The following is a 288,358-nucleotide window of genomic DNA, read 5'->3' on the forward strand; positions in this document are numbered from 1 at the left end:
CTAAGGATGTTCAGCCTGAGAGGATAAGACTTTAAGCAGCCACATTGTGACAACCTACTTAACCTACCCCAGTCAACAATAGGGGAGGGGCTGATAGCAGAGGGAAAGCCCAAATGCATTGAGGGTATATTAATGACGAAATTTTGGTCACCAACTGGTTGCAGGGAGAATCAGGGATAGCTGCTAGCCTCCTACTTCAGAAATGGAGGTTTAGATAGCCTCATAAATCCCAGGAATAGCCTGAGCTTGGATCTCAGGAGAAATGTTGCCACTCCAAAATAGATTGTAGATCTGGAATACATGAGCGCTACTGAGCCAGGATCCCATTCCACCCATTGTTTGCTTGACCCATTCCCGCTTACACCGGACTGCACCCCTCGCAGGCTATTTCACGACCTAACCCTCCTCCTTAAACCTGTGCCTCCTCCCTGGGTATAGATTTCAATCTTAGCTGATAACTGGGTTTCCTGTCTCACAGAAAAAGCAGAAGCACTCTGAAGACAATATAGATGTGTGCGAGCCTAAACTTCCATTCCCACGCCTGAAAAGCTGCCCCTCTACTGTTTAGAAGCCAACCTCTCTGCTAGCTTCCTGTGTCTGGCTCCCTTCTGCCGGCTCAGGAACTCCATTCCAATAATCCTGTCTGCCCCTCCTGCATCATTAAGCTATCTGTGTCTGGGGCTGGAGAGGTAGATGCCAGCGTGTGAACTTTCTGTTAGAGTGCTTCTTTTATCATTCGGGAATATTAGATCTCTTGGCTAAGGGAGAACAACCCCTTGACCAGTGTGTATTCACCTCCTTTGTCTACCACCCGTTCTTCTGCTCCCATTGGCAACAAAACTTGATTGCTTGCTTTTTGCTCTTGCTTGATTTATGTGATGCAGGAGATTGGATGCAGAGCCTTGTGCATCTGTAGCCCTGAATTGTAGTCTTCTGTAAGAGTGTCTTACTCCGTAGCTCAGGCTGGTCTCCAACTCACAGAACTGTGTATCTGCCTCAGCTCCCTTAGTACTGGGTTTATAGGTATAAGCCACCATGCCTATATTCTTTTCTTTTCTTTTCTCCCTCTTACCTTTCCCATTTTCCCTCCCTCTAGCCCTTCCCATGTCTCCTTGAAATCTCTCTCAAATTCATGGTCCCCTTTTTCTGTTACACATACATACACACACACACACACGAATACATAAATATATAAATATAACATGATGAGCCTGTTTAATGTTGCTTGCATGTACATGATTTCAGAGATGACCACTTGGTATTCAATAACCAATAATGGAGCTCACTCCTTCAGGAGACACATTCTCCCTCTCTCAGCAGGTTACCTGTAATTCTTCATCTATGAGTGGAACTCTGAGATATTTCCCTCTTCTTGGTTGGTGTGACCATTGCTTTTGTCCTTGTTCGGGTCTTATTCTGGCAGCCATATTGTTGAGGTATCTTGGGTGGGGCTTCTGTCTGGGAGACACAGTCTCACAGCTGACTTCCTGGGCCTCTGGCCATTGACATCGTTCTGCCCCTCTTCCTTAATGATCCTCACACATTGCAGACGTGTCCATTGGGGGCCCATCTTCAATGTTCGTGTTGGTCTTCCTTTCCTGCAGACAGCTTTGAGTTATCACACCTGACCCTTAGACATCATTTGTCTCTACAGTCCATGAGCAATTCCCCTGGGATCTGACCTAGAGAAACTGTCTCTTATGTCATCCCCAAGTTGCTCATACTTCTATCTCCTGCCATGACTTCTTCCATAAAACCCCACATTTATATATTTATCCCCATCAGTATCTAATAACTGCCATCTCCAAATGAAGTCTATAGTCCCATTCTCACTAGCTTTTCCTTGGTCATCTCCTCTCTAGAAACGATAACTCCATCTTTGATTTTTTCTGAGGCCACCATCTCTAATCTGAATCCTGCTTTCCTTTGCTTTTTAAATCTAATAGGTCTTAGGGCCCAATCGTAGGCTCCCTTCTTTCATCTTTAAGCTTTTCACTGCTGCCAACCTGCCTTCATCACCTCTGGCTCTGACTATTCCGGTGGCCTCTTGAGTATAATTTTTATCTTATCCTTAAAACAGTGACTCCACATAATACTCATATCCACACCTAACACTGTCCCCAATGCCCACAGATCCATGCCACCCACCCCAACCTCATCCTTACTGCCTCTCTTATCATATTTCCTTCCTCTTGCTTCTTGCTTCATATTGGTGATCTGAAGATCCCTTGCATATGGCAGTAGGATTCCCTCACCCTGAGTGCCCGTGCTTCCCTCTTTCTCTGATACTGGCCATGTTTGGTCCTTGTTTTCTCTCAGTGATATATTGTTAAAACATCATTATCTGAGTCTCCAGAATGAGCACAAGTTTTCTGTGATTCATGCTTGCCCTGATCTACAACAATCATTCCACTTAGCATAAGAAATGTTCTTTCTGATTTTTCAACATTAGGTGAATCACCTGGGTATGAATTTCACAAAGATAGAAATCAGCCTGTTTTGTTTGTATCTCCAGCAAATAATAAAAAAAAAATAATGCCAGGAAGAGAGCAGGCATTCTATAAATAGATGTTGACTAAATAGGAGCTGAATGTTTAGAAAGGAGAATCTCTTAGATTGGGAATTGAGAAGAACAATGATCAGGGATAGAGAAGTCAGTTCTGGGGAAAGCAAGAGAAACTGAGGAGGACAAGAAAAATAGGAAGAATAGCAGAAGAGGAGGAGCAAAAGGAGGAGGAGGAAGAGGAGGAGGAGGAGGAGAAAGGTCTTGTAAAGGCATAGGAAAGAAGTCACTGGAGAGATGATAGGAGAGTGACCATGAGAAGACGCAAGACCATAAGGCAAAGGAGAGTGTTAGAAAGGAGCCATCAATAGAATGTTCCTGCAGAAGTATACGGTAAGAGAAAAGGGCAACCATCCATAGTAGTTTGAAGACTTTGGTGCTTCTTATCAACCAGAGAGTAACCAGAGAATGACCAATTCTCCCAGGAGGCTGTAATGAACCTTGTTAGTCCATCTGAATATGGATTGATTGACATGTCTATTACCAAAGTTAGCTGTCAGTGACAGGGATCCTTCGAGGAAAGGCGTAGCATCTCTTAGTTCCTAAGGCATATGCTGGATATTTTGTATGCAGTAGTACATTTGGTTTGCAGAGTGAACCATCAAGGTAAGTGTGGTTTTCCGTCCAACCTGTGTGGAATGTGACATGACAAAACCTCTTACATCCACCAAGGAACATGCTATAGAGAAGCATCAGTCTTCCTCACTCTGTGAGACTACCAACATATGGGTCTACCCCATCACTCATTTGTCAGCATTGACATCATTTGGAAATCCTGCCTCATCACAGGCACTACGGGTTTCTTGTTCAACAGCTCCCTCTTTTTCCCTCTGAAGGAACCTGAGCTGTGTTTGGGATAGAGTAGGTTTGTGGTCCAGAAATCACGAAATTCCTTATCTCTATGATGCAAAAATTGGCTGGCTAAATCAAGTTATACCCACTTCCCTGCTTTGTGGTTGGCTGGATCTGGAACAGATTTGTGACACATTTTTGAGCTCTTCAGAGTTCAGGATATACCTGCTGGGGAATGAGGGTCAGAAGGTAAGAGCTTCTAGGAAAGGAATCCTTTCTAAGAAACCACAGAGGATGGGATAGCTCTGCAGGTAAGGATGCTTCCTGCACAAGCTTGGTGACTCAAGTTCAATACCTGGAACCCACATAAAGGTGGAATGAGAGAGGAGAGAGCTGATGCCACAAAACTGTTCATGGTCTCTACTTGGGTGTTATAATCACATATACACACTATACACACATTAATAATAATAAATGTATATTTTTGAAAACATCATAGTGGTTAAGGAAATACAGTTTGGTGGTAGAGCATTTTCCTAGCATGAATGAGAGCCCAACACTACAATGACTAAAGTCTTTTTAAAAGCAGTGTGCAGAACCTCAAAGATAGGAAGGTCTGTTGTTGTTGTTGTTGTTTTTTATTGTCATTTGGCTACAGCTAAGAGTGTGCTGCCTAAAGCTATTATAATTGCTTTCCAATCAGGAGGGAATGTAGAACTAGAGAAGCTAACATACTTTTACAGAACTAGCAAATTAGCCCCTGACCATCCTATTCATCCTCAGAGCTTCACCATAATGAAGCAGATTCTTCTAATCCATTATGAGTTGAGTGTTTACATATCCAGAACAAAGACCTCTCCCCTAGATATTCTCACTTACCAGTTCATTACCAGTGAACAGAGAGATGATTGCTCAAAAAAAATGTCTTCATTGATTGCATAAAGCCTTTGATGTATTTCAGGGTAAAACTGAGAACAGCCATTAATTACCACAATAGAAAACCTGAGAGGCAATGCCCCATGGGAATTCTTCCTAGAAATACAATGGAGCCCACAAAGGGCTAGAGATGTAGCTCAGTGATAGAGCACTGGAGTACTCCTATAGTGCAGAGAGGCCCTGGTTTTGATCCCTGGCATTGTATGTGTGTGTATGTGCATGAACATGCATGTGCACATTCAAGCTCTCTCTCTCTCTCTCTCTCTCTCTTTCTCTCTCTCTCTCTCTCTCACACACACACACATACCCCTTCTCTCTCTCTCTCTCTCTCTCTCTCTCACACACACACACACACACACACACACACACACACATTCTCTCTCTCTCACCCCTTCTCTCTCTCTCTCTCTCTCTCTCTCTCTCTCTCTCTCTCTCTCTCTCCAAAGCCCACCTAAGAGCCTACGTATATATAACATTTTTTCCCACCACTACAGCAGATTATCTCCAGCAACAATATGCTAGGACTCCCTGCCAATTAGCTAGCCATTTCCTCCAGTGTGATAAAACTTTTGTCCCTAGTTACTGAGATTGACAGCCAAATTGGCCCAGTAGAATACTCTCTTTGAGTTCCATCTTGGCCTTTTGAAGCTTGGCACCTTAGCACACATTTTTATAGGGCACATCAGATGAGGCCTCCACAGAAGGGTTTCCTCTACCAAGATGGAGAAGGTAGTAGAGGCAGGCTTAGGGAATCCAAGGGAGTGATTTACCTCTGGATCGTGTTGAGAGTCATTTTTCTCCCTGTTAAGGAGACCACCCCTACTCCCTTGTTCGGGGCTAATGCAGCTACATAAACATATGCATTCAGTTCAGACCTATCAACATTAGTTCTTCCAAAGGCTTGATTGTCCTGTGTGGTTTGTGGGAGAAAGCTGTGGTCCTGCTTACTGATAAAAAAAATGGTATAAAATGTGAACTTCCATAGGCTTGGGTGGCCTCTTTTGTAAAGATCGGCAATTAGAGTCTTGAAGCACTGAGTGTGATTACCTAAACTCTTTTAGAAATGCCTGTGTTCAGCTTTAACCCTGGGGATCATTCTTTTTCCCTCCCTCCCATCCCCTTTTCATCTGACTGGAGAAGCCTTGTTGTGGCTCTCGGCTAAGTTCAGCATCGGTATGTGCAGGGGTGTAATGAGAAGAGATGCTTTGCTTGAAGCCCTCCTCTGAGATAAGTGGCCACAAGTAATTTCTTATATGCAGATGCATTTTATCCCTTTGGTCTAGGGAGAAGTTCAAATCATGTGTTTCTTTGTTGACTTTCTGTTTGGGTCACCAACCTATTACTAGAAATGGGTGTTAGAGACTTGATCCAGAGTGTATCATACCCTGCCTGTTCCTTTACAGCTTTTACTTTTGAATACTGTCTATATATTCTTTAGCAATTTTGTACATGTATACAAAGAATCTTGGTCATACTTACCCCCTTTACATGTATTAGTACTTGGTTTATATAATTAGGTGCCCTGATGTTGGGCTTATAGGTATCTATCGTTGTTTTAATATTTTCCTAAATTAAATTCCTTCAGCATTATATAGTGACCTTTCTTTTCTCTTTTTGTGGGTTTTTGTTTAAACACTGTTTATCTTTCACCACTACTTCTTTTTCTTTCTTTCTTTCTTTCTTTCTTTCTTTCTTTCTTACTTTTTTTTTTTTTGGTTTTTCAAGACAGGGTTTCTCTGTGTAGCCCTGGCTGTCCTGGAACTCACTCTGTAGACCAGGCTGGCCTCAAACTCAGAAATCCACCTGCCTCTGCCTCCCAAGTGCTGGGATTAAAGGCGTGTGCCACTACGCCTGGCTCACCACTACTTCTTAATTTGTCACATGCAGTTGATTCTATATGATCTCCATGATCTGAGCTGCTAGAACCAGAAAACCTAGTTGGTTGTAAAGACAGCTATCCATGAGCCAGCCCACAGCCAGGTACATAACCCAGTGGACTACGTCTACACAGTAAGAGTATTCAGGACTTCTAACTATGAGCTGACTAAACCAGATCCTCTCACTTAGGAGGTAGACATATGATTGGCAAAACAGTCTAGGAACCAAGAGACTCCCATAAAGGAGTCATTGGTAGACGTCAAGAGGCAGGGCAAGTGATGAGGAGAGACAGTGTGTATGGGGGCGGGGGGACTATGAGAAGTATTATCAGTGGTCTTAGACATAAGGAGTCTTCTATTGTATTGCCACAGAGGGACGATGTTGAGTGATAGATAAGATGGCAGTGTCTGCAGCTGGAACAAAGTGTTTATATCTGGAAGGCTCGATTTAAGTTCACTCAAACCCACTGCTCTCTTTTATAACATTCTTCTTTTATTATAAGGTGTCATTGGTTAAGAGTCTGATTACACCAGATATTGCCCTGCTCCCCCAAGTTTAACAAATGTGTTGATCAGCTTTGTAACCTGGAATAACTCACTTAATCTCCAAAAATATTCCTTGTCTTGTCTCCACATGTGACAGGCAGAATGATGGCCATAAATGTGTCCATGTCCTGATTCCTGTAACATGCAAATATGTGGAGATTTTGCAGTTGTAACTAAATTAGAAACCTAGAGATGGGCATCTCTGCTATTCATGTTAGCCTGGTATGATTGCAAAGGTCCTTAAAATAAGATTCAAATTTCCCCAGCTGTAGTAAAGAGGAGATGTGGCCAGCAAAAGGTGGTGTGAGAGGCAATGTAGAGACTAAAGGCTATAGAGATGGAGGAAGGTAACATTGAGCGAAAGAATGTGGAGAAAGAGGAGGAAACAGATTATCCCCCATCTAGAGTAGAGGAGCTCTGTCACGTCCACACCCCAACTTCCCTCAGTTAGATCTGTGTTAGACTTCTAACCCTCAGACGTATAAGACAATGAATATGTGCTGTGTTAGGCTGCTGTGTCTATGGTAACTCAATATAGGAGCATTAAAAACCTAAACATTATATTAGATCACACTGAATACACATGAGGAAATGTCTAAAAGAATGTGTACTTTGATATAATGTTGAATACAGCATCTTTTTTGGATGACTAAGGCTCTGTGGTCTCATCATTAAGAATATGTTATTTGAGAGATGAATAAATAATGAATATACTAAAGAATATGTAATTCATACTAAAACAAAAACAAGGACCCCCCATGCTCTGCTCGGCTGCTGCAGCATATGAACTATCTAGGAGGTGGTTTAATAACCATTCTGTATTGATGTACAGCTCTCAACTATTATACAAAGGGAAAACCCAGAGTGAAAGCAAGTCAATCCTGCTGTCTCCGTCTTCTGATCCACCTCTCAGGTCTAAGGTCTGTATTCACAACATCTACATGAGGTTCTACTGTATTATATACTTTTATTACATGTAGTCATTTTTTAATTTCATCATTGTATATAACTAATAACAGCCATATATAATTATAGTGATAGTGTGGTGTGGTATACACCATCATGTAGAATGATATCAAGCCAGTTACCATACCCATCACCTTGAATATTTACTGTATTTACTTATTTTTCCTGTTCATGACTTTCTGGTCTTTGGACAACATCTTCAGCCCTGATAAGCATCCTTTGACCTTGTTTCTATAAGTTCAATACCTATTAATGAGAATGGGTGGGGTTTTGTCCTATGCCTGGCTTATTTCACTGTCGTAATGTTCTCCATCCATGTCATCACAAAAGAGAGACTCCTCCTTCTAGGTCTGTCACTACTACACACTGCATAGGTGCCACTTTTCCTCCATCTGTTCACCCACTAATGACTCTTAGGAAGGTCCCATACTTTGGCTATTGTGAAATATATTGTATGAATTTGGGAGCAGAGAGGACTTTTTAACCTAGCGATGTCAGGTCCTTTGGTTATATAGCCAGAGGTAGGTGTGTTGACTCAGTACTGCCTTTTAAAATAGTTTGCCCTTTTGCTAACAACCCAGCCTTTTAAGTATCCTTTGTGTCTTCCCAGGTCTTTAGCATAACCTAAGTTTTGTGATGTTTCCTGACATGGTGCATTTTACAATGTGTCTCATGGTGATGATAGAGGCTAACATTAAAGGGATACTTCAAAAGGCATTAGAGATGCTGTGGTCACGCCTTATCCATCCTCACAGTTGCTCGCAGGCCTCACCTACAACCTGAAAAGCTCTCCAAGGCCTATTCACAGCCCACCAGAGTCACCAGGAAAGGACTATTAACTAGAATAGAGTTATCCTTATTGCTGATAAGCACAGTAAAGAGAGCTGACTGCTCATTAGAAGACCCTTGTGAACTACTTAAGAACATGGCTTGGCTGAGCTAAAAATCTAGAGTATGCTTACGAATACCAGTTTCCCAATTGAGCAAGAATGTCTGAGTCCTTATCAGAGCCTACCATCTTCCAGACACAAGTGACCCTAAATGCAATTTGGCATTTGGACAGGACAATGGGAACTTTGCATGACTCAGTTAGAGAATAATGCAAAACTGTTTCCCACCAAGCCACTTTGATCTATGTGGAGCCAAATACCTGGGTCTGTCCTGTGATAAGCTACTACCCCAGACAGGGGGAGAGAGGGTAGATTTTTAGTAGAGATCTTAGTAGTTTCAATCATGGTTCTATTTATCAAATATTTATTAGATTCCATATATGTGTTCTCCAACATGTGGGAACTGCCCAAGAGCATCCTGCACCCCATGCAAACAGATTCAGCAATTCCACAGTTCAGCTAAAGGGTCTATAGTTAACCAGGATACTAGGTAAATCTGATGAGGGACATCCAAGGACTGCATTGTAAAACGTTATTCAGTCAATGAGGACAAATAAGCAACAGTTTCGTGGCCTTAGAAGCCTTGCAACCCAGGAGACAAAGGCACCATTGTGACATTTTGTGATGAATGAAATGACTGAGATGGAGGAAAAAGATAATTCTTCGGGACATGGGATGTTGAAGGCCACACACGCCCATGTTGCCAGAAAGACCATGCTATAATTGTGAGAGGTCACAGAATACATGAGAACAGTGTGTTCCATGTTATAGGAAGAGGAAGGCTGCTGGTGAATGTGGACAAGGCTAGTGAGAACCTAAGCAAATAACATGGGTTTGGAGGAGCTGAGTCATTTCAGTTTCATCTTGTAAGGAGCAAGGACTTGGTAGACATCTTTAAAGAGGGAGGACATCTCTGGGAATATCGAGCACCGTGGAGATGCTTCTTCAGTTAATATCTCCCAAAGGCCTGTTGTCGTGTCAAGCTGCACCCATAGCTTAGACTGGGTTTAAGACATTGCAACCTTTGTCTCCTGGGTTGCAAGGCTTCTAAGGCCACGAAACTGTTGCTTATTTGTCCTCATTGACTGAATAACGTTTTACAATGCAGTCCTTGGATGTCCCTCATCAGATTTACCTAGTATCCTGGTCAGCTATAGACCCTTTGGCTGAACTGTGGAATTGCTGAATTTAAGACATTGGAAACTTCATGGTCATGATGCTGGCTGGTCTAGATAGACTCCTGGCATCACAGGTGATACTTTCCAGTGGTGTGACCACCAGTTGTAAGGGGCAAACAAGCTCCTCTGGAACTCTTTTATATGGGCACAAGAGCAGTCAGAGGGGTGACACCTTCATGCCTTAACCACCATCCGTAACAAACTTTACTTTGTATTATCACAATGGGAGGTGCCTTTCAACAATTGAAGCTTAGAGAAACACAAATACCCCAGGTTGTTGTACCTGCTGCATGCCCTTCTCAGTATGGACGTTAGAAGATGGCCATCACAGCTAAGAATTGCTCTAGTAGTCCAAGCAATACAAGTGTAAACTGAGTAGTGGCACAGGTGGGCACAGAGAAGCCTAAGGGGTTAATATGGTTTGAGGTTTATTTATTTATTTTTTGACAAAGCAACTGGAGACAACTTTTATTTATTATTATGAACATGTATGAACTTAAGTTAGGCTTTGTGTTGCCAGTGCCTTGCCCTGCCCAGCTCACTGGAGTGCAGGGTTTTGCAGCTGAGGGCAAGGGTATGAATGGAGATGGGTGTGAATGGAGAAGGGTGGGAATGGAGAGAGCATGCAGAGAGGCTTTTCCTGGTCTGGATACCATGAGCACCCCCACCCCCATGAGCAGGAGAAAGAATGAACATGTTGGGCCTAACAGTGAAATTTAGGCAACAGGCAAAGGAAGAGCCTTAACTGGCCCAAGCAGGAGAGGACCAAGGTTGGCAGGTGTCCATAAAAGAAAGCAGTTAAGAGAGGAAGGCATTGATTGGTCTTTTCCTTTTTGTTTCAGGGCTAGGGATTGAACTGGGGTGGGGGTGTTGGCATTTAGTCTAGGTTGTGCCCCATAGTTACCTGGCAACATCCAGGTGTGCCTGGCTCACTATAAAAGGGGCTGCTTGCCCCCTCCTCTCTCTCTTGCTCTCTTGCTCCTGCCCCCCCATTCCCCTCCCTCTTCTCTCTCCACATGCTCATGGCCAGCCTCTACTCATTTACTCTCTCTTTCTGCCTTTCTCTGTCTCTACTACCCTCTCAACTCCCCCCACCCCATGCCTTGAATATACTTTATGCTATACTATACCATCATGTGGCTTGTCCCTCAGGGGGAAGGGATGCCTCAGCATGTGCCCATGGAGGCACCCCCTTCCCCAACACCTGACTACACATTCACCAAACATATTCCTTCTCTCCTTATATTTTTATAAAATACACAGGGGGGAAGGGATCTTATGAATGGTAGGCAAGTCCTTAACCACTGACACATGCCCAGCCCTTCATAGTACTATATAAACATAACCCCCCTCTAGTATCCCCATCATCTGGATTACCAAGGATGAAATTAGGAAGAACACAGGTGAAGAGCCAGGGATTAGAGGCATGGATCCAGATGAAAGGAGTGCAGTGGGGAGAAAGGGAATGGAAAAGAAGAAGCAGAGGTACAGAAAACTGGATATAAAGGGAGACGAGAAGACAAAGCCAGCAGAGAGTATGCAAGGGAGAGATACATACAGGGAGGATGTAGACAAAGAGCTTTGTTTCTGTGACAGGGAAGTGACAGAAAGAAAAGAATAGGTTGGATTCTATTGAAATTGCTATTATCTTATTCTAAATCACTCCATGCAGACTAAACAGAATAAACAGGTGCTACTGGGGTTATTAGTTAAAAGTATCTCAATTTAAAAGCGGTAATCATTTCTCCTGGGATGGTGATGACGGAGTCAGAGGGATGAGCGTGTCTCATGAAAAGGAGAGGGGAGAGACGGAGGGGAAAGTAGACATGTATGTCCAGCACAGCAGCTGGCAGTCCCTTTCGGTGCCTGGAGTGGCACCAGGGATTGCAGATGTGTGTGGCAGAGAGGAGGTGTGGTTTGACACTTTTTAGTTGCATAGTCAAGTAGGCAAAGCAGGAAAATCTAACAAATGGCTCTATCAGATGAGGGTGCTCCTCAGTGCTGGATCTGGGCATCTCTTTTCAGAGTTGACACAGATGGATTGCCGTCTTTATTTCTGAGTAGTCACAAGACAAACGAGCAGAGGCCAGGGAAACAGAGGAACTCAACCTTTCGAGCCCTTGAAAGCAGCTATGCAGCTCTGGCCTTTCCTAGTCTCAAGAGTAAGTTGCCTTCAGGTGACTGCTGGTGGAACCAGAATGGCCGCTGGGTTCCCTGCTCTCAGAAATAGGCTGTGACGGTTTCATTTCACACTCTGTTTGCATGGCGCTTCAAGGGCAAGACTGTACATTGACACTGGATATGCACAAGAGTGTACGTGCACGACTGTAAATTCGCAACGCTGCGTATGTTTCTATAAATACGTGGGGAGGGTCCCAGGAGATTGTATCTGAAACAGAAAGCAAGGGGTTGTTGTCAGCAAAAGGCACAAGAGAACTGAAATTAGGGCCGATGGTCAGTGGAACTGAAACTTGGTTTACCAGATTAGCTTGTTACAAGAGGAATTTATTAAGTGTGGGGTTTAAAATTTGATTTAAGAATTATAGAAAAATAATCAGTAGTAATATTTTTTATTATTTTTTCAGAAGTCAAAAGTGATTACTATTCAGTAATGAAGTAAGTGATTTTAAGAAAATTTACAGTGTTGGTAATTTTAAAATGTTAGACTTATATTTCACTGGAGAAGGCCTGTCCATCAGTAGTTGGCTTTCAAATCCCATACAAATATCTGTACCTATGTCATTATATTCATTTTGCATATATTATACAAAGTAGAATTGCAACCTAGTAAAGGCTAATTTTAGAATGAAAATGTTCATATCATTTCTTTTTATCATGTTAATGTGATGTTGTCGGTTTTTTTTTTAAAGAAGCAAAAAAAGGTACAGAAAGGTATTAAAACAATAAAGCAAAATACAAGTTACAAAGAAATTAGTGTTTGCTAGATGCCTAAAAGCAAAGAGAAGTGCTTTCAATAAATCAGAATTCTTTAGACTCCTACCCATTGTCTCTTATAAAGAAGTCAGTCTCCCTTCTGCTCTCCTCTGTGTCCTTGCTTCCTCACACACTGGCCTCTAAGCCAGGACAGTTTCATCTTTGCAAATGCCACCTACCTCCTAATAACCATTCCTGAAAATGGTGACCACTGATATCCTTCTAAAGGAGTGATGTTGGATGCTACAGTGGAGAGGAGTACGGACTAGGCAGGGTGATTAGTACAATTCAAGAAACAGTGACATTCTCCAAAGCCGTAGATAAGATTTATAGAATAGAAGTTGATTGGCCAGTGAGTCTTCAGTTGTAGGTCATTGCTATGGGAAGCAGAACACAGTGCTAGCCTGAGCCTCTCCTGTTTTTATGAAGCCATTAACACCATCAAAGAGGCCCCTTCCTCAAAGTCTCACCTAATCTCAACCACCTCAAATGACCAACACTCTGTGAGGTTGAGGACTGCGTTTCTAATACACAAATTTGCAGCAGCACATTCAGGTAATGACCTTGCTGAGTCATGATCTCTTTTAGGGAAAGGTTTATCTCACTAAGCTATGTCTTCACTGAGGTGGAGTCAGGGCCTACTGAACGAAGGCATCACAAATGCGCATGCGCACGGAAGGACCAGGGAGCGTGCAGGATCACATGGGCTCGGAAGGAGTAGGGAGCGTGCAAGATCACATGGGCATGGAAGGAGCAGAGAAGAGGCTAGCTCTTGACTTTAGTTTTCCGCAACTGAAAAGAAACAGCACAGCACTGTCTTCCATGCCTGAGCAGGGATCAGGTAAGAAAATGATGGAGAACTTCGTTGTTAATGAACTTGCCAAACCAATGCTTAAGTATACTTATTTGAATCCTTCAGTGGGGAGCAGATTTCCAGTGGCTTGGAATGTTTTCAGATGTGGAAGGAAAGGAGCCAAACGAATGGGAATCGTATGTGCACACACACGTACGCCTACACGCCTACACCTCAATTAGCCCCTTTATCTCTAATGTTTATCTCTGTCCCCTTCCTCCTAATTCCATACATTTGTCCCTTAGACCAAACATCCAGGACAAAGACAGACCTGCTGTCTGAGGTTAGCTGCTACGTAGCAGAGAGTTGTAAACCATTTCATGGTGTTCCCTGAGATGTCAGCCAACGGGACAGCACCAAGAAGCCAATTAAAGCAGCCAGAGAGCGTGCTTAAGCATCGATGGAAACGTAAACACTGTCTTCACTGTCCCGAGTGGTTAGACATTTCTTGCTTGTTTATTTTTGTGAGAACCATCTGTAGTTCATAATCATTTTTGACAAGCAGCATGACCTGCCACTAACCAAACAGAAGAGAAACAACAAAACAAAACAACAAAAAAAAAAGAATGTAAAAATCCAAGAACCCAAGTAAGAAACCACATAGAGAAATTCTACATCTTATCAACTGTGAAAAAATTGTTTTTCTAAAATAATTCTGATGTGGTTTTTTTTTTTTTTGAACAAATTCTCGGTTCATCAGTTGCCTTTAAAGGAGCAGCCTCTCTCTCTGGTCTGAGAGGTATGTATGGGGATTATATATGCCTGTGTGTGTTCAGGTGTGCTTCCTCATGTGTACATATGTGGAGGCCAGAGGTTGAAGTTGAGTATATTCCTTTATCATTTTCCAACTTATGTTTTGAGGCAGGGTCTCTCACTGAACCTATTGCTCACCAGTTCAGCTAGACTGGCTGACCAGATGCCAACCCCTGGGAGCCTCCTGTCCACTGTTAAGTATCAGCGTTACAGACATGAGCTGCCACATCAGGTTTTTATGTGGGTGTCGTCACATCTGCCTGGCAAGCACGTTCCCTACTGAGCCAGCACCCACATATGTGTAGCACTGATTTACAAGGAGACTCTGCTGACATTTGATATACTATAAATCTGTAAATTACATCCTAATGTTCAGACACTTAAATTACACATCATGATTAAATGTCCAATGAAAAAGTAATCCTTTAATAACAAGAAATGCATACAGGGATACTTAGACAAAATATGCATAGGCCTTTTTCTCTGTACCACGAGTTCATTATGAAAACTCTTTGCTATTAAACAATAACAACAACAACAACTTGCCAGATGAGTAATCTACTCAGAACTCAGATGGGGACTGGATTCATAGCTTGTGTTCAAGAATTATTTGTAAGAGGAAGTTATCTGATTCACTTCAGACACATGAGGGAGAATAGATGGAGATGTAGGTGTTGGTGTGTTTATAAATCACTCTGCAAGTCTCGAGCTGAGTTGTATTTCTCTATTCGCCCAAAGTGGTATCTGTTTATGGGTAGAATATCTTTTTGCAATCTCAGGCTGGGCTGGTTGACTACTGAGTTTCCCTCATAGAAGGTGGAGGATGGGAGAGTCATGGGACACTCTTGAGTATCTAGTTACTTCTCCCAACCAGTTTCATGAAATTCAGTCCTAACTGCATATGGTTCCAAAGGTCTCAAGGAGGGGCTAGAACATACATGCAGGTAGAGAAGGACTAGGGGAGGGGTCTGTATCCACACAGCCCTGGGATGGCCATCATCCATGTTGGATACAGACCTTCCAGTGTGGTTGCTTTAAGCTCGCCCCGTGCCTGCCCCCCACCCCTCTTCCATACTCTGTAAGTAACCCAAATAAACTCTCTGGTTCCCTAGGGTTCACTTTGGCTTGTCATTAGAACCTCATGAGGAGGGAAAGTGGGAGGTCCCTCCTCATGGGAGGAATTCTCACCATAGCAGCTTGACACCAAAGAGGAACACCAGGCATCCATACATGTTTAAGAGCATTTATCATTCAAATATTCCTTCTCTTTTCTCTCAATCTGCTATCTCCACAAGTAATTCCCTAGGCAACTCTCAGGAATAGGAAACAGGAAAGAAGAAAATGAAAACCCAGATCAAAAGATACAGAATTGAACCCGATAATTACAGCACTTATGTAGTCCTTATTTTATGCCAGATGCTAACCCATTCAATTCTAAGAACACTCCACGATGTTTCCTGTTGCTCAGAAGAGGACACTGAGACACAAAAGCGTGCAACATAGAACATGACTGATCCAGTGGCTCACTTACCTGCTCCTTAGAAGTAGAGAAGAAGAAAAGGGGTTAGGACAAGGTAGCTTTTAGCTTCCCTCCCACTGGTCCAAGTGTTTTTATTCTTACTACATTGTAAGTTGGAGGTTCTCCAGTGAGGATATAGCCCCTACGTCATTGCCTACTATATGCTATAAATACCATAAGTACTTACTATATGTCAGAATGTTCCATGTCAATTTACAGTAGAAACCTTCAGAACAAATGTAGTCCATATAAACAAACAAACAAAAACAAACCCAATAGTTTTTTGAATAGCCTATATTTTCCTGCAATGCAACTCCAAAAGGCCATGTCAAGTGAATTTAAACTCAACGTCAAGATCACTCCTATTTCAAACCACAGAAAAGATTACAGAAAAGAAATAGTTTTGCTACCTACTCAAAATTATAATGTCTTCTTGACTTATTGGACAGTCTGACAGAGAAAGAGAAGTAGAAGAATGAGGAGGGAGAAGGAGGACGAAGAGGGGGAAGAGGAGGAGGACTGAAGAAGAGGAGGAGGGGAAGGAGCAGGAGGAGAGGGAGGAGGTGGTGGTGGCAGTACAGAGCGGAAATGAATTGAGACAACATCGCCTCTCAGCAACCGGAAGGAAAAACCCCACACATGCACAGGCCACGAACATCCTATGGGTGTGGTTGCTCGGTAGAGAAGAGCTGTCAGCTGCCCTTAGATGCAAGGAGGGGATCTGCAGAGAGAGAAGCATAAGGACACAGAGGGACGAGTTCCCATCCCTGCCTGCCTACCTAGAAGAGATCAGGGTGTCCAGGGTCACAAGATGGTCTGTCCACTGCGGTTCTGCCTTCAGGTGAGTGCCAACCCCTTGCTGTGGCTTGGGGTGAGGGTAGGGCTGGCATGCATTCAGATTCTTACTTCCTGTGTTGGTGTCAGACATCCGGCCATGTCTCCAGTTAACACCCCTTAAGTGGAAGGGAGGGTTCAGCCTGCCCTGGAGGCAGTTTGACCTGGAGCGGACCTGGAGTCGCTGTTTCTAGGTCATAAAGAGTCTGATGGTTTCTACTGTTTAAACCATCCTATTTCAGGGCTTCTTGGTGTGTATGTACAGGACTCCTCCGTTCGTGATGTCTTCACAGAACTTACCCTGAAGGAGATAAAGCTCTTTGATTATTTCGGTCCTTTAAGCATAGATTACAGTTGTTTGTGTCGTTTGTGGGGGGGCGGAGCTAGAAATTGTGACCGATAGAGTCCTGCCATATGTCATCAGTAAGTTAATTTATATGAAAACTATCTAGAGAGTGCTCACAATTGCCAGCCCTATTTTAAGTCAAAACCTAGACAGGAACAAGCTTATATAGCAGGAGAGAAGTAGACATTAATTAATTCAAGGAAGGAAGATCTGCTTTCTTCTATACTTCAAAGTTCTTTTCCTGGGTAGCCTGTGAATTAGCTTGGCCTATTAGCCAGAGAAAATAGATTTAATTATATGTTACATAAAACTAGAAGACTCAGAGCATCAGACAGGTGACTGAGGCTCATGTATACTCAGTCCTTAACTGCAGGGAACAATCTAGGGCTCTGGATTTCTAGCAGGTGCTGGGTCAATAACATGGCAATGGAGAGAAAAGCCTGCATGTCCTTGATGGCCTGGAGAATGCCATTTGCAATGACAGGAAGGCGATGTTAACTCAGACGCACCAGGTACCTTCTCCATGGATTAGAATCTCTATGGATTTAATCATCTTCCTGGTGCGGACAATGACACGCACTCATAAATGAGATTTTTTTTTTAACGTTGTAGTTTCTTATATGAACAAGCAAGTGTCAACGGTTCATTTTCTGTGATTTCTTAAAATAACCCCTCAAAATATACAACATGTCATAGGGGCATATTTTAGATGGCATATTTTGGTGGATTCCTACAGTCACCTTTTTGAGGTATTGTGTTCTGAACCCCAAATGTGATGAAGGCCAGAATATCTTCTGGGGAAAAATGAACCTGCCTTGGAATCAATAAGACTCCATAAAAAGCATGGAGATAAAAACTGGATAAAAAGGAGGGGTTCAAGTAGCAGTCGGGAGGCAGAGGGATCAGCCACACAAATCTCCGAGAAGAGAGATCTGCTGTCAAATGAAGAGAGCACAGAGATTTGGAAAAGACAAGATTGAGCTGGGATGGGGAAACGGGGAGGCAGCGTTTAAGATGCTGTAAGCAGCAGTTCTCACCCCCTTTAGGGGTTCAAACAACCCTGTCACAGAGTCACACAGCACATCAGATATCCTGCATATCAGATATTTACAATATGATTCATAGCAGTAGCAAAATTGCAGTTATGAAGTAGCACCAAAATCAATTTTATGGTTGGGGATCACTACAACATGAGAGACTGCCTTAAAGGGTCATAAGTATTAAGGAAGCTTGAGATTCGCTGCTGTAGGCACTGTAGGGTATCTGTGTGGTACAGCCTCTTGCTCCTGCAGCTATGATGAACAAATTAACAGAAAATTACAGCAAGCACTAGAGATTGCATCAAGGGGTTTCAGGGAACAAGGAAGGCTACTGCTGGGGTCATGTGGTAGAATATTTTGCAGTCAAATTGTTTTGTAACAATGAGCCTTCCAATGATAAAAATGTACAGGATAGTCATTGCCTAAACCAGCAGCAGGTGACTTGTTATTATCAGGCACCATGTACTACACTCAAGTTGGGTATGCCAGGCTTGGATCTGATTGGCAGTTGACTCACTCAGTCCCTCTCTGCAGAGATGAAAAATGTGGTATAGGATAGCATGGTGACTGTGATCTAACCAGGGGCAAGACTTTTTTTAGCTCCACCAGAATGTGATGAGACAGTATTGTATACTTAGCCCATCACTGACAAACATTATTCACAACATGACTACTATCCAGTGGCCAACTTCCCTGGACCTGAGTCACTTTGGTTCTGAGATCTCTCTTATCTATTCAAGGGATGCAGTCGTGGGTAGGGGTGGGTGGTACTCGTCACCCATCTGGTGTCATTCCGGAAAGAGACCACATGAACAACGTCAGGAAAAGCTCCTTGTGACATGCATGACACATTTCTCCAAAAGGACATATCCTGCTACAGATGCTGCCTTTCCTTTGCTGGTGATCTGTCTCCCCCACAAATCATCTGAATGAAATTTCTAGACTGTGGAACATAGCATCGTTTTACATGGTACAAGATAGCAGCTTGGGTCTGAATCCAGTTGAGTCATATTAAAATTTTTATTTTGCCATTTCATTCTTTTGATCTATTGATTTTAGTCTCAGCAACAATTTTCAATGTGTATCAGCATGGTCTGTGAGGCCTCATTCAAAAATGTCACCCCCGACCCATCTTTCTTTCTTTCTTTCTTTCTTTCTTTCTTTCTTTCTTTCTTTCTTTCTTTCTTTCTTTCTTTCTTTCTTTCTTTCTTTCTTTCTTTCTCTGTCTCTCTATCTCTGTCTCTCTGTCTCTGACTCTCTCTCATATGCTGTCTATTTATGGATAGATAAATAGACAGATGAGAACTGAGAAAGATAAAGACTTCACCCGGCCCAACCTATGCAGGTTTGAGGAAAGTACACCTTTTGCTTTTTTTTCATCCACTTCTCCATCACACAAAACCCATAAATCCTCAGAGAAGGGACCCATGTAAGTTCCTCCCTTCTCAAAGCCCAGGGCCTAGAGCAGGAGATCAGATCAGAAGTGCTGGTCACTTTGCTTGATGCTAGGGAGAGCCAGATCTTGTAAGGTGCTCGGCTTGGGAGTTTCCCATTGATGTGTTCTCTGCAGTTGCCTATCCCTGCTGCCCAGGGGGCTGCTCTGCTACCACGCCATCATCCGACCGTATGGCCTGTGAACCTCTCATAACCTTCTGACTACTTTCAATGACTCTGAATTCCCCACCCACAGCCTCATTTGCAGTGAGAGGAAACATGTAGAGGAAGCGAGACTGTGGGTGGCTCTGTGTGGCCCTGGGAAGCAGAGTGGTGAGCCCAGAGCCTTGGATCACACCAAGGGACACAGCTTCAGCAAGCCATAGTCATGGACTGGCCAGAAGCTGTGGCTCCCTGCTGCTGCCCAGCATCATGAGAACGGATTGGAACACACAGAGACAGGCCCAGGATCCACACTCAAAAGCCCAAGTGTGGTTTCTACTGAGTGTGCATCACCATTATACCACCAGAGAGTTAAAAAGTCTTCATTTGGGCCTTTGTAAATTAAGGACCATCTTATATATACACAAGTATATCCAGAGTAAGGTACCTTTAGGATAGCCAAGTTGATGTATAAGAGGATCTGTCTCAAATACTGTTTTGCTTTTCAGAAACTTGGTAATTTCACAGTTGTTGAGGGCCTAGTATGATTCGAGTAATGTTCTAGGTCCTGGGAATGTAGCATGAAGTTGGCAGACAGGCCCAATCTCAAGCCAATCGTATATGGAGGCAGAATAGAAAGTCCAAGAAAAATTAACTGAAGAATTTATGGCAAATTGCACACCTCCGAAAATACTGTGAGTTAGGCTAATGTCAATCTCATTTAAATTTTCCCTGTCAAAACAGATTAGAATATACTAAGGAAAGGAGCAAAGTTTTTTTTCTTTTTAACTTTACAGACTTTATTATCTATCAGGGGCAACAAATCTAAGGGACTTGATCATGGGAAACACATTCTAACACCTACACACAGCATGGTAACCATTATATAGCTTTCAGTGGTACTGGAACATATAACTCAACTGTAGGGGACCATGGCAGTGAACAAATTAGATGCAATTGTATTCAAATTAAAATGACAGAGTCATCTGTAAACACTTATTTCGTGGTCTTCACAATCTCTCTCTCTCTCTCTCTCTCTCTCTCTCTCTCTCTCTCTCTCTCTCATCAACAGCCAGTTAACCACCTCGAGGTGACTGCTCTCAGAAGACAGAATCACTGGAGAGTGTGTGTAGGTTTCTCTGCATGGCTATTTATTTTATTACCCTCATTTCAGTGTGTGCGTGCGTGCGTGTGTGTGTGTGTGTGTGTGTGTGTGTGTGTGTGTGTGTGTGTGTGTGTAGAGAACAGGCATCAGAAATGGAGGCATTAGCCCATGTTCTTCAGAACTGGGAATCTATTTGCCATAGAGTGTGTCTGTGCTGCCCTGCTGTGAAATGACACATGTGGCCATGACATGGAAACAGAACAAAAGAGGATCAGCCCTTCCTTAAGGAATGTAGCAGTCAGAGGCAGCAGGCCACCATCTGCTCTAGTTTAGACACTGACCCCAAAGGTCCCTGTGTTAAAGGCATTCATTGTGCCACTCGAAGGTGGAACCTGCAGGGGGTAAGGGTTATCAGAGGGAATTAGGTCACTGGATGCATGCCCCCTGAAGGGGAGATGGGGACCCCAGGCATTCCTTTTGTCTCCTGACCATGAGGTTGGTGGTTTTCCTTGCCATATGCCCACGCTATCAGATGCAGCCTTGTCATGGGCCCAAAGCAGCAGTGCGACTAAGCACGGGCAGTGCTGGTTACTTTTCTGATTGCTGTGGCAGAATACTGGACAGAAGCTTATGGTTCAAGAGAGGATGCAGGGCATTGGGGTGAAGGAAGTTTGGCATCAAATGTGGCTCTAGTTGAGGAGGCAAGGATGTGACTGTTCACATTGCATCTGCAGTGAGGAATCAGGGAGGTGAATGATGACCTCAGCTGGCTTCCTCCTGGTCTCCCATTCTCTTCAGTCTTGTACCTCGGTCCACAGGGTGTGCACTTACATTCTGGCTGTGTCTTTTCTCCTTAGCTAAACTCAGAAAAGACTCCCACAGGCAGACTCAAAGATATATCACAGGCAGACTCAAAGACACATCACAGGCACACACAAAGACACATCACAAGCTCATGCAAAAATGTATCATAGGCACAAGCTAAGATATATCACAGGCGTATACAAAGATATATCACAGGCATATACTAAGATATATTACAGGCATACAAAACGATATATCACAGGCACATACTAAGATATATCAGTCACAAATGAAGATATAAGTACATGCTAGATATATCACAGGTGTATCCTAAGATATGTTACAAGCACACACAAAGATATGCCTTGTAGGTGATTCTACTGAAGATTAACCATCACAGGAACTGAAAACTCTGAAACCCGAGCCATAATAAACCTTTTTTTCTGTCCAGTTGGCTGTCTGAAGCCTTTGGTTACAGCGATGGGAAGCCGAGGGGTGTTTCACCCGAAGGTTTCAGTCAGGGCTGGGAAGACCACAGGGGTGGAACTGCACACTGGCATACTTCAGAGTGGAATTTTAGTAAAGAAATCATGGTTAGGACAGACTGCTAATTATCTCCAATAAGTAACCTCTACTCTTAAGAATCTCTCCTAGTTGAGTGGCGCAGAGAACACATTTTGATGAGACAAAATCACATTGAAGACATATCTAATTATACTACTAAGTGAGAGAAGCTAGACTGGAGAAGCCCTGTACTGTGTGATCCCAGATATGGGGCATTCTGGGAAAGGTGAAACCACCGAGAGATGAAAGCTCATTGGCTAATAATGGCTAGTGGGGAGAAGAAGGATGAGGGGACACAGAGGACTTTAGAACAGGGCAGTGGCTTCATAGGATGCTACAGCTGTGAATGTTTGATGTTCTACACCTGAACAAACCAGAGTCCCCAACACTTGAGTATAATCCATGTACTAATTATTTATCGATGTAGGTCAATCAGTCTAACACAGGTATGGTGTAGGATGCTGACAGTGGGGAAGCTATGCACCAGTAGGGCAGAAACACATGGACATCTCCCTACATTCTTTGCAGTTTTGCTCTCAGTCCCAGATTTCTATTATAAATAGCTTATATTTTTAAAGAGCTAAGCAGCCTCATTGACATTCTCAACAGGGGCCAAGAACATACGTAATCAGGACCTAGCACTCATGCTTGGACCCCTATTGTCCCAGCTGGTTTGGTTTGATGAGGTGCCTTGTTGTTTATTTGTTTGCGCCAATGTGACACAAGCTAGAGGTATCTGAGAAGGAGAGCAAAAGTTTGAGAAAATGCCCACACTAAATTCAAATGTGGGCAAGCCTATAGTGTGTTCTCTTCATTGATGATTGATGTGGGAGTCTCCAGCTCACTGTAGGCAGTGCTACCTCGGCACTGGTGGTCCTGGGTGCTATAAGAAAGCAGGGTGAACAAGCCAGTGAGCATCAGCTCCTGCCTCCAGGATCCTATCCCGTTTAAGTTCCAGCCCTGATTTTCTCAACAATGGAGTAAGATGTGGAAGTGTAAGCAGGAATGAACCCTTTTCTCTCTAACTTGCTTTTGGTCCTGGTGTTTTACAGCAGCAGTAGAAACCCTAACTAAGGCATCTCTTCCCAGAAAGACCCTTGGGAAAGAGCTGCAAAGTTGTATCCCTTGCTCATTTAAGTCTAGCTCCACTTCACCTTGCCAAGGCAGCCTCCTATCACAGTGCCATTGTCACCCCATCACACACTCCTCTTGTAACCTATCTTTCCCAGCAGGAGACACAGCAAGCACCTGCGGTCTGTTTCCTCTGGGTTGTCAGCAGTCCTATCCTTTTTCTCTAGACATCAACATATAGGAAGTGCTGGAGTGAAGGAAGGAAGGAGCAAGTTAGTGAGTGTGTGAGTGTCAGAAACTAGGTCTCTGAGACAGGGAAAAGGGCTCTCTGCTCCTAAGAACCAGTCCCAGGTACCCTTGCTCCAATAGGACTCAGAGAGGAAAGCGTGAAGAAAGGGGGAGGGTAGAAACGGGGCGTGAGCGGAGCTGTGTGACCTTTAGGGGGCGCCTGTGAGAATGCAGAAAGACAGAGGTGGGGTCTGGGATCGCCCCCTTCTGCACCTCACCCTGGAGGCCAGGCAGTGGCTGAAAGATGAGTGCACCTCTCTGTCTAGTTGTGCACACGGTCGGCAGAGTTAGAATTTTCCTTGGGAGAAGCCAAGGTGGCCCTCCTCCGGTGCTAGAGAACAGCCTGATGGATAAACAAAGTTTCACCAAAGAATATCTTTGGACGGAACATTTTGCAGAGAAAATATTGCTGGCTGCTTGCTTTTACTTTCATGCAGTCTCTTACTCAAACCTGCCTAGCACTCAGGCCTGGCCTTCCTGGTTGCCTGGAGGGATCGGTTAGCAGAGAGCTCTGTCTCCTGAGCTGAGTTTCACTCTTAGTACCTTGAAAGTGTTCCCCAAATACTTAGAGAGATGCTGAGCCTCTCTGTCTCGTGTTTTCTCTCTACTGATTGTTTTTTCTTTCTGAGTAGCATAGCAGGATGACTTGACCCTAGCACTCTTCATCCTGGCATGGGCCTCTGTGGTGTGAAATGCAGACGCCAATGCCCATCAGTAGGGCACTAGTGAATTACACTTTTGCACTTCACTCTGGAGTAGAATCCCAAAGTGGCCCCGTGTAATGCTCATTTCTTTTTAGATTTATTTATTTTATAGGTATGAGACTTTTGCCTGTGTATATGTATCTACACCATTTATGTGCCTGGTGCCTGTGGAGGTCAGAAGAGGGGGTTGGATGCCCAAGAACTGGAATTATGGATGGTTGTAAGGTCCTTAAGCACCAGAACGAGACTTGGGTCCTCTGTAAAAACATATCCTCTGATCCACTGAGCCATCATTCCAGCCACACGAGGCCAGTTATTTTTAATGATCTTTTATATCTGTAACTCTATGCCATAAAAGTCTAACAAAATGTAGAACCAGAAATCTTTAAAAGTGGGAAGGGATTACTATACAGGCTGATTTTATGCCACAGGCCTTGTCAATATTCTAAAAGTTTCAAGTGAATTTGTCATTTTCATTATTAACAGCAGACTCGGGCATCCCTTAATATTATATTGACATGTGCGTATATTGGCACACATACTTATGTGTATCTGAGAATCTGTGATTGGGAGGAATGGAGAAGTATTAAGTTTTTGTGTTTTCTTAGTCACAATTCTATTGCTGTGAAGAGATATCACAGCCAAAGCAAACTCTTATAAAAGAAAGCATTTCATTGGAGGCTGCTTCGGTTGTAGAGAATTAGTTGGTAATCATCATGGTGGAATTAATGGCGGTAGGGAAGGCAGGATGCTGTAGAATTAGCTGAGAGCTACATCCTCATATGTAGGCAGGCAGGCAGGCAGGCAGGTGTGTGTGTGTGTGTGTGTGTGTGTGTGTGTGTGTATGTGTGTGTGTGTATAAGAGCTATGTGGAGGGAGGGAAGGAGACCTGACATGGACTTTTGAAACCTCAAACCCCACCCCCAGTGAAACAGTTCCTACAACAAGGCCATACCTACCCCGACAACCATCAACAGGGGACCAAATATTCAAATACATGAGCCTATAGGGACCATTCCTATTCAAACCTCCACCCATGTTAAGAACTGTTAAAACTTTATAGTAGGACTCAGATCTTTATTGTTTGCTTCTCTTGTTCATTTGGTAACCAGTAATTGCCAAAGTAGCACAGGAAGTGAACACATTTTCTAACCTTCATGAGAAGCAACAGCGTGCCTTCTGCCCGAGACGGCCCCTTTCTTAGCAGAATGGGAACAGTCATGAAGCAATTGGCAGCATTGTACATTGACATGTGATGGCTGGGGCTCAGAAGATGGACAGAGCCACGGGAGCTGGAGTAACTGCTGGTGTGGTTAAGGAAGCCAACAGCTTCCCAGGTTCACATTGCACCTCTGCCACACCGCTGTCGTGCTCCCTGGAGCAAGTCGGTCTCTCCCCTGCAGAGGATGACAAGTCCACCTCACTGGGTAGTGTTAAATATGAGTTAATACACAAGCACACAAAAAGCACCTCCAACTAGTTCCGAGACATGAAGATGCTGGTTTCTCATTACCTTGTAGGAGTAAGCGAAGACCTGGCAATGGAGCTTAATAAAAGAAAAGGAGCTAGGTTGGGAGTGTGGTTTAGTTAGTAGAGTGCTAGCCTACCATTCTCAAGACCCCCCACCCCCACCCCCTGCTAGATTCAATTGCTCAGAAGCGTATAAACCAAGCATGGTGATATGAGCCTGCAATCCTCGCACTCAGGAGGCAGAAGCAGGAGGATCAGAAATTCAATGTCATTCTCGGTTATATAGTAAGTTTCAGGTCAACCAGGGATATATGAAAGAGATACAAGTATTGTGTGTTTGTGTGTGTGAGAGAGAGAGAGGGAGGAGGAGGGGGGGACGGGGAGGGAGAGAGGGAGAGGGAAGAGGAGGGGGGAGGGAGAGAGGGAGAGAGGGAGAAGGAGAGAGAACATTTAGTTCAGCTCAGCCTCAGTAAACAAAGACAAGTGGTGTCTGAAGCTGCTGAGAGAAGGGGCTCTCAAAGCTATGTCACTCTCATATAGACCAACTTGTGGATCAGCCACTGGTCACCAAGCACATCTGGGGTCCCTGCAGTGTTCTGAGCCCTTGTGAGCCCAACACAAACATGATGACCACCAGCATCGACTTTTTCAAATGGATTCTAGTTAGAAACCTTCTGGGCTCATTTACTGTGGTGTTGGCATGCCCCCAGGTTGTAGTGTCTGCTGTGTGGTTCATGAATAAAGAGAAAGATTTGGTCTCGTTGACTTTCAACATTCACAGCTCTTTAAAAATATTGTGTCCATCAAGTGTGTCTGTTCTCTCATGTGCACATGTATACATGCCATAACATGTGTGTGGAAGTCAGAGAATAACCTCTGGGTGTGAGTTTTCTCTTTTTACTATTTGAGGTTTGGGGCTTGAACTCAGCTCATCGGGCATCACGGTGCTAAGTGCTTTTGCCAACTGAGTCATCTGATCAACCCTCAACATGGACAACTCTTGTGTGCTAACGAAGAATGACGAGAATAAAAAGTGTTATTCAATTACGGTTATTATCTATAAATCCGACAGGTCTTTATTACTTTGTCCTTCTCAAATATAGATGTATGCTTCTGGCTCACCTCCATCCCCATCTGTCTCTCCCTCTCAACGTGCAAACATTCACTAAGGACCAGGGGAAAGGCTTAGTGCTAGGCTGCCCATGGAGCCATTACTCTCATGGCTTCCCCTGGGCTAACGCCTTGCCTGTCTCACTCACCAAAATCCTTGGAAATTCACCCCCGAGAGTCAGCAGCTACTGCCTCTGACCTCACCTGGGAAAAGCCCTTGAAGAAGCCAAGCTGAAGATCCTCCTGAACTACTGAGAATCCTGACAGAGATACAAACCTCCCACCTCTCGGTGGGGCTCATAGGCAGATGATGCCAAAAGAACTAGTAGCTACATTACAGAATTCTAGTGAGTCATTTGGTCAGTGGGTATCATACACACTTCAAAACACATTGCCATAGATGGAGCTGAGAGTCTGGCCTCCTGGGGAGAGATAAAACTCAGACTGGATCATCGTAAGAATTTCCACGGGAAACCCTCTGAGAGAAAGCACAGCGACTTGCTAATTGTAGCTTACTCTAAATCTAAGGGCAATGTAGCACTTATGAAGAAAGATCAGAAGGTTTGAATGCCAGTCATTGGTGGGGGACTCTCTGAATATGGCAGGCCTGCCTGGTGGACTCCTTCAGTGAGGAGATCAGTCAAATTGTCTTTCTCTGAGATGCTTTCCAACAGTAAAAATTGTTAAACCATATTTGGCCTGGCTGTATATTTCAAAAGTTCAACCTTATAATCACTTTCACAGGCGCCCCACACTGCCCCGCCTAGATTTCCAACATTTCCTTGATGCCCTGTGATTACAATGGAAAGGAATGCCATTCTTCTCCAGCCGCAGGGAAGGATTGGGCTTCCTTTGTCTCAGAAAATAAATGACTGCTTGTGTCAGAGACCTTGACCTAAATCTTAATTAATGTCCATGGCCTGTTTAGACCAGTGTGTGCAACTTGACCAGACAGTCCTAGGAGAAAGAATTAGTGGTCACAGAAAGGAAAAGGTCTATATTTTTGATTGATCATTCATGGAATTTATTGCAATGCCCATTCTGCCTATAATTTAGCTTTATTAAGTTTGGCTCTTGGGGTAATACTTTCTTCTTAATGTTCAGTAGAGTGAAAACTTGGTTTCTGTTTTATTCTTAAATGTTCTGGTTAATCCTGGCTCTAATACACAGCATTAATTTAGCCAACACATTGACTTAGCATGGCATGGTGGCTCCTGTCCAGTACTTTCAAATCTGACTCAGGAGGGCTTCTGCAAGTTCAGGTCTAGCCTGGGCTACATACTGAATTCTAGGCTATGCAAAACAGGAGTGAGACTCTGTCTCAAGACAAGAAAACAAAAATAATAGCTGCCAACATTAATATACTAATTATTGTGGTATTATTTATTATATATTATATACTAATTAATTAAATTAGCATATGTTCAGCTCATTAACCCCCATCGCTGTATTGAATTTTCACAGTGGACCTAGAAATTGTTGATTGTATTCTTCTCTTTGCTGATAATGTGACCAAGGAGACTGCAGTGAGAGGCCATTTAGGTAACATTTTGGGCAGCTGATCAACTGATGTAGGTGTGACCAGAACCCAGGGCTTCTGAGTAAGGAAGAGTTCAGCCAATGACAAGGTACTACTTTTATCAGGGTCTGGGCATCATTTATATCTTCAGTGTGAAGACACTGGTTTTCTTTAGACTAACTCCCTTTTATTTCCAGTCAGGGAGGTCTTCCATGGCTGATATTCCATCTTTTCCCCCTGTATTGGCTACAAGAATTAACAGGCATGGAAAGCTTCCCTATGTGTGAAGTATCCCTTGGAGACTGCTGGCTTTTCTTCCTAAATCCTACATTATTTGCCTCTCCTTTTTGTCACTCGGCATGGTGAAGGTGTCTCCTCAAGTACCCATCACCCATAGGTTTCCTCAAATTTAGTTTATCAGAATTGGACTAGCAGCGATGGATTTGACCCCACTACTGTTAATCATTGTATCTCAAAGCTCCTGGACTTTCCATTCAAAGTCGTGATTTACAGCGTGAATGAGATCTGTTTTCTAGAAGAGAGAATTTCAAGGAGCAGACAGAGCTGAAGGCATCTGTCTTTACTCATCCCAGCTGCCTACCCCTCAGACAGCCTGGGTTATCAAAAGCCCATCTCCCACTACAGTATCATCATTATCATCAACTCAATATGGGCCCTCACATACAGACCTGCAACAGAACTAGTTTTCCTTTGGGGGAAAAATGCAAGAATAAGTCCATGGGAGGCTGAGGTCATTTGGTTTTCCTCCATGGAAACAGGGTATCTCTTTATTAATCAGAAGGCTTAATCTGATTAGTTAATCAGAGGTAGGAGGGGAAATTGAGAAAAACCTGATTTCAGTAGACTGTACCTTTGTGGTAAGAAAGTGTGCCCAACTGTGAGCGGGCAATAGAAGATTTGGTCACCATAAACTGCCCCCTTTGAAATATCCAGCTTGTCATTTACTGTTCCTTACAGACCCTCTAGGCTGGGTACAGAAGTCAAGAGACAGGAAATTCAGGAATTTCTTTTGTGTCAGAAAGAATCCGCCATAATAGATATCATTGCAAAGTAAATAATCAGGGATTGGGAAGAGTTCTATACTATGGTTCTCCCTTTTATTCAAAGTTGTTTTCATTTCTCAGGGGCATTCTATTGGCCAAGTGGGATATTCAGTGAGGAGGTGGGAGAGATTAGGGGTGTGCAGAATGACATAATAATGGGCCATCCGGTGCTCTGCATGTTTAAGCAAACATACATTCTCTGATTCACAGCCATCCTCTGAGGGAGGTAGCATTCCTACAGCTGTAGAGTATACATAGGGGTTTAAAAAAAAAACATTCATTCTGCATGGGTCCATATACTGGTTAGGTCAAAGGCCTGTGTGTAGTATCTTAACCTCTTCGTGAGTTAGCTTTCTCACCTTTAATTAATAATAATGCTATGATTATTTAAACCACCTTATATAATAAAGCCATACACATGTGGGGAAGTACACCCTGAGGGACCACCCGGAGATGCAGTGATTGGTTGGAAAATGCACAGGCTTCAGCATGCAGTTACACCTACAGTTAAGTCCTGCTATATCAAAAGGACACATGCCAGGATACACAGAGGGAGGAGACCTGGCATCCTCTACTGGGAGTCCTGCACTGAAGGACCATTCAGGATGCACGTGCCTCTTCCAGCAATGACTTATGTAGGATATGGAATGCTGACTACCCGAGAAGCTCATTAGAGACTCAGTGCCAGAGTATTGGTTGGGGCTGGTCATTTAGACAGTCTCTGTCTTAAACACCACAATCCCAGATTCCTGGGAGAAAAGCAGATTTTTGGTATAAAGCACATATTTTTGAGCCCATAGCTGAGTATATATGGAATGGCAGGAGTCTTCTATGAGTCCCCAGATGTAAGCCAAGGGCCAGCCTTACAAGCAGGGCTTTCTGAGGACAGGAGTTTCAGGTCTCTGTGTGTTCATGCTTTTCTACACATTGCCTCATTGGTTTGTTGGGAAATTAGATGAGTGTGCGCCCTTACGACACTACCTTATACTTGAGAAACTCTGAAACCCTTTTACTCATGACTAGTAAACACAACAGAACTCTGGAGACTTTAAATTGCCACAGGGCCACACTTAACTAACTAGAACTTGAATTCTTATCTGTCTGACTAAAAACCACCCATCCATGCATCAACTTACTTCACTCTAACAAGGAAAAAATAGCCTCCTTCTTCGAACCACCACGGAATGGAGTTGGTCGCAAACTCCTCTCTCAGGCTTTTAGTGGAAGGAGATTTTAAATATGAGTGATAGTGTTGAATGCATAGCTTTCTTGAGCTATAAGCAATATCACATTATGGTGCAGAGTCTTCAGTGGTTAAACCTATTCAGAGTATGTCCTGGATTGATTTCTTTTTGCTCTGATAGCATCACAGCCTAAAGCAACTTGGAGGAGGAAAGGCTTACATGTCCAGGTCCATCATTGAGGGATGTCTGGGAGAGAACCAAACAGAAAGCATGATGGGATGCTGCTTACTACTGGCTTGCCCACTAACTCATGCTCAGCCAGCTTTCTTATACAACCCAGGACCTCCTGCCCAGGCGTGGTATGATCCACATCAATCAACAGCAAGAAAATGTGCCATAGACATGTCTGCAGCCTGTCTGATCCAGGCAATCTTCCAATTAAGACTCCCTCAGATGACTCTAGGCTGAGTCAAGTTGACAGCTGGAGCTAACTAGAAGAGAGTAAATCTATGGGCCACAACTTTAATGAACCAAGAAAGCATATTTTGGACTCTGTGCCATCTTTCCTGCTCAGTTAGTGATGCTTTCTTGATGTCCCTTCTTTTTCAAAGTATGTATCACAGATGCCCCAAGAATTTCTATTAGTAAGATCTAGATAGTAGATCTTGCTGTGATAATCAGAAATCATTCAGCTATAAAGCATTTAGGCCTAAAAATTCCTTCTTCACCCTTTCCCCCATGGAAGCCATCGTCAATTTCACTTAATATGGAATGGCTTCTGTCTCATGCTTCTCCAGGTTTGAGGGCAGCAGAAGTACCTATCTTAGTCAGAGTTCTCAAGAAAAACAGAATGGATAGAATGAATTACCTTTCCTCCCCTGCCTCCGTATATATATGGGACACACACATACACACACACACACACACACACACACACACACACATACACACACACACAGAGGATTTATTAGAATGACTTACAAGCTGTGATTCAACAACAGCCATCTACCAGTGGGAGCCCAGGAATCCAGTAGCTGTTCAGTCCATGCCAGAATCCCAAAGGAGTGTGCTCTAATGCTAGTGAAGCAATGGACTTGCCAATAAGAGGGAGGGCAAGTAGGCAAAGAGAGAACTTCTTTTATATAAGCTACCATGGGAGGATGTGGCCCAGATTAAAGATGGATCTCTTCACCTCAGAAGATCGGGATTAAAAGTGGGTTTTCCCACTTCAGACAACTTAAGAAAAATTCTTCATTGGTGTGGCCAGATGCTTGGGTTTCTGCTAATTCCAGATAGAGTAAAATTGACATGCAAGAATAGCTACCACAGTACACAACAGCTATCTTAAATGTATTCTAGGCTGTCCCACAGAAGTGTCCTCACTAAAATGATCACAGTCAACTGAGAGAGAACTTTTGATTAAAAGTCTAGGAAGCTAGAAAGAGGAAAAGGGCTAGAAGGATCTTTTAGAAGGAAAATTAAAACTTTTCTATAAGTTACTTCACTAATGGATCATTTATATCTGGACACAGAGTAGGAAAAAGCAACTTCAGATTAATAATTTAATGTTGCCATTGTTAATTGCTATGCAGCTATGTTTTTAATAAGCAGAGATTTTGTAAACCTCTTAGTCATTTTTATTTTCTTAGAGTCTAGATTTATACATGGTGAATATTCAGTAAAAATCAGTTCCATCAACACACAAGCCTCGAAGCATTCATCTTTGGGTTCTGTGGTAGGTGATATCCCAAGTGAACAGGTGTCTATTTCCTGGATAGCTGTAGTCAGCACAGAACCAGATCTTGACACCTACATAAATCACTTCCTCTGGTAAGGAAAGTGTGGTGGTTTGAATGAGAATGGCTCATATATTTGAATTCTTACTCACCAGTAGAGTTGTTTGGGAAGAATTAGGAGGCTTGGCCTTGTTGGAGGAGCTGTGTCACTGGGAATGGGCTTTCAAGAATCCATCACAGGTACAGTGTCTCTCTGCTACTGTTTGTGAGTGTAAAGCTCTCGGATACTGCTCATGTGCCATGCCTAACTGCTTCCCACCATGATGATCATGGACTTACCCTCCAAAACTGTAAATGATCCCCCAAATAAATGCTTTCACTCAGTAGAGTTGCCTTGATCATGGTGCCTTTTCAGAGCAATAGGACTAAGACAAATAGTAAGCAAAAGAATAGAGTTTTCACAAAACAATTCAAGTGGAATGGACCCAATATATAATTAGAATGAATACATGCATTTGAACTCATGGGATACGGTGGTCAAAGGACTGGTTGTTCATATCTGGTCCCATGGGTGCTCCTGAATGATTTAAGATGTGTCAAGTCAAAGTAAGATGGATAACACACCAGAATCAGAGAAAAGGAGAGAAATAAGAGTTGAAAATGAGATGATGCTGGTGTCATTTCAGATTACTATAGCAGAGAGTCACAGATTTATTTTTGGAGGTCAGAAGTACATGATCCAGAGGCCACTGTGGTTGAGGTCCTGCTCCTGGGTAGCAGGTGTTACCTTCTTGTGGTTGTACTCTCTCATCTTAAAACCATAACAAGACAGATAAGAGGTCTCTATTTTAGTCTTGTGATCAAGGCACAAATCCATTCATGAGGATGCTAGCCCCATGATGTAACACTTCTCAAAGCCTCCACCGCCTAACATCAGTATGTTAGTGGCTAGGTTTCAATCCCTGAATTTCAGAGATTCAGTCTATTAAAGCCAGTGCAATGCAGATCATTGAGATTCATTTTTCCTAATGTGCCTCCCAAATAGTCCCTGGGTATCTATGACTTTGCCTTTGCTTGGGTTGATTTTTATCTAGTATACCAGGCTTAGCATTTAGCATACATGTGTATATACATACATATACATGTACACACACACACACACACACACACACACACACACACACACCCATACATCCATATACACAGAGATAGAGACTGAGAGAGAGAGAGAGAGAGAGAGAGAGCGCTTGTGACTTCTGAATATCATTTCTTGAACTCTCCAGTCCACTCTAACTACCAATGGTCTGGCCTTCCATATGTTATAGCTCTTCTCCCTAAGTGAGTATGCTAGAACAATCTACTTCCAAAGTATGGGAAATGGCAGAAAGGTGCTTTGGGAGCAAAGAAAAGAGGTTCATAGATCTAGTATTGCATAGTGCAATTTATTGATCAACTTACTGACAGAAATATGGTCCTAGTGTGCAGCAATGTCAGGTAGATCTCTACTATTTGAGTCAGAAGAAGATGTCTGTGTATGTGTACTGGTTAGGATAACTTCAGTGACTTCAGGCAAGCCAGATTGTACCTACTCTATTTTAAGAAAACATCAATGTTGAATACATCCCAGAAGCCAGGATTCAGTTGAAATTCATTTAATGACACTCTAATCATTTAACCGACTTACATTTTTCTAAGAGACAGTGCAGAAAACATAAAAACCAACTCTGACATCTCTGGGATAATTGTGATGATTATGACACAAGATAGCTGTCCTCATGTCAAATTGAATCCAGTTTCTTTGTGAATCTCCCCTGACTGTGTTGCTATCTTCTCTTCTGGGTGTTGTGAGGGACTGCATTTTGTTCCATTGGCAGTGTCATGAAACCACAGAATTCAGAGCTGGAAAGTGACATCACTTCTCTATCCAGTGACACTTTAACAAATAAAACCTACTGCCTTCAGTGCATCAGCATGACTCAGTGTGGTTGCTACACATCAATCTGCCATGTTGCATGGAAAGTCTTGTTGTCCTTTGGTGTTATGAAATGAATCTCAAATTATCATGGAACAAAGTGGGCGAATCACCATCTCTACCCTGAAAATATGTTCAAGGTCAAGAACATGTTTAGTGAAGTGGATGGTCATCTCATACAACAGATCTCCCTGAAGTCCAAGATAAATGGCTCAGGTGATTTGGGATGTGATATGAAAGAGAAGATTTTTCAAGTCTGCCTGACAGTGGATGAAGCAATATATTTTTTTAAAGATGTACTTATTATTATATCTAAGTACACTGTAACTATCTTCAGATAGCACCAGAAAAGGGTGTCAGATCTCATTACAGATGGTTGTGAGCCACCATATGGTTGCTGGGATTTGAACTCCAGACCTTCGGAAGAACAGTCAGTGCTCTTATCCGCCGAGCCATCTCTCCAGTACAGATGAAGCAATATTTGTGGGACTGATGTAATTATTCCAGTCTGCAAGAACACGAGAAAAAGGTAAAATTTGCAGAGTTAGAACTTAACGATCACTGTATCCTGACTTATATATAGGTTTTTTCTATTGTATGAATTTGTCAAGGGAAAAATCCACACACACACATACACACACACACACACACATACACACACACACACACACACACACACACACACACCCATACACCCATACACACACACACACACACACACACACACACACACACATACACATAGCTTATGTCTTCTGGATACAAGAAAGAAAGGGAGTTTGTTCTTTCAAACCAGTTGGAAATGTCTTCACCATGTCTGAAAGATAAACAGAAGCTTCCCCAGCCCCTTCCTCAGGGAAATCCGAGCACAGAAAATGCTGCTGTTGGATTCCTCAGCAAAACCCATTTGCTTTTGAACTCTTTTGAGTATAGACAGGAAGGCTTGATGGAACACCCCAGCTTGCTTCTCTAGCAGTTTTCCTACACAGGGATCAGTACGATTTCTTTCTTCTTAGTCCCCTCATACCTGTCTCGGTTGAAACACTGGCTGTTGACCTCTCAGTAATGCACATGACTTTGAGATTCTTAGGGCCTGCCACTCCACACTGTGAAACTTTTCTGTTCTCTCTGTATTGCAAACAAAATCTCTTTAAGCATTTTGGACACAATACACGTAAGAGATGTGTTGCAACTGCAGATGCCCCTTACAAAAACATTTGGTCCTACACTACTACTAGAATGACGATCTGCAAGTTCTGCCTCCTTCTGCCCTACAAATGGCAACGTGTACTGTAAATTACAAGAATTTGGCCTTTCTTACTCTCTGTTGTATAAATGTGACCCTGGCTTTTGGTATCTGGCTTTCCTCAGACTCTTTCAGAGAGAACAACTGTTCCTGATCTCTCCTCACAATACCTTTTCCTCCATCAGTACATCGTCTCTCACACATAGCAATGCACACATTTTAAGTCAGAAGAAAAGAGTGCTCATATCAAGAGATGATTTAAAAAACATATCTGTATGTGTTTTGTGCTTATGTTCCCTTACACACACCACAGCATGAATGTCGGAGGACAGCCTTGGATGTTGGTCCATCACTTCCATCTTGCTTAAGGCAGGGTCTCTCTTCCTGCCACTGTTTTGCATTTTCCCGGCTAGCTGGCCCACAGGTTTCCAAAATAGTCTTCTGTTTTTACCTCCTCTCTTGCAATAGGAGTGTTGCAACTGCAGACATGTGCCAGGCTGTTCTTTTACATGGACTCGAGGAGTCCAAACTTAGCTTATCAGGCTGTTGACAAGAGCTTTCACCTCCTAGGACATCTCTTCTGCTCAAGAGGCAGTTATTAAGAGTACTGTGAAGGTGACATTCCTTCTCTCTCCTAAGCACCTGTTCTACCATCCGCCATGCTCATGAAATCCCATGAGATTCCCCACTAGAAAACTATACGTTTTCCCTGGAGGATGACTGGTCTCTCTAAATGGCTTCCAAGGAGAAAAAAACTTCCCAAATTAAACTTTTAAAAATCTAACATAACATTTTCCTGTTAGCATATTTGGAGATGATTCTTGAGACATAAAGATTGTAAACACAGAACCATAAAGGTTCTGGTAGAACTGGGCATATTATAAACATGTGTCAACAATTCCAGGACTCAAGAATTGGAGACTGGGGGTATCGTGAATTCAAGACCAAACTGAAGTACATAAGGAAATCTTGCCTCCACAACAAAAATCCACCCTCCTAGAGTTTACAAAGCCAAGCCAACTGGCCCACTTATAGCATTAAGGGGAAGTGCATTGGTCGCCCAACCACTAAGTGGCTGTCCCTTAGCTGTTGAAATGTCACATCTGGAGGTGGAATGCGGAAGCCATGGTGACTGTCTGGGTTAAAGGGCAGAGAAGGCTGGGTGTTGCTTCTGGTCATAGACTCTGCCCTTCCCTTAGGCAGGTTTTATAGAACTAATTTAGAAAGGATCACAAGGGTCCTCACAAGTAGAGGCTCTGGTTAGAGCCAAAACCCTTGTCCAGGGAGGAACCAGATGGAACCGTGCTCGTTGGGGATCTTTAAACTATGTATGAACAAATTTACTGTCAGGGAAGCAGGATGAAAGAGAAAGACTCTCTTTGAAATTTTTCTTACTGTTATCTGTGTTTATTTGGGGGATGCCGTTTCTTATTTCAACCCGTTACGTAAAAGCTACAAAAGCCACATGAGCACCATTCCAGCGTTCCTCTAAAACTTGGATCTCAGGCTCCTTATTTAGTGGTTAATAATGGTCAGTGGTTTCGCTTCCTTTTTAACTTTATTTGGGGTGTGTCTGGCCTTGAGGTCTGGGATGTGGCCATGAGTAGTTCTCTGTAGTCCAAGAAGCATTGCTTGCCCTAATGGAGACAGTTAGAGAGACAGTATTGTGCTGCCTGCAGCCTTCTCCATACTGAGAACAAAAACAACTGACAGGATGTGAGATGCTCAGAGTCCCTGGTGCAACCATTGTAGGAGATTCAGTGATCATTCAGGAAGATCACTGTAAGCTTAGAAACAGGAATGAAGAGATACAGCGACGAGAATGTGCTTGTGTAATCACCCTACAAATTTATTTAAAAACCAAAACAAACCAAAACACTACAAGAAGATTTAAAAAAAAAAGTCAGAAAGGAACTGGTGGGTGAGGCATAAATAGAAAGTAATAAAGCAAAATGGAATTTGTAGAAGATTAGGCAGGATTGGCCAAGGGCCCCAGAATAGGACACAGCCACTGTTGGTACATTGTGCTCAGTGCAAAGTCCCTAATGTTGAAAGCAGGAAATCCTGTTGTTCCCACCCATATCCTCAGCCAAGGTCCCATGAGACTGCCTCGGAGCCAACAGAATCAGTTCTCCTGTGGTAAAGGATACAGTCCATACTCTTCAAGCAGCTGACTGCAAAGAAAAGATAGACTCTTGAGGTGACGGGTATACCAGTTATCTGGTTTGATCATTTTATCACATGTTTTAAAATATCTCACTGTAGTCCACAAATATACAGTTAGTATTAAAGCCAGGGCTTCTTTGTGTTAAGCAAATGTTCAACCACTGAACTACACCTCCAATCTTCTCCATTCTTCACCAGAAATTTACTAAGTACTGTATTAGGGTGAGGTCCAAAGGCAATGTTATGCATGACATAAAGAGACCACACTAGATACTCAACTGGGTTTAGGATCTAAAATGGTGCTCCTAATGGCAGGTGACAGCTTCTGAAAACAGTTTATATGTTAGCATATATCTGGTCTTGCCTGGCTCTACTCTAACAGAAATGGGGGTGGATGAGGCAGCAATCCCTCTTCTCACAAGCCCTCAGGGTGCATGGAAAGTTCAACATGTACCAAACATGGCGTCAAACAATGGTTTCTGTTGGTCGTTTTTAAAGTGCGAGGAAAACAATCTATCATTGATGAGAGTTGATGAACTGACATTCGTGAATAATTTATATTCGTGTCACCTTCAACGATTTTAAAAAACAACAACACAGATCTCTGGCTCCAACCAATTCTTGTAAAGCCCAAATTCGCAGGTGTGTGAAGCCAGTACTGTGTTTCTAAAGCTCCCTGGGTGGCATTAGGAACCACCAGGTGCAGGAACACTGGCCTATCGGAACCCCTTGCCTCAAAAACAAAAGGAAATCATCGAATTCTAGAGGGAGGTCCCACAAAGACCAGAAGTTCCCCCAATTTAAATATGTAAGTCCCATTTTTAAAAAGACCCTTCTCTGGTTGTGACAGGAGAGGTTGCTCTCTATACTGCTTTTCTGCAGCAGCCCCTGTAGCCCTTTATGGAAGTCTGCATCTCTAAAGGCCTGCTTGAAACACCCTGAGGGCTCTGCTGTTACCCCTCTGTAGACCCTTATACATTAATGATGAAACTAGTCTCAAAAAAAGCTGTGAACAGACACCATGACCAAGGCAACTCTTATAAGGACAACATTTAATTGGGACTGGCTTACAGGTTCAGTCCATTATCATCAAGGCAGAAAGCATGGCGGCATCCAGGCAGGCGTGGTGTAGGAGGAGCTGAGAGCTCTACATCTTCATCTAAGGCTGCTAGTGGATGACTGGCTTCTAGGCAGCTAGGATGAGGGTCTTAAAGCCCACACCCACAGTGACACACGTACTCCAACAGGGACACACCTTCTAATAGTGCCACTCCCTGGGCCAAGTGTATTCAAACCATCACACCACGTTACTGGAAGAAGAGTTGAAATTACTGTTCCTTTCCTTCGTAAAATTCGATTCTCTGCTTTGAAAGATCAATGCTGCCAATGGCTTTCAAAACCATTTCTGTTGTCCCATTATGCCTGCATTCATGTCTTCTCTGTTTCTCAAGTCATCCCATCCAATGATATCACAAGTATACAAATTTGTGACATATGGCATTGTGATGCTTTGTATATTCTCGGACCATGGAGTGGCACCATCTGGAGGTGTGGCCTGGTTGGAATAGGTGTGTCACTGTGGGTGTGGGCTTAAGACTCTCATCCTAGTTGCCTGGAAGTCAGTCTTCCACTAGCAGCCTTTGGATGCAGTCAGAACTCTCAGCTCCTGCACCATGCCTGCCTGGATGCTGCCATGCTCCCACCTTGATGGTAATGAACTGAACCTCTGAACCTGTAAGCCAGCCCAATTAAATGTTGTTTTTTTATAAGACTTGCCGTGGTCATGGTGTCTGTTCACAGCAGTAAAACCCTAACTAATACAGTCATTGTACCTTATAAAAATCTGTGTATTATGTACAGTGAGTTGCCAGTAAAAGACATCTAGTTTCCAATGCCCTAAATAAACAAGTACAGTAGTTCACACAACAGAAAGGAGGGGTTGTAAACAGCCACAAGAGGTCTAATGCAGACAACTGACTGTGGGGCCCAGCCCTCACTGATAATTCTGTAGCACAACTCCAGCACCTAAGGCTCAAGAAATCTCACAGAAAATGAAGTAGAAAGACTCTAAAAGTCAGAGGATTGGGAGGTTTGCTTTCTTTCTTTTTTCAATATAAGAACCAGATTGTTTTCTATATTGGATGAGAATCTGTACCTGTGAGCTCTCAACAGTATGGTTGGTTAGATGAGGCATATATGGTGACAATACCAGTTGACATGCCAATATCCTTTCCTGGGGAAATGTCATAAGGCCCCACTCCTAGATGAGCAGTTATAGGCAATTAACGACTACTAAGAGAGGGAGATTCAGGGTCATCTGTTGGTTATCCAATACCAAGTGGTCAGCCCTAAACACAGATATAAGCAAGCAACACTGAAAGGATTCAAAAGGCTATATTTATGTATTTCTGTGTATGTAGATGTGAAACGGTAATAAATGTTTTTAAGTTTCTGGCACTGTTGAGCATAGGTTTATCTTGTCGAGACTTGGTCTCTTCCACCTCTGTTCACTGGCATGGTTTTCCCCACACTGGCACCAATATGGCAGCTACAGTTGTATGCATCCACAATCCTCCCCCAAACCCAACCAGCTTCGTCTTACTCCCAATTCCTTTTATAAACTTGCCTAAGGTCATCTTCCTGGGGTAGGATAAAACCAACCTAGCCAAGAACAAGTACAATTACATTTGCTTGGGGTTTCATAATAGTGGCAATCCATGAAAAGAGAGACTCCCACAGAATTGAAGATGTGCTCACAGGTTTTACAAGATGGCAGCTGTACTTATAGCTTTAATCTACAATGGGATCAGTAATTCCATTGGTTGCTATTCTGAAATGGTAAGCAAAGCTGGCTGAAGTGTCCCTGAGAGCGTCTAGTAGATAAAAGAGGGGGCTTTGTCATAGGTCAACTACGAATCTTACAAAACCACCTCTTGTGGGGAAGCTGCTACATCCATCTGCAGCCCAATGCAAGGTTTCAGCTCAGAGGTATCTGACTGACAAGGGCCTCCCAGAGAGAGATGAGGTGACATACCCAGAAGTCCAGCACTGAGGGGTCTGAGGAGAGAGGATCTTCAAAGTAGGCAAATCTGGGATACAAATGAAAACACTTTTCATACCACCTCATCACAAATATTGACTTCCCAACTCCACTTTAAGTCCCCCAAACAAATGCCATTTCATTTTAGTTTATCTTGTTCTTGGCAAACCTTCTTTGAGTTGACTTGTACCCTCTGCCCGTTTTTAAAGCACTTAGTGATGTTGGGACAATATAATATCCTGATGTGCTGCACTATGGCCTTGCACCAACACCGTCAAACATAGACTTGGAACACCGAGTTACATCTCCCAAAGGCAGCCAGAGTTTGTTTCTGGAAAGGAGGGAAGATGGAAGTTGGTTAGGTATAAACAAATGGTGCCGGGGAGTCTTGGGTGGACTTCATGGAGCAACAAGCCAACCCCATGAGGGTGATTTTGCCACAGTGTGAAGCTTCATTTCTTTATCCTTCACCCCACTGAGATCTAAGTGATAGCCAAATACCAGGGTCTGTGACTCCAGGGCCGTCGTCATCAGGTCTAATTTTAAAGATGTGCCCAGCATTTAGTTGAAACTGGAGAAGTCCCAGGGTCAATGTGACTTCATCAGGATAATGAGGGGTCCTTAAAAATTGGGGACAGGAGACTCATACCCCTTGTCTTTCTTTGGTCGGTTTCAGCAGGGTCTATGACACATGGGATTTGGTTTCTTTCTTCAATGTGTTCCATAGGCAAAAGAAGAAATAGCTGCACAGCACTATTTTGGTTTTTTTTTTCCCCTCTTCCTTCCTGTAAGTCATACACAGGCCAAGTCTGCTTTGTTCAAACCACTGGCTTTTGAGTTGCTAGACAAGTTCAGACGGAGCTGTTTGTGTTATTCTTCTAGTCTGCAGTTAAGCCAGAGGGAAAGTAATCCTTGTGGCTAATTTTCAGTCTAGATTTATCCCTTGTTACTGCTGAAACCTTGGATCAAACCAGTGTGAAAATATTGGCTCCCTGAGACCCTCAAATTATGACTCCGTGTTATTCTTCCTGCCTCAACATTTCAGGCCGTTCCACCTTGTCAGGTTTTTCTCTCTTCTCCTGTAGGAAGGTTTAAGCATGTTTTCTTTCCTTCTATGCCACCCTGGCTCTCTTCCAGCCTGCCTTCTGCCTTCCCAGTGCTGAGCATGAAAACCTCACACATACTGGGCAGATGCCGTATTACATATCTGTCACCCAGCCTTCATTCCTGGAAGCTCGCCTATTTGAAAGGTAAACATCAGAAATGTTATTTCTCCAATTAAGAAACATCTCAATCATTTGGACTCTGGAGAATAATGGAACCACTGTGCCCACTTTTTCAGATTTCTTTAATGAAGTCCCATGGCTCGGGAGGACAGAAGTCTGAGACCAGTCAGCAAACAGGACCATGTTCCCCGCAGAGCTTTAGGGAGTCTCCTCTCTCTTCTGTCTCCTAGAGGTCCCCAAATTCTGTGGCCTGTGGCAGCATCATTCTGACCTCTGCCTCTGCCTTTCCAGAGTTACCGCCTCAGTTTCTGTCCTCATCTACTGTTGACCCGTAAGGACAATGACTAACGTATTAGAGCTGGCTTTAATGACCTTCTCTTACCTGGATGAGATCTGTAAAGAGCTGTGTCCAAATAGGGTCATATTCATAGGAATTTGAGATTAAAGCTTCAATATGCCCCTTTGCAGGATGGGGCACAGATGAAACCTTCACAGTCTCGCTGTGAGAATAATGACAGAAAACCAAGAGACAGAACTCTGACTCTTCAGTCTCAGGAAGGAATGGATTTTGATAGTGGCAACTGTTTTCCAATGTAGACTTTTAGCAAAATATGCAGTTGTATGCCTTAAATAGCTACAAATTTTATGTGTCAATTTTTCTTCAGGAAAGGTGGAGTTGGGGAATGGAATTCACTTCTCCTATGAAGGTTTTATGATTCCCTGGGTAACGTCCCCTCCCCTAACACATTCCCTCTCTACTCACAAATACACTATATTTTGCTGTGCATCCTAACCACATATTTAACTATCTCCTTCCTGAGATGGATAACAAGATATTGCTTGATATCTTGGTCATGTCCCTCCATCACCTAGGTGCCTAGGGCACCTGGCACACAGTAGGGACTCAATAAGTCAATAATCTAATGATCTTGTTACTCTAATGATCTTGCTAACTGACTGAAGGCCTGGACAGAAATGGCAGGCTTCAGATCCTTAAGATTCCCTTGCTCTCCAAGGATCTGTGAGCCCATCTTTCTTTTCCCACGGTTAGTCACAGAGGAAGTTGCCAAAGCCAGATGATGACACTTCTGCTTGGGCTACTGAGGTCTACAATTTCAAATCAGGGAATTTGAAAGAGAAACTAAACCAGGAGAAAAACATAGCTTTGATGAGCCAAGAACTGCAAAATGCCAAGTTGTGCAATAGTAATGGTGGGCCCCAGGGACCACTTGGCTTGCCCAGACTATCAGATGCTATATATATATGGGTCAACCTTGTACTTGGACTTGGGACAAATTTGTGGCTTGAGTATTCATCTGGTGCCTTTCCCTTAAGTCTGGCCTCTAGAGGTCAGGCTGACACCTGACATCCTCATCTTCACTGATTTTGAGATACAAAAATGCTGGACAGGAATGAGCCCTTGTTTCCCAAAATGGTGGAACCCTTGAACTCATTGACCACACAGACCCAGCTGCCAGCTCATGTATTGTTAATTAGATAAAGCTTCAGCCTGAAATATCAAGGTGAGTTTGTACACATCTTCCACACACTTGCCAGTCTAGAACCAGGAAGCATCCTTGGTTGAAGCAATGTAGCCCATTCGTACACAGAAAAGGACAGAGTATTCATTCCCAAAGTTGCAGCTGGAAGAAACCACAAAAGTCCAGGTGTGATGATCCTTGTGCCTTGGGATTCCTAACCTTGGCCTTGCTTGGGGTAACACAGGAGTCCTACGATGAGCTGTGGCTTTGAGGAAGATATGGGGGAGGAACTAAAAACAGCCTGGGTGAGGTTGGTCCATGGAGATGCAGGCAGGACAAAAAAAGAGAGCGGGGCAAGGGATTGGGGTTCATTCTAAAGAACCAGCAACAGGGACATCTGACTGACCCTCTCCTTACAGCTCACAGGCCACTGTTCATGGGATTACACTGGCTGAGCACAGACTTCTATGCTGAAGAGAGCTGAGACCCTACCAAGTATTAACCCTGGCCCATCACCTACAGCAGCCACTGGTTGAGTAATCAAAGCAAGTCTAATAGGGCTTGAAAAGCTAGTCTCTGACACTCCAGGGCTCCTCAGTTCCTCTTTCCACTCTCTGGAGAGACCAGTTAGTCACAAACAGAGGACCATCTCTATGGAGATATGTCAAAGAAGAGACTCAAGTGCTCTGTGCTTGTGAATTCTAGTGTGTCCATTATAACAAGATTGACTCTGCTCTGTAAACAGAGGGGACTTTGAACTCACCTGGGGGTCCCTGAGTCTTTTTATAGCCATACAACAAAAGTGGACTTCAGGTATTTACTTCTCTGCTAAAGAGCATTGCTCTGCTGGGTGTGTCCCTAATGGCTAACACTGGTCTCCCTTGTTCTGTGCATTTCCAAGGTTGTCCCCATTATCACTTAAAACAGTAGGGCTGGGGAGTCTGCTGAGCCAGGACCTATTACAGAAAGCTCCCTTCTGTGCAACATAAAAGATAGAAATCCTGGGACAACAGGCAAGTCTGCTCATTGGATGAACATTAACTGAGGACTACTCACATTTCAAGGATGGAGAGATAAATAGGCCAAAGCAATCTTTAGATACAGTAGATTCTGTTAAGCAGTGATTGGGGCTCCAGAGGAAGGAAGAAGCTGTAAGTGGACGTTATGTAAGAGACTTTAAACAAGGAGATCCTGGTACCCCTGCAGGTATGGGTCAGAACCACCACTAAAGAGAGCAGGGGCTGGCCGGGCGTGGTGGCACAAGCCTTTAATCCCAGGACCTGGGAGGCAAAGACAGGCGGATTTCTGAGTTCAAGGCCAGCCTGGTCTACAAAGTGAGTTCCAGGATAGCCAGGGCTATACACAGAAACCCTGTCTCAAAAAACCAAAAAAAAAAAGAAGAAAAAAAAATAGCAGAGCAGGTGCTGAAGTTGTATTTGAGCAATGCTATGAGATTAACCTTGAGATTTTCTCCATTTCTTCTATCTAGTGTGGTCTTCTGAGTTTAGCTAAAAGCACCTTCCACCAAGGTGCTGGCTTCATGCTCTATTGACATTTACAAACCGCTGCAAGTTGCGCTGTGTGTGATCTACTCCACCCTGTTTCTATGGGATTGAACTGGAGGTCACGATCATCCCTCCTCCTCTGGAACATCTCCTTGGAAACTCGAGAGCAGAAGACAGGAGGACCACAAATGATTTCAGTCTTGGCAAACTGAGTTCCACTTGCACTTGAAGCCACTGTCCCTCTACGGCTGAGACAAGGCAGCAGGAATAGCCTGGCTCTAAATGAGCTAAAGTGGGTGGATGGGTGGGTGGGTGGGTGTAGGCATACATTTTTTGCAACCTACTTTTAATAAGGGTTCAACTTCTCTCTAACCCACCATCCAGCAGAGGCAGTGGAAAAGTTAATAGGATATGGGGGAAGTTCAGCAATAGTTCTTTGGGGGTGAGCTTGATCTTCTTGGGCAGCAGTTCAGTCCTGTATCAAACACCAAATATGGTTCAGCAGCTGAGGACCAGTCTGCTAGGCAGGCAGACACTAGGCACAAACCAACAGCTTCAGTCCAGTTCTCTTGGCAAGTAGACACCAGGCAGCTGTAGTTCAATCCTGAAGAAACCACCAAGCTCGCCAACTGGCCTGAAGCAAGCAATGGTGGCATTATCACAAGTTGAGCCCAACAATGCTATGTAAGGTGAACAGACACATGGGTGTCATTAGCAAAGAATAGTGGGGCAGAACAAACCAACCCAAAACTCTGTGCTCCTCTCTCACCGTCTGTGGGCTCAGTTATACTCCTTCATCAAACGTCCTTTCACATGTCTGCTATATCCAAACATCCTTTCCCCTGCGTCTGCTTCAGGAAAAGTCTTTCACATGTCTGCTTTAGCAAGGCATCCTTTCACCTGCGTGCTCCAGCAAAACATCATTTGACATAACTAACTTTTCAAAGAAACTAGAAGTTTCCACTTCAGGTGGGTGGCTCCCCAGAAGAACACACAGGTATGCACTCATGCATGCACACACACAACACACACACACACACACACACACACCATGTTTATTATGCTCACACCTGCTATCTTGTTGTCCAGTCTCTATATACTCCTCTGCTGTCCTGAACACCAAGGTCACCTCTTACAGAAATAACTTTAGGAAACCCTAAAGTCCCATCCCATCGTGTGAAACTGCATACTGTCAGCACAAGTCACAAATGGCATGGTCTCTCCCTGTGCAGTTTTCTTGGCTCAGGTTGAAAGCATTAATCAGCCTGTCTTCTCTGGCTGTCATCCCTCTCCTGACTCCTCCCTGTGAAGTCTTAGATGTTCCCCCACTGGGTTTCTTCGTTCTCTTCCCTCAGAACCTTCAAGTTAACATTAATCTCGCTCCCAGCTCCTAACCGTGCTCCCTGACCCTCTTCCCAGGCTCTCTTCTCCAGTCACCCTCTTTCAGTCAGTCAGGAAGAACTTTTGAAAAACTTTATCTGTCCTCATTAATATCACCCCCACTTTCAGGAGAATTCCCCAGATTCCTTTTCTACAGACAAAGCTGGCTGCTGGCATTTATAACTCCAGAGTCAAAAGGCCTTGGAATGAGAAGTATGAGAGCTCCCCCTCCTCCCACTCTGTGTCTCAATCCCTGGTGTTTTCTTAAATCTTTACCAGGAAGGAGCAAGGATTTGTAAAAGGATTGTGAGTAAAACTGAAGAAAAGAAAGGGTGTGTGTGTGTGTGTAAATGTAACTTGTGTAGGTGCACATGTGTGTGGAGACCAGACGTCAACCTTGGGTGTTGTTGCTTAGGCCTCATGTCTCACTAGGATCTGGAGCTCATGCAGCTAGGCTAGACTAGCTACTCCCGGAGATCCCCCTGTCTCCACCTCTCCAGGCCTGGGATTAGAAGCACATGCCACCGTGTCCAGCTTTCTACCTGAGTGTTAAGGGACTGGACCTTGGTCCTCATGTTTGTGTAAGAAAACACGTCACTAACTGAGCTGTCTCTCCAGCACCGAGAGTGGAGGTTTTTGAGGGAGAAGGGAGGATGTTGAATGACTATCATGAAATAAATAAGAGGCAGAGTCTCTATTTTCTGAGCTTCCGAACCAGGAAATATGCTGAGGAGAAGGGAGCTGTGGACTGCCTGACAGCTGTGCTGTGGCCTTGGTTCTAAGCAAGAGTGGGATGGCAAGTCACAAGTGGAAATTTACTGTCTGTGTGAGGTAGAGATCAGAAACAGCAGGTGTCTTGCAGGAGATAACACTGAAGCCATCCACACCAGGCTCCTGCCCGAGACCTTGAAGGTTGTACTCATTTTGCCAGCAGTTTGCCCGGAACAGATCTGCCCTCACCTAAACCCGGAGATTCAATATGCTCTTTTGTTTGAGGCGTGTGCCACTCAGGACGGGAGCGAGTCTCCACGAGCAGCCATGGCTATGTTGTCTCTGCCCTCTTCTGAGCTTCTCCCCACCTTGAAGGCTCCCTCTCTCCCTGATAACCATCTTCAATCGGCTGTGCTTCAAGGAGAGTGGGCCAGGTGGATTGTTTTTCCGTCTGTCTGGAATTCAGTGCTAAATGAGGTGCTGAACTCCAAGGCCCCCCTTCATAATCTCGTGTGTGCATTACAAGGGCTTATCACACATTTTAGAGCCAGAGACGTGCCCGGCTTAAGTGTCAGGAGATAATGCACTTGAGCGTTTAAACATATTAATGGCCTTCAAGAACCAGAAGAGGGGGTGGGGCTCTGGGCAGTGGGGGCTGGGTAACAGATGGCATTGTGTTCACCTCTACCTCCTGCCACTTAACTCCACTTCTAGGCCTTTTGATACTCTACCTCCCCGGTTCCCTCCTTTCTTCTAAAGAATAACGCCCAGAAAAGTATCTGTGAACATTTACTGTAAATACCCGCATTCATATCAGAGGCCAGCTGAAGCATTTAACAAAGGCACTGTCCCCTGTAGCTTGTCTCTGTGTGGCCTTTGACTTGGCCCTTGCTTCCTGACTTTGAATTGGGCAAAAACTGGTTTCCTAAATTTTGCTATACATGAATGAATATTCTGTAACTTTAGAGTGTGCCCTCAAATTGGCATATAGTAATAGTAAAAAAAAAGTATGCATTTGGCTCATGTGAGATTTACTGAGTAACTTGTAATATGGCAGGCACTTAATATTATAACAATGAGTATAACAGGCCAAAGCCTTGTCCACATGAAAGTCACATCCTGAACTGGGTATGGTGGTGAGTGCCTGCAATTCCAGCACTTGGGAGGCTGAAGTGTGGACTGCATGGGCTGCATCACATCACCACCAACAACAAAGTCAACAGAAAGAAAAAAAGAATTGTTCTGGGTTATGTGGCATACAATTTTACTTCCAGCTCTCCAGAGGCTGAGACCGGAGGATTGCAAAAGTTGAACTTCAAGGCAAGCCTAGGTCACAGCTTGGGGGTACATGATGAAACAAACAAACAAACAAACAAAACAAACAAAAACAAATTAAATACTGTTAATATAGTGCTATGTCCTAGTGAGGAAATTAAAGATAGAAAATACTCAGAAACTAGAATTCCCCCTCTTGGAAGGGAATTCTCTAAAGTTTACTTTTTAAAGTTGACCTTACTATGGCATAATGTATGTGCTGTAAAATTCACACATGTGAAGTATCCAGGCAAGTGTGTGTGTGCATGTATGTATGTATGTATGTATGTATATATGTATGATGTATGTATAGCATAAGCTGCGAACTTTTGACCTAGTTTCCAGGACCAGGAACATGGAGCAGGCTTCAGATCCAATCAGAGAGGGTTTGGTTGCTTCTGTAGCCTTCACACCACTCTCCCACCAATGGTCATTTTGCCTGGCAGGTTGGTGTTGTAGCATTCAGGGTCCAACACTGAGTGAGACCACTGTTGTCTTTTCTCCCTCTGTGGCCTACATAACACCCTCCGTTCCTATGGAAACTAACCAGAAGGGAGGACAGTTTCCTGTTTGCTCCAGCCTCGTTTCTCCATGCTCTGCAGCCAAAGTGTGTTGTGTCTTCAGCAATGGGTATAACCAGCCAAAAGCAATGTCAACTGTCTATATTGTCTGGGGACACCTCTGAGATCTCCCAGACCAACAACTCACAAGGAAGTAGCTCATACCTAGAACATTTGGTCCAGCAGAGAACCAGTTTCTTTTGACTGTATTCATTTTTTTTCCACTTGGGAATATACTCTCCAAGTTTATTATTTGTTAAGTCCCATGACTTAGGACTGAATTCTGGACATTGCTCCCGGAATCTGTCACTTGGCATTTCCCTGTAGGACGTCCTCTCACCTCATGTCTCCTCTTTACAAATCGTACACTGGCTGTTCATTTTCCATATTCCCTTCCACATATTCATTTCAGTGTGTGTGCAGGTATGTACCACAATACCGGTATGGAGGTCGGAGGATGATTTTTCCATAGTTGGTTCCCTCCTTCTACTTACAGGTACCGGGGATCGAACTTGGCAAGCACTCTCACCCCCTGAGCCCTGCCATTGGCTCTGATTCCTATTTTTTCCCAACGCTATGTTGCCTTGTGTGCCTTGACCAGCTTTGTAATAGTTTGTGGGGATGGATGGGTGTGACTTCGGTGACCTCTGCCACAGGCAGCCATCTGAGGAGATTCCCTTTACATAGCAGGTTGTTTTGGTTTGGGTTTTCCTTTTACACATAAGATATGAGGGATCTATCTAGGAAAAGGATTCCGAGCAGAGCATCAGTGGGAAGGGCTGGAGGTAGGAGGAGCCTTAGCCCCTTAGCAGAACAGCAGGGAGGAAGGCAGGGAACAGAGTGAGTGAAAGAAACAGCTTTATGTGAAAAGAACAGAAACAAAATGCCTCCTTGATGCCACACTAAGAGAAAGCATTATTATTTCTCTGTATCTTTTCAAAACCAGACAGATAGAAACACTATTGCTTGTTTTTAAACAGCTTTCCCCCCTCCCCCTGCCTACTTTATGTATTGTATTTTCCTACCCTACCAAGGAGCTTTGTAAAACTTGCTTTTCAAGCCATGGGCTGCATTTATTTAGCAGACCCAGGGGACGGATGTGGAAAGAACAACAGAATGATACATAGCGGGAGGTGGCCAGAGGTTGGATGACCAGTTACTAGAAAAGAGAGAAGCTACAACACACAGAAGCTAAACGCTTGTCCTTACAGTATTGGCTAACATCTGGCACGACTGACTGATTCATCCAATAGATGGGTGAAGAAGTTGTAAAGTCTCAACAATGGTGACAATAACCACTGTTTGGAGTGTACAGGCCAGGCATAGCCCCAAACGCCAAAACTGCCTGAGCAGTCATCAAAGTGGATAACTTGGCCCTTAATGAGATCCTCAAAGGATGTGGTAGGTGAGGAGAAAGCTTCACTAAATACAGCTGCAGGCTGCCAAAATCCCCAGGCTGTGATGAGAAAGCTGGAGAGAAGCAAGCAGAGACTAAGTGCTCAGTAGGGAAGGAAAAGGTCTCCAGGCTGTAGGAGGCTGGCCACCTGCCCAATTCTGCACCTGCCGTCTTCCCCACATCCTGGAAGGGCATGTTGGTCCTCCCTCTGACTCCCTCCACCTTTCCATAGTGAATGTAGCAGCAGAGAGGGGGTGTTTTCCAGTGTAGTCATCGATACCTGTGCTGTGGCAGCAGCACAAAAGTCCATCGGAGGTGAATAACGAAGCTTAGTCATTTCTAAAACATCTAAAGGCATTGCTGGGGGGAGGTGTTGGGAAATGGGCTGACTAATTAACTGGGGACCTTCATGTTAGGTTTGGTTTGATTTCCATTGCCCGGTGCAGCTTTCCTATGCCCCAAAGCCTGTTTACAAATAGACTGGAGTTGAAACGCAAGTTGAGTGGGTTATTGTTGCTTTAAAATGGGGTCTCAAGTGACCTATGCTTCTTTCAGCTTTGCTCTGTAGTTATGAATGGACTTGAACTTGTCAACCTCCTACCTCTCTCTATCTCTCCGGTGCCTGCATTACAGATGTGCACCACTACAGGCTGTTTTTAAGTGGAAATCAATGTGTTTCCGGACTTTCCTTTTATTCATGGACGAAGTCTCAGAACAATCTACAGCTGTCTCTTCCCTTTCACACATCTGTCTCTTCTTCCCTTAATTCTCTTCCTCTTCCTTCCCTTCTTCTTTCCTCTTCTCAAACTATAGGGATCATTTCTGCCATTGTTTGTGTGGTTGGTTGTTTTGTTTTGTTTTCATTAAGATTAACTACAGAGTCTGTTTTATAGTATTTGATTAGAATTGGCATTCAGTTCTCATATATAAGACAGCATTTTCATGAAATTTAATACATCCTTCTGAGCAGTGTAAGTACTCTCTAAATTACTCTTAATACCTAATACAATGTTTACTGGCTAGTTTTGTGTCAGTAAAATACAGGCTGGAGTTATCACAGAGAAAGGAGCTTCAGTTGGGGAAATGCCCCCACGAGATCCAGCTGTGGGGCATTTTCTCAATTAGTGATCAAGGGGAGAGGCCCCTTGTGGGTGGGACCATCTCTGGGCTGGTAGTCTTGGGTTCTATAAGAGAGCAGGCTGAGCAAGCCAGGGGAAGCAAGCCAGTAAAGAACATCTCTCCATGGCCTCTGCATCAGCTCCGGCTTGAGTTCCAGTCCTGATTTCCTTGGTGATGAACAGCAGTATCGAAGTGTAAGCTGAATAAACCCTTTCCTCCCCAACTTGTTTCTTGGTCATGATGGTTGTGCAGGAATAGAAACCCTGACTAAGACACAATGTAAGTGAATTTGAAAGAGTTGATACAACTGTGGTGTTTAGGGAATGGTGACAAGAGAGAAGTCTGGCATGTCAGCACACACATAGGACATTTTCAGAGTGTCCACCCATGGTCTCTTAAATCAAGGGGCATGGAACCCCAGCCAAGAAGGTCAGACAGAGCTCTTACATTTATTCTGCCAAACAGAAATTAAGGGATGTGACTTGGTTGAGAACTGCCCTATTTCCCAGACGTTGACAGTACTGAAACTCCATCCCTGCCTGAAGCAAGTATCCATGTGTTATTGTCTATACGCCTGACTTAGGGGTGCTTAAAGCACAGCACTTATGCCCTGGCCTCTGTAACCTCACAGTGTAGCTGAGAAGTCTGTTAAGGAGGGTGTGAGGTGTGCTACAGTCAAGTTAGTCACAGAGTTTGGGGAACATTGAGATGGTCTCTCAGAGAAGGATGTACAATTTTAAAAGCAAGACCAACTTTGCAAGGGTATGCCGATATAAGAAGACCTGGGTGTAGCTCAGTGTTATGAGACAGGTGTGAGAAGCACCTATCCAACAAGGCGGCCTCCTCTGTCCTAGGGGGAACAGGGAGACATCAACACGTTTTCAGGATAGCAGGTGTGAGAATAGTTCATAGTTAAAGAGGTGTTCCTGAAAGGTTGGGCTGCAAGCCTGGGCTAGAATATGAGACCATGTCGAGAGGGAGGGAGGGAGGGAGAGAGGGAGAGACAGAGAGACAGAGAGACAGAGAGACAGAGAGACAGAGAGACAGAGAGACAGAGAGACAGAGAGACAGAGAGACAGAGACAGGGAGGAGGGACAGGCAGAGACACAGAGACAGAGAGTAGAAAGAAAGGTGGTTTCGTGTACCATCACTCCCTGTACCCCAGCATAGTTAGAGCCTTCTTAACCTCTGAGTTGGAAGTCTGACTGCAAACCAGCCCTTCCATCTTCCAACATGAAGGTAAAAGGACTTACAGCTCTGGTGGAAGCAAGATCAAAGGCAGCTCCCAGATCTCAGTGCTGTGGTCTCTGAGGACCAAACACACATTAAGCAGACTTGTGAAATGGTGGCCACTGATATCAAATGGTTTTTGTTTATCACATTTACGTCTTTCATCCTAAAGGCTCATGAAAGACACACTGCTTCTGCTTCTTACTTGGGTCAGTGACAAGGCTTTTTATGTGTGTCAACCTAGCAATCAGCCATTACACCCTGAGACTTAGACCCGACCAGCTGGAAAACAGCTATTACAGGTGTTTGAACTGGAGCTCTGTCCCAGCACTGCCCCACTCCTCAGCCTGTGTGCCTGGACTTGCCACCGCCACAGGAAGAAAGCCCCTGCTACCCATGGGGATATTGTGTTTCTCTGTCTGCTTCAACACCAGCACGTAAACGATCTTAGGTCAAACACCAATACATTACAGACTCACACACGCTGTCCAATAGCCCCTTATTGCACAGAAGAGTAGCTCTGTGAAATGAACTCAGTGACGTAGGTTCAGACCTGCCTGGCATTCCATGTAAAGACTGGGACATGTACTACGAAGAACAGGAAGGAGATGAAGCTCGCTAGACTCTTTCCACGAGACTGGTTTTGAGCTTGCTTATTTTGGCATTCAGTATTGTGAACTGTCACTATCCAGAAACATCTGTAGGCTCTTTAAGTTGTATAGCTTTTAACGCTGGGGTAAGAAGTTTCTAAGTCACACCTCCCAAACACCACCACCACCACATTGCATTAAGTAGACTTACATGTCCCTTCCCTACCTCCAACACCCCCCCCAAAAAAAAGAAATCCTAAATTTCAGCAATGATATCAGACTTAGCAGCCCTCATTGTCAAAAACACTCCACAAGATAGAGTGGCAGCTCTCTCCCCTCCAGCCTCGCTCGGTGCAGACTGAGGGTCACTGTTGCTACCTACTCCTGTGACAGAAGATGACACTACCTTTCACTCCTTCAGGAAAAGAGCCAAATTCACATTTTCATACATGACCTCTATTCATTGCACATGGCTTTCTTCCTGGTGTACCTCTTCCCCCGATCACTAAATGCAGTCATCATTAGGTGTAAGACCACTGTATGCTTCTTTCCCTCTCCTGAATGCACTGATCTACCATCCTCGCCTGACTCACCCTTGCCACGACAGACTCGAGAGTTTGGAAATGAATTCTCTCACCATCGATTTTGTAAGCCCTATATTAATCATGACATTGTCTTCCTAGGGAGGAGGTAAGGCATCTTTCGTGAAGTTCTCATATCTTATGCCTTCAGCCCAGTCTCCATCCATCGTTCATATCAGTCAGTGAATTCAGCCCTCCCAGGAGCTCTAGTGTGAGGCAGCACAGAAAACACCTAGGGAGGAGAGGTTGGGTTTTGATTCAGTTTTGTGTGGCCTAGTAGTCATTCTCCATTGCTGGAAATGAGTAGATGAGGCTCACCAGTATCTTCACAAGGATTCATCTGTAAAGATTTGCATAACTGCTTGTCTATCTGATGGACTGGGGAGAAAACAGGCACTCAACATCAGTTGCAGAAGGAATGCTAGGTTGCCAAGGAGGCACCAGCAAAACCCAGAATAGCCTGGAGAGTGACTCAGTAATAAAGTACATACCAGACCCTATGGAGCACCCTCGGCATCAAAAGCATAAATAACCATAGGCTTTGATGTACCTACCTGGCTCTTTATAAATAATGAGAGAAAGAAATGGGGCTTACATACCAGGAGGCACCATGACATCTCAGTGTTGGAGGATCTGGCCTGAGAGCTACAGGCAGATAGATCAAGAATAGGAAACAGGTCTCCTTTGTTTCTGCTTCTCTTTGGCTTCCATAGACATGCGTCTGAGTAATAGTGTTGGGATTTTAACTTATGTTCGCAGAAGAGTTGTACAATGAAAGCAAGAACAGGTTGTCTTTTGACTCTGGAGTACAACTGCCGCTCCTCCTGTCTATTCTAGGTGCTTATCCCCTGCCTTTGTGATAGTTCATCTTTGGTTATCAATTGCATGAGATTAGCATCACCTAGGAGACACACATTTTAGTGTGTATATTAGGATGTTTTCAAAGATGTTCAGCTGGGGAGGGAATCACCCTAAATGTGAATGTCACTCCCCCATAGGCTAGGGTCCTGGAACAGATTTAAAAGAAGACATGTGAACACAAAAGTTCATCTCTTTATCCAGACTGGGCAGCCCATCCCCACCAGGAAGGTCTGTATCCTCAAACCATGAGCCCAAGGCAACCTTCCTTCTTTAAGCTGCTTTCGTTGGGTACTTTGACAGGGATATTTGAAATATCCCCATCCTTCAGCATGCCTCTTGCTCAATTTCATAAGACCCTTTCATTCATTTCCAAGTTCCAGGCACTCTCGGCTCTGGTTGAATAGCTTTCTGATCCATTATCTCTATTGATTTAGCACCTTCTGTATATGCGTCAAAGGCCTTCTTTCTCCCAAAGTTAAAGTCCCATCAACATGGACAAAAATCTTACCTGTAGAACTAGTATAGAATTAAATAGAATTTCAATTCTAAATGAGAGGAAAAGCTGACCAGAAGTAGGTTATCTCTGTATGCCTGTCTCTTATATAGACTTTCACAGTTTAACAGAGAAGCTACTAAGTATATGCCATGAATAAGATTTCATGAATTAAAATCACATAAGGTTAAAACCCAGCTCTTCAGTCACACTTGCCATATTGGAAAAAGTTGGTAGCCATATATCTAGTGCCTACGATACTGATAAGACTAGTTAGTGAACATTTCTTATGTCAGAGAGAGTTCTGCTAGGAAGTGCATATGGAGACAATGGCCTTCTTGGTTTAGGCAGAAACCAGTCCTACCTCTTAGCCACAGTATAGGGCATCTCAACTTTGGCAGAATAGTTTGAAGTAGATCTTTCTTTGTCATAGGAGGCTACAGTGCAGTGTAGGACATTCTGAAGCATGCGTGACATCTATCCCTTCCCAGTTGCAGCTCTTGAAAAATGGCTCCATAGCCCCTAGAGGGCTAAACTGACCCCAGCTTAGCAACTCTGCCAAGATGGCAGAGGCAACAGAGGCCAGGGAGGACTTTACGAACATGCTTAGGCGTGAGACGGGTTCAGGTTTGTGAACACTAAGAGGTAGAGACATGGCAGGAGATGGGTCAGGCTCGTTATTGGGCTCCTCGAATGTAACAGAGAAAAGTTTCAGAATGATAGTTACAGTCAGAAAGATATTCTTCCCTTGACTTTGGGACTTTTCTTAATACTAAAATGTCATGTATGTCAAAGCTCCCCCAAAAGACAGGGAAAACTGTAAATACAAAGAAAGGCAGCAAAGAAGGTGGTCCAAGGGGAAGATTGCAGGGTGAGTCCATTTATTCCAGTGAAGGTAAAGGGCCCTGTCCTGTATCACTCTGAGATATCTACTGCTGGGTTGAGCTCTCATATCCCCAAATGGCTATTTGCATACTAAATGGCCATCACTACCTCATCTGCTACATGAGGGCTATAAATTCCAATCCCGAGATGGTCTCTCTTCCCAGGAACAGAGTTATAAAAACGTTTGCCCTTCCATAGGTCTTTGACATATGCTGGACCACATTTGTGTATTTGTCCCTTGGCCCTCTGGAGAGCTTAGCACTTCTCCCTGACCCAGGCAAGATTTTATGTGCTATGCATTCCTTTCCGTCGTGACATTATGCATGTATCTCGCCATGGGATGCTGAATCAAGGCACAGGGAAGACTTAGCCGTCTCCAACGAGCAACTGGTTTTCATTATTTAAGATTTTAAGGAAATCAGGTTCTGAAATATTTATGATCAGAGACCCCTTCGTGGTTCCTTCCTGACCTCTCCTTTCAGGACCAATCTTGTAGAGAAGGAGAACCTGCTCCTCATGGGACCACTAACTCACAGCAGAGCTGAGCCAGCCATGCCGCGGGAAGACAACAAGGAGGCTTATTTGTTAGACACTCCAAGCTGAAATGAATGGAACTGAAGCCAGAACAGGGCCAAGGCTTAAAAAGGCTGAAGGCCCACCCTGGCAGCAACGTGCCTGCATCAGAGCTTTAACTCATGTTCTTTTCATATGGAGGATGATGGCAATGATCTCACAAGAAAATAGACAGTGAATCAGCCTTTGTGATGGTACTGAGATAAAAGAGAAGCCATCCCACAACAGACTGTGTGTGCTTGAGCCTGCGGTAGGATGAGTTGCTGGATGCCTTCAGCAGAGACTTCTACTTAGCCCTTTTTCAAACAGTTGTGGGAACCAACATGCTCCTTGGTCAAAGGGACCAGCATCATACAAAGTTGTCCAATATAATCTGAGCCAGTTTCAAGTGGCCAAGTAGTTCCTTCTATGGAACAACTAAAGGCAATTCTTAGATTTGTGTTCTTTTTCTCATAGAAGGTGCTTTTGACATTTTGAATGGATAAGTCTTCATTATAAGGGTGTCATTTAGCATCCCTAGATACTGAGCAGAAGTTGCTAAGTGATGTCCTTGACACACACCCACACACCCACACCCACCCATATTTCCCAAAACACTGGGTGGATAGTATATCACAAAGTTTGTTGCCTTTGAAACTAGAATCTTAGTGCAAGTCATGGGGCATTTAGCAAGAGGCATGTCTTTTTTTTTTTTTCTGGCTTTCTGCTATTGTGAATGTGTGGAGATGCCCCTCCAGGCTGCTCATTCCTTGCCCCATAGTGAGATCATAGGGGTGGAAAAGAGGAGGCGGGAATGAGCAATTGCACAGATATTTCCATTCCCTCTCCCTGATCATATCCTAATGTGAATACACCCTAATGAATTCCCCCAGGGGTGGGGCAAGAAACCTTACATAGGAGGGAAATTGCCCCAAGGCAAAGTCTCCTCTGCCACCGCAGGCACCTTGTCCAGGTGCTTCCGCTGCCGTGCTGGCTCTTTCATTTTTAGCTCCCCTTTATGGCTATATGTCACAGAGGCAGGAAGGGCGCTAGAGTTGTCAGGGGGTCACAGAGATTAGAACTGGATCTGGATAAAAAACGTGACATCCATTAATGTGGTTTTCATCCTCAAGACTGAGAGGTCTTTGGGTTGCAAATATACTCGGAAGGATCTTCTGCCCACACCTTCCAGAAGGATAATAGAACTAGATTTACTCCAATAAAAGAGACCACGTAATAAAAGTGCCAGGTTTCTATGTGTTGGTTTGGTTTGGATAGGTTTGTTTTACCTAAAACTACATCAGCATTGGGCAGTGCCGATCGATTCATGCCGACTAAGGTTCTGATTAAGACAACTTCTACTTGTTTGAAGTCATCCAGCCTGACTTGATGTGATTGTCCTGAAGCACCAAGAACTGTGTGAGGACCTTACAACGATGACAGAAAGGCTGGGGAAGTCTCAGTCTTTTTCTTCAAAAGAAGTTGAGACCCAGCAGCACTGACTGGCTTGTTGGAGGTCATACAAGTGGTGTCCTTTGGCTGCTGTGACCATGCCATGACCAGGACAGTTCCCACCGTACCCTGTTGTCTTGGCATAATTATCACTCTAAATCCTTGTTGTTCTAGAAGGAGTTCTAGTTTGGAGGAAGAGTTTGATGTCCCTCTGTCTCAAACACAATGCCTTCTAGCTATGAATTCATCACTTTTCCCCTTACACAACTCCATCCCTTTTTTTTTTTTTTTTTTTGTGGTTCTCAAAATGGCCCCTCCTGTCTGAGGCCATCTGTCATGCTTTTGCAAATTAGTCATTCTCAAAGTTTGGGTGACTGTAAGTGACAATCCAAGTCCAGATTTCCTAAACCATGGGTCCCTTTGTTCTCAAGAGGATAAAACAAGATAACCACAGGGGTGGGATCAGCCAGGCACCCAGCAGCCCAAGCCTTGACAACCTTAGACAACCATCTCTGTGCTCCTAGGTTCTTGGTGACAAAGGCTGGGGTAAGTAGATGGTAGCACAAATGAGACTTTTATACGGCTTTTATTTTGTTTTGTTTTTAATGAAATACACACAGGGTTGAAAAGAAATTCGCTATAAAATCCCACCCATGGGGCTCTGAAAGTCCCATATGTCGATGACTCAACATGAAACTCATAGGCTGGTAATACTTTGAAATCCTCTGTGAACAATAAAAGCTAAGCATGAGAAAGGAAGGGTTTCACATGTACACAAGGAAAAGGAAGACAAAAAGAAAGGAAAATCAAAGATCCTTTCTCATCTGCCCAGTGGAGTGGAAGACAGCAGTGTCCTGAATCTATTTATTAATGCCACCCTCATGAATGTCCTACATGTAATGTAACTTGGCGAAGTTTCTATAATAATGAGCCAGGAGGAGCCAGCTGTGAGCTGGGAACACCCACAGCTGTGTGCTTGGCTCACTGCAGTTGTAGTGCCGATGAAGCAGAACTTCTGATAACCAAGGTCTATGGGATGTGGGAGCAACGTGTTAAAACGAAAACCCATTCTATATAGAATGGGAAAATAAAAATGAATCCTTTAGAGCCTAAGGGTCTTGGTAATGCTGCTTAATTAAAAGGGTGATGTACAGATGAATCTCTTCCTAATGAGCAGCCTTCCTGACAGCCTTGGAAATAATTACACAGCAAACATTATTTAATCCAGGCTCAACAACACAGTCTTTGCTGCCAGCAAACTTGGGTTTGACTGGCGTCTACTGACAGCGAGGAGGTGAGACCTTGAGTGAACCTCTAAATCTCGGTTAGCTTCATCTTTCCAACTGCACAATAAAGACACTGGTCCTTACCAATAGATACTACTGTTATTGGAAAGGGCGAAGGGAATAAATAAATACATACATAAAGTGCTCAGCATTGAGTCTAGCTCAGGCGCACCACTCTTATTATTTAAACAACCATAACTTTGGAGATCAAGTGCCAAGTATTGCATAAGACAATGGGGCCTCACAAATGAGTCAAAAGGTCTGTCTGCAGGCAGGATCTTGTAGCCCAGGGGCAGTGGCTGGTAAACACGAGGATATTAATATGGGGATTCTAAAGTAGAATAAGGTAGAAAAGATCAATGTGTAGATGCTGATTTATTGATTTGTTTACTGACTTACTTAAAGCTCGGCCTGTCTGCTGAGCATGATGTCACCCTCCTACCTGAAACAGAATGGCCTGGAGAAATAGCTGAGTCCTTAAGCTGCTGACCACCATGTCCACGTCTGTAAAACCTCACCTGCTTGGCCTCCCCACCTTGTGTTTTAGAGTATAAAATGAGAATCCAGGATTGAAGCATCTCCGCTCTGCCACTCTCTCGGGTCCCAGAGCATCTGGTCTTGAAAGATTTCCCCCAACAGTTCCAGGCAGTGGGAAAAATGTGATAGTATTAAGAATGATGATGCTGATATTTCTTAGCGGTTGCTACTTGGGTTCACTTTTGAAAGAAACATGGATAAAGATTCTCCACATACAGAGAAAGATGACTGTAAGATCCGGACTACTGACGGACTTTTCGCTAAGTGGATGGAAAAGGCGATGGACAGCTAGGCTCCGGCTCAGCTCTTGAACACATTACGACTCACTCTAAGAGGGGAATGAAAGCTTACTATTGCTTAGTTTTATCTACCAGTCCCCCACAGAGCTGAGGACACCATGGAATTGGAAAGCATGAGTTCCTGAGGTCCAAGCCGCTGATCTGTGCTCACTCGGTCATTAGTGGTCACGATCTACTGAGAACATTGCCCATGATGGAGGGAGGAGCTGCCTCTTCAGGCTTCTCCCAGAATTCCTGCTTTTCTGAAAGCAGAGATTGTTCTTTTGGAAGTTTCAGTACACACTTTAACCGTCCCCATTGTGTGTGTGTGTGTGTGTGTGTGTGTGTGTGTGTGTGTCTGTGTGTGTATCTGCCTGACTATAACTCTCTTTCTCTGTGTGTGTCTTTCTGTCTGTCTGTCTGTCTGTTTCTGTGTGTGTCTGTGTGTCCATGTTTCTCTCTCTCTCTCTCTCTCTCTCTCTCTCTCTCTCTCTCTCATATGTGTGTGTGTGTGTGTGTGTGTGGTGTATCTGCCTGACTATAACTCTCTTTCTCTGTGTGTGTCTTTCTGTCTGTCTGTCTGTCTGTTTCTGTGTGTCTCTGTGTGTCTGTGTTTCTCTCTCTCTCTCTCTCTCTCTCCCTCGTATGTGTGTGTGTCTGTGTGTGTATCTGCCTGACTATAACTCTCTTTCTCTGTGTGTGTCTTTCTGTCTGTCTGTCTGTTTCTGTGTGTCTGCACATGTGTCTGTCTGTGTCTCTGTGTGTCCATGTTTCTCTCTCTCTCTCTCTCTCTCTCTCTCTCTCTCTCTCTCTCTCTCATATGTGTGTGTGTGTGTGTGTGTGCGTGTGTGTGTGTGTGCTGGGAATTGAACCCAGAGCAGCATTTTGCATGCATGTTCAGCAAGAGTTCTAGTACTGAACTATAACTTGGCCCTTTTAGTACTTTACATGTTTGAGACAAGGTCTTGCTAAGTTATGCAGGATGCCAGGGAACTTGTTGGCCTCTATTTTGTGATCTTCCTGCCTCAGGCTCTTGAGTAGCTGGACTTACAGGTATGCATCACTAAGCTTAGATAAAGCCCAGATTTCATGTAAGAATCTCTTCCTGCTGAGGTTTCTGCCCCATAAGTTGATCTTTATTTACACTGACTGCTTCTATAAAACAACTGTCTTGTAGAAATGGGTCATAGAACTTGGCAGGATGACATGTTGGAGCATCACTAAAAAAATCAGTCCATGATCTGGGGCCTTGGACCTCTGAATAGTTTAGGGTAAATGAATCTGGTTGTTCAGGAGACAGGTGACGAGTGAGGAATTGAGATCAGGCTGGGAAGGAGCTGGAGAAGGCAGAGGAGGCAGTTACAGAAGTGATTTGGGGCCAATTCAATGGGAAACTTGGAGCCAAAGTGGCAGCACCTGTGCTGGCTGTCCTAGTGAGAGACACAGGGGCTGAAGGACTTACACCTCCGCATTTGCTTCCTCATGTGCTCCGCATGTGCTTTGCCCACAGTCTCCCGGCATGCTATTTTTTAAAATTATTTGTGTTCTAATTACTGCCACTCTAAGTAAAAGAAAATTCAAAACCGTTGTTATCGTGAACCTTTCCTTTCCTTTCTACAGCATTGGTTCAAATGAGGACAAAGAAGCATTGAACCCATATGCTAAAGGGCCAAAAAAGATACGTGATTTGCATATTCCATTCTAACTGGAACAATAGAAATTGTGCAGAACCAATCCCACTGCTTTTGCTTCACTTCTGTTGTTTTTAATTGAAAATTCATGCACTCTATTCTGATCATGGTTTCCCCTCCCCCATCTCCTCCAGGATCCTTTCTACCTCCCCAGCCATCCAGCTCCATGCCTTCTCTCTCTCTCTCTCTCTCTCTCTCTCTCTCTCTCTCTCTCTCTCTCTCTCTCACACACACACACACACACACACACACACACACACACACAGGTCAATAAAACATTTCTTCTTGATCTAAGCAAACGCTACCCACCACCTCTGTCACTGGCTTCTCAAAATGTAAAGAAGAATGAACAGCAAAATGGATGAAGCTGTCTGATTCTTAGAAAACCACCGGCTTCCATATTGGAGGTCGGTTTTTATCCCTGAACGGAAAGTCTGGCCTCCTCTCCCTCCACAGCTAATTGTGATGTAGACAAAACATACTTCTCTCGACTTCTCCTGGAAGTCCATGGATCCCCACACATGGTGGATGCACAGAATATGTTGCTCAAAATGAATGCTTTCTGTAAGTGAGACAGCAAGGGAGCACAGGCATGCATCCTTGTACACGTTCCCTGTTGTTGCACATGTTCCCTTGTTCCAATTCACTTACTACATACAAGTTCAAATAGAAGAATGGTGCTTTCTTTCTAGCTTTTCCAAAAACATGTGTGTGTGTGTGTGTGTGTGTGTGTGTGTGTGTGTGTGTGTGTGTGTGTGTTGTTGTTGCATGCATGTCTCTGTGTGTGGGGGTGTGGGTATACACACACACAGATTCCATGCATGGTCTTAAGCTAGTCCTTGATGTGGATGAGTGAGCTCCAAATGCATAGAGATACCTTTCTTGTGTGCCCAGACCAAGGGCTGTGTGAGCAACCAAAGTATCCTAGTCATACCACCACTGAACTTCCCAGTCATCAGTATATGGCCATAGAGGCCAGAGAAGGATAACCCTGGAACTGGAATTATATGTGGTTATGAGCTTCGGTTCTCTGGAAGATTGGACAGTGCTCTTAACTGCAGAGCCAATTCTCCAGCTCCCAAAATAAGACTTATTATGAAGGCAGAAAATCCTCAAACCGCCCAAGGGCCCTTATGGAACAGCACAGGTGGCCTGCTTTGAGGTTGGCTCTGCCCACAGGAAGGAAGCATGCATGGAAATAGGAAATGGATCATGGAATGTGCAAGATGCACTTGGGAGGAACACTAATGGTATTCACAGAGAGGGATACAAACAGGAGGAGTCTGTGCAGCCAGTTCGGTTGACTACAAGAGGAACAGCTCCCCAGGACAGGCCATGCCAGTAGAAAGGACACATGCAGAGGTGAGGAGACCAAAGTGAATGAAGAGCTAGAGGTTTAATTAATGCTCTATCCTGGAAATTCCAGGGAAAATTGATTAAATACAGATAAGGATCAGGAGAAAGAAAGATGCTGTACATATTTATGTAATGGAGTGTCTCTGGATGTGGGACCCAAGTCCAAACAACAAGTTCGTTAATGTTTTCTATACTCTTTCAACTCATGGCCTGAGGGGGTAGCTTTATACAATGTTTTAAATAATTTCATGAAACATGAAACAAAAAAACATACAGCATGGGATATTTTAGCCCCTCGGAAGCTTCGAGCTTTGGTCCTTTGGGTTCAAATGGAAGATGTCCCTCCTGGACTGGCCAGTGATTTTCAGCAGTTCATGGCTATTCGGATGTGTTTTCAGGCACTGAAGACCCTGTACCACTTCAAAACCCCTAAGGTGAGCTGGTACGGATGTGGCTCTTCAAAATATCAATCCTGCTGGATAATTCTGCTGCTTTCCCTCTTCTATCCTTAGTAAGAAACCAAAATAATATCAATAATGGCAGCCTTCTTCCCTTGTAAAGACTCCTACCTCTGCTCTTCAAGAGTTTTCAATATAGAAACAGACAGGAAACAGGTTACTGAGACAGCAGCTAATGGAGGGCCACCAACTTACCAGACACCAAAACCTACCACGTATCTGTGAGGTTTTGCAATATAGTAACTCTAAGCTGTCCTGGGGAATGTTTCACAACTCTGTGACTCTATCCCTCATTGCCCCGCACAAGAACACAAGTCTTTTATGTTAACTTAGAACAGACGTTCTCAGCCTCAGCCCTGCTAACAGTTCATGTGAGATAACTGTTGACAGACACCATCCTGTGAAATGCAAGTTTATACAGAACCCTTGGTTTCTGTGCTGATTGGGTAGGGCTTGTTTGTTTGTTTGTTTGTTTCCAACTTGATACAAGCTAGAGTCTTCTGGGAAGGGAGAATCTCAACCTAAATGCTTTAATCGTTATAGACAGAATCTCTTGTGTACTCTATGGCTATATCACCTGTCAAAAAAAAAAAAAAAAAAAACTTATGGCCTATAGGAAGTGGTAGAATAGAAGGTGGGACATGGGGTAGAGCCAGGCATGAGAGGGTTCGCCAACCATGTCCATGAAGGAGGACAGAGTGGAGCAGAGGTAAACAGCCATGTGGCAGAAGTTAGAATAGAATAATGGCATGATTAACTTATAAACTAGTCAGGGAACAGCCAAAGCTTGTAGACAATAAAACTGAGTCTCAGAGGCATTATTCTGGGAGTTTGGAGTTCTCAGTAGGCAAGCTTGTGGTGCATTTTCTTAATGGATGTGGTGGGGTCTCACCCACTGTGGGAGGTACTACCCCTAGATAGCAGTTGTAGGTCATATCAAAAAGAAAGTTCAGCAAGCCATGAAAAGTAAGCCAGTGGTCAGCAATCCTCTAGGGCTCTTCTTCAGTGCCTGCCTCTAGCTTCCTGTCCTGCTTGGGTTCCTGCCCTGACTTCCCTTGGCAATAGACTATCATCAGAATAAGCCAAATAAAGTCTTTTTATCTATATGTTGGTTTTGATCATGGTCTTCATCACTGCAATAGAAAGCAAGTTAGAATAGAGCCTACCCAACAGATACCAATAGCAATCTTTTAGTCCACTGCACAATAATCATGTCACTGAATATTGTCAGATTCTACCCTGTGTGAAACCCACAGACAAGTGTCTATGCTGTTCAGGAACATAGCTGAAGACAGCAATGCTTCTTACATTAGCCAGTGTCTGCTTTCTGTAAGCATCTCTTTATTACCCCTCTAGTCCCCAGCTACTATTGAGTGGCAAGTCTCCTCTTTTAAAAAAGCATTTGATCAGGGGCTTGTGTACAGCTACAGAGATTCAGTCCATTATCATCATGACACTGGAGCAGTAGCTGAGAACTACAGCTGATCAGAGAGAAAGAAAATGAGAGAGAGAGAGAGAGAGAGAGAGAGAGAGAGAGAGAGAGAGAGAGAGAGAGAGAGAGAGAGAGAGAGAGACTGGACTTACTGTGGGCCTTTGAAACCTTGAAGTGACAATTTTCCTCCGGTAAGGCCATGCCTCCTGATCCTTCTGATCCTTTCAAATAGTGTCACTCCTTGTTGACTAAGCATTCAAATATATGAGTCTATGGGGGCCATTCTTACCATTCTTATTCAAATCAACACACACACACACACACACACCCTGCTTGAAGTCTACAAAGGTGTTTGTTAACATACTATCCCTTTTCTAGCTCCCTAGAGTAGTGTATATTAATATTTGAAAATAGCTTGATATTAATCAACCTTATCACATGTCTTGTATCATTTAATTCTCAAGGAGAAAAAGATAATTTCAATAAAGTAGTATGTCCATTTTTTTTCCTAGACAGTTTTTCTGTGTAGCCCTGGCTGTCCTAGAACTCACTCTGTAGACCAGGCTGGCCTCGAACTCAGAAATTCACCTGCCTCTGCCTCCCAAGTGCTGGGATTAAAGGCGTGCACCACCACGCCTGGCAGTATGTCCATTTTTACGGATGGGAAAGGAAGCCGAGAATTAATAATTAACTTGTCCAAGATCACCAAGGTAGAAATGGATTTGAACTTAAAATTTAATTTTTCTCATTTTTATTTTATATGTATGGGTATTTTACCAGCATGTCTATCTGTACCCAGTGCATGCCTGGTACCCACAGGGGGAAGAGGAAGACATCAGAGTACCTGAGCTAGAGTTATAGATAGTTGTGTCCTGAGGATTGAACCTGGATCCTCTGGGAAAACTGCCAGTGGACTTAACTGCTGAGCCACCTCTCCAGCCCCTTGAACTTGACATTTTTAGCTGCTAATCTAAGACCCTTTCACTTCTGTGGACACTTCTGAAGTTGAGTGCATTTGAATAGCATCTAAGGGTTCATTTTGTGTACAATGCACATTCCCAGGTCTCACTCCTAGATACTGGGTCAGCAGGGGTATAAGAACAACACCTAAAAAAATCAAGACATCAGCACACCTATCCTTTGATTCTGGTCCATCTGGTCTGCAGAGGCTATATAGTAGTTGGAGACCAAACTCCATTTCACTACATAACATGGCAACTTTTTGAAGAGCCATTGGCAAACAAAGGATGGAGGGAGAGGAGAGGAGATTGAAGAGGGCAGGATCACTATGGCAATTTGGAATTAATGAAAAGAGTTGATACTCTCCTTTCTGCTCCATCCTGGCAGTCCTAGTCAATTGTCTGACAGTGGCAATGCCTTACCTCAAGTGCTACTCCCAGAGAGATGCTCCTGGCTTTTTCCTGCTCTTGTGTAACCAAGCACATGTGGTCCACTGGCTGGTTCTCCAGCAGGAACTAGGGCTTCTGTCAGCTCCGTGACAGTTCCTCCTAAGTCACTTTGTTTGGCTTACTTTCATTACTGGACACAGCGCCATAGCAATGCATTTATCCAAAGATGCTTTAAGAAATCCTTGGCCTTCCATAGAGCCTTTTTCCCTGGAATCTTGACTTCTGTTTGGACTCCAAGAGCCCTGGATGAGCCCCAAAGTCTGGTCTGGTCTCTTTAGCTTTTAAGTAGTAAGGCAAAGCCAGGACTGGGAGATACTCTGCAGCAATGTGCCTTCCAATGAAGAATATTAGAACCCAATAGCAGTGCTTGAAGCTCAGAGTCCATTAAAATTCAATAGATCATCTAGGGACTCTCTCAAGCTTTAGATCTAGCCAAAGGGAAAAGAATGTCCAAGGCAGGCTTGTGTTTCAAACTCTAGCCCTTCCAAGTCTCCCAAGAGGCATAAAATAAAACCTACAGATAAAGCCCTTTGCTCCGTGTACCCATTACTTGTTTGCAAGCAATTGTATGTCTGCCCTGCAACCCTCCCCAGGGTCATGGCACTTTTAAATAAGCATCTGTAATGTGACACACCCAGCCTTTCACCCACCCAGCTTGCTGGGAGTTGAGTGTCTCTGACTTGAGATTGCATCGCTCTTCTCTCTCCAGCCCAGCCACTGCTGCTGGTGAGTCTGTCTCTCCTTTGATGAGTTGCAGCTTCTGGGATAGGTCTGTGGCCACTCCTGTGACCCAGATTGTAGCACAGCTGCTCTACTTAATTGTTCTGCCACGAGTTCACCTTTTGCAGAGAGCCAAATCCTATTCAAGACCGTGCTCCTAACCCAGCCAGGAGGGTCAGATAGAAAGACAGACTGTTGACTCCCTCAGAGCTAGAGCCCTGGAGATTGAAGTTCTGAAAAGACAATCCCATCCTCTGTGACATCTGCATATCTCCTCTTTCCCTGGGAGGTAGGGACCTGGGAACTTGAGTTCTTCACCGTTATGCCCCTGATTGCTGAATTATAATCAGAGCCTGCTGGGTATGCAACGAGGACTCCACCTAGCTCTAGGATAAATCAAGCCTTTGCATGGTTGAGATCTCCCTTCCTCATCTTTTTGCTTCTCTTTTGTCCTCTCCACCTTCTCCTCCTGGACTGCAGATCAAACCTAGAGCCTCTCACATGCCAGACAAGCACAGTTTTCTTCTTTAAAGAAGAAGGAAACCTGAGACACTGTAAAGCCATGATGTGTGTCTTAAATCTATGTAGGCCAGGCAAAGAGCTGACTTGTCTACATAGCCTGGCTCACTCCCCTGCCCCCCCCCCCTTTCTGACCAAGTCACAGATCACTTATGCAGACCATTTCATAATCAACAGGATGGCTCTATCAGACTCCTCTCCTTGATCACTACATGGCCATCTTCACAGCCTTCCAAATATCCTTATGTCTGGGAGGGACAGCATGAGGCACATTCTGCTTATTAGAAGATTTGCTCACTTGATAGAATATACTATCATTCCATATCTGTGAGCCACAAAAACACAAAGACTGGGTAATGAAATCTAGTGTGACAACTGCATATTCTCTGTTAAAAACAAACCAATGTCCTATGACAGCAAAGCAGTAAGTGACATAAGCCCGGAGCAACATTTGTGTTTTATCTTGAGAATTGGATACATTGGCTCACATCCATAACCCTATAATTTGCATGGCTGAGGCAGGAGGATTGCTGAGACTTTGAGACCACCCTGGGCGATAGTGAGACTCTGACTTGAAGAAGAAGAAGAAGAAGAAGAAGAAGAAGAAGAAGAAGAAGAAGAAGAAGAAGAAAAGAAGAAGAAGAAGAAGAAGAAGAAGAAGAAGAAGAAGAAGAAGAAGAAGAAGAAGAAGAAGAAGAAGAAGGAGGAGGAGGAGGAGGAGGAGGAGGAGAAGGAGGGGAAGGGGGAAGGAGGAGGAGGGGGAGGAGGATGAGAAAAGAAGAAGAAGGAGGAGGAGGAGGAGGAGAAAGAGGGGGAGGAGAAGGAGGGGGAGGAGGATGAGAAAAGAAGAAGAAGAAGAAGAAGAAGAAGAAGAAGAAGAAGAAGAAGAAGAAGAAGAAGAAGAAGAAGAAGAAGAAGAAGAAGAAAAGAAGAAGAAGAAGGAGGAGGAGGAGCAGGAGGGGGAGGAGGAGGAGGAGGAAGAAGAAGAAGAAAGAAGAAGAAGAAAGAAGAAAGAAGAAGAAGAAGAAGAAGAAGAAGAAGAAGAAGAAGAAGAAGAAGAAGAAGAAGAAGAAGAAGAAGAAGAAGAAGAAGAAGAAGAAGAAGCAGCTTACAGTATGTTTTTTGACATTGGCCACAGCCTGGAATGAGACCTGGAATGAGGTGGTCTCCTTGTGTAGTGATCAAAGGCATCATGGTAGCTGACCATTAGGGCACTGGTCTGGCCTTTGGAGGAGAGGATGCTAGAGTAATGTTTCTTTGGAATAACAAGAACAAAGAAGTCTTCCAATAAGGACTTCAACCTTTTGGAGTCAGACCCTAGAGCCAGAGTGACTGGATTTAGCAAAATGTGAATAGTGTTTCTTTGGGTTTTTTTGTTTGCTTGTTTTGTTTTGTTTTGTTTTGTTTTGTTTTGTTTTGTTTTGTTTTGTTTTGTTTTGTTTTGTTTTTTAAGACAGGGTTTCTCTGTGTAGCCTTGGCTGTCCTGGAACTCACTCACTCACTCAGGCTGGCCTCAAACTCAGAAATTCGCCTGCCTCTGCCTCCCAAGTGCTGGGATTAAAGGCGTGTGCCACCACCCCCGGCATGAATAGTTTCTTAAACGTACTTAACATATAAAATATTTGCTGCTTCTCTGAAATTCACATTTTACTGGGTGTCTTGTGTTTTATCTGCCAACGCTCTGGACAATCCTCAGTAAACGTGACTTTTTTTCCTTCAAGTTTGTATTTGGTGATGGTGAGAAACACAGGCTATGGAAATCTCTCTCAAGAGGAGCAACCAGAGGCCTTGAACCTTAGCGAGTTGTAAGCCCATTTTCCATTTCACAGGCAGGTTGAGTTGCTCTCCACAGAGGAATATGAGGAGAGATGACTCTCCCTAAAGTCAGGGCAAGAATGTCCAACCTCGTGGCCAATGCTCCACAAAAGGTTGGTTTGGCTTCCTTCCTGCCTCAAGGAGTTGGTAGTTGCTGGGTGATGTGGATGGAGTTTGTGATGCTTGAGAACTGCCTGATACTTGCATAGAGGATTTATGAGGTAGTCGTAGCAGAGCAGGACACTTCCGTGGTTACCTGTACATGCTCAAGGAGAAGCAATGTCACAAGCTTTCTTGATTTAGACTCATCAGCTAATGAACTACATTTCTAAGAAAAGAAAGGTACCAATTCTGGTAGAAGCCATTGGTTACCCCACTCTTTCTTTCTCTTCCTTCTTCAACACTGTGCTCCCCAACCCACTTCTCTGTGGTGTTTTGTTGTTGTTGTTGTTGTTGTTGTTGCTGCTGCTGCTGTTGTCGTTTTGTTTTCTGTGTATGGATGGTTTTCCATACATTTCAACTATGTACTGTGTGTTTGCCTGGTGCCTACCCAGGACAGAAGAGGAAGTCAGACCTCCTAGAACTCGAGTCACAGACAGTTATGAGCTGCCACATGGGTGTTGGGAATTGAACCCAGATCCTCTGGAAGAGTCGCCAGTGCTCTCAATGTACAATCCTGATTGACAGGAACACACTGCTTGCTGTGGGCATAGCACTGACCAGTCTTTTCACTAGCAATCTGACAGGGTGTGGCCATCCCCAATGGGACTGATTCCTGAGCCTTTCCTGGGCTGAGGAGGGAATGAGAGTGTGTGCAAGTTTGTTTAATGAGAAGGTGGTTTTCCCGGTTGCTGTTACTGTCAAAATCCTTAAATCAGAGTTGTTAAGTTACAACCCAAATAGAAATTTAGAGATGTTAGAGATGGAGCCCAGGGACTCGTGCGTGCTAGGCAAGTGTTCTGCCGCTGTGCTTCACACACAGCTGTTTGAATTTGTGACATCCAACAGAATATCTTAAGATTATTTTGGCTTCAAATAATAAAAGAGACTTAACTCAACTTGGTACTGGGTAAGAGGGAAAGGAGGAGAGGGGAGTGGTAGTAAATGTAGGGACAAGAATACATCTTGTGGTGCCACAGTAGGACAGCCAGACAGTGAGGATAGCACTCAAGAGCCAGGAGACCAGAAGTCTACAGAACTCTGTTCCCTAGCTTGCTTACTGCTAACATTTTCCTCTCCCTTTGGTTCAACCTTTGGCACCAATAACAGATGCTAGCTCACACCCACCAAGGTCATGTTGGAGACGAAATGAGTGAAAGGCTGTGTGTGTGTACATGCACCTACAAACCTAAGACCTTCTTACAACAACTCCCCACCTCTAGGGAAGGGCTTTGGCCATGAATGTGGAGCTAGTGCCCATCCCTGGCCAGAGGACTTGGAAGAGTAGAGTTCAGTAAGATTTTCAGGTTGAAATGAGAAACCCCTCAGCTCGATGTAAGCCAGGTGAATCTTTGGAATGTGGGTCAATCTTCCAAATGGCGCCTGCACAGGGAAACGGGGTTGTTTATCTTTGCTACTTTGGTATGAGGACAGGAGAGAGATAATAAAAACACCACAGAAACAAAATGCAGCTTAACTGCCCAATAAACCTGTCTATTAGTCAGTCTTCTATTGCTGGGAAGAGTCGCTATCACCACGGTAACTCTTATAAAACATTTCACTCAGGAAAACATTTCACTGGGGCTGGCTTACAGTTTCAGAGGTTTCAGCCATTATTATCATGGCGGCAAGCATGGTAGTGTGCAGGCAGAAGACAATACCGATTACATAACAGGTACGAGTCCCCCATGTCGTCAGGTCGCAGACAGTTGAGCAACAATCCACCTTCCCCCTGCTTCCCAAAGCCAGTGAGCTCCTCACCTCACCCCCACACTCTCTCCTGTCGCCCACCCTTCCTTCTTTGATGAGCTGTAGTTTTAAGTTTCTGACCTATGCCACACTTGGCAATGGAGTCCATATTTCTCTCATCTCTCTCACTGTTAACCCAGAGGCATCTGTGACTGTCCCCACCATCCCACCGAAGGGAACTCTCCAAGAACACCCATAGCCTAACTGTAGGGTTCTCCCTCCTTGTGGTTTATAAAATACCATGATGGTCTGAACCCCAGTCCTGCTCCTCTGACCCTTTCTGCACTATGCCTTCTTGGAATTGATTCAGACTTTGGCCAAGATTATCAGGCTTTTTATCTCCTTAGGAAATTGAATTTTCATAAGCAACCAGACAAACAACAACAACAACAACAAACCAAAAAAAAATATTTTTCTAAGCTTTATCTCAACATTATATAAAAATCCCTCCCTTTCTCTTTAAAATAGTGAGAAAGTCCTGCTGGTTGTTCACCAGCCAAGGCTTGGTGCCCAAGACCAATGTGGATACAATGGCTGAAGGGATACCCAATATTTTAACTCTTGTTCTTTTTATTAGCCAGGGCCCAGGAGATGACAGGACCTTTTGAGAGAGCTCTGTAATGGATTGTCCCCTTCATTACTTTACAAGCTCTTCTGGTGACATCATGAGCACTCTTCCTTCAGCAGCAGCATCACTAAGCTCCATGACTCCAAAGTCTGCATCTCCACTGGTCACATCTCTCTAGATCCCAGATGCAGGTCCATAACAGCTTAGATTCTCCTCGGTGACATCCCCACATGACACCAGAATGTCCCGTGTCCCATTAAATCTACCACTGTCTCATAGGCTTGTTTATTAGTTTCCCTTTTCACAATGACACCAGACTTCACCCAGTCTCCCGAGGTTCCTCTTGAGAGCCCTTCCCTATCTTTCTAATCACATGCAGACTCTGGTCTTTTCTCTTCTACTTATTAACACCTTCCTCCTTTCTCATCTGGAAGAAAGCTGTCCCCATGGAGAAAGTCTTTCAAAACTTCTAGTAGATGCCTGATACCGTGGATGGTAGGTACCAAGTCTCATACGTACTGTGTTTGTTCTTACACACACACACACACACACACACATGCCTATGCTAACACTCAGTTCACAAGCCAGACATAGTAGGAGATGAACAACAGCAACTAAAAATAAAAAGATTCTGCTGTGATGGGACTTGCCTAAGACATATGAATTGTCTATTTCTGGAATTTTCCATTTAACATTTTAGTGCCTTAATTGACAGCATGGGTGAAGGAGGACAGCTGCACTCGCATGGGTTTGTAATGGATATCTCTCAGCCTCCACTCCTGGAGCTGAGTACTGAATGAGGCACACATCTGGAGTAGCTGGGACTTCAGGAAACCCAAAGGTCTCGGCAAAGATGAGTCAGAGGCCCAGTCAAGAAAAAAAAAATTAATAGCAGATGAATGAGGGAGGTGATGGTCAGCATCCAAGAACTAGACTGGAATGCAAGGTGCCATCATGTCTTCTCTTCTGCAAGATTCCTGAAAAGACCAGGAAAAGAGCCTGAGTCCAGCACCCAGTAGGACACCACCTCAGAACCTTAACAGCGAACTGTGACCTCCACCCACCCGATTTTCACGACCACCGTGACTTTCTGCTTGCCTGCACTTGGGCACCAGTTTAGAATATTTTGCTGTTTGTAGAGAATGTTAAAATGTGGAGTGTTTTGTTGCTATGCCTCCAGGCTGCAAATTCCGGTGCCCAGGCAGAGCTCCCTCTACTTTGCTTTCTCTATTAAGTCTTCCCCAGTGAAAACAAAGGGAACCCTTGTTTTGAAGACATTTAAAACATACCTGAGGATTTCCATTTCGCTGGAAAGCCAAGCATCTCCAAGGACCCATCTCTAAGAGCTGAGGTCATTTGAAGAGCTGAATACCAACAAGATCTAAGCTCGGTTAAATGGAGCCAAACCACCCATTTTGACTGTTTAGCCAAATTCAAGTATGTCCAATGCATTAGAATACTAAATCCTCAACAAATTCTCCTTTGGCGTGACCTGACAAGATCCCTGGTATTTATTTATTATTTTTATATAAATGGAAAAAATTATAGCAGAACTGGGAAACTTCCACAGGTAACTAGGTTAGAGCACTGAATGAGACCCAAGAGAGTGCTGTACGGGGATCTTCCCTGCCAAAGAGCAACAAAAGACTTGACTTTCTGCTCTGCATGCAGGTGGCTGATGGACTGTTTTACGATGGGGATAATTATCTCTGTCTTTCTCTCTTAGTTACCTACCAAAATAAACTGCAAATCCCAACATATTAGAAAGACTCCATCATCAGCTGGCAGGCAAAACCTTAGCAGGGCTCCCTAGCTCTGGGAGATGAAATTGCTAAGGAAGAGAAGTCAGTCCGTCTATGGTTCAAAGGGCCAGTGTTAGGTGCAGTGGGAAGCGTTGGGAGCCGATTCTTCCTCCTTCCCTGGGGGGGGGGGGGAGACACTGCTGACCCAGATGATGGTCTTTCCGGACATCTTTGATGTAAATGTGGCAAAGGTCTGTCTTTATTTCCTCATAGTACCAATTCTTTAAAGGCAGGTCAAGCAGAGAGCTGCATTCGATTTATGATGTTCAACTGGGAATGTCCCATGATACAACAGGATTGGAAAGAGAGAGAAAGAGAGGGACGCTTGGCTAAAGATACTTTTGCTAGTATTTCAACAATTGCATATCCAGACAGAGGATTGAAAACAGACTTTCCTTTGCTTTTCTTTCTTTTTTCTTTTCTTTTCTTCTTTTCCCTTTCTTTCCTTCCTTCCTTTCTTTCCTTCCTATCTGTCTCAATCTCTCTGTCTCTCTGTCTCTCTGTCTCTCTGTCTCTCTGTCTCTCTGTCTCTCTCTCTCTCTGTCTCTCTTTCTTTCTGGCAGATAATTGTATTTTAATTATATTCATCCACACTCCCCACCCTTCCCTTTTGCATCCCCTCTCCCAATTACTTCCCTTGGTCTTTTAAACAGTTTGCTTCTACTGCCAGGACATATGTACATGCAGATTTGTATGTGTTTATATGAAATCTAAAAAGCACAAGTGAGAGATGTGGGAGCCAAGTCCATGGTGGGTGGTGCCTACCTAGGTAGTTGGTCCTGAGCTGTATCAGAGAGCAGGATGAGTAAGCCATGGAGAACCATGTATTATCCCATGGTTTCTGCTTCTGTCCTTGCCTCCAGGTTCCTGCCTTGAGTTCCTGCCCTGATTTCCCTCAGTGTCAGACTATGACATGGAAGTATAAACCAAATACACCCTTCCTTCCTCATGCTGCTTTAGGTCATGGTATTTTATCAAAGCAATAGACACCTCCATACTTATTTCCATGGTGGATAGACTAGCTTGTGTTCCATCAGCAGTAGATAACAATTCCTTTTGTCTTTCTCCTTCCTAGCCCAGTGTGATCACAATTATCAAGATGCTCTAGGATTGGCACATAGCTACAGAGTATGTCGGGTTCATGCTTCTACAGCGAGATACATGAGGTAGGGTGCTTATAAAGACAAGAGGGTCTATTTACCTCACAGTTGTAGAGTGATGAGTCTAAGATCAGTCAGCTCAACTGGAGACCAGCCTGCAATTCTCCAAAGAGCCCCACTGACTTGGTGAGGGTGCACATCACAACCAGAATTGGGTTGGAGTAAGTACTCACACCTCTAGCCAGCAAGCAGCAAGGAAGGTTACCACAATCCCCCTCTAGAGCACTCCCAATAACTTAAGGACCTCCCATAAGCTGCCCTTACCCTCCAGAGGTTCCCCCTCTCTCCCAGTAGCAGAGCACTGGGAACCAAGCCCTTCTATGAGAACCTTTGGGGAACATTTAACATTCAAGTCTGCACTAGTCCTCTGCTTATCTGCACAGTGGCTTATCCCCTAGATCCATGTGCTATGCTCTATGGCACCTTAAAAAGCACAGTACCAGCTGAATTAGAGCTCAGACTTTATCCCCTGGATCTTCCAAGACTCTACATCTTCCCTTGACTGCCATTCTTCAAATAGCCATGGCTATTAGCATAAATATGGTCGTTGCTATTTCATATCACACGGACACTATGAGCAGTAACTCTGTGACTCCTAGTTACTCCAATCACAGTGTGTACAGAGTGTATCTGGAAATGAATGAGGAGCCTGGAAACTTTTCAGAAAAGGGAATGATGACATACTATAGTTATTCCCAGTACAAAGCGGCTAAAGCTAAAAAGAAATATATGCCGATATAAATACCATTCCATGCTGGTGGGAACATGCACGGTCCTGGAAAACATTCACATTAAAGTTAAAAATGTACACATAGATCATGTAGCTAGTGCATCTATCTCTCGGCGTTTGCACAATACAAATAGGCCTCCTAGAGCAGCGCAATGCAAAATGGCGAGGCACTAGAGAGGATTTCACTGTGCATCAACACAGCTGCTGTGTCCGCACACTAGAATAACACAGACAACAAAGGCAGGTACGAGCTATAGACATCAGAAACAGCATCAATGAATCTCATCAACCCGATCCATGTGATGTGTGGCCTGTTGCTGCCAACTACACAAAGAGAAAGGCAGGGAAGAGACCACAAGCTGGGAGAGATAGCTTTCAGTGGGTCCTACTACTGAGAGAGAAAAAATAATCAAATAGAAAATTGCTACAATCACTAACTGGGGACCCAACAGTTTATTTTTGATACTATTTTGTTTATGTGTAGATACAAGATTTGTGACAGTTATTATATGTAATTAGTTTTCCTTTCCACTTTCACTGTGCTTGTGTGCGTTTGATGTATGTGTTGCATGTGTGCATGTGTGTGTGTTTGTGTGTGTGTTTCTGACAGACATTGTTGGGAACTAGAAAATAAAATCACACAAGATAGTGCATTTTTTATTCCAATAATAAATCTGGAACATCCCTCCACCCCCAAAAAATGAGGTGTTAAAGATCAGAGTATACATTATAGTCCTATATATTTAAGAACTATAGCTTACACCAACAAGCTAGTAAACAAAAGTTCTCTCTGGCTTTAGGACTATTGGGGCATTTACAGCCTCACATTGGACAATGAATGTAACACCAACGGTCCCCAGTCCAGTCTCCCATCTGAGCCTTCCATCCCATGTTTCAAGAGCTTTGGTACCCTGGCCATGCACCTCCCAGCCCCCAAGTCTACTTTTACCTTATAACCCCCTGCCCTAGGAAGGCGAGCCAGCGGTAAAGACCTGAAAGTAGGCTAGGATCACTGCACTGGAATGACTAATGTCCTATTACTCCGCACATGGTCTTTAAGAGAAAGCAGGATCAACAAATTCACACTACCTCTTGGCCGCAGACTTATTCAGAAGGTGCACAGCTAAAAGAAATTCAGAATCCAAAACCTAAGGCCCTATACAGAGTCATCCTTGCCTGGAGTTAAGGGCAGCACTGCCTTTTAAGTGTAAAGAAGGGAGAGCAGAGAACCTAGTCGTACGTGGCTACAGTCCCAGCTGGGCCTGGGGCTGAGGGAGACAATAAGCTCTAAGGAGCCAGCAAGCCCTAGGAACTTAGTGAGGACTGATTCAGAAAGAAGGAAAGATGACTGGAAATAGGGCGTATTTGTAAAACATTTCCCTAGCATGCAAGAGGCCCAGGGTTTAATCTCCAGTGCTAGAAGGAGAATTTTAAAAGTACATGCAGGGGGATTTCATTTTAAACACCCAGAGTGCCAGCATCACTGCATGCCTTCATTTGGGTGTCAAGTATGTTTCTTACAATTTAGGAAGCTCTACTTTTGTTCTGTACCAACATATGTATTTTTCATTTACACACACACACACACACCTACACATACAAATATAATTATATAATTCCTAGCACTGTATACTATGACTTCCCCCAAGCAGAGCTCAACCCTAAATGATTGCCTTGTAAACACAGTTTGGCAGTTGAAGTCCTTGCAGATGTGAGGATCTACAGGGGAATGAACAGGATGCCTGGAACCTACCTGCAACTCCCCGCTGGGTATCAGCTCCCTTGGGGTGGAGAAGCTTGGTTGATCATGCATGGGGTCTTCAGAACAAAGGAGTCATGGGCTCTTGTCCCCTTGCCTTGCAAGGGTCTTAGAGGAAAATTCCCTTCCCACCTCCTCGCCAAGACGAGAAAATACTGTGCTAAGAGATCCAAAATTACAGGAGGCTGTTCCCACCCATGGAGAAGCAGTAGGGACCAACTCCCATTGCCCTCTGCTTGGATTGGAAAGCTTGTCTTCCTCCTGCGAGAAGCTGTATGGGGTTAGGAGAAAGTTGGCTTACCAACTACTGTGTGCCAGACCCATTCTTCCTCGCTTTTCTGCTCTAACGCCTACTTCATTTTGATTTTGTTCTTGACAGGGGAAACTCTTTCCTCCTGCAAAGACTCAGATTGCCAATTTTCAAAAATCTTTTTAATATTTTCCATAAATACAAACAGAGAGAGACAGAGAGTGTGTGAGACCCACACAGAGACAGACAGACACACACACACACAAATTAAAACTGATACCTACAGCTGTGAGGAGATGAGAGAAAAAAAGTGAAGTATTGTCCAGCACTAGCCCTCTGAATGCCCAGTTCATTCTTCCAAATAAAAAAAATAATAAAATAAAATTCAAGCTTTGCATCTCAGCTATTTTAAAAACCACATTTCCAAAATATTGCTTTTCCCTCTTTGTGAGGGAAATATGAAAAACACATGGCTTGAGTGATCCTTGCAAGCTACTAGCAACAGGTAAAACAGGAACTGGGGGTGGCTTCAAATAGATAAACACAGATATATGGTAAGTTGGTTTAAAGGAGGATCGCAAGATGAGGAGGAGGAAGGAGTGAAAGAGCAGAAAGCAAGTCTAAAGCCCTGGATTATAGAGGGCGTAGAGCCCTTGATGAGAAAACTTATAATGTGCCTACTGCTCAAGCCACACCTAATTTCCATCTTCTTTCTCCTTTGTGTTCTCTCTTGGCATACTGCATATGTGGCCAAGGTATCTATCACTACACAACTCACTTTGCACAACTGGACTGTGAGCTGCCTAAAGGCAGGACCGAGTTATATGTATCTTTGACATTTAAGTAGATATAGCAAGAACTTGCTATGGCTTTGTGCATACATGAATAAATGAGTGGTGGATTCCATTCACTATGCTGTGGATTTAACTTCCCCCAACATCTGTGATGTGACCCTTCAAATGACAGAAATGTCTCGACCCATTCCCGAGTTTTACATGTCTTTGCATTTCTAACTTGTGTCTTCAAGGCTAGTGAAGTGTGAGTCTCCAGCACCAGACGCTGGCGGAGAAGCACGGCGGCGTTGTTCATGGAGAGATATGACAAGGAGGAAACAGGCCAGCAGACTGCAGCCCTGGGACTGTCCTGGAGATCCAGAGTGCCAACGCTCCTCAAGGGAAAATGTGGGCGAGGGTGAGTCCTGACAGAAAACACAATTTTGTGATTGTCTTTTTCTCTAGTGTCATGGGGGATATATTCCTCTCACACCATGTGACGAATGATGTGCCAAGCCTGGAATTAATATCTGGAGAGAAAACATTAATTATAGGACATCAGATGTTGCTCTGATGGGCGGTTTTTTCATATAGATAGGCTGTTGTGCATAGGGAATTTTCTTCCAACCAGAAGTCCTTGTTGCCATCATCTGGATACAAGTGGGACATGGGAGAGCAGGTGCTTGGGCAAACCTGGAAGTCTCCAGACCTATTCAAAGAGGCAGCCTGTGTGTGTGTGTGTGTGTGTGTGTGTGTGTGTGTGTGTGTGTGTGTGAGCTTTCCTGCGCTGATCATTTGGATAACTCCATTCATATTAAAGTGCTCCACAAGAAAATGAACTTCCTCTAGGGTAGTTCAAATTAAAATGATCAGCTCTTCCTATGAAACTACTTGGGAGGCTGAGGCAGGAGGTCAAGACCTACCTGGGCCACAGAATGTGTTCAAGGCCAGCTAAGGAAACTTAGCAAGACTGCTTCAAAGTAAAAAGAGGGCTGGAGTGGAAGTTCAGTGGTAGAATGCTTACCATACATGAGGGAAGCCCTTGATTCAGTCCCAAGCAATGCCACACAGACAGACAGACACACACACACACATACCCCACACCACACAGACACATACCCCCCACATACTGCTACCACCACATACACACTACAAACACCTCACATACACCCCCCCACACAGTATACCACACATACAGAACAACATACATTCATACACACACAACATGCACACACTCATGCACACCATACCGCACAGACACACACTTTACCACATACACCACACACACACATCATATACCACACCACACACACAACATACCACACACAGAGAGATATACATACACATACAAACACATCCACCATCACCACATCCACCATTCACACACACATACACAACACATACATCATATACCATACCTTACACACATGACACACCACACAGAAACATACACACATACATACCACCACCACACACATCTCACACACACACACACACACACCACCACCACCACCACCACTACATGCATACATGAAATTCAGTTCATCTATCTAAATATGGAATCCTAGAGACTCTTAAAAACAAATAGAAAGCTCCTGCAGACTGTACCTGTGAATTGACTCCTGAAGGAGGCAGGAATCACAGCATGGTGCTGTGACACTGGGGACTGGGGATCCGGGATCTGCGTTGGACCTCACTCTCTTACTTAGTCATGTCAGCCAAGAGCCAGCTGCTTGGCCTCTTTGGTCCCCTCTCTCCGACCTTAGAAGATGGCTCTGGGAAGATTAGTTAAAGGCTGAAAATAAAATACTTAAAGCCTTGCGCTTTAAAGGAAAAGTTAGTTCTTCTTGGACACCAGACAGCTGCTTTCTGTGTCACACAGAGAAGCACCAACTACAGACGAAGAGAAACCATCTGAGCAGCCACGGCAAGCAGACAGGCCGCTTCTGCTTGCAGAAGAAGAGGCTGTAAGGTAGCTTTTACCGTAAATGAAAAGACTGCCCAGGAAGTCATTGAAAAGCACTTGAATTTTCATACCACCGTGGTGTTTAAAGATAAAGTGGAAGGCAGCTATGCTCACCACTATACCACCAACGCCGGGGCCCAGCAAACACAGGAGTGGATGTTCACAGTCAGCTATTGGATGTATCACAGGGCTCCCAATGGAGAAGCTAGAGAAAGTACCCAAGGAGCTAAAGGGATCTGCAACCCTATTGTTGGAACAACATGATGTACTAACCAGAACCCCGGAGCTCTTGTCTCTAGCTGCATATGTATCGAAAGATGACCTAGTCGGCCATCAATGGAAAGAGAGGCCCATTGGACTTGCAAACTTTATATGCCCCAATATAGGGGAATGCCAGGGCCAAAAGAATGGGAATGGGTGGGTAGGGAAGTGGGGGGCGCTATGGGGGACTTTTGGGATAGCATTGGAAATGTAATTGAGGAAAATATGTAATAAAAATATTAAAAATCAAAAAAAAAAAAAGATAAAGTGGAGACTTGCAGCAGCAACAGTGAAGATTCCCAGACACAGAATTGTCTCAGCTTTAAGTCGTCATTCATGCTGAAGTTGAGAATGAACAGGAGTTGAGAACCCCTCAGGGGCATGTTTAGCCAGGATTGTCTTTTGGGAAAAGCTCTGCTGAAATCATAAGCACTCTCACAACCAAGTTTCCTTCAAAAACACCCAGTAAGGGATAGCAGGCCCAGAAGTCATTGATCCACTATGACATCAGCAAGCAATGGAGAGGTCACGCCGCACCTGCAGGACTATCCGAGGGCTGCAGGAGGGCTAGGCACCCTTGCAACCCAGCCTTGTTTGATTTTGGTTTGTTTTCAGAGAGCTGGTAGTTAAACATTTACCCAGGCACACCTGGCGAAGACAAGGAGGCTGGCTCTGAAGGCCTGTAAACTGCAAACTGCTTTCGTTGGCTTTCATCCTCTGTGGCCTCAGAGGAAGGCAGGAAGCCGACCATTGGAAAGGCGAGCTGCGGTTAATCTGAAGGCAAAGCTAGATCATACTTCACAGAGACAAAAATAGCCCATGGACACTGTCCCTTCTTCCCTAGTAGATACAAGTTCAGTGCAGAGCCAAGGTCAACATGTCCTCTGTATACTTATGTCTGGTTAACAGGGTGTGTGATGGATGTGGTGTCCAAAGGAAACTTCAGCTCCCCAAACTCCAAGGGGCAGCCCATATATCCAGAAATGAGCTCAAAATGGACTATAGAATTTCTGGCAGTTAGAGAAAAGCCACTGTTTCCCAACAACTTGTGAAATCAGTTCCCAGCAGCCACACAGAGTCATTTTTATACTCAGCTCTGGCACAAGAAACATGGCACCTATACGCACATCAAAGCCTGTGCTAGCCTGCAGCCTCTCTCAGTACCACAAGTACCTCCCTGTGACACATGTCAAAGTTCATGCTAATATCCTGACCCTTCTCACCTCCTAACCCGAAACTCCATCCAGCTTATGGCCTTTCCTCCCCACAGCTGCTCATTCCTCTTATAACCCAGCTATTCACCTTTCTTTCTTTCTTTCTTTCTTTCTTTCTTTCTTTCTTTCTTTCTTTCTTTCTTTCTTTCTTTCCTTTCTTTCTTTCTTTCTTTCTTTCTTTCTTTCTTTCTTTCTTTCTGTCTACCTATCTATCCATCTACCTATCATCTACCTACGTATCATCTATCATATATCCATCCATCATCTATATAACATCTATCATTTATCTGTCTATCTGTCTATCTATCTATCTATCTATCTATCTATCTATCTATCTATCTATCTCTTATTCCCACTTCTTCTCCCCATCCCCGTCTCTCTCTCTTCCTGCTATCTCACTATCTCTACTGTTCTCTCCTTTCCTGTTTCCATAGCCCCAGCCATGGTCAGTTTACTTTGTCTGTTTTGGACTCTTCCAGATGCCTCTGGTAGTTCTCTCTCATATTTCCAATACAAATCTTAACCATATGGAGCAGTCATTTTGGCAGTTATTTACTATTCCCCCTCACATGATCTGTTGCCAAAACCCAGGAGAGGTAAACATTGATCCCTTTGGGAGGGCCCAGCCCCTTATAACCAAACCAAGTTGCTGACTTGACTCATAAGATACAGACCGTTTGTTTCCACTGCCTTCAGCCACCCACCATCTTCAACTCCAAATATCAGAGTCCAAGCCTCCTCAGCTGCTTCTCTTCCACCTGCTCTAATCATTCATCTCTCCTCATCCACTTGGGAAGTGTGCTCTTGGTCTCTCTGGCTCTCGGAACCTACTAAAAGCCCCTGGGTACCTGCCATGTGGAAAGGCTCTATCTCTCATTGTCTGGCAGAAGGCTGCTATATGCTTCTCCACTGTGACTGGGGCATCTCTTGGAAAAGACGCTTACCCCTCTCCCTATATTGGAAGCCTCCTTCTGGTGAGTTTTCTGTTTCTGATCTTATTCCCTAAACCTCCCCCATCATATCCTTGATCTGTTCCTAGCTCCCTCCCCACCGGTCACTCAGGATCTTGGAGCTTGGCTCACCTGCCTTCTCAGTCTTTTTCCCTCCTCAGACTCGGAGAGCACATTAAAGCCTCGCTGTCTAACTACAGATACTTTGGCCCCCATATATATAGCTCAGTGGCCAAAAAATGGCGTGCTTGATTCCCAAATTCTTGCAGATTATAACAACTTCTGTCACTGTCCAAGCGAATGACCTAAACAAATCTTTTCTCTCTGAACTTTCTCTGCTCCCCACAAATCCAAGCAGTCCTGGGTCTCCACTCACTCTGACCACAGGGACTCAAATGTCTGGGCGTGGATAATGTTGAAATGTCACATGCTGTTCTGCCCTGTATAAAGCTGGCTTACAACCTTTCCTCTCTAGACCCAAGCATGCTTGTTGACAACATCTCCATCATGGGTCAGGCTGCCCACCTGACTCTTGACAGAGAGAAGGAGAATAAGACAGAATAGCCCCCCTGCTCCAGAAAAGCAAAAACAATAAATAAATAAACCAATCAACCCCCCCCCAAAAAAAAACTATGTACTTTAAAATAGCATAGGGATTACTGCTTCTCACCCCATACTCCTCTTGGTTTTGTTGACAACTCTTATAAATGAAAAAGTGTAGCCACCGATGTTTAACCTTGTTGACTGCCCGCCCCCTGCATACAGTGCAGAGGTGGCTTGTACACATGTTCTTTAATCCTTTAAAACTATAACTATGTAAAATATAACTACTCTGACATCCTTTGAGGGATTCGGAAATGCTAGCTTAATCGTTACTCTTTAACTCCCTTTAATCTTCGGGTTTCTCCTGGGCAAATGAAAATCAACCTAATTTTATAGGACCTTTACAATTTTAATTCAAAAAGGATACTTGACCCCAAAAGACACCTAAGAAGCATTCATCCATGCTCTCCCCCTCTGTCTCAAAAAGCCCCTGGGCCGCTATTGGCTGCAGTTGAAGCAGAAATGGAGGCTCTGTCTTCTCACTCGAGGGAGAACATTTCACATGTCTTAGGTACTCAGAGTCACCAGAAAAGATGGTGGAGACACAGACCTGCAGATACTACCCATTCTCCGTGACTCTCAAGCACAGCATCCTGGGTGGGGCCTAGGGATGGACCATTTTAGCAACCTCCGTGTTGTTTGCTAACATGCAGACAATCTGAAGGCCTTCTGACTGAGGCCATGGGTACTAATCTTGATCCCCGTACTACGTATCTAAGCTCTGTTAGTTCCATACTGAGAAGGTGCCTGCAGATGGTCCTGCTGCCCTTGTCGTCAGTGAGTGCAGATAGGTGCACATCACAGCACATCTTGAAGACTTCTTCCTCTTGCACAAATATCCTGTCTTCCAAAACTAAACCATGCACTGGCCGGGCTAGGTACAGAATGAAACTAAATTCTCCTTCTGGTCCTCTACTTTAACTGAGGTGTAAGTCAGCCATGAAAAGCAATTTAGCACAGACAGGCATTTTATTTAAGCATGCGGAGTCCCGTGAGCTTGTCTGGGGAATAAGAAGCACATTTAGGAATGGAGTGCCTCGCAGGTGTTAAGGTAGCCTGGAAAGAGGCACATCTGGACCAAGGCTTCATTCTCTTCTCAGGTGGCATTTGCTGAAGGGTTTCTAGGGCTCATTATGGCCTACAAAGTCCAGCTGCGGCAATTTGCCATCAGCAAGACAGACCAAGGTCCAGGGAAGGCAACAGAGTCTATGGTGCAGCAGCAAGTGACCCTGACATGCCAGTGAACTTTCCCTTTCTCCTAAACACTCCCCCTGATTTAGCCCCAGCTCATGAGGGTTTGCAGTGTCCTCTGTGGCTTCCTCTCCCCGCAAATGAGCCTCCTTTATTCTAAAACCTGAAGCTTTAGGGATTTCTTGAAAAGTGGTACTTTTACTCAGTCAAAATATGGCAAGAAAGAAACTGTGTAGAACAGACTTACATAGACGACTTTCCCCGACCTCTCAATATCCACCCAGGCCTAAGGCATTTTCCACATGATGAGAAAGATCCCAGAGGGGTTCAGCAGTTGAGAGTACTTACTGCTCTTCCAAAGGACCATGGTTCAGTTCCCAGCACCTATGTGGGAGCTCACAATGACCTGGAAATGCCTGGTCCAGTCAACCTGATGCCTTCTCTGACCTCTGAGGGTACTACAAACTACGTAGTGTACAGACATATGTGCGTGTAAAACACACACACACACACACACACACCACATAAACACACAGAGAGAGAGAGAGAGAGAGAGAGAGAGAGAGAGAGAGAGAGAATAAAGAAATAATATATCTTTTAAAAATCCTAAAAGCAGTACAACAAAAATCCTGTGCTTACCGAGAATTCTCCAATGGCCTTATGTTCACCAGTCCTATATGTATATCACAAACTGGGGGATGGTGACTCCTCTTGTCCTGAAGTTTATACTCCTCATAATGAGATTGACTATCTCTCTGGATTGGTAACAAACATTTTCAGTATCGATTCTTCATGCTTTGTCTCTATTCTCTTTTAAAACTGTCTTCCAACTTAACTCCTATGTTGTGACACACATAGAGACATTGTTACATTAAAAGCCAGTGTGTGCACTCTCTCCTACTCTTACCCTTAGACCTCTCAGGTTTTCATGCTTCACTCAGAGAAAGCATGTTTCTAGACCTAGTTTATACATAGTACAGTTTACTCCCTTTTAAATTTCTATCTTTGCCCTATACTGTGCCATTCTTTAACTAAGCACAGCTGGAAGGGACATTAGTCAGGATAATGCCATGCTAAGTTGCTGTGACAAGCAAGCCCTACAATCCCAGTGGCTCCTTGTGGGACAGCACATGGCTTTTCATGGTCAGCTATACCCAGAAATCTGAGCTTCTTCTACCATGTGGCTCTGGCTTCTCTGGGTCGCTCACTTCTGGAAGTGTTGAGGAAATAGCAGGTGAGGACATATCAGGGATGAAGGCTCTAAATTCAACTCAAAGAAGGTAGAGAGATAGGCAGACACACGGGTGCCAAGATGACTCAACCCGGTGTTTTCCAGAGGGCATCTCACATGCTGGCACCAACTCTTATCCATAAGTGCTCATAAAGAGCCAACTACGGCTGACCCTTCAGTCCAGATCTTTATCTCTAGGGCTCCAGGTTGAGAAAGCCTGTGACTATTCTACCCCAAAGCCACAGTTCCCAGGCAGCACTGGTGGGTCTGAGAGCTGGACAGATACAAGCTTCAGGAAGCAAGTGCCAGTGGCAAGCTCTAATTATGGGAAATGCATCCTGCTTCCTCGGGGAGGTACAATTACTGCCAGGAAAGCTGAGGAAAGCAGACAGAAAATACAAGTGATGCTTCATGCAGAGGCCGTGCTGCCTCCGAAGGCTTGTGTTTTGAACTTGACTCTTTCAAGATAAGTTTAAAGGGTGGAGATGGGGCTTATGGGAAAGACATTCTGAAGTAGGGCTTGGCTTGCAACCATCATGTGGTTTGGGGCAAATGAGTCTGGAAGGGTTGTTCTCAAGTCAGATAAAACGTGAAAAGAAGCAGAGGCGTCCAAAAAGCAAGATAAAAGCAAGGGAAGGGGTGTGAGCCTCCAGGGTCTCAAGGTGGAATCTGAGAATGGCCTGGGAGAGTGATATCTTATCAGCAGAGAGGCCTCCTGTGTGGTGAAAATCCATATATCCGCCTCTCCTTCTCCACGTCCATGAAACCCAGGCTACAAGGTGGTGTTAAAGAACATTTCCGAATCCTCACTTACCATCCGACAGTGTGTGCATCTAGAGGATCATTGTTTTGTCTTTGTTTTTTATACATATTTATTTGGCAGGGTGGGAGGTGTGTCACAGCACAAGTGTGGGGAAAGGACAACTTGCAGGAGTCAAAGCTATGTGAGTTCCTTAGATAGAACCCAAGCTATGAGGCTCGGGGATAAAAAGCCTTTACCTACTGAACCATCTCGCTGGCCCATGACTGTAAGCTCTTTAGCCTGGCTAGTAAAAACCTGTATGTTACTCATTGTGTGTGTGTGTCTGTGTGTGTGTGTGTATGTGCGTGTTATATATGTATGCATGCGTGTATGTGTGTTAATTTGTGTATGCATGTGTGTGTTGTGTGTGTATGTGTGTTAATATGTATATGCACGTGTGTGTTATATGTATATGCATGCAGTGTGTGTGTGTGTGTGTGTGTGTGTGTGTTACATTTGGGTGTGTTACAAACTCCACAATATATGTCACAGGCTAGTCTCACACAATCTCTCTGTATTTATTTCACAAATTCTGGGATTGGGAGCCCATGCATAATAGGACCTGGTTATACTCTCCATACTTTTAAGGCTCTTGGAGAAATTATTTAACATCCTGACATCTTCCCTAACAGCTAGAGAGGAAAAAATAAATTAAAAATATTATCTGCCACTTGTCTGAAAAGGTTAATACGACCTGTACATTTCTTAACATAAAGTTAAATAACAAGCCAGGTGTGATATCACAAGCCTATGGTTTCATTACTTAGGAGTCTGAAGCAGGTGGATTACCATGAGTTTGAGATTGACCTGGGCTATCAAGTGAAACCCTTCTCAAGACAAATATACAAAAGTCAAATACTACTACTACTAAATAAATCTATAGTATTAACCAGAATTACTTTATTGTATCTTTCTCAGTTTTATTTTTATATATCTTCATAATTCTATTTCTTAGATGACAGATCAAGTATAAGACACAACAAACCTCTGAATTTCAAGGTCAGCCAACCTTACCCTTCAGGTTTCTATTTCATTGTCATTTTCCATGCTAACTGTGCACACACATGCATGTGCATACACCGCTAAGTTCTTTCAAGATATCCAAGCCACCTGCCTTCTCCTCATGCCTCGCACCCTCAAAACACAGAGTCAAGCTCAGACTTTGCCATACCCAACTGATGCTCAGAACAACCCATTCATCTTGTTGCTTTCAAAATGACTGCTAAAAAAATAATAATAATAAATGGGCACCCTGTTTCCCCAAATGACAGGGATAAGGTGAGCTTTAGAAACAATGAACTTACAGAGCTAATCTCATAAAATATTTATACAAAATATAAAGGAGCTGGAGAGACAACCTTGATGCAGTTATGGAAATAAGCCAAAAAGCCACCCATCTTGATGTAAAGAAGAAGGATGTAGAGCCAGGCTTGCTGGCAGGCATCTGTTAACTCTATTGCTCAACGGGCTGATGATACAGGAGAATTCTGATTCCAAGGCTAGTGTCAGCTACATAGTAAGACCCTGTCAAGAGACCAGGGGTGGGGGGCAGGGTTAGGCAAGGCCTCAAATTTTAATTATGGAGCATGGACATGCATATGGTTGCAAGTTAATGAGTAGAAAGTCAATTAGCTGACTGAACAGCTAATTTGCCACAAAAGCACTGTGAGGATCAGAGAGGCCCTAGATGCAGAGCCCAGGCACACGTGCCTAGGAAAGACACTGTCTTGGTGCTACAGTTCTTTGATACACTGTGTATCTATCTACCCTATGGTCTAGATTGCCTTACATCACCAGCAGTCAGATTTTAAGGTCTCTCTTCTGACTCTGCCAAGTGTCACCAGAGCTGCAAAGCATGCTGGTCTCCTCACCAACTGTGTTTATTACCTTACATTAATATCATTCTTCTAATACCAGGTCCTGCTTCCTTTGTAAGCTTGCCAGCCAAATCTCTTTTATGAGCCTAGCAGATCTCAGGCCGTTGTGTTCTCCTCAAGATGAACAGCACAGTAAGAGATAAATCCGCCCGAGCAGACAGTATGTTGCTTAGCAACACATCAGCCCGCCCTCTGAATGAGACATGGGTCATTCTGACATCATCACATTCAAAGGTTGTGCTAATGTTACAGCTGACTTCAGAGTCTGGATTAGACAGTTACTGTATAGCAAGTCAGAAACAGGCTGTTCACTAAGGGGATGGAGATAGCCAAGACCATTTCAACAGGCCACTGTATCTGTGACTCCACCATAGATAGACAGCTTCTTCTATGGCAGCAATACCCTTGGCAGAGTAATGTTTTGCAGGTTTTTTCATACCTTCTTCCCTCACAGTGACTGTGAGGTAGGAAATACAGTGATAACTCGTTGCAAAATCAGTTTCCAAGATGAGTTACATGATCCCTTTCACCTGCTAGGTAATAGGTGTGGTTAAGTCTTACCCTTGTGCCTTCTCCAGTCTGCCACCGACCCAAACTCTAGCTTGAATCTTGGGCATGAGATGTCAGAATTCATGCAAAACCTGTAAAAGCAAGAAAAAGTAAGTTATAAGGATTACTATAGAGTCTCAGATGGGAATACATTAGATGGTGCATAAAAGTTAGCGGATGAGGGAGATGGTGAGTGCTATGTGCCCTGACATACACAGAGGAATTACAGTACTGCAGAAATGCATATAATACTGTCAATGGCAACCATAGGAATAGAACAAGATAATGTATGAAGTGAAACAAGCCAGGCATGGGGTGAAACAAGGCAGGCCTGGAGACACCAGCACCACCTTTCACACTCATGAGCAAGCCAAAGAAGCTGATCTCACAGAAGTAAAGTAGAACTCTGCCCAGTAGAGATTTGGAAGGCTAGAGTCTAGGGAGGAGAGATGGAGCCAGGATGGTTGACAGGCTGAGAGAGGAAGAATAACAGAAGTGTCTACAGCACAGTAGAGAACTATATCTTATAACTAATTAAAGATAAAGAAAACCTGGTAGAGACAATTTTAGATAGACCAAGCACACTGCTAAGTGTTTGAGGTGGGCAAGCCCATTATGTTGATTGGACTGCGACCCATTTACATACTTGTATTGAAACCTCAAACTACCCTCACCCCATAAATAGGAACAAATAGGTGTCAATTAAAATGTAGGCCATTGCAATAGGGAGATGGCTCAGCTGTTAAAGGCTAGGCTCACAATCAAAACAAAACAAAACAAAACACCACAAAAGAACCAAAGTCATGGATTTGAGAGGGGATATGGCAGGGGTGGTGCAGACCTTTAATCTCAGCACTTGGGAGGCAGACGCTGGTGGATCCCCCAGAAAACTCGAGAGAGAAAGAAAGAGAGAGAGAGAGAGAGAGAGAGAGAGAGAGAGAGAGAGAGAGAGAGAGAGAGAGAACTTCCTCCTCTCCAGGAGCTGAAGGCCCAGACCCTTCCTCCAGCAGCACACAATGGAGGCAGGAAGGAGGGGACAGCGGCGCCTCTTCCCCCAGAGTTCTGACTGCAAAGAGAAAGATCAAGGTCGTGAGCTCAGGCACCCCGAGTTCAATCCCAACTCTGACACATCTCATACTTGGAAGATGTCGTCTCTCTAGAATTTAAGTTTTCTGCTCATCAGAGCATCCCAGCAGCCCCTGGAAAGCCTCTGTGAGATAAACTCAAGAAGCTCGCAGAACAATTCCAGTCACATAATAGGCAACTGATAAATATTAGCAGCAGCAGCTGATTTTCTTATCTATAGCACCTCAGAGTCAGAAAGTAGACATAATGTTGACTTACTAAGCAGACCGGACCACTTGGTTAACCTCTCATCTGCCTTTGGCCATTTTGAACTGACGAGAACTTTCCAGAAGGAAAATCTTTGCATTATGGGGAGTAGCCACCGAGGGAGCCCACCATGATAGACAACCCCCGTGTTTAGCTTTACAACTGGTTCCTTTATTTACTTGGGACATCTTGAGGTCTGGGGGTCTGGAGGCTGCTCTAATTATTTCCCCTTACTACTCCTGAAATCTAAAAGCCTGACTCCCTTAGACAATGACTTGACCCTAGAAAAACTGGTTCCAGAGGCCTCACTCACTACATCAAGCAGGAGGAGCCAGAGGACTCCAGGAGTGACTGCCTCTGATAACTGAGACCTTTTCTTGAATGATTTGGCCCCAAATATTCACACAAACAAGGTTAGAAACCAGGCTCAGCTGGTCTGTCACTCAGAACTTCCCTGAAGCCTTCAACTCAAGCCCCAATCCCACCTCTACCCCATGCAGAACCAGCCAATGTCTTTGTTCTCACAGCTGATACAAAAAGCATTTATTCCTTTGGTAAGGACTCTGCAGGAATACAGGAGTAAAGGCGTTTGCAGGAGTCGTAGATTTTGATGAAGAGGATGAAAGGACCTATTTGTTTGGTATCAGGCATGATGACTGTTGAATTTCCTGTTGTGTGATACCCTTGCTTCTGAGCTCAGGGTAGAAGGAGTGGTGAGCAGCCATCCAAGGCAGTTTGAAAGCCATTTTCACCTCACACCATCAGCTTGTTCAGCAAGCATGTAAACAAGAGGACTGGGCTGGAGAAACACTAGAGGGAAAGAAAAGTTGTTTGGTCTGCTGTCTGGAGCAGTCCATCCCAGGCCAAAAGGAAAACCCAGCAATAACAACAGGGAGTTCACGGCCCACACTCACATCTGTGACGCCTTCCTTAATGGTGCGGGGGAACTCTCCCAAGACGACAAGCCGCTGGCTCATCCTCTCCCACCGTTATGACCTGAAAAGCTCCCATCTGTCTGGAAAGGATGGAAGTGTCATCTGAGTCCATGAATCAGGGGTGAAGAAACTTCAGTTCTGTGGAAGGTCGACAGGTGCAAGTGTTTTACAAATATTTGCTGTCATCTGGAAATCCATCATTGTATCTAGTACCCAGAAAACAGAGGTAGGAGTAATGGAAGTTCAAGGCCTGTCTGGGTTCCACAGCAAGACACTATTTTTAAAAGGTGGGTGTGGGGGATATCTCCAATGATGTAACCTTCCAGGAAAAGCAAACTTTCTAAAGGACACACGTTTCCATTACTTGGATAAAGCATATGGACAATCATTCTATTTATTTAAGTGACTCAGTACATGGCTATGGTGTAATAATTAATGGTAAGGCGTCCACAGACCTAGTGGTGGTTTGCCCAAGCATTAAATGTTCCCTGATCATGGCCACTTTATTTAATGTGATTTTCAGATCTTACATAAATGCTACAAACTCCGCTGTATCATCATTCTGTATGGCATAGACTCTGCTTATAGCCCCAGCCATGTCCATCTGTCATCTCTGCCTTCTAGCAATTGCCACCGTGAACTAGAACAGTGGTTCTCAACTATGGCAGTAAGATGAAATCCCTTAGGGATTATATGTGCCTGGATTACATCCCCCAAGCTGTGGCTCTACCAGTCTGGTGCTATTACCTGGACACTCACAAACCATAAACCTCCTTAGTTGTTTCTGTTGAGAAGTCCAGTCTGGGGACCACTGGAAATATGAAAATGATAACCTATCTGATAGAAATGTGCATAAAGTTAGGTTAGCATGATCCTAGACTCTCCTACAAATAAGATTAGCATATTAACATTCTGGTGTGTGTTTAGAGATCTCAGGTCTTGAATTCTTCTTCCTACTGCTCCAGGAACATGACCTCAGGTTAGGGAGAGACAGGTGAACCAGTAATTAGATGCTTCTGACTACAGGGCTCTGCCCAGCTTCAAATCTCAACTGTGGCACTTTTCTGTGTGACTTTGGATAAGTGTCTTGACCTTTCTGTGGCTCAGCCCTATCAGGAAAGTGTAAAGTGTGGGAAGGATGCATTGAGCCTGTGCAGAGCAGCATGTGACAAACTGTTAGTACTCCAGAGCCTGCAGGGAACTTGATTTTCTCCAGTTGGTTAAGGTAGAGAGTTAGAAATGTTATGGCACACAAAGGTTAGCAACTGTAGGACGCTGCCTTTAATCTAGGCAAGAACAGGAAAAGGATTGTCAGTACTTAGGAGAAGCCGGAGCTGGGCAGTTATAGCAACTGACACAGGTGAGGCCCAGCCAGGCACAAACCTGACATCCCAGCTCTCAGGAGGCAGAAACAAGAGGCTGCTAATTTTAAGTCCAGACTGCACTGCGTAAAGAGACATCATCTCAAAAATGGTGGATGGAGCTGGAGATGTTGCTCACTGTGTGCAAGGTGCTGGGTGCAATCTCCAACCAGCATCCCCTCTCTGTCACACACACACACATACACACACACACACACACACACACACACACACAGTATAAGTGGAAAGAGAGAAGAGGACACAAAGCAGAGGGGAAATCCCTAGCCTCTTTCCTTCCAGCCTCTCTCTGCTCCTGCTGGAGGCTCACTCTGGCTGGCTACCCACAGAAGCCAAAGAGAACATGGAACCCACAAGCAGAGGACAGAGGATGACACAGGTGGATAGAGAGGCAGATGGAAATCACCAGCACAGAGAGCTGCATTCATCACCCCTGGGCCTGAGAAATTCATTGGGAGCCAGCAAGGTTACATAGCACCAGCTGTGGCACCTGAGACAAAATGGTCCCTCATCTATCTTCATTCCCAAAACTAAGATGGGCCAACACTGTCATGGGAGAAAGGTCAGTCGTTATTATAAGTGCCACAAGTGCTGGCATTGAGGGCCTTGAGCATGTCCTGTCCCTCCCTCTCTGTGCCTTCTTCCTGTGCTCCTCTTCCACCCTCCCTCTGAAGATCTAAACACAGATGTCCCTTCTCCTTACTGCCTCACGAATCCTGCTTCCTGGAGACCAGCTGGCAGCGTCCTCTGTAATGTCTTCCCTTACCACCTCCCTGTCCCCAAATGCCTCCTCTCTTTTTTCCTCACTCATGAATGTTGACCTTTCAGTACAATGGAGACTCCAGTCATCCACCCTCTCACTCCTTACACAAGTAGCCATTCTTAGCTCGGCTCACATTAGCTCCACAAAACCTTCCGAGGTGCTTCAGCAACCACCGAGGTCTGAGTGGCATCAGCAGAAGCACAGTCTCTTCTGGTAGCTTCCATTGTAGGTGCCAGGGCCTCTCGCAGGAGGTATCCCTGTCCTCGGCTAACTCCCTCAAGGCTTTGCCACTGCCCTAGTCTGCAGACCCAAGTGATCAACATTTAGGTTCCCGCCAGGGTCTCAGAACTTGTTCTGTGGTGATGTGTGTGCGTGCTTAAGTCAGACCCTTTTCAATGAGTCTTTCTTTCTTTCCAACCTTAAGGGTTTCACAGATCCTACAACCACACATTCCCTTACCAGACTTGATTAAACTATTCGTCTTTGCTCATTACTGAGCTTCTCGCTAAGCCCTTTGGCCCCTCCTCCCAACTTTGTGTGCTTTGCCAATGGCCGTTACCCTGACCTGTTCTTCCTTGCATGTCTTGTGATGACTATGACTGTGCTTTCCCAGGGAATGAATAGGAACCCGCTCTTAGTGCCTCACAGTACCATGTACTTAGTGCCTGTGCAGCATGAGAGACCTCCAGACAAAGCAAAGTCTTGATGCCCAGTGAGGTCTGGTGAGCTGGCATTTGGCAAGATTTTAACAAGTTAGCCAATCACACACACTCTGTAGCCTAAGCATTCAATCAATCCTTGTTCTCAAAGACTTGTTTTAAATCAGGAAAGGTTGATAGGGCAGGAGGGTGGGAGGGAGCTTTTATATTCTATATTATAAGGACCATTTAGACTCCATGTTGTAAGAGGAATATGCGTGCGCATGTTACCAATACCTCAGCACATCACAGTTAACAGTTTGGTTGTTCTGAGTTACTCTCCAGCCATGGGATAGATAGTACTTCCAAGAAATATCCAAGCCAGGACACCCAGGTTAAGGGAGGATTGATGAGAGCACCAGACATCACCCATCTCAGGAGTGGTTGGCCACCCAACCCGAGGGGCAAGACTGAGCTCCCGAGTGACTATCTTCATGTACCCTTCCCAGAATAATCAGCTTTCCGGAGAGTTGGAGATGAGATGGGATGCAGTTTGTGTGGGGTGTCAATCCACTGCCATCTCAGGTCAAAGTTCTCTGAATAAAGTATACCTTAAAGACTATCCTTTGTGGCCACAGCATAAGTGTTTGTATCCTGGTTATAGGAAGACAGTGTGTGATAATTTGGGTAAGCACAGGATGAATGCTGCTTAAGTAGAACATCGATGATAACAAAATCGCAACATGTTTCAAAAAAAAAAAAGCTGTGATTACCATTTTCATGAATGAAGACCCATTTCTTACTCGAGTACTACGGACTTTTTGATGGATTTCCTCATCTCTGTTTGCATATGCATAATTTTGGTGGCTAAGAGATGTCTCCCACTTTCAAATTTCGTGTGTCAGCTGACATGTTGAATTCATGACAGTATTGCGTGCATACAGGAAATTGATCTGTCGGTAGCTAAAGATGGATCTCGAGATGGCTTCCTAGGGCTAAAACATTGTAAAGTGGGAATTATGTGACCTTCCTTCCTGTTGACACAGGTAAGAGTAAGGCTTGTACTTCTACCCTCCAGTTCCCACTTCCTTCAATGTGGTATCTCAGCCAAACCAGCACCTTCCCCATGGGTCACTACGTCGACAGACAAGGAAATGCAAAGCTTAGTTTTGAGTAATCCAAAGAATGTCTCAGCTCCTGGTTCATTATAGATGAACACAAATACAAGCAAACCATCAACTTGTCATAATAACACCTGTTCTTGTATGCCTGAGACTCCCTCGTCACATCTGTCCCAGCTGCTGATGTTGGCTGCTAAGCAAGCTTGCTGCCAATTGTCTCACCTATCCCCCACAGTGAGAAAGGAATATGTACTGTATATTCATGGTATAACGTATGATGTTTTGAAATAACATCGAAGAATAGTTCAATCAAGTTAACTAAAGTATCCATTGCCCTCAACTAGCACACTGATCTTTTTGTCCATAGGACTCTTAACCTCTACTCTCTCGCTGATTTTTAGGAATATATTCCTTTACTGTTAACCATAACCATCATGATGTACAAAAGAGAGTCCTAGAACTTGTTCATCTTGTCTATAGCTTTGTGTCCCTGGAGACACATCGCCTCCTCACTTACAAGCTCCACCTACTCAGCATTTTTAAGTGCTACATATACAATGGCATTATGCGGCCATTTGTTTTATTGTCATTGGCTTATTTGACTTAGTATAAATGTCTCCAGTTTTGCCTATATCATCCCAGATGACTGAGTAAATACTGAAGACTGAGTAACAGTCTGGGTGAGTATGTGTTGTGTGTACGTGTGTGTTTTCACATCTTCTCTGTCAGCTCATTTATCAGATGTTATTGCCATATCTCTTCTATTGCAAACAACACAGCAGTGACGAAGCTACAGATAACTTTTGATGTGCTAAGTTCATTTGGTATCTAGTAGTAGGATTACTAGATCATAAGCTAGCTCTGTTTTCAATTTCCTGAAGCATCTGCATACCATTTTTTTTATAATGGCTACACCAGCTTCCTTCCAGCCAACCATGGACAAAGATCCTGTTGTCTCCACATTCTCCCTGGCATTTGATATTTGGGAAGTTTCTGGTCTAGCCATCTGGACAGATGTGCTGTGGTTCTCCCTATGCTGCAATGGACCTTGCTCAGCTCAGCACACCCTACTTGGAGCGCGGTTCTTTAAACACAGTGGGCCCAAGGAGCAGGTGGACTGAGGCATGGATCAAGGAACTTATGAGTGAGAAATGGGAAACTCCCATGCATTCATCCCCCTGGAGAGCAAAAAGCACAGGTAGACAATCACATTACTGTGAGCTTTAACCATAGTGTCCTACCCTTGCCTGTTGGAAAGACCCAGAGTATGTGATCCCTGCCGCATTAACCTTGGAACAGGGCTGATGTCTGACTCATGACTGGGGCATGGTTTCCAAGTCTGAGTAAGTATCTAAGGGCATAGCCTGGGTGACCCTTCAGAACAGATGCAGAGACACTCCCCGTCCATAGGATTGGATGGATTAGGGGCCAGATCAGCAGTCTGAAATCCCATCTGTGGTGATAAACCACCTTTATTACGCCTGTAAAACTTTGAAATGAGAATACGTGCAAACTTGACATGTTCCACTGACGCTCACAGTAACCAGCAACCTCAGGTCTAACCTGGTTCCCAGGCTTCATGCAGAGTGGACTCTTGGAAGTTAGCTTCAATACCACAGTTTGGTTTTGCTCTGAAATGATTTTAAGAAAATGATCCGGACAAAAGAACCCACAGTTGTCTCACTGTAGCATTTGGCTGAGTGGCACCATTAGAAGTGGGTAGAGCCACCCTGGATAGGGAAGGGCTGTTTGTGTGGGCAACTAGGAAAGTTCTAGGGAGGAGAGACCCAGTTATACACAAAAGAACACAAAGCACTTCAGATTCGTGTTCGCTCATCCTGGCACATGTGGAGAGGAGGCTGTTTGGGTGGGTAGAAGTGTTTCCCAAAGAGCAAGCCCAGACCAGGTGATGCTCCAAAGTTACAAGTGCCCCGTGAGTTACTGGGTGTCCATTTCTGCCTCCAGTTGTGTAAACAATGCCTTGCGTAATGTGGATCTTGATAATATTGACTCAAAACCTTGAAATAGATGAAGTCATACTGAGTCACTAATAGGAGGGACTCTGCCAGCTGGAAAGGGAGCACGGAGTTCAGCCCAGGGTGGGACAGTGTAAAGAGCAGTGTGAGGGAGTGGGCAGAGATACGGTCACAAGCCTTGGCCTCCCAGACATTGTGTGTGTGTGTGTGGCATTTGTCATGATCCAGACTGCCCTTGCTGTAAGCAAACTCCATCCCTTTGTATGGACTTGTTTTGGTAAAAGCTAAGTAGAGAGGCACTATTTATTTATAACCCTCCTTTTCATTTTTAAGTAACCAGTCTTTTGGTGCTAGTTATCATAATGTTTAATGTGCTTATTATTGTCTGGTCATTTTAGAAACAAAATTTCACTATGTAGTCCCAGCTAGCCTAGAGCTCACTATGTAAATCAAGGTGGTGATCTTCCTGGGATTATGGGTATGTGGTGCGTGTGTGTGTGTGTGTGTGTGTGTGTGTGTGTGTATACATATAATTTTCAAGAATGTATCTGTTAGTGCTGAGCATAGTGGCTCTCACTTAGAATACCAGCATCAGAAATTTGAGTCAATCCTCAGCTCTCTAGCAATTGTGAGGTTAGCCTAAGAACTAACTGCCTCAAAAAAATCCAAAAAAAATCAGATAAAAAAACAAAAATACCTCTATTAGGTTTAAGTACACAACAATATGGAGGTAGATAATCATATGCCTATGTAAGTCTCAATATCACAAGCCATCCAACATACCATGTCCTACCCTGTCTACCTTCAAAGAACCAGGCTAATGAGGCAACATTTTAATAGATTCTTTTTCTTCCCATAGGCTAGCACAAAGTCCATGGTCCCTTTGAAGATCTGCTAATAATCTGTAAAAACAAATGGAGCCTGATGACCAATACTCCCCAGACCCTGCTGCTGTAGGAAGCAGGTTCAAGTGTGCACAGGCCAGTGATTTCATCGTCCAAAGAGAAGCAATCAGTTGAGCCTGGAGAGAAGGGAAAAGCCAGCAGGCAGTTAGTTACAAAGAACTAAAAGGAGTTCAAATAATCCAGTATGTGTATGGGATGAACAGTTCTCTTCTTTGCACCCTTGAGGGAGTGTGCATTGAAGTATGACCAGAATGAAGGCAGTAACAGAAAGGGGACCTCCCAGGGCAGCTCCTAGTTATTTTTTCTTGAACACAGAGACTCCTCTGTGGTCTCACTTTTTTGGCTCTGAACCTTGGTCACATATTTCTAGGGGCTGTGTAAGCCAAGGACAGTGAAGAGGGCAGCAAGAAACCAATCAACCTGATGTTAGGGAGGAAAGAAAGACATGCCTGCTGTTATTCATGAAAAAAAAAATGGGACTTCCTCTTTTTTCTAGTTAATGACCTTGAAGTAAATTCATCAGGCACAACTTGCCCGATCCAAGCAGAGAGGAAACCCTCACTGCAAATCTGGACCAATGCAGCTGTGCACACAGCAAGAGACAAGACATAGCCCAAGCATAGCAAAAGGATGAAACAATTGTTTCATTGCATCTGGAGGATTTGAGAGCCTAGAGACTACAGCAACACATCTTCCATTCAGCCTGTCCTTTCCTAGAAGAAACACTCACGGGTGAAAGAAGTGTGAAATTAAAAAAATGACCAGAGGATAGATAAAACAGTAGCACAGACCTTTATTTAATCCCAGTGGAGATTGGGAAGGCTGGAGGATCTATACGAAGCAGCATGTTTGAGGTTAGCCTGGCATCCATGAGACGCCATCTTTTAAAAGTAGAAAGATTTATCAGTGGAGGTGAATAGCAGGATCGATTTGTTTTCACCACATAACAAGTTCTCCTTGGAGACATGGAAACCCTGACTTTTCAATTTGGACAAAAGAAAGACAAGCTCCCGGGCTGGGGATTCAAGGGAGAAAGCAGAGGGAGGAGTTACTGGCTTGGTAGGCTAGCTCAGCCATAGCCTGGTCTGTGAAAGAACAGTTGCCTACTGTCCTGGGACCACCAAGGAGGAGCTTGGGAAAATATATCACTATATAAGAACCAAGGGCAACGCTGTGTCCTGCATCTCGGGGCTGCTTCTCAATACTCCAGCCCAGTTTATAGAGCAGCGGCACGAATGCAGAATTGAGGGATACAGTCACCCTTCAGCTATGCGTGTGTTTACCATCCCCTTACCAACAACAGCTGGGGAAATGGGTGACACGGGGCGGGGGGGAGCTGAGCAAGCCAGGGAGGCCAGCCTCTAAGATAAAGACTTAAAGTGTCCTTGATGAACTGGACTTTAGCCCCAGCCACCTGTAACAGTTGTGGCAGGACAATGGCTCTACTTTTTTACAGACAGGAGGGGTGGTCTCACTACCAAGTCAGTTATCCTGCAGTTTAACATCCTCCTGCCTTAGTTTGCTAAGTACTGTGAGTAGGTCCATGAATTACCATGCCTAGCAAGGCTAAGGACTTTTTTGCCTTTATCCTTCCAAGTCTTACGTTGATGGATTCACTCTCAGAATGCTCCCATTCTGTAGTTTCAACTGTGAAGCTCTTAGAATGCGCCTTCTCCTAGTCTCTTGGAGCATTGCCCTTCAAAAAGTAAACCAAAAGCTGGTCATTGCTAAGACCATCCCCAGCCATGTTCCCAAAACCGTCTATAGCACTCTGAGTGGGCTTCTCTGCCCTACTGAAGCAGGGAAAACACATGAGTAAAGGACGCTGAGCTCTTGGGGTTGTGCCCATTGAAGGTGATGCTCTGGTGCCATTTATCCACAGCTAGCCTTGGTGTTGCCATCCTTGTTGGGAACACCCAGCCTCCAATCCTGATAGCCACCCATTCCACTCTCTGGTCTTCTAATTTCTCTGCTTCCTGCTTAAAGCATTGCCTTGTTCCTTTGGGGTTTGAAGCATCTCTAGAGATGGAAATCATAGTGAGGTCAGCAACCTGAAGGGTCAATGGTCTCCATCCCAGTGCCTTATTGATTACATAAATGTCCCTCGTGATAATGAATGACAACTTTGAAGGCCTGTTCCCTGGCCTGCCAGCTTCTGTACACAGACAGACACTCGAGGAAGGTGTCCCTTGTAGTCCACCCCTGTTGAAGTGAAATGCCCCACAGATTCCTTATTTCAGAGCTACATCACTGGAGGCCCATAAGACAAGAAGGTTCCTTTGAGGTCTCAGCTGTGCTGAACGTGTCTACTTGTTTGTTTTAGGTAGGGAAGTGAGGCTATCATTCCTGGGAAGGAGAGAAATACTGGGAGGTATCGGATCACTGGAGACTTTGAAAATTCAGAAGTGTGGTGGTGGTACCTGTCAATCCCCAACACACTGAAGAGAGGAGGAGAACTTGGAGATACTGTGGTTCTAACTCCTGTAGGTCAGTCAGTCACTAGTTACTATTTTGTAATCAAAGCCACTGCAGTCGACTTGGTTTCTCAGTTGAAGTTGGCAAGTTGCTAGAAGAACTCTATGCAACCCTTTTCCTTTTCGGTCGGGCTTTGCTTTCTCTTTTGTTTATCAATAAGGGATATTTATTTCTTAGGACTTATTCTTCAGCGGAAGTTAAGAGATTATTCTTAGAAAATCCCTAGGGGGGGGAAAATGAGTCACTGTGTTAGCACACTCTCAGAACTTAAATTGGCACAAGCCAATCAGAGAGGAGGCCATGTTACCATCACAAACTAGGTTTCTCTCTGAGAATAGGAGAGAATTCAACACAGAACAAACTAAAGGGAACCATGATTCCCTCTTGCTCCTTTTCCCCAAATTCCCAGTTGCTCTCCAAAGAGCCTGCTGTATCCAAGGGTAAAATGGAGCTGTTTACGTTGCTGACCTATTGCTTACCTGACTGGAGTCTAGATCACAGTTGTGATAGGTACAAGCTCTGTAGAAGAGCCATGCAGAGAGCAAAGGTCAACTCTATATAACATTACCACTGACATTCCAGCCCCAAACTTCGTGTGTGTGAGAGTGTGTGTGTGTGTATGCATCTGTGTCTGTGTGCATTCATATTAACATATGTGCAGATGTGTGCATGTGAAGACAGAGTTCATCATTGAATGTGTGCTCCTTAATTACTCTCCATCTTAGTATTTAAGCACAGTCTCTCACTGAACATGGAGTTCACTGACTCAGCTAGACCCAGGGATCCTCCTATCCCTGCCACCCCAGCTCTGGGATTATAAGTGCCACACCAAGGTTTCATGTGGGTGTCTTATGTCACACTGAGTACTTCATAGCTATGTGGTAAGCCATCTCACTCAATCTCACCTTTAGCACATTCTCCCTACATTCACTGAATTCACTAAAATCAAGGTGCTTGGCCTGTTGCTACACATTTCAAAGCTAGAAGAGATCAGCACTTTTGTACGAGAAATGCTTTTTGGGAACCCCAGCCTTTCCTTCTAAGTTCAAATATCCCAATTCTTCAATCTTCAACTTTACTTACATTTCTTAAACAAAGTCTCTCCTTCCAGTTTCAAGAAGATTAGATTTTCTCTGGAACCAGATTAAAAGCCCAAGATAAGATATAATGCTCCCCTTTTGATCAGCTGAAATAAATATAACTTTATTGCTTTTCTTCAAGCACTGGCAAATTCTTTATTGTCTTCAAGAGCCAATAACTTGAGCTCACTATTATTTGAGCATTTTATTAATAAATGACTTTTTATAAGTATAGTGATTCTGACTGGTGTTTATAGGTCCAGAGTTCAGATCCCAGAACCCATGTTAACTATAAAATGCATGGTGGCTGATTATGGGATGGATCCCTGGGTCGGGTAGTCTCTGGATAGTCCATCCTTTCATCTTAGCTCCAAACTTTGTCTCTGTAACTCCTTTCATGGGTATTTTGCTCCCTATTCTAAGGAGGAATGAAGTATCTACCCATTGGTATTCCCTGTTCTTGATTTTCTTGTGTTTTGCAAATTGTATCTTGGGTGTTCTATGTTTCTGGGCTAATATTCACTTATCGGTGAGTGCATGTCTAATGACTTCTTTTGTGATTGGGTTACCTCACTATGGATGATATCCTCCAGATACATTCATTTGTCCAAGAATTTCATAAATTTATTGTTTTTAATAGCTGAGTGGTACTCCGTGTGTAAATGTACCACATTTTCTGTATCCATTCTTCTGTTGAGGGACATCTGGGTTCTTTCCAGCTTCTGGCTATTATAAATAACCCAGACACTATTGCATATGCCAGCAAGATTTTGATGAAGGGACCCTGGTATAGCTCTCTCATATGAGGCTATGCCGGTGTCTGGCAAATACAGAAGTGGATGCTCACAGTCATCTATAAGATGGAACACAGGGCCCCCAATGGAGAAGCTAAAGGAAGCACCCAAGGAGCTGAAGGGGTCAGCAACCCTATAGGTGGAACAACAATGTGAACTAAGCAATACCCCTAGAGCTCCTGTCTCTAGCTGCATATGTAGCAGAAGATGGCCTAGTCGGCCATCACTGGGAAGAGAGGCCCCTTGGTATTGCAAACTTTATATGCCCCGGTACAGGGGAATGCTAGGGACAAGAAGCGGGCTTGGGTGCATAGGGGAGCAGGGTGGGGGGAGGGTATAGGGAACTTTCAGGATAGCATTTGAAATGTATATAAAGAAACTATCTAATAAAAAATATTTAAAATAAAATAAAAATAAAAATAAAATGCATGGTGGCCTGACAGCCTGCCGGTGATCTCAGCCTTAGAAAGCACAGAGGATCTATAGAACATGCTAGCTGGAGATACCAGCCATTTCAGACACACATACACAGAGAGGGAGAGGGAAAGGGTGGGGGAGAGGGGGAGGGGGAGAGGAAGGGGAAGGGGAGAGGGAGAGGGAGAGGGAGAGGGAGAGGGAGAGGGAGAGGGAGAGGGAGAGGGAGAGGGAGAGGGAGAGGGAGAGGGAGAGGGAGAGGGAGAGGGAGAGGGAGAGGGAGAGGGAGAGGGAGAGGGAGAGGGAGAGGGAGAGAGAGGGAAATGTACTGATTCTATTGTTTGTTTTGATTGTCAGATTTATGATGTTGTAATGGCTACCAGATTAACAATCAGAGAATTCTTCATTATAAACCCATTGTGATTGGCGGTTTGAAAGAGGATGGCCTCCCTCCCATAGGCTCACATATTTGAATGCTAGTGTCCCCAGTTAAGACAGATTAGGAGGTATGGGTTTGTTGGAGGAAGTACATGACTGTGGGTGAGTGTTGAGACTCCAAAAGCCCATGCCATTCCCAGTAAGCTCTCTTTGCCTCGTGCTTGTTGGTCAGATGTAAGCTATCAGCTACCGCTCCAACAGCATAGCTCCCTGCTGCCATGTTCCCTGCCTTGATGGTCATGGACTCACCGTCTGAAACTGTAAGTGCCCGTTAGATGCTTTTTTTTCTATAATTTGCCTTGGCCACGCTGCTTTGTCATGGCAATGGAAGAACAACCAAGATAGTGTGATGTAAATCAGATTTCATTAGACAAAATATCAATCCATAAAAGATTGCTGGATAAGCTACAGACACCAAATGAGAGAGAATGGCTGGGAGAGTCAGGCATAACCAGCGTGTTACCTCCAGAAAATAGTTATAGTCTAGGAGCTGGCGCTTTGCTTTGAAATCTCAGAATCATGGTCATCTCTGTGTCTGCGGTAGTATCACCATCTGCTACTGAAACCATTCCTCACCTACATAACTAAGGCTAGCCTCAAGTTCCTCATCTTCCTCTGTCAGCTTCTCACATGCTGAAATTACTGAAATTCCAGTCAAGCAGAAAAGCACTTTAAAGATGTGTGAGGTGTCTTTTCTCCATGTGCATGGGGAAGCCTTAGGATGCCGTGGTAGTTTGAATAGGAATGCCCCCCATACATGCTTGTGTTTGAATGCTCGGCTCATAGGGAATGGCACTATTAGGAGGTGTGGATTTTTCTGAGTAGGTGTGGCCTTGTTGGAGGAAGTATGTCACTGTAGGGGTAGGTTTTAAGGGCTCAAATGCTCAAGATACGTCCAGTATGGCACAGAGTCTCCTTTTGCTGCCTTTGGACCAAGATGTAGAAATCTAAGCGTCATCTCCAGCACCATGTGTGCCTGCATGCAGCCATGCTTCCTGCCGTGACAAAAATGAACTAAACCTCTGAAACTGTAAGGCAGCACCAATGAACTGTTTTCCTTTATAAGAGGTGTCATGGCCACGGTGTCCCTTCACAGAAAGAAAACCCTAAGACAATGGGTACAACCTGACCTAAAGACAGATCTTTTGCCTGATAACAAACAGCAGTGCTGGGGAAGAGTGGTTGTCTCCTTCCTCCTCAGTGTTCTACACTATAATACAAGGATCTTATCACAGGAGGCGTTTTGCATGACACTCCTTCCCACCAATAGAATGTTATTCAAGAATAGAATATGGGTGATAGCTGAAGTCATCGTTGTTAAGATTATAAAATACCTGTTTCAAATATTATCAATATTTTTGCATTCTTTGTATTAAACTAATATTTCCTCCTGTGCTGAACCAGTCACGGGGATGTTGAAATGAATCCAAATCTGGAAAAAAATATGAAGAAGGGTTATATTTTTCTAGAGTAAATGCTGGAAATCAACACAAGGTGGATGAATTAGACCATGTTGCAGAACATTAATCTTTTTAAGGTCATAAAGGAGGCTTGGGGAACAGCTAAGTTCCATCAGGCTACTATTCTCAACTCTTTGCAGTTATAGTCACCCTCTGTTCTATACTCATGAGGGTTTGGTTCTAGAGCCCACGAGAATGCTAACTCTGCACTGCCCAGTGTCTTGATCATCCTGCCATGAACATTCTTGCTCCAAGTTTATTCTCTTGCCAGATGTTACCATTGTCAGCCCTTCAGAAGCAGATCCATACAACGTTGTCTTTCTGAGCCACCATAAGCTCACGGAGAGCTAAGACTGTATAAAACTGTGCTCAACTTGAAATGGTCTGAGCTTGCTAAAGGGTGAAACCTGGGGTGCCTGTAGTGTCCTCTTTGACTGCCTTCTTAAATTCAATGCACACTTATGGAATATGCTTAAAATCAATTTTACCATAGGATGTATATGTATATGTATGTGCATGTATATGTGTATGTATATGTATATATTGTGTATACATATACATATGCATATACATATATGTGTGTATATATACATATATGTGTGTGTATCTTTTATTTATTACAATTTATTTATTTATTTATTTATTTACATCCCAAACACTGCCCCCTCCCAGTCCCCTCACACAGACCCTTTCCCCCTCCTGCTCCCCTTCTTCTGAGAGGGTAGGATTCCCCAGGCTATTCTCCTACACTGACACATCAAGTCTCTGCCAGAATAGGCACATCCTTTCCTACTGCGGCCAGACAAGGCAGCCTTGTTGGGGAGCCACAGCTTTAGGGATAGCCTCTGCTTCAGTTGTTGGGGGACCCACATGGAGACTGAGCTGCATGTCTGCTACATATGTCCTATGTTCTTTGGTTGGTCAGGAGTCCAGGTTAGATGACTCTGTTGGTCCTCCTGTGCAGTTCCTATCCATTTTGGATCCTTCAATCCTTCCCCAAACTCTTCTATAACAGCTCCTAGCCTCTGTCCAAAGATTGGCTGTGGGTGTCTGCATCTGTTTCAGTCAGCTACTGGGTAGAGCTTCTCAGAGCACAGTTATGCTAGGCTCCTGTCTGCAAGCATAACAGAGTATCATTAATAATGTTAGGGATTGGTATTAGGCCAGGTACTGGTTGGCCATTCCTTCAGTCTCTGCTCCATCTTTGTTTTTGCATTTCTTTTAGACAGGACAAATTTTGGGTCAAAAGTTTTGTGGGTGTGTTGGTGTCCTTATCCCTCAACTGAGGGTCCTGCCTGGCTATAGGAGGTGACCTCTTCAGGTACCATGTTCCCACTGTTAGGCATCTCGACTAAGGTCACCACCATTGACTCCAGGGAGCCTCTGTGACTTTCTAGAGATTCCACCTACTCTGAGATTTCCATTCTTTTTCCTGGCCCTTGGGGTCTCTCTCCTGTCTCTCCCTGTATCTGATTCTGCCCTCCCCATTTCCCCCTCTTCTCTGCCACCCACTTTCTGTCCTCCTCTTGCCTCTATGACTATTCTATTCCCTGCTCTAAGTTGATCCAAGCATCCTTACTTAGGCCTTCCTTCTTGTTTACTTCTTTGACTCTATAGGGTGTATCATGGGTATTCTGTACTTTATGGCTAATATCCAGTTACTAGTGAGTACATACCATGCATGTCCTTTTGGATCTGAGTTACCTCACTCATGATAATATTTTTCTAGTTTCATCCATCTGCCTGTAAAATTCATGATATCCTTATTTTTAGTAGCTGAATAGTATTGCATTGTGTAAACGAACCACATTTTCTGTATCAATTCTTCAGTTGAGGGATATTTGGGTTGTTTCCAGCTCTGACTATTATAAATAAGGCTGCTACAAATGTAGTGGAGCATGTTTACTTGTGGTTTGGTGGAGCATCTTTTGGGTATATGCACAGGAGCTGGCAAAGCTGGGTCTTCCGGTAGAACTATTTCCAATTTTTTTGAGAAACCGCCAGATTGATTTCCAGAGTAGTTGAACAAGTTCGAAAACCCATCAGCAATTGAGAGTGTTCCCTTTTCTCCACATCCTCACCAGCATGTGCTGTTGCCTGAATGTTTTTCTTGCCCATTCTGACTGGTGTAAGGTGGAATCTTAGGGTTGTTTTGATTTGCATTTCCCTGGTGACTAAGGATGTTGAGCATTTCTTCAAGAGCTTCCTGGTCATTTGAGATTCCTCTGTTGAAAATTCTCTGTTTAGCTCTGTACCCCATTTTTAAATTGGATTATTTGGTTTTTTGGATTCTAACTTCTTGAATTCTTTATATATTTTGCATATTAGCCCTCTGTCAAATGTCGTGTTAGTGACGATCTTTTCCCAATCTATAAGCTGCCATTTTGCCCTATTGACAGTGTCCTTTGCCTTACAGAAGGTATGAGGTCTCCATTTATCAATTGTTGATCTTAGAATCTGAGCCATTGGTGTTGTGTTCAGAAAATTGTCTCCTGTACCATGTGTTCAGGGCTATTTCCCACTTTCTCTTCTATTACATTTAGTATATCCGGTTTTATGCTGAAGTCCTTGATCCACATGGACTTGAGTTTTGTGCAGGGTGATAAATATGGATATATTTTTGCATTCTTCTACATGCAGACATCCAGTGAGACCAGCACAATTTGTTGAAATGCTTTCTTTTTTCTATTGTATGATTTTGGCCTCTTTGTTAAAAATCAACTGTCCATACGTGTGTGGGTTTATTTCCAGGTCTTTGATTCTATTCCATTAATCAACCTGTCTATTTCTGTACCAATACCATGTAGTTTTTTTTTTTTATCATTATTGCTCTGTAGTACAACTTGAGGTCATGGATGGTGATTCCTCCAGAAGTTCTTTTTTTTTTTTTTTTTTTTTTTAGTTGACAACATTTTTTTTATTAACAATCAAAAACACTCTGCACTTACAATAGGAAAATAAACGCTTCTTTGATCAATAATTAAATGAAAACTACCCAGAACCTTCCAGGCCTTTCAGCAGGTGGCAGACATCAGAAGACAGATGTTAGCTTGCTGGGATCAGTATGATAGCGTTTTGCTGTGATTTATTTTAAAATATACCTAACAGCTTTCCTAACAGTAGTTTGACTGACATCACAACAGAAAAAAAAAAAAAACAACATTTATACCTAGTTTAGATATGACCTACACACACCACCTAAGTTCTAACTATGTGGCTTTGATGTTTTCCATAAAGGTGCTCAGCAGAAATTCAGATCTCACTGTAGACCAAGAATTTCATATGCAATAAGGCAATTTCTGAACTCCAAAGTTTAATTAACACACAACAGCTCAAGCAGCAGATACTACCTCAAAGGAATTGCTTCCTTGTTTCCCTCCGGTGTTAATCATGCCAATGTCTGTTAGGTTCAACCACGACTGAAACACATGCTGCTGATCTAGTTTTACACACACACACACACACACACACACACTCACTCCCGGATGAACAATACCCATTTCACACTGTTCTTTCAGAAGAAATGTCAGTTTACTTGCCTCTATTTTAAAAAAGACAAATAACCATAAACAAAGACTACTAGGTGATGTCCACTAAATGGAGGATTACTTACAAAAAATAGCAATTTTTAATAGAAAAGAGAACTGTTTGGTTCTCTATTTCACTATTCAACAACTCAGGGGGCAGGGGGAACAACTCAACTTTTTTTCTAACTGCAGTAGAACAAGATTACAGACTCTCCCACAGGCCCCCTCCAAAACAGAAATGAGATATTTCTGATGGTCTTATAATGACAGCTATAGCATCCAAGCAATTCAAGGCTCTAACGAAAATGTGCAATCAAGAGCAATTCACACAGAGTATGCGCTGTTCTCAAACAGTTGCCTAAGAACAGATTTAATTAAAATAAGAAATTATCATAGAATTATCAGGTATGTGGAAAGACTTCAATAAAGACTGCAGCAGCTCAGTCACAGTGCTGCAATGCTCTACACTACTATAAACCAGCCAGGAGCCTGGCACACTCAATGTGGCCGTGAGTGAGGCTTCACTTCTTGCAAGCTGTGTATCTTTCAGTAACATTCTCCCAGTTGATTACATTCCAAATAGCTTTCAGATAGTCAGGTCTGACGTTTTTATACTGAAGGTAGTAAGCGTGCTCCCACACGTCAATCCCCAGCAGCGGAATAAGGCCTGTAGTTCCTTGCAATGGGTCCTGATTAGAGCAGGCAGCAATCTGTAAGCGACCTTGCTCCTTATTGAAGCCAAGCCAGCCCCAGCCTGAACCTTGGACTCCCACAGACACGGCTGTCAGCTTGTCCTTAAACTTCTCAAAAGACCCAAAGTCACGCTTGATAGCCTCCAGCAACTCTCCTTTGGGTTCTCCACCACCCTTAGGGCTCAGGTTTGTCCAGAAAATGGTGTGATTGATATGTCCCCCACCATTGAACTTCAGTTCAATGAGTTGTAACATCTCCCTTGGCCAGAGCCTCGTGGTACTTCTCCTCGGTGGCGTTTAGATTGTTCACGTAGGCCGCGTGGTGCTTGCTGTGGTGCAGCTGCATGATCTGCGCGTTGATGTGCGGCTCCAGCGCGCCATAGTCATAAGGCAGGTCTGGGAGGCTGTGCTTGTGCCGGGAGCCCGCGGCACCGGCCACCGGGCCCAGCCTCCTGCCCGTGCTGCACGCCGCCCGACACAACATTATGGAGGGTCACACGGCCGCTGCTCTCCTCAGAACACGGCCGTTCGCTCGCAGGCGCGCGTCTACTCTGCGGCGTCCCCTCCAGAAGTTCTTATATTGTTCAGAATTGTTTTGACTATCTTGCGGTTGATTGTTTGTTTGTTTGTTTAATATAAAGCTGAGAATTCCTCTTTCAAGGTCTGTAAAAAACATGTGTTGGAATTTGGATAGGGATTACATTGAATCTGTAGATTACTTTTGGTAAGATGACCATTTTCACTATCTTAAACCTACTGATCCATAAGCATGGGAGATTGTCGCGTCCCACTCGGCCAGCAAGAAAGACACAACCACCGGTTCTTCTTCTTTTTTTTTTTTTTAATTACATCTTTTCCTCAATTACATTTCCAATGCTATCCCAAGAGTCCCCATACCCTCCCCCCTACTTCCCTACCCACCCATTCCCTTTTTTTTTTTTTTTTTTTTTTTTTTTGGCCCTGGCGTTCCCCTGTACTGGGGCATATAAAGTTTGCATGTCCAATGGACCTCTCTTTCCAGTGATGGCCGACTAGGCCATCTTTTGATACATATGCAGCTAGAGTCAAGAGCTTCGGGGTACTGGTTAGTTCATAATGTTGTTCCACCCATAGGGTTGCAGATCCCTTCAGCTCCTTCAGTACTTTCTCCAGCTCCTCCATTGGGGGCCCTGTGATCCATTCACTAGCTGACTGTGAGCATCCACTTCTGTGTTTGCCAGGCCCCAGCATAGTCTCACAAGAGACAGCTATATCTGGGTCCTTTCAGCAAAATCTTGCTAGTGAATGCTATGGTGTTAGCGTTTGGATGCTGATCATGGGATGGATCTCTGGATATGGCAGTCTCTAGATGGTCCATCCTTTCGTCACAGCTCCAAACTTTGTCTCTGTAACTCCTTCCATGGGTGTTCTGTTCCCAATTCTAAGGAGGGGCATAGTGTCCACACTTCACAATATGTACTTACTGATAAGTGGATATTAGCCCACCGGTTCTTCTTAATGCAGTTTTACTCAGGCAGCTCCTCTTTACAAAATCCCCCAGCCTCTCTGGTTACAAGTGTTTTTCTCTCCACTCCAGCCACAACCACTCCCCCACCAATTACCACAGGTCACATCACCTCACCAGGCAGGCTTGCTCAGCCAATCAGGGATTGGGGGCGTGCCATCCACCAAACATGGGCTTGTTTACTGCCTGGAGTAGATTTCTATCCGGCTGGCCAGGAAGTCCGGAATGGCTCCCCACAGGAGATCTTTCTATCTGATGATATCTTCTTCAATTTCTTTCTTCAAGGATTTGAAATTTCTGTAATACAGGTCTTTCATGTGCTTGTTTAGAGTTACACCACGATATTTTATATTATTTGTGACTAATGTGAAGGGTGTTGTTTCCATAAATTCTTTCTCTACCCATTTATCACTTGTATAAAAAGAGGGCTATTGTTTGTCTCTTTGATTTAATTTTATATCCAGCCACTTTGCTGAAGTTGTTTATCAGGGGCTTCAGGAGTTCTCTGATGGAATTTTGAGGACTGACTATGTATATCACTCCAGAAAAGTGATACCTTGACTTCTTCACTTCCAATATGTATTTTCTTGATCTTCTTTTGTTGTCTTATTGTTCTAGTTAGAATTTCAAGTACTGTACTGACTAGATAAGGAGAGAGTGGGCAGCCTTATCTTGTGGTTTGCGTGAATTTTATTGAGTATTTTTATGTTGATGTTAAGTGAATTTGGACTGAAGATCTCTTTCTTTGTTGAGTCTTTGGGTGGTTTAGGTATCAAGATAACTGTAGCCTCATAGAAGGAATTAGGTACTGTTGCTTCTGTTTCTATTTTGTGGAATAGTTTGAGGAGTGTTGGTATTAGCTCTTCTTTGAAAGTCTTATACAATTCTGCACCTGGGAGATGGTGAGATGGCTCAGCAGTTAAGAGTGCTGACTGTTCTTCCAAAGGTCCTGAGTTCAAATCCTAGCAACCCACACGGTGGCTCACAACCATCCGTAATGAAATCTGATGCCCTCTTCTGGAGTGTCTGAAGACAGCTACAGTGTACTTACATATAATAAATAAATAAATAAATAAATAAATAGAATTCTGCACTAAACTCATCTGGTCCTGGGCTTTATTTGGTTGGGAGACTTTTAGTGACTGCTCCTTAGGTGTTATAGAACTGTTTAGATACTTTACCTGATCTTGATTTAACATGAGTAGTGGTGTCTGTCTAGAAAATGATCCATTTTGTATAGATTTTCCAGCTTTGTGGAATACAGGCTTTTGAAGTAAGACCTAATGGTTTGTTTTGGGTTTTTGTTTTGTTTTGTTTTGTTTTGTTTTGTTTTGTTTTGTTTTGTTTTAATTTCTTCAGTGTCTGTTGTTATGTCTCCCTTTTTATTTCTGAGTTTGTTAATTTGGATCCTGTCTCTGTGCCTAGTTAGTTTGGTTAAGGATTTGTCTAGCTTGTTGATTTTTTTTTCAAAGAACCAGGTCTTGGTTTTGTTGATTCATTATATTGTTCTCTTTGTTTCTAATTGATTGATTTCAGCCTTGGGTTTGACTATTTCCTCCTGTCTACTCTTCTTGGGTGTATTTGCTTCTTTTTGTTCTAGAGTTTTCAGGTGTGCTGTTAAATTGCTAGTATGGCACCTCTCCAATTCCTTTCTGAAGGCTGCAACCAGCATAGCACAGCCCTAGAAGCTCAGTTTTCCCCTTCAGTACTCGAGTATTCTGTGTTACTCTACTACCATTTTAAAATAATACAAATTATCTAAACCATATTCAATAAACCAAAGTATACTCCCTAAGGCATTCTTGGATTTTATTTGAGAATTCCATTCGTGTGCTCAAGGAAAGGATAGCTTCTTATATTTGGAAAGATTTTGACCTTGTCAAAGAATCAGGCCAAGAATTCAGTCCATCTACTCTTTAATATGTACATGAGACACTTGTTCTTTACAGGATTAGACTGGGTGATATGTCACAAGCCATGTCCAGGCTTAGTTCTCTTTAAGAGGCCTGTCTGCAGAAAGACAGAGCAGAATGACTGTAGCTGAAATGCAGTCACAGACGTCAAGGGATACTGCTTTCAGAAAGAGCAGCTGAAGGTGGAACCCGAAAATGCTGGAGTTTTAATATGGAGTCTGTTTGAAGTCATGAACCAGGCAAGGTATCCCACCATGTATATGGTTTCTTGAAACAGATGCTATAAAATTTGTTGGGCTGACAGTAAGATCTCTTCTCGAGTACAGCCATCCTTCTTTTGTATCTGGGGTTTAGCTGCTGGCTCAAAGGGCTGTGTGGTCCTTAAGTGAACAAGGTAAAGATCATTTCCTACACACAGGCCAAGCAGATCCAGTCTTGCTGCATTAACTTACTGATGAATGGAACTGTCAGTTTCCCAAGGATGGCTGGGCATCCTTGACCACTTGGAATTGAGATCAGAGACCCCCTCAGTCAAGGTCACTCAAGTTATCACTGGAAACAACTACCCTTGGTTGGATTTGCACAGCTGGTTACAACTCCATTCTCTGTCCTTTCATTATATCCTGAGTTGGTTCATAGTTTGAGAGTCTAATTAGAAACCAATATAAAATGTTAAAGAGTGTTCTTAATAAATATACTTGGGTAGACACCCAAAAGGCTGACATAGGGGGGATTGCTAAAATTTGAGCCCAGCTGGGGCCACAAAGTAAGTTCAAGGCTAGACTGATACACATAGCAATGCTCTGTCTATAAACAAACTAGCAACCACACACATCCATAATGGCCAAAACACAAAACAAAACGAAAACACCAACTCTGAGCTTTCATATAGAAAATGGAAGCCTCTCCTTGAGGTTCAAACTAATGAACAGACTAACCATCTGTGTTAATAGCTTCTTCGTTAAGGTTTTAGGGTGGAGTTTCTTGACATCACCATGGTTAACATTCAGTTCTTTGTCTCATGTTAGCCTGAACTTGAAGGACTGCTATCTCCATACAGCTCAAGAAAGTAGCTATTAAGGGATCACCAGCTAGATGCTTTCTTATCACTGTGCTAGAAACAATGGAAGAAAGGAATGATGTATATTGCTCATGGTTTCAGAGCACGAAATACCTCATTCAGAGCAGGTCTTCCAATTGTTGTCATAGAATATTCTCATTGACACACAAAGAAACACCCAAACAAAAGAAAAGAAAGTAAGGCTAAAGTAAGGCTAGACAATTTATTTTTGTAAAAAAGGGATTGCTACAACCCAAACTAAGCTAGCAAGCAGCACATATGGCCAAGGTAGCCTCTGTATTTATCCCTAACTCAAAGTAGATCTTGGCTACTCCTCACTGGCTGAGGTTCAACCTCACAGTCTACTCCTGATTGGATAATTTGGAAAGCAGCACAAAGGAGATGAAGAAAGAGGAGACTGCTCTGAGCCATCAAATTTGGAGAAGGCAGCCAGGCCTTTGCATAAACAAAAGTTGGGAAAGATTTAAAGATTACATTGCATAAGAGTTTTATAAGGCTGGGGAGATTTATGGAATATTTTTCCTTGAGCTAGCCACTTTTGATACATAAAAATGAACATTCATAATTAATATTCCTTAGAAACTTCTTGACAGACATACCTAGAGATGGATGGGAAAAAAAAAACTTTCCTGATCTAACCAGCTGATATTAACTGTTCACACTCTTCCCCCGAAAGAGAAAATATTTATGTAAAACAAAGTTTTGAGAGTTTTGTTTTTGTTTTTACTTTTACCTTTGAAACAGATTCTTCTTATATACCCCAAGCTTGCCTCAACCATGGAATTCATATTCCACCCCAGTCTTGGGGTCACAGGTGTGTGCCTTCATGCTCCATCAGTTATTTGAGTTTTTTGTTTGTTTGTTTGTTTTGTATTTAGTTTTATGAAACAAAGTCTCACACTGTAGCTCACACTGGCCAAGAACCCACTATTGATTCTAGGTAGAGATTATACTCACAGAAATCCTCCTGCCTCCACCTCTTGAGTGTTAGAATTGGTTAGCATGAACCACCAAGCCTGATGGGTCATTGTAATTATCAGTTACTTTTTTTTATTACTGTGATAAGACACCATGACCAAGGCAACTTATAAAAGAAAGCACTTAATCTGGGGCTCATGGTTCCAGAGGGTGGTAAAGACCATAAGCATTGTGGTGAGGATCATGGTAGCAGACAAGTAGACATGGCCTGGAGCATTAGGTGAGAGCTTACATCTGACCCATAAGCATGAGACAGACAGTCAGTCAGTCAGACAGACAGACAGAACTAACTGGGAATGTCATAAGCTTTTGAAATCTCAAAGTCTACCCCCAGTGATGTACCTCCTCCACAAAGGCCACACCTCCTAATCTTTCCCAACTTGGGACTTAGCATTCAAATATATGAACCTATGGAGTTGGGTGGGATAAGGGATTCTCATTCAAACTACCACAGTGTTAGAATTCTATTGGTTTGCTAGGAAGAACGAAGTATGGTTACTGATGGGATTCTATAGCCTGTGATAGAGATGTTCTCCCTCTTCCTTCCCAATCTACCCACTGGAACTTGAAAACACCCTAAATTAAATGGGTGCTGACTGCTCCTCACCTATAAGTCACCACAACTGAGCTGCACAGGACACACAGGATGTCCCTCATTTCCTTTCCTCTCTTTGTTGGTCTTCTTCTTTTTATTAAAAGTGGGTTATTTTTTATGTAAGCTGTTCTGAAACTCACTATATAGGCAAGGCTGGTCCTAGACTTTTGGAGATCTGCCTCCTGAGTGCGGGCATCAAGGATCCAGTGTTGTTTAGTCCTCTTAAAAAGAGCTGCTGTTTCCTCTGGCGAGACTCACAGAGAAGACAGACCATGCAAGGAAAAAACTTCAAAGTTAAGATTTGACATATAGTTTTCTAGTGAATGTGTATCAATTTCACATGACTGCCAAGCAAACCATTCAAGTCAAATCACCCTGGTTTGGAAAATATCTACCTATAGTTACATGTAACCCTTGCACCTGTTTTCTTTAGCTGCATTTCCCCACAGTTGTTTGGTGTCAATTCCATTTTAAGTGAATCTATAGTCCTGAATTCTTTATTTTAACTCTTTTTTTTCTAACCCACTTCAATTGGTTTTCATGACACAGTATTGGCAAAAAACAAACAAACAAACAAACAAAAAACCACTGATACTATTTCATGAGCTGTTGAATTTTAATAATACCTGCCTATGCTTTTCCTACAAACTCAGAAGAAGGTCACATTCCTAGCAGCCATCTCTGTTTTCAAGCTCTCGTGGACCCTATTCTACCACACTGTAGCTGGGTGTCACTCTAGCTGTGACCTCTGTCTAGAGATGCTCAGAGAATCTCCTGGGAATGGATTCCAATTTAGACTATACTACTCATTAGGTATATGGTTGTGGGAAATTTGTTTTAAAACTTCAGTGTACTTAAAACAGGGAAAAGACAATACCATCTTCATAGGATCAAATCATGTGGTTGAACAAAGTCATATAAAACTAATGCCTTTGACAGGACCAATGTGATGGGATCCCCTTATATTATATAGCCTAGTGATATCATAGACGCCATAGTTTGTGTGTATGCTCCCTGCATGTTTCCTTTGATGGTTAAATCACACAATTATGTATTTCTTAGAATGTGTCCCCCTGCTGTGACTCATGACTGTGCTATCAAAGTTCATACCTTCACCTTACACTTACTTTTAGTATTTTTAATAGATTTTCATCCTGAGGCATAACATATTAATAGAGTTCCTGATACATGCTTTATATTACAACATTATAAAATACCTCCTTGTATAGAGGATTACTCTAAGGTGCAATTTCAGCATAATCTAAAAAAACAAAACAAAACAAAACAAAAAATGTTAGCTACTAAGCAATATGGTCTGTTCAGGCACTGTGAATGCAGTCAGATTTAGGTGGTCGAGAGTGCATGAGGATAAGTAGGATGGTGTTTCTTGAAGACCATGGAGATATTCCTGCCTAGAAGGAAATGGTCCTGGTCCCAGAAGAGTGTTTGAGATAATCATAAGATAATAAACTCCTAGTTATTTTACGAGTGCATTTTTAGAATGGATAAGAATATTAAGAAGCAGTAGCCAACATCAAAGTAAATGGGGAGAAGCTGGAAGCAATCCCACTAAAGTCAGGGACTAGACAAGGCTGCCCACTTTCTCCATACCTTTTCAACATAGTATTTGAAGTCCTAGCCAGAGCAATTCGACAACAAAAGGAGATCAAGGGGATACAAATTGGAAAGGAAAGAAGTCAAACTATCACTTTTTGCAGATGATATGATAGTATATATAAGTGACCCTAAAAATTCCACCAGAGAACTCCTAAATCTGATAAACAGCTTCAGTGAAGTAGCTGGATATAAAATTAACTCAAACAAGTCAATGGCCTTTCTCTACACAAAGGATAAACAGGCTGAGAAAGAAATTAGGGAAACAACACCCTTCACAAAAGTCCCCACATAAAACCAGAGACACTGAAACTTACAGAGGAGAAAGTGGGGCAAACCCTCGAAGATATGGGCACAGGGGGAAAATTCCTGAATAGAACAGCAATGGCTTGTGCTAGGCAAAAGACACCATCAATAAGACAAAAAGGCCACCAACAGATTGGGAAAGGATATTTGCCTATCCTAAATCAGATAGGGGACTAATATCCAATATATATATAGAACTCAAGAAGGTGGACTCCAGAAAATCAAATAACCCCATTAAAAATGGGGTTCAGAGCTAAACAAAGAATTCTCACCTGAGGAATACCGAATGGCTGAGAAGCACCTGAAAAAAATGTTCAGCATCCTTAATCATCAGGGAAATGCAAATCAAAACAACCCTGAGATTCCACCTCACACCAGTCAGAATGGCTAAGATCAAAAACTCAGGTGACAGCAGATGCTGGCGAGGATGTGGAGAAAGAGGAACAACCCTCCATTGTTGGTGGGATTGCAAGCTTGTACAACCACTCTGGAAATCAGTCTGGCGGTTCCTCAGAAAATTGGACATAGTACTACCAGAGGATCCAGCAATACCTCTCCTGGGCATATATCCAGAAGATGTTCCAACTGGTAAGAAGGACACATGCTCCACTCTGTTCATAGCAGCCTTATTTATAATAGCCAGAAGCTGGAAAGAACCCAGATGCCCCTCAACAGAGGAATGGATACAGAAAATGTGGTACATTTACACGATGGAGTACTACTCAGCTATTAAAAGGAATGAATTTATGAAATTCCTAGGCAAATGGATGGACCTGGAGGGCATCATCCTGAGTGAGGTAACCCAATCACAAAAGAACTCACATGATATGTACTCACTGATAAGAACCTTAGAATACCCAAGATATAAGATACAATTTGCTAAACGCATGAAACTCAAGAAGAACGAAGACCAAAATGTGGACACTTGGCCCCTTCTTAGAATTGAGAACAAAACACCCATGGAAGGAGTTAAAGAGACAAAGTTTGGAGCTGAGACGAAAGGATGGACCATCTAGAGACTTCCATACCCAGGTATCCATCCCATAATCAGCCTCCAAACGCTGACACCATTGTATACACTAGCAAGATTTTGCTGAAAGGACCCAGATAAGGACCCAGAAAGGAGCTAGAGAAAGTACCCAAGGAGCTAAAGGGGTCTGCAACCCTATAGGTGGAACAACATTATGAACTAACCAGTACCCCCAGAGCTCCTGTCTCTAGCTGCATATGTATCAGAAGATGGCCTAGTTGGTCATCAATGGAAAGAGAGGCCCATTGGTCTTGCAAACTTTATATGCCTCAGTACTGGGGGAATGCCAGGGCCAAGAAGTGGGAGTGGGTGGGTAGGGGAGTGGCGGGAGGGTATGAGGAACTTTTGGGATAGCAATGGAAATGTAAATGAAAAAATACCTAATTTAAAAAAAAGAATATTAAGAACATGAAGAAAGCATTCTCTAGTATAGATTAGGATCCTCAGGGTCCCCCATGGGTAGAGAGAAACTGTAGTGCACTAAGGCAGAGTAAGGATAGAAATGGGGAGATGTGGCTCCCCAGGACAAAGGCAGGGGTTCAGGGTACTTTGTCTTCTCCATTGATGGGAAGAATACGAAGGATGGAGTAGAGGGTACCAGAGTCCCTGGGGTGTGCAAGGAAGCAATCTGCTCTGTTGCTGTTGAGAGAGAGAGAGAGAGAGAGAGAGAGAGAGAGAGAGAGAGAGAGAGAGAGAGAGAGAGAGAGAGAGAGAGAGAGAGAATGTGAACTGTGGCATGGCCCCATGTCTGGACAAGAGGTCCTGGCCCAGCCTGTCACCTCATCTCTAGATACAGACTATATAAAGATAGACTACTTTCCGTCATGAGTAAGTTTTGAAGGGACACAAATTTATGGAAATACAAGTTTAACTGTGGATTACCAATAAGAATTGAACTTGCTTGCTTGCTTGCTTGCAAGGCATTCGTGGGGTTCTGCCTATCAAGAGAGGTTACAAGTTTCCTGGGTCAATGTCCCAGACAAAAATGGCACCTATTGGAATAGACTTCCAATCTAACCAAACTGTGATCTCATGATGTCAAAGGCCAGGAATGTGAATTGGGGTGGGGGGTGAAAAATAACAGCTTGCTTTCACTTTCCAAGCATAAGCCAGCCAGTCCAAGGCCAGCACTCTGCAGCTCAAAGGGACATGCGTGTGCCAGACGGATTAAACACTAAGGGAATCTGATATGCACACTCCGGGGAGGGATTTTTCCACTACTCTCTAATCCAATGAAGCCTGGCCTGGCAAAGACAGTTGGATTGAAAGAGTGACTAAATATGCAGAGTCCTTGGAGGGCAGAATGCAGACGGTCTACAAGGCGAAGGCATTTTGCCTTCAGTCTGTCTGGATTCCTAATATCTCCTGCAGACTATTAATCATGCAAGCCAGACTCTTGAACCTCTTTGAATCATTTTACATTCAAAATTCTTCTTACCAAAACAAAGCTACAAAACCCAGCCTGGTTATCTGAGTTAAATGACTTTCAAACGATGGTTGACAGGGAATATGTGACCCACACTGACTGTCTAGTTTAATAACTTTCAAATGGACTTTAAATTAAAAAAGAAAACAACAGTGCTCACCATCATATCATGAAATCAGAATTAGGAATTAGCCAAGGACGTATTGTTCATTTCCTTTCAATTACCCATTAAAACACCAGTCACCCCAAGTTTTAGCCGTCAGTAATACTAATGGAAACAAAAGTATTGTTTCTATAAGACAATTTCTATCAAATTTTATTGAGTGCAAATTTGACCCATAGTTTACATGTGAATGCTACCATTTTGCGTTTTAAATATCTGGTTTTATGAAGCAGACACAATGATTTATGAAGCCATGCCTACCTGGAACCCTAGTGACCCTGGCTTTTTGTTCACCCGTATGCCCAGGATTTCCCAGCTTTCTCTGGTTTCATTCTCTTAACAAATCCATGCTGTGTGAAACCCAAGTTTTCTCATTTTGTTTTCCTGGGATGTGTGGATAGAAATGTTTTCCTCCAAGAACTTTATCCTGGAGTGACAATCGAAGCCAAATTGAAGCTGTGGACCCTGGTTGGTATCTAGACTCCAAAGCAGTCCTAACCACACCACACACACACACACACACACACACACACACACACACACAGAGAGAGAGAGAGAGAGAGAGAGAGAGAGAGAGAGAGAGAGACTCCAGCCACATATAAATGCCTAGGTTTGCTTCCGACAGAAAATTTGGGAAGTGAACAAAGACTGAGTTTTCCCCAGAAAGGAAAAGCTGAGTATCTACACCTCAGGGCAGGGAAGGACTTGAGACCCATAAACTCTGCATTGCACAAGCTAAAAGGCTGGGCTGGTTGGTGTGAGAGATCAGATATTTAGCCAGGTAGGTAGAATGGGACCACCAAACTGTCACCCTGGTAGCTGCCAACATCTCCAGGACGCCAAGAAGTCAGCTTTTAAAGCAGAACCTCTCTGGTGCTGATTTTGTTTTGCTTTGTTTTGCTCTTTTTCAAGACTTCTTAATTTTCCTCTGAGCCTCCAAGGCAATTTGAGAGCTAAGTTCACATGCCAAGCCAACAGCATATAAACCGTGGTCCAACAGACCAAAGGGTTTCACTATCACAGACCTTTCTACATCTGATCTAGACACACAGTCTAGTACCCCTGTGTGTGTCATTCCATAATGCTTATAGCTTTTATCTCGTCTAATTATTTTTTTAAAAAAATAATCGCTTGGATGTCAGATAATGTTAAGGAGTTTGAGAGATGCTTCAAGTAAAAATTTCCAGAAGGAACAATTCTCCAAAAATGAGTAATAAATTTGATGACCTTGAGGTGACACAGAATGTACACACACTGCAATGATGACGGTGCCGTCCTCCGTGATTTTGGCACTGGGCCAGGGTGATCTTTTCCCTGAATGGATTTGCAGGTCTGCAAATACTGCGGATGTTGAGGTAAAAGTGATGTGAATGTCCTAATGACAACCTTAGAGCCTGAACTCTCTGCCACTTGAGCTCTTAGCATCTCTGCCTGTTGTCATCAAGACCGCCATACTGCCCAGGGTATGTGTCTCAAGTTTTAATTAGGAAAATTAAACTTACAATTTACCTGCTAAATTAAACAGTAAATTTAATAAAATTCAAAAATAAAATTAAATACCTACTAATATTACTACTATAAAAAACATAGTGACACCTACTAAAAGGTGGGTGTGCTTTTCAAAAGCAAGGTTCACATTTATTGTTCTTTGGATACATGTTGTTTACCTTTCCCTGACATGATGCATGGCGAAGAAAGGAGCCTCGAGGAGTATGAAGGGAATAAGTTGAAAAATGAGTCAGCTCATGTGACTGGAAAGACAGATGGGTAGGTGACTATTAGTTTGTGGAATGTTATCAATTTACTTCCATTATTGGATTTTATCATAAACTAAGACTGCAGAAACCCGAGTTCAAGCCATGCATGGTAGCCCACGGTACTCAATGCCAGCACTTGGGAGGCAGAGGAAGGTGGGTCTCTGAGTTCGAGGCCAATCTAGGTGAGTGAGACTCTGTCTCAAAAACTCAAAACAAAACAAAAGCCAAACACCTGGGTGCAAATCCTGGCTATGTGGGATCATTGACAACGTTATTAAATCTCCCAAAGGCTTGGTGTTTGCCATCTGTAAAATGGGGATAATAACTCCCCACCTTTTGCTAGTGCTGTGAGCCTTTTACATAAATCAAAGACAATAGGGAATCTGAAGGTGCAGGTAAACTAGGAAACACACACAAATGTACATTTATGTCATAATCATTAGTACTGCTAATAGCAGTCTTCTGGGACTCTGGGACCTCAGCCATCCGAATCCTGCCAAAATGAAAACTACCACAAGCCACCACAAGTCACATGTCACATCTGCATTTACTCTTCCAAATGGCTTCGATTTTATAGTAATTATAAAATAATTCATCACATTTTGTATTTTGTCACCACAATGAGCAAACAAAGACATGATTACAATTTGAAAATTAGAGAGTGCTAATCTCAGAGGAAATGCTTTTATAACACACACACACACACACACACACACACATGTGTACATAGATACACACACTCATGCATGCACACACTCATGCTTGCACACACACAGAGACACATTTGTTTATACACACATACAAGTGTACACAGATGCACGCTCAGGTGTGTACACACACTCATGCACACATGTATATACAGAAACACACTCGGGAGGCATGCACATATATACACACATACACACAGACCACCAAGTACCATTTTAGCACTGAAAATGATTGTGGTAGGTGTGAAAACACACCCTTAAAAAGCAGAAATAGTTTTTTCTTCTTTGACTAGCAAACTTTCTGTGACTTCTCTTCTGCTTTCTTCTCCTCCTCCTTCTTCTCCTTCTCCTTCTCCTCCTCTTCCTCCTCCTTCTGCTTCGATATTGTCCTCAGCGAGCTTACCAGAGTGTCAAAAAAGTCCCATTATGTAAGACTTGTCACTTCTGTTCACTAAGTCAGTCCTGGTCATTAAATACCCAGGTCTGTGCTGGCAATCATGGGGCAAGGAACCCTGATTTTAGCATCGCTCTCCTCACCCTTGTCCATCAGTGTTCATTTACTAGGTCCTTATGTTCATTGTCTCTTTCAGTCTTGACAGTACCCTCTTAAAGTTCAACCCCGCCTCACGAAGGAGCACACCGAGGCTTCAAACGACCAAAGGCACACAGTTCCCTACAGCATTGTCTAGATACAAAACCAAACCCACCTGAATGTAAAAATCCATGCTTTAAGCACCTCTCTGGACTGCCTGCCCAGGTGGTTTTATGACAGGGATTGTGGATGTGTTGGGATAGAGACCAGCCGGGAGGGGGGGTTGCAGAGAGACTTGTGGAAACTCCTCAACCCAGGTTTGGTACTCTGTAAATTACAGTGAACCTTCTAACACGTAATTTCTAATCCATTTCTATACATGGCCCCATTATGCTAGGCAAGCTGGAATGGTGTGTGTGTGTGTGTGTGTGTGTGTGTGTGTGTGTGTGTGTGTGTTAGACTACTGGGGATTTAGAGTCTTTGGCACTGAATTGTGAGTATGCCAACAAAATTCCATTGCATACATGGTCCACTTTGTTAAGTAATTATTTGTGTCTGGAGATCTTAGACTAAATTATTACACAACATACCAATAAAATTGGGCTCAGCTCTTTTGTAAGACTGATGTTAGGGGAAAGACCAAGCTCACCTTGAAACTGCCCTCTGTCACATCAAGCTCTGAAGCCCTATATGATACCAAATACCTCCCAACGTTTGGGAGGTTGAGGCAGGCACACACATGCACACACACACACACACACACACACACACCAACAAGACACTGTAGTGTGTATGTGTGTGTGTGTGTGTCTTGTATGGTTTCCATTGCTTCTGCAGACAATATATATGATTATGAAATTGCTTTCTTTAAAGACTCTTGGGAGCAGCCATTTCTACCCCTCCTCCAGGTGGCCACTGAGACTGCAGGGTCTTCTAGGGACAGTGACCTGCAGCAAGTGTCTGACTAAGCCGGCTTCAGGCATTTGTCCTTCCAGGTGTTTTGCTCTTACAAAAGAGCTCTTCCCTCAAAGCTCTGAGATAAGATGACACCACACAAGAAGCCTTGGGCTGCCTGAGGCTCCCATTTTGCAAGGTTTCTCAGTCTGCCTGGGGTGACTGGAGTTGGGAGAAGAAATGGAACTTTCTCTCTTGGTGAGGACTCAGGCTCTACCTGAATTCAAGGCCAGGTTCCGTTTTTTCACCCTGAAGTCAGCTCAGCTCCTTAACAGCCATTATTCAGGTTTGCTCATGAGTCCTTCTAGAGCCCTTCAGTTGACCTCACAGAAAACCACAAGCAGCAAGCACCAAGAGCCCCCAGAGAGGAATGAGATGTACAGGCTATGGCAGCTCCTGCAGTGTAATAGTGTGATGCCCCTCCCCGCTCCGGTCTCTGATGAGCTCTGCCTCACTTTGAGACATAGTCAGCTCTGATGAGTCCTGTCACCCCAGGGCCTTCACCCTCTGGCAGCATCTACTGGCCTTGCTGCTCTCCCCCAACCTCCTCCCAGACAGAAATGTCCCCACACAGTCACCAACGCGTTGTGACCTTTGTGACCTGTGGTCCTTCAGACCCTGCAACATTCAGTCCGCCTACCGAGAGAACTTGGGTGGCGGAATGCCCTCTGAAACAGGTCACAGAGGAAAAAGAAAATAAAATCTTCAAGTGATGTGAAAATTCGATGAAAAGGAAAAAAAAAAAAGAAAGGAAGGACGAAAGAAGCCACAAAACCACTTCCCTTCCAATTCTTGATACAGGACAAGAGAGCGTCAGACTGACTAAGGGAAGTTCAGAGAAGAGCTTTCACACCTTCTCCAGAAGAACCAGCTGAGGCACCAGGGCCCAAACGCTCTCAAGAAAAAAAATGCTGATGTTGAAGACATGTGGCTTGTGCAGTCCTTAACCTCCCCTTCCTGGCAGGTGCTACCTCAGAGCATCCTATAGTCTGATGCTCTGAAGTCTGTGAGAGGGTATTAACATTAAGAAAGTGGCTGTGCATGTGCAAAAATGTTGGTGTGATGTCAGAGTCTGTCTTCGTTGTGGACTTTGGGTTCCCGTGGTTTACTTAGAACAGGGTCTTAGTGGCTTGCACTCACATAGCCTTTATAGGGCCTCTGCCTTCTGTGCTCTGTCTCTTACCCAATAGCCTAGCACCATAGAGGGTTGCTGTATGGAACTGTGAGCTGGCTCTCATGGCTTGCTGTGAGTGAGGCTCCGTACCAGTCACAAAAGCACCACATGCTGATATGAGATGGGCTCAAGGACACGAGTCTATGGGGCTGGAAACAAATAACAGAGACAGAGATACAAAGACAGAGAAAGGGTATCAGTATGGTGCCTCGCCATAGATTTATGCTGTCCACCAGGGGTGGGAGGCTCCTGTAAGTTTGCACCAAAGATGCAATGCCACCTAAATAAATTCCTGTCTCTTGATACCAGAAATCTGTAGTGAAGCCTCTGTTACATCCAGAGTTGTAGTTAAGTGTTAATGCCTGATCTAAGACTCACTAAACCAAAATGCTCTGGAAGATGAGCTGAGAGATAGTTCACTTGGTAAAGTGTTTGCTGAGCAAGCATGACAACCTGAGTTCAATAACCCAAATCCACACAAAAATACTGGGTACAGCATGCACATGTAATCCCAATACTGGATATATATATATATATATATATATATATATATATATATATATACATATATATATACACATACACACACACATATATATACACACATTTATATATACACATATATACATATATACATATATACATACATACATACATACATACATACATAATACACATAGGTATATTCCCTGGGGCTCGCTAACCAGCCAGCCCAGCCTAAATGGCAAGTTCTAGACCAATAATAGACCCTGATTTCAAAAATACAGTTCTGACTGTATTTTTCTTATTTTCTATTTTCTTCTGACCCCTATAACCCATAAGCAAACAGATATATGGGCATCCCCTCATGAACACCCACCCCGGACACACACCAGAACCTGAACTTCTTAGCAATCCTTTCGTGAGTGTAGCCAGCAAGGGCAGAGGAGCCTCTGTGGAGTAAGTGTGGGCAGGAGAATTGCCACAAGTAGGTCAAGAGTTGCAGAACGATGCTGCCCACTACTGCAAGCACACTTGGCAGAAAGAGGACCAGTGGAGAAGATCTCAACAGGAACAGTCTGGATCCAGAAGCTGATCTTCTCCCTCTGGCTCTATCTCCAGGGCTTGGCCTGTTAGGAAGAACACAGAGTAGCTGGCTTGTGAGCCAGTCTACCTTCTTTCCCCTGGCCTGCTGAGGTTGACATAGCCCTGTGGGGGCCGCTGAGTTCAGGCTGGTACATGTTCCATGCCTTACCACCCTCCAGCTAAACCCAAAAACTGTAGCTTGTGAAATCCCGCTTATTCTGCTGAGCCAAGATTCAGGGTTCATGTATTTACTGAACAGTGGCCCCATGGAGCTACTTCCATTGTATGAGGAGATGAAATCAGCTTTTGCTTGACCAGGTAACCATTGTTACTGTTGCTCCCTACTTACTTGTCTCTCAGATATTTGGCTCCTTTACCATAATGGGGATACTGGTGGTCAGTGTCAGATCAGCAAGTGCATACCTTGGCAGGAACAAAGAATTGAACATCCAGGAAAGACAAAAGAGTTTAAAGTCTGGGAAAGACAAAAGAACAAGCTACAGAGAAGGGGAAGGTCACAGGTTTATCCCTTCTGTATGAGCGGAGCCCCAAGGCTTGAAGCTGGATTGTATGTTTTATGGGATCCTGGGTCCTCCTGTCTCCCTTGTGTGTAACCAACTCTCCCACAGTATTTACTCATTTGACTGTATGGTCCTCCTATCAGTGCCAGAGTCATCAATATTGTCTTAAAGGGTGGGGCTGAATCTATTTTAGTCTTTTTCTAGAATCCATGGAAGGCTGTGTGTCACTGCATGTGTTCTCCAGGAAGAAGGAATGGACTTTGGTGGAAGCTGTTAGCATACTCCCACAGAGAAATAACATGTCAAAACCATTCCTGGCTTTCCACACTTAAAATTTTGTCTTTGAGCCATAGCAAAAATATTAAAATAGAAAGTGTTTTTGAGCCTCTAACATTCAGGCTTGAGTTCAGATCTAAAAGAAAGCCATTACCCCTACACACACACACACAGAGAGAGAGAAAGAGAGAGAGAGAGAGACAGAGAGAGAGAGAGAGACAGAGACAGACACAGAGACAGACACAGAGACAGACACAGAGAGAGAGAGAGAGACAAAGACAAAGACAGAGAATGTGTGAGAGAGAAGTTTTCTTGGAGGTGCAGGATGTTTCAAGCAGAAAAAAGTAAAAGGGAAGGCATGTACCCTGGTGTGGTTTGCCTTTCAGAAAAAGCAGCCACTACAATACATCCTCCATCCACCTCCTGGAAGAGGCTGGCATCTTGCAAGCGAGATGTCTTGTTGGACATCATTAAACATCTCCTCTCTCACTGTCTTGCAAGGGAACATTCCAGACCCCCTGCCCCTTTTTTTAGTTAAGAAGCATGAAGGTTTGGCCTGATCAGATAGATTTGTGTAAGCTCAGGGGTTACTCCCTTCTGTGAATGAGCAAATGAGTTGAGAAACCATCGCACTGAAATCTTTGCATTTTTACTATAACGTGGCATGGTCTGGCACACCCTGCTTCCTCACAATGGAGAAGCTTATAAGACTCAGATCATTAAGATGAGCTCAAACATTCTCTTGTCCCTGCGGCTTCCCTAGAAGATAATGTTTGGTTCCTAGGCGACCATCAGGAGAGCGCAGAGAACACCTGGCACAGCAGGCTTGTTTTATTTTCCCAAAGGGAGGCTTTCTTGGTGAAGACATAGGAGAAAAGCAAGGTGGGGAGGGGAGAGGAGGGAAGGGGAGGGGAGAGGAGGAGATGTGTTCCTGTTAGTTTGTGTCTATGTCTACATTTTGATTGAAATATTAACACCTTGTGCATATGGTTGACAGTATTGGTCTAGGGGTTATTATTAATAATAACAAAATAAGACATGAAGTCAGACAAGTTCGGAGGCTCCAGGGAAGTTGGACAGTTGTTTCTTATATGGTTTGACCCCTAGAACCAAGTTACTCATAACATAAACTTTATCTTTTAAAGAGGTGCTTTCTTCATTCTTACTTTCTGAGATGTTGGTTTCTTCCGTTCATCATTTTCAAAACAAACATGATGGTGACGGCTCTTGCCTCAAGCCAGCCCTGTTGGGAACAGGCATGGCTGTGCCCTCGCAGCTTCTTTCTGATCTCCACAGTGCTTCTTTGACCATGGAATGGGGTAAATCCAGAAAGCATGGGAAAAGGTCAACTCTGGTGTCCAGGGTCTTTAACGCCCATTTGCAGTGATTCATGTTTTAGTGCCTATCTGTGAAGATGGGGGTGTGCTGTGCGAGCTGGCAATTTATATTCCTCTTTAATGGCACAGAAGAGACCACCCAGACCCGATGAGAGCTGCAGATGCAGACCGTGGTGCTCGGTGTAAGCAGAAATCAGAAATGAGTTGGTGTGAAATGGGGACACAAACCCTGGCTCCAGTAGTCTCATGGGTACATGCTATCCTTCATTTGACTGGCATCCCCTTTAGAGCTGCCAAAGCCCTTTTGGATTTTTGTGTTTGTCTGTATTCTCAGCTGCCAATGATCTGGAAAGTTCCTGACATGCTCAGGCTAGAGAAAGTGAGAATATCCATCATCTCTGGCCTAGCTTCCCAGACACTGGACTGAGTTCCTGGGACAAGATGACTAAGAGAGCTCAGTGGATATAACGGGGCTTGCCACCACCTAAGGACTTAAGTTTGATCCCCAGGTTCCACATGGAGGAAAGAGAGAACTGCCAACTGCAAGTTGGTCCCTGTCCTCTACACATAAACAGCAGGAAAGATCCAAACTGGAGAGACAGACAGGACTGCAATGTTCAGGCTAGGTGATGCCAGCTCCAAACAGCACAGGAAGAACAAAATAGAATGTGGGTCTCACAGGAGTCAAATAACACCCAGGCTGAGACCCTGGGGCAGACACAGAAGCGACAGCTATACTTCTGCATTTAAAGTCAAAAGCAAGCAGGACGACCAGAGGGAAGCACACACTCAGGCCAAGACATAAATCAGTACAAAGACCTCAGTGTCAAGCCATCAAGGGCAGCTAGAGTTCACGGGGTCTTCTTCTTCTAGACAACAAGAGGAAAGGTCAGCATCCATCATCTCAGCTTGGCCTGTGCTCCAGGTTGCCTCATCAGACTGTTGCCCCCAGAGTAACTGAGCATCAGTGCTCCACGTCAGCAGACAGGAGCCCAGTGAGCGGAAGGGACTGGAGTTTGATTGGAGAACCTTGCAGTCCGATCTGAACTGGCTCCTCTGCCATTCACTGCCCAAATAGAATTCTCTCATGGGCCTTATTCTCCTTCTAAGGAGAAAGGGGGGAAAAATGAAACAAACATGCACACCATATAAAATAGATGCCGCAGGATAGAGTAGTTACATAGGAAGACTGTGATTTTCTTCTGCAATGTGATTGGCTATGTTGGCACTACTTACTCAACTCCCCCTGGACTCCAAAGGCCCCTGTTTCTTAAAGCTCAGTGCTTGGACCTCAACATAGATATCCCATTAACTAAAGCCAAGGGATAAGAGAAAGGTGAGTTTAATAAATGATTTTAGGACCACCACAACAAACTCATATTTATGGTCCCCCAAACCACTGCTTTTTCCTGAAATGTCAGCATGGGACTGACTATTACACAGATTTAGATCAGTCTGTGTTGATCTAAATCAACACAGATTCTCTGTCTTGAAGAGAATCAAGATCAAGATAATACAATGAAAGACAATATTTACTTTTTATGTGACTTTGCTTTTATAGGATTGAACTTGCTCTGTCCTCTGTAGCTTATCTATTTAAAAACAAAAAAACAAACAAACAAAAAAAAACAAGTGAAACAGCTGTTTACCTCAGACCTCATTGTTTCCTTCCAACAGCAAGCTTCAGGAGATGTTTTCACATATGGAAAGTTGGAAAGTCCAGCCACCGTGCCCAGAGAAATCAAATTGTCACCCCTGTGATTTGAAGTTCAGAATTAGAGGTGAAAGCATGAAGGAGTTGGCAGGTGCATGGTTTCATTTGCAACTCTAATAAGGAGGTTCATTTTAGGGCCTTGTTAAATGGACAAAGAAGAACTGATACATTCTGGGATAGTGAGTGCAAGAAAGTCGTTAGGCCCCATTCTAGAATCTCAGGACAGAATTCACAGTCCATCCCCTGTGTGTTCATCCTGTCATGATAAAGCTGAAAATGGGGACTTGATGTAGCGGGCAGATCTGGGATCTATGGAGAAGCCATCTCATTGAGTGAATGGCTTGTGAGGGAGGGGAACCAGAAACCTCCCTGGTGGTGGCAGCTCTGCCCTTCCTGCTACACTGCACAGACCTGGATCTTTTCCCTTTAATGTTTATGACACTGATGAGAAGAAGAGATATTGGAAGCCATCCTGATGGGTGGGTAACATGTGATGACCCCGGCAAAGCCAGCATCATAGTGTGTCAAATTAGATTAGGCTTTGGCTACTGTGCTTGTCACATGGTCCTAAGGCTCCTCTGAGCCAGCAAATCACAACATTTACTTCGCAGACACCATGACCTACAGGGATGACAGACAGGCAGGCAGGCAGACCATGCACAACCAGAGTTCTTTTTTTCTTCTAGTGTCAACTGTTTCCTTTTCGCCTTCTTATGTAACTTCTACTCCTAGATGCGTGTTTGACTCTGTCTTCAGGCACACCCTTCCAAATGGACATCTATTCATATTTTAATTAGTGTAGACTGTTAAAATATGAGACCATTGCAATATAAAACAAAGTTTACTTGAGCAAGGGGAAAAAAATCATCCTAGGACCTGGCAGTACTTCAGACCAAAGAAAGTTGAGAATGTCCCCTCTATCAAGGTGGATGACTCCTTTCACAACCTGTTCATACAACCTGCTGCCTTTTCTGACTTTCATGAACAACTTGGCATCTCAGACTCCTACAACACAAGAAGAGAATCATTCACAGTCAAATCTAAATCTTTAAGACTCGGTAAGTGTTTGTTTTAGAGATGCCATCCAGGGTTTAGAAAAGACCCATGGTGGAGAATAATGTGTGTGTCTAAAGTCCGCAGACCTGTCTATATTTCATCCAAAAGCATTTCAGACAGACATCCAGAATAACACTTAACCAAATGTCTGGGGCCCAGCCACACTGACATATGGATTAACTCAAGAGTATAGTCATTGCTCTCTGGACAGTGGACTGTGGAAGGATCCTGGATTAGAAGAAATCCTTTCGCTTAAAGGGGAGGGCTGATGCCAGTGGAACTCAGGAGAGCATCACAGCCTAAAGACCAATCAGAAGAGATACAGGGATCTGGCACAAGAGACTGGCCCAGTCCTCACAATGTCAGGGAGATCCAGGTACAAGAAGTTGGGCCTCCCAGGACGACAGTGAGGCCTCAGCATCCCATCAAGGAAGTTACCAGAACAGAGGAGGTAGATCAAAGGAGTTCTGGCACCAGGAAAGTTCAGGGTCCTCTGTAGCCTGGCCATCAGCTTCAGGATAAACCTGGACTGAGGGCTGTGGTGAACCAAGGGCTCCTGTAGCTTCCACAGTACAGAACAGAAAGCTGCAGTGGCCATAAATAGGCTAACAGAAGAGAACTCCTGTGTTGTCCTGCCTGTTCGGCCAGAGGAGGAAGCACAGTGCCTGTTGCTATTTTCCTAGTGACTGTCGGTAGAACAACAATTTCCTTATTAGACTATTTCTCTCAACCAGTTTAAAGATGTATGGACAAGCTGGAAATGTAGCTAATGGTAGGAGACTCTAGTAGTATACAAGAGTATGCATGGCCCTGGCTTTGATCCCCATGACTACACACACACACACACACACACACACACACACACACACATATAGTTTGATCATCCATGGAGTTCAAGGGCAATGCCAAATTATTAAGCATGGAATGTCATGCCAGGCTAGCTTCAGTGGAGTCCTTGCCTTGTGGGCTTGATCTGGGCCATCACCACCTTCAGCATTTGTGATGTAGAATAATTAACTCCTATCTGATGAGTCTTAGTGGAAGTTGGGTAACCACTTAGCTACATCTGGCTCTGGGGTATCTCCTTGGTGCTTACAAAGGGGTCATGCTCTTGTCTCGGCTGAACCTCATTCCTCTTTTCTTTCTGAAAGCCCTCTAAAGCATTGCTCACGCTGCCCACAAAGTTTGCTTTCCTTCTCCGTATTTTATTGGGATGGTTGAGCTGTTTCACTTCATTTTCTTTGTCAAGTGTTAGCTAGATACATGTGTTCATGCATCTGACGTATATTTTTAAGTATACAGAAAGAAAAAAAAAAACACAGCCAGTCTCACGTTTGTGTTTGGCTTTGAAACTGAGTTGAATGCAAAATTGCAGCTGTCTCTAAACAGAAATGAGATGAGTTGCCAAGGGCTTGGGGTACAGATGGGGAGTGGCCCAGACCAGTAAGCAGTCTCATTCCAAAGAAAAGAAAGTGTCCTGAAAGTAGATCCACCTTTGCAGACCCTGCAAGAATAACTGAATCATATACTATATAAAGGTGGATTTTATGTGTGTGGATCATATCTCAATAAAATATAATTTGCTATTGCCTGCATCAAACAGAGAATTGACTACCTTTTTGATCAACTATTGTACAAAGAACTTGCTGGCCACAAGGCACAGATGGGGTTTATGGTGGAACATAGTAGGTGGGTTGGGGCTGATCATAGCATTCATCGGCAAAGGCCACATGAAATTTCATGGAACTGGAGCTGAGGCGTCATGGAGGGCAGATGGACCTGAACCATTGATACAAAAGACAAGCATTCCAAAGAAGAATCCAGGAGGAAAAAGGAGGCCTCGGTGCTCTCTTTTGATTACTGTTTTAAATTTTCATGTCTTTTTACGTTGTTTCCAGGGACAGATGGAAAGAATGCTGTCTTTAATCTGTTCTATATTGTTGTCTCGGAATATCTGGAACCCAATGGTGTGTGTGTGTGTGTGCGTGTGTGCGTGTGTGTGTGTGTGTGTTAGGTTGAGTTGGGTTCTGAAAGTGCAGCTGTCTATTCCTGCTCAGCTGAGGGGAGGCAGGTGTGAGCAGGAAGGAAAGGGGGCGAAAGTTCTGAAAAGGCTAACCTAGCCCCCTTTCTCACTCCAGTGAAAGAAAATGAGTGCAGACCCTGGTGGTGCACCTTACTGGCCCTGTCACCTTTGTCACTGTCACTCTGGGGACAGAGCCTCAACACGAGCTTTGATGGGACTAGGCCCATTCCAGCTGCTTTGTTGCCAGGTCACAAAGTCTCCCTGCAGAGGATGTGTAAGCACACACAGCCTGAGCCCCAGCACTGAGGCAAACAGAGAGATTGTTGGGAAGGCAGCATCTTTTTATCCGCCATGCCTTTGGAGGTCATCACTGCAAAGAGCTGCTTGAACTCCGCTTGAGGAAAATGAAACCTCTTTGTTTTAAAGAACTAGACTGAGCCAGGCTGAGGGGGAGCGTTTCCTGGGCAGCCATCTTGGTTTCTGTGGGTGTGAAGTGAAAACCCTTACTTCCTGCAGAGAACAGAAACCGAAGGAGCACACTGAGCCCAGTGACCTTTAAGAATGGCTTCCTCAGCTGGGCCCATGCAGGTCAGAAAGGCTTTGGCCAAACTGTGCTTCAGAGGCCTTGACTGTTCAGTGCAGTGTCTTGAGGTGGTTAACAAATAGCCGTGCTGAGTGATGTGGCTAAACTTAACGCTAGAAGAACTAAAAAGAAGCTCAGTCCTGCTGGGGAACAGAGCTCAGGGGTAGAGCACTGCTCAGCTTGTGCAAAGCCCAAAGTTCAAAGCACCTGAAAATGAATATGTGTTACGACATGTGTGAGTGTGTGTATACGTGTATTTGTCATACGTGTATATATGATATACTTGTATCTATATTATAAATGCAAGTGTATATATGTGTCAATGTTATATATGTGTATGTGTATTTGTTATATGTGCATATACAATATATGTATATATTATAAATGCAAGTGAATATATGTGTCTATATTATATATGTGTATTTGTTATATGTGTATATATAATATACTTGTATCTATATTATAAATGCAAGTGAATATATGTGTCTATATTATATATGTGTATTTGTTATATGTGCATATACAATATATGTATATATTATAAATGCAAGTGAATATATGTGTCTATATTATATATGTGTATTTGTTATATGTGCATATACAATATACTTGTATCTATATTATAAATGCAAATGAATATATGTGTCTATATTATATATGTGTATGTGTATTTGTTATATGTGCATATACAATATATGTACATATTATAAATGCAAGTTAATATATAATATGTGTCTATATTATATGTTTGTGTGTGTATATATATATGTAGGTCTGTGTGTGTGTATGTGTGTGTATATATATATATGTATGTATGTGTATATATATGTATACATATATATGTGTGTGTGTGTATATGTGTGTGTGTGTGTGTGTATAATTTCTTTATTGAAAGGCTAAGGTTGTGGCTCAGTGGTTGAGTTGTCTTGCATACAGAAAGGCCAGAATTCAATCCCTAGCATCACACAATAGATAAATACATTTCATTCCTGGAGCCTGAGGGGAGTCTGCCTTTGCCTCTCTCTCTGGAACTGTAGGTCCCTGTGGAACAAGTCTTGGAGCATGGACATGCAAATAGCCTTGAGGTCCCATCAGCCTGAGCCATGCTCTGCACTGACTTCCTGAGCCACAGATGCCAACAGTACCTGTAAGATCTTCTGATGGTGATTCCATTTACCTCAGTGCTCTGAGTGTATAGGAAGGAAGTCTGGGATGGTGTATGCCTTTATCCTTTGGTGTTGATGCTATTATTTGGTCCACAGTGTAGCTTGGTGTAACACGTATCTAAATATCTACCCCTGCCCCACCCAAAGAGAGAAAAAAATATATACTATCTGCCCTGAAAAGAAGTGATTTCTCATTGTGAAAGTTTTTAAACATCCACTTTCCAGATGGACCACTTTGCTAAATACAAAAAAAAAAAAAAAGGAAAATAAAGTTGAACCATGTGAAATGGTCTCTGAATACTGCTGCTTACTAGACTATTTCATTCCATCTTACGGAACTTTATGATAAAATATCAGCAAGCTCATAAAGAAGGCTGTTTTAAGGTCCATAATCTTTCTAACCATAACAAAAGGGGTGGTAACTATATTGTACAAGGCTGCGATGGAAAAATGTGCTAAAGTATTTCCATAAATCAAACGTAGCACTTTGGCATTAGCTAGAAAGCATTAAACTTTAGCAGATTAGAACCAGATGATTTTAAAATAGAAACTTACATAACTTGATGGTGTGATTTTTTTTTCCCTCTCCCCAGCACAAAGTTTATCTTCATGAAGTTACCTTGGCTGCTCTGTAATAGGTATTTAAGAAGTAAGGGCAGTGTCTGGGCATTATTCATCTTTGTGGCTCCCACGGTGCCTACTGTTATGTCGAGCAGTTGGGATTGGTGGAGGGGAGAAATATGAAATCTCAGAGGCTATTAACAAGGACAAAATAATCGGCAAGGAAATGTGATACTGATGGCTAAATGGCTTTGCAGGTGCACAAGCCGCTGCTCCCCAGAACCCAGCTGACACAGCGTCTTGCTTTCCCTTTCATTGTTAAAAGTTTCCTCTCAATAAACCAACAAATATCTGTCACCATGCTCTGAAGTGCTGTCACCCTGCAATTTCCTAATACCTGACCCTCCTTTCTGTTTCAGCCACCTCAGTGGTCACTTCTCCCTCTCCTCATTACACAGTGTTAGGATCCTGTACCTCCAGGCCAGGCCCAGGAGTCTAGTGCAACACACTGACTGGGTGTCTTTGATTGTAAGACTTCTGTGGAAAGGACCCGCAAAGTGCACATGAGTGGGGAGAGGCCCTTGCTCTCTGGTAGAGGGTGAGTGCAATGGAAAGAAGCCAGGTAAAGATTGGGTTAAAGGGGAATACTTTCTTTGCCTGTCTTCATTAGGGCTCTGTGATAAAACACCATGAACCAAAGCAACTAAGGGAAGAAAGTGTTTATTTCAGCTTAAAGTTTCCCATCAAAGTCCATCACCGAGGGAAGTCAAAGCAAGAACTCAAGGCAGGAACCTGGAGGCAGCAATTGATGCAGAAGTCATGGAAGAGTGTTGCTAGCTGGCTTGCTCCTTCTACCTTGCTCAGCCGGGTTTCTTATACAAATCAGGACATCCTACGCAGGGATGGCACCCGCTTCCATGAGCTGGGCCCTACCATATCAATCATTAATGAAGAAAATGCCCCACAGATGTGCCCACAGGCAAATCTTATGGATGAATTTTCTCAAAATCCCTCTTCCCAGACATGTCTAGGTTTGTAGCATGTTGACAGAACCCAACCAGCATGTTGCCGTATGAGTTAGATGATCTTGGAGCAGACTTCAGGCATGGCTGATTCAGGAGACACGGACAAGGTCAGGACTTTCCAGTCATTTGTTCTTGGTCTCGGCTTCGTTTTGCTTGGAGTGTGATCCTCTCTCCCTACAAACATGCTACAAAGAGAAAAGGGTATTTACTGTTAAGCATAGCTTATAGTATATGATCCAAAGATGGAGAAGCCTTCTTTTCATAGTACATTTACAAAATCTCGAAGAAGACCTCAGATTGATTTTCTGACTCATGTGCTAAGTTCTCAGATAAATCACTGTGGACGAGGGGGGGTCAAGCCTCTGCTTGGCCAGGCCTGTGTGGTGATTAGATTAAGTGGATGGATGAGAACTGGACACTAATTGCATATGGGAAGTTCAATCGGAGTGAGGGTTTGGCTCTAGGTGCCTAAGACAATGGTCATGTCAAAAAAAGAGTAGCTTTAAGTGAACTACATCCATTCAAGGGGGTTTTAGATTTGTGTTATTGTGAGGAGCAAAACAGCTGCTGGTGAAGCCGGGCGTGGTGGCGCACGCCTTTAATCCCAGCACTCGGGAGGCAGAGGCAGGCGGATTTCTGAGTTCGAGGCCAGCCTGGTCTACAAAGTGAGTGCTAGGACAGCCAGGGCTACACAGAGAAACCCTGTCTCGAAAAACCAAAAAAAAAAAAAAAAAAAAAAACAGCTGCTGGTGATGGTGGTGGTGATGTTGCCTGTGTTGGTCAGCTTCCACTGTAACAACACCTGAGGTGATTAAGTTAAAAACAAATGTTTGCTGGGGCTCAGCGTTTTGAAGTTTTCCATCTATAGTCAGTTAGCCTCATTGCTTTAGAGCCTGTGACAAGGTAGCACATTATGGTGGGAGTATGCGGCCCAGGCAATTATTCACCACTGGACTGAGTACCAAACTTAGAAGGAAGAGATTGGTACACCATAATCCCTTTCCAGTGATCCAACTCCTATCTGCTATGGTCCACTTCCTATAGATTCCTCTACCTCACAATAGGCCAATGGTTCTCAACCTCCCTAATGCTGTGACCCTTTAATACAGTTACTCATGTTGTGGTGACCCTCAACAGTAAAATTAATTCACTGATACTTCATAACTATAATATTGCTACTATTATGGATTATAATGCAAATATCTTATATGCAGGGTATCTCATATGTGTCCAACTCACAGGTTGAGAACCTCTGGTCTAAAGCATAATTGTTTGGAAGAGGAGATGGATAGAGACAGAGACAGGCAGAAAGACAAACAGACAGACAGAGACAGATGGGGGATTCTAACTGTGTTTTAAGGAACGACACACAGAACAAGATATGCAGCATAAACCAGCACACTAAAGATTCAAGAAAGAGCTGCCACACTAACAAAGCAACTGAACCTAAGGTCAATGTAGGCAGAATTTTATCTTCCTTGGAAGACCTCAACCTGTTTTCTGTTGGCCTTCAACTGCTTAGATGAGATCCACTCGTGTGATAAAGGGTCATCTTCTTTATTCATTGTCTACTGATGTTAATGTTAACCTAATCTATAAAATTATCCTTATATTAGCATCTAGTATGCAAATTTGTTTTTAAAAATATCTGGAGACACGGCCTAGCCAGGTTGACACATAGAGCTAATCACAACGTTTGAACACGTAGCACTTAAAAGATGTCGCTGGGATATCTGGGCGTGGTAGGAAATGAGTTTGTGACTCAGAACCTATGTTGTGAAGTGTGGTTGTTATTGGAACAGAAGCAAGAGGATAAATTGCAGGAGAGGATGCGCTAGAGAAGAGGAGGCAGAAGGCAAACACGCTGAGGAAATGCCTGCCTCAAGAGAAAACAGGAAAGGACAGGGCAGAGGTGGGAGGGGATAAAGGGATCTGCTGTCCATCTGGAAACCGGAAGGTGCATCTAGCTCAAGCCAGAGGAAGTGAGAAGGCACCAGGTGCAGAGAGAGGCAAAGCAAAGGGAGAAGACCCTCCAGCCTTAGCAGCAGAGACGTTGGTGGCTCTCAGTGGAGCATGGTCCTTCCAGTGGGCCATGCAGGACTCACATTGGGCCACGTGCTAGACACAGCCACTGTGATCCAAGGGCAGAAATTCTCTGAAACTCTGAGAGCCATCCTACAGGAGCCATTTTATACGAGCTGAAATGATTCTTCCTCACTGTCCTGGTTATAAGCTTGTGTTTCACGAACCTTTCTCATCTTCTTGTTCTAGTAACATAAACATTCTCACTGCCCTAAATGTTGCTGCTTAGAAAGACTGCAAATGGTAGGGACAGAAACAGAGGTGCTGGGCTTGATTTAGGAGCTAGCATGTGAGACCATTCACTCTGGCTACAGAGACTCGTGGGCACTAAGGAAAGGTTGGATGCCATAGGGAGACTCTAGAGACTAGAGGATGTATTCAGACTGCCACAAATAGAATATACAAAATTCTAGAACTTTGACATGGCTCACTTGGCCACAAACCCCCACTGGATTGGCACAAGGTTGTGTCTCCTTCATTTCCTCTAGAAATCCTCTGAAAGATGAATAAATCTGCTCATGAAATTGGCCTCTGACCCCATGGGAGCAATTGTAATCTGGGATAATAAGGAGCTGCTCTCAGGGGTGGGGGATACCTGAATTGATCCGAGGCATGAATGACTCAGGAACTTGAAAGGAAAGAATTCCAGAGCTGTCTGGAAGAAGGACTCTTATTCTGACAACAGGAGATATATAGATGATGGCTTTTGAGTCATTCCTTTATATGGCAGGTTCCACGTTCTCCATTCAATCAACAGTGGAACTGTAAATTGTGTGTGTGTAAGGGGGGGGGGGAGAAGATGCATGTCTGTTAAACATATACCGATGTTTTTACTTGTGATTATCCCCTATATAACCTATTTACATAGCATTTACATTGCATTGGGTATAATATATGAGCTATCTAGAGAGGATTTAGAGCATACAGGAAGATCTGCATGGAATCTCTGCTAATGCTAGTGCATCCTCATACAAGATATTTGAGCATCTGCATAATCTGCTAACCATATGAGGCCTTATAACCAATACCCCCCACCCCCAGATACTGAAGGAAGGACAACTATGTAAGGTGACTTGGGGCTGGCAATTTGGGAGTTGTGGCTTTTGCCACCAAAGGTCAGCAGAGGCCAAGGACTTGCTTCTAGTCACTCCTGTCTGCCCTTCCTAAGACCAGAAGCTCAAGTTTAGAACATGAGTCACGGGAACCGCAAGGCCTCAGAGTTCGAGGAAGCCCCTGTACCTCCTACTTGTCTGCATCTTCAGTGATGAAACCACAGAGCACCAAGACTTCAGCAAATTAAAGGATCTCATAGTCTGTAAACCTCAGTGGTGCACAGGAGTGAGTCCGAGCAGCTGGTGCCTGGTCATTAGCACAGCCTCCCTTCAGTTTTGCATATAAAGAAGGGAGCTGCCCCTTATTACTCAGCTTCTGTGGGCAGAAAGGAATGTGTCACCCATACTCCACTGGGCAAGTAGCAGGTGGACGCTGTTGCCCCTGCCACCACCTATGCCCTGAGCTGACACCTGACCAGCATCTTTCTATCAGATGAAATAACACATGGCCTCTTCAAGTGAATCAAACTCTTCAGAAGCTAGGCTGGACCTGGGCACAATGTGCTGTGCTGTGCTGTGCTGTGCTGTGCTGTGCTGTGCTGTGCTGTGCTGTGCTGTGCTGTGCTGTGCTGTGCTTCCACCCCACATTCTTCCCTCCTGCCCCCTCCACCGGGCCCTGCGTGGCTGGGATTCCTTTTTCTGGCTCAGCAGCAGCCGCTGACAGTAAATTAAGCTAGGCAAACAGGCCTGAGGTCCTTGGATCTGTGGATGTTTGATGCTCATGTGGGGATATAAGGAGGGCCTTCTCTGAGGATTAGAGCAGGTCAGTTTCTTGGTTTCTTTGGGACTGTTGGGGTGAGAGATATGCCTCAAACCCATAAAGAAGTAGCTAAGTCCAGCAAAGTGGTCATTTGGGAGTTCAACTCCCCACGCCCCCATTCACACACACCCTTCCCAGTATTGTCCCAACACCACCCATGCTTGGAGTTACTCTGGATGTTAGATGCTGAAAGTGCCTGGCAACAGCCTCTGAGCTCTGGAAATGGCAAAACTCTTGAGTACATTGGAAACAGACAGTCCCACCCTAGAGCCAGGGCCCTGAGTCCATAGTTTGTTCACAGACATTAGGCAGGTGAAACAGGAGAATCTCTGGGGTTCACTGGCCAGCCAGCCTAGTCCAAAACAGTAAGACTCATGTCCTATTAAGAGAATCTGTTAGGCTGGGCAGTGGTGGTGCATGCCTTCAATCTCAGCATTTGGAAGGCAGAGGCAGGTGGATTTCTGAGTTCGAGGCCAGCCTGGTCTACAGAGTGAGTTCCAGGACAGCCAAAGGCTACCCAGAGAAACCCTGTCTCGAAGAGAGAGAGAGAGAGAGAGAGAGAGAGAGAGAGAGAGAGAGAGAGAGAGAGAGAGAGAGAGAGAGAGAATGAATCTGTCTCAAATAATAAGATAGGGACTAGAGAGCTAGCACAGCAGTTAAGACTGCATGTTGCTCTTTAAAAGAGTATAGGTCCCAGTACCATTTTTGGGTGACTCACAACTAACTGTAACTCTAGCTTCCAGCTGTGAGGCATGGGAAGGATCCAGTGCCCTCTTCGGTCCTCTGTGAGCATCCACACATGTGGCATATACATATACACATAAATTAAATTTTTTTTTAAAAATTGAAAAACTAAGGTAGATGATCCCTGGAGATGACACACAGGATTGCCCTCTGACCTCTGAACATACACTAAATGAGGCACATAAACCCACACACATAGACAGATAAGTCAGTTCAATTAAAAATAGGAGAAAGAGTGTTTAAAGGAAGTGCCTTGCAAGAGTAACCCTCTATGAAGGGTTAGCAAGCGGTAGAAACACATGCATTTGTCTTTATCATTTAAAAGATGGTCTGTAACATTGTTGTTACGTGGGGCCCTTCAGAGAAAACAGCTCAGTCCTGACATGGGCTTCCCATTTATCTGGTACTGGAAGATCGCCTTGACCTTTGTGAAAATCCACAATCTAAAGTTTCCACGTACCCTTGGAAGGGATTGCCACAGCAGTTTCATATAACAAGCTGGACAAAGTAAAACTCGCAAGAGCAGAAACACCTCAAAGCTAGAGAAAAACAGGCATGCACCTTTGCCTGGCAGCCTGCACATTTTTGCTTTTAAGCCCCTTGGTCCATATAAACTATAGTAATGTGAACCTTTGCATATTTTTTGGAAGACAATAAATGTAAATCTTTATTGCGTGCTTCTATATTTTTCTTACGACTTCACCCCTCAGTTAATTCCCTCACCGTTTCAAAGAAGGGAAACACGAAGCTCAGACTGGAACCCTGCAATTGCTTGTCATATTTCACCCGAGTTGAGTGAATTCACTTAGTGTGTAATTTAAGCTGTCAGCCGTCCTTAGTTCTTAGGGTAGAGAAAGGGTGTAATTAAGTATTCCCAGGTTAACAGCGTTGAACATCAGAACTTCACAGTTGTGGGGCTTTACACCATAAGTCTAGATGCTGCCCACGAGTCACTCCACTTACCATGGCGTGCCCATGTTTACGGAAAATTGGCTGGAACTAAAGTATTCAACTCTACCACTGCATTCTGGGGACAGAAGTTAGAAGTGAGGGAGGTGGTGAGTTTTTTAGAAAACTCTGCAGTGTCATGTGGTGAAAGGTTGGCTGAACATAAGACCTCATGAAGTCATTCCAGTGGGCAGCTCATTTCTACCATAGCACGCACACTGTAAGAGGATGCATTTCCAATTCAGAGCCCCATCTGGTCCCAGGTGGCTTAGCAGTGCGTTAGGGAGAAATGAAGTCTAAAGTAACCCAGGGATCATGACCCAACGAGCCTTTTTAATATATACCACCCTCATCTGCAGAGACAAATTTTCAAGAAATATCTCCTTACCAACCTCTTCAGGAAATGTAATTTAGTCCTAGTTCACTGTTGTTAATAGAGTGTGCTGGTGGGGTGGGTTGAGTAACCTATGACCCACGACGAATATTCTAAGTACATTGAATCGGTTGGCACGGATGACAGTGGCCTGTTGGGTCCAACTTATAGAGAAAAGAAGGTCAAATGGTCATGATTGCTTCTTAAAAGAAGTAGAAATTGGGAACTCATGACCTTAACCATAGCTAATGAGGAGACACAGAGAAAGATGGGAGCCTGGGATTGGAGAGTATAGGCAGCAATGGATTTTCTAGAAAATGTTTCCTGAAGAAATGGACTGCAAGCTGGGGCAAGATGAGATGCAGGTAAGCAGAGGATGAAAAGAATGAGGAGCCTTGTGTGTGTGTGTGTGTGCACATGTGTGTGCACATGTGTGTGCATGTGTGTATGTGTGTTTGTATGTGTATATGCACATGTATGTATGTGTTTGTGTGTGTGCACATGTGTGTGCATGTGTGTATGTGTGTGTGTTTGTATATGTGTGTATGTGTATGCATGTGTGTGCATGTGTGTGGTATGCATGTGCATCTTTGTATGTGTGTGTGTAGGTATGTTTGTGTGTGTGTGTGTTTGTATGTGTGTATGATGTGTACATGCGTTTGTGTGCATGCATGTGTGTGTTTGTGTGTGTGTATGTTTGTATACGATGTATACATGTGTTTGTGTGCATGCGTGTGTGGTTGTATGTGTGTGTATGTTTGTGTATGATGTATGTGTGCTTGTATGTGTGTGTATGATGTATGTGTATTTGTATTGTGTGCATGTGTGTATGTTTACTCTATTTGACAGCATCCCCATATGCCTAGTCCTCCACTGAGCTGTAGACTTACCCTTAAAGAAACAATCAACAGGGCTCAGATAATTGTGCTAAGAAGAAGCCTGATGGGCACTGTCGCTCTTTTGTGAGGGCTACACCAACCCAGGAAGGAGCCCGCCTGGGTTTCTATTGTAAACCTGTCACTCATCTGCCCTGTAACTTTGTGTGAACTGCAAACCTTTCCGGAAGTTTCCATGCTGTAATACATAAGCTAAGAACAATCCACCTCCTGGATTAGGCCCACAAGACAAATGCTAAGGGAGACAATGTCTGTAAACAACTACTGTAAAAAGCTCTGGGAAAAGTCATCGCACTGAAAGAGAAGTCTCAGTGGCTTGTCTTTGGGGAGTTTTATAGACTTGACATAGAGCGGAAAAGCATCATGGGCATTATTTTTTTGAGATGATTTTGTATGTACAGATTTTTAAATAAATGACATCAAACTAGAAGTGGTACTGCATAGTCCTAGCATGCCTCTTTGTTTGGGACTCGTCCTGCTTTCTCTGGTCTGGTCTTCAGCCAGCTTCTGGGTTGTTTCAGATGTAGAAGGATCTGAACTCAAAGCCAGAAAAGTCTTGTAGCATTTTAGAACATAAGTGGCACATTTTCTGTGGAGAGGCAGATGATACTATTTTATTTGTCATATTTGTTTTATTTTTGTGAGATTTGCTGTTGTTTTGGGGGGAAGAGAGGGTGGTCTCAGCTCACCCATACTGATCTTGAAGTTAGCAAGTGCTTCTGGGTGAACAGGTATTATAGACATGTGCTAGCATGCGTGGCTATAGTATTATCTTATAATAAATACATTCTTTAGCTTTGTGGTGTTTACCAACTCAGGGGCAACCACTCAGCCCCAGCTTTACAACTCAGCAGATTGTACTTAAATATGCCAACACAACTTTCTCGTATAGACAACATAGAAATTTGAATTACGCCTAATTTTTACATCTCTCAAAATGTTATTCTTTTGCCTCCTCCCAAACCACTTAGCAATGTGAATGCTATTCCTAGCTCACAGAGACAGAACTGCCAGCAGCCTGGCATTGGTTCTGAAAAGGAGCATCCTGTGCCTATGCTAACAAATGAGACCTGGAGGGTGTTCTCAGACATAAGGATTTTCTTCTATTTCTTTCCTGGGCACTAGGCCGAACTTGGAGGTAAACATGTGTTCTCTGAATTACTTCCTGATCCACAGGGCAATGACTTAAGTACATACACGGTATAAAGAGACAGAGAGATCAAGTAGCCATCACCTTGTTCTTTCAGAACCCACCCAAAGCTGGAGGAACAGACGTCAACACACCACCAGCATCCAAACATGGAAAAAGCACTTTTAAGAGATCTGTGTTCCAAGTACAATGGGAGCACAGTCAGGGGAAGGAGAGATTTGTTCTGAAAGGGCGAGGTGGGCAGGGCGGGGGCTGTGGACCAGCACACACAAAGGCATTAGTGTGTTAAGCTAGGCCTGATAGTGGACAAGCAGCCAGAGCATTCTCTGTAGAAAGACCCATCTGTGCAATGCCAGTAAGGTATAAATAAGCCTGGGGTGTGGAGGAAAAAACTGAAATGAGGATTGGTGAAGTTCTCATTATAGTCCACACCAAGGTGTCTGCTTCCTAAGACGTTAGCATATCGATAAGAGACTGTTCAATTCAATCTACATGCCATCCCCTCTGTCCTCTGGGAAGGGAGCTGGTAGTAACGCTGAAGATAGAGAGATTTCGAGGAAGGAAACTAAAGAGACATCTCTAAATAGAGTGGAGAGTCAGGAGAGTGGCTTACCATACATATGACTAGTAGGACCACACGCAGAGGGCTCAAGGTCTCTGCGTGTCAGCTTTGAGTTCTCTTTGAAGACTCTGACTGCTGACTCCCCAGGGGGCTCTCCTCCTTGCTCATGGGCTCTAGTTCTTTCACCCAGACAAAATAGCCACTGGGTTCTGCCTGAGCCACGAGCAGTTCCAGTATTTGCTTGATTTCCATGTGTGTTCTGAACAATGTCCAATGGCTACTAATAAAATCCCTCAGAAGGCACCGGGTGCCATTTCCCTGACTCCTGGATGCAGTAGGGTCTAACCGGGCATGGCTTTCTCCAAAAAGGCACCTACTCATAGGATGCTGGTGAGCATGGGTTGGGACTGAGCCCCAGGGTCCTCGGCGGTCCTCGGCGGTTCTAGAAAGGTACCAACCAACCCACTGGTTTCCTGAATAATTTAATTATATAATCAGTTTTTCATATTTTTCACATTCAGCATCTCAGGCAATCAATACAGAAAGGGCTGTTTCTTTATTTACTGAATTTGTGTTTCTCCAAAAGGTTTAGAGGGAGCATAACCAATAAAAGCAAAATGACTTATGTTACTTAAGCTGCACTGAGATCATAGCATAATAATAAGGGCAAAACCAGGGAAATAGATTGTTTTCTTCTCAAAATTCTTAGATGGCTTCCTATCACACTCAAGGAAAACCCTAGCTCTCTTCCCTAGCAGGTACACATTATTATGTCCTCATTTTATAAGGCTAACATTGCAAAGTTAAAAATGTGTAGCGATTCACCTGATAGGAATCAAGCCGTCTACCTTGAGAAGGCAATTCCACAAACGCCTAGCACAGGCTTTGGCAATCTGCTTTTGCAATGTTGAGGTTGAATGGGTTAGCCTTGCTTTAATCCACTCATCTAAGCATGATTCAGCCTGGCTGCTGAAGACGTCAAAGGAATGCTATCTCCGTCTCCTGGGGAGCCAGGACACATCTAGAGAGAAAGATTTGACTTGTCCTGCAAACATAGGTCCCTAGTGTGAATCTTCAGGGCTGCCAGGATGATCCTGCTACCGCAATCTGCTTCATGCCTAATCTGCGTACAAAAGACCTTGCAAATCACACAGGTTCAATTCGGCTTTGAGATCAGGGAGTAAAAGCCATGACCTGGAAGGGGCCTGAACCGGGATGTCAACTTCACGAAGGTGACCAGGGGCATCTTGCAGAGCAAACTCCAAGCTGCAGCCAAACGTGGATTCAATTGTCAACGTAAACCCTACCCCACCCCCACCCCCAGAAACCACTTTTATGCGGCATCTGCTCTCCTGTGCTTTTGGCTTAAATCATTTATTTTCAAAAGTTTTAATCCATTGGAAATTTAGAAGGGGATTGGGGAGGTAAAACTGATTCTGGACTACCTTAGTCAGGAAAGAAGTAAGAGCTGATTTTTTTTTTCCACCCGAGTCCTGCAGTCTGGCTGGAATGCATCCCAACTGGGGGATAGTCCTGAATGCTCCAAGTCCTGAGGCCCAAGGAAAAGAAAAGCCTGTCTTCTCCTGAGTGGTTCTCTTTCTCTATAGAAATCTCAAAATGGAACCGCTCTACAAATCATGTCCCGTGCTCTGCCTGAAAGAGGCTGTTCTTTTTTTTTTTTTTTTTTTTTTACCAGGCTTATCAAACAGAAGCGTTCTCCCTGAATAATAAGTGTGAGTGGGCTAATGGGTCATTTGAGGGAGAGAGGTCAAAAGGAAAAGGCCTCGGTGTTCAAAAGCGGAATCTGGCAATGCCAGCGGTCAAAGAGCAGAGTGCTGGGTGGACAGGCATGATGTATCGGGTGTGTTCTATAGAACCTGCATGGGTTCCCACCTAACCTTTATCCTCGGAGGTCCTAGTGAGAAGAACCGGGAAAGCCTGGTGCTTGTGAGTGAGTTGCTTTTCATTGAGAAAGAAATGTTTTCCAGCTCCTAGCAGACTGACTTAGCAAAGTACTTTGAACACTTGGGGGTGAGGGGAGCAGCCACAGAAAAGGGAAGGGGAAGAGAAAAGACAGGGAAAGAGAGTTATCAGCAGGGGTGGTTAGTAAAAAAAAAGGGGGGGTACTGGAGACAGAAAACCCTTTGTTCCTCCAGCTCGTTTCATGTAGAGATTGTAAGGTGAATGGCTTTGAAATGAAATGGGTTTATGAACTAGTTGCTAGGTCACAGGAAGCGCGATCGTCAGACTGCTTTGTGAATTCGGATTCTTTAAAACTTAGGTTACTCTCAAAAGGCACGTACCTCCTTTGTCTGGTTCCTATGTCTTTCCTCTTTATATTTTTATTTCTCCGGGTGGCTGGGGCCGCCTCCCCACTTTCTGTTTTCTCCTCCGCCCTTTTGATAACCTGAAAAGAAATGATCGTATTACACGCTCTTTGTCGGAGGGTTTCAGAAGTTAGAGGTGGGCGGGGTGGAGGCGTTACCTTCCCCACCACCAGCAGCCAATGGCGGCGCGGTATGCAAACGAGGCCCGCGCTGTGCCTGTCTGGATCTGGGCTGTGAGCTCAGAGACTCCGCAGTGCGCGGGAGGCGAAGATTTCTCATTTCTATCCAGCCCTGCGCTCAATGGAGGGGCGGACTCTGCAGTGCCTCACTCACTGTGTGATTCGATAGGACCAGGGCTCATCAGATCACCGCCGAGATGAAGTACAAGGTAAGAGTGCCTTGTACGCCGTCTCCTGAGAAGCTGGAGGCAGCTTGCCGGCCGGCGCCTTTCCCACCTTGACAACTGGGCAGGGATCCCTTGTGTGTCTGGTTTTACTGAGCTGCGTCTGATCTCGCTTCCAGGCTTCCCCGGGGTGTACCGCCAGCAGACATGCGCTTTCAGATCCACTAGTTCTTGGTGCATGGTTCTGAAAGTTGTTGTGGGTGGCGGAAGGCGATGGAGTAGAGTTAGCATAGGAGCCGCCGCCGGAGATCAGAGGGTGTCTAACTCGCCTCGCAGCAGGCAAATCGCAGGTCTCTGCCTGACCAAAGCCAGCTTGGGGAGCCATAATAAGGAGAGTCAGAACTGCTGAGTCTCTGACAGGCTCTAAAAGCACCTTTTCAGATTTTTGCCTTAAGCACTTGATCTGGGAAGCTGTCTGCTCGAGGTCCTTTCGGTAGAAGCAAATTAAAAACCCAGACACTATCATAGGCGCGATGATGGAGAATTCCCACATCCTTATGAATAAATGGCTGTTAGTCATTTCTGGATAACTCTTTATTGGGGTTGAACGGGTCTGAAAGTATGAAGGCTCCGGCTGGCTTATTTTCCCTGACGCTTACAGAATGTCCTGCTCATAATTTTGGCAGCTCTATTTTCCACTGCATTTTGCACCACGGTTTCTGGGGTTACTCTTGGCAAAATGATTATGCCTTGCTCAGCACATCCCGTCTAATGAGGCAGTTTCCAAGGGACTTGGCCCAGTGGCAGTTCATGGCAATGACTTGGCGGTACTTACGATCCTTTTTTTTTTTTTTTTTTTTTTTCCAATTTTAATGGTGAATAGACGTGAGTCCTCAACTTTTAAAGGACGGTGTCATTTCAAAAATTCGTTTTGGTAAGGTGACTTAACAGAGCCAGTTAAACTGACCTTGCTAGGGGCTAACTTGGCTTCCCTCTGCGGTATGTAGCCTCTGGCCCTTCTTTTGGGATAGAAGGCTGTAAACACTTGCTATAGCTAACAGCCCTGTCTATAAATCTTGTTCAAAAGCTGTGAGCCAAAGCACGAGTGATAGTTGTTGGGGAAGTTCCAGCAGTCTAAAGACCCAGGTATCCATTGTCACCTATCAGCTTTCCATTTCGTACATCTATGGGGAGAGGCAGAAGAAAGGACAGCTCGAGGAGTCAGTCAGAAATGATGCAGCTTTCTACCTGGCAGGAACAGAATCTTTTTGGAAGTGATGGGAATACATGGTATCTAGCCTGCAATGTTGTTTTTTTCCTCCCCATTCTCCCTGTTGTTGAATCAAGACAGTGTTATAGAGAAAAGAGAAAGGATTGACTCTGTCCATCATTGGGATATTAAATAGCTGGTGTGAACTCTGAGTGCTGCAGTCTAGAAGTTGAGTGAGGACATGTGACGACATCTAAAGTCACTTTGGTTCAGTGACCTCATCATGTTTAGCTTTGCTCTTTATGGAAAGAAAATATCATGGGGACTGATGATTTATACTGCAGGTGAGAAACTGCAACCGGGGAATGCTTTCCGCTTGGCTGTGTCTGCCCAGAGTTGAACACTTTGCCGAGCAATAGAAACACATGGTTATTTATCATCATCATCACCATCATTATCATCATCATCATCATCATCTCATCATCTCATTATTATTGTAGACAACTTCACCAGCAAAAATGCTGTGCTCCCCAAGTAAACACCTCACACATGGGCACCCTGAGTTGACCGTAGCAGAAGCGAGCCACTTTTCCCTCTGTCATAACGTCTATTTAGCTAATGAAAGATAACTGTCTTTCAGGAGAGAATTAGTCATCCTGTGTAGGAGATGCTAAAGCACAGGCATGATGGGTAAAGCAATACAAGTCCGCCACACTTAACTCTCCCCATTAGCTCCGAGGCACACTTATTTTCCAAGGGTAGCAACTGTGGCACACAGAAGTTAAATGATGGGTTTGGTTTTTTTTTTCCGACACACCAACTGAGGAGCATGGGATTGAAAGTGATCTTGATCTAATACTGGTGATTTAAACACTACCAGGAGAGGGAAAACAAACCCTAAAGCAGAAATCATCTGTAACTCCCTAAAACATCCCTCAGACCAGTATGTTCTGGTCTCAGAAAGTTCAGAACTATTCCCTCCCAAGCATTCTCCCAGGATAGTTAGTCTTCTATTTTGTTTCAGTGGTAACTCTGCAAACTGAAATACGAAGTTGGCATTTATTTGTTTAATTGGAGCTACTTAAGTAGTAAAACCAGATAATTATTAGATTGTAAAACCCAGGAGTCTGGAATTATCTCTTAAACACTATGTTGCACATAAACTATAAATTTAGCTTGGGCTTAAAAATGGATCATTGTAAGATTTATAAATCAGGCTTAACAGGCTTCTCTTTCTTTCTTTTTCTTTCTTTCTTTTTTTTTCCTTTCTTTTTGGTCTGTTGTTAACCAGATGGTCTTGTTTAGCTACTTCAGGGTTCATAACCAGGGTGCAATCAACTTCCACTCAGTTTGTCCTCAAAATACACAGCTCGAGGCAGCCAGCAATTACAACTATGGGGGCTGTGGAATGCAAGCTATTGCTTTAGGTAAATCTTTCCGCTTAGTACACATCTAGTCTGCTTTTAGTTTACTTACATTTTTGTTTGTTCGTGGAAAGACTGTCATGGGTGTTTAAGGTTCCATTTCTCTTAGAAGAGTCTGTCTGGATGACAGTGAATTGTACAAGCTTCCTTTGTTAAGATTCTACATAATGAAGCCAGGCATGGTGGAGCACACCTTTAATCACGGTTCTTCTGGAGGCAGAGGCAGGGGGGTCCCTATGAGTTCCAGGCCAGCCAAGGCTACATCGTGAGACCTCGACTCAGACACAACAACAACAAAATGTTCTATATAAAATCCCTTTAATGTAGAGCCTATGTTCCTTGTGCCTCTATGGCCTTGGCTTGCCTGTCCAATAGAAGACCGGAGGGTATGAAGGTGGCCAGAGGGTCTTGCCCTTTGTTCTGCAGGTGAGGGACTAGTTCCAGTCCCTCATCTTTAACCGGAGTCCTGAAGGCCCTGCCCACATAGTGTGGGCCTGGAATGAGGCCCAACCTACTTCATGCCCAGGCCTGGAAGGTGTTCACTAAGTGCAGCACATGACTGAGTTCTTGCGGCTAAGGCACTTTTGAGGCTTTGCCAAGTTTCAGAACCCTTAAGTGTCTGCAGTCAGTTTAATCTATTTTCTAGTCAATATAAAGAAAGGGAAAAAAATTGCTCTTCAATGGTTTGACTTTAAAAACAAGGTATAGTAGAATATGGCAATATAGTTTTTAAAACACCTACAGTCTGGAATTCAGATTCCTGTAGTCCAATGAATGAGAGCAAAGAAACTCAAGGAAAAGAGAAAGCTACAGTCAAAGGCTTCTGGAGAGGAACTTAGAAAATATTTTTATTTTCCAAAGCTGTCTTAAAGGAGAAGTTATAGCAGACCTTTGGTTTAGATGATAATGACCATTTATACCCCTTTTTGGTTTGATGTTTAAGCTTTAAATTTTTTTTCTAAACTGCTTGTTGTGTTCAATGGAAACTTAGGTCCCCTTCCATCCCCACCAACTTTCAAAATGGTGTGTGCTGCCTGTAAATTTAAAAGCAGACAGAAGGCGTTTTGAAAAACATAGCTTCATTATTTATGGTTTTATATTTACCTAGGAAACCCAGTTTAAAGCTAAAGGACTTTACATGTCCAGAGATGAGGCTTTGTCAAAATTGCAGGTGTCTTGATAATAACATGTTTAGCACGCTGTACAACACATGCTGAAGCCCTCAGCAACCTCTTCTTCTTAGACCACACATTGTCCCTATGCCCGGAACCTTGCAAGTGCCTTCCCATTCCCTCCTCCTTACCCTGAGTCTCAGACAAAATAAAACAAAGCCAGACAAAATCCTGCCTCGACACCTTTCAAAGCCTTGGCAGATTCTGTCTCTCCTTTGTGTCGGTACACCAGGACCGCATCTTACCTTTTCAAATGAGCCCTAATAACAGATGCTTGTGTGGCTCACTGGCACCCTGCTACCCAAATGGGCATGACACCCTAGTGCCCACCCCCTCTCCTTCTTGCCTTGGCTGCCCCTTGGACTCTTCTGTGGGGGTTCCCACTCCTTTCATGGGCATGTGATTTCAAGCCAGTGTGACTTGAGTAACTACTAAGTCCCACTCATAAAGCCTCTGTATCTATCCACTCCATAAAGCAATCAAAACCTAAACCTTTGTCTCCTCTAACCCCTGAAGCAGACCTTACATTTTTTTCACCCCTGCCTTATTCCTTTAGCACTGCCTTACTTATTAACCCCTTTCAGTCAAACCACTAATCTAAATGATACCTGCAGTGCAGCCAGTTTTAAGGAAGCCACGTTGAATACAAAAGGCCCATCCTTTACCGATATGTAGGAGCAGAGCAACAGACAAGCCCTTGTTAAAAGTGTAATGTAGACTCCATCAGCCTTGGATAGGCAGGGACTTGGCTTTATATATTCTTGTAATAGAAACAAGATGGAGTGTGGAGGAAGACATTTCCATTTCTTGTGATTTAAGGCCCCATGATCTTGGGCAAATTAAACTCTCAGAGCCTCAGGTTTACCTGTGAATTTGAGACAATATTAACTGCTTTATACCATTATTCTAAAGTCTGGGCTAATGTGTAAAGTTCTTATCTGGGATCCTAGCATAAAGGGAGTAGACAATGAATCCTAGCTAGCCTCAACTCTGAGTGTGTCCTCAGTGGACACTGAAATGTTGGTGTTGATTTCATGACAGATTATATCTAAATTCCAGTTACTAAATTAAGCAGGTTGAGTATTATGGAGTTTACCACAGGTAATGGTGCACGTGATGGAAATAGGCTCACAGGTAGAAGGCGCCAGCAGTGTGCTTATAGCACACAGCCCCCACTTGCCAGCATCGTGTGCTTGGTTTCCTCATTGTTATTGACCAACCTCGAAATTCCTGAAATTACAGGGCCTTTCTCCTAGTGGGCACTCAGCAAATATATCCAGTGCTGAATTACAGGAAGCATCTGTGCCAACAGCTTTTTACAAGGGTTCCACTGGTCCACAGCACGTTAGAAAAAGAATGTTTATTTCAAATTCCACTTTTGCTTCTTTCTGACAATATAATTTTCAGTTACTACTTTAGACCATTATCTTACTAGATAGTCAGAAGAATATTGTAAATGAAAGTCATTGCTTCTTAGCATATACTGACATTTGATAACTGACAGCTATGTATTGCATGATATATAATTTGGATGGATGGATGGATGGATGGATGGATGGATAAATAGACAAACAGACAGACAGACAGACAAAGATCCATGTATACTAATGAAATAGCATAGTAGTTTGTCACAACTAAGATACAATCAGGGCCACTGGTCACAGAGAAATCTACATACCTAGACAGATATACACATACATAGATACACTAACATTATACAGTAAACGTTTTAAAAGGAAACATCCTCTACACTAGTTTCCTCTTGGTAGGGGAGATGGCTCAGTGGATAGAAGCACTCTCTTTGCAAGCCTGAGGACCTAAGTTCGAATCCCCAACACTATAGAAAAAGCTCTGTCGCTGCTCACACATCTAATCCCAGTGCTATGTGGGCAGGGAGTATGGCTACAAGAGATTGCCTGTGCTCGCTGCCAAGTAAACCAGCTTTGAAAACGTTGAGCTCCAAGTTCAATGAGAGACGCTTCCTCTGGGAATGAGGCAGACAGTGACAGAGCAGGGCACCCCCCACCAATGCCTTCTTTCATCCACACTTCACACGTTTACAGCACATAGGCATGCGTGTGCGTGAGCGCACACACACACATACACACACATACACACACATACCACATATGTACCACACTGGCATGGGGGAGACTATTTACCCATACCAAAAGGCTAGCAAGGAAAAGAAAAGATCATTTATTTAAATAGGTGCGATACGTGGATTGGGGGTTATGTGGGAAGTTCATGAGCAGCTCGTTCTTCCTTTGCTGCAGACCCAATGACGTAGATATAAGAAGTACCTATTTTTAGATCATTTTAGGGTTAGAAAGCAGTGGACAAACTGATTTGGAATGCTAACTCTTAGGACCATGGCACTATCCTCAGAAACGTATAGACTTAATTACCAAGCCTCTCTGCCAAGACAAAGGCAACAGGGCCCTTGGGAACAAATACAATATTTCCAACTTAAAATGCCAGAGCTGCTGGTTTCCTAAGCAACAGCAGATTACAAAGAGCAAGGGTATGGAAAGAAGACAAAAATCCCCAAAGTCCTGTTTAGACTCTGTCAACAACAGTCCCTCCATCTTGTTTACTTTGAACATTCCAGGCATCTCCCTGCGGTAGTTCTTACTGGCTAATGAGGGCTCTGCATGCCAGGGGAGCGGCAGTCTGCTGCCAGGGCTCTTCCTGAAGGCTTTCCATTGTACGATGAGTGGTCTTATTGGAGATCTTTTCCACTCTGAGCTGGAAAGGCTGGATTTTTTTTTTTAAAAAAAGAGGGTTCTTTTAATAGACAGTGTGATCTGAGTAACTTGAGGGTTGGCATATCATCTAGTGGCCATGCAATTGGTACTCCAAAAAGTATGGTGACTGATGGTGTGTGATAGTAACTGGTCATGGCTGAGGTGGGGCCTTGGGGCAGCTGATCTTGAGGATGCTGAAACTGTCAGATGGGCTGGGGACACGGCTTGGTCAGTAAAGTGCTTGCTGAGCAAGTATGAAGATCTGAGTTCAATCCCTAGCACCCATGTGCACTGCCTACGAAACCTGTGCTACAGAGATGGGCACAAGAGGATCCCCGCAGCTTTAGTGGCCTGGCAAGCTGGGTGAATAGGTGAACTCCAGGTCCCACGAGAGATCCTGCCTCAAAACCTAACTGGCGCACATTTGTGCAAGCATATATGAACAACTACACACATACACACAAAAATTGCCACTGGACTATTTTCCTTATATGCCTGGGCTTTACCATATCTGCTAAATTCTATATATGCCTCGAGGCAGGGGCCAGTAAGTTGAGAGATGTCATATTTCTTAGTAGATCTTGGTGTTGTAAATTTGAATATCTCTTGACATTTCTAACATGTCAAGGTAATAAAAGGTAATAATAGGTCTAAGATGTTACAAAAAAGAGAAGTTTCTTGTGGGAAATGCTGACGTTCCTTTGTACTCATCAGAAATAAGGATGGAACAACCAGGGATGTGTAAAAGCGCAAGCTCTGCCAACCACAGAGATGCTTGATGGCTCCTTTTGTAGTCAAGTTTAATTCTTTATTTATTCTTATGGGGAGCAATGGAGGGACAGGGTTCAATCTGTGAAGCTCAGTGGAAAGTTGCAGTCATCAAAAACCCATGAGCCACTCAGATTGGAGCCATGTCTCCTCCTCTTCTGTTGAGATGCTGTGCCTTTCGACCGTGTGGCATGTCCTTCATACCTGTCCTTCTCTTTTCCTCAGACAGAAGTTCTCTGGTAGTTTCTGTATCTGGTGGTCAGCTCACTGGTAGTAGCTGTTGGTCTGTTGTGCTTAATTTAGTTTAGGACCTCACAGGCCCTTTGGCTGAAGCTTGTGTTGGCTTTCTCAGCCCTCATGGCTCTGCTCCCTCCAAGTAAAGATGGAACTGAGCTTCTCTGCCTGCCAAGGACAACCACCTCCTAGAATTAGCAGTGACATGCAAAGCCATCACACTGGAATGGGCAGATATACCGATGTGTGCACACTCGGCCCTCTTGAAGATCATTATCTATAGCATTGGTCATCTGCTGATCAATACTCCTGTTTCTGTCCCTGGTCACTTGTACCACTGCTTAGAGCCTGACAGGAAAGTGCCCAGGGACGAACATAAACAGCACAATCCAAAGGCCTCACCTCATTGGGCTAGAACTTCAGTTTAGAAATATGATTCTCAGGCTCAGTCCACATCAAGCTCAATGTGATATGTGAATGGGACATGGGGGTAGAAACAACAGGAAGACCAAGAAGAACGTCTCCCTTCTGGTCCCGTTCACCGGGAGGTAGATTTCTAGACCATATCCAAGAGGCACAGAGGCCCCAGAAGCATATCCTACTCCCTTATTAGAGGTCATGTTGTGACTCAGAGAACATTTGTCTGTCTAGTCATGGCCTCTTGCCATGACCTATTTTTCTCTTGAATCCTTAGTTCAACCAAAATTGAGATCCTTAGCAAAAAAATATATTTTCAAGGCTATCCTTTTTTTTGTAATATATATCCCAAAACAAGATATGTCCTAAAACAAAGGACATTATATATACATCATACATATACATACATATACACATATGTATATATACATACATATACACACACACATATATATAGTTTCCAAGGATTTATCCACATTTCACAAACCAAAGAACCAAAGAACAGGCCATATGGCCTGACACTGGGAAAGATATTTGAGACTGATGACTGTCATGGAAAGTTCAGAAACACATGGCCACTCTACAGATGGTCAACATGGGCTGCCCCAGAGATCAATGAACTGAACAAGGCTCTATCCCTTATGTCAGCATCCTGCAGGAACATATATAAGAGCATTTTTTTAATGGGATTTGGCTGGGTTCTTCATAGAGAGTCCTAAGCAACCCCTAGTCATGAATGAGAAGGCCCTCCTTTCTATCTTCGTGCAGGCATCGGCATCTTTGGAAAGGAAAGCAGGGCTGGTTTTGAAGTGTGGGCTTGTTTGGCACACCTGAGTGGAGGATTGAGTTTCAATTGTTCTTGCTTTTAAACCTGGTCAGGTAGCTCCTTGCCTCATAGCCTGCAGCATCTCTAACCTCCCTCCCACCCTTCTTATTAAGATCTTAATTACAGATGCAACTCAGTTCATGGCTCAAGGGGAAGAATTTCCTTCTCTGAACTGTGCCTGCTTTTGGTGTGGCAGGTATCATCACGATGAGATCATTTCTGGTGTGTAGCCTTTAAGTGCAGGAGTTTTTCTTGTGCAGGGAGGAGGAATGTGGTTAAGACACGATTCTCTGAGCTCAGCCCAGTGCACAGGTAGCTGCTCGCACCTCATAGAGCCTCTTTTCTCCTGAAGGAATTGGAGGTTTTTATGGATGTAATTTCATGAGCTCTCATAATTCTTCCAAGAACTTCTGTAGTATTCCGACTTTGCAAATGGAGAAACAGAGGCATTGGTCATTAGTCCTAAGTACAAGGATGGAGCCTAGACTTTCCTAATGGAATTTAATGGCCATGTACCTAGCCAGTAGAGGGCTGGTCTGTGCACCCAGCAGCATCCCAGATCTAGATTCTAGTAACAGGCATGTATACCCACACTTTTATAACCAAAATTGATCTTTGAGCATTGAAAGTCCACTGGCTGGGCAAGACATCTTCTACTCTAAGCTGCTATTCTAGCTCTCCCGCTTGAAGTACAGAACTCCCCTCCCGGAAGTGTTTGCCATAATTTAATCATGACTGGGGTTGAGCTTAATGTAACAGATCTTAACCCCAAACTAACTTCCTCCTATAGGATTAGCATGGGAATACCACAAAATCATAGAAGCGTAAGATCTCCCCTCAGGCCAAGTGTGAAGCCTCCAAGCCATCTCCATGACAACCACTTCTCCCAAGTTCAGATCCATCCCTGAGTCTCTTCAGAGTGTTGGAGTATGCATCTAGACTTCAGTACTAAAGCAAGCTGTTTGTTCTCAGAAACAAACTTTCTGACCGCTGCCCAGAAGTAATGCTGACGGTGTACAAATGTATACGCCTCTTAGCCAAGGGTGTGGATCTATGTTTTAAAACTCTTTGAAGAGCTCATAGGATAAGTGGATAATAACAGCAAAGCAGTAAACTCAGATCAAGTGACTTTGGGGGAAGGGTTTCATGTTCCCGTGGGTGTGGTTATGCGTGGAGGAGGTTAGAGTTCAACCTCAGGGGTTCCTCTTCCTTTAGGCACCATCAACCTTGCTTTTTTAAGTCAGAGTCTTTCAGAGCCTAGAGCTTACCAGTCAGGCTAGACTGATTGGCCAGCAAGCTCCAAGGGTCTACCTGTCTTTAGTTCTTCAGTATCAGGGTTACAAGTAAGTCATGCCCAGCATTTCTTCACAAGCATTCTGGGGTTTGAACTCGGGTCCTCATGCTTGCAAGGTAAACAATATACAAACTGAGCTATCTCCCTGCCCCCTTTTCAAGTAACTTCTGAAAGAGTCCCTGCAAAGGGTGATTCAGGTTCTAAGAGAAGAGAAATAAAAATTTAAACAGGAGCAGGAGATTCCAATCCACTCCGTTATATAGTGTGCGTTTTGGTTTTTGAGACATGGTATCATTTTTAGAAATACACTATATAACTGAGTGGATTGGAATCTCCTGCTCCTGTTTAAATTTTTATTTCTCTTCTCTTAGTACCTGAATGTTAGCGGATTTGTCTAGACAGGCCGTCAGATGTGATCCAGCGCCAGCATTGTAATGCTGGCTGAAATCCAAAAGGTTGTTTTATTGTTAATAAAACCTATCTTTTGGGTGAGTGGGTGTCAAGACTTCATCATTATATGGCGCCTGTCAGATTTATCTAGGGACAGAACCCTAAAAAAGAGTTGGTGCTTGCCCCCACGTTTTTTGATCCTTTGCCAATATACTATATTGGAGATCATCAAAAACAGGCAACTTGGGATGGATACTTATAAATCCCAAGGCTTAAGAGTAGCATTTCTAAATTTTTAAATGGAGCAGTCTCAGGAGGGGCATCCTGCTGTGGGGAGATTGTTAGAGGGAGATGATAGCCTGGGGTCTCTGACTCTGCTGTTGATCTAATCTATGACCTTCTGGCTGTAAAACAAAGATACCTACTGTAGTCAGTTCTGGCCAAGCTATGGATGACAAGGTTGAAAACGTGTAGAGGAACCTATGTGTGTTCGTCTTCTGCAAGTCCTTGGTGCCACTTAAGTATAGCTCTAAGGCTGTGGGCAAATTGAAAATTAAACTCTTAAGATTGGTAGAGAGCTATGATATGGTGTAAGATGATAGACATAGAGTTAACAATATTGTCACTCTTATTAAAAAAAAACAACTAAGTCCTTTTTCTTGAAAGTTGTCAGCAGTCAAATTTATCTTCTATCATGAACTGGGACATTCTGAAGTCACCCATATACTACCATATCTACCTATCTACCCATCTCTGATGTTTCTTATTCAAAGAAAAGATTTCTTCTCTGCTGTAGGCTTGCTTTGAAAACAAGTCTCATCATAAAACTGTTCTGTCCTCAATGTCATTTATTAAACTTCTATATCCTAGTTTTTCTTTAGTGTGCATGCCTGTATAGAACATGTTTGTGAAGGTCAGAGGAGAACTTTCAGGAGTTGACTCTCTGCTTCCACTACAGCTTCTAAGGATGGAGCTCTGGTCCTCAGTCTTGCTTGGCAGGTACTTTGACCCCTGAGCTGTTTTGGGGCTTCCATCAGTCCCATATATATGAGAATTTATGATAGCCATTGCTATACAGGGAAGAAGTGGAGCAAACATTATAAGAAACATTCCAGTATCCTAGATCTGCTGTCTAGATCATGTGGCACAAACCTAAGGAGTCTGAAATTTCCTTCTGGGATCCATATATTGAACATTAAAGTCTTAGATATCCTTACCTCCTTCAAGGAGAACCATTAATTTGGCTTGTAAATTATCAAAAGAACACTGGGTCACAGGTCACTCATCAAACAGGAATAGACCAGTGTATAGATTCATAGGCCTGGGAACTTTGTGGACACACACATACACACACACACACAGTGCTACACACAGGGAGTATTAATGTCATCCCCTGCCTTGTCAAACAATACCTATTGGAACCTAGTATTTAATATCATATATATTAAAGCATTTCTCAGTAGGAAAGGCATAAAACAGAATGTGATTATCAGTCCGGGTCACAACACTGGCAGCAAAGTGAGCGGTGTGAAGATTCATGAAAGGTCTAAGATTTGCAGAAACTTTCCTGTTTAATAAAAGCACTTTCCAGAAAATAAAAACCATTGGTGGGCAGGTGGTCTAAAGGTATTCTTCAGTGGGGAACGTTGAACAAGCCTCCCCGGAGGGTAGAAGCTTAATGATCAGTGCAAGGCATAGGAGCCTGGTACTGCCTTTCTGTGGACTGTTCTCAGTCATCTAGTGGAGGTGAGCAGAAAGCAGTGAACCACAATTACTCGGAAAACATCTATATCACAAGATACTATGTCTTCTAACCTGCACCCAAAGCTATCATGTCTGCTACTTAATCATATCTAGTGGTTTCAAATTTTAAAAAAAAAAATAGTATTCTATATCTATATACATGCAAGAACAGAAGTGTGAGCCATGCTTTTTAAGGATCAAGCTCTTGATACTTATAAACATCTGTCCTCTCGGACCGTGGCTGCTTTCCTTAAGGAAGACACACACACACACACACACACACACACACACACACACACACACACACACACACACATCAAAGGTGCCTATGAGAGGTAGGAGAGGAAATGTAACCAAAATGGTAGAATTATTCTCTGATGAGAGCTGATTTTTGTCAGCAGAAACTAAGGCACAAGAGCCCTTTTTTTCTCTTCGCCAAGTGTGCCCCAAGTCTGACCTTGGCCACGTTCGTCTCTCGGCAGCTTCCTTCAAGCACTGATTTCCTTGATGACGGCCATTTCCTCTAGTGGGTCTGTTTCTCAGGATCTGGTCTCTGAGTGCCTGTTTGTGCATGCATGCGTGCATGTGTGCGTGTGTGCGTGTGCTGGAGTCCACCAGAGACCTGTGGCTAACACATGGGGGGTTGGGCACAGGAAAGCCTTGTCATCAAGAATGAGGCAGCCCTGGGGCTTTGGCAGGTTCTCCTGCATAAATATAGAATGAAGTAAAAATAATAAGAGGAAGCCAAGCCATTGATGATGCTATCGGTCACAGTGAGTGACACGCCAGCCATTGTGTCTCATTTCTCTTCAAAGAACAGCATGAATGGTCATGGAAACTCCACGTCACACCTCTCTATATTGGGAGAAGCAGATAATTTCCCTGGCAATGGAAGTAATAAACTTTCTTGACATTTTTGATAGCAGTGGGGACAGTAGGGTCGGGGGAGGAAAGAGGGGACAAATTGTCATGGGACCACGGCTCTCCTGTACAGCCAGGTTTGTTTTGTTTTCTTAATTCCCCACTCCTGAGCCATAGCTTGGTGACCCAAAACAGCAGAAGCAAACTTTCTGGCAAAGTATGTGACTGTCACTCTTGCCACCTAGCAGACTCAGTGAGGGAGGCTGTTTAAAGAGACCATTGTATTCCATATTGCTGGGATGGACATAGTTCCTCCTGGCCTTCCTGTTTGCTCAGTAGTTGCGAACACACAAGTCTGGTGGGGTGGGAGGTGGCTCTGCCATCTGCGTCATTGTCCTGGTTAAATAGGGAGGGGCTGGCACTTTCCTGCTGGCCATCTCTCTCATTCTCAGGCTGTCAGGACTGAATGACCAGGACACACGGTTAGGGTTCTCATTGGATGTTCTTTCTGCACCTCCATCTGAATTAAGTTTTAACTAAACACCTCGCTAACTTCTCAAGAAAAACAATTCTATACTCCATGCTGAGAACCAGTGATGCAGAATCCAGAACCCACCTCAATTCACCAGACTATGAGTGTGCATGTTGTTTCTGACACTGGGCTCACATTATGGAAATGGAAAGGGGGTCAGGCAGAGCATCTCTGAACTAAAGTTCACAGCAAGGGATGGGGTCATGCAAACCCTGCTAAAGGAAACAGAAAAACTGTGGAGAGGGCTCAACAGGTAAAGGTGTTGGTCCCCAAGCCTACCAACCCAGGTGTGACCCCCCCTAAGACCCACATGGTGGAAGGAGAGAATCAACTCCTGAAAATTATCCTCTGACCTCCACCTACATGTGCACACATGTACTGCATGCCACAGTCACAAAGACACAGCATGACAGACAACAGAGTAGGTAGCGATCAGATGGATTTTGTAAAGACGGTTATTCTGTTTATATGGAAGGTGGGTTCTAAGCGGGGAAGAGGCTTACTGGATTGGGAAATGCCATTCCAGGGATACAAAATAAACAAAGAACCAGTTATTGCTAAACTCCACACCTGGGGAGGCAGGATATGGAGTCTTGACAATTCCAGCCAGGTTGTGAACAGTATACGAACCTCAGGCTCCCTATTTGGGCAGCTAACTGCGTACTGTGTGAGCAAGAGAGCTAAAGGAACAGGAAAGGTTCTCTTGTTTGGTGGGCTTGAGAGCAAGATGTCCCATTAGCCAGAGACATGGCTAAGAGTTAGGGTGCAGAAGTGTCTATTCTGCACTGCGGATCCGGGCAGTGCCTGCATTCATGTGTCATTACCTGGGTGACATTTCACTTATAGAGCAATGGGATAGAGGAGAAGACAAGTTGCAGAAGAGAGGTCCTCTGTAACCATGACTACTGAAGAGGTGAGGGGGAAATGGTCTATTGATGGAAAAAGAGATTGAGAGGTCTAGAGAAGAGGAAGAACCAGGAAGCCGGGTCTTGGAAGCATGGAAGCCAAATGAAGTGGATTTCTGGGAAACTTGAGGTGGGAATGATAAACAGGGTCCCTTTTGGATGGGATTTATAAACCCTGATATCCAATCTCCATTAGAGTCACTATTACTAGAGTTTTTAAGGCAGAAGCCCTGAGCCCTGGCAGCCTGAGCAAGCTAGGATTAGCCACCTGTCTTCCCTCCACCAATTCAAGAGCTAAGTAATTGCTCAATTCTCAAGAAAAACATTTCCACTCTCCCTGCAGAGAACCAGAGATAAAGAAGTCAAAAGCCTCTTCAACTTAACAGAGAATGGGTGTGAGTTTTATTTCAGACACTGGGCTCACAGTTTGGAAATAGAAAAAGGAGGCAGGCAGAGTTAGTGAAACGTGGAGAGAGGAGATTTATTCAACATGGCCACACTGGAGAAAAGAAAAACAAAAGGGTCCAGTGAGCCCCAAGGCCCTCTTCTAGGGCACTGGCATGGAGCTGAAATGTAAACAGAGTCTACCCTGTTGGGGTCCTTTCTATCAACTGCCATCATGGTCAGTCCCCAGTGTCTCGTGCATGACAGTCTGACAACTTGGTAACTGTGTGAAATCTTTACCCAGGAGACAAGTTCCTCTCCCGACTGGCACCAGGGGTTATACTTCCCTTCCCTCAGCATGAGATTCCTGGGGGAAATACCAATTTCTTAGGGTCCACTATCTCAATAGTCTGTTAGCCAAAATGAGGATCACAAGTGTGGCCTTGGAATATTGTCCCTCCTCCCAGGAGCCTGGAAACTGGAGGCCCTAGCTCTCCCCACCCCCACCCCCACCCCAGTCCTAAAGACTTCTTGCCAGGTGACTTTACAAATCATTAACTTTTTGAACCTCCCTTTTCTTAGTTGTCAAGTGGAAGAGGTGGACGCTTAACTCCTTGAAGATCCTTTTGGCTTTCAAGTTCCGCACCCTGCACCAACCCGACTTTCTGCCTTTGTAACTGCCAATCTGCAGCAGCTTGGCATCCAGCTGGGTATAGAATTACCCAGCTTGCTTATCTCTCCTTGATTTGTTTCTGTGTTGGCTTTCCCTCCCCCTAGAGATAAATATCCAAGGGGCTGGGGGTTAAGAAAGAGTAGATCTTGAATAGACAACTTCTAGCCTCTCCGGGTGTTTGCTTAGATGTTCAGATAAGAGCTTCTGACTTTGGGGCCTCAGGGAATCACAGCTTTCCTATAAAGGAGAGACCACCTCCCAACCCCCTACCACCCCCACCACCTTCCAATCCCCCTCCCCCAGCACACACACACTTTTGCAGCAGGAATTAACTCTTGATTGGCCTTCTCATGACTTACTGTCCTTTGGAGATAGAGCCCTATGTTCTGTCTTTTATCTTTTTTTACTGGACCCTTGACCTCTCGCCAGGTAAACACACAGAAGCCATGCCTCTTATCTGAGACTTTCTAAATTTACTTTTATTTTCCATGTGTAATGGAAGTTCTGTCTGCATGTATATCTTTGCACTACCTTCATGCCTAGTGTCATCAGAAGCCAAAAGAGGGCATTGGATCCCCTGGAACTGGAGTTACAGATGGCTAGGAGCTGCCATGTGGGAACTGGGAATCAAACCCAGGTCTTCTGGAAGAGGAACAAGGGTTCTTAACCACTGAGTGAGTTCTCTAGCCCTGGGATTATTTGTTGATTGAGCACCAAGAAGGGAGAGGTAGGTAGGAAGTCTGAAGTCAAGGACCACCCCAAAAAATTAAATAAAAGCCCACAATGGCTTGCTAAGTGTCTGGCAGTCTGTATAGCTTTACTTGGATTCACATATTTTTATTCTTGTGACAAACTCAAAGTTGTACCGAGCCGCAACTTTGTTCTTACCCTAGGGATGAGGAAGGTAGGATATCCAAAAGGAGAGCCCTAAGAACACACTTGGGACTGCAAACCCCAAAGGGTGCATTTATTCCATAAAATGGGATGAAGGTAAGGTTACCCTCAGAACCTTCTGATATGCTAGAATGGAGCCCAGCTCGGGAACTGATCTGAAAGCTAAGCTAGCATCCCAGCGAGGGAAGTCAACCCAGTAAACCCAAGTTCTGCTTCCAGCTCTGATACCCAGATGTGGCCCTTGGAGAAACAATGGCTTGAGCTCACCAGATCTGGGTCCTCATCTTCAAAGCAGAACTATAGGTTCACGAGCTCACAGGCTTTCTACAGGGGCTGTATAGGAGAGCGACTAACTATATGCACATCAGCTCTCTTTAGATCGCATAGAGGTGAAAGAACTCAACCTCATTTAGTCAAGGCTGATATGTACCAGGGTAGGAATGGATGTTAGCCTGGCCTGGGGATGGGGGTGGAGCAGTGTGAGGTCCTTGCTCCCCAAGAACTGGGTCAAGTTCTTTCTAAATCCCATTTTCTCTGTCTGTTGTGAGAAGACTGGAGAGATGTTGTGGGCAAGGGGCAGGAGAATTCACCAGATGTGCCCACTTTTAAATGGTTGAGGGGACTCTGGGGCTATCCTAGGAACTTCCCTTAGGCTCCTGTGCAGGCATGAGCCTGCAGCTAAACAGGCGGTGGGAAGGTCACTGGGACAGAAGACAAAACATATCTAGCAGACTCACCCGGGGATTTTGTATCTATGTCTAATCAAGCATGGCGCAACATTCCACTCAGTACCTCATGGTGTTCCAGGCCCTGGAAGAGGCCCAACAGCGATCGCCTCCAGCTGATTGCGGTCGATTGAGCTGCAGTCCTTTGCCCGTCTGCTGTCTTCTCTTGCTCCTCTTTCTTTTCTTTGAAGCTGGTTTGATTGCATAGCTATCAGTCTTCTGGTCCCATAGGGCTGCCCCCAACTTGATCACTTCTGATTCTGTGTAGGGGCTTCCTTTGCAACCATCCCCTGTTCTTGAATGGGCCCAGACCAGAGTCAGCTCTTCCATCTAAGCTCTGAAATCGGAATCCTGTGGAGTCCCTTCCCTGAGGTCATTTGGTACAAAAAGGACCAGAGTCTTGTCCTCTTTAAACCTATGACCCCTTTTTACAGTGATAGAACACTCAAAGGATGGGGAGAAACAGAGATCTTAGCATCCTGGCACATTCTTTAATGGCTCTAAAAACTAAGCAAGCATGTGGCCTGACTTTATCGTATTTGTGAGTTTTTCAGCGTTAGAAGGAACCCAGTGTTTCCTAGTATACAACTGCTAAGTAAAACCTTCACCTAACACAAGAGCTCTGAATTCCCTTCTAGCTAATCGCAGACAGATCGTATCTACCAGTGATTTCAGCTTTATCCTAAGTTCCCTGGGGGGCAGATATTTGTGGCTCTAATCTCTCTTCCTAAAATTAGGTATTCATGATAAAAGATGATTGGCTAGCTGCAGAGGTGTGTACCTGTAGTCCCAGCACTTAGGAGGCTGAGGCAGGAGGATTTCTTATGTCCAGCCTGCCTGGGCAGTATAGCAAGTATGTGTGTGTGTGTGTGTGTGTGTACACATATATATATGTTTAAAGTGTATGTCTTTAAAGTATATATGCTTAAAGAAAATGAAGACTTGGGAGTAGTTGACCAAGCCAAGACACAATGAAAATATATACCATGGTTTTGTTGTTGTTCCGGGGCGGGGAGGAGGGGGGGGTGGGGGGGTAGTGAGTGAGGAAAGTTAATTGGGTAGTATGATATGAGAAGGATCTAAGAAAACTTGGAGGAAGGAAAAAATATGACCAAAATATATAGTATGAAAGAAATTTAAAATAATTTAAAATGTAATGAAAACAAAATAAATTTTATATTATCACTTCAAAAAACAAAAAGCAGTGAGTGGAACTGGACTTCCTCCAGCCTCCCGACCAGAAGCAGATCCCTCCTCCCATACACAGCCCCTCCACAGAAGAGTGCGACTCACACTGCGGAGGCCTGTGGTTTCAGGCAGAGTCCAGGGGCGGGAGATGATTAATGCATGTCCCTCTGAAAGAAATGAAAAGTATGAGATTGGGAGATGAAGTCCACATTTCTGGAGAGGAAAGCGGAGGCAAGAGTCCAAAGAAAAGCAGCCCCGAAGTCCACAAATATGCGATGGTGTGAAATAAAGTCCCAAGCATACTCCGGCCAAGCGGCAGTCCTTCGCTCCGCAAATGACTCCTCGCCACAGTGACACTAAGTGCATCCAGACGCTCGAGTGACACATGAGAGGGGTCACATTTAGTTTTTCCGATGCTTGCGCTGGGTTCCCTATGTTCCCCCACCACCACCCCCCCACTTGTCTGCACTCTGGGAAAGGGGCAGGCGTGCGGGACTGGCTGCCAGTATGCTGAGAATCTTCAGAGCCTTTGAAAGCCTTCCAGGAATGTCAGCGCAGACTGCCTGCCCACTCTCTGCTCAATGCCTACTTTAGCTGTCTGCCGAGGACTAAATGTGCCAGACAGGCCTTCATACAAAGACAGAGAGCGTTCTGAGTCCATGAAAGGAAGGCACAGCCTTTCAGATGTGAATGGCGAGATTTAAGTAGGTGACTACGTGGTGGCCGGCCGGGAAAGGAAGGGCCCTCAGAGAGGTGCGAGAGAGACCCAGCCTATGAACCAATGCATTCCTGCCTAGTACCTCTCCACTGTGGGATCTGTCTAGACAGACTGCTATCACACTGTGTCCCTGCCTGATTACTGTAGCCTCTCCCTATGCTTTTGTGTGTAGATTCTTCCTGCATCCAAGGCCTCCTTAATCATAAAAGATATGGTAGGCTTTGCCAAGGCACAATCATGTGTATGTACTTCTAGTTACATTGAAATGCTGAATAAAATTTCTGTTTGTAGTATGTGTCATTTAGAATTTTCTTTGACTCATTTTTGGGGGGGAGGTCTAGAATATATAGAAGCATTGTGGCATATGAGCAGCTTTTTCTTTTCTTTTTAGTATTGAGGGCAGTTCACTGTGGCGCATGAACAGCTTGGATCAGTCTTCCCGTCCAGCTGACTTTGAAAAGTTAGAAAAATGCTTTGCCCGGTGACCCCTTCCTAACTCGTTAGCAATGCCAGCCCAGCTCCTTGGCAAAGCACCCAGCACTGGAGGGAAATCTCTTCTGTTTTGCGCTTTTCTGAGGAGTCCATCTGATGTCACTGGTGGAAGACACAGTGTGGCTGTGGCTATCTTTTGTCTGAACCCTCTGTGTTCCTTCTGACGGGCTAGTGTTCATATTTCTTCTCTATTTCCAGGAACTGTGCCTGTCCCTAAAAGCGTGGGCTGTATAAGTGCTTTTTAGACCTAACACTCTAACCCTGTTTCCTCTCTTCTTCCCTTCCCAGAATCTTATGGCGAGGGCCTTATATGACAACGTCCCTGAGTGTGCTGAGGAGCTGGCCTTCCGCAAGGGAGACATCTTGACTGTCATAGAGCAGAACACAGGAGGACTTGAGGGATGGTGGCTGTGTTCCCTCCACGGTCGCCAAGGCATTGTCCCAGGGAACCGGGTGAAGCTTCTGATAGGTCCAGTGCAAGAGACCCCCACTCATGAGCAGCCTACTCCTGGACCTATGCATCAGACCTTTGGCCAACAGAAACTCTATCAAGTGCCAAATTCCCAGGCAGCATCTCGGGATACCATCTACCAAGTGCCACCCTCCTACCAGAATCAGGGAATTTACCAAGTACCCACTGGCCATGGCTCTCCAGAACAAGATGTATATCAAGTACCGCCATCGGTTCAGAGGAACATTGGCGGCACTAATGGACCCCATCTAAGCAAAAAGGTAAGTGATTAGAATGTTGTTCTTTCTTTTATGCCACTCATTGTAGTTAGAATTATAGAGGCACCCCCCCCAAATCCTTAGAAATTGCCCCAAACATACTAAATGGCTTACCCCAGACATCTTTATTACATCAAATTTCCATTAATCCATCAACAGCAATTTTTATTATGAGACAGAGTCTCACTGTGTACATCCCAGGCTGTTTTTGAACTTGAGATCCTCTTACCTCAGACTCCCGAGTGCTGGGATTACAGGCATGCGTTATCATACCAGCAACAAAACTTCATTGAATGACCATGTGCCTACATACCATTGACTAACAGCCAGTATAAGTGGTATTTCATTCTGGATCCAGTTTGAGCATACAATCGTGTCTCTTCAGTCGGGTGATGAGTCTGCTAGACCTGGATCCTGTGTGTAAATGGTTTGTAGTCTTATCGACCTCTTCCTTGAGTAGTGTAGCCCCAGTCATTACTCAAGTGTGGATCCTTCTCCCTGGGCCAAAAGCTAAGTCATGAATCAGTCATCTGGCTGGGCAAAGAATCAAAGGAAAGTAGAGGAAATTAAAAGGTTGAAAATACATCCTATCTACCAGCTCGTTCTTAGAGCTTTGGGCTTAAAGATTGATTTATTCAAAATACACAGATACTAGTGGGTTTAGAATGGATTCATTTCTTGTAGTAATGTCCAAGTAGACTCAGCAGAGTTTAGATATTTAGGAAAATGCCAAGTTTAAAAAAAAATACAAGAAACATATGAGGTATTCATCAGCTTTTTATCACCATTACTGAATCCTTGAGACAGCTACCTTCATAAAGAGACAATATTTATTGCTTAATCTCTCAGTTTTGATAGTCCCAGAGCCTGCCTCTGGCATTAGATCAGTTGTGGCAAAGGCCAGCTGTCATCACATCTTTTGGTAGGCACTCTCCCCATCACCTCAGACCTGCCATCAGCGGTTCGGGGGGGGGGGGTGGAATACTCAGACCATCCCCAAACCACATGGCTAGGGAGCACCACAGGACTAGGGAGTACCACATGTTAGAGTCTCAACCCAGAACAATTTGAGTTGAATAGAAATGCATTCCTTAAACGGTGAATATTGAGCATCTTTTGTAGTTTGGATACTTGTGTGATACAGTGGTAAACTAAAGACTAAATAGAGCTCTCGGAGCAGTTACGATGCAGTGAGGGAACAGTACAATACCAGGTCAGGTGTGTGTGTGTGTGTGTGTGTGTGTGTGTGTGTGTGTGTGTGTGCATGTGTGTGTGTGTGTGTGCCAGGAAGAGAATCCTGACACTTACTTACAGGGCAATGGCTAAGCCAACAATGATGGGTTTTTGTGCCCATTAAAAGGGAAGGCTTTCCTCTTTCATTTGTCAGAAAGTCCCAATGGTTCCTTCAAGGCTTGCTAGTAAGAATCGACTAAATTTATACAATGGGAAAATATCTCCAGATTATCCAGATTATAAGAGTAAGGGTAAAGTTGGACACCAGAAAGAGCTTGAGACTCTATGGACACAAAACATAGATGAATTTACAAATCTATGTTGTGGCAAATATTTGCTAACATGATACTTTTTTCTAAGTACGTCTTTTTAAAAGAGTTATCATTTTTGTTTTATGTTTATGAGTGTATTGCCTGTGTATATGTATGTGCACTGCATATATGCCTGGTACCCAAGGAAGCCAGAAGAGGGAGTTGGGTTCCCTGGAACTGGAGTTAAGGACAGTTGTAAGCCACCCATGTGGCTTCTGTAAGAAGTCTCTTACCAGTGAGCCATCTCTCCAGTCCTTGGAACTTCTATTTATTTTCCCAAGGGGCCAGAGGAAGAAAGATTTATTTTTGAATTCCTCAACAATGAATTCATTTTCTAATCATCTATTATACATATGTGTGTTTTTAACAAAAACACATCTCAAGGGCACACGATCCAAGTTCTGTCTGAGAGGAGAAATTCTCTGAGAAGTGGTGAAGGGCTTTCCTACTTAAGATCACTCTCCAGGACAGGGACCTGGCTACAGGCCATCAACAGAGCATGTGACCTTGCAAAGCCCTTCTCGCCCCAGTGATTTCAGCTCCTGAGGGAGTGCCAAGCCTGGCCTCTGTCCCCCAGAGAGGAAAAGAACAGTTGGAAGGTGTAACTATAAATAAGTAACTCTCATTCTTAGTCTCGGTGGCTTGAGCAACTTAAAAATAGCTCTCCCTCGTCTGAGCTGGTTCGAGGCAGACAGAGGAGGCCAGTACGGGAAGTGCTTGGCTGAAAGGTAGAGGGACCTTACTCTTGTCATAGTTTATTTTGGCAGGAAGGTGACATGTTTTCCTTTTCAGACTCAACCTTTTCAGCTCCATGTCTGGGAAGCCTGATGCTTCAGACCCCTCGTTCCCCCCTTGCTTGTGTTATAGCTGATGGCGTTCTTCCCCTTGGCTCTCTCCTGGTCTCCACTGATGTCAGGGGCTGAGGCCCTCAGGTGGCTCGGGTCCCTCCGCATACTGTTTCCTTCTGTGACTTCGGCACCTCAGAGCCTTCTGTGTTTAGCGAAGGGCAGGCCAGCCCTGAAGTAATAAGCCAGCCTTTAACAAGCCCTGCTAGCCCTTATGCAGTGCAGACCAAGCAAGACACTCACATCACCTGAAGCTTGCACAGCTGGTGGGGGCTGACTGGTATGGGCTAAAGCTAGAAAGGACAGGAAAGGTGACCCTAGCCCTTCCCTGCTGTGCACCACGGTCCTCTGTAACAAACCCTGTGAGTGAGTCTTAGTGCCATTGAGAGTTCAGGTTTCCTGCTTCCGGTCCCTTCTTCCTTTTCTTTCCCTCCCTCGTTCACCACTCTTCTTCCTTCTCCTTTGTCCACTCCTTCTCTCCCTTCCTCTCCTCATCTCTCCTCCCTTTTATCCCCTTGCTTCCCCATACCCTCCTCTCCTTCTTGTTCACCCACCTTCCTCCCTCTCCTTCCCACTTCCCTTCCTGATTTCCTCCATTTCCTTCTCTCTCTCTTCCCCTCTCTTCTCTCCCTCCTTTCTTCCTTGTTAAATTTTCTTTCCTGATGGAGGTGGCAGCAAGGGTCACCTCTTACATGACTGTAACCTCCCAGGCAATAATAACTGCTTTAAGAATTTGGCCACTGGGGCTGAAGAGATGGCTCAGTGGTTAAGAGCACTGATTGCTCTTCCAGAGGTCCTGAGTTCAATTCCCAGCAGCCACATGATGGCTCACAACTGTCTGCACCAAGATGTGGTGCCCTCTTCTGGTGTGTCTGAAGATAGCAACAGTGTATTCATACATAAAAATAAATTTAAAAATTTTTAAAAATTTAATTTGACCACCAAATCCCTTGCTGTAGTATAGTAACTCCCAGTGGACAGGAATCCTAACGACTTAAGTCAGACCCCAATCTCAGTGGCCAAGAGAACAGATGTGAGTTTTGTCAGTAGTTATTGTTTCTTATCTTAGAAGTTTTGCCGGCTTGCTAAATAACTAACTCATTTTCTCTTCTAACTTCCTGTCTGTAAACAGTGACAAACTAAGGCCTAGATGAGTATCCCCAGTAGCTCTAGCTATGGTTTCTAAAAGCTATCTAAGGAAAATGAGAACTCAGTGGTAACTTATTCTGAGTTTGAAGAATTGAATGAGCTAGTCACCCAGAAAGGGAGGGACATCAAGTCAGCTGTGGGTTCCCAGGCCCACCTCACAGCCCTTCCTTTCATGGGTCTAAGAGAGGAGGCCCAGGAGCCTACCCCTCTTTGTTTAGTTCATCAGAAGTTGGCCCAGGACCATACTTAGAGAATCACTAAAGAGAGACAATGGCCAGCTTGGATGTGTTCCAGTCTGACTGTGATCGGGACTTTCCATAGTTCGGAACTCGCCCGTGTTGTTACAGTGTGGACTTCAGACATTTCATCCCATACGCCACTGTGTCCTAATGAATTACTTAAAAAAAAAAATTACAGCGTGAATTCTGCCTTCTGCCTTCCCTTTCTGCTCTCCTGGAAACTCCAGCCTCCACCCACCCTCCTGCACCCTGGATCCATATTAACCGACAGCCAGAATTAGCTGCCGGCAGAATGCGGATAGAGATCACACAAGCACCCTCTGTGAAGCAAGGAGACCAGGAGCCCTGTGGACAGAGCAAGGCTTCAGTTAGTCTGCCTCCTACCACAGTTTTGTGGCTCCCTGGGCTCAGCAAATTACAGGTGTCCTCTCAGACCCTGCCCCTTTGCTTGTAAAGTGGGAATAAGCCCATTCACCACAAAGGGCTGTCGGGAAAACTAAATGGACTCATAGGCAGAAAGCTCCTGCATTGCACTTACCATCGTGGGATGGTCCTCTCTCTTGCCTTTCTTGCCTTTCTCCTTTCTCAAGAGTTTTGTTTGGGTTTGGGTTTTGTTTCTTTTGGACAAAGCCTCAAGTGACCCCAGCTGCCTTCAAACTCCCTAAGTAGCTGATAATGACCTTGATTTTCTGATCCTCCCGGCCCTGGGATAACAGGTGTCTTAAGCACACACGCCCAGTTTTCAAAGTTCATGTGGAATCTATGGACCTTGTGCGTTTCTCAATATATGCTGAGTATGTGCGTACTTCATTCTCAGCCAATGTGCTGAGCCCTCTGAGTGCACAGGTCTCTTCTGGAAAGAGTGGTAAAGAATCAAGTTTATCTGGAAATCTTGCAGACGGGCACTTTTTCCTAGTTTCATTTGTCTTCACTCTGAGTCTTATATGTAGGGCTGTTTCACACATCGGGCATTGCAGGCAGAGTGCCTAGGGCCTGGGCAAAAGTTTGAAAGCTGAATCAAAACAAAAGAGAACTCTGAGCCGCACAGTATGAAGCATACGTGCAGAATAGAAATTAATCAACACATAGACAAATGCTTAGGAAGGAGACTCACGCGAGGCTCATCAGTTATATGTGGGATTCAAGACAGTTCCATTCCATTTGGAAAACAGTTTGTGAGTTAGAGCTTTCTCACTCTGCAGAGGCTTGTAAATATGTGTTGAGATCGCCAAGAGCTCTCAGACAATTCTAAATTAAGTATGTTACTCATAGTCAAATAATTTGAAAAGCTGAATTTTTTTTAAAAAGTTTTCGGTCTTTAAAAAGGGGAAATTCTACTTAAAATATGAGAGTTGGATTTGAGTTGGAGAGCCCAAAAGCCTGAAAGTCAAAGGCCTACAAAGGTCTGAAACCAGACTACTTCTCTACTTCAGTGATCTCAGACTGCCAAGGGACACACCCAAGCTGCCCGGGGAACAATCTTGATTATTCTTTTCTTTTTTAAAATGTATTTATTTATTCACTTTACAACCCAATATCAGCCCTTCCTCTCCTCCCAGATAATTATTCTTTTTTTTTAAAGAAAAAAAAGCTATTTATTTAATTTGGTTTCTTTTTAAAAAAAAAAATTATATATTTATCTTCTGTGAGTGTGTGTGATAGCAATGTACCATGGATGTCAGAGAACAGCTCAAGCGGAGTGGATCTCTCCTGCCATGTGGGTCCCTGAGATTAAACTAAGGTCTTTAGGCTTGACAGCAAGCACCTTTCCCCACAGAGCCAGCTTGTCAGCCTTGCTGGTTGTTCTTTAGCCTTACTGCTTGTACCCTAACCACCAGGATTTTATGTGCCCTGACTCCTTCTGAAGATTAATTTGGAGCTACCTTCTGACTTTAGGAAGCCAGGAGCCACGGTACCCACTTCTGCTGTAGATCAATCTTGCAGCTAAGGACCCACACACAGATCAGCATGGTGAAGGAATGAACAAAGTGGGAGAACAAAGGGTTAATGCTCAGTTCACCTCAAACTACCAATGGTGATTCCTAGTGAGCCGCTCACTCACCCAGTCTCCTCCTGCCCACACCTTCCCCAACAGCTCCTGACAGACAGCAGAACAGAGTTTCCTACCACAGGGTCCTGCAAGGGCACCACTTATTAACTGTCCTTAAATAGTAACTGGATACCAAAGCAAGTAATGATTGATGTGAATGTCGGCTTTCCGGATCGGGATATGACTCTGTAAAAGAGCACTTATCTAGCACGCATGAGACCCTAGATTTCATTTAAGCCAGGCACAGTGGCATGTGCATGTGATCCCAGCTCTCAGGGCGCAGAGGTACGTATCGGGAGTTCCAGGCAGTTCTTGGCCTGGAATCCATGAGACCCTGTCTCAGAAAAGGTAAATAAAATAAAATAAAATAAAATAAAATAAAATAAAATAGAAAAATGTTGTGTTGGGCTTGTCTGAGGCCTGACTTTTTCTTTTTTCTCCCCCTAGTATAGACTGCAAAACTGGTAAACTCTTTCATTGTCTCCTAGAGGGAAAACATATACTTGGTATAGTGGTTCTCAGAGCAGCCTCTGTGGGTTCTATGATACCTACAATCCCTTCCCTCCTATATTGTGTTTTTAAACCATTCGTCTCTTAAAACTCATCTCCAATCTAAAGCTTTCTCTTGACAACCCAGTATTCTCTTCCCATTTTCTGGTCCCATAATATGTGCATACCTCACTGATACCATGGAGCTCACGGGTCCATTGGATATGGGATAAGCTGCCGTCATGGCCTTGGCTGGGGCATGCACTGTTTGGTGGTGGCTACTTAGAATACTTAAGTATTGTTGAGCTCGGCCAAGCCCTGTGGCATCATCTCTGAGGTGGGCAATTCCAAAACAGGGCATAGACAAATGCTGGCAGGAAGTGACTCAAAGGCTTTTAGGCAGGTCTTCCAGGCTGGTTCCTGAAAGGTAACAGAAGATCCTGAAACTTATGCTGCCTCTGCCTTCTTAGACACTGAATCATCACAGCACACATGTATATGCACATACACACAGACACCCATGGCTGCTGCCATGGGAACCAGAGACTTCCCTTGTTGGCATGTGAAGCCTTTTGAAATCAGTTGACCATAGCAACCTCAGATACCAGCCAACTAACTGCTATAGATATTAAGCAATATTATTTGTCTACTAACAAGGAAAAAAAATAGACTTAGAGGAAATTAGAGTTGCCGGAAATGACAAACTCTGACTTTTCACCTCCCTTTTGTTTGTTCCCTGTTGTCTGCGTGTCTCTTCGTTTTTCTCTGCCTCTCTGTTCTCTATGCTCTCCCCATCTCTGTCTCCCATATATACAACTTAAAAAGTTAATTCCAGGACACCCTCCGCCCCAGTTTTTTCTTATGTAAACTCAATGAAGTACAATGACATCCCAGAATTGTAGATTTCTATATGAAAATAAACCTAATAAATATATCTAACTGTCTAGTTTGTGAAACTGTCCAAAGAACTGAGATGTCACCTGAATGTCCCCCCTGAAAATTCAAGGTGCATTTTATATCTTCCACAGCCTTGGAGGTCCCCAAGCAGTGAAGGGAGGGACTTGTTGAGCTTACCCTGACCTGAAAGGCACTGTTCCCAGACAGTCACCCACGCCAAGGGAATGAGCAAACCCTCACACCTCCTTAACTGAACAAAGGTCCTCTTTGTTTGGTCAACACCACCGTCTTCAGATTTCAGCCACAGTCTGTCATAAAGCCCGTAGATAATGCATATTTCTGAGGGGGCGTTTGTAACTTCTCACTCACCCTTACCAAGGCAACAGAGGTTAGTTAGCCTTCCCCTCCCACTGATTGCATAGTAAGTGACTGCTTATCACAGTGAGTGAGAGGCAGCCTGCCACAGGACGCCCCACTGGATGGATAATACTTTCTGAAGGAGGGAGGGCAGGAACACTGCTTGTCTTATTTAATGATAAAACTTGTTGGATCATCTTATGTGAATCCATCTCAAAGACACAAGAGAAAGGGAGAAGAGCAACTCGCCAGAGTGCATTCTACAAAGTGCGGGGCTAGAAAATGTCAGAGGCCAAAAACACTCTGTTCTAAGTAGCAGTACCTTAGTCATTGTGTCAGGGTTACAGCCAGCAGGCATGCCCGACCTTTGATGTTGTGAAACGTCAGTGCCATCTACAAGTGTCGTGGCTATCCTGGGATACATGCAGCTCGCAGATTGCAGTTTGCACATGACTGGTACTAGAGGTGTCCCTATCTGTATGAGAAGTCCAGGTGGTTCACACATAAGACAGTGGATTCCTCTGCAGTCCCTGTTAACTTCTAGAGAGATCTCTTCAAAAGAACCTCTGAGTCTGAAACAGGGTGGTGATGTTACTCCATGTCATTCTGCAGTGATGCTTCAAATTTGAAGCATAGAAATGACCTTAAAATGCCTCTGAGCCTCTCCTCCATTTTGAGGGCATTATAATGACTGTGTCACCTGACCCTCCTGGCAGCTTGCGACATGCATACTATAGCTTTCCTTCCCCTCACAAAGGAAAGGAGGGCTGAGGCCTGAGATTAATCTACCAAAGGGAACTCACTGCCTCTCACAAGAAACAGGCCTGCTATTGAGCTCATATCTGTCTGACTCCAATGCTAATGGCTTCTACATCCTAGCTCATAGGTGCCATTGCCAGCCCTAACCTAAGAGGGCACATTGACTTTGTTAGCAATCCCAGCTCACCACAATCCTGGGTGCTAAGGAGCATGGTGTTAGCCAGGAAGAATTCATGTTGCTGCAGAAGGCTCCCCCATCTCACATCCACATAGTACCCAAACAGCTGAGAGAGCCTAGCCACAGATATTCCAGCCACTCGGATATACTTCCAAAGCACTCATCTGGGAAGATGCCAGACCTGTGGTACTGCAGGCAATATGGCCATGTGGACTTCTTCTCAACTGACATTGCTGTTCTAAAAGTTCATGTAATCTCCAAGACTGGACTAGCTGTAGAAAGGGACCCACCAAAGCACAAGATACCTAATTTGCAAGCTACATCTATTGTATATGGAAGTTGCTTTCTTTGAGAGTATTTCCTTCTAAATTTCTTAAAAAAAAAAAAAAACTGCATGGCACGTATCACTGATTCAGGAAATAGGCCACTGAAAGAAGAATTGTAAGTGCCAACTGTAGCTCCCACTCGCTCCTCTGATGATGTACCTTCCCATACTCTAGCTCCCTCGACTGTGAAATGGCCACTGAAACTGGATTCTCTCTAATGGTCTTTGCCAACATTTTATGATCCAGATATCCTAATCAGATTCTTTCCCACAATAGCTTGAAAGATTTCATTAAATGACCTACCTTCAAACCTCGTCTTAAAAACTCCAACTTGACCCCTAAACATGGGCAGTTTGTCCCCTACCCTTCTTTAGAGCCCAGCTTGCCTTTGCCATCCACAGCTGCTGTGTACAGCACAAGAAGAACATCTAGAAGCTGGCAAGGGAACATGAAGGCACAGATATTGTTCCCAAGAAAACTCCTAAGAAATTCCTCATTTGGAGAATTCCCCTCTGAACTCTATCATCAAGACAGGCAAGCTCTTCTGCCTTGCCATTTTTCTACCATCTTTCCCTGTAAAAGCCTCATGGTCTGGGCAGAGAGATGGGCCTGGTGCCTCACGGCATGGCAGCCACCCTCAGAACTGGCACCAACATTTGCCATTCATGCCATTTGCCCCATCAGCCATTATATTCATCCTCCCACTGAGCTGTGAGAGATCACCTACTCAAAGAGAAGCAATACCCACAGGCATTCAGGTCCCAGACTACTTCTCTGTCACCTCCCATCCACAGTTCAGCAGGGCAGTCTTAGGCATCTTTCTAAATCTAGAGTAGATGCAATGCGTATGGTCCCATTGAATTTATTCAGATACTAAAAGAGCCCAGAGGCCTGTTCCTTTATGGTTTCATTCAAAGGAACAGTTCAGTCAACTGAAAGGGATATTAAAAAAAAATGGCTTTCAATACCTAATTGTCACAGCCTGCATTCAGCTTTGTCCCATGAAAGACCTTGGTCACTTGGGGAACCCAGATGTCATTTCCCACCAAGGTTTGATGTTCTGTGCGTCTTTCTGCTCTTTGGTGCTTGGTCAGTCCATAGCTAAATGTTGCTTTAGTGCTCGCTATACAAAGAGCTTCCTGATAGCAGCAGGGGAGACATGTTAGGGGCTTAACAATTGGGGTACTGTTTCCATTGAGTGGTTTGCCACACAAAGCTGTGTCAAATGAATGTGACCCAAGGGAGCGGTTTCACTCCTGAACCTTCCCTTTGCCTTTGCCTCAAGTGGAGGGAGAGATGGGCTGTGATCTGGGTGGCTTGCAAAAAAAAGTTTAGCTCCAGCATAAAAACCAACTATTAAATGTCCTTGAAGGGAAGTAAGTCGTGTCCCCAAAATAGAGTGAAAAAATGTCTCCATTGAATGCAAGAGAAGCATCAGGATGGGTTGAGCCTAGAGATGGCTTGGGAGGGAATGTTTTTAAAGCTAGACTGAGTTTTCATTATATTGTTGCTATGCAAGTAAACAAATGAGCTCACTGCTGCACCCGAGCTGGGCAGAGAGAGAATTTATAGAGAATTAATAAATCCAGGGTAGACAACATGTAGCTTTTCCTCTTCTCATAGAAGTGCAAGACATGATCTTGGATTTCAAATAGGCAGCCCACTGTAGCTCTCAGTGGCTGAAAACTGAGTCCCCGTCCTAGTGGGCTGGCAATGGTAGTGGTAATATTCCTATTCCCAGGGTTTTCTTGTAAAAAGGGAAGAGGGTAAATTGCTCATTTAAGACAAAGGGTTATTATGAAACCCAGTGAAGGCAGTGGTGTCTTTGCTAGAGCTTTTTCGTTTTTATTAATTCATTTGAATGAAATGGTTTCTATCTAATAAGCAGTTTTAGAAATCAAAACAGTCTTGTTAATGTAGGAAACCTAAAGAGAGGTAGTATAAATAAATCAAGGGAGGGAGATTAGAGGGGCAGGGAGCAGTCTAATTGTACTTCCCACCAGAGCCAAAGCAAAGCAATAGACGCTTGTCATGTGACACACTTGCTCATTAGACCATCTCAGGCCTTGTTAATGGCAAGGCTGTCTGTGGGTCTGTTGCTGTAGTGGCACGTCCTAACCTCTCATTAGGGCCTGTTGTGCTTTCTGAGCAGAGTATTTCCTGAGTTGCCTAGTTCTGGTGAAAGCCTTAGGGTAGAACAGCAAAGCCTGGTTATTCACCTTCCTGCTCTGTTGCATCGTGGTCAGGAGTTTAGGCAATATCTAATCTCTCTCTCTCTCTCTCTCTCTCTCTCTCTCTCTGTGTGTGTGTGTGTGTGTGTGTGTGTGTGTGTGTGTGTGTGTGAGTATGCACATGTGCATTTGTGGTATTTGTATGAACATCAAAGTACACCTTGCAGGAGCCGATTCTCTCCTAGCATCTGGGTCCCAGGGATTGAACTTCAGTTGTCAGGTTTAGCAGCAAGCCCCTTTACTTACTGAGCCATCTGACCTGCCCACATCTGAATGACAGAGGCAAATGGTTATACAATGTGTGCCATTTCTGAAGCTGTTTTGTAGTGATTCTGGAAGAAAATGACGGGATACAAAATTATCTGCAAAATCAAAAGTTATGGCTATCACTATCATGATTTTGTGGGTGCTATGATACTCATAGAAGAAAAGGCTTCTGGGTGGAATTCTTTCTTTCTTTCTTTGTTTCTTTCTTAGTTTTTCTTAAAATTGTATTTTGTGATTTTTGTAAAGATTTTTGACAGTGCTAAGAACAGAACACAGAGCCTTGCGTAAGCTAGACACATACCCTACCACTGAGCTACATCCCCAACTCTAGCTTTTTGTTGTATACCAGAAAAGGACAATACATAGATGGTAAATAGGTAGATGATAGACCCGAAAACAACTAGAATGGAAGCAATACTTCCAGCCCTTCTCCACATCTCTCCTCCGCTCTACCCAAGTCTTCTTACTCAAATATTTTTCTGTGCTGTGTGTGTGTGTATGTATGTATGTATGTATGTGTAAAACTTATATTATTGTGTATGTATCAAATTTATATTATTTTTAAAATAATACATAGTGATTGTGCATATTTACAGGATATTTCTGTACATGATCAGATAAGGGTAGGTTGTTCCTCGGCTCAAACATTTATCATTTTCTGATGTTGGGGATATTTGAAATCCTCTCTACTATTTAGAAATATACAATTAATGCTTGTCAACTGCAGTTGCATTTCTGTGACATAGAACTTTCAAATTTCCTTTCTTCTATCCAACTGGATGCCTGTATCCATCCTGCATGCTCTCTGCCCAGCCCTCTCCTCACCCATGCCCCAGGTAATCGCTGTTCCATTCCTTGTCGGCTTCTACGAGAACAACTTTTCAGCTTGCACTATTTTGTCCCTCACAGCTGCCAGTAGTGTGAGGAAGTAGGGGAGGGGTGAGATGTTGCATTGAAGGAAGAGTAGAGAGAGACATGGAAGAACCTGAGGATTTGGGGGAGGGCGGGGGGAGGGATAAGAGGAACTTGTCTTGGAGAATGGTAGATGGCTACTTCCTCCCTGCTTCACTTGAGGCTCCAGTGAGCAGGCAGCTGACAGGGCAAAGGTTTCCTAACCCCAGCTTTGTATTAGGAAGGTGAGGCAGACAGATACTCAAGGGAAGACATGGCCCAAATAGATTTGCTGAGGCCTTGGCCCCAGTGACATCCCAAGAGAAGTTATCTGTAAGCCAATGCTTTGCATATTATACACATTGCCGAGAGCAAGCTCCATGTCCTACTTCTTGGTAAGACCCTCTTGGCAAGCATTAGTTTGTGCTCTTCCACTGATAAGAATTTCATCCCATGCCCCGAGCCTAGAATCTCATCACCCTTCCCTTCGGAAAAGTCCTTCATCTCTAAACCCTATGAAAGCACTCTTCCCTGCAGGGCTCTCCCCTGGAGTATCTTGATTTCCATTGAGGATAATCATGATATTGGCAGCACTGATAAAATAATAACCTAAGTAAGTCTACTGGTGGCTCTGAAGAAGCAGAGTCTCCTGTCACTTGTGGCTTTGCTTTGAAGTCCCTCGTGCCTTCTGGGCCTCTCTTTCAATCCTTCACCTATGTGTAAAGATGGCTCTCTTCTCATCTAACTTAAACATACCAAGCTAGCGATTTTTGTTTGTTTGTTTTATCTTCATGTTTAATCATGAAACACTTTGAAGGCAAGCAGCCTCGAAACCACTGGACTAAAATATGAACTAACTACATCCTGACCAGCAGCAAGCCAACAAGGACTGGCTTTCCACATGTTGGTACTGGTTCTCTAGGTGTCTTGAACACGGTTTTATATATGTATATGTGTGTGTATGTATATATATATATTAATTATTTGGGAAAAAGACTCTCTTGGGTTCGTGAGATGCTCCTTCCCTCCAGAGAGGGTTTTGTTGCCATCTGCCAACCCCATGAGCACAGGTAAATCTAAACTCATGCTTTTCTACATCATGTGCCTGATGGTTTCCAGCCTGGCCACAGCCTTGCTCATGGTCTCGTGACTTCTAAGTGGTGATAGACCCACAGACATCGGGTCCAGCTCTACCCATCCCAAGACAATGCCATCAGCCATGAGCTTCACAGCCACTGAGTTTTTCCACCTTTGGTACACAGCTGTAATGAAAGAGGATCTTGAACGCCCTAGGAACCGATACACAATGCTTCTTGGTGTACACTTCCATCTGAAGTGAAGGGAGATCAAAGAATATGCCATCTTCTTTCTCTTGGTACAGCTGCTGATGCATTCGTCAGTGTTGCTGACCCCTCATGCTACTGAATACTCACCCCACATCTGCTCACCATCACCATGGCTGATATGGGTTGTGCCTTTCAGCCTGGGATATAATACTCTCTTCAGAGCTGCCCGACCTGGAAACCTGGCTTATTCTATGTAGGCAGGCATCATTTCCCTTCCTTCTAGCATCATCTTTCCTAAAATCTGCTTTATCCAAGGCACGGTTATAAGCCCTGCTGCGACACGAGGTTCACCGAGAGAGTCAAACAATAAGCCACATGCACTGTCAGACATGAATATAAATATGTAAATTACTTGGAGTGTTACAAAGACAGAGGTAGTTTATCCATCTAGGGAAGGCTTTCTGGGAGACAGGAATTTGACTTGACTCTGAAAGCATAATATTATCTGAAGATAAGGGGAGAGGAAAGAGTTGAACGGACAAAGCAGGTGCAGACGTGTGGGTTTTCAGGGCATTTGAGGAAACCAGAGTCTTTCAGTCTTGATAGAGATGGTATTGGTCAGAACTTGGAGGTTTCAAGGTCTCAATGAAGGAGAGAGAATTCATACACACAAAAAATAACATACTGGCGAAATCAAACCGGGCAGCATAGGGGCCCGAGGTGTGATTTAATCAGCCAACACACTGCTTCAAATTTTGAAAACCAGATTTACACTTCTGGCATCTGAAAACATGCAAGATCTGATAACACATTCCCAGTAGTTGAATGAACGCAAGCATGGCCGCCTCCCTTTCAATAGTATGTGCGCCTGCTCCTAAGTACAGAAGTATGGCTGTTTCTCCTCTGTCCCTGTTTGCTGGGCTTTCAAGCAGATAGCCAGATAGCCTTCTTCTAGCTGTCAAAGAATAAACCTAGGCAAGCTGGTTGCAGAAACATCAACAAAGAGCCCCAAAGAGTCTCTCCTCCAATCCAGTCTCTAGCTTTCTGCTGTCCAAATGGACCTTTCCTTTAAAGCCAGTGCGTCCAGCTCTCCAAATTATGAATCATGAAAGTAGATTACCTCTCTGGAAATTCACTCCAGGAGCTCCAAAGACCTTACAGAAAATGACATAATGCCTGTATAACCTGCATACATCTGCACATAGACGTTGAATCATCTCTAGGCAACTTACAAAACCTGATGCAATTAGATGCTGTGCATGTACTTGTTAGACCGTATTATTAAGAAAGAATGACGAAGAGAAATGGAAATCGGCATATGTGTGGTGCGGGTGGGAACTGTTTTCATGCACCGCCTGCCCCTGAGTTTGGTTGAATCTGTGGGTTCAGAACCTTAAGCTACAAAATACAGGCTGTGTCAGAAACATCTTCAAAAGCAGTTCCTGCAGTGGGGATCTAAGGCTCAATGCAGGGAGAATCAAATGCTGCTAAAGTGCAAGGCAGAACAGCTGAGGTTGCTCCCTTGTTCTTATGTAAACACCTTAATTAGAGGGCTAGCATATCCTAGGTCTTTGGTCTTTCATTCTTCCTGGCAGGGCCCTGCCCTAGAGATTGATTCCATGCGTTCGTTTGTAAGTGCTTATAGTTGTCAGTGCGAATTATGTGTATGTGTGAGACTACAAAACTGAACCCCTTTAATGCATACAATGATAGCTACTGAGATGACTTAGTATGTAAAGTCCCTGCTGTGTGAGCATGAGGACTTAAATTGAGAGCTCTGACACCCATGTAAGAACCAACTATGGGTATGTATATAGGTATGTATGTATATATGAATGTACATACGTGTGTATTGGCCAGCCAGCATACCCAGATTGATGGGCTCTAGGTTCAGAGGAAAATTCTATCTCAAAGAATAAGATGAGGGGGCTGGAGAGATGACTCAGCGGTTAAGAGCGCCGATTGCTCTTCCGAAGGTCCTGAGTTCAAATCCCAGCAACCACATGGTGGCTCACAACCATCCATAATGAGATCTGACTCCCTCTTCTGGTATGTCTGAAGACAGCTATAGTGTACTTACATATAATACTAAATAAATCTTTGGGCCGGAGCAAGTAGAGGTCCTGAGTTCAATTCCCAGCAACGACATGATGGCTCACAACCGTCTGTACAGCTACAGTGTACTCATATACATAAAATAAATCTCTAAAAAAAAAAAAAAAAGAAGAAGAAGAAGATTAGGATTGCAAAGATGACTCAGCAGTTAAGATCACTGGCCATCCTGGCTGAGACGGGTTCAGTTCCCAGCATCTACATGGTGGCTCACAACTATCCACCGGCCCAGCTGGGGACCGGCCACTCTCTTCCAGCCTCTGCGGCTACTGAATGCGCATGGTACACATACATAAAAACACTAAGTGTTTCTAAATCTTTTTACATGGAATTTTAATGTGAAACATTATTTAGCAGCAGAGACTTGACCTTCAGAGCTAAGAGTTTAGCCTGTCCTTCAATCTCCTAAATCAAGCTGACACATACTTGGCGGCGGAGGAAGTTTGATTTATCGAAAGAAAAATGTTTCTTTTTGGTTTTGTTTTTTTATTATTATTTGTTATTGTTGTTGTTTGAGACAGTCTTGCTATGTGCCCTAAGTTAGCTTCAAACTCACAATCCTCCTGCCTCAGCCTCTTGAGTGCTGGGGTTACAGGTGTGTAGCACCACACCGGGTAATAGTAGTGCCTGAACACATAATGCAAGCATATTACGAGCATCTATTCTTAAATTTAAAAAAAAAAAAAAAAAAAAAAAAAAGGTAGAAAGAGGTTGAGAAGTCACCTGATGTCAGTCTTTGGCCCTCACACACAGTCACATACTCACAAGCACACACACATACACCACCACTCCACACACACACACACCCTAGATAACACATATGTACACAAACATACACATACCACACACACACACATATGTGCACATACACAAACACCTGCACTCATGCATATGCACATACACAGACATACTCATGCATGTGTGTGCACACATACCCCCTCATGTCCCCATACACATATGCACACATACACATACTCTCTCACACACACACATAACACATGCACACAACAAGCAATCAGAGGTTTTTATTAAAAAAAAAAAAATTTAAAGGAGGAAAAAAGCCCTAAATGGTTACAGTCTGTTGTCTGCTTTGTAGCTCTTCTGGGGTTTTTCTGGTTAGTTGACAACAGGATTCATCATCAGGACAGCAACAGAGCCACAAATGACCATGCAGACCCTTCCAGGGATGATCACAATCAGGGGGCAGCTGTAGTTCTGGACCTTCAGGGTCCCAGCCTACCACACTGCTTAGCTCCCTGGGAAGCAGTAATGAATTAAGAGGTCAACTTGGTAATTCCTTGGGCTAAGCCTTTGCAACTATAAATAAATACATAGAATAAAAGGACTGCAGAAAAAGAAAAACAAACTGAGAGAAAAGGGACATGATTTAAAAAAAAAAAAAAAAAGGGACTTGATTTTATTGAGAAACTAGTGTAAAAATGCCCTTGTGTGGTGATTCCATTTAAACCCAGGGGAATTCTTCCAAACTCACGGCCATGGTCAGCTGTTGGTCTGCCTCCTGGGCTGAAGGTTCTAGGAGGATGAGTGTGGGGATGGTGTGCTTTTCGTGTGCTCAGTCAAGCAGGAAGAAGGAGCCTGAAGGTCAGGCTAGCCAAGCACTTTGCCTTGAGGAGGGAACACACAATTGGCCTGGAGAGGGTCCTAGGAAGGATATAGGCAAAGCTAGCTCTGAAGAAAGCTCCATCAGATTTACCTAAGATGCCACATGTATCACTAAATGCCCTGGACTTGTTCCACAAGAGGCAAAGCTCTGGCCTCACTTCAACAGCGTTGCTGGGTCCCTGTGAGCTGGATCATACCACCGGGAATGCTGGGATGGGAAGGCTCTATTTTATTGGCTTTTTCCCTTCTGTGGTTTTGACCATCTGTGTTTCTAACTGCATAAACAAGGAAAAATGACTGGTTTGGAATGCAAAGTTTTAAACACCAGATGACCACAGGCATCCTCTAAATGAGAAAGAGAGAGCAAGTTGGGGTTCTGTGACATTTGTCAGGAAGTGGAATGGTAAATGCCAAGAAGCCCGTGTGTGCCCTGCCAGGGAAGGGCTACAAAAGCAAGGGATAGATTGGTCCCTATCCCTCTCTATGGGTCTCGCCCTGCTTGTATTCCCCAACACCACACTCAGGCATCAGCACTGCCCCCTCTTCCTCCCTGCCCTCCAAGGTGAAGAGGGATGCAGGTCTTCAGCTTAATCAGGATTAGTTCTCTAGCATCCCTAACTTGGCAGCTTGCACAACACCCATTCTAAGAAGCTTCTACATTCAACCAAAACTGGGTTGTGAGCAAGTTGATCTATAAACGGAAAGTCTTTAAGATCTTCACATCTCTTCTGCACAATGGTAAGTGCACACACACACACACACACAAAAAAAAAAAACCAACCATAAATGGCACTAAAGGATTTTAGCCAACAGCCCCTGCTTTATGAAGGAATATTTGCTGTGCACAATACAATGGCTGCCTCAGAAACTGGTTCCGTCACTCTCTGCCAACAAACTTAAAGCGCTGAGTTCCTTTTCTAAACCCGAGACAATGGAGAGACTGGGTGGAAATGTTTGCTGCATACTAATCTCCTTTACCTTCAGTGTAAGAAATAATCAGTTGTAAGCATCAGGCATTTTAAACAAAACTGGACCAGGAGATTTGGGAGGCCCTGGGGTACAGACACTGGTGACCTTGGCTGTGTTCCATTCTGTTCAGCTTGAGGTGGGCATGGGGCATTTTCCACATAGGCAGCCTGACGCCAGAGTCTTCACATTCAAGATGAAAGGCCTCCTGGGAACAGACAGATCCTCCTAATTTTGGAAGTCTTTTCTCAAAGACATGGTAGGCAGTGTAGGACTGTTAATGGTTTGGGAGTGGGGTGCTTGGGCAAAACAAAAAAAAAAAAAAAGTAAGACTGCGCCATTTTCAAACCCTGGGAAGAGCAAATGGATTGAGTTGAAATCGTGTCTTAAAACGACCAGTCAGTACCTAGCTATGGACATAAGAGTCTACAGTGGGTATAGTGCTTGCTGTATAAATGAGAGGCCCTGAGTTCAGATCCCCAACATACATGGAAAAGCTTCTGCCTATAACCACAGTGCTGGTATGGGCAGTGGGAAGAGCCAAGTCTCAGGGCTTCCCAGTCTGACCAAGTGGTGAGCTCTAGGTCAGTATGGAAACCCTGTCTCAATAAAATAAAGTAGAGAGAAAAAGAAAAACGTACATGACGTTGATTGACTGCTGCTCTCCACGTGTGCCTATACCAGAGAGTGCGTCCACATAAAAAGAGGGAGGGGGAGGGAGGGTGAACAGGCCAGTCCACTAGGTAAGGTTCTGTTGGCTAACTTCTGCCAATGGCTGGATGTAGGGTATTTGCTTCCCTATGGAAATGGGGAGATGATTAGAGACTAGAGGACAAGACACTTCACAGCTGAGAGTCTAAGGGTTTCCTCATCAACACAATCCATTCTCTGCCGCATGGAGTCCATATCCGTGGAGACAACCAGCTGCAAGCAGAAATTATTTAGAAAATAATTGCATCTACAATGAAGATGTGTAAACTTGTGACATTGTTCTCTAAATAATACTGCATACCATCTATTGACTTGGTGTTTGTATGGTGTTTATATAACATTATAGACTATAAAAACATTGGGAAAGGATTTGAAGTGTGTCCAATGATATATGGAGGTTACATGCAAAACACAGCACCCCATGGCCTTGAACATCCAAGGATGTTGGAACAGGGTCTCCTATAGACACTGTGGGAAACTGTGTTTCCCTTGTCTCATAAAGTAAAGTGAATATTCCCAGGCAATTATAAGAACAGGACTGTTCATCAGTGGCTCTATGAAAGGATTAGGGTGACCCATGGAATTTTCAGTTATAATCACAATAATAATTTCAGATAAAGAGGCATACTGGGGTAGGTATGAGAGGAATTTTAAGTGGCCAAACTATTTGCTTATGTTCTTTACAAAAGCCTTGGAGCCTCGTAAAAAAAAAAAAAAACTGTACTGTTGTACTTTGGCCACTCCAAATGGATCAGCTAAGACTTTCATAATTTATTTTTATTTTATATGTACGTACATGAGTGTTTTGTAATATATTCATACATACATACACACACACACATGTGCTTGATGCTGTTGGGGGCCAGAAGAGGGTATCAGAGCCTCTGGGACCAGAGATGAAGATGGTTGTAAGCTGCCATGTGGGTACTGGGGACCAATCCCAGGTCCTCTGTAAGAATAGCAAGTGCCAGCCAGGTGTGGTGGCACACACCTTTAATCCCAGCACTCAGAGGCAGAGGCAGGCAGATTTCTGAATTCAAGGTCAGCCTGGTCTACAAAGCAAGTTCTAGGACAGCCAGGACTATACAGAGAAACCCTGTCTCAAAACCCCCCCCCCCCACAAAAAAAAAAAAAGAAATAAAAGAAAGAAAGAAAGAAAGAAAGAGAATAGCAAGTGCCCTTAACTGATATCTCTCTGCAGTCCAACTTTGATAATTTAAACATATCTCCTTGAATATAGGGAATTAAGACTCCATTGATGAATTTTGATCAGATTTTTGGAAAATTCTTAAGAAAAGAGATAAACATATTTCAGTCACTTCTTTCATATTCTGACCTTGTATCTTCCTTTCCTCTCACCCTCCCGTACTTTGTTTCCTTTCTCTCCTTTCTCTCCTTTCTCTCCTTTCTCTGATGGATTGATTAGGGATATGTTTCTCAACACAGGCTGATAAATATGCTGAGGACTTGGGGCTGACGTTTGACATCTTTGTGTATTCTTATCCACAGGTGATCACCCCAGTGAGGACGGGCCATGGCTATGTGTACGAGTACCCATCCAGATACCAAAAGGATGTCTACGATGTCCCTCCTTCCCACAGCACTCAAGGGGTAGGCAATGGGAACATCACCAGGGGAGCTGGTGTAGGGGGGCAGCAGCTCTTTAGGAACATACAGGAGAAGAGGGACATCAGCCACAACCTTACCTTGTGGAGGTTGCCTGTCCAAAGGCCATTTCAGTCGGTGTTGCTTACATTGTATTTCTTAGGTTTGCCTTATCAGAAAGTCTAGTCTTTCATCTGAGAAATTTCTCATCTGCTTTATCAGTTTGTTATTTTATTTCTGGAAGTGTGTCATTTAAATGATCTAAATTATAGAGCAGATAGTTCATGTAAGATTGTTTTCATAATTAGCCTAAATCAAAGAATCCAAGAGTCATAAAGAAAACATCCAGAAGCCCCTGATGACATGAAACACTACTAACGACCAAGTCTATGTATGACCTGATGAATGAATCCTTACAGAAACAATAGCAGGGGCCTTGAACAGCAGATTCCATTGCATTCTGGGTAACTCGAGTGTTTCTTTTCAGGTATATGACATCCCTCCTTCATCAGTAAAAGGCCCTGTGTTTTCAGCCCTAGTGGGAGAGATGAAACCCCAAGGGGTATATGACATTCCTCCCACCCAAGGGGTAAGTGAACTGGAAAAACACAATATGTGGATGAGTACCTCAATGGGGGGGGGGTGTATCATAGTTTATTGGGGTAAAACAAGAATGGCATTTCTAAAAGGGAAAAGGAGAGAAAGAAGAAAGAGAAAGAGGGAAGGAAGCAAGGGAAAGAAGAAAGCCATTATTATTACAAATTTTGAGTCCCCGAAAATATGAAGACATCAATCATGAGAGTCCATTGGAAGGGGAGATAGTATGTTCAGTTTGGCAGTATCTAACACATCACATATTTCTAGAAGGGGTTTACAGCTTCCTTTGACTCTACATAAGAAGTAGCTCATTTGATTTTTCTGTCATCTTCTGGGCCTGTTTGCACTGCAAATGCAGTTAGCTTTGCTGAACAGATAGGGGACTGTGCCTTTGAATACAAAGAAGACCCAGGCAGCTTCACACACACACAGGCAGCCTGATGACCAAGAAGGGAACACAGGTCCCTCTGCCCAGTGTATCAATGTCTTCTGTCTCTTAGCATAGATCAGTTTGTGTAGGACAGTCAGTGAATGGTTAGAAACATGAGACTGCAACCCAGTGATGAGCAATTTAGCTAGGAGGGAGGGCTCTATACCCAAGCTAGCAACGAGAATGGTTAAGGATGCTCAGGTACTAGGACAAAGGCATACATCCTCTAAGGAGCATGCTGCATGCTGGGAAGCATCTGAGGTAGTAAATGATGAGAGGAGAGGAAGAGGATCAAGTGAACAGTGCTGTGAACTCTGGACCACGCTATTCACTTTCTGCCTCCTCCAAGTCTCAACTGAACAAATAAAATGGCTTTTTACTTACTTTTTTAGGTCTATGCCATTCCACCATCGGCTTGCCGAGATGAGGCAGGGCTCAGGGAAAAGGAATATGATTTCCCTCCTCCAATGAAGCAAGATGGAAAGCCAGACAGCAGACCTGAGGGGGTTTATGACATCCCTCCAACCAGCACCAAGACAGCAGGGAAGGACCTGCACATCAAATTCCCCTGTGATGCTCCAGGAGGTGTCGAACCAATGGCACGAAGACACCAGAGCTTTTCCCTGCACCATGCACCCTCTCAGCTGGGACAGTCTGGGGACACTCAGAGTGATGCATATGATGTCCCCCGGGGAGTTCAGTTTCTGGAGGTACCAACAGAAACCAGCGAAAAGGCAAATCCGGAGGAAAGAGACGGTGTCTACGATGTCCCTCTGCACAACCCAGCAGATGCCAAAGGCTCTCGGGACGTGGTAGACGGGATCAACAGACTGTCCTTCTCCAGCACTGGCAGTACCAGGAGTAACATGTCCACATCTTCCACCTCCTCAAAGGAATCTTCACTGTCAGCCTCCCCGTCTCAAGACAAAAGGCTCCGACTGGACCCAGACACAGCCATTGAGAAGCTCTATCGGCTCCAGCAGACCCTGGAGATGGGTGTGTGCAGCCTCATGTCACTGGTCACCACAGACTGGAGGTGCTACGGATACATGGAAAGGCACATCAATGAGATCCGCACTGCGGTGGACAAAGTAGAGCTGTTCTTACGAGAATACCTCCATTTTGCCAAGGGAGCTTTAGCCAATGCCTCCTGCCTCCCAGAACTGGTCCTCCACAACAAAATGAAGCGGGAACTCCAAAGAGTAGAAGATTCCCATCAGATTCTAAGCCAAACCAGCCATGACTTGAATGAATGCAGCTGGTCCCTGAATATTTTAGCTATCAATAAGCCCCAAAATAAGTGTGATGACCTAGACCGGTTTGTGATGGTCGCCAAGACAGTGCCAGACGACGCCAAACAACTGACCACTACCATCAGCACCTACGCAGAGACCCTCTTTAGAGCAGATCCTGGCAATTCGCATCTGAAGAATGGGCCCAACAGCATCATGAACTCAAGCGAGTACACACATCCGGGCTCCCAGATGCAGCCACTGCATCCTGGTGACTACAAAGCCCAGGTCCACAGTAAGCCGTTGCCTCCTACTCTAAGCAAGGACCAGCCACCAGACTGCGGTAGCAGTGACGGTTCTGAACGGAGTTGGATGGATGATTATGATTATGTTCACCTGCAGGTAAGGAAACCAGACCTATAAACCACCCAGACTCAAGGCTGATGTCCATAAGGCTGTGAGCTGGACCGATAGCAAAACATGTTAATCTAACTGTTGTGAAAACTGAGGGTGAGGTTGTCCAAAAAAATGTACAGCCACTTTGTCTAACTTCCCTGGACCTTAATTTTATTTTGAGAATTAACTCACATGGTTGTATGATGTCTCATTGATACACCTCAGGAAAGCTGGAGGAGACTCATCAATGTTGTTGGCTGGTGAGTCCATCAGCCATAGAATCATTCTTCCTCTGCTTGTGTTTTTATGGCACAGGTTCATGGAACAGCTCGTCATAATAGAAATAAGTTTAAATATATATCACTGTTAATTTTTTTAATTGTTGGAAATATCTGCACATAGAGAGTTTCTAAGGTACTCTTTCAGCCTACAGTGTGTGCATATGTGTCTGTGTGTCTGTGTATGTGTGTGTGTTTAGCTGCTTACAAAGACACAGAGCTCCATCAGATCCAGAGGACCCTGGGATCCCTTGCCAATTGGCCAACAGCTTGACCTACTTATGTTAAAATCTGCAAACTGCTTCCTATGAGTATAAACTGTGCTAGCTCCCAAATGGACCTGGAACCCTGAAGGCTTCCCTGTCTGCTTTGAAGAATTCCAGCAATCTACCATAATCCATGCCTTTGTGTTTGGCTTAGTGCTTTAGGCTGCCATTCTTTTCCATTGGACTGAGAGCCATGAGTTATGCTGAAAACGATTAAAATACCAACAGCCCCCAGATGAAAGGGAGTAGAAAGGATCAACTGAACCACATCTCATGCTGAGGATTGGCCGAGGTTAGAGGAAGGCATTTAACATTCCACTGGTCTTCTGATGCTGTAGACTGGAGAGTACTAAGGATGGATAGAGAGATGCAGAATAGTCAAAAAAATCGGAAGTGAACTATGCACCCATTTTTTTAACCTTTGTTTGGAAGCGCATGGTTCACATACAATCTATTTTAAAAGAACCATGGAAAAAGAATGCTTGGGAGTCTTCAGAAGCTCTCCAGCTAGAGCTGGCAGTGACCGTGGCAGCCCACACGGACACGGGCTTTACTCTTCAGCCTATCTCCACGGTAATTTCAGAAGTCGCTAATCTGTGGTTTACAATGTCTAACTAGACATGAGGGAAGTGGCCAGTAGATAATGAAGGTCTGAGTATACTTGTCAGTGAAACTGTCCCCATAAGTGTCTCACAGCAAGGAGGTAATACTGTCTTTGTTTTGAACACACCAGGGCAAGGAGGAGTTTGAGCGACAGCAGAAGGAGCTCTTGGAAAAGGAGAACATCATGAAGCAGAGTAAGGCGCAGCTGGAGCATCACCAGGTAGGTTTGAACACAGCAGACAGCACACCATTTGGTAGGGAACGGATAGCTCCCAAAGACTGGGGTCCTCCTGGCACAGTGGCAAGAAGAAGGAAGTCCCAGGCATGTAATAGGACATGAGAACAAAGTGAAGGTGTGTGGCCTATGACTACAGCTGAGGATGCCTGGATTGCATCCAAATGGCAGTGTTTGTTCAGACTGTGCCTGTACATCTATCACCCGTTAGGAGTAAAGCTTTCAGTCTCAAGACACAAGACCCAAGTCAGGCAAGCCCAAGCTAACTGGTTTTCCATTGAGGCCAAATAAAGGAATTCCAGGGAATGAGATGCAACCAAGACCAAAGAAAGCAAGGACTGTATTCTTCTTGGTATTCTCTTCCAGTATCTGCCTCATTCTCTACTATCCAACATTTTCTCCAATCACTTCACTTGGTTCACATCTAACTTTGACTCATAAATGGCCACTCAAAGCCCTTCCTATAGGGCTTTGTGGTATTCTGTAATGCTTTGAGATAAGTTTTCACAATGCAGTCCAGGCTGGTTTCAAAGTTGGTATTCTCCTGCCTCAACCTTTTGGCTGTTGACCTTGCAGGTGTGTGCATTGGGCCCAACTTCAAAACCTCTGTAGATGTCACTTAATCTAGGATTCCTTAGATAATGGTCAACTCCCTTTTGTGTTTATCAAACTCCTAAGAGAGTTTGAGTCTAACTCTCCCCTAGACCCCACCCCTCTCCCTGTCTTTTGTATGGTCCAGTCTAAGAGTCAGAGGGAAGGAGCCAATGTCTATGAGACATATATAAGTCCATTTACCAAGAGTTCTGAGCAGGGGGTGTTCACTCAAAGGTTTAGTGAGTATAACAGGTAAGGATAGGTATTGTGAAGCCAAGGACACGAAAACAAAGAGAAATGGACTAAAGACTTATATGCACTTTAAGATGAAATGAAATAGCACATCACAACATGAAGTGACAAGATGTCTCTAGCAAATCAGAGTTTTCCAGCTAACAGCTGTGTAGACTTGAACATCATTGTAATGGGCCAGTTCCCTCTCTATAAAATGGAAAAGTACTACCCTCTACAGACACATGATTTGAAATCAAATTCATTATTATCAAATAATATTAAGACACCACCCTGTATCTGCCATGCTTACATTGGCAGTTGGCCTAATAGGACAGCAGAGTTTGGGAAAGCTAGCAGACACGAAGGTAATTCCTAAGAAGCAAATAGTTTCCATGGAATAGAAAATCGACTATGCACTTCTTAGCAAGGAAGCAAGATGAGGGTGTCCCTGAGCTGGCTCGGCTCTGAGTCAGGATGAAAGATTAACTGACTCCCAAAATCAGTGTTCTTAGTACCATAGCTAGAAAGTATCATTTCGATTGGAAAGAACAGTCCAGTTAGGGATGCTAATGATAGCATCAAGAAGTCTGGTCCTATGACTGTTGAGGTGGTTCCGTGTAAGGGCACCTATTGCCACCCTGATGACCGGAGTTTGAGTCTTAGAAACCATACAGGAGAAGAGAACCAGCACCCATGAAGAGTCCTCTGACCTACACATGCATGCTATAAAATACGGCAAATAAGAAATGCTGAGATTTCTTTGTTGTGTCCTTTTCCCTACGTCATTTCTAAGAGGTCTCGGCAGTAACAGAGCACAATGTGTCCATCTCAACAGTGCAAATAGGAGAGAGAATCTTCGTGAACTTTCGATCTTGAAGAAAGGCCTTACCCAGGAAGTAACAAACTGTTGATTTATTTGACAGAAAGGTCACTACATCTGGTTTTCCCTTGCTGCCTCCAAACATTAAAATAATAATAACTAGAACCTACAATTCACCAAACACTGTTTCAAACACTTTGCAAATAATAATGATTAATATTCACTTTGTGAATAATAGTATTTTATTGAGCCCTCATAATGGCCTTAGAAGGTAAGGCTGTTGCCTTCCAGTTAGAGTGCAAAAAAAGACAAATGGTGTCATAACAGAAGATCTATGCTGGAGGATCCCCCAGGGATCCTCTTCCCAATGTCCACGTTGCACAATTTAGGAAGCAAGGCATCCTGGATAAGGTCTCACAGCTCCTAGGTACCTGGCATCTACTAAAGATGAAACTGATATCTTTTGACCCCACACCCATATTTCTTTCCCTTTACAATGTATGCCTTGCCCTTAATGAAACCTGTTCTCTTCCTTTTAGCTGAGTCAGTTCCAGCTGTTGGAACAAGAGATCACCAAGCCTGTGGAGAATGATATCTCTAAATGGAAGCCCTCTCAGAGCCTCCCAACCACCAACAACAGTGTGGGTGCTCAGGATAGGCAGTTGCTTTGCTTCTACTATGACCAGTGTGAGACCCATTTCATTTCCCTACTCAACGCCATCGACGCCCTCTTCAGCTGTGTCAGCTCAGCCCAGCCCCCACGGATCTTTGTGGCGCACAGCAAATTTGTCATTCTTAGTGCGCACAAACTGGTGTTCATTGGAGACACTCTGACAAGGCAGGTGGCTGCCCAGGACATTCGCAACAAAGTCAGGAACTCCAGCAACCAGCTCTGCGAACAGCTCAAGACGATAGTGATGGCGACCAAAATGGCCGCCCTCCACTACCCCAGTACCACTGCCTTGCAGGAAATGGTGCACCAGGTGACAGACCTGTCCAGAAATGCTCAGCTGTTTAAGCGTTCCTTGCTGGAGATGGCCACCTTTTGAGAAGACAAAGAAGTGGAAGGGACTGGGTGAATAATTACTAAGGAAAACTGGAAATACTATCTAGTTTTTGTAAATGCTATCTATTTTTGTAGATATTTTATATGAAATTGAAATATTTCGATGTTTTTGTGAGCTAGTCGATTTTCATCAATTCAGGGAGCTGAAGTTTGAATTTATTTTGTTTCCCCTGTGTGGTTCTGATATAAACATATAAGTATCTAAGACATAAGTTGTACAGAACTGTGTCCACGTTTGTGTATGCCTACGTATCCATATTTGTTTATCTGTGTGTCTGATACAGCCCATTAAAAACATGAATTGAGAAGCACCTTAGTGAGCACCTTCTAATGCTGCATTGTTGGGTTTTGTAGAAAATTATACCACTTAGCTGTAATATTGCTCTGCATGTAGCAGTAGTCGTCTGAGCCCAGCACACCCAACTTTCTTGTCTGAAACCTCTTTCAAACTTGACTGGTCTTTAACACGGTGGTAAATCTGACCAACTTCTGGGGGGGGCAGGGATAGAGAGAAAGATTCATAAAATATATTAACCTAAGGTTTCAGGTGCTAGAGAGAGGCAAAACATGTGTGCTGTACTAAGAGGCCATGTCTACAGTCGTTATTGTGTTATTTCAATTCTGAAAGGAACTACAATAAAGAGAGAACACTTGTTTCCCTGGGGCTACATTTGTGAGTGATTCAGTCATGGTTTTCTAAAGGATGTTTTTAGAGTTGAATTAAAAAAAAAATTTGCAACAAGAATTCATGAAGATACATCAGAACTGTGATTGTGGACAAAAAGAAGGGCTGTTTCCAACAGCGAGTAGTTAAATCAAGACCTCTCTACCCTCATTCTCTAATGGAAATGGCCAGTTCCTTAGTCACTGAACTGTGGAGCCACCGGGCCCTGTCCTGCTCTCGCGTTGCTTGATGGATCCTACACCAGTCTAAAAACTTACATAAGCAGACCAACACTCAAAACAGCTGCCGAGAGCTGACCTTCACGTCCCATTGTGGCCATGGACCTTGTGGATGTCAGCTAGTCACAGCCATGATCATGTGGTCTGTCCCTTCACACCGGCTGTGTGGATACAGCCCAGGCACCAGATTCGTCGTGGGCAGATAAACTACTTCCCTCTTCCTTTATGACCAACTCAAGAAATATAGTAGTCTCTGATCTATTTCATTCCAGCCTACTTGGAAATGTGTTTTTATTTGTTATGGATGTCTTGACTGAGTTAATGTTATTTGTTTTAAACAACCAAATTACAAAGGCAAGGAGGGGCTTAAGAAGGACATGTGATCTCAATGTGATTTTTTTTTTAATAAATGGAAGATATCAAAGGAAAGGTGCTTTTCAAAACAAACTATAATTGTAATTCTCAAAGTTCTACATCGCCAGAAGATGAACAGCTGAGCTATTGGAGAGCAATTCACTGTGTCTGGTGTGTGGAAGTAGAGGGTCCTGAAGCATCAGTACCATTGCAAGAAGTCAGGAAGGGTATGCTTGTAGATCTTACAACACAATGTGTATATGTTATGTGATGGCTGCCTTGTCCTAACCTGAGTGATGACATTCCACATTGTAAAAACCAAACTATTCAATTTTTATTGTTTATTGCCATCTTGTATATTTAAGCCATTAAATGTTTGGATATTTCTCTTTATAGCCACTGGGTTTCTTTTCCTTGTGTCTCTCTTATCACAGAATCAAATATTGACCCATCTGAGTATAGAAAGTCAAATTATGATGTTTTTTGTGTGCTATAGATCTGATTTTTTTTTAAAGGAATAGTATGTGTAGGCTACCCCAGTACCTTGGTATTGAAGAAAATTCTAGAGCATGTGGATGGCATCTAACTAAGTATATGAAATTGTTTTTGTTTTAGTTTTTCAGTATCAAATGCCCACAGACAGGAGTTAACTATATAGTCATAGCTGGCCTGGAACTCTCTATGTAGACCAGACTGGCAGAGATTGGCCTGTCTCTGCCTCCAGGTTGATTGTAATAAAGATGTGAACCACCACATCTGGCTACAGCACCCACACATTTAATGTCGGTAGGACGGTTTCTATTTCTACTCTGTGGCTATTCAAGTAGAGTGGAATTTTTTCAATCACTCTGGAATAGGCATAAAGAAATGGTTCAACACAAATTATATTAGAAGAAAAAGATTCCTAACTATGAGAATTTACTATGGGCCATACTGTGGGCCATACTCTGTGAGCGCCCGACTCGCCAGCAAGAAAGACGCCACAACAGAATCCTTCTGCACACGTTTATTGGGAGAGCTTGATTGCAGAGGCGAAAAGACCCCGAGCCCCAGAACTGGTGCTGCTTATATAGGCCTAGGAGAGGCATGTCTACACCCGATTGGTTATGCTTTCAGTACCTCATTTGCATGCCTCGGGCCAGGTAGTGACTCGGCAAAAAACTCTACTGCACATGCGCACATTAGTTGTTTACCCAAACTTATGGGTGATGGCCAGAGGTAGCCAGCGCCATCTTGTAATGGCGTATGTGGCTTCCCACAATACTCCTTTTAATGTCCCTCCCTTTAATTCAGATAACCCTCTGAAATTTAGAAAGCACTTTGAGGTGCTGGAGAGATGGCTCAGTGGTTAAGAGCACTAACTGCTCTTCCAGAAAACCTGAGTTCAATTCCCAGCAACCACATTGGTGGCTCACAACCATCTATAATGAGATCTGATGTCCTCTTCTGGTATGTCTGAAGATAGCTAGAGTGTACCCATATACATAAAAATATTGTGATTGCCATAAAGTATCTTAGAAGCAATAGAGGAGAGATTTCTTCTGACTTGCACTTTAAGGGGGCAGTCTGTCCATCCTGGAAAGTCTGGATATTGACTTTGTTCCTGGCAGTGGGAGCTTGCAGCATGGCTTGCTAGCATCTTGTTAGATCAAGAAGCAGATAGAGGGAGGGCTCAGCCAGGCTGCAAGTGGGGCTAGTTTAATACTCATGAGGCCCACATCCACTCTAGGATCTCTGACTATAGAGCATCCACAACCTACCAAAATAGTGATGATAGCTGAGAATACAATGTTCAAACAAGTGCACTTGTGGGTGAGATTTCAAAGTCAAACCACAACACCTATATCATTCTGTCTATACATAAAGGTGGTAAATGATTTTTCACAAAAATAAGATATGCCAGTGGATGAAAAAGGATGTCTTTTGGGTGGTAGGCTGGGCAGGGATGTGCTAAATCAAAAAAAAATTCTATGAAGGAAAATAAATATTTACTTTATATCATGAACAAAAATTAAAAATTAACTTACATGGACCAGAGACTTAAAACTCTCAAACTTCTAGGAAAAAATGTAGGAGAAAAATCTTATGATCTTAAGCAGGTTATAGTTTCATAAATAGTTAAAAATAATTCATAAACATAATCAAACTTAAAAATTTTTACTTTTGAGACCGTAGCAAGGACTCAACAGTTATGATCACTGACTGCTTTTCCAGAGGACAGGGGTTCAGTTCCCAGCACCCACATGGTGGTTTACAACTGTCTATAACTCCAGTTCCAGAGGATCTACCACCCTCCTTTGACCTCTGTATGTACTGTGTACTGCACTTTCTTGGTGCACAGACATCCATGCAGGAAAAAAAAAAAAAAAACAAAACAAAAAAACAAACAAAAAACGCTCATACACATAAAACAGAAGTAAATAAATATGTTTTAATGTTTACTCTTCTAAAGAGATTGTTAAGGAGGCAAAATTAATTTCTGGACATGACATGATCTTGTTCTTATGAGCTCACTATAGCTATGGTGGTCTACACAGAGCAAGGCAAGAAGATTAGATGGCCATCACATGAGGCAATGCTAATTGGACCCGATGAACCAAACAAAATAGGAGATGACATGAAGTGCTTAGTGAGGCTTGTTAGAAATACCTGTGACAGGGAAGTTGGGTATGATCAAAATACATTGTTGTCAAATAATAAAAGATGTTCTGCTTCAAAGAAAGATTGAGCAATTGGTTGGTTGGTTGATTGGTTGGTTGGTTGGTTGGTTGGTTGAACTGTTTGGTTGACTGGTTGGTTGGATGGCTGGTTGACTGCTTTGGTTGGTTGGTTGGTTGGTTGGTTGGTTGGTTGGTTGGTTGGGGGCCAGCAACATGGTTCAGTAGGTAAAAGCTCTTGCCTCATAAACCTGGTGATCTGAGTTTTGTCAACAGACCCCACAGTAAAAAGAGAGGACTGAGTCCTAAAAGCTGACCCCTGACCTCCACACATGAATCTACACTTTCTCACACTCACATATACACTCACGCATTCACATCACACACACACACACACACGAGGATAATAAGTGAATTTAAAAAGAAAAAAAAAAAAGAAGAAAAATTCAAGCCTCATTGCAGTCAAAGAGCTTGTGCCACAGACAGCAGCCGGGGGTTGCATGGGGTGAAGGAACAAGTATTTTAATGAGGCAAGAATTCCAGGAAGAAACTTCGAAAAGATAAGACATAAGAATGGGTAATAAATAAACTAAATAAAAACCACACCAAGTGCAATGATTGAAGAGACAAACAGTTGCAAAACCTGGCGAGTAAAGGAAGAAAATATCACCCTCATAAGCCCTGGGAAGAATGTGAACTGGCAAAAATGCACTGGAAAATGGACTGCCAATCAAAACCAAAGCTTTGCCTGCTGCAATATCTATTAATCCTCTTCTAACTTAACCAAGAGAAATTAAATGCATATATACAAAGACTTATGTAATAACTTATTATAGTTCTATACATAGCAAAAAAAAAAAAAAAAAAAGCAACAAGCAAAGGTCCATCTTTGTGAAGGCACCAGGCTATTCCCATCCACCAACACAGTGGAGCAGGCCTGTCTTGGGTTGGTTGTATTGACCATGACCCAGGCTAGAGCCATCTGAGAAGAGAAAAATCACAGTTGAGAAAATCCTCCATAAGATTGAACTGACGCCAATACTATGGGCCCTTTTCTTAGTGATTGATACAGGAAGACCTAGAGCATTGTAGGTAATACTACCCCTGGGCAGGTGGTTCTGGAGTGTGTAAGAAAGCAGGCTGAGCAAGCTATGATGAGAACGGCAGACAGCACTTCTCCATGGCTTCTGCTTCAGTCCCACCTCCAGGTTCCTGCCTTGGATTCCTGCCCTGACTGCCCTTCATGATGGATTACAACTATAAGCTTCAAAGAACCCTTTCCTCACCAAGTTGGTTTTGATCATAGTGCTTTGTCAAACACACACACACACACACCAATAGCCAAAATAAAAACCCAACATGGACAAATTTCAAAATCACTATGATGAAAAAAGATGACCAAAAACTCCATAGTGAGTGCTATAGTTCCAGGCCTTCAAGATTTTAGAGAGTGAACACACCAGACTATGTTGTATTGCATGTCTATAACACCGACACGTAGGAGATGAACACAGGAGTTTGTGGTCAGCCTCAACTGGAATTGGATTTGAAGAAATTACAAGCTGATATATAACGGCAGAATACCAATAGCTGCCTGGGGAGGGGAGGGTGGGAGATACTGATTTCTAAGGATCCCAGGAGAAGGCGAATGATGGAAAATGTTCATTCTCTAGATGTTATGGATGTTTTCACACATGTGAAGACTCATCAAATAATACACTACTGTATGTACAATTCAGCCTCCATTGACAATCTCTTCTTCAGTTAGTAATCACAGTACTTCCAATAAAGAATGAATGGAAGTGTAGCACTCCATGGTTGCAGCTTTGGGGGGTGGGGGGGAGGCGGGGTGCAGGTAGAGAAGGACTCAGTTTTCTTTAGGGAACAGGCCTTGGGGAATTTGCCCATGTTCCGGTAAGTACATGGACAATTCAGATTAGACTTGTTTTGTCTGTCTGTCTGTCTGTGTTTGAGGGGTGGGTCACAAAGGTCATGGAGTAGACATGGAAGCAATGAGAAGTAATGGGAAAGTTCCAATAAGAATATTATTTTGAAAAAAATAAAAGAGAATCTTAGATTACATTTTTTTAAAGCAAGGCTATTTAAAGACACCCCATTTCAGTGAAAATTCCCAGATAACAGCAAAGGAATGGGAAGGAATATGCAATGCACATTCTAGCTATAGCTAAGAAAAGCCAGAACAGCTGTGTTATAACAAGTAGAATTCAGCACCTAGCCAAAAGACACATGTCGTGGTGTGAATCAGCATACAAAAAAAGCAAAGCCTTCCTAAATATCCACAAACCCAATCACAAAAACCTCAAAACATGGGAAGCAAAAATTAACAGTGCTAAATGCAAAAGGTGCAACTGTGTGATGGTAAGTGGAGATCTGAGCATTTCTCTATCAGTAACAAATAGAATAAGTAGACAAAAAAGTCAGAAATAATTGATAAGAACAGAACTCGAGCACTCCGCTAGAGGGGATATAAAACAGCACAGCCACTACAGAAGATGCCTGACATACAACCTAGCAGTTCTAATGCTAAATACTTATGAGAGGCTAAAACAGACCTCTAATTATTTTGTCATTTTTTTAAAATGTTATGTGTAGGGTGTTTGGCCTGCATGTGTGTATGTGTACCATGTGGATGCCAGGGACCCAAGGAGGTGAGGGGAGGGCATCTGATTCCCTGTAATTGAAGTTACCAATGGTTCTGAGACTCCTCGTGGATTCTGGGAACTGAAGCCAAGTCCTCTGGAAGAGCAGCCAGTGCTCTTAACTACTGAACCCTCTCTCCAGCATTTCTTTTCTTTTCTTTTCTCTTCACTTCTCTTCTCTTCTCTTCTCTTCTCTTCTCTTCTCTTCTCTTCTCTTCTCTTCTCTTCTCTTCTCTTCTCTTCTTTTCTTTTTAAATTATACAAAATTTTAAAACAATTGCTTTGGGACCAGTGAGATAGTCCATCAGGTAAGAATGCTTGTTGCCAAACCCAACAACCTGAATTTGATCCCAGACCCCACATGGGGGGAAGGGGAGGATCAACTTCTGTAAGTCGTGGCATGTGTGAATGTGTGTACGTACAACACACAAAATCGGTAAATGTGGGGAAAAAAAGGTCTTATTAACTTCTTTTTAAATTATAATCATATCAAAGTGGAAACAGCCCAGATGTCTTCAACAGGTGTCTGCATAAATAAGCTGTGGTGCAGTACAATTCAGAAATAAAAATCTGTGAACTAATTGTTTAAGTATTATCTATACATAACAGTGTTATTGGATCAACCTGAGCAAAAAAACACAAAAACAAAAAAATCCCAAACCAAAATCATGCACTTGCAATTAATGACAAAAGAGGCCATGTGTTTGAAGAAGAGGGAGGACCTAGAGGGAGGAAAGGGACCAGAGAAACATGCTAATTAAATTACAACCTCAAAAATAAAAAGAAATTTAAAAGAAGAAATGACAGATGCCTGTAAACCACAGCCTGAAGCATTCTGGGAGACTGGATACGGAGAATAGATTGGCTGTGAGATTGGCCAATGGCTATTACGTGAAGTGAGCCCGCTGTTCTCGATACTGGATCTGAAAGAGACGTCCCCCAGAGGCTGCGTAACAAATTACTCTAAGACCATGCATGAAGCTGCACCAGGTTCCCTGTAAATGTGGTGTGTGTTCCATGGCATACATATGGTGTTGTGTGTGTGTGATGAATGTCTATAACATACATCTCAAGGTCTACTTTCCGGTTTTTTCCCCCCTACGTGTATATCCTCCCATAATTCCTCCAACCCCTGGCTACCCTGGAAAGCTCTGTCCCCCCAAGAAACCCTGCCTTCTGCTGAGTCCTGAACTGTTCCTCCCCAAGCAGAAGCGGCCACCCTCTTGTGTCTTTCCCAATAAATCTGTTGTCTGAGGTTTGTTGTACAGTGTGATTTTTGTGGTATTCCTTGGCTCCTGAATGCCAGGATACCCTTCAGAGTTGTAACACTTAGAGGAAGGAAAGTTGGTTATATATATATATATATATATATATATATATATATATATATATACATATATGTACACACATATATACACACATATATACACATATATATATACATATACACACACACATACACACACACACTCACCCATATACATATATTACAACCTTGAAAGGATTTTAGTGTATAGAGGTAAAAACACGGGGGATAAAATGGGACAACTGAAAAATCAGCAAATACTAATACCTACGTTGCAAAAAATTCCTTTGCAATATGAAGAATAGAAAAAAAAATCACTTCAGAGCCTCACAACATGATTTAAGTCATCTCCCAAACTACTATAATTAAGAAAAACTGAGCTAACAGAGAGAGTATCTTATGTTATCTTCTCACAGACTATTTTCCAGGGAGACCAGAGTCAGCAAAGAACGCCATTGAATGAAAACAGCCCCTTAATTTCTACTGGCCTGCCTACCCAGCAGCCCGGGTACAGGCAGACACCAGACCCCTGCCCACATCCTAGTGGCCATCCTTCTGAAGGCACTTTGAGTCGCTTTTATGATCTGAGAACATCCAAGCTCTTTGAGAATTCAATCCCTATGCAAAATGACATCGGGTGGCCAATGGGACACTAGGATTGGTCAGAAGGGCACAGAGAGTTAGTTCAGAGTCTTGCACAAGGTTGAAGTATCAAAGCAAAGGACTGGGGGAGGGGTGTTTTTAGGATGAAACAAAAAAAAAAAAACATAAGTGATACCTGTCTAGACATCCAGTCCACACAGGCAAGGGCCTAGGGTTTGACAAAAGAGGGTTTGGGTTTAGTGCTAGTCCTGTTTGCAAAAGGCAATCAACAAGGAAGGGAACAAAAGATCTACGAGAAACACTAGGGCTTGTAGAGACCTGTACCTAGAAACACAAGCTAGCAACAAAGTACCGTGCACTCTGCCGCTGGCGACCGAGGTAAACCTGGGGGTGTTGGCCCATTTCAGACAGTGCACCCTGTTGGGAAGGGGCTCCCAAGAGTTCCTTATCCTCCAGGGGCAGAGAACTAGCACCCCCTTCGCTTCTGTAACAAATTCTTTGGTGCATTTTGCTCATCTAAAGTCGCGTTTTCTGAGAGCCCTCTCAGGGATGCTACATACAGTGCCCCCTCGTGGTCCAGTGTGGAAAACTGGAGAGGCATCTCAGGGATGCTGCACACAGGGTCCCCCTTGTGGTCGGGTGAGAAAATAGAGAAGCTGAGGTGGGGTGGGTTATAACCAATTCTTCCACCAACCAACCTGTGAACTAGTGATGCTAACGAACGCTTGTCTCAATGCTAGAAAAAAAAGATTTGGGGATAATTTAAAATGCCCCTGAAACACATAAAACAATATTTTATTTACACACACACACACACATATATAGATATAGATATACATAGATATAGATAAATGATATAGATGATATAGATGATATATATAGATATAGATATAGATATAGATATAGATATAGATATAGATATAGATATAGATATAGATATAGATATAGATATAGATATAGATATAGATATAGATATAGATATAGATATAGATATAGATATGCATGTATATATCATATCTAAGGCATCTTGGACCATGAGTTTATCTCTGCCTTCTGATGTGGTTCACACAGGAACTCATTCCATGTTTGTTGACTGGCTAACAAATGAATGATCTCACCTCTGTATGTGTCTCCCCCCATCCCCCACACCCCTACACACACACACACACACACACATACACACACACACACACACCAATCCCACATTGGAAGAGACTTTTTGAAAATCAAATAGGACTTTGCAGAATCTTTAAATATATTTATTTTCTTTTATTTCTGTGTATACATCTGTGTCACACAATCCAGAATCGGGAGTCTGATCCCCTGGAATTAGAATTACAGGTGTGCGTGAGTCACCCAGCGTGAGTGCCGGGAAGAAGATCCTTAAATATAATAAACAAAAACAAAAATCCCTTCAAAGGACAGGATGCCCGTAAGCTGCTGCTGCATTGTTTCCCTTTGTGGAAGCACATTTCCATGACGTGTTAGTTATTTTTGCATCAAGCAGAAACAACTTGAGGGAAGAAAGCTTAGTTGAAGACCATGGTTTCAGAGAGCTGCAATCCATCACGCTAAAGAAGGCATGGAGAGAAGACTATGGCAGACGACCAGGAAATAGAATAGACCCAAGGGACAAGGTCAAAGGCTCACTCTCACAGCCAAGCTCCGTAGCCTTCCAAACAGCGCCCATGCTGCTACTGAGCTTCCAAGAGATGAGTCTGCAGAGGACTTTCAGACTGACAGCTGACAGCAGAGTGCCTCTCCTGTAGCTGGATAACTGTAGTCTCCATGCGGTGTGTGCGAGAGCTAAAGTTAACCTGTAAGCCCCATCTGCACAAGGACAGATCACCTCTTGAACAAGGGCGGTTGCCTCACCGGCACAGGACGTGCTTGGTCACATATATGCAGGAGGCACATACTTCCTAGTATGTCAGGGTGTATGCTTGCCCCTGATTGAATGAAGATGGGATGTCCCTACCTTGTGAGTTCTGCCTTGATGAGCACCCGACTAATCTAGTACAGTGTCACTCCCTGGGAATCCTGGGTATGAACCTGGCCAGTGTCCATCCTCCTGGCCAGTACTGAATAGACACTCGCAGATTTAGGCTTCTTGCAGTGTTCAGGCTTAACGGTGTATCTGCAGCTCCTGGTAGACTCTTTGTATTGCTTTGCAAAGAGGGCATACACAGAGCCAGTCTACCTCTGGATTTAGTTTTCATGTGAGTCTGATGTTAATCACCCAGGCACTGTCTCAACACGGCCAGGACATTTGTTACCCACTTGATCTCAGGACTTCTGTGCATCACAGCCTTTGAACCAGGATACCAGCAGGTAAAATAGACAGAAAGCCTGCCTTTCTAAGAGGGAAAGGCTTATTACCCACAAGCAAATTATAAGGAGATATATATATATATATATATATATATATATATATATAATGTTTTGTTTCTTCTAAGAAATTGATCTGCCTTTTCTCTTTTTTTAAAAACGAAATTTTCCTATAGAAATTAGATTTTTGTAGCTAATGGATCACGTATTTCCATTTCTTCTAACTTACTCTCTAGGTCAAAGGCAACAACAATGCTCACTGTACTGGCCATCCCCATAGTTTGAACACCTCACTTCTAACTTTTCTCTTTAATCATTTCTACCTGAATTATTCTTTATACTTTCTCTTTAGATACCCCCCACCTTGAATCACTTGCAATTATGCACATAGGCGTGGCTTCTACTTACACAGAATCAAATGTTCAGTGCTAGCCTGGGCTGGGCTGGACTTGCAACTCATAGCCAATTCTCCCACCCCAAGAGGACTGGGCAGGATAGTTCATTCTCTCTCACCTTTCTTTTCTCTCTTTCCCCTCCCCCACACTTTGGCTGATACCTGGGATTGAACCTATGCCCTCATGCATGCTGCCCAAGCACTCTCCCACTGGGGTACAGTGTCCTAGACTGTGCATCTACCTTGTCATTTGCACACACACACAGACACACACACACACACACACACACACACACACACACACACACACCAGCCTTGCCCTGTAGCTTCCTTCAGACTCTAATGTAAACCCAGCCAGACTTCCCTCTTGCTAATCCTGTCAGCCTTCAAGGAGGTATTACCCTTTCCTCAAGTCTGACCACCAATATCTTTTAATATAGTTTGCTCTCAAAGATGTCCACAGAGGTGGGTTCCACTCTTTTTCCTTTCAGGGCATGCCTTTGGCCACTTTAATAACTTCACAAATGCAAGCTTGTGTCATCAGAGCCTGCAAACATCCAGACCCAGATGCTCTGGCTGGATCTAAGCGCTAACTAAATGCCTGTGACATGGGCCTTTGTCCCTGCAGCAGGTTGAAGACTGAGAGAGGGTGTGGCGGCCCTTGTCATCTTAAGAGCAAGTGCTCTGAGCCCTCATGGGTGCTAATCAGGAAGCATACAGGCTATGGCACAAGCTCAGCAAGGGTATGACACAGTAAAGGGAAATGACAGCTGGAACATCTTATAAAACCCATCTGGGGATGGGCAGCCAGGCTGTTTACCTGGAACTCATGTTGGATGGAATAGAATAGGTGGAGAAGGCTTTGGGATGGGAGATCAGTTCATCTAGATTAGTACATGACACTTCTGCACTGATGAGGGTTAAAAGCCTGAAACGTTCATAGGTAAATAGGGCAGTGGTTCTCAACATGTAGATCATGACCCTTCTGGGCTCAAATGGTAGATATCCTACATAGCAGATATTTATATTACAATTCAAACCAGCAGCCAAATTACAGCTATGAAGTAACAATGAAATGATTTTATGGTTGGGGGTCACCACCACATGAGGAACTGTATTAAAGTGTCACAGGATTGGGAAGGTCAGAAACCATTGTAATAGAGTATAATAACCCTAGTGGACATGATGCCACATGATTTAAGTCGCTCCACACATCTGTCAGCTGGCTGATTAATGGATCAACTTTTCTTATCTCTTTCTTTCTCCATCCTCCAGCCTTTGCAATTAGGTTGAAGACATCAGAATCCATTATTGTTGTTGTTGTTGTTAATGATGATATCATATCACGGACCTCACCTCTGCATGACTGGAAGGAAACACACAAACACGCTCCTATCTCCTATAGACTGTTGTTTGGGTGCAAGCAATAAAGAAAAAAAGAAAAAGAAACATTGATCACACAGTGGAGAAATCAGGCAAGCCCTTGGTCAACTGAGGCTGTCAACATTAGTCTCATGAATATGAAGCAAAGATACCATGGGCCCCGGAAAGGAGACCCTGAGATGGTCACAGGGTCATCTTGAATAGACAAAGACAACATGAAATGTGTGCTCTAGTTTTCAAAGGCAGAGGAAACATGTTGTGCGAAGGGGGCATGGTTACAAAAGATGAAGAGAGGTCACGGAAATGTTTCCAATTACAGGAGGCAAAGAGATGAGGCAGCTGGGCACAAAAGCCCAGCCCTAAGCTGGATCCAATCTCAGAGGAAATCATCAAGGGCATTGTTGGGTCAACTGTCAACATGGAAATACAGATGGTAAATTAGGCAAATTGAATCAGCATTCAATGTATTCAAGCTGATAAATACTGTGATGTTCTCTAAGGGAAAACTCCACTCTTAGCCAAGATGTAGTCCAGTGTCACTCAGTGTTCTAAGATAAAGCAACATGTTACATGTTACAGACATGCGTTCCAGCAAGACAACATGTTACAGGTATGTGTCTCAGCAAGGTGGTTTTATGCATGTTATCAGTAAGGGAACCTCAGTAAACTGTGTGTGCTACTGTTATTCCTACAGGTTTCCTGAAATTTAAGATAGTTTATTTTTATTTTACAGTCTCCAGGACTGAGCCCAGGGTCCTGTGCATGCAACACACACAGTCTCCTACTTAGCCATGGCTCCACCTCCTGGGAATTCTTTATAAATGAAAAGCAAAAACGACACCCTCTTAGTCTTATCTCAAGGGTTCAGTTTTCAGTCTCAACTCTGTTAGCTCTGTGACCTGGAGTTCCTTATCTCCCTAGAAGCAGTAACATGTCACAGTGACAGGACTATGGTAACAGTGACTACATCAGAAGCTGGAGACATGGTGTGCATGATCATAACAATAATAATAATAATATAAAAATTAAGAGCAATATCTAAGTCAGAAGCATATTAAAAGACTGCAAACTAGGTGATATTGGTAAAACATTTGCCAACATCATCACTCAAACATTTTAGTAATTAGGGGTTCCTGTTTATTACAAATTGACTTAAATTTTACAAACTTACCAGAGATGTGATTTATGAAAACAACGTGTAACAATTAAATCAAACTCAATAGCATCCATCTCCCCAAACAGAGAACACTTGTAATTCATCTTTAGCAATTTTGAAATGTTTGATTTTTCTACCATCAATTATATCATTATATCATTATTATATTGTATAATGTAATATAAAAATTCTTCCTTCCTAATAGAGACCTCTAGACCTTTGATCACCACCTCTCAATCTCCTCGGCCCCGCTATATAAATATTTGATAAATATATCGCTCCAATTCTGAAATTACACACAAAGTAGGCACATGAAATTTTTGCTGGATCTAAAAATCCCCCATTGGGATTTCCCAGGCTGATTATTGATTACGGGCCAGCGTTTTCACAGACTTAACCTGAACTGTTTTGATTGTTAAGGTGCCAGTCAAGCAGGGTTAGAAATGTGGATGAGCTTGGTCTCCCCATGGGAACTTTTACCTCTGCAAAGGCAAGGAGATGGGTTTGATGACCAGACACTGAGCCAAAATGAGTTCAAATCACATGACTGCCCATCACTTCTCTGAACTCAGCTTGGCTATTTCTTGGAGCTTCTGGGACATAAGAAGAGGGATATATGACCCCACCCTCCATGGCTCACCTTGTTTCTGGGATGCAAGGCTATTGGAAAACCAGACAGCAACTTCCTGCTGTCGTGACTGATGCTCCAAACCCTACAGGACAGTGTCTTAGGATGTACCACACACCTTATAAAAAAAAAACAGCTAAGATTCCTCTCTTTGACCCCATACTATAATTTTACCTGGAAAAGAACACTGTAGCCCACCACCGAGTTGACCCTGCCTCCCACCCAACCCTAACCACTTTGGGTTACTGTACCAGGAAGGTAGTGATGTAGAAACCACCCATCCCTCCAGCTACTTGAAACTTCATACTGATCTACCCAGCCCTCAATGACGCATGGAACAGATGGCCTTGATCTCCAGCTCCCAGAATTGTTCTTACTGATTCGATACTCTAACCCAGCCCTAGACAGATGTACAAGAAACACCCTTCATCTCTGTTCACATTTCCCCTGCATTACAACTTTCAGAAAGAAGTTCGTTTAAGTAAGAATAGTACGAGCAGTTCTGAGATCTGGAGATCTGGTCTGTTCCAGGCATGGCTGACCGCTGGATAAAGGTGAAGTTTAAAGTAGCTGAAGGAATGGGTGGTCTCTATGTCCTCGGGGAACCTTTAAAGTGTTTTTCTTTTCTCTTCTTTTCATCACCATCTCCCTGGTACAGTGACCCAAGATGGTGAGGGTAGGGTGGGGGACAAGGTTAACCTGGTTCTGGAAGTTTGCTGACCACCAAAGTCTGCTTAAGCTTCTATGAAGAGCAACAATGAAACCCTGTCTCAAGCAAGGTGGAGGGCGAAGACTGACAACCTGATGCGGTCCTCTGACCTCTGCACTGACACTGCGGCGCGTGCATACCTGCATTCCCATACACGCGTGCCCCCCAAATAAGCTAATTACTGAATTTCATGAACAAACAATAGCACAGTAGGTCTGGCCAAACATGCTAGTTACTATGTGTAGGGGTACTAGGGTAAAGAAGCCACGAGTTGCAGGTCAGAAGGTGACACACAGCATCACACCGGAGGATGCATCCTCCGGGTTCCGGTAGAAAGAAACACGTCATCTGCTGTGCTCACCCATCTTCAGTGGCGCCTGCCGTTGATTATCTGCCCGTGAAATTGGAATTTTCTCTACCTCCACGGACAGCCCTGGCCCTCCCTACAAGGCTCCATTCAGTTCCTGTGCTCTCTGCTTCTGAAACAGGAAAATCCCAGCCTATCTCTTCCTTCCTGGACCTGACTCTTTACTGCATCTTTTTTTTTTTTTTAAGCCCCAGCTTAATGGAAGTATAATATGACAAATCAAAATTGTGTATTTTGGGGAGTGGCGCAAGAGGTTTTGATACACATGTGGATTGTGGAATGATTATTGCCAGGCTGAGTGTCTGCCTGGCTGCTGGGGTGCCCTAAAGCCAGGGGCAAGCCACTCAGGGGAGACAGAACATAGTCCATAAGGGGGTGAGGGATTCACGGGTCGTGTTTCCCCGGGTGGAAAACAGCAGGGTCTGAGACAATTGCTGTGGTTCCCACTCTTCTGTGTACCCAGACTCCACTGGAATAGGGCTGGGAGTTAGAAATTGGGATCAGCTGTGTGCTAGCTTCCGGTAGGGTGTTTACCTGTTAAGCAGGAAGGGGAAGGCAGAGCCTCTGACTGGGGAGGAACCTGGTTTGGTTCCAAATGAGTGTCCCGAGTGGAGAGGATGGTGGGGCTGGAAGAGAAGCAGGCAGCCTTCTCCTAGAGATTTAGGCATGGCTCTTTAGAGCGAAGCCCCCTTTCCCCCATATCTCCTCCCTCCCAGGATCCATGATGGAAGGAGACAGTCCTTGCTTGTCCAAACTGTTTTATTTAGTGGTGAATGTGAATGTGTATACCCTACTCAGGGTGAACCAGGGATTAAAACCTTTTTTGGAAAGGGATGCCCAGGAAGGGAAGCTTGTTGGCTGAACACTCCGGGGCTATCTGGATACCTCATTAACATGGAGAACGCCAGGTTTTATGTTACATGACCTATTGTCATGGTCCTCTCAGTTGGGTGTCATGGTTACGTGTTCCAGATCAGGTAGTTTGGCAGGGAGCTGGCTCCACTCCTGTCATCTTCAATTCTGAGAGTCCCCAGATCTGAGCCTGCTCAACCTTACCAGTTCTTCTGTCTGGTGGCACAGTCCACTTGCCCCAGCTTAATGGGGGTACAATATGGCAAATCAAAATCATGTGGTTGTGGAGTGGCGTATGATTATGTTTTGATGCACATATGCATTGTGAAATGATTTTATCATAGTCAAAAAATTAACATATCCATCATTCCATTTAGTTGGTGTTTGTGTGTGCACTTAGAGAAGGGATAGCCAAGAGCTATTTTCTTAGCAAACTTCAAGCATACTGTGGTTTTGTTAATGGTCATCTTTAAGCTACATCCTAAGAGAACTCACTCACCCTGCACCATGGGCATCCACAGAAGGAACATCGGTGCTCTCTGACCAACATCTCCCCTCCACCATAGTCTCTGTTTTCTTTGGGTATTGCATCAAATTAAATGAGACCTGGAGACTCTCCATTCACCCAGTCACTCATAATAGGTAGTGACAGGGAGGGCTTAGGAGGGACTGAGAAAAGGGGTCATGTAGGAGAATGGAGCAGGCATGACATTTCTATGCAAGTGTTCTGCTATTTGTAAGCATCCCTCTGTAAGGACCCCTGAGACATTTCTCTACAACCTGGAAAAGCTGCTAGTCACAAAATATGGGATGCCCATCACTGGATAAATGGATAAAGAATGTGTAGTGTTTTACACAAAAATGCAAGGCAGAAATGGTGGCTTGACACTGTAATTTCTCTACTCAGGAGGCCAAAGAAAAATAATTGTGAGTCCCAGGTCACCCTGGGCTACATGGTGAGCCTTTGGGTCAGGAAACTTCTGCCAAATAAATAAAAACTTAAAAATAAACAGTATGATACAGTCATTAAAAAGAATGAAATCTTGTCATTTACCAAAATGTAGATGGAACTGAAGGCCACTGTGTGGATTAAAGAGATGGGACATCAAAATACAAATACACATATCCTTACTTACTGGTCTAAACTGACAAAGGTTAATCTCACAAGAAAGATTAGTGTTACCCACCTTAACAGCTATCTGCATCTAAGCTAACACCCTTTTAACCATTAGGTAAATCCTTTGGGATATGTTAACTTAGCAGGCCACCAATCTTCACCAAACAACAGACTAAAAAACGTCACCTGATAGCATTTGAAACCTAGAACACAGAGTCACTTGACTATGCTGTAGCCTGCCTACCTGGTGTCCCCACCGATGAGCTTGTTGAATGCATTGATTTATGATTTTCTTTTGTCCTATCGCTTTAACCACTTCCATCACGGGACATGGTGTTCAGTACCTACTCACTCTCTGTTCCCAGGCCATGGTCACTCATATTTGGTTTCTTCCACCTGGCGCAAGCTGCCACTTCCTGCTCTAACCTTCTTCTTCATCGGCGCTTATGAATCGCCTCATGCATCCATCTGGTTCTCTGACCCTAGGATCTTGGACTTCATGTGCTTTCTCCCTGACATGGGAGCACCTGTTTCACACTTCCTCACCAGCTATGGAAGAAGTCGTTTCTCCCGCTCCCCAGATTCCCACAGCCACTGAGTTCTTTGCTCGGTTGTCTTCAGGGTGGGAGGTCATCTTCCCATCCCCATCCCCCACCACCTTCTTTTCCATGGAAAAGGAGATACTAAAAGACACAGGACTTCTCAGAACCCCAAAGTGAAACCCGAGGAACATAAACAGATGCCACGGAGTAAGTTATGGGTGCCAGGCGCAAAAGGATACATAAATAATCTAAACTAGTGCAGAACCGCCCTGCTGGGTAGTTCTGTTCTACAAGTCTCCACACACCAGGGCTGAGTCACAGAAGAACAATGAAGAATGGCCCTTCAGTTGCCCAGTAGGAGCTGTGAATGCTAAGGTCACAGACTGAAGTTCGTGGCCTCTGTTTTCAGTAGCCTTTGAAGAATTAACCTTTCTATCCAAAGTGTTCTTTGTCTAAGCTTAAATTTCATGCTGGAAACTCTGGGGCCAGCTCTCTCCAATTAAAATGAATCATGTTTCCACATTATGAAAAAAGAAAAATATCTTAAACGTTTCTGAATGGAGTTGGTGGAACTTGGGAAAGTAGCTGGTCAAAAGGGGATGGGAGCTGTCATGTCATTTTAGTAAGAAAGATTGGGGAACATACAATGAGGCCTGTGGAAAATGCTCCGTAGGGACTCGTACTTCTTTGGAATGAGCAGTTTTAGGAAATGGAATCTGAATGATCCTACACTCAAGCAGGAATAATAGAAACGCAGTCATCTACATTTCAAGTCTCCATAGAAAGCCACCTAATTTCTACTAGCAGCTACAGTTTTTCCTCCTTCAGATCAGTTAGATTTTAATGCAAATTCCCTCAGACTCATTCCTTAAACATGATTAGCCCACACAATAATGTTTTCAGGTCTCTTCAAGAGGCATCGATCTTCATAATCATATTTCGGTGTAGAACAACATCTCCAAGAAGGCAAATGGATATTAAGGAAGTAAACTAAATAATGTTCACTCAAAAAAGAATTAAAGATAAAGAAAATAATTCATTAATAGAAATGGAAGCCAAAAAAATGGATTCAAGATTTTTTTTTTAAGTAGAATTTAAGGTAAGCCAGGTAAGATGGCTCAGAAGGGTATGGCTGCTGAGCCTGGTGACCTGAGGTTGAGAGCTGAGACTCACACGGTGATGGGCAAAGAGAACCGACTCTGGAAAGTCATTTTCTGATCTCCACAGGCACTGTAGCATATGGATTCCCTCTCCCCCACAAGATAAAGAAGTAAATGATTCTCTAAAATTAATGATTTTTTGAAGTAGAACTATAGCCGATGCTTACACTTCTGTATTTAAACGTATTACAGAATAAAATGCCTGACAAGTCTGTGCAGGGAAAAGATGAAAACCCGAGTCTCTAGCCCTGGGATGAGACCTACGTACAGGCAGAGAGGGATATCTGCACACAACGGTAGATCAACATGTTTCAGAATCTGGCTAAAGAAGGGCAGTTCCCAACCAAGCTTAGCTGTCAGGGCAAACAAGAAAGGGTAACAGGAACTTACACAGAAAACAATCCCTAGAAGGAAAAATGACCATTTTCACAGAACTGCCCTCAAGAAAGACTCTAGATTCAAATGAATTTTAGAGTTCATGTTACCAAAGACCTGGCAAAGATATAAATATGTCCTAATGAATTAAAATATTCCAGAATAAAGAAAAACATGAATAGCTTCTATTTAAAATCTAAAAGGATTGCAGGATTTTGATACCACGAAAAGAGAGAGAGGAAAAAAAAAAGAAATCTAATCTAATGAGACAGATGCAAAGGTTCTGAATATGCCTATGAATTAAATGAATAATATATATTCTGTGCCTTAAAAGAATTAAATACCGTAACAACATAATGTTTATCCCTGTTAGGATGGCTAATAACAGAAGGGACTCTGTTAGCATGAATTATCACAAAAATAAGTTGAAGCAAAATAAATCCATATGACCATCTCTTGTTTTACTCAAAAGATTTTCCAAATAATTACACATTCAACCATAACATACAGATGGTTTTCCTATACCTTGATAGAGAGATAATTCCATAATCTGGAACCTAAAGCAACCATCATGAATACTAATGGAGTAATGACGTCACTTCCACAAAGCTGAAACACAATTGTTCTAAATCAGCACACTATAATCATGAAAAAAAAGCACTGATTTGGGTTTAAAACCAAATATTTAAGACAATAAGAAAAGGAAGTGAAAGTGAATTTCTTTTTTTTTTTAAGATTTATTTATTTATTATATGTAAGTACACTGTAGCTGTCTTCAGACACTCCAGAAGAGGGCGCCAGATCTCGTTGCGGATGGTTGTGAGCCACCATGTGGTGCTGGGAATTGAACTCTGGACCTTCGGAAGAGCAGTCGGGTGCTCTTACCCACTGAGCCATCTCACCAGCCCCCGAAAGTGAATTTCTTACAAAGATTAAAAAAGAAGAATCAGAAACAGGTGGGCCTTATAAGGAACTAAAACCAGAAATGACCAGGGAGCGGGGTGTTGGGCTACTATTTCAAAGTCTCTGCTTCTGTCTTCACGTGAGCAGCAAGATCCCGAATTTGGTTCATTCTCCTCAAGGAATCTGTGAGCTCATGCTTATTCATGTCATAACCTAAGCTAACCCAAAATTTCGCTCAGCCCTTAAGGATAGATATAGCCTGTTGGGCCTCTTGGCAGACACACTCTTAGAATACCTCTATGTCCCATTTGACCTCCTGTCTGTTCATTCTGAGCACCCAGTTAAATGTGTATCAGAAGATTTTCATGTGATGTGTATCTTTTGCCTCCTTAGATACCTTGAATCTTTTTGTCTATCTGTACTTTTCCTAACTTACTGTTCAGTTTGCTAATTCTTTCTTCAGCTGTATCTAATCTACTATGGTACATTATTCTTTGCAGTTATTTTACCTTCCAACTCTACAGTTTAAGTTAGATCCTTGTAGATTTGAAAAATACAGCTTTGTTAGTCTCTAACTGAAATGATTTTGGGATTTTGATATGTGATGGTTAATTCCAGTTTTCATTTTATTTTAATTAGCTATAATTATTCCACAATAAATAGCTTTCTCTCATTAGTCATTCTGTTACCAGAATTGGGAATTTTTTTTCCTTGGGAAAGAAAAATTCATTCCAGAGTAATAGTTGATGCTCTCAAAATCACCAGAAGCATCCAAAATGTTTTTGTTTGTAGCGTTCTAAAATTTAAAGACAACTTTATTGAAACAAACTTCACCTACCTTAATGTCCACCACTTAAAACTGCAACGTTCCAGAATTATTTGTGCATTTACAGAATTATGCAACTGCTTTCTGGCTGTGATGGCTCATGCTTATAATCCCAGTATTTGGAAGTCTGAAGCAAGAGGAACATCAAAAGTTCAAGGCCAGCCTGGACTACAGAATGAGCCCCTATACAATAAATGAATGAATGAACAAATGAAAGGAAGGAAGAAAGGAGGAAAGAAAAGGAAAGAGAGAGAGAAAGAAAGAAGGCAGGATGGCAGAAAAGAAAGAGAGAGAGAAGGAAGAAAGAAAGAAAGAAAGAAAGAAAGAAAGAAAGAAAGAAAGAAAGAAAGAAAGAAAGAAAGAAAGAAAGAAAGAAAGAAAGAAAAGAGAGAGAGAGAGAAAGCCTTCCTTCCTTAAGCTGCTGCGGTGAGAGTATGTTACCATAGCAACAGGAAAAGGAGCCCATGTGTGCCTGTACCTTGTTGTCATACTAAGAAATTGTTGCACAATACAAGAATACAAAGATACTTGTGACTGTGTGTTCCTTTGTGAGTTTAGGTTTGTCTTTTCCATATAAGTCTATGATCCATTCTAGGATCATTATTACATAGCATGTGTGTTTGGGGGGTAAAAACAGAGTTTTTACATATAGTATTCATTTCTTCTGGTTCTATTTCTTGGGAGGGGACAGGAAACTATTATTTGCACTGAAATTCTTTGGTTACTTTGTAATAAATAAGTTGATCATAACTGTACAGTCTAATTTCTTGATTCTCAATGCTAATTTGAGTTTATCTTTTGAGTGTCTCAGTCACTAGTTTTGCTGTGCATTTAAAAGTCAGGAAGCTGAATACACCCACCTTGTCTTTTCAACAGTTGGTTATTCTGGTGTCCTTGAATATCCACAGGAGTACTGAGAGGGATTGGGTGGACTCATAGATGAACTAGAATTGCTTGATGCATTATCAAGGAATATGCTCACATTATTTAAAGTTCTCTATATTTTTCTAATACTCCTTTTGTAGTAACCAGTGTATAAGACAACTTTTATTTAGTTTTAACTTCTTAAATCAGTTAGAAATCTGCACTAGGGTTAGAGACGGAGATGCACCTGTTTTCTTCTACTATTTTTGGTGTGTGTGTGTGTGTGTGTGTGTGTGTGTGTGTGTGTGTGTGAGTGTGTGTGCAGTTGTACATTCATGCCAGGACATGTGGAGACCAGTCTGAGGTAGAAATTTTTAACCTCAGTCCAGGGTTTCTACCAAGCCTGGATCATTCAGTTCCCAAATAAAAGACACACACCCTTTTATATTTACAGCAAGCCTTAAACAGCACAAGAGCTGGGCAGATGTCTACCCTCTGTGCTATTAGAATCTACTTTCCTGTCGATGACCCCGAATTATTACTTACTACTTCACTGGGTTTCATCTGGGCTGCTCTTAATTCTAACTGGCCAACCCTCAGAGCCATGTTTTCATGGACTCACCTAATCCATGGCCTCTTTCCTTTCTCTTCACCTTCTATTCTCCCCAGGGTTCTCCTCTGACCCTAGGCTTGGGAATCCTAAATCCCACCTATGTCTCTTCTGCTCAGCTATTGGCTGTCTGCATCTTTATTTACCAATCAGAAATAACCTGGGGGCAAGGTCACATAGCGTCACTTGGATCTATGTGCAGACTCCAGGTCTTGGGGTCCTGCACTTAGCATCACTATAGACAGCAGAACCAAACCTCAATAGATGTCATTCCTCAAGTACTGTCCATCCAGTTTTTTGAGACAAGGTATCTCATTGATCTAGGACATACCAATTAAACTAGGCTAGCTTACCAGTAAGACCCAGGAATCCGCCTCTCTGCTCCTCGCCTGTGCTAAGATTACACGCATGCTTGATTTTTGTTGGTGGTAGTGGTGGTGGTGTTTATATCTGTAATGCATTTGTGATTTACCCTTGAGTTTCACCTCTTTTAAAATCCAATTTTAACCTCTTCTTTACAGCAGCCAGTTATCCCAACATGATTTGTTTTGGAAGCTAGGGCTTCCTCTCTACCATCAGGGCTAGCTTTGACCCCACTGATGCATTGACCAAGAGTCTTTTCCTCAGCTCACTGCTTTAATCTGAGGGATTGACAGCATTTTTGCTAGAGTACCACAGGATGCGCCGTGCATGACCACATGATCTTTCCAAGTATTTCTCCCTTAGCCCCGTGTGCTTACTCTTTCAGGGAAACTTTTAAATCAACACATCGCTTCTCAGAGTAGAAAACTCGGAAGAGCTATTTAACCAAGAGGTGCATTAAATCTGTAGGAGTTTTAGGGCAGAAATAACAATACTATGGCATCAGAGGTTTTCCTATTCAATAGTAGAGTATGAAAGTCAGGCACAGTGGCACATCCCTGTAATCCCAGCACCAGGAAGGCTAAGAGGATCAGAAGTCCATCCTCAGCTACATGGCAAGTTCAAGACCAGGCTTGACTACAAGGTCTTGTCTCAAAAGATCAAGGAAGACAGCATGGAGAATGCTTCCCAGTTGTTTACAAGAATTGTTAAACCTTTCAAAAATGTTTTATAGCCGGGCAATGGTGGCGTACGCCTTTAATCCCAGCACTCGGGAGGCAGAGGCAGGCAGATTTCTGAGTTTGAGGCCAGCCTGGTCTAGAGTGAGTTCCAGGACAGCCAGGGCTATACAGAAAAACCCTGTCATGAAAAACAAACAAATGTTTTATAGTTTTCTTATATTTTGCATCTTTGTTAAATTTATGTCTAGATATATGAAGTTATTAATTCTACATTGTGAAATGATTCTCATGGTCTTTCCAAAATACCTAAAGTTTCTATGTCATTTCAATTTAGTGTACCATCACCTTACTTTTTTATCTTTGTATTGCTTCCCCACTTTGGAGGTTTTCCTGCTATATATAAATGTATGTTCTGCACAGAAGGCATTGTGACACGTCCTTTCCCAACACGTATGCTTCCTGTGGTGTGTCACTTTACTGTATTAGCTAACATTCTAAAGCAATGTGACAGACTGGAGAAAGAGTGGCCATACTTATCTCTGTCCTCCTTTGGGAGCAAGACTCCTGCCTAGCATGTTTGACATGTGAAGGTTAAGAATGAGGCTGCACACACACACACACTTTATTAGCTTTAAGAAAAATGGGTGTACCATTTTCCAATTGCATACAACACTACATATTGACCTTTGAAAATGATTTATAGAAATAACATGAGACCTCGTATCTTGCTCCAAGAAAATTTTCTTGCTGTTGGTGCCACAATTCCAGGGATACTTTCAGCAATTCAGACTCCCCATATTTATTTTTTGAATTTGGCATTCCAGACCTGATGAATAGATTGAAGAGAGGCTGCGATCCCTATGTAGTCCATTCGGTTCTCATTCATCCGTCTTTCTACAGGCAGCTCCTTGGAATTCCAATCCCAAATTGTAAATACAGGTAGGACTTGGTGGACCACAGCTTTTGCACCTCTCAAATAACTTGCAGAAACACAGCTCTAGCTTCTAGTCCCTCATTCAGGATCTGAAAATGTTTATTTTTTCATTAGATATTTACTTTATTTACATTTCAAATGTTGTCCCCTTTCCTGGTTTCCCCTCCAAACATCCCCATCCCCTTCCCTTTCCCCTTCCCCTTCCCCTTCGCCCTCCCCCTGCTCGCCAACCCACCCATACCCGCTTCCTGGCCCTGGCATTCACCTACACTGGGACATAGAGAATGTTTATTAAGGAGTAGGTTTGCTCTCTGGAATTTGTGACCTCCAAGATTCCAACCTGTAAACACTCATTCCATTCCTAGCTTTGCACTAGCTCTCGCCCCTACTCATTCTGGCCAGTGACTCTGTCTCTCATGCTAACAATCTCTAGCTGACCTCTGAATGCCCCTGAAAACAGACAACACTATGGAGTCTTCCCACAGTCCTATAGCCCCCTTTGCGAAATGATTGACACTCTGATTGGGCACAAAACAGTGGTTTTTGTTGTCCTAATCACATTTCCCTGCCTCCCAGCCTGAATTCCTCATTGGCTGAGTTCTTCAGGAACATACAATCTTCCCAGTGTCTAGAACGCTCCCCTTCCCAGAGTCCCCATCCTGTTGTTCATGGAGTCAAAGCTTTATCTAATTTATATCCTGGGGCTTGAGAGTTCCTTCTTTTCTGGTCCTGGGCTCAGCCACATATTGTGCCGTCTGTAATTTTTCAACTGTAGGATGAAGAGAGAATCCCTAAACAAGCAGGAGCAGGCTGCCAGCCAGAGAGGACAAATGCCTAGTCACTCCTGCCTATCTGTGATTCTCTGACCCCTTCTGGCTCTCTTCCAAATTCATGATCTCTCTCTCTCTCTCTCTTTTTTTTAAATTAATTGTTGTTATATGCATATATGTATGTGCATATGTATTCCTAAATTTAACATGCTCAGTCTGTATAATGTTACTTGTATATGTGTTTTCAGGGCTGAGCATTTGGGATTGGATAACCAATTGGTGTGCTCCTCCCTGGGAAGACTATTTCTTCCACTCTCAGCATTCCTTAGTTACCTGTAGAGTTTGAGGCCTCATTGCCTGTCCACTTTGGTTTGTCTATTGTTGTTGTCCATGATCAGCTTATGTTTTGTCAGTCATGATGGTGAGACGATATGGCTGTAGCTTCTGATGTTACTAGGAGACACAGTCTCACAGCAAACTCTTACAATCTTTCTGCCCCCATCTTCTACAATGTTCCCTAAGCCTTATTCAGGAGTTGATTCATAGAGGTATCCACTGGGGCTAAGCTCTGCATTTTCTTGATCATGGTTTTCTATAATGGTCTCTGTGTGTTACAAAAAGAAGTTTCCTTAATGAGAGGTGAATATTACATGTAACTATAGGAATATTCAAGTATGTTGAAAGTTAGTTAAGGATTATGCTAGTATAATAAAGTGCTGATTGTAGCTCCTCCTCCAAGATCTGTGACTTCACTCGCCCTGGGAAGCTAGGTAGATTTCCAGTACCTCTCACTGAGCAGGTTTTAAGTCAAACCATAACTGTACTCTTAGGGCTATCCTGCCATTCTGATCATTATTGTGATTCATAAGCCTCACAGCTGGGTAGAACGGCTGGTTTCCTCCCCGCTTTGGAAGCTTGCACGGTGCCTGCTGGTACCATGAGATCAGTCCTCGGGGAGGAAGCATTCAGGTCAGTTCCAGCTCAGGAGCCTCTGGGCCCTGTGTCTGAAGTGCACATGTGGTGTCTTCAGCATTGTGGACTTAACTTCCACCTCTAGGAGCAACCAAGAGCAATAGTGATAGTCTGTCATGTTTTGAGAGGCCCTTGAACAACCCTGAACAACAGCTCAAAAATAAAGGGCTTCTCATGCCTGGTATTAATAGTTTTGTTAGGTTGTCTTCGGCTCCTGGAGGCAGCCCCACCAGACAAGATGAAAAAATTGTATTTGAACTATCTATGTATATTCATACAAAGATTTACTGTATGATTAAGGAACTCTAAAGGCACCACATACTGAAAATGGCCATAATGATTCATTTCTAACAAGAGTAGCCAGTGCAGAGAGAGCAGAGGGTGCAGAAACAAATAAAGGGGGTATGAAAAACACTTATCAGACCTAGTAGACATGGGTGATGAGGAACAGTCACATTCCTGGGCTCCAAAGTCTTGTGATCTGGTTAAGTTAGCCTTCAATCCCTCCAACTTAGGTCCTAATGGGCACCATTAGAGTGCACAACTTGGAAGATGCTCCTGCCTGCTGCAATCATTTTTAATTTTTTTAATAGAGTGTGTTTGTGTATGTGTGTGTATGTGTATATGTATGTGTGTGTCTGTGTCTGTCTGTCTGTCTGTCTGTCTGTCTGTCTGTGTCTAGGGGCACACATTTGTCAGAGTACATGGTGGACTTCAGAGGCTAGCTTATGGGAATTGTGTCTGTCCTTCCGTCATGTGGGTACCAGAGCTCCAACACGTGTCAGCAGGTTTGGAGGCAATGGCCTTTGCTCACTAAGGCATCTGCCTGGCATCTGTTCTGATTCTTACTTGAAATGTGTAACAAGATGAATGGCAGAGAGTCAATAATGAATGACAAGCATCTTGTCTACCCACTCAGTTGTAGCAACCAGTGTGCTATAATATCCTTAATCTTCCCTCTCCTCATTCCCCTTTCCTCCCCCTCCCTCCCTCTCCCTTCTTCCTCAAACCAGATCCACTTCAACCCCATTCAGCTGTACCTTTTCTGATCAACTGGAACTCTTGTTAGCCCAAGTAGCCACCCTCACCACAGCTGGATCAAACCCTCCATTGACATACTCTGTGTGCCTCAACGTGCCTTTCCGTCAACAGGAAAGACTGCTTTCAAAAAGACGACAATTTGTACCTTTCAAATTTTTCTCATCGTCAACAACAGGAGCCAGAAGACAATGGAGCACTAATTATAAGAAATGGCTATTACCTAAGATTATATATCTGTAGGGGAAGGCAAGATAAGACAGGCTTAAATAAAGAATAAAAGTAGGCCAAGCAAGTCTGCCTGCCGTATTGGCTCGCAGATGTATATTAGTGTTTGCATCAGAGCGTGTTTTCCTTTGTGCTGGATGACACAAAGTGACCTGGAAGCTTCTAAAACAGAAAATATTTACCTAAGCGATAAGACGGGAGCCCAGGTGCTTGGTGCTTAATCGTGGCATCCACTGTCAAGCTACGTCACCTCCTGGGACCTGTTTCACCTCCGTTTCTTTACTCGTGAGGATAATATCTTCTCTACCCTCTATCCTTACTGCAAAGCTATGAGGTTCCATAAAAACAAAAAAGGAAAAAGTATCTTTTTTTCAGATTGAAGGCACTGGTCAATAGAAAGCATCATTTCCATGCTCCCATAAGGCCTTTCGGTTAATCGCCCTTTCCAGCTCGTCTTCCAAAAGTCTCTGCTTTCACCGGGAGATGAGATTTTAAATCTTTGACTCGCCTTTTCTTTACATTTCAGCCCTTCCCCAGTGGAAGTAATACGGACTGGAATTACAGCTACCTAACTCACCTTTGCTCTAAATGGGGAGGGTGGCTGACCTGCTGCCCTGGCCCAAAGACATGTTCACTTGACTCTGTTCTACTTTAAGCAGTGACTTACACATTCACCCTCACCGCCGTACGCCTGATTAAACCTCACATCTATGGCCCCAAATAGGATGCCATAGATTACCAAACTTCCATCCACAACACCCCTTTAAAGTGCACTCTCCTGACCGCACTGGAATAAAAGCAATTCTTTGATCCTAAGTCTTAAAGACTGTCGCCACCTTGTGGTCAAATGCTGCTTATTCTGTTTATTGGACAGAATCTTTTGACCTTTTCCTAAGGGTGTAAAATAGGACACGAATTTAATCCCAGCACTCCGGATGCAGCAGAGGCAGGCGGATTTCCTAGTTCGAGGCCAGCCTGGTCTACAGAGTGAGGTCAAGGACAGCCAGGGCTATACAGAGAAACCCTGTCTCAAAACAAACAAACAAACAAAAGAAGTGGAACCAGAGGCTGGCAAAATAAGCATCTCATTAACAGACTCTGCTCACTGTTGGCTACATTAAGTGGCAAGGTTACTGATGTTGAGACACGATCGAGCAGCATGGAGCTCAGGCTTGGATTCCAACAAGAAGACTGGATACAGCAGCCAGCAGACGGATGTGTTATTTTGATATAAGTCCTGAAATGTATTAAAATACTGGTAGTTCATCCTAGTGACAGACGTCGACTCCTTGTCTGCGATCAGACCTCAAAAGCGAAGGAAGTGGGTTCGCTGAGACTAAATAACAGACGAATGATCTAGAAGGGGTGATGAATGGTCAGGGGAGCCTTCCCCAGAGTGTGACTTAGGAGTTGAAACAAGAAGAGTGACCAGAAGGTGGGGAGTGGGGAGGCAAGTGTTTGCTGCCTGTAGGAGGAGGACCACGCATTGGTGCAAGCAAGGTGCCTCCCACAGCTGTAGACATGGAGATGAGGGGTAGGTTCGAATCCTGGAAGGGCTCATCTATGCAGTCAGGTAAAAAAGTACAGAGCACATTAAAGATGTCAACCTCTCTTTTCTTCTTTTTTCCATAAACCAAAAGGAACCCATTTACACATGGCAAGCAAAGGGGCAACAAAGTTGAGTTTCATTCTGGTGGCAGTGAGGAGAAAGCACCAGAGACAGACCATAAGGACCTAATCCACTGTTAGCATCGTCTCCACGGGCAGAGCAATGGTAGAAAAATGCAGAGCGTGGTAAACATATCATCTGTACTGAGTCCTGTGATGCCTGTAAAACCACATGGAATATACTGATCACTACAAAATCCATCTTAGGAAAGCTAATTCCAGAGAAGACACCTGTAACCACTATTCTAAGAGCACTTGCTATAGTGCAGTGGGTAACCATGTCATGGAGAAAGGTGTATGGAACAGGAGACTCAACAAGGCCCAATGAAGTTGGACATGAGGCAGGGAGGTGGGTGGGACCACACAGTGGCTGCTGACGAGCAATTTTTTAGGGGCACTGGAAGAACACCAGGTTAGAAAGTATTACATATAAACTTGAATGTTGAGTTTGACATGTGTGTGTGTCTGTGTGTGTGTGTGTGGTGTTTGCATGGGGCATATATATACATATATATACACATATATATGCATATATATACATGTGCATATATATATACTTGTGTGGATGTATGCACATAAATATGTGTGGAGGTATGTGCATGCACATGTGTGGAGGTCAGAGGTCAATGTTGAGTGTATACCTTGGTCACTTCTTTACTTTTAACTATCACAGAGCCACACCTTTTCTTTTCTTCTCTTTTCCTCTCTCTCTCTCTCTCTCTCTCTCTCTCTCTCTCTCTCTCTCTCTCTCTCTCTCTCTCTCTCTCTCTCTCTCTCTCAAACAATGTCTCTCCCTGACCCTGGGGCTCACTGATCTGGCTAGGCAGGTTAGCCAGTGAGCTCAAGGCATCCACTGGTCTCTGTCCCCAGGACATTAGGGCTACGCATACCTGTCAATCTGTACACCTCCCCCACCACTCAGACTTCCCAAGACCACAGACCCCCCTTACCCACCCCCCATCCCCCGGGTATTAGAAATCAGAACCCAGGTCCTCATGCTTTTGCAACATTCGTACAAACCAACCACCTTCCCAGTCCCTTGGTCAGTATTTAAGAAGGTCAAGAAAGTGATCCAAAGATTGTTGGCTCAAAGGAGAGAAGCAGGAGCCCAGGCTGAAGAGACATTTGAGGCCACGAGTACAATAGCCCAGAGAAAGAGCACAGGGTGAGAACAGAGCTAGAACTAGGGCTTGTGAGCTGTGAGGTTCAGCTTCAAGCTATTCATGGGATGGGGTGGGGACAAATGAGCAGAAATACAATCCAGAATTTATGCCATGGAAGCCAAGAAGACGTATATTGGAAGGAAGGAAGGAAGGAAGGAAGGAAGGAAGGAAGGAAGGAAGGAAGGAAGGAAGGAAGGAAGGAAGGACCACAGGAAGTGTCCAGGTCAACCTGAGGACTAAAAACTGTCCCTTGGATTCTGCCAGTGATGTCCCAGAGGCAGCTATTGAGCAGGGTCTAGCACAAGGAAGCGGTGGACCCCATTACCAAGGTTGTAGTCTAGTACGTCTGGAAAGCTTTCCTGAGCTCAGTGCAAAATGGAGGGCTTCGTTTTCTTAGCTGGGCTTCCTCTTCTCTGCCTGATCTGGGTAGACTGACCCTCCACGTTTTCTACAGGAGGAATGTCAGGAGAAGTGTCACACAGCCCTTGGCAAAAGTCCAGGTGAGAACCTGCTTGGCAGGCACCTGGGATTCCTGGAATGCCTCTTCATGCAGATGAGGCTCTCCCAGTCATTAGCTCCAGCCAGGGATTTACATTAGCCCTGAAGAAGCTCAGCCTTCCCACACTGCAAGGTTCACGCATGGCCCTTGTTCACCCTGAGTAAAGTGTATGTGCACAAGCTGTTTCACCGAAGTTCATCAAAGAGAACTGGAAAACTGAAGTCCTCAAAGACAGCTTTCTCCCTCGGCACTCACAGCTGCACCAAGATCCCAGACACACTGCTTCTGGGCTCTGTGTCATCCTTCAAACCCAGTGGACAGCAGCACCTCAATAGCCCAAGAGAGGAAACAGAACTCAGAACCACAGCTGGGTGAGTGTCCCTGGCCCCGAGCAGCAGCCCCTACCCCCCCCCCAAAGTGGGGCATCAGCACAAAGGCCCAAGCCTCCACACTCTGATGGATGGTCTCCACAAAAAGGCCTTTCCTTCATTCAAGGCAGAATATGCTTGGTGAATATTTGTGTTGAAGGGACTGATCCACTTGACAGGGTGAGAAAAGTTACTGGTAGTGTCAATTTGCAGGAAGAAAGGAAGGGAGAGAGGGAGGAAGGGAGGCAGGAAAAGAGGGAGAGAGGGAAACACATCTGAACAGGCAGAGGGTCTGTCCTGCATGAGAGGGGAAGACAAGGCAGGGGTAGACACAAAATGTGAGTGACTCGGCTCCAGACTGATGTCCCCACTGGCTTCTAAACAAGATGCTTAAGTCCTTCCTAAGTAGGGCAGGGGATCAGTATATGCTCCCAGATCTGTCCCCGCTAATGAATCTCATGTTTAATGAAACCGGTTCCCAAACATGAATATGCATGCTCCACTTACCTCTGATATTGTAATCATACACTTTAAACTAGATACCACAGCAAATGTGAAGGAAGATGTGATGTTCCTATGGAAACTTGTTCGAATGTGCTGGGAAATTTTCAGAAATGCAAGATGCTATAAACCCTGTCCATCTAAGCAGTTAAAATTTAAAATCCACAGGCTGAGCCAGGTGTAGTGGCTCACATTTCTTTTTTTTTTTTTTTTTTTTTTTTTTGGTTTTTCAAGACAGGGTTTCTCTGTATAGCCCTGGCTGTTCTGGAACTCACTTTGTAGATCAGACTGGTCTCGAACTCAGAAATCTGCCTGCCTCTGCCTCCCGAGTGCTGGGATTAAAGGCGTGGCTCACATTTCTAATCCCAGCTCTAGGGAGGCAGAGGCTAGCCTGGGTTACACAGTGAGCCCCCAGACCATTATAGAACAGAGTGAGACCTTCTCAAATATGTGCACATAAACATGCTGCAGTATCATGGATGATATAATGCAGTATCATGGATGATATAATGCAGTATCATGGATGATATAATAAAAAACTCTCTGCAAAGGACTCTTCTCATCTGAGAAAACAAGATTGAATCACAGAACTATATCTGACCTTGCAAAGGCAAGATGAAACCCAAATAGATCCGCAATAGATCAGGTTTAAAAGAGGTGGGGGTGGGGGTGGGATGAGGAGGGAATTGTATTGCTCTTACTCAGAACTAATGAGTGCATGTTCTGTGACTTCCTCTTAACTGACTTCTTAAATGAATCGAGCATCTCCCGGACCAAGCTGTCCCTACAAAGACTTCTACAGTTGCAAAGCTGAATGAATAGCAGGGCAGTCACCAGTTGTTTACATATTAATATACTTAGTGAATAGCCTTTTCGAAATCAATCATGCTGGCTGGGCAGTGGTGGTGCATGTCTTTAATCCCAGCACTTGGGAGGCAGAAGCAGATGGATTCCTGAGTTCAAGGCCAGCCTGGTCTACAAAGTGAGTTCCAGGACAGCCAGGGCTACACAGAGAAACCCTGTCTCGGAAAAAAAAAAAATCAATCAATCAATCAATCAATCATATCTCTCCCATTGAATAGACCAAGAAACAGGCTAAACAAACTGTCAAGGACCAAGTTACAAGATTTGGACCGGATCTCAGTTCTCCTAACTTTTAACCTAGGGTGCAGATTGGCCATTTTTACTCTTGTCTCATGATCTGGTCTCCCTTTCAATCTGTCCCTTCCAACATGTTGCATCCCAGCATCCTCCAGCCGAAAACCACCATCTCATCCGTGTTCTTCACCTGTCATATCCTATCATGGACCCCATCATCAACTCTCACTGAAGGCTCTTCTGACTGCCTCTCTCCTGGCTCACCTCTTAGGCATAGCCCAGGGCACTAGCTTCCCCGTTACCAATTTCTGATAATCAAACTTAGCCTGTCCTCAGCACCAACCCATGCTCCTCCTGACCTATGTTTTGCTCCCAGCACATTATCACTCTTCTGTAGGTCTGCTCCTGTTGCTCTGTCAGTCCTTCTCAGCATCCTATTTGAAAATGTCTGACATAGTGATGTTCTCCAGGGACCTGCTTCTGAGTGTCTACCACAGAACACTCTCAACTGGGTGATTTATAAAGAACAGGTTTCTCACAGTTTGGGAACTAAAAGCCCAAGATCAAGACACAGGTGTAGCCGTGTCTGATTCTAAGGTGATGCCTCTTTGCCGTGTCCTCACTCGGTCTAAGAGCAGAAAAGAGAACAAGCCCACCCACTCAAGCTGTCTTTACAGTGGCATTCATGAAGGCAGAATCATCAAGATCCAAACACCACTCACTCCCCACAGGCCTCATCAGCCAACACTAGGGTGCTGGGGGCAAAGCTTGAAACAAATTGTCAGAGAGGCAAAAAAAAAAAAAAAAAGTGAAACCATTGCTGTACTACATTGGGTTTTCATCCATTTCTTTCTTGGGGGGGGGGGGCATGGAGGTGGGGAGTGTTAGCATTCTGTCTAAGCTCCACCCCACAGTTATGCTCTGTCCCACAGTTAGCTGGCAACAGCCATGTATGCCTGACTCACAATAAAAGGGGCTGCTTGCCCCCTCCTAACTATCTCGCTTTCATGCTTTCCTTGCCCCCTCTCTCCCCATTCCCTCCCCCCCCCCTTGTGCTCATGGCCGGCCTCTCCTCTCTCCTCTCCTCTCCTCTCCTCTCCTCTCCTCTCCTCTCCTCTCCTCTCCTCTCCTCTCCTCTCCTCTCCCCTTCTCTTCTCTTCTCCTCTCCTCCTCCCCTTCCCCTCCCCCTCCATGCCCCCTCCCTTTCTCTACCTCTACTATCCCCTTGCCTCCCCTCCCCACACCCTGAATAAACTCTGTACTATGTGGCTAGTTCCTCAGGGGGAAGGGATGCCTCAGCATGGGCCTCGTGGAGGCACCTTCTTGCCCCCTTGCCCCATACCTCACTACACCTCCATAGAAGAACATCCCCCCCTTTTATCTTTTTATAAACACATCAGGGAGGATGCGCTATCTTCGCCTTATTTCTTCCACTGTATCCATGTACTCCTAACCACTGAGTTATAACTCTTGTGCTTCATGCTAGTTTAACACTTAGTTCATCACCTGGAAATGCCAAAAAGCACTCCCAAATCCAGTTAGAGGCCTTCGACTTCCGTCTTCCAATACTCAAGCTCAAATTTATCCTTACATGCATTGCTCCGTGTTATCAACTACAAATCTAAAATGTTGACATTCTCATCCATTCCCCTCCTTGCCTTCCGAAGCCAAACTCATTCTTTAATCTCAAAGGTCCCATAGTTATTACTCCTGTCCAACCGGCCACAGTGTCTCTGCACAGGCCAGTGAGAGAGACATCCTGACTACAGTATTGAATCTATCCTCATAGATAACATGATCTTTCTAAGCCATCTGCACCCAGCCCAGGTACCTAAGGAGAATGACCATTCAGTATCTTCAGAAAATCTGTGTTCTCATTTTTAAAATAATTCAAGCCTGGTGGTGTTGTGCTGAACTGTAATGCTTGCACTCAGTGACTTGAGGTCCTAGCCTAGCTGCAAGGAGCAGCTATCTCAAAAATATTTCAGTGTTATCACATGTGACTTGAACATCAAAGCCTGTGTCATTACATGTCAGGAACTATAAAGGGGGCCCTGGAGATGGGGGTGTGGAAGACCCACACCCTGCCAGAGTTTACCTATTCTCTGGTTAGTCAGGCATGGGAGAGCTGCAATACACTTTCCACTCATCCCTGGTTGGGCATTCAAGCCTCTGACCTACTCTTCACCGGGTAGCCAAGGGGCAGCCCTACCTGGGGACCCCAGAGCTACTTTGCTAAAGCCACTAACTAGGATTATAGGAGAGAGGGATGAGGGAAGAGGTTCCTGACACCTGCAAGAGTGAGCGCAGTGGATCTTGACTGGAGCACAGGAAGGTCTTCTGACAAGAGATTAGGGGAAAGCCTGTCCCATCCTCCAAGCACAGTGGGCCTTGATGAGCAGAGACATTCTATGGTTTTAGAGCTTTATTAGAGAAAGGCAGGGGGAAAGAGATAAGGTAGAAAGAAAGAGAGAGATAAAGATAGAGAGAGTAAGAGGGAGAGAGGAGAGGACAAAGAGATAGGAAAGGAGAAGACAAAGAGAGAGGAGAGGGTGAGAGTGAGGGGCAAGAGGGAGACAAGAGGTAAGAAAGCAAGAGAGCGAGGTGGGGCTGAACAGCCCTTTTTATGATTTTTTCATTGTTGCTAAGTAACTGGGGAGGAGTTCAGCCGGAAGGTCAGAAGCTTGGGCCATTGCCTACGTGACTACTGACCATGCTTCTCTTGTGGGGGGGTCTGGGAGGTGGTACCTTAGGCAGGTGCCAGAGTTCTAGGAGCATAAGGGAACGCCTACCATTCCACAATTACATACAAGGTCCTTTGTGGTCTAGATCTCAAACCATTTGCATTCTTGATTCCAGAAACATTTATACATGGTTCTATCAGCAAGAACTCACCTGTCCTTGTATATGTTTTTCATGTGTAAAAAATAATTAATACTCTGTATTTGTTAATGCTGGAAATTAATACGGGGGCAGTTGCAGTTACACCTTGTTTCCCAAATAATCACAGAGAACTTTAATATTTTAAAGCTCAGGCTTTAGCTAGGCAGACTCTCAATAGCTCATCTAAGTGAACCTGACCACCCAGCCCCATCCAGCCACGGGGCAAGCTACGTCTTCCAAGCACTTAGTCAGGTCCATGTCTTCTGATATCTCCTGGTGAAAGGGCCTATCTACTTCTTTCCAGAGTTCCTTTTTCCCTTGCAGGAAGTCCCACCTTCTTCTCTCTACTTCCCAATCACACACAGGCTTTAGCCTTTTATTGACCAACTAACTTGAGGTGCAAGATTTGCACCACAAAAGCTGGTATATATGAGAATTCTCTAGTCTTGGGGAAACCAGATCTTGGGGTACAGAATTTAGCATTTGAATACAAAGCAGCACCAGGCCAACCCCAACATGCATGTGAGATCCTCTTCTTGTTCACAACCTGGGAAACTCCTACTGAAGCTTTTCCTGGTGTGCCCTCTTTAAGTCTTCTATAAACAACATCATCTTTATGCCAGTGTGTTGGACCAGGGCGGGTGGGGGCATTCTCATAGCTCCTCCATTCTGTAAACGCCTTTCTCCTTTTAAGTGCTATCCACCACCCCAAGCCTTTGGCACCAGAAGTGATCTCCTAACCAGCCCAGGTCCCAGACCAATCCCCAGCAACCTCTAAGACAAGCCAGACCTGCCCTACCTTCAAAGCCAAGGCATGGCAAACTCTCTATCTATCTTGTGTTCTTGGCACCTGAGCACTGAAGAAAATCATTGGCTCAGTCACTGGAATCCATGGTTTTATAGCTCCAACAGGTTCTCACAGGCCCCCTGCATCTTCTCACTTGGTTGTATTCAGTCCCCTTGGCCTTTCTGGCAGTCAGTGCTAACAAAGGTGAAACACAGTCTAGGCTAAGCAAATCAGCAAGCCCCTGAGGTGCTGGATGGTGGAGGATTAAGTGCGATTAAGCACACCAGCAGTGCTATGTCTTTTAGGATCTGTGTTGATTAACTTCTTAGTATGATGTTTTGGCTAGCCTCCCAATTCTTAGATTTTTTAGAGCTGGTGAAGTGGGGTGCTGAAGGATGGATCATAAGGAGAAAAAAAAAATGGCTTTGAAATCCCATCATGCCCAAAGTACCCATCACAGTCATTATCCTTAACCAATGAGGCACAAGTGTACTTCTTTTCATTTTCATTTATTGTGTGCAGTTTAAAGAGGCAGTTAAAACATACAAACCATGGAAGCTTTAGATATTCTAAGACAGGAACACCATTCATTTGCATCTCTCTCATCTGTATTTTACATCTTGTCATACATAGGGACTATTAACACACACAGTTCCAATTCCTCACAAAGGATCTGTCAAGCAGCAAGATGATAATGCATCGCGGCACAGGACAGAAAGGCTCCTGTGAGAAACCAGAGCAGCAGTATCTGGCGAATGGTTATGCATAGAACTGGCGTGGAGGTTAATGCTAGGAAATCCTCAACAGGTAGCTCGTGTGCTAGCAAATGGAGATGCGGCTTCTACTGATACAGGATACAATGGAACTTGTTAGAAGTTTCAAACTCTGGGACACTTTAACAGAAGACAATACAAGGTTCCTTAATTCTATATTCTATAACCCAGTGCCATTCTACAGTCACCTGAGCATCTCCAGGCTCTGAGGACTGCTTATTGGCTTTATGAAGTCAACTTCAAATATAAAAGCACTGAGTCTACCAGCTGAGATCTGCAGTTACACTGGTTACCAGTCACAGTCAGACACCTTCTGAGAAAAACTGACTGTAAAAAAAGATTGCACTGTGGACTCAGAATAATATCACAGATTATGAGAAACACGGACTACTTCGAATCATGTTTTAGATGTCAGTAATACTTATCCTAAACTTTTAGCAAAACGCCACTTTGAAACGGTTTTTAAGCCTAATCTAAAGAAAGGGGTCAAGATGTCGACGGCTAACCAGTATCTACTTCCACTGTGAGAATCCATTCAGCTCAAATGTGCTTAATGCCTCAGCTGTTATACAAATCTTTAGTGTATTTGGCATTTAAATCTGAGCCATGCTATCCCATGGGCAATTTGAAAACACACACACACACATGAACACACGCATGTGCACATATACACATATATCTTTAGGAAGGGTTGACCAAGAAGGAACTGCAGCAATCTACCTGAGTCCTCAAGAATCTAATCAATGCTCAGAGATGACAGCATTATTTCTGGAAGGGTGCAGGCAAGACTCTAGTATATGTACATTGTATCCTTAAACTTTAAAGTTAAGTACACCCCTTCCACCGAGAGCCTGAGAATACAGGTATGACAGTTATAACAGCTATAAAAGTCCTAAAACAAAACAACAGGAAACAAGACAGAAATCCACAGCACATGAGGGACCCTGCAGGGAAAACACTTTCTCTTCCCTCTCTTGGCTGGGTAAAGGAGGCCAGGAAACCAATCTTACACAAAGGACTATGCCTTAGCCTCCTCATACTGGCATCCAAAATGTTTTTACTTAAGTTAAAACATGCCACGTATGAGCTATTACACCATAAGGTGTTTATTTCTTGGGCCAAGCACAGTATTTATTACAGGTTTATAAGATATGCTGGAAACATAAATACCAATAAATAATGCCCTTTATGTAGTTTCACAGGAATTAGTTTGGGTCTTGTTATAGATTGGTGGGGGACAGTTACATCTGTCATCATTCTTTAATACTGATACAACAGAGACACCTGCTGCTTAAAGTTTTTCCTATTGGCATCTAACCCTTAGATATCCACCACAAAACATTAGCAACAATGAAAGCTTGAAGCTCAAACATTAGATTATGAAAAAAAAAATCTAATGTAAACATCTTCCCGGTACCAAGATGCCTTGGGTCATCTTGACCGGTTTAAAAATATTTAGTTAGTATAAAAAAATATTAAATGCTAAAGATCAATTCTAGGAACAATGTCACTGCTTTGTGCCTTCTAGTCATGCCCCCATAAAGAACACAGAATGACTGTACCCCACTCTCAAGCTATTGGGGATCTTCCCCAGAAAATGTATAGCCGAAGGTTGGCTTCTGTAACTTCCCTGCTAGTGTATTCAAGGGGCTGCGCCATCTACATCTTCAGGAACTCACCTTGGGCAGTGCCAGTAGACAATTAACAACCAGCCTCTGCCAGAGCGAAGGATGAGGTAACAACTGAGGTTAAACAGGGCTGGAAAGAACAAGGATGAGGAAGGAGCTTGGCCTTGCAGCTCATTTCCCGTATGGAGCAGACAACACTAGAAGGTCCATCAATCTATCACTGCTCTGGTAAACAGTCCAAAGTTCAGGTAGAACAAACATGGACTCCTGGCAAGAGGCATTTTCCACAGCCAAGCGGGTATTTTCAATCAGTACTTTCTCAAGCCCTAGTACTCTTGAGGTCTTGTCGCTGAATTGCTGTTCGTGCGTGAAGTACTTTCTCCACAACAGAAGCCCAGAACATGAGTCCTCATATAAAGGGGGCTGATAACATTCTCCATAAAGGAGAAGACAGCTCTTAGATTCCTAACTACAATGCTAAAACCCCCAATAGGTTTAACCTAAAAGTATTTCATAAAAAATAACTGTTAACACTGTAAGATTTATACTTAAATTCTCCAATAAATAACTGCTATCTTGAAAAGTAAATTTATATATTATCACGTTTACTTAATCTAAGTAACCATCTATTAGGATGCACCGTATGTATCTCTACGAAGAAAGCATTGCCCAGTAAGCTATGGCATGTGCCTGGTATCACAGAAACATGTCTCATTTTGCATTTATTCCATGTTCTAAAGTATTTTTATCACGTAAATCTTGTGCCTCTGTAACAAATGTGTGAAATAAACTGGTTAAGCTCTAACTGTAACCTCCGTCCCCCTCTTCCACACCACTTCTCAGATTAGCGGTAGGAATCTGTACTTTCCCACCCACGCCTAGAGCACTGGGTATGCAACATTTCCAGAAAGGCTGCTCGCCACTGCCTTCTGTCTAATACCGGCAAGCAGCTTTGGATAAAACCTTGGATGTCTTAATGGCAGTTCACTCTGTGACGCGGTCATAGGAGCCTCTCTCTGCTTTGAATTTTGTTAGATCAATTCTGAGGATTTTGGCAATTTCTCCTGCCTTTGACTGCCATCACTTGGCATGAAGAAAGGCAATTGTTTCGCAAGTGTCTTGTTGACAAAATATAGCATGGCTTCGTCAACTTGTGGGTCTCTTCCTTTCTTAAGTCCTTTAAAGCATTTTGCTGTTTCTTTGCAAGAAAATATAGAATTGTGATCATTTCTCCAGCCACAAATGTTGGCATCACTAATATCAAGCATGTTCCAATGTTGTTTCCATGGTTTTCGACACATACAATAATCTTTCATTTCAATGCTGAGTCATAGCGCTGTCTTTTTAAAAACATTTTTAAAATGCCAATTAAACCTGAAATATTTGACACCAACAATATACACATCAGCTGAGGTAATGACACTGTAACAAGCTGTGAAGTCATATATGCGTGAGTTAGGATAATGACAAGACTATTACCTGGCTGACAGTAATGAGATACTTCCCAATTTCTGACAAGGCAAAATGTCAAGAAAAGGGTACATTTTAATGACTAATAACATGTTTTTTCAAGCCTAAAATGTTTACAGATTTATACCAGTGCAATTAAAAAGAAAGAAAGAAAGAAAGAAAGAAAGGATGAGTCCAGGGGCCAGCGAGTGAGTGTGTTAAAGAGACCTAGTGAAGCAAAATATCCAAGATGAAATCTGCGATGGCCCCATTTGGTTTAAATTCCCTTTATTTCTATATGGCTTACGTGTAAATCTTTTTTTTTTTTAAACTGGATATAAATCCAACTGCAAATGTTCCTCAGTCACTTAGTAACTTTCAAAGCTAGGTCGTCACTAAGGACAGAGGCTCGTGACTGCCTTGGCCCACACTCTAAGACATTGCTTTGTCTGCTCAGTGGCCAGCGTCAACAGGTGGCCTTCGCTGTCGAGCAGATCTGATCTTCTGTGGCGAAGCCGAAGGGTCTTCTTCTGTTTCAGACCCTGAAGGCTGCTCATTATCTCCTTCCTGGGATCCTGTGTCTCCCACGAGCTCCCGAAGAAACTTGAATTTAGATAAAAATAGATGCCATACAAAATACCAACCTAGAGAAAGATAAAAAAAAGTTAAGACAATTATCACATTGTTTTCAACTCTGGACACTACAGTTTTCTGAAAGGTCTATTGTATGCTACAGTATGCATTCGTACATCAAACGTAAGGACCTATGATGTGAATGGCATGAAGAGATTCTAGAATTATATAGGAGAACAACTTCCCACTTTCATGGAATTTAGAATCCAGCATTATAATAATGTGGGGGATGGTTGCACATAGACTCTTGGGGGATTGAGGCAGGTAGATGCCAAGTTCAAGGCTAGCCTGGTCTACATGTTAAGATTCCAATCGCCAATGCCAACCCTCTGTACACATATTTATGAGATTGGGACTAAGTAAGAGTATTCATTGTACTAAGATCAATTGTGAGAGTATTTCTGTAAAAAAGAGATACCCGTGACTAATGAGTAGACATACCCTAGCTCAGCTCTACTCAAGATGAGGCTGACTGAAAGAATGTTAGGCAGCACAAGTCAACTGTGCCACAGTGAAAAGAACGCAGTTGACTCCACACGACCAAAAGGTTTACAGCAGTGCTTCTCAGCCTTCCTTACGCTGCAACCCTTTAATGCAGGTCCTCATGTTGTGGTGACCCCAACCATAACTGTACTGGCTGGTTTTGTGTGTCAACTTGACACAGGCTGGAGTTATCATAGAGAAAGGAGGAAATGCCTCCATGAGATCCAGCTGTAAGGCATTTTCTCAATTAGTGATCAAGATGGGAGGGCCCCTTGTGGGTGGTGCCATCTCTTGGCTGGTAGTCTTGGGTTCTATAAGAAAGCAAGCTGAAGCCAGGCGGTGGTGGTGCACGCCTTTAATCCCAGAACTTGGGAGGCAGAGGCAGGCTGATTTTTGAGTTCGAGGCCAGCCTGGTCTACAAAGTGAGTTCTAGGACAGCCAGGGCTATACAGAGAAACCCTGTCTTGAAAAGAATCAAAAAAAGAAGAAAAGAAAAAGAAAGCAAGCTGAGCAAGCCAGGGGAAGCAAGCCAGTAAGGAACATCCCTCCATGGCCTCTGCATCAGCTCCTGCTTCCTGCCCTGTGTGAGTTCCAGTCCTGACTTCCTTTAGTGATAAACAGCAATGTGGAAGTGTAAGCTGAATAAACCCTTTCCTCCCCACTTGCTTCTTGGTCCTGATGTTTGTGCAGGAACAGAAATCCTGACTGAGGCACTAACAGTATTCTTGTTACGACTTTTTACACTTATTTTGCCACTGTAAACTGTAATGTAAATATTTTTGGAGACTGAGGTTTGCCGAAGGGGTCATGACCCACAGGTTGAGAACTGCTGGTTTATGGACAATTTCATAGAAAACTATAAAATTTCTACAATTATGAAATAGAGAAATAAAGCCTGTGAACCAACTGAGAAAGTTCAAGATTTTTAGAAAATGACATTTTCTCACCAAGTTCTTTAAGGAAGAACTGTTACTCAATAAAGAATCAGTCAGGTAAACTAAAGGTGGCCTGCCCCTGTGGGAGACTGATTCTAAAGCTTTGATTCATTTGGGAATCTATATCTCCAAACACTAAAGGTTCTTGTCCCCGATTGGTTTTTGATCAATCAATTAAGATGCCAGTGGCCAATGGCTGGGCAAAGGGAGACAGAATGGGACCCTTAGAGTCGCTCAGGCTAGGAACTCGGAAAATAGAGACAGGATCTCCATGAAGCGGTGGGAGATGGATGGACATAGGAGCTACAGGAAATAAAGCCAACCAGCCCTGTCAGAATTCAAGTGGGTGGACACTGGCCACTTCCCTGGTTAGGCCTGGAGTAGCAGGGGAAGGTTTAGGAGTGCCCAGCCTTTGAAGTAGCTATGGGGTTTTTAAATTAATGTGTGTGTGTGTGTGTGTGTGTGTGTGTTTTCCATTCACAGATCCAAAGACTCCCTGAGCGGGAGAGTGACTGCCAGGCGCATAAAGCGGAGTAGCTAAAACCTCACTACTGCATGCCCCAAGCTTTAAAAGCAGAAGACATGCAATGTCAGGCGAGCCAGCCTCAGCACCAGTGTTTGCTTCACATTGCTGATTCAAAAAGGCCAGCGGGCCATACAATTTTCTGACGACATGGACTTCATGAAAACAGCCCAATGTCTCTTCTACCATGTTAAACTAGGCCACAATAACGGCTGCCATATAGAGGTAGCATTTACTCTGTCTTGTTCCTTACCATCATTTATGAAAAAGCTCAGCACTCACTCTGTACTGCAAAAAGACCAACCTTGGACACTTAGCCCATTTCTTGGGTTTTGCCTTTTTTTAAGCCTCAATTCTGAATGTTAACTAGGGAACACCTTGAATATTTTTGGTCAACTATATGCATAAATGTCCCAGCTTTGTAAAATAATATTTTGATAATATTCCCAATTAACATGCTCTGTTTTCGCCCAAAATTCTCTGCTGCATAGGTGGAGCTATTAGAGAAAGAGCACCGGAAAGGGGGACCCCCACTTCTGACCCAAAGCACAGAAAGCTGCACTTGAGGACTGGAGGAAGAGCCACCTAGGTGCCTGTCACTGACAAGGGTAAGATAAACCACTCACCTGACAGGAATTCAAATGCTAACAGGGCAGGGAAATCTGGTGTAACTTTTGTTTTGTCAAATTATATTTTTATAGATATGATTCACATATCAAATTTGAAGTATACAATTTAATGGCTTCTGAAATATTCATAAAGTTGTATAATCAACACTCCTGAACTCCAGAGCAAGCGCACCAGCCCTAAAAGAATCCTCAAATCATCCATGGTTGAAGAAGGCCCTCTGCTGACAGAGAGCTTGTCTACCTGTATAAAGCCCTGGCTTTAGTCCCCCAAACCACAGAAAACCAGGCGTGATGGTCACACCTATAATCCCAACCTGTGCAAGTGGAGGCCGAAGGATCAGAGGCTGAAGGGCATTCTTGACTATACTGTGAATCTGAGGTAGCCTGGGCTCCATGAGACTCTGTCTTCGAAAATAAACAAAAACAAAAACAAAAAGAAACAAAACAGAAAAAGAATCCTGGTAGTTGGTAAGACTCCCCAGGCACTGCTGGAGGGGATGACTCACACCTTCCCCAGCACCTGAGATGCATAGGCAAGCAGATGTCTGGGTGTTCAAGGCCAGCCTGGGCTACATAATGAACTCCAGACCAACCAAGGCTACACTGTGAGACCCTGTCTGAAAAAGAGAGGAGGGTGGGGGAGAAAAAGAAGAAAAAAGAAAAGGAGAAAACCTATAAGACAACAAGCTGAAAAGGAGAGCAGTCACCAGAGACTTTCCATTCGTCCTCACCCGCTCTTCCTCCCAAACTGCACTGCCAGTAACTCCAACAACATGGCAGAACGTTCCGGTGTCAGGCTAGTGTTCACACAGTAGCGCTAGCCCAGCACATAGCAGCCATGCACCCTTCTCCTTGTGCTAGTAGTCACTAAGTGCACTGTGTCACTGTGGATTTACCCACTGGGAGCATGGCACATAAATGGCCTCATTTCTTACACCTCTTTTCAAGGTCCATCCTTGTCGGTGGCTGCACTACCATATAGTCTCACCAGTGACGTGTGAGGTCCCACTTCGCCACGTCCTCACCGACACTCCATAACCTACAAGGTATGAAATGACTTACTGCAGTGGTGGCTCTGATTTTCATTAATCTTCGTAAGTAATTAACAAGTTTCCGGGTTTTTTTAACTGTTACTTTTTTTTGTTTTGCTTTTGAAAAATGTCTATCCAATTCTGCTACTCAGTTTAAAGCTCAGAAGGTACTATTGTTGTTTTGTTTTGTTTTTGTTGTTGTTTTAAATTCTTGTGCTGTAAGCACTCATGTGTTCTAGACAGTAGATGTTAAGTTCTTCACCCTTCCAGTCGGTGTCTTTTCACTATCTTGGCATGACTTCTGCAGAACATGTTTAATTCTGATGAAACCGTGTAAATCACTGCAACTTGGCTGCCTGGGCCTTTGAAGTCACACTGAGGAAATTACTGGCTAATCCAAGATGGTTAAAATTTACAACTGCCAGTCGTCTAAGACTCCCATAGGTTTTAACACATTAAGTCTTTGATGGAGAAGTGGGTCCAAATTTACTCATTACTTTAAAAATATCAATTGGTCCCAGCTCATTCATTGGAAAGATGTTCTTCTTTTGGAAACCTGGTTAAAAACAATCATAAGGGCTGGAGAGATGGGTCAGCGGTTAAGAGCACTGACTGCTCTTCCAGAAATCCTGAGTTCAAATCCCAGCAACTACATGGTCGCTCACAACCATCTGTAATGGAGATCAGATACCCTCTCTGGTGTGTCTGAAGATAGTGACAGTGTACTCATATAAATTAAATAAATAAATCTTTAAAAAACAAAAACCATAAATGACAGTTTTCTTCTGACTTTTAATTCCCTATATGCCCATCTTATGCTGACATACCATTTGAAGTACAAAGCCACTGTCTGTCCACCAACTTTGCTTTTCCTAAGACTGCTTAGACACTTGGGTCCCTTGAATTTCTAGGTGAGTTTGAGTCAGCTAGTCAGTGCACCGAGTCTGAATCAAAATGGGGACGGCATTGGTTTTGTAACTCCATTCTACTCAACTGTCCCATGATGAGCATACATGGTTATATGTGCCCACACCAACTAGATCACAACTGTTTATAACTCCTGTTCCAGAGGATCTGACACCCTCATTCAGACATACTTGCAGGCAAAAACCCAATTTACATAAAATACAAATAAATAAATTAAAAAATAAAGAATGAGGGAAGAGCTAGACAACAAAAAGCCTTGGACAGAAAAGCACTAGCAGTTTCTCACGACAGTGGCATCCCCTGCGGGATGGTCAAGAGAAGGCAGTACCCAGGACAGCAATCTACAAAAGGGTAGCAGCAGTCATCAGAAGTTCTGGACATGAAAACACACTCTTGGGTCAGACTTTCTTCCTCTTAGCTTGAACAACCCTGAGATTCAGTCCCGGGGGTTAGGGGTGGGATGAGATGTAGTAGCATCCTGAAGGCGAGGGTTGCCATGGCTGCTGTATGGCACCCCCCATTTTCCCAAAGTGGCCTGCTAACCCATGCAACCACTCACACATCTGCCACATCCAGACAAACTCACAAAACACGCCTCCATCTCCCTCTGAGAAGTGGGGGAGGGTGAGCGCCAGCTGGTGGGAAGGATTCAGAGAGTGACAGTGGTTCCCACAGAAGGACTGAGGGAAGGATCCTGTGAACACAGGGCTCTCTTGCTGACAGCCAGAGAGGATGAACTCTTGTTGTGCGTTGGCTGTGACAGGATAGGAAGTGCAAAGGAAAGGAGGCATTGCAGTGCCACTCGACAAAGCAGAAGGAGTCAATAAGTCTCGGTGTGAAATGAGGATCCATATAGAACTGGAATTTGGGGGAACAGGAAGAGAATGGAGGTGTCTGTAAATCAGTGTCTGATGCTTATAAGCAGTTTATTGAAAACTTTCAACAGTATAAACAAAAGATGATAATGAAAACTCAAACAGTTAAACAAAAATAACTACCCAAGACACACACTTTAGAAAAAGAACTATTATAAACCCCCAATGCATATATCCTAAGCAAAGCAGGTTTTAGCAAAGAAATCATGAGCTACTGCAGTCCCAGAAAAAACTGCTAAGACACTACTCCAGAGATGTTAGTTAAACATAGGAAAAGAAACCACTAATTTTTCTTTTTAACATTGGGGACAAGTGCTCTAAGGAAAAGCTTTGTACGTATCAGCTACCAGCCAAAGTGTCACTCGATTTAAACTGCCCTGTCACACTGTCAGAAGCAACAGTGCTCTGATGGAGGAACCATAGCATCGTATCTGGCCTTACGGCAAACCAACCCTAAGCAGAGCACTGCGTAGTTTGCCTAATTCAACAAGGTGGCTTATGGTTAAGTAACAGAGACTCTAAGACCTTAGGGAGAAGTTTCTTAAAAACTTACAAGGGTATCTGAGAGTCCCCTTGGTGGTTAGTTAACTTGATTAGTCCTCATGAACTAGTCATTCTCTTGGTGAGGGATGTTTACCTCAGCATTCCTGAGAAGAAGTGGGTAGTTTCATAAACCTGAGGGGAACGGACAGATTAGCTTAGAGAAAGAGACTTGCTAAATGCCTCTTTATTAGGCAAGGATCCAAGGGCAGTCTCCACTACAGAAACTGCTCAACACACACACACACACACACACACACACACGCAAGTTTTGTTTGCTTGTTTTTTGAGATAAGGTCTCACTTTGTAGCCCAGGCTGGCCTGGAACTTGAGGTGTAGTTTAGGCTGGCCTTACACTTGGGGCAATTCTGTGTACACACCTCCCAAGTAAGATACAGGCACACACTAACACATTCAGCTCATAGACAAATCTGCTAGCTAACGTTTATCTAAAAAGCTGGACTTGGTGGTACCTATTATCATCCTTGGGAAGTGAGCTGGAAGCAGGAAGATAGAAAGTCCCAGGCTAGCCTGGGCTATACAAGACCCTGCATCAAAAAACAAAATAACAAAACCTTCCCCTATTCCTTTAAAATGTCAACACACATTACCCATTAGTGAATGTCTACACTGCATGAGTCTCCAACATACAGAACACAGCAACTACTTGGTGTGGAGGCCAAGGTCAGCCCACAGGAGGATGAGGGGGACATTTTTCTGAGGTAAAGTTCACTGTAATCATAAAACAGTCAAAAACGACCCAGTGTAATGACCCTACTTAAAGACACCTGATTGTAGCAGTTCCTAAATGGTAAGACTCAAACTACGTATTTTTCACATCTGCTAGGGGTTCTCAGAAACTAGTCTTGAGGGATCATCCCACAGACCCCTAGTCAATCTTGTGTTGGAGTCCTCCAAAAGTCCCTCACTCACAAAGACCACAGAGACCACCATCGCTGCAAACCGCATGAGGATTTTACTAATCCAACACGTTAGGGACCCCCCTCAGCATGCAGGCAAGAGGAGAGACACTGAACAAAGAAAGAACACACTTTTTATACCTTGTAAAGGGCAGATTTAGGCAACAAGGCTAGTTGGCTTTTTCTCATTGGTGTAGCAAGTAACCCTTTCAGGCATTGGTTGGTTTGCAGAGGGTGACTCACTCTGCCTGCCCCCATGGTGAGTTTTTATGATTTGGTCAGTAAAGCAGCAGTACATTTTCAACTTATGGGTCAGCTACTAACGTCACGGCCTATGGTACATTATCTTGATTGATAATTGATATGGAAGAGCCCACTCATCGTGGGCAGTGCCATCCTTGAGTTGGGGGTCCTGGATTATCTAAGAAAGCAGCTGGGCAAGCCATGGAAGCAAGCCAGTAAGCAGCACCCCTCCATGGCCTCTGCATCAGCTCCTGCTTCCAGGTCTCTGCCCTGACTTCCCCAGATGACAACTACAGCTGTAAGCTAAAATAAACCTCCGCCCCCACAAGTTGCTTTTGGTCACAGTGTTTTATCACAGTAATAGAAACCTCACCTAAAACAGAAGAATATATATACCTGTCCAGAACTGGAGGCTATAGTCCATGGTCTAGCATGCATAAGGTCCTAGTTTTAATATCTAACACCTCAATTAAAAAAAAAATTTCCCCCAAATATCCGCAAAGAGTTAGGTGATGTTATAGGAAGCCTGTGGATGTAATATGTGATATAATGGCCAGAGCTGTTTAAATGTCCCCTCCAAAACTCATGTATATGTTTATGATATCGTAACAAATAAAAGAATTATGACATATTAAGAAATGAGTTATTGAGGCCAGAAGGAATACATGGAGAGATTTAAGTCTGTCTCTCCCTGTGCTTGCCCTTCCATCCCATAATGCCACAGAAAAGGCCCTTGCTAGGTATTAAGACCACAGTCCTCCACTATGCATTCAATAAACTACTATCATTCATGATTTACCTAGTGTGTGGGATTTTACTGTAACAGCAGAAAATGGATTAGGTAGACTGATTATGCTCTAGTTCAAGCTGTGCTGTGTCTGCTCCTTGGGACTGTTTAATGAGAGTATGTTGAGAGCTCACGCTCCTGTACACTCTGCATGTAGAAGTTTCACCCTTCAGACACTATTACATATACAAACACACTAAATGGGACAGGAGTATGTATAAGGTGTGTGGGTTGTAACACAAGAGCCACCACAGACACAAAGGACATCAATGCCTGATGAGATTCCCAGTGTCAACTTAGCCTCAGAGTAGAATGGCCTAGTCTGGACTCTGGGTTCTAGGAAAATCTCCAAGGTGTGTTTCCTGTATTGAGGGAACAGGAGGATGCAAGAAGAAAACACAACACTAAGACCCAGATGACCTTGAAAAGTATTTACCCCCTTAGACACTGCGGCATATGAGCTAGCTCACAGAAGCACAGCTCACTCACCAAATCCTTCACACACACAGAGCAAACTTCTTGCTTACTCTTGTTCTATGAAAACGGGTATTGCACCATGTCCCAGTTTTCATTTAGAAAGAAAAACAGGAAGGAAAGAAAGGGAAGGGAAGAGAGAAATTCTATTTACATGTAATCAAACACCAAGGCTCACTGTTAAAATGAGTTCTTCACAGCTTTTTAAAAGGTAGGTTTGGGCTTTGTTCCACCCTTAGACTGATAAGCAATGTAAGGCAGAAAAACTGGCTGGCAACAGAGGCTCTGGGTTCTGGGATAATGAAAGGTGACTCACTGTGTGCTGTAAATTTCAGCAGCTGCTGGGAGGAAGCACACAGAAAAAGGGAAAGAGAGTCATGCCCTGGGTTAGGGTCCAAGGAAGAGGGTTCAGCACTGGAGGCCAGCAGAAAGCTGCACTGGGCGGGGCAGGAGGGGCAAGAGGGGCGCCCAGAGTGTGAGCAAGTTATGTTTAAGATCTGGGCCAATAGCTAAAGAATGGAGAGGGAGAAAAAGCACCGGGGTAGCTAGGGCGCAGGGTCGGCTGACACTCGCCAGCTACCCACAACACCCGCCACAGGATCTTAAGACTTCTGGTGAGTGGAACACAGCTTCTGCTCCAATCCAATTGCGTGCGGGACCTGAGACTGCATTAGTTAGGGAAGCAGAAACCGGCCTGAGTAGGGCCACAGGCCTCATCCGGCCGGATCAGCACGGGGTAGCTAGAGCGCAGGGTCGGCTGACACCCGCCAGCTACCCACGACCCCCGCCACAGGATTTTGAGACTGCTGGTGAGTGGAACACAGCTTCTGCTCCAGTCCAATCACTCGGGACCTGAGACTGCTTTGGTTGGGGAGGCAGAAATCCGGCCTACGTAGGGCCACAAGCCTCTTCCGGTCAGAAAAGCACCGGGGTAGCTAGGACGCAGGGTCAGCTGACACTCGCCAGCTACCCACAACACCCGCCACAGGAACTTAAGACTTCTGGAGAGTGGAAAACAGCTTCTGCTCCAATCCAATTGCGCTCGGGACCAGAGACTGCATTAGTTAGGGAAGCAGATAACCGGCCTGAGTAGGACCACAGGCCTCTTCCGGCTGGACCAGCACTAGGGTACCGCCAGCTACCCACGATCCCCGCCACAGGATTTTGAGACTGCTGGTGAGTGGAACACAGCTTCTGCTCCAATCTTTAAACAGTGACAACGACAACAACTAACCCCAGAGATTACCAGATGGCGAAAGGTAAACGTAATAATCTTACTAACAGAAACCAATACCACTCACCATCATCAGAACCCAGCACTCCCACTTCGCCCAGTCCAGGGCACCCCAACACACCGGAAAAGCTAGACACGGATCTAAAAGCATATCTCCTGATGATGGTAGAGGACTTCAAGAAGGACTTTAATAACACACTTAAAGAAATACAAAGGAACACTGGTAAACAGGTAGAAGACAGTAAAGAGGAAGCACAAAAATCCCTTAAAGAATTGAAGGAGAACACTGCTAAAGAGTTACAAATCCTTAAAGAAAAACAGGATAACATAATCAAACAGGTAGAAGTCCTTAATGAAAAACAGGAAAACACATCCAAACAGATGATGGAAATGAACAAAACCATACTAGACCTAAAAAGGGAAGTAGACACAATAAAGAAAACCCAAAATGAGGCAACACTGGAGATAGAAACCCTAGGAAAGAAATCTGGAACCATAGATACCAGCATCAGCAACAGAATACAAGAGATGGAAGAGAGAATCTCAGGTGCAGAAGATTCCATAGAGAACATCGGCACAACAATCAAGGAAAATGTAAAATGCAAAAAGATCCTAACTCAAAACATCCAAGAAATACAGGACACAATGAGAAGACCAAACCTACGGATAATAGGAGTGGATGAGAATGAAGATTTTCAACTCAAAGGACCAGCAAACATCTTCAACAAAATTATAGAAGAAAACTTCCCAAATCTAAAGAAAGAGATGCCCATGAACATACAAGAAGCCTACAGAACTCCAAATAGACTGGACCAGAAAAGAAATACCTCCCGACACATAATAATCAGAACAACAAATGCTCTAAATAAAGATAGAATACTAAAAGCAGTAAGAGAAAAAGGCCAAGTAACATATAAAGGCAAGCCTATCAGAATTACACCAGATTTTTCACCAGAGACTATGAAAGCCAGAAGATCCTGGACGGATGTTATACAGACACTAAAAGAACACAAATTCCAGCCCAGGCTACTATACCCAGCCAAACTCTCAATTAACATAGATGGAGAAACCAAAGTATTCCACGACAAAACCAAATTCACACATTATCTCTCCACGAATCCAGCCCTTCAAAGGATAATAACAGAAAAAAACCAATACAAGGACAGGAACCACGCCCTAGAAACAACAAGAAGGTAATCCCTCAACAAACCTAAAAGAAGACAGCCACAAGAACAGAATGCCAACATTAACAACAAAAATAACAGGAAACAACAATTACTTTTCCTTAATATCTCTTAATATCAATGGACTCAACTCCCCGATAAAAAGACATAGACTAACAAACTGGCTACACAAACAAGACCCAACATTTTGCTGCTTACAGGAAACTCATCTCAGAGAAAAAGATAGACACTACCTCAGAATGAAAGGCTGGAAAACAATTTTCCAAGCAAATGGTATGAAGAAACAAGCTGGAGTAGCCATTCTAATATTTGATAAGATTGACTTCCAACCCAAAGTCATTAAAAAAGACAGGGAGGGACACTTCATAATCAAAGGTAAAATCCTCCAAGAGGAACTATCAATCCTGAATATCTATTCTCCAAATACAAAGGCAGCCACATTCATTAAAGAAACTTTAGTAAATCTCAAAGCACACATTGCACCTCATACAATAATAGTGGGAGACTTCAACACACCACTTTCACCAATGGACAGATCATGGAAACAGAAACTAAACAGGGACACAGAGAAACTAACAGAAATTATGAATCAAATGGATCTGGCAGATATCTACAGAACATTCTATCCTAAAACAAAAGGATATACCTTCTTCTCAGCACCTCATAGTACCTTCTCCAAAATTGACCACATAATTGGTCACAAAACAGGCCTCAACAGATACAAAAATATTGAAATTGTCCCATGCATCCTATCAGATCACCATGGACTAAGGCTGATCTTCAATAACAAAATAAATAATAGAAAGCCAACCTTCACGTGGAAACTGAACAACACTCTTCTCAATGATACCTTGGTCAAGGAAGGGATAAAGAAAGAAATTAAGGACTTTTTAGAGTTCAATGAAAATGAAGCCACAACATACCCAAACTTATGGGACGCAATGAAAGCATTTCTAAGAGGAAAACTCATAGCTCTGAGTGCCTCCAAAAAGAAACTAGAGAGAGCACACATTAGCAGCTTGACAACACACCTAAAAGCACTAGAACAAAAGGAAGCAAATTCACCCAAGAGGAGTAGACGGCAGGAAATAATCAAACTCAGGGGCGAAATCAACCAAGTGGAAACAAGAAAAACTATTCAAAGAATCAACCAATCAAGGAGCTGGTTCTTTGAGAAAATCAACAAGATAGATAAACCCTTAGCCAGACTCACTAGAGGGCACAGGGAAAGCATCCTAATTAACAAAATCAGAAATGAAAAAGGAGACATAACAACAGATCCTAAAGACATCCAAAACACCATCAGATCCTTCTACCAAAGGCTATACTCAACAAAACTGGAGAACCTGGATGAAATGGAGAAGTTCCTAGACAGATACCAGGTACCAAAGTTGAATCAAGATCAGGTTAATGATCTAAACAGCCCTATATCCCCCAAAGAAATAGAAGCAGTCATTAATAGTCTCCCAACTAAAAAAAGCCCAGGACCAGATGGGTTTAGTGCAGAGTTCTATCAGACCTTCAAAGAAGATCTAATCCCAGTTCTTCACAAACTATTCCACAAAATAGAAACAGAAGGTACTCTACCCAACTCATTCTATGAAGCCACAATTACTCTGATACCTAAACCACAAAAAGACCCAACAAAGATAGAAAACTTCAGACCAATATCCCTTATGAATATTGATGCAAAAATCCTCAATAAAGTTCTTGCTAACCGAATCCAAGAACACATCAAAACAATCATCCATCCTGACCAAGTAGGTTTCATCCCAGGGATGCAGGGATGGTTCAATATACGGAAATCCATCAACGTAATCCAGTATATAAACAAACTCAAAGACAAAAACCACATGGTCATCTCGTTAGATGCGGAAAAAGCATTTGACAAGATCCAACACCCATTCATGATAAAAGTCTTGGAAAGATCAGGAATTCAAGGCCCATACCTAAACATGATAAAAGCAATCTACAGCAAACCAGTAGCCAACATCAAAGTAAATGGTGAGAAGCTTGAAGCAATCCCTCTAAAATCAGGGACTAGACAAGGCTGTCCACTTTCTCCATACCTATTCAACATTGTACTTGAAGTCCTAGCCAGAGCAATTCGACAACAAAAGGAGATCAAAGGGATAAAAATTGGAAAAGATGAAGTCAAAATATCACTCTTTGCAGATGATATGATAGTATATATAAGTGACCCTAAAAATTCCACCAGAGAACTCCTAAGCCTGATAAACAGCTTCGGTGAAGTAGCTGGATATAAAATTAACTCAAACAAATCAATGGCCTTTCTCTACACAAAGAATAAACAGGCTGAGAAAGAAATTAGGGAAACAACACCCTTCTCAATAGTCACAAATAATATAAAATATCTTGGCGTGACTCTAACTAAGGAAGTGAAAGATCTGTATAATAAAAACTTCAAGTCTCTGAAGAAAGAAATTATAGAAGATCTCAGAAGATGGAAAGATCTCCCAAGCTCATGGATTGGCAGGATCAACATTGTAAAAATGGCTATCTTGCCAAAAGCAATCTACAGATTCAATGCAATCCCCATCAAAATTCCAAATCAATTCTTCAACGAATTAGAAAGTGCAATCTGCAAATTCATCTGGAATAACAAAAAACCTAGGATAGCAAAAACTCTTCTCAAGGATAAAAGAACCTCTGGTGGAATCACCATGCCGGACCTAAAGCTCTACTACAGAGCAATTGTGATAAAAACTGCATGGTACTGGTATAGTGACAGACAAATAGACCAATGGAATAGAATTGAAGACCCAGAAATGAACCCACACACCTACGGTCACTTGATCTTCGACAAGGGAGCTAAAAACATCCAGTGGAATAAAGACAGCATTTTCAACAAATGGTGCTGGCACAACTGGTTGTTAACATGTAGAAGAATGCGAATCGATCCATTCCTATCTCCTTGTACTAAGGTCAAGTCTAAGTGGATCAAGGAACTTCACATAAAACCAGAGACACTGAAACTTATAGAGGAGAAAGTGGGGAAAAGCCTTGAAGATATGGGCACAGGGGAAAAATTCCTGAATAGAACAGTAATGGCTTGTGCTGTAAGATCGAGAATTGACAAGTGGGACCTCATGAAACTACAAAGCTTCTGCAAGGCTAAAGACACCATCAATAAGACAAAAAAACCACCAACAGATTGGGAAAGGATCTTCACCTATCCTAAATCAGATAAGGGACTAATATCCAATATATATAAAGAACTCAAGAAGGTGGACTCCAGAAAGTCAAATAACCCCATTAAAAAATGGGGCTCAGAACTGAACAAAGAATTCTCACCTGAGGAATACCGAATGGCAGAGAAGCACCTGAAAAAATGTTCAACATCCTTAATCATCAGGGAAATGCAAATCAAAACAACCCTGAGATTCCACCTCACACCAGTCAGAATGGCTAAGATAAAAAATTCAGGTGACAGCAGATGCTGGCGAGGATGTGGAGAAAGAGGAACACTCCTCCATTGTTGGTGGGATTGCAAGCTTGTACAACCACTCTGGAAATCAGTCTGGCGGTTCCTCAGAAAATTGGACATAGTACTACCGGAGGATCCAGCAATACCTCTCCTGGGCATATATCCAGAAGATGTCCCAACCGGTAAAAAGGACACATGCTCCACTATGTTCATAGCAGCCCTATTTATAATAGCCAGAAGCTGGAAAGAACCCAGATGTCCCTCAACAGAGGAATGGATACAGAAATTATGGTACATTTACACAATGGAGTACTACTCAGCTATTAAAAAGAATGAATTTATGAAATTCCTAGCCAAATGGATGGACCTGGAGGGCATCATCTTGAGTGAAGTAACACAATCACAAAAGAACTCACACAATATGTATTCACTGATAAGTGGATATTAGCCCAAAACTTAGGATACCCAAGATATGAGATACAATTTGCTAAACGCATGAAACTCAAGAAGAATGAAGACCAAAGTGTGGACACTGTGCCCCTTCTTAGAATTGGGAACAAAACACCCAGGGAAGAAGTTACAGAGACAAAGTTCGTAGCTGTGATGAAAGGATGGACCATTTAGAGACTGCCGTATCCAGGGATCCATCCCATAAGCAGCTTCTAAACGCTGACACCATTGCATACACTAGCAAGATTTTGCTGAAAGGACCCAAATATAGCTGTCTCTTGTGAGACGATGCCGGGGCCTAGCAAACACAGGAGTGGATGTTCACAGTCAGCTATTGGATGTATCACAGGGCTCCCAATGGAGAAGCTAGAGAAAGTACCCAAGGAGCTAAAGGGATCTGCAACCCTATTGTTGGAACAACATGATGTACTAACCAGAACCCCGGAACTCTTGTCTCTAGCTGCATATGTATCGAAAGATGGCCTAGTCGGCCATCAATGGAAAGAGAGGCCCATTGGACTTGCAAACTTTATATGCCCCAATATAGGGGAATGCCAGGGCCAAAAGAATGGGAATGGGTGGGTAGGGAAGTGGGGGACGCTATGGGGGACTTTTGGGATAGCATTGGAAATGTAATTGAGGAAAATATGTAATAAAAATATTAAAAATTAAAAAAAAAAAAAAGAATGGAGAGGAAGCAGGGGATGGATGGGAAAGTTACTTTTTGAGTAAGAACCCAGAAAAGCAGCTTTACACGCAAAGATCTGAAGCCACAGGGGTTGGTTGCCACCTTCCACCCCCCTTTTAAGACAGGGTCTTGCTACAGTAGCCCAGACTGGCCTCAACCTTTGAGACCTCCCGCCTCAGCCTCCCCAGTTCTGGGATTGTAAACACAAACTACAGCAACTAAAGAGAGCCAGCAATCTAACTGTAGAGATCTCTCTTGTGTGCTGTATGGATGCAGCACCTGTCAATAAAACACTGACTGGCCTAGAAGCTTAAGCAGAAAATAGAAGGTGGGACATCCGGTAGGGAGACTGAATGATGGTATGGGGGTAGAGAATTCACTTGGGACTATGGGAGACAGACAGAAGCACGATGGGGACTGAGCAGAAGTAACCAATCACCTGGCAGAACTAAGATTAGAATAAATGGGATATTAAGTTATGATCTAACTGGGGAACCTGGCCAAGGTGTTTGTAAATATATTTTAAGTCTCAGAGTCATTATTCTGGGAGATTGGGGCCAGGAAGAAAGCCTCTCATTTTAGAGCTAACTTGGCTGTCACAATGATTTAAGTATAGCAAGTTCTAGGGCTTTGTGGCAGAAGTGTGACAAGGCACTGCTTCAGGGACAAAGTATCATCACACTCACTGAACACACTACCACACAGTCCCCAGTGTGGCCCTGTGGAAGGGGGTTAGGGGAGGGATACGGTGCTCCTTAAAGAATTATGCATGGTCATCCATGCCTGTTTTGAATAGTGGATTCTGGATTTTGTAGTTTCAGGTCTATTTGACTGACAGGATTGTTCAGTGTCTGTGTAAAAAGGCACCAGCAGCTTGGGCTGGATGCTGTAGTTAGTATATAATCCAGTAGGAATCTTCAGCATTAACGCTAGCACTAGTCAGTTGATGGACATTTGAAGCCTTACATGTGTCTCACGTGATAGTGTATTCCTCTAATCCCAGCAGTCAGGAAGCAGAGGACGTGGGTCACTTTGAGTTTTGAGGTTTGCCTTGTTTGCATAAAGAGTTCCATGCCAGACATAGCAGTAGCCTGGGTTCTGGTAGTACACACTTGCAAATCAGTGTGCTCAGGCTGAACTAGCAGACACAACCTTGACAACTTGGGAAGAAGAGAGCCTGTGACCCTAGATTAATACAACTCCTCTCCTCTTACAGGCTTACACTCCAACCTCATATGACCTATGTCACCGTGAGTTTTAAATCAGCCCTAAAGCTTCAAATCTTGTGAGCTTGTCACTGTGACAAAGCACAGCGAAGTGCCACGTGATGGTTTGTATATGATCGGCCCAGGGAGTGGCACTATTAGGTGTGGTCCTGTTGGAACAGGGGTGTCACTGTGGGTATGGGCTATAAGACGCTCTTCCTAGTTGCCTGCAAGCAGTATTCTGATAGCCTTCAGAGGAAGATGCAGAACTCTCAGCTCCTCCTGTACCATGTCTGCCTGGATGCTGCCATGCTCCCAACTTGATGATAATGGACTTGAACCTCTGAACCTGTAAGCCAGCCCCAATTAAGTGTTGTCTTTATAAGAGCTGCCTTGGTCATGTCTGTTCACAGCAGTTAAACCCTAAGACATGCCACCACTGTTGCTAAGTCAACTACAACCTCAAAGCCACTGTCATTCCAACTCTACTATTGTCTCCTTGGCTAAAACTATCATCAGCACAATGTAAACCTCCCAACTGGTTTCCTGCCTCCCAGGTACAGCTCTATGAACCTGGAGAATCTCGAAGTTCCCATGAAACCTCTGAGTGCCTGCATCTGTGCCAAAATCTTGATGCTCCTGTATCCACCCACCTCACCCCAGCTAAGGGGCTGAGAAGTGATGCACTCATTCACTCTTTCATACATCTGTCAGGGCCTACTATGGTCCAAACATGATCGTGCTGCAGGAGGTCTGTTCAATGACTATGACATCTGTGGAGAAGAGCAGAGGAGGGGGCCAGTCAGGTGCGCATCAGGGAAGCTGCTATCTTTAGACGCTAGAGAGCCTTACTGGCAACTGAGAGGACAAAGGTGTCACTGAGCTGGAAAAAGCTGTAGAAACAAGGTCTGAACTGTAGTCTCAGATGTGCTGTGTTTGAAATGTTCATTGCACTCATGGTTCAAGACTGTGAATGACACTGGCTCTATGTCTCCCCGCCCCTCTACAAGTCAGGCTGAGGGGCTCAAACTCCCCACTCTCCCATCACATGCTGATGTTTCTGGTGACCAGTCCTCATCCTAAAGTAATCTAGGGGTCCAAGAGACACTTCCTGGGCATAAACCTCGGCTGTGAGAGGGTCCAGACTGCATGCCTCTGCTATCATATAACCTAGTCTAAGGGAACTGGGGTTTCAAGGGCTTTGTGCCAAATCTATTTTTCCTGATAGCTCAGAGATAAACTGGGGGGAGGGGGGCCTGGCAGGGTGGGGAGGGAGATCTGTTTGAAAGGAGGGTGATAAAAGAATGAACATTCATGACACCTTGCTGAACCTCATCTGTGAGTAGATTGTATGTACTCACATTAACGGACCTTTTTAGACACCTGAAGTATATTTTTTGGTTTTTGTTTTGTTTTGTTTTGTTTAAGATTTATTTATTTCATTTATATGAGTACATTGTAGCTGTTTTCAGACACACCAGAAGAGGGCATCGGATCCCATTACAGATAGTGTGAGCCACCATGGGGTTTCTGGGAATTGAACTCAGGACCTCTGGAAGAGCAAGCAGCCAGTGCTCTTAATTAACTGTTAAGCCATCTCTCCAGACCGGACATGTTTTTAAATGACTAAGCTGGATCCCTGTCCAGCTTGTGGCTTAAAGACAGAACCCGATTGTGGTTATCTCTGTACCTCAGAAATCACATCAGATATTTAGGTATGACACCTCACCCACTGAGCAGGAAATAAGGAAGATAAACCCATCCTGAGAGCCTATAGGAAACCAGGAGTGTGATATAGGTGGAGCTCGGAGCGGGTGAGATTGTCAGATAATCAGTATTTTACATAATTAACATTCTGCCATACCTGGTGACCCAAGCCTTTAATCCAAACATATTGAAGGCAGGGGCAGGTGGGTATCTGAGAATTCCAAGGCAGCCGGGGCTACACAGTGAGACCCTGTCTTAATCAATCAATAAAAATATAACTGGTCCAGGTAGAGACACCAAGACATTTCTGGTTTAGTAGGGATAGCCACTCAGAGAGAGACTCTGAGCTAGGTAGGAGCTCCAACAGTAACTCAGACCAAAGGGACTCCTTGCCTTTCATAGACGTTTAAGGGAGAGGGATCTGCTTGCAACCTAGTGAAGGCACAAAATAAAACAATGTGTCCTCGGCTCAGGGGCAGTGTCTATGACCTATGACCTCTAACCTAAAGCCTGGTGAAGGACGGCATCCCTGGGGACACAGATGGTGCTTTGTTCATTTGGATGCCCATGACCACCGTCTCCAGCAAATGTTCCTAAAAATCTAGTAAGTATATCTCACTGGACAGGAGTTACCAGTGAGGCGATCCTGGCTTATTCCAGGATTAACACTTAACAATTATTATTGGAATTCAGTGATTAGCAGAGGGATTTTCCTTCATCCTTTAGATGAGGATCTACTATGCTATGTGTCAGCCATTACCCTAGGATCTACAGACAGTGAACAATGCAACTTAAGCCTCCGACATCACAGAGCTCAGACTCTAACTGAAAATGTTAATAACCAGACTGCCATTGTTCCTACGAATCCTCTGAACAAACCGGACTGGAAATTAGTCACTTCTGCCTAATCTGCATGTCCTGAAGCCGAAGCTAAACTACTTACCAGATCTTTCTTGAGAGCCACAAGTAAAGAGATGTCAAGAAATCAGTATTAGAAAACAGCCCAGTCTCCAAAAGGCCAATTTCAACTGGCTTAACTCTTAGACAGACACACAGACAGATACACACACACACACACACACACTCACACACGCTCACACACACCACTGGAGTAAGCTGCTACTAACCAGTTTTTTCCCAAGTGTTCTGTCCTCTCCACCTTACAAGGCAATGAACATCCTGCTGTCTATACTTCCTGTCTAGAAAAACCAGTATTTGTTGCTAATGTCATTATAAGATACTTTGTAGAATAAATACTTGATTCTAGAACAAAAAGTAAAGCTGATGAGGGAACACCCACCACCACCAACACCAACACCACCACCACCACCACCACCACCACCTCGTCTGCTAGGCACACCACTGAACTACATTCTTCCTGCCCTCTGCTAAGTCTTTCTAAGGGAGTTGCACCAACTCACTGTCTCAGTGGGACAGGTCAGTCAGGAAGCCACACCATAGCCATACTTTAGATACTGGAAGATACCAGCAAGACCAGAATTGTAAATGCACTGGAGATTACAATTCCCCCAGTCTCCAGATGTAGTCTCTGGAGGTGAGGGACTTAGACAGAGATGCAAACGGAGAAAAGAATCTCGTGGGGTCACCTTGGTAAAGCTTCTGGGTAAGGATGCACGTGACTGGCATGGGCTCCTGAGACTGCTAAGCACATCGGTTCCATCATCTCAAGCAGGGCTGAGTTCTCCAGTGCAGGTGCCTAAATCCACCACCCTTAATAAATGATCAGTCGTTTTTAAAAATAGATTAAAAAAAAAAAAAAACCCTTGTATGGATGGAGAGAGATAAGGGACTCCATAAGGTAGCAGGTGTGAATGAGCTAAAGCCAACAAAGGCGATCCCCTGTGCAGGAATGCAGGTGAGACCCTGGACTTGAACCCCCCGTGGCCATCTGTTCACATACACACAGACTGAATGTCTAGCTTCAGACAAACCAGGATATTTCTTATGAACGACCCTCCTAGCCCAGAACTTGGGCTCTTTGTGATTCCCAACTATATGGCTCTGACCAGCTTACAGAGCTGCTGTCATATGGAACTGGTCTTAGCTCTCAGCTCCAACTGCCATGGATCTGTGGTAGCTTCAAAGCCTGTCCCAGGACTTGTGTTTTTCAGGATAGATTCTCTAAAAGCTCATTAAGCCTTTCTATTTCAGAGAATCTCCACATTCAACATTGACTTAATCTCAGCATAAACTTAAAAGCAGAGAGGGGTATGCCAGTTAGACACAAAATACATTCAAGAAACAGAAAAAGGTAGAGAAGAGAAAAAAAACAACTGGCTAAAGTCTACTCTCACAGGAGGTAAATTTATAATATCCAAGTAGGAAATAAGAGAATTCCACAAATGTTGATACACTCAAAGAGTAGATCTCTAAATTAACAACAGAGGGTGTGTGTCAAATAGACACTAAGTTCTTACCAAATCACTGTGCATTGGTAAGCCTACAGCTAACAGAGAACCCATGGGTGCTGTTGCTTTCTTGGGTTGGTTGTTTGCTTGAAACATGTCTCTCTATGTGTAGCCCTGGCTGTCCTGGAACTCACTCTGTAGACCAGGCTGGCCTCAAACTTAGAGCTCCACCTGCCTCTGCCTCCGAAGTGCTCGGATTAAAAGCATGTGCCACCACACAGCCAGCTAAAAACCTATTGTTTTGTTTTAATTACCTCGCCCTTAAATATGAACATATGAAAGACGTCTAGAGCAAAGCTCTCTCTAGATGTCCAAGAAAAGAGTCCAGGGTAAAAGCCTGGGCTCAATGCCCAGTAGTGAAGGTGAAAATAAATAAATAAATAACCAGAGCAAGGGGAGTAGGAAGTCAAGAAATGATCACTTCTCTAGAAGAAAATACTCCAGAAATGATGGGGGCGGGGGGCGGTTTCTCAACTGGGTGTGTCCAGGAAAAAATGAATGAAGTCAAAAGGAGGCAAGGCACATCCTGACATTTCAGTACACCAGTGATGCGAAGGCTACGGGGAGGCACCTGGATCAAGAAACCGAGCAAAGAGGGAAACCAAGTCACCTGAGCAGAGAGGGAAATGGAGCTGCACGGAACTTCTCAAGATTAGCCCTAGAAGCTGAAAAAAAAACAAAAAAACAAAAAAACAATAATTTTAAAACTCTAGCTAAAAGCAATTTGCAAACTCAGATGTACTCAGCATATTGATCAAATATCAGGGCTGAAAATCAAGACTTTTTAAACTTGTAGCTCAAAACACTTTTTTTTTTCTCCTCTGTATCTTTTCTTAGAAAGCTCGTGCCTACAAAGGAAGAAAGTATGAGAACGACAAGGAGGAGAGATTCCGGACAGGCCGGCAGAGAAAGCAGTGCTTAGTGTGTGAGAACCCACGGCTGCTGAGGAGGAAACATGGCTTTGCGGATGGTGGGAGCAAGCGGTGGACTGAACATATGGGAACTATTTCTCCTGCCTGTGTAGATTCTGGAGGTACACACAGGAAGGCAATTCTAGGGGCTTAGGGATGCAGCTCACCGGTAGGGCACTGGCCTGGAGTGTGCAGGACTCTGGGTTACAACCCCCAGCTAACGAGTGTCACAATTACAGAATCAGTTGTAGCAATGAAGGGTATCAAGCCATACACAAGTAAATAAGTCTAGGGTAGAAATATAACACAGGCCAAAGGAACTCTGGCTTTTAAAACGTTGAAAGACTGAACAAAGTATTTTATTAAAATGACCTGGGTAGCTGGGGGGGGGGGGGGGGACACTCCTTTAATCCCAGCATTTGGAAGGCAGAGGACAGTGGATCTCTATGAGTTTGAGGGCAACCTGGCCTACAGAGTGAGAGTTCCGGGACAGCCCAGGCTATACAGTGAGACCTTGTTGGGGGTGTGTTGGGGGGTGGGGGGTGATTGTCAGCCACTGGGGACATGAAAGTGCTTCTCAGCAGAAACCTCCATTAGAAAGGACTATGATCACTCATTCAGTAAGACGGAAGCCACTCACGTTACCCACGGCGACAAAAGGCAGCTTCAGTGAATGGTACAGGCAGAACACACTTTAAAGTGAATTAAAAAAGAAAGAAAGAAAGAAAAAAAGCCAATACATACAGAAGGAAACCCTTCCTAGGAAATTTGAAATTTAGAATTCACTGTGTAAAACAGCTTGTCAGCGTTCTCTAGCAAGCTCCATTTTGATTCCTTGGGGCTGACTTGGTGACAGATTACAATCCAGTGTCCAGTGAGCACTAAACAAAAAGCTGCCAGAATTGGGTGAGAGCAGAAAACAGGAGACCTGGCCCAATGGGCAGAGACTGCTGAGCTGAACTCTCTGTGTTGGTTTAACAAAAATCTGCTAAGACCGGGTGTGGTAACGCACACCTTTAATTCCAGTCCTTTGGGAGGCAGAGGCAGGCGAATTTCTGAGCTCAAGGCCAGCCTGGTCTACAGAGTGAGTTCCAGGACAGCCAGGGCTACACAGAGAAACCCTTTCTCAAAAAAAACGGAAAAAAAAAAAGTTGGTAAAAAAAAAAATGTGTTTATACATTTTTTTTTCTTGAAAATTGTCAAAGCATTAACTAGGTTCTCAAAAGAGTCAATGACCACAGAAAGGTCAGAATTATTTAAGGGCATATGCCTGAATCACTCAGCTATAGGCTGTCCTCCAGCATGTATTACAGAAAATTCCCAATGTGACTGTCTGGAAAGGACATAAGGTCACAAGGGCCAGGGCCCTGACCCAGTGACTGGTATCAGTACACACAGCGGGAAGACCCTATGAAAGTACCAGGAGGTGATGGCCATCTACACGCCAAGGAGAGATACCCTTAAAGCCCTTCACGCCTCCAGCACTGTGAGAGTAAATGGCTGAGGGAGAAGTGAGGCAGTCTGTGGGATTCTGCAATGTAGCCCCCAGCTACACTAACACGGCATCCCAGGTCCCAGGTCAGGTCTGCCCCTTCCCCCTTCTCTTCAACCTTCAGCCACCTTCTAGTCAGAACAAAAGGGCTGCCCTACCCTGTCATTAGTTTCCCAACAAGGAACAGTATTTGGACTACGTGATAAAGCTGTTAGTTTTAAAGGTATCAGACCTTGCCTCTCGCTCAGGAGGTTTCCTGAAGCTAATGACACTTAGAAAAACTAGTAAAACTAAGCAGCCCGCCGGCCAGTGAAAGGTAAGAAAGCAGTCAGGGACTTAAAATGTCTCAGAGCAAGTTTGATCAGTGTTGTGTCCAAGATGTAGTATGGCTTGTATGTCACACTCATTCCGAGTAGAAAGGGTGACACACGCCTTTACCCCTGTGTCCAACTAACGCTCAAGGGTTTGTTTATTCTTATTTCAAGGCCCTTGAGCTGGGGGCGTGGATTGCCTAGCCTGCAGGAAGCTTGGAGTTCCATCCTAGCATTGAATAAACTGGGTGTAGCCCTCAATGGATCAGCAACTCAAGATCCTCCTCCACACAGCAAGTTCAATGCCAACCTGGTCTACCTGGGGCTCCCACCTCAAAAAAAAAAAAAAAAAAAAATGCAAACAACAATTAATGATATCACCCTGTTCACACATTAGAAACTTGGAAGATGTTATTTAATTTTTTTTTTTTTATGTCATGAAAAAAAAAAAAGAAAAAATTGGCCATCTTATACAACCCTGGCTGTCCTGGAACTCACTCTGTAGACCAGGCTGGCCTTGAACTCAGAAATCCGCCTGCCTTTGCCTCCCAAGTGCTGGGATTAAAGGCGTGCGCCACCACAGCCGGGCAAAACTGGCCATCTTTAATCCTAGCGTTTGGAAGGCTGAGGCAGTTGGACCTCCATGAGTTCAAGAACAGCCTGGTCTACATGGTGAACTCCAGGCCAGCCAAGGCTACGTAGTGAGACCCTGATTTTAAAAAGGATTCTTTAGATCTAGAACCACTAGAATTAGCCAAAAATGTTAGAGTTGGGACTAGCTCTGTATGTAGTTCAACATGTGCTGAGCATATGTGAAGCCCTTGGTTCAGTCAGCATTACTGACAAAATTTAAATACACATATAGGTGTCTAAATATGTAAGTGCACATCTTTCCAAGTGCAGCTACTGGACTGAGCATTAACTATGTTAAGAATAAGCTTACAGTATTTATAAAATTTTAACCCAATACTCCATCACTTCAAACCCATACTTGGTCTTCTAAATACCAGTGCTTACTGTCATTTATTTGAAATACTCTCCAAGCTCTCAAAATTTTTCAGTCTCCTGGCTGAGACCTGTGGTTATCAGCTATGTGCATAACGAATTAAGAGGGATGGAAAACAGGCCTTGAGAACAGTTTAACGTCCCTTCCCTCCTGGGAAGAGAAGTACACAGCTGCAGACCCGGGACAGCAAAACCAAGATAAGGTTCCCTGACCCTGGAAGTTTATTACCGCCAGTGGTGGGGTTTTTTGGTTTGTTTTGGTTTGTTTTTTGTTTTTTTTTTTTGTTTTTTTTTGTTTTTTTTTTTTTTTTGGCTCGGCCCATTATCAAGTAGGCTGGGAATTTGGTTAAAGCCTGAACTTGGAAGTAAACAAACAACTTCACGTGCGCTGGAAACCCAAAAGGTGATGAAATCTCTCACTAGGTTCAGAACATCCATATAAAAAGATGGAACCGATCACTGCTCCTTCGAATACAGGCCACGGTGAAAGATCTGGGTAGGCTGTGGCATTATGGCAACCAAGGACAAACCTGCCGGGGGATCAGAAACGTGCTTCTACCTCGAGTCAGGATGCCAGCCCTGAAGGTTCGCTGAGCCTGAAGGTTCGTGATGCCCGGGCGACATGCCCTGAGTAAGAGGCATGACTCCTCTGAACTCCGTCTTGGGAGCCCGGCGGCCACCGAGACCACCGAGGTGACCACCGTGGACACTTGTCCACGCGAGCTTTCCCGACCGCCCCCGGCGTTGCCCTCCACTCACCGCACACCATCAGCAACAGGACGATCAGCAGCGTGGCCACGAACACCAGCAGGGTCAGCCCCACGTTGTGCCACATTTTGAGAGCGGGAGTGGGGGGTGGGCGCGGGCTCAGCGGCGGGCGGCAGAGCGGCAGGGCGGCATGGACCGCGGGTGCCCGAGGGCAGCGCCCCCAGGGGGCGGGACTGGGCGGTGCGGGGGCGGGCCGCGACGGGACCGGCCCGCAGACCTGCCCCCGGCCGGGGCGACCGAGTCGCTGGTGGAGCGGGCCTCGGGACGCCACTACCGCCTCCTCATCGCTCCGGGGAGCCCGAGCCACGGCGAGCGGAGAGGCCGGCGACGGACGGACGCGCTGCCATGGCGGACGTCGAGGCGGGGAAAGAGTGATCTGGAGGTGGCGCGGCAAACGCCAGGCCCTGGCTGCAGCTCACTCGAGGTCCCCTCCTCCCTCGGAGACGCCAGATGTCAACCACTCCCGGAGGCCGCCGCAGCTGCTCCTCCGCTCCCCGCCCCCTCCTCCGCGGTAGCTCATCACCAAGCACCCACTCCGCAGCGACTCAACCGCTGCGCGAGGCCTGCTGGGTAATGTAGTGCAAAGATCGGCGAGAGCTGCAGGTCTCCGCCCAACAACGAACTACCATTCCCAGGAGTCAACGCTGCTCCGGCTTCTCATTGCTCTCCTTTCCCGTCCCCTGTGCCTTTGGTGTTCTTGAGCCGCCACCTCCAACTTAAGAGACTGCTGATTCTTGTTCTCCAAGTCTGTGCGTCGGACTGTCTCCCTTACTAAACTATGCCGAGGCGCCAGTTACATTTCAGCCGTTAATTCAAATACAAAATTGGTTTTAGTGAGCAAAAGGGAAAAGAGGATGGCTGTTGCCTGAAAAACAGGTTGTACTTGAACCCAACCTATTGCTCCCGGCGAAGGTTAGTTACTTGTAAGGAAATAAGTCCCCTGACGTCAGAATCTGGAAAGCCTTCCCCCCCTCCCCCAGCAACTGATGTTGTGTTGTGTTTTCACAGATAGTATGCTTCAGAAGTAACTGGTGAGTGACTTAGGGACATCTGTGCTCTTAATTCACCAACCTGTTTAGCAAGTTTCTTTCTGTTGTCTCCTTTAATTCAAGCAACATCTGGCCAACAGCCAAAGGTTTTGCCACATTTGCTTGAACTAACTTCTGAAAAACAAGGCATTTATCTCAAGTCCTTTTTTTCTATTTGAAATTAAAACTCCCAGTTCTGCCACATCTGTTAATGCAAGAGGTGATCAGCCCTTTCCTCCCTGAGAAGTCAAGGCTTTCGCCTTCCACTGCAACTCTGTGCTAGCCATTCCCAGATGCCCTACTGTGTAAACTGCTTTCCAGCTAAGAAGCAGCATAAAAATACATCAAGGCAATACTTGCTTTGCACAAGATTTAATATACAGTTCCTATGGAGAGAGTTGAGCTCGATGCAATAAATTTAGAAATCAACTTATTCATTTTTAGCAGATGATCCAACTCACTTGCATAACGGAGCACGTTTGATTTACAATCTGGTTGAAAGGAATACATTTGAATAGATCTAGTTCAAAAGAAATCAGGAAGAATCCAGACCTTTTTACCTTCTCTTTCATTCACATACAACAAACACTTCTGTGTGCTCTGGACTTCTTTGAGGTGCCAAGGATAAAGCCATGGCAGGGGCTGGTGAGATGGCACTGACTGCCCTTTCCGAAGGTCCTGAGTTCAAATCCCAGCAACCACATGATGGCTCATGACCACCCGTAATGAGATCTGATGTCCTCTTCTGTCAGAAGACAGCTAGAGTGTACTTATGTATAATAATAAATAAATCTTTTTTAAAAAAAGCCATGGCAGACAATAACATAAATAGGGGTGTGCAAGAATTGCAAATCCCCAATGAAAATAAGTAAAGCAGTGTGACGAACATGGGGGTGTTGAGATTGTAGTCATCTAGAAAGAACTTCCTGAGGAAGTAACATCTGATCTGAGTCCTGAGTGAAAATCCAACCATGGAAAGACCTACAGGAAGAGCGTCTACATAGGAAGAGCAGTGTGTGCAGCCCCCAAGAGCCAGATAAAGTTGACCTCCCTTCCAACCCCTGACAGTGTTTCTCAAGTCTGATGTACATTTGACTCACCAAAAGAAACTTAAACTACAAATGCCCATCTCTTATCCCCACACTGAGTGAATTCCAGTCTTCAGGGCAAGGAGCAGGCAAAGTAGATTTTTTTTTTAAAGCTCCCAAGTGGATTATACTGTATCCTCCAAAACTGTGGCTCACAAAGAATAATCTCAGATGTGCAAGATGCTCTGGGCACATGTCAGAACTACCCTGGAAGTATTGAATCAAGATTTGGATGAGGGCAGTCGTCTCTGGCTTGGTGAAAAGTGGGAAGATGTAGGACACGTTAAATCATTAGGATTAGTGGATGGGCTAGAGGTAAAGAATGAAGGAAACAGAAATCTAAACTGACTTGAAAAGCCTGGATCTGTGCCGCCATAATTAGCAGCACTTAGAAGGAGGATCAGAAGTTCAAGGCCAGCCCTGTCTACACGGTGAAATCAAGACTAGCTTAGACTGTGTACTGGCTAGTTTTGTGTCAACTTGACACAAGCTGGAGTTATCACAGAGAAAGGAGCTTCAGTTGAGGAAATGCCTCCATGAGATCCAGCTATAAGGCATTTTCTCAATTAGTGATCAAGGGGGAAGGGCCCCTTGTGGGTGGTGCCATCCCTGGGCTGGTAGTCTTGGGTTCCATAAGAGAGCAGGCTAAGCAAGCCAGGGGAAGTAAGCCAGTAAGAAATATCCCTCCATGGCCTCTGCATCAGCTCCTGCTTCCTGACATGCTTGGGTTCCAGTCCTGACAGCCTTTGGTGATCAACAGCAATGTGGAAAGTGTAAGCTGAATAAACCCTTTCCTCCCCACTGCTTCTTGGTCATGATGTTTGTGCAAGAATAGAAACCCTGACTAAGACAGACTGACACCATATCTCAGAGAGAGAGAGAGAGAAAGAGAGAGAGAGAGAGAGAGAGAGAGAGAGAGAGAGAGAGAGAGAGAGAGAAGAAGAAGAAGAAGAAGAAGAAGAAGAAGAAGAAGAAGAAGAAGAAGAAGAAGAAGAAGAGGAGGAGGAGGAGGAGGAGGAGGAGGAAGGAAGAAGGAAGAGGAGGAGGAAGGAACGAAGAAGGAAGAGGAGGAGGAGGGAAGGAAGACTTGTGGACAAAAGGGAATCCTTACACACTAATGAAAATGTAAATTTATACAGTGATTATGGCAAACCACATGCAGGCTCCTCAAAATACTAAGATTAGACATACCACATGACCCAGTAATTTTATTGCTGGGTATATATCCAAAGGAAATGAATCAATATGCTGAAGAGACATCTGTGCCACCAGCTTCATTACAGCAATAGTTGACAGTAGCCAAGATGGAGAACCAAACTAACAGAGTGAGTAAAGAAATGGTGGCTGAATGGAACACAGTGCATCCTACTTGCAATAAAGAACAAAATCAAATCGTTTGCAAAAACAGAGGTGAACTTAGAGGATAGTGCATTAACTGAAATAAGTCAGCCAGACAAACACACCATGATTTCATCCTAAAAGTGTTGGTCTTGTAGGAGGAGAGAATGGAGCCCACCCTCTCCCCTTTCAAGGAAGCTGGTGGATACAGGGAACTGGGAGAAGAGAGGTGTTGGTCAAAAGTGAGATATTACAGTTAGGTAAGTTCAAGAAATCTGTTGTGTGGATGGTACTCACCATAACAATACATTATATTTTGTGAAAAATGGGGAGGATAGTGAATTTTAACTAGGATAACTCTGAGCCTGGAGAGACAGAAACACTCTTAAAAAATGAATTCTACACTGCTTTTGCAGAGGACCCAAATTCAGTTCCCAGTACCATTCACTATAACTCCAGTTCATGGGAATCTGGTGCCCTCTTCACAGACACACGTCTACACATTTTTTTTTTCATCTTTAAAAACTATTGTGAAACAAAGCATATTTTTATTATATATATAATAAAATAACTTATTTGTTTATATATATATATAAATAAATAAGTCAAAGCCTCATGCGGTACACATTAAATAATGATACAATATCACCTGTCATTTAAACCCCCCAAGTTTCTAACCCAAGATTCTGGGTGAATGATGGCTAAATTTCCTGCCGTAGATGCTTTAAGAACCCCTATCTTTACAGCTGTGGGGCTTCCTATCTGTAATCCCAGACAGTGGAAAGTGAGGGAGCAGGGATCAAGAACTCAAGGACAGTCTTGGACACATCAAAACTAAAGGAGCCCTACATCCTAAAACCAGAGCCATAGGCTTCAAGAAACCCAACAGAATTGGAGAGAACAGCCAGAGGTCTCAGAAAGGTGTGGAAGTACCATGACAGGCTAGGAAAGGTGAGAGAGAGAAGCAGGCTCTGTCTATGCACCCGTGTGAGTGTCAGCATCCCTGCTAGATTCACACTTGCTGTTGGGGCTATTTTAAGGATGCCCATAACCTCTCGCCCATTGTTCTGTAAGCAAACCTAACAAACTCATTGATTCCCCAGAGTAAACTCCCACAGACCAGTCCCTCAGTCTGTGGGTTTGCTGGAGGAGGTGGAGCACATGTTATTTATGTCTCTCTCAGGGGAGAAATTTTAGCAGCAGGTGTGATCTCACTCCTACTTGGAACCCGATATGGTCATCCACATAAAAATTAGGAGTAGAAGAGATGTGACCTGAGGCTGGGGATTGATCCTACTGGGGATGGGAGACTGTAAACCAGTGGGTCAATCAGTACAAGTTGGCAGCCTTGTCTCTTCACCTGCATATACTGCGTTCATCTCCAAACAATGCACCCAGCAACCTCAGAATTTCCCCGCACCCTACCTGCATCAGACTATACACACCCCTCTGTGTAAGTTCTTACACCCCTAAAAACAATCAAATTTGTGTGGTTTCTATTAGTGGGTGTTCCCGATGTATCAGGGTAGAAACATTGAAAAGGCTGATCCAGTTTGAACTGTTTGGGGGTGCATGCCCAGTAAGGCAAAACCGTTTCAACGAGTGAGCTTTTAGGGAGACTCTCCTATTGAGTATCTTGTGCTTATGTATAATTACTTAGATGAGCATATAATTAAAATCAGATGCATTCTGGGAAAGGCCATGCTCAACAGGAAAAAAAAAGTGTTACCTGTCAATCAAAACAGAGAACCACTCTCACCACCCTCTTTAATAACTAAATATCCCTCCAGGCAGTGGTGGCACATACCTTTAATCCTAGCAATTGGGAGGCAGAGGCAGGTAGATTTCTGAGTTCAAAGCCAGCCTGATCTACAGAATGAGTTCCAGGACAGCCAAGGCTACACAGAGAAACCCTGTCTCGAAAAAAAAAAAAAATAAGAAAATAACTAAATATCTCTTGAGCCCTATAAAAAGAAAGTCCCAAACAGTAATTAAAGACTTAAGTGCCCTCAATCATGTGGCCCTCTGTCAAACTTGACAGTGTGTCCCTCTTTAACATGTATTATCACGTATCTCTGAAAGGGTTCTCTTGCTCCTTTGCAATTTGCGTGAGCCCTTCGTTCCAGTTCTCTGCACAAAAGGCCAGTTCCCTCTAAATGTGTTGTGACTGTGCTTTTTGTAAAGGTAGACTACACAGATAAGGGCCATCCTGTAGTTGGACACAATTTAAAAATATAAATGAATCTCTCTGCCAATATCAAACAGCTAACAAGATAAGGAGGAACAGCTGGGCCACAACCGGGAAGAAGATAGAAATAGAAATGGGAGAAGAAATGCTCTGGGTTGGGGAGAGGGAACCTCTGCATGCTGAACAATGCTGTCCATGGCTCCTCCAGGAGGAGGCCAAGTGGGCATCTGGGCTAGGACACTGGAGACTGGAAGGCATGAGGGCTGAGACAGCAAAGGGCAGTGGTACAGGAAGAAAGGCACCAAAAATAACCCCGCAACCTGGGTCGGCTTTGTCTGATCCGGTGACCTAGAAACATTCACATTCTGAAATTGGATTAAGGAAATCCTGGCTTAGTAGAACCCTGAGGCTTGAGAGACATAAACCAAGAAGCAGTTGTCCTAGACCTCAAATTACTTCTATAAATAACTTCCAACATGATTTCCTGCACACACTCAAAGTTGGGCTGTGTGTGTGTGTGTGTGTGTGTGTGTGTGTGTGTGTGTGTGTGTATGTGTGTGTGTGTATTTAAAGACAGGGTCTTATGTAGCACACTTAAAAGCTAGCTTTGAGCTCAAGATCCTACTGCTCAGCTCTTGAGTAATGAGTATCCATGGTGAGTCCCCCAAAATGGCAGTGCCGGTGACAATGTCCTAAACAGAAGAACTCTGGTCCAGTAACCAGTTGCCTAAATTCAGCATTCCTCAAGAATCTCATAAGGTGGGTTTCTGCTCCCCAGGACTTCCCATAATCAACCACCTCAGGCAGGGCATCTCATTCCCAAGTTTAGCCAAACAGCCTACGTGAGCTCAAAGACCCCTACCCCAGTGACTCACATCTGCTTGCTTCTCTCTACCCCCACCCCCCATCCCCACCCCCCAGCTGAGAGATGGTTTTGGCAGCTTCATCCCCAGTAAACCTTTCTTTCCACCCAAGGAGTGGTGGGTCTAGTTTGGTGGTTTCACTGCAATCTTGCTTACACTGACTGCCGGGATTGTAGGCATATATCACTGGGTACAGCTTCAGATATTTTTTTAAAAACTGGTATGTATACAGTACGTAAATGTGTTGGTTTGAATATGCTTTTTGTTTGTTTGTTTTGTTTTGTTATTGTTTTTCGAGACAGGGTTTCTCTGTATAGCCCTGGCTGTCCTGGAACTCTCTGTAGACCATGCTGGCCTCAAACTCAGAAATTCCGCCTGCCTCTGCCTCCCGTGTGCTGGGAATGCTTGGCCCTGGGAGAGGCACTATGGAGAGGTGGTCATATGAGAGTGGGTGTGGCCTTTTTGCAGGAAGTGTGTCACTGTGAGGGTGGGCTTTAAGACCCTTTCCTAGCTGCCTGGAAGCCAGTCTTCTGCTGTTTGCCTTCAGAACAAGATGTAGAACTCTCAGCTCCTTTGGTGCCATGCCTGCCTGGGTGCTGCCACACTTTCAGACATGCTGATGATGGACTGACCCTCTGAACCTGTAAGCCAGCCAGCCTCAATTAAATGTTCTCCTTTGTAAGAGTTGCCTTGGCCATGGTGTCTCTTCACAGCGAGGGAAACCCTAACTAAGACAATATATTTCTTCTCTCCATATAACACCAGACATACAAGATTCAGCAAGCACACCTTCCGAAGACGTTGCCTCAACTGAACGAGTAATGTCTGCAATATTCCTAGTTCCAGATCAAATTTAAGGTACAAAGAACTTTTTTGATTTTTTTTAAAAAATAAACTTTATTTTAATTATACTATCTATATAATTATCGATCACTCCTATGTTATAAAACCCCTATAAACATCCCTAAGATACTGGTTGCTGAAAACACCTGTATAGCAAGAGTGTGGCACACCCCACCCTGTGTCAGGAGCGTGTCTGCTTGGGGCTTCTGTGGACCGTGTTCTATGTGACCCTTCATTTAGGTGCCCCTTTGTAACCTTCTCCAGAAAGATCATGAGGCCTCTGGCCTTACAAATGCTTGATGCTGTCACAGATTCAAACTATAGACGTGTGGGAAACTGTCAGTGGGTTCTGGTTGGAAGATGTAGGTCCCTTGGAGAGCGTCTTAGAAGAACCCTTGCTCTGCCTCTTCCTGTCTTGGCTCTGCTTCCTGGCTGCTGTGAGCTGAACAGCTCTGAAACCTCTGAAACGGAGCTGAAATAAGCCCTCCTCCCTTACATTGGTCCTGTCAGGTATTTTGTGATATCTAGCTTGCTTGCTTTCTCTTTCTTTCTTCCCTTCCTTCCTTCCTTCCTTCCTTTTTTTCTTTCCATCATCTATCTATTGATCTTTATACTTTCTACCGAGCTTTCTCTTTCTATTTATCTTTTCATCATCTATCTATCTATTGATCTGTCTTTCTTTCTATTGTTCTGTCAGTCTATCTACCTATCTTTCCATCATCTATCTATTTTTCTTTCCACCTTTCTCTATTATCTATCTTTCTATTCGTCTTTGAGTCTGTCTATCTTTCTAGCATCTACCTATCTTTTTATCTTTTTACCTAACTTTCTATCTTTCTATCATCTATTTTTCTATTTATCTGTGAGTCTGTCTATCTGTCTGTCTGTCTGTCTACATCTTTTGTAATAAACAATAGATGAAAGTAGAAAGCATCCCCATGTTCCATGAAATGACTGATAAATCAGTGGCTCTCGACCTTCCTGTTACTGAAGCCATTTCACACAGCTCCTCATGTTGTAAGTAATTATTTACATTACTACTTCATAACTACAATTTTACTATTGTTATGAATCAAAATATAAATATCTGACATGCAGAATATCTGACATATGATCCAAACGGGTCATTGCCTACAGGTTGCAAATCACCATGATAATTATGGGGCTGAAGAGGAGAGTATGGGAATCCCCAGTTTACAGCCAGCTGTTTACAAGTACAAGAGGCTCAGACTAGCCACTGGCATGGGAACAATTTCATGGAACTGGTATACTCTGCACCAACTTGTGTCTAAATACTTGCACACACATATCTGTACACACACACACACACACACACACATACACACACACACGGGGTCTGGAAGCAATACTGTTAATAAATGAGGAAGTTGCTTCAGAAAGAAATTTGCCCTTTGGAGAGAAGGCTGGCTATGGTGGTGTGGGTGTTAAATCCCAACACTGAGTAGGCAAAGGCAGAGCTCTGTGTGTCAAAGCCCGGCCTGATTTACATAGTGAGTTCCGAGTTAGCCAGAGCTATACAGTGGGGTTTTGTCTCATATATATATAAATGCCCAGTGTTTTTAAAAACTACACAGTTGTGTCACCTCTGGGACAAACTGGTGTCAAGCAAGGACATAGAATTGCTTTCCTTGTTTAAATTTCCCCAGCCGTTTCTGTGGGGTTTTACTCTATTTATAAAACAATAAAAATATACAATTTCCCAATTAGTGCTGAAAAACAACCAATTAACACCAGACAGATGGAAATTTCCTGGCTGAATTTTAACAACAACAACAACAAAACAACAGAATCTTTATATAATTAAATATATGACACACAAAAAATGTTTTCTTTTTAAAAAAAAACAGTCTCAGACTTCAGGCCAGACTGATGTCACACCCACAGTGACTCTCTCGCCTTCGTCCTTCAGTGCTGGGATTCCTGGGGTGAACCACCGTGCCCAGCTCACAATTTAGAAGGCTCGGGGGTTGGCTCCATGGTGTGGCGCTAGCCCAGTGACCCTGTCCTTGAGCCTATGTCGCTTCACTTCCGTCTGTTTGAACTGGAGAAGGAAACCTGATTCTCTCCTCCCCACACCATTGATGCCAGCTGCTGCCTTCTCCTGCCCAGAGTAATAGAGACACCAACCATTAAAAATATTGGCATGGAGATTCTATCTATATATCTTCCTATGCAACCATAATCCAAAATAAGCCCCCTTAAAAAGCTGATTCTGTTCTGTGTTTTGTCTCGGTGATGGAAGGCTCACACAGACCTTAACTGGACAGATACCATGACGTCAATGTATCCTCCTACTTCCATTCTGACCTCATGGAAACCCATGTGAAGTTCTGTTATTAGAAGTGTTTTGGCCAAGTTGTTAGTAGGCTCTGATTGCATCATAGCTTCTCTATGGCAGTAAACGGCTTACAGATCGGGTATCCCCTATCTGAAATGCCCAAGTGTGGGGTTATTTGGACTTGGGGGAATTTGTATTCACGCAGGAAAATATGTTAGGAGGTCAGACCCAAAACTCAATTTACACTTCGTACCTATCTTATACGAGCAGCTTGAAGATCATTTTACACACCTTTTTTAGTAAACCCATGGTTGTATTCATCAGTAGATTCTCATGTGTGGTCAGATAATGAGTTTTCTTTTTGTAGTGTCACAATGATGCTTAAAGATGTAGATTTCAGAGCAGCTGGACTGTGTGTTTTCTGATTCAGGGCACTCAGTCTACAATAGATTTTTACCTTTTTTTTTTTTTCCACTAAGCTTTACCATGGTTGGGACCAATTACCTGACAACAACCAACCGAAGAGAGGAAGGATTTATTGTGGCTTTCAGTGTGAGAGTTCTGTCCATTGTGGTAGGGAAGGCGTGGCAGTAGAGAAGGTGTGGGCGGCAGGAGCAGCTTGCAGCTGCGGCAGCAGGAAGGAGACTGCTCGCTCACATCTTGGCAGAAAAGGGAGAGAGGGGCAGGCAGTGGGGCTGGGCTGTAAACCTTAATGTCTATTGTCCCAACAACCCACTTTCTCCATTTAGGCTCTACCTCCTAAAGAAGCCACAGCCTCCCATAAATGTCTGTGCCTGGTTGCCGGTGGGTGAGGGGCCAGAAAAGTGTTACATTTTCTGCAACTGGAGTTACAGAAGTGCATAACAGACAAAACACTGAAATGCATAAAATAATAACAGTAAATTTTTTAAACGGTTGAAAAGTAAGTCACAATATTCCACCATCACTGGGGACCCATGAACAATTGGCAAAAAGCCCTTCCACAAGTTCATCTGGTGTGAACACTTTGGTTCCCGGTTGGGGACACTGTTCTGGGTGCTTATGGGATGTTTGGGGCTTTTCTTGGCCCCATTTTCTCTTCCCACTTCCTTTCTTTCTCCTCCCTTCCCTCCCCTTCACTTCTTTGCTTGTTGAGCCAGAATCTTTTTGTGTAACCCAGCAACTCACAAACATCCTCAGAAGACCTTGTGTTTGTGTCCCAAGTCTCCCAAGGCCCGGTGTCCAAACCACCAAGCTTGCCAGTCCTGCTTTCCGGCAGCTGTCCTAACTAGGTCACATCTTCACACGGAGGCTTCCCTTACCCCAGCTCATAGTCAAGCGCGTCTTGATTTCCCCCCTGCTTCCCTGGAAATCTGTAGGCTTCCTGAAGATAGGCAAGATGCCTCTGCTGATGAAATGGATTTCTCATCACTCACGGTGTGTCTGAAGCCTGGCTTTCTGAGTGAATATACAGGGCTAGCAGAATCTAGATTTGACCAATAAATTGGGAGGCATTGCAGCCTGGCAGTTGTGTATATATTTTTTTGCCTGTGAGTGTGGGCAGCACAGGTGTTTGTGAGGGAGAAGAGCTTAATATTATGCTGGTCTCATCTCCACTGTGTTTGAGGGTTTTTAATGTGTCATCTAGGTATCTATTCGTGACTGTGTATGTACCTAAATTTCATTTTCTTCCAGATCTGCAAGAGACGAATGCCACTGGTACATTGTTGGTAGCCATAGAGCATCTGTTTAAAGAGGAGACTTCTTTTAGTGTAGATTCGAGATAAAAATCTTCTTCCGAGTGTGTATTTAAAAGGCACAAGACACCCCCCCCCCAAAAAAAAATCCTGTATTTACCTGGTTTGTCCAGAAGAGGGTGATCAAACATAACTTCAGCACAATGAAGTTCCCCCTATCTTTGCTGAATGCTAGAGATGGCTAGTCAGTCTTGTCAGGTTCCTAAAGCAAATATAAGGACCGACCTTGAAAGGCATAGAAGGTCATAGAACTAAGGTTTGTTTGTTTGTTTTAGATTTATCTGTCTCTTTTACGTGAGTACTGGAGAACGACTCAGATACTCCCCTTTTATCTACTGAGCCTTCTCCCACTTCCCTGACAGCCCTTATACTCGTTCTTTTCTTTTTGAGACGGGATGTCATTTACCCAAGGCTAGCCCAGAGCTTGCTATGTAGCAGAGGGATGGTCTTGAGCTTTGAGTTCACCTCCCATGTGCTGGGATTACAGCATGTCCCACGGTGCTGGTTTGTGTGGTATGGAAGGTCAAACCCAGGGCTTCAGATATGTTAGCTAAGCACTTTACCGACAGAGCTATACCCCATGCCCAGGTGTCTTAAGCAAATTGCATAGCCACTCATACTTCAGATCTTCAGAATGGCGCTGTTACTGTGCTTCTGGGAGGAGACCCAGAGGCACCTGGAGGATCACACTCAAAACGACCACTTACTATGAACTAATGAGAAACAATAGAGTTGAGCCTGGTGGCCCAGGGCTCAGGCAAGCTGGCCCTGAGGGTCAGAGCATGAGAGAGCTGGCCCTGACACTCTTCTGCTGTGCCCTGACATGGGCAAGGGAGAGATGTCCCGCCCCCGCCCTGCCCCCAGTTCCTTGCCACCTACAGCAGACAGGAGAGATCCCCCTGCCCGCCCCCTCTCATCAGTAGGGGAAAGCCAGCCTTGTACCTCACCTGGTCAGCCAGGAGAGCTGGCCCAGGGAGAGAGGATTGCTGGTGAGCCAATCCAAAGGCCACAAGAACTGGAGAGCTGGTGGGCTGAGCAGCTCAGACACCTCTCAGGCCCAGATCCAGGGCTTTGAGTTAGCCCACCCCACGTCTATCCCATCAATGAACTGCCGGAGTACGTGAAGAAGCCAGTCCTGCAGATCCAAAACTACAGGGTCTCCATGACACACGGGGTGACAACAGTCTATCCTAGAGGAGTCTCAGTAAGGTTCCAGCATCGATAGCATAGCAGAAGCCAGAGGCCTCACTCGTACCAGACCAACATAGTCAATGCAATGAACACTTGCAAGCAAAGAAGTGTGGACAAAAGGGCGCACGGTGGCACACTGCAGCTTCCACAGTGGGGACTTATTTTTCTTTGTTGGGGGAGGGTGGAGGTTGGAGGGAGGGTATAAAGGGACAGGAGATGTGCAGGATTGAGGTGCATGATATGAAATTCACAAAGAATCAATTAAAAAAAACAGTGCTGAAAATTTAAAAATGTCACCAGAGGCAGAAGAACAAACCTGGCTTTGAAGTTATCCTAGTGTCTTCAAAATGAGCACCCGTGGGCTATGCTTACTAAATCCACATTGCTGCCCCGTGGTGAGAGCTGGTAACATGGATGGTGAGTATGTTTTAGTTTGGGCTTTTGAATCTGTTGCCGTATACAACATTGATGGGCTGGAATGGGTGCTAGGTTGTTTCTCAGTTTAGGCAGATCTGTAGTTCAGTGCTTCTCACACTGTGGGTCCCGACCCCTTGGAGTATGATGGCCCTTTCTCGGGAATCACATATCAGATGTACTGCATATCAAATGTTTCGTTACGATTCATAACAGCAGCAGCAAGAATAATGTTATGGTTGGGGGTGGGGAGGGTGGTTCGCAGCACTAGGAAGATTGGGAATGGCTGCTCTAATTCATTACAAAGCTCTTTGAGTATACTGAGAACACTGCCATCGCTAAGTGTGTGAGGGAGCAAAAAGAGCACTGGACATAGAGCACAGGACCCGGAGCCCTGGGGATGAGCTGCTGATGCAGGCCGGGGTCAAGAAGGAAATTGTCACCTTTCTGCAGACACTTCTGGCTTAGTGTCCTGAGTCCACAGTCGCGAGTGTCTGTGGTGAGGAGGTGAAAGCGCTTTCTCCCAAGGTCTGGAGCGGTCTCTCCGATGGGGCTGCAGCGGGCTACAGCATCCTGCTGTACACTCCCTGCCCACCCAGAGCAACTATCATCGCTGTAATCAGAGAGGCTCCCGACTGGTCATCCCAGGAACCTAGACTCTCCTGCCAAGACAGAACTGGCAAATGCCTGATCAGCACAGAGCTGAGAGATGTATTGTATCCGTGTGTTAGGACCACAGACAGTAACAAGAGTCAAGGGGACCATAGCTACTACCAAATTCAAAGAAAATCCTGGGGTTTCAATAAAACACATTGCCAAAGAGACTGGCAGTTTTCATGAATGAGCAATGTGCTGAGTCTTCACAGGAAAGACAGCCTGGACTCCCATTGGCCTGCACAGCACGTCATTGGGCTGCAGTGAGAGTGACCTTTCCACACAAACACTGAGAGGACCAGAAGCCGCCTTCCCCCCATCACCCCAACTTTGTTTGCTTATATCCCCCTCCACTTGTCTAAGTGGGAGAGCCTGCTGCTTGCCTGTAACCTCCTCAGAGGCATCGTCTCTCAGTCTTTCAGTCTCCTCCGCTGAAGCCCTGAAGCCCTCCTACCTCCTACTTCTTTCTGAATGAACGTGTCTGTCTGTCTGTCTGTCTGTCTTCAGTCTCTGGGTGGGGAGTAGAAGGGAGGCAGTCCTCACCTGACTTACCTGCTGACTTTCCCCCTGCACCCACCTAGTTCCATTGATCTGGTGATCAATACATTTCTGTTGGTTCAGCTTGGCTAGGTGGCTGTTTTAGGAGAACATCCAGTTTCCTTTGTTAACATAAAAAAAACCCACTTCCTGAATACGCATGAAATAGCGAAAATAACATAGCACCATATCCATTTCTCGGGCTGCGTTTACTTAGATGTCAGGGCTGCGGGTTAAGGACATGGACTTTGGAGCAGGAATGACGTGGTCTCCAGTCTCTAGTTGGTTTCTTATTAACCAGAAAACCACATCCCCTCTTTAATCCTTAGCTTTCCGTCTGTTACAGGAGACTGACGACAATCAGCCCAGTGGGTCTGTGCTCAGGACTGAGTAAGACAGAAGGTGAGCGTGTAGCTCAATGGTAAGGTGTGTGCTTAGTAATTAAGAAGCCATGGGTTCAGATCCTCAGCTTGGAAGAAGAAATAGGCAAGATGAGGTAATATGTAGAGTACTTCCAAAAATGCCTGGCTCGCCCAAATACCTCAAAACAGCCATTATTATGACATATTTAAATTCATAAGCCTGAGACCTAAAGTGCACTAATAATTAAAGTTGGAAGGCATAGTGTATAAAAACTAACTGGGGAGAAAGGAAGAGATACATGAAAAGAAGATGAAAGGACACCCAGTCCACTGCAGTGCACAGGATTTTATTAGATCCTGATTCAAACTAATTAAGCGTCAGCGGATGGTATATGGAGTTATGGCTAACTTACGATGTATGGATCACACAGAGATCACTGTTTTCTGAAAGAAGCCTCTGGCGTCTGAGGATGAGCACTTGCCTGGCATGCGTGAGACCCCAGCTTCCACCCTGAGCACCACTAAAGAGTTCATTGATTGATCAGTTGATTGACTAAGCGCACCCCGGAGGCTAGAGATGTGGGTCAATGGTTAAAAGCACTTGTTGCTCTTGCAGAGGACCCAAGCTCAGTTCCCAGCACCCATGTCAGGTGGCTCACAAGACCCACGATTCCATTTCCAGAGGGTTTGACACCTTCTTCTGTTCTCCACAGGTACCTGTATGCATGAACCCTCAAGCAGGCGTGTGCACGCGTGAGCGCGCACACAAATAAAAGATGCTTTTAAAGAAAAAGCGTCTCTTTTACGGAGACCCGCCAACATGGGCCGAGTTCGCACCAAGACTGTGAAGAAGGCGGCCCTGGCCATCATTGAGACGCACCTGGGTAATGACTTCCACACCAACAAGCGCCTGTGCAAAGAGATCGCCATTATCCCCAGCAAGAAGCTTCGGAACAAGATAGCCGGCTACGTCATGCATCTGATGAAGCAGATTCAGAGAGGTCTTGTGAGAGGTTTCTCTATCAAGTTGCAGGAAGGAGAGAGAGAGAGGGAGAGAGAGAGAGAGAGAGAGAGAGAGAGAGAGAGAGAGAGAGAGAGAGAGAGAGAGAGAGAGAGAGAGAGAGAGAGAGAGGAGAGATAATTACGTTCCTGAGGTCTCAGCCCTAGATCAGGAGATCATTGAGGTGGATCCCGACACCAAGGAGATGCTGAAGCGTCTGGACTTGGGCAGTCTCTCTAACCTTCAGGTCACTCAGCCTACAGTTGGCATGAATTTCAAAACACCACGTGGAGCTGTTTAGTCTGCTATGCCATATTTTCAATAAACCTGAAAACAAAAACAAAACAAAAAAAGCAACCAGGAATCAAACTCGGGATGCGCAGGAAGGGGACTTCCCACTGCACACTCTATATAAACCTGACCATGTGTTTCCTCAGTCATTACGTACTGACAAGGGGAGAAACACGCTGATATGTTCACACATTAAAATGTGCAACATGAACACAATCACAAAAGAACTCAAATGATATGTACTCACTAATAAGTGGATATTAGCCCAGAAACTTGGTATACCCGAGATATAAGAGACAATTTGTAAAACACATGAAACTGAAGAAGAACGAAGACCAAAGTGTGGACACTTTGCCCCTTCTTAGAATTGGAAACAATCACCCATGGAAGGAGTTACAGAGGCAAAGTTTGGAGCTGAGACAAAAGGATGAAACATCTAGAGACTGCCATATCCAGGGATCCATCCCATAATTAGCCTCCAAACGATGACACCATTGCATGCACTAGCAAGATTTTGCTGAAAGGACCCTGATATAGCTGTCTCTTGTGAGACTAGGCCGGGGCCTAGCAAACACAGAAGTGGATGCTCACAGTCAGCTATTGGATGGATCACAGGGCCCCCAATGGAGGAGCTAGAGAAAGTATCCAAGTAGCTATAGAGATCTGCAACCCTGTAGGTGCAACAACATTATGAACTAACCAGTACCCCGGAGCTCTTGACTCTAGCTGCATATGTATCAAAAGATGGCCTAGTAGGCCATCACTGGAAAGAGAGGCCCATTGGACATGCAAACTTTATATGCCCCAGTACAGGGGAATGCCAGGGCCAAAAAGTGGGAATGGGTGGGTAGGGAAGTGGGGGGGAGGGTATGGGGGACTTTTGGGATAGCATTGGAAATGTAATTGAGGAAAATACGTAATAAAAAAAATTAAAAAAAAAAACAAAAAAAATATGCAACATGTGGGATTTAGCTGATATAGGACAAAGAAGGGGAAATGATAATGTGTTTTAGTGAATCAAAACTGGCTGTCCAGTGCGCTCCTATAATAAAACACAACAGGAGTGGCTTATGAACAGCAGAAATATCTGCCTAAATTCTGGAAGCTAAGAAATCTTAAGCCTGAAGTACTAGTAAATTGGTATGTGGTGGGAACCCCCTTTCCACATTGCTTTTTTTTTTTTTCTTTTAAAAATGTATTTATAGCCAGGCAGTGATGGCGCACACCTTTAATCCCAGCACTTGGGAGCAGAGGCAGGCAGATTTCTGAGTTCAAGGCCAGCCTAGTGTACAGAGTGAGTTCTAGGACAGCCAGGGCTACACAGAGAAACTCTGTCTCGAAAAAAAAGAAAATGAAAAAATGTATTTATTATTATTGTATTATGTAGTATGTGTACTGTATTATGATATATATATATATATACACACACACACATATATATAGTGTGTGTGTATGCGTGTATGCGTGTATGTGTGTATGTGTGATGTGTGTATGCGTGTATGTGTGTATGTGTGATGTGTGTATGTGTGTATGTGTGTATGTGTGATGTGTGTATGTGTGTATGTGTGTGTGTGTCCATGCACCACAGTACAGGTGGGAAGGTAAGAAAACAACCTTTGGGAGTCAGCTCTCTCCTTCCCACGGGGGTCCTAGGGATTGGACTCAGGTTGTCCTGTGTGTGTGACAAACCTTTTTCCCTAAGGAATCACCTCACTGGCCCAGTAGGCCACAATATCGATTTGCTGTATCTTCTCAGGCCGAAGGATCAGGGGACTCTCTGGGCTCTGTTTTATACAAATCCCGATCTCAAATGTGATGCAGAGTTCTTGTGGCGGTTTCTCTTCACCGCCAGCTGGGTTGGCTTTGGAATCACTTAGGTGATACACTCTGGACATGTCTGTACAGAAATTTCCAAGAGGGGAGACTTATCCTGAATGTACAAAGCCACTCCATAGCTTTGGGTCCAGGTCTGGATAAAGAGGGAAAGGAGGAAGCCAGCATCCATCCATCTCCCTGTTTCCTGGCACAGACTCAGTGTGACCAGCTGTCACATGATCCTGTTGCCACAGTTATGGGCAATCTCCCCACCACGCCTCCTCCACCCTTCAGCTTGTTGGCCAGAATAAAGCCAGCCTTTCTCACGAAGCTTCCCTTGAGCATTCCCAGAGCAGAGACTCACAGAGCTCCACTTAGCTCCCAAAGAGAGCCCACTTAATCCCATCACCTTTCAAAACATGGAGGGGCACATCCAATCAGATATATTTAGTGTGGGTTGGTTTCCTTTGGGAAGCGAATGAAAAATAAGTGCTGTAAGGGACAGGATATTTCTCTTCCTCCCTCCCTCTGTATGTGTTAATTTGGGGGTAGGGGAACAGAAAGAGTGAGACAGACAAAGAGAAGCTAGAAAGAAGACAGGAGAGGGGAGGGGTGTGAGAGAGAGAGACAGACTGGACAATCTAGATGATGGAGCCAGTCTATCCCCAGGAGAGCCATCAAAACTAGGCAAGGGAGCTGGATGGCACTTTTTTGCTTTCCAGGGAGCATGTGGGGACAATGTCAGCAAAGGAGCATGAGGTCTGGGTTAAGGCTTCGCTTTCTTCCGCCTGGGGCAGCTCTCCAGGGCAAATACAGCTGGTGTTCTGAAGCTGAGACTCACAGACAACACAGGGACCTAAAGTGATCAAAGAACAGTGCTGAATTGTGTTCAGTAGCAAGAAACCAGATGTTTAGATCTCTTTCACAGGGGTGGGCTGAAGCGGGACTTCTCCTCTCTTTGTGCCAGTGTGCACGTGGGCACGGAGGCTACCCATCAACTTCAGTGCTGTCTACTTTGTTCTTAAAAAGCCAAGTCTCCATCGGTCTGGAGCTCACCAATTAGCCTCGACTGGCTTAGCCAGGGAGCTCTGGGGAATCCTTCAGTCTCCACCTCACCAGTGCTGGAATTACAGGTACACACCACCAGGTAATTCTGAGAGCGCTTCTACGGATCCCCCTTGTTCCCAAATTAATGACACAGAGAGCTTGTAATTATTAACAAGCTGCAAGCACTAAACGGGGCAGGTTCTGAGCTATTCTAACCCAGCTCTGCAGGCCTGGCCTCCTTCCCAGCCACATGGCATTACTGGTCTTTTTGGTCTCGCTCTGGCACCTCCTTCTTCATCTGTGTCCTCACGGTGACTCTCTCATTGCGGCCTCATGGTTCACAAGGGCTCATGGGATGGAGCTCCGGTCTTCGTGCCTGTAAAGCAGGCACTTTACGGACTGAGTCCCTGCCTCAGTTCCAGCATGCACGTAGGTTTTTTTTCCCCCATATTTAAGGAAGTCACCTTTTTCTATGCTAGTCAACCTACTAGTTATTAGTGGTATCACAAGAAAGCATTTCTGAGATTCCTCAAACGGCTATCCGTGAGAGCGTATGTGCTCAAGGGCTTTCTTAGATTGTACTGGGATTTGGATCTTGAATGTCCTTCAAAGGTTCCCGTATTAGGGACTTCATCTACAGCCTGGCACTCTAGGGAGGTAGCAGGGTCTTTAAAAAGAGGAGTCTAACGGGAGATTTTAGGTCACTGGAGGCAGACCCTGATCTCTTCTTCTCACTTCCTGGCTGGAGGTAATAGCTGTGCTCCCTTCTGCTCAGACTGACAGGATGTCCCGCCCCACAAATACACCATGGACTGAACCCCGGATTTCTTCTTGCACAGCAACAGAAAGATGATTAGCAAAGTGTGTTAATAAGCAATTTGCTCTTTACACCATCTTTGAGATGAAGCTCGCAGAAGTAAATAAAAACACTGACGATTCCTCCATAGCCACAGTAATTAACACGTTGTCTCATCCAGTTTTGTTTCCTCCCATGTCTGACTGGCAGGCTGCCCGTTCCATCACACAAGAAAGCCGCGGTTTGTTGAGCCCAGAGCCATCTGGGTGCATCTCCAGAGGAAGGCTTACAGCCAAAAGGTGCTGGATCAGTTTTAGTCGAGGCTACAGTATTCATTCCCGTTAGCCACAGAGTGCAATTACTTTACATTTTTGAATATGGAGATAAAAGTAAATTTTGCTTATTCAGTAAACATGCCCATAGATTCTGAGTATCTGGAAGTCTTGGCGGGAATACCCAAAGCAAAGATATTTCATGAAACTCTGTTAACCAAATGCACGTTGAAAAATTACTATTGCTAGTCTACATATTCGACTTCTAGATATGGAATAACCGTGAATAAATATTAAACAGTAAAACTAATCCCATATTGTTTTAAAATTTTCTGCCTGCATTAGTTCCTTTTTCTCATAGTTATGATGAAAATGCCTGGCCAAAGAGCTTTATTTTAGCTCTTGGCTTGGGACTGTTCAGTTCTGTTATCTGAAGAGTTCGCACGGAGGTCAGGAAACAGAGTGGGGATATGTACCTTCTGCTGTTTGTCTCCTTCCCCCTCTGCTCTAGGACTCTGGCCCATGGGATGGTACCCTTCAGGGTGAATCTTCATCTTTTAGTTAGCCCTCTTAGGAAATGACCTTATAAATGACCAGAGATGTGCCTCACTGGTCTTCTCAGCAACCCTAAGTCCAGCCAAACTGACAATGGAAGTTAACCAACACACTCTCTTAACTCCTGGCATGTCACTGGAGGGGAACTCAGCTCTGTTGGCTCCAGACCAAGGGACAATTGTCTGGAAGATATCTTTTACTGCTTTAGATATTTTAACTGAATTTTCTTTTTCAGAGTCATAAGATCAGGAATTGTGGCAGGGACCCACCGGTCCATTCTTCTGCTCTTCAGGGAACCAGCTAAGGTCACTGCCATGACTGAATTTAGTAGGTTCATGGGCTAGAATGGAAAGTCCAAGAAGGTCTTGCTCAAATGTCTTCCATCTGTTCTTCCTTTCCACTGGCTTTTCTCTTCCCACACTCTTTCATAATTAAGGTTTACTTGAGCTCATGGTGGCCGACTTCCTCAAGCAAAAGCAGAAGTTGCTGGAACACTGAAGCCTAGACACAGCACTGATGGGTGGATGGGGATTTCTGCCATGTTTATTGGTCATGTCAAACCACAAGGTCAGAACAGGCTTAAGGAGAAGGGAAGTTGATCGATTCTACTTCCTGGTATGCTTAAGGAAGAAAAGAAAATGATACCATACATCTTTAGAAACTTGCTGGGCGTGGTGGCGCATGCCTTTAATCCCAGCACTTGGGAGGCAGAGGCAGGTGGATTTCTGAGTTCGAGGCCAGCCTGGTCTACAGGGCTATACAGAGAAACCCTGTCTCGAAAAAATAAAACAAAACAAAACAAAACAAAAAACAAAAAACATCTTTAGAAACTTATCTGCTTCAAGCAATACATTCAAAATCTCACATGCATATGGGACAAACAAGTTACAGAATTCACTATCGGAAGAAGGAAATTTTGCTCACAGGCATATATGGCAGTAGGTAGGAAGTTAGATCTTCACAAGTAAATAAAGTTAACTAGTTAACCTGTAAGTACACCATCAGAGAGACTTTCATCTAGCAGGTCTGAATGTTCTAAAAGTTCGTTGATTGTCTAAGGCAAAAATAAGATCAATGGCTTACAGGATGTCAGAATATTTAATAGTAAAATACACACCAAAAATAACAAAGAAGAAAAAGAGGAAACCCAGCAGTGGGAGTATACTATTATAAGAAAATTTGTTTGCTTCTTGAATTGGCTGATTGTTTTGTTTTGAAACTGGGTCTCATGTGACCCAGGTTGGCTTTGAACTCTTTTCCCTCTGGCTTCTACCTCTAAAGCGCTAGCATATCAGGCACGTACCACCACGGCCAGCTAGTTGCTTGGTTTTTGGAGACATGGTTTTCTATTCAGTCCAAAGTGTTTTCTCTCCTGCACAATCATCCTACCTCACTCTCCCAAGCAAGTGCCAGGATATTAGGTCTGCTCCCTCACAACTGGTTTTTAGAGTTCTTTTACTAATTGAGAAGTAGTTTGATATTATTTAAAAATCAACTGTGATTAATCACAGATGAGGGCAATACAAGTAGGTAGAAGACCTAACACTGTAAACAACGTGATTTAACTTAAAGTGGATAACATAAATACCTATTCAGTGGGGAAAATATATATTCTTTTTACATAGACACAGATTGTTCACCATGAGGGTGTGCACGTGCCAGGGTGTGAGGGTGGAGGTCAGAGAGCAAACTTGGGCGTTGACGCTTGCTTTCTCCCTTGTTTTGGATAAGATCTGTGTTTCACTACTCCTACCGCAGGCTAACCGGCCTGGGAATTTACCGGGGCTCTCCTCTCTTCTCTGTTCATCTCTCCGTGCTTAGATTAAACATGCTCACTACGTGTCTGGCTCCACATGGGATCTGGCATCCGACTCTGGATCCCCACACTTGCACAGCAAGCCTTTACCCACCGAGCCATCTCGCCAGCCTTCTCTTCCACTTCTTTAGAGACTTGACATCATATATGTGTGTGTGTGTGTGTGTGTGTGTGTGTGTGTGTGTGTGTGTGTGTATACATATATATATACATAATGTATGTATATCCTAGGGTGTCTTGAATTTGTTAGGTAGGCAAGGTTAGCCTCAAAGTCCTGGTCTTACCTCCTCTGTCTCTCGTGGCCTGAGATTATTAGCATGCACCAACACACCTGGCTGTTTTTTCATGTTTAAAATTTTAATTTGCAACTTACTTTCTGGGGAAATAAAGATTGAAACTACTCTCATTAAAATCCAGGTGGATACAGGACTGGTGGTTTCCACCTGTGATCCTGATTTGGGAGGCTGAGGTCGGAGGATTGCTACAAGCTTGAGGTCGGGCTGGGCTACACACAAACGGTCAGGTCACCTCTTACTAGACTGTCTCAAAACAAAGCACAGGCACAAAAATAAAACATAGGTGGTTTGCTTTAAAAAAGAATATGGCTAGACAGTAACATTTATGAGTATGTTGTATCTTGTGAGAAATGTTGTATGTAGGAAGGCGAGTCTGGCTAGCGAGTAAGCTTAAGGTGGGAGATAAAATTGTGTCCAGCATCACCTAGCAAAGTCCAAAAGCATGCAATGTTTGCTAGGGAGACAGGAGGTGGAAGGACAATTAGGGGAACTGGGTGAGTTCAAAGTTGCAAAATAAGAGATGACTTTCTAAATGCTGGGCTAGTAAAGACTTCTGTGAATCAGAAGTCAAGATTTACTGACTTCGGTTCCTTAGGAACAACAGGCGACATGTCCTGTTGCCTTTGAAGCTGCAAGCATCAATCTAAAAAAAAAAAAAAAAAAAAAAAGTCGTTGAGCTCAGACTCAACTGGAAACATCACCAGGCTTCACCCAGTTTTACATCAGGGAAAAAGATTGAGACAGATCCCATGATGTGTGTGTGTCCATTGAATGGCAAGAAGCAGACTTGGCTCCTCCCTTGCTAGCTAACCTTAATATGTGAGCTTCCTAGAAATGAGACCCCAGCTCACTGAAGCTCAGAATCTAGGCTATTGTTAGACCTGGACAGATCCCCTAGGCACCAGGTGGCACTATGGCTTCCTCATTGCTGGTACTACATTTGCAAAAGTGCTAAACACATTTTGTGTGACTTGACTGTCATAGCTGCCAGCAGCCACAGGTCACTGGGTTCCTGAAAGGAAAGCTGGGGTTGGATGGGAAGGTCAGCGAGAGAAGTAACGAGCCAAGACAAAGTTCTCTGATCGAGGCTCAGTATTTTAATTCTAAGGTCTGAATATAAAGGGGGGTCTATCCCCCACTTTGCCAGGATCTCCCCAGGAAGACAAGCTCAGCAGGTAGTGGCTTCTTGCAGGAAGCTGCAGAGGTGGCAGGTCAGAAGACTCCACCCTAGGTGGGCCAGCTACCTGTGGCAAAACAAGGTCTGATTCAGCCCGCTCAAGGCTGGGGTTTGGGGGGAAGACACAGACTGTGTTGTTGATGCTGTTGTTTGGTGTTGGTTTTTTTTTTTTTTTTTTTTTTTTGCATGTCTTCTGTCTTATCTCTGTGATAACTGAAGCCAGCCATGCATCCATCTTATTTTCCCTGCAAATGTGTCTGCTCTGCATTGTGCAGACCTTGAAGGAGTAATAGCCATATTTATTTCATATCATTTGTGTAAACGACATCATTAAGTTAATGTTTATTTTGGAACTATAGTTCTATTAACAAATAGAATCAGTTTACTTTTGGAAGATCTCTGAGCCCAGTTTTTAGACTGTCACACAATCCTTGAGTGTCAAGGAATGAAAAGAAATGAAAAAAAAAAAAAAAGATCAGTCTGTCTCCTGTATGAACTGAAGGTCTAAGACAGCTGGAAGTTTCTTTTTTCAGGTAAATACTAAACTAACCCATTACTAAATTTTCCTTTAGCAGAACTAGTTTTACACTGATACTAGACTGTACTTTATCCCAGGAATTCTGTCATCTACCTACCTTAGAGAGGCAGCCCAACAGGATTTTATTAAAAACTAAAATAAATAAAGCCGTCGTCATGACTCACCCCCTCTCCCATGCATCCTGATTCCTGCTCTTTAAAGGCATCATCAGTCACAGTAAAATCTTCTGGTCACCATCCCCCTAAAGCTTACTTTGATAGAATCACTGTTTTCAGAATGGACAGAAAAGAATCAAAAACAAGTTGAGCAACAGCAGCTGACGTGGCAGTGTTGATATGGGCGAGCGTTTCCAAATACTATTTATTCTTTCTAGTGTTTTGGGTTTTTTTCCCCCTTTTGAGACAGAGTCTTGCTATGCAATCACCAGCTAGCCCCACACTTCTCAAATGGTGGTATAACAGGCAGGTGTCACCATCCCAAGCTAGGATAAATTCTCTTTATCCTTGACCTGTCTTCATGGCTCAGCTTTGGACTTGCTATCTGCATTTTTTGCACTGTTAGTGAGTCTGCTTTTCATCTTATCTTGTTTTCTTACTTAAATTGTATTCCTCAGGTAACTGAAGAGTAGATAAGAGGGTGTTTCCAGCATGAAAAAGAAATGTGGGGCTGATAGAATACTTCAACTCTAGCACTAATGAATCGCTGGGTAAAGGTGCTTACTATTGCTTAAAACATCATGAGAAGAATGACAACCAGTTTTTTGTTTGTTTGGTTTTGTGTTGTCCCCCCTCCTTATTTTTGGGGGAAAACACTGCCTCATTAAGTATTCCTGTCAAAAAAATTCTAACATGAGTCTAGTCAAACTTTAGTTATAGACAGCAGTGCACAAAAAAGCACAGAGCTTAGAAGGTCATTTGAGTGGGATGCTGGCAACGGACTCTAAACAGCTGGAAAATCTCCAATCCATATGAATAAATAAACAATTCATTTAGAAAAAAATGAAAAAAGATGGATGAGAAGAAATGAGGTTTAAAGAGGCTCAGAGACATAAGAACTGAACACAGTGTTAGAAAGAGGACATAAAATAATTGGGAAGTTATGTATCCCTTGTCTATGTTTAGTGATGGTAAGACATTAGGACCAATTGTCAAGATGTCACACTGTGTTATGACTGTGGCTCTGTCTTTTGGGACACACTAAAATACTTACGGGTAAGATATTACATTTGGGTTTCTGGTTCAAAATTATAGAAGGGAAGTAGATGACTGAGGTGAAGATGAAACCAGATTGGTCCCACATTGCCAGTCTTGAAAATGGGTGGTAGATGAAGCCCTGAGATTCATTATGACTGTCTGAGTATCCCACCTTGGGATTTTTGTCTTACTTTCACTGTGTTTTGAGACAGGGCCTCATTGTATAGCTCTAGCTCGTCTGGAAATATCCTCCTGCCCCCACCTCCGAGTGCGAGATCACAAGAATGTGCCACTAGGCTAGCGTATTCTGTCTACTTTTAAAAAAGAGTTCCACAATTGAGAGGAAAGGAAACCACTTTAAGTCACACATGTCCGTGGTTCTTCTCGCCTGCAATGCTCACAGGGGAGTGGAGCTGTGACAGGAGCTGGGGTTTAGCAGTCCCCCTCTACCAACCAAGCTATCAAAGAGCACAGGAGTTTTTATTTTGGACCTTGGGCCATCTTGTAGAATTTCCGCTTTGCTATGACTACAGAACTAGTCTGAAGCTCTGCCACTGTCATCTTTAAGCTATGTAGGCAGAGCTGTCCATTTGCCTTCAACCCAATCCTTGAAGCAATGCTGTGAGACTCTCCTAGAGCATTGTAGAAGCAACTGCCAACAAGTAAATGAACAAATGATCTTTGGAAGATAATCTGATCTGTCCAAATTGGTTAAGGCATTTCTCTCCCCATGTGTATATGTGTGTGTGTGTGTGTGTGTGTGTGCGCGCGCGCGCGCGTGCACGCAGCGCACACTCCGGCGTGCAGACAGTAGTAAGTGTGGAGTAGCACCCCTAATCACTTCTTCACCTTATTTAAAGACAAGGTTGCTCACTGAACCCAAAGCCTGATCTTCCAGCTAGACTAGCTGACCAGTGAGTCCTCAGTATCATCCTACCTCTCTGTCTGTCTGTCACAGAGTGCTGGGATTAGAGAAACACATGGCCACACTTGGCTTTTACTTGGGTCCTGGAGAGAGTAAGCACATTAATCACTAAGACATCTTCCCAACCCCTATCCTTAAAGATAAGATGGTACCGTATGAAGGACCCAACATGCCTTTGGCTGAATCCTGGACTCTCCAGTATTCAATAGCCCGTGTGACCCTCTATACATTATTTGACCTTCCCAAATCTCAGTTTCCTTTACTGTACAATGGGGCTATTAGATCATAATGGTCCAGGACTACAGAGGAAGGGTTGAGGAAAGCTTCAGCCCTAGATATTTCAGATGAGGATGGCAGGGGTTGGCTGTCCCCCCATCTCAACCTGGCGCCATAAAGTTGGCTACCTTTAACATCAACCTTTTACCTTTACATCAACCCTAGTAAGAATGTATTAATCAGGCTTCACTCCTTGTATGACCTTATAAGTTCCCCACAGGCAGATGAAGCGCCTTCCAGTACCCATGTCTTGGCCAGTTGCACACAGCCATACAACCCTTGCCCCAGGGTCACAAATACCCCTCCCCCATTAAACTGAACCAGCTCTCTGAAGCTGTCTCCAAGTGTGTATTCTTAACTAACATACTCACCACTGACGAAGATCACCCCCAGATGCTAAGCCCTCAGTCTAGGTCAGCAATAGGCCTTGCTACCCAGAATGGGAGAAGGAACCCAGGCCAGCATGGGGCTAGTGTTACTAAACTGCTGTAAGTCCCTTAGCAC

At 43.9% G+C, this 288,358-nt stretch overlaps 2 protein-coding genes, 1 long non-coding RNA gene and 1 pseudogene across 5 annotated transcripts; 1 reads left to right on the forward strand and 3 right to left on the reverse strand.

The window, feature by feature from the left end:
- The first annotated feature begins 16,495 nt into the window (after nt 1-16,495).
- On the forward strand, nt 16,496-196,637 carry Nedd9 (neural precursor cell expressed, developmentally down-regulated 9). 2 transcript variants are annotated; one of them, XM_029468323.2, is made up of 8 exons: nt 16,496-16,648; nt 78,708-78,871; nt 167,269-167,712; nt 188,139-188,240; nt 188,722-188,823; nt 189,654-190,895; nt 192,167-192,256; nt 194,459-196,637. In XM_029468323.2, exons 2-8 carry the CDS (start codon nt 78,860-78,862, stop codon nt 194,966-194,968), a joined length of 2,502 nt encoding a protein of 833 aa, XP_029324183.1. In that variant the 5' UTR covers nt 16,496-16,648; nt 78,708-78,859; the 3' UTR covers nt 194,969-196,637. The 2 variants fall into 2 exon arrangements, with proteins under 2 accessions (XP_029324183.1, XP_021036310.1); XM_021180651.3 differs by lacking the exons at nt 16,496-16,648; nt 78,708-78,871 and adding an exon at nt 147,303-147,428.
- LOC110308233 (superoxide dismutase [Mn], mitochondrial pseudogene) lies at nt 108,663-109,582 on the reverse strand (annotated as a pseudogene).
- On the reverse strand, nt 135,766-165,137 carry LOC110308234 (uncharacterized). Of its 2 annotated transcripts, XR_002379535.3 has the most exons (3): nt 164,650-165,137; nt 147,017-147,120; nt 135,766-136,271 (listed from the first exon to the last, which is right to left on the reverse strand). It is a non-coding gene; the product is annotated as an uncharacterized LOC110308234 (long non-coding RNA). The 2 variants fall into 2 exon arrangements; XR_015045438.1 differs by lacking the exon at nt 164,650-165,137 and having other exon boundaries at nt 147,017-147,192.
- A 35,495-nt stretch (nt 196,638-232,132) lies between the features above and the next one.
- Nucleotides 232,133-261,729, reverse strand: Smim13 (small integral membrane protein 13). The gene is made up of 2 exons (XM_021180794.3): nt 261,308-261,729; nt 232,133-236,128 (listed from the first exon to the last, which is right to left on the reverse strand). The coding sequence occupies exons 1-2, from the start codon at nt 261,381-261,383 to the stop codon at nt 235,938-235,940; spliced, it is 267 nt and encodes an 88-aa protein (XP_021036453.1). The 5' UTR covers nt 261,384-261,729; the 3' UTR covers nt 232,133-235,937.
- Between the last annotated feature and the right edge of the window lie 26,629 nt (nt 261,730-288,358).

The sequence above is a fragment of the Mus caroli genome, unplaced genomic scaffold (genome assembly GCF_978045245.1).
Source record: "Mus caroli unplaced genomic scaffold, Mus_caroli_1 scaffold_15, whole genome shotgun sequence".
Classification (NCBI taxonomy): Eukaryota; Metazoa; Chordata; class Mammalia; order Rodentia; family Muridae; genus Mus; species Mus caroli.

Excerpts from the sequence above, each read along its gene's own strand:
- Nedd9 (XM_029468323.2), top strand. Across the intron at positions 167,713-188,138 it reads GACCCCATCTAAGCAAAAAG|GTGATCACCCCAGTGAGGAC; the intron begins GTAAGTGATTAG and ends TCTTATCCACAG. Across the intron at positions 192,257-194,458 it reads CGCAGCTGGAGCATCACCAG|CTGAGTCAGTTCCAGCTGTT; the intron begins GTAGGTTTGAAC and ends TCTTCCTTTTAG.
- Smim13 (XM_021180794.3), bottom strand. The coding sequence starts at position 261,383 with ATGTGGCACAACGTGGGGCTGACCCTGCTGGTGTTCGTGGCCACGCTG. Across the intron at positions 236,129-261,307 it reads CCTGTTGCTGATGGTGTGCG|GTTGGTATTTTGTATGGCAT; the intron begins GTGAGTGGAGGG and ends ATCTTTCTCTAG.